The sequence below is a fragment of the Saimiri boliviensis genome, chromosome 3 (assembly GCF_048565385.1).
Source record: "Saimiri boliviensis isolate mSaiBol1 chromosome 3, mSaiBol1.pri, whole genome shotgun sequence".
In the NCBI taxonomy this organism is placed as follows: domain Eukaryota; kingdom Metazoa; phylum Chordata; class Mammalia; order Primates; family Cebidae; genus Saimiri; species Saimiri boliviensis.
In genome coordinates this window covers 133,902,802-134,191,159 of record NC_133451.1, presented here as the reverse complement: position 1 = coordinate 134,191,159, position 288,358 = coordinate 133,902,802, and the positions used below count along the sequence as shown (strand labels likewise).

General features: G+C 37.0%; 3 protein-coding genes and 1 long non-coding RNA gene across 10 annotated transcripts; 3 read left to right on the top strand and 1 right to left on the bottom strand.

Moving 5' to 3' along the window:
• Nucleotides 1-77,082: 77,082 nt before the first annotated feature.
• GUCY1A1 (guanylate cyclase 1 soluble subunit alpha 1) lies at nucleotides 77,083-147,228 on the top strand. Of its 7 annotated transcripts, none has more exons than XM_074396793.1 (10): nucleotides 77,083-77,335; nucleotides 77,725-77,798; nucleotides 106,511-106,827; nucleotides 114,016-114,077; nucleotides 117,945-118,003; nucleotides 120,272-120,981; nucleotides 123,073-123,558; nucleotides 127,251-127,394; nucleotides 132,266-132,420; nucleotides 140,153-147,228. In XM_074396793.1, exons 3-10 carry the CDS (start codon nucleotides 106,573-106,575, stop codon nucleotides 140,352-140,354), a joined length of 2,073 nt encoding a protein of 690 aa, XP_074252894.1. In that variant the 5' UTR covers nucleotides 77,083-77,335; nucleotides 77,725-77,798; nucleotides 106,511-106,572; the 3' UTR covers nucleotides 140,355-147,228. The 7 variants fall into 7 exon arrangements, with proteins under 7 accessions (XP_074252894.1, XP_074252893.1, XP_074252897.1 ...); XM_074396792.1 differs by having other exon boundaries at nucleotides 106,461-106,827; XM_074396796.1 differs by lacking the exon at nucleotides 77,083-77,335 and adding an exon at nucleotides 77,384-77,578.
• A 21,725-nt stretch (nucleotides 147,229-168,953) lies between these two features.
• Nucleotides 168,954-217,926, top strand: GUCY1B1 (guanylate cyclase 1 soluble subunit beta 1). Its single transcript, XM_003927949.3, has 14 exons — nucleotides 168,954-169,098; nucleotides 169,748-169,821; nucleotides 186,683-186,783; nucleotides 189,539-189,657; nucleotides 201,300-201,497; nucleotides 204,796-205,026; nucleotides 205,491-205,607; nucleotides 206,498-206,631; nucleotides 209,733-209,930; nucleotides 212,640-212,877; nucleotides 213,941-214,081; nucleotides 214,909-215,063; nucleotides 215,409-215,535; nucleotides 216,722-217,926. The coding sequence occupies exons 1-14, from the start codon at nucleotides 169,096-169,098 to the stop codon at nucleotides 216,743-216,745; spliced, it is 1,860 nt and encodes a 619-aa protein (XP_003927998.1). The 5' UTR covers nucleotides 168,954-169,095; the 3' UTR covers nucleotides 216,746-217,926.
• A 23,176-nt stretch (nucleotides 217,927-241,102) lies between these two features.
• ASIC5 (acid sensing ion channel subunit family member 5) lies at nucleotides 241,103-288,150 on the bottom strand. Its single transcript, XM_003927948.3, has 10 exons — nucleotides 288,060-288,150; nucleotides 285,057-285,363; nucleotides 274,809-275,046; nucleotides 272,974-273,099; nucleotides 263,503-263,652; nucleotides 252,608-252,755; nucleotides 249,282-249,338; nucleotides 247,903-248,071; nucleotides 242,873-242,964; nucleotides 241,103-241,422 (listed from the first exon to the last, which is right to left on the bottom strand). The coding sequence occupies exons 1-10, from the start codon at nucleotides 288,097-288,099 to the stop codon at nucleotides 241,235-241,237; spliced, it is 1,515 nt and encodes a 504-aa protein (XP_003927997.2). The 5' UTR covers nucleotides 288,100-288,150; the 3' UTR covers nucleotides 241,103-241,234.
• Nucleotides 268,722-273,993, top strand: LOC141584051 (uncharacterized). Its single transcript, XR_012516968.1, has 3 exons — nucleotides 268,722-270,032; nucleotides 272,075-272,176; nucleotides 273,389-273,993. It is a non-coding gene; the product is annotated as an uncharacterized LOC141584051 (long non-coding RNA).
• Nucleotides 288,151-288,358: the final 208 nt, after the last annotated feature.

Here is a 288,358-nt window from a genome sequence, read left to right as displayed (position 1 = left end):
CACGGCGCCAGATCATCCCATGATGAAAGGTATCACATGGCGATACAGCAAATGGAAGCCAAAAGTATCCCTTTACCAGGAACCTACCCCCACAATAACTAACAATTAATTCATTCATGAGGGCAAAGCTCTCATGACCTAATCACATCTTAAGGGCCCCATCTCCCCAAACCATGACATTGGCCATTAAATTTCAACATGAGTTTTAAAGGGGACATTCAAACTATTGCAAACATACAAACTGAAAACATTTGTTTGGATAATTGCTATCATTTGGACATTTTATGTCCAAATGTTTGCAAAATATCACCAACTTGGATCTAAATCAGGAGTCAGTAGGCAAACTATCTAAAAGGCCAGTAAATAGGTTTTCCTTGCCAAAAGATTTCTGTCACAACTACTCAGTTCTGCTGTTGTAGAGAAAAAGCAGTCTTAGACAATATGCAAGCAAATGGGTGTGGTTGTGATCCAATAAAAGTTTGATTAAAAAACAAAAAAAAGTGGCCAGCTACATTTGGCCCAGGTAATATTTTCTTGACTATTCGTCTTAATAGCAATTAGTATATATTAAATACTTACAGTGAATTATTTAGTGTTATTCTTCTTTTCACAGTAGAAATTCATGCATTTGAGGTACATTTAAGTTTGAGGCATTTCAAATGATTTTTTTTAAGTTGGATGTCCTTGTTTTTATCTGCAGCCCTTAAACTTAGGTAAATGTTTATTTATCATTCACCCAAAGCTGGCTTCCATTCTAGGTGCTGATGTATCTCAGCAAACAACAGTCAAAGACTTTTGCCTTATGCTTACATCCCAGTGGAGGAGAGATGAGTAATAAAAGTAAACATCATATTAGAAAATTGTATAGTATGTTAGACGATGATATATGCTTTGGAAACAGAATCAAAGTAGAAGAGGGTAAAGAGGATAAGAGGCAGGTGGACGATGGATAGCAACGTGCTTTATGAAATCAGTCTATCAGGGTAGGCTTTGTTGTGAAGGTGAAAGCTGACTGGAAGGAGATGGGGGAGTTAGCCAGGCGCGTATCTTGGAAGGGAGTCCAGGTGGAGGAAAGGCTGGATCCAAGACCTGTGCCTATGTGAGCTGTGAACAGATAGGGAGAAAATGTGACTGGAAAGCAGTGAGAGGTAAACAAGGACAGACAGAGGACAGTAGAAGGATGAGGTCAGAGAGACGAGAGGTGGGAACCAGGCCTTGAGAGTCATTTTAAAGACTTCACTTTTGCTTCAAAAGACGTAAGGGACCCCTGCAAGATTTTAAGCAGAAGGGTGACTTTACCTGGTTTATATCATCAGAGAGACTGCTTCCCTTTCATGGCGTTAGACCCTAAAATGGAAATTAAATATGGTGGGAACTCCAAGTGATTGTGGCCAGTGCTGTCACTAGAGGTGGAGAAACTAGGTTTCATAACACATTCAGGGTACCTGGATTCTACTCTTTATATTGAAGAAATCCATACTATTTTTTTCCCCAGAAATAGAACTGTGCGTTTCCCAGAGACCTCTAGAAAGGAACTCTCCACCTCTTCATGGGATTATGCTTTTGCTGCAAGAAAATAAAATCTTTTCTCTTTATTTCTTCATGACAGAACTAAGTGTGAGAAAAAGTTTGCCAGTGATTTACCACACTACAGCCCGAGTACTCCCAGACACACATTTTTAAAACATGCACAAAGATATCTTTAGGAAATGTATTCAGCAGTGGATTCCAGTATTCACAGCCTTCATTTACACAGTTCACTTTGTTTAATCTGTACTTACTGATAATATTAAGTAATCAGAGTTCATATCCTTGGGAAAATTCTCCCCTGAAGGCCAATTCATTCGTAATAAAAACCACATTTTGAGCAGTGAGAGAATACAGCTGGTTACACTAGTAAGCCATTTTCATTTTTTATAGCACATTTCAACTTTCCAAGTATTACATGTTTGTATGGGAGAAATGTTTTCTGAATTCAAGCTTAATGAAACACAAAGTCAATGATATATGCAAACATCTATTTATTCCTCTGCCGTCTGGGAAGTTTTGATCAAGAAAACATTTCTGTTCATTAGCAAATAGATCAGATGCAGTGCTATTAACATTTCTCTGATCAAATGAAGCTCGTGCAAATGAAAGAAGAATTGCAACACTAACAGATTGGAAGTACTCAACCAGGGAGATTTTATCCCCAAAGTGAAGCACTCTAAGATACAAAATAAACTGACTTCAAGTACATTTGATTTACATGGACATTGTTAACTTTCACACTACTTGGATAGACTTTAAACCTGATTATGGATAAACAGTCATATGATGCTGATATAAGAACCTTCATTTTATAGCAGTGTAATTTCTCTAAGACACATGTTCTTCACGTTTTATAGAAAACCTACAATTTAATTATTTTTGTTTACCCCTCAGTAAATATACCTGGGAAACAGAACTAAATTGATTCCATATACAGACTCTTCAAAAACAAAGCTTGTTAAAGCTTTGTTTTTGTTAGACATTTAAGCAAAACTGTGTTAGACACAAGCAATTTATAACTTCATGACTAATTTAATGTCAGACCTTTTTCCCAGTCTTCTCTCCTCCGTATTTGTCTACATCCTGTTATTTTTTGCTTAATCTTTGCTCATTATTGTATTTGATAATATCAGTGATAAAGCATTTTAAAGTTTATTGCTGATTTGACTAAGAACAAAGCTGTACTTCACTGTGTGATTTTAGAATGCTATTCACTAAATTTAGCAAAAAGCTTCAGAGAATTATTAGGATCCTTTCAAAGCAGATTTTTTTCTTTCTGTTTTTAGTAACATGTACCATCAAACACACACATTTTTGTGTGCTACATGGCAGATCACTCAGATGAGTGCGCAAGATGGTTTGTTCATTGTGGCCGGCCTCCTCTGTTCCTGCTCATGTGCGCAGCCAAATGCTCATTGTCCTCACTCTGCATGTGTATTAAGTGGACTCCCAGAAGGAAATAGACGACCCCTTCAAGTTAGCTAAGGAGCAAGTGGATAATAAGGACTATTTAAAAGATGTGGGCATGGCTTAGGAAAAGCAACAGGGAAGCACCAGCCTAGGGATCTTAAGAGTGGAGCTATTGCTATTCTTACTGTTAAAGGTGAAAAATGGGGGACCTTACTGAGATCCACAGAGACAGAGAGAGCTGTATGGCGAAGGAAGATCTCTTCATGGGAATTGTGTACTTTGGTTGAGGAGTGCAACCCACCTGTGACAACCTCTAAGAGAGGGGACCAATGAAATAAATACCACAATTTCATGCTCCATTATCCCTCTGATCTCTTCTCCGTTCCCCTCATTTGTTGAATCCAACCAAAAGTCAGAAGGCAAAGCAGCCTTTTGATGTATTCCTCACAGGTCAAGCTCCCAGGACACAAAACAACATTGAGAGGATAGGGAAAGGACCTAAAATGGCAAGGGGAACTGGGCACCATGATGCACAACAGTAATCCCAGCACTCTTGGGAGGGCGAGGTGGCAGGATCATTAGAGACAAGAAGTTTGAGACCAGCCTGGGCAACATAGCAAGACCCTATCTCTGTCAAAAAATTTAAAACTTACCTGGGCATGGAGGTACATGCCTGTAGTCCTAGCTCCTAGGGACTGGAGCATCACTTGAGTACAGGAGTCTGAGGCTTACAGTGAGCTATGATTGCACCACTGCACCCCAGTGTGTATGACAGAGCAAGGCCCTGTCTCTAATTAAAATAAATGAGATATAAATGGAGAGTTTTCAGTATATAGTCCAAATAAAGTTCATGACTCACTTGGATAGTGGACAGAAATATTCAGGTAAGCTAAATGATCCACTGAGTGTGATCAGAAGGGGTTCTTACTGAAATTCTTACGGTCGCTGAATCTGCTTGTGTTCCCTTAAAGGCCTCTTGAGGATTATATAACCAATTTCAGTCATCAGCCCTTCCAATATTTCTGTGATAAGCATGCTGTTGCTAATGTTTATTTATTTATTTTTTAATTTTAAGTGACTAGTTGGCACCTAGCCTTAAGTTAGCGGAACTGCTTAGGTTCAAAACATGAGCTTGAAGGAAATCAGTTTACATAAGGATGCTTTAGATGACTATTGGCACTACTCGAACTTTACTCTCTTCAACAAAAGAATAGACTTCACAGTCATTAAGTTTTTAAATCACTTAGAGGATTTTTAAAAATTCTTTTTGTAAAAATCCATAGTTCACATGCCCTAAAAATTAAGCTGTTCAAGGAAGGCTCCAATAATGTCAAGCAGTTCTATAGATCACCGGGGATGAGCCAACTCTCTGTACCAAATATCTATGGGGTGTAATTCTAGGCCACATAATTTTCTAGGCACAGAGGTACCCATTGTTCTAAGAAATCAAAGTCTGTGCCAAGAGTTGCAAACACTTGAGTTATAGGCAGGTGTTTGGCTGGATGGTACATGCTTTTGTTTTTAATTAAATGAATATTGTCAGATGTTTAAGTGCTCTCTCCTTCAATGTAGTGTGTTATGTGGTAGCATTTTCTGGATTTGAGTTTATGACCCCTGGTCTATTCTCAGAAGACAAAGCTCTGATTTTGTGTACAAACAGAGAAAAGAAGAAAAGCATCCTGATCAATCACCCCTTTTCTGCCCTAAATTTTAATATTATATAGAGAGCAATCTTATCTGGGCTCCAATATAAAATAAGGACTAACATAATTTAACTGATATTTTGTGATGTTAGCCTTTAGGGATTATTTACCATTTTGTTATGTTATAGAGCACAGCTAACTATATATTCAGTGACAACAGTGTGAGTTATTCTAAATGGCACACTAGATTCCCCATTCTTAATTTAATAGCCTAAGGTAGATAGAGTTCGTCTTATCTAACCAAGATTCCTGAGGTTCCAAAGGAAATATTCATTCTTATTTTGGCTTACATGGAATAACACTAAGATCTCTAGGACAAAACACGATTTTCATTGGACTTGATTGTTCCTTGAGAGAGTAAACTGTCAGAATTTTCTTAGCTTTTTCATGCTACAGCTATCTATCATGTTCTGATTGTATTTTCAAAGTACTTTTTTTTAAAGTGTTGGCCAGTCTTTTCTGATTTATCGAATCCTTACTGTAAATCTTTTCTCCAACCCTGGCTATACTTTAGCATTTCCCATGGGAAAATAAGCCCCAAGGAATTCTACTTCTGTGCAATAATAAGTCTATTTTGAGTAGCTATGGAATATATATATATATATATATATATATATATATATATATATATATATATTTTATGTCAGGGATAGGGTCTCACTTTGCCCAGACTGGAGTGCAGCGGTGTGATCTCAGCTCACTGCAGCCTCCAATTCCTGGGTTCAAGTGATTCTCATGCCTCAGCCTCCTGAGTAGCTGGGACTACAGGCATGCACCACCACACCTAATTTTGTATTGTTCGTAAGAACTAGGTTTTGCCATATTGGCCAAGCTGGGGTTGAACTGGTTTAAGTGATTTACCCACCTTGGCCTCCCAGAGTGATGGAATTACAGGTGTGAGCCACTTCACCTGACACAGAATGTTCATAATTGTATAAAGTGAATAAATGCTTTATTCCAATGTAATGAATATGCTGGCTATGGAATAAGTGTTAAAAAAATAATTTCACCTGTTTTGTTTTCTAGCAAACTGAGTAAAGAAAAGCTAATCGGATATTTGCTACAATGATAAAACACCTGTTTCTAAAAAGTCTTAATGTAAAGATATTTTTCTCATGATACTCCTGGAATTAACCAAGTTTGGGCATAAATATCACCCCACTGAGAAACTTTCTATTCAGCTGTTCTCTCAGAGAAAACACGAGGCAACTTTGGGACATGAAGGGATTGATCTACATGTGCAGAGTAATGAGTACATTGGGAGTGGGAGAGTTGTTTCTGTGGCCAACCTCAAGTGCACCATTAAGACAGGACCCCACTCAAGATGGAATGAGAATTTCTCTTCATTAAAGAGCTCTTTAATTTGCAATAGGAAGAAGTCATAATTTCTTTCTAAACATCCAGGTTTGGATTTTTAGCCCTAGCAAAATTATTTCTCTGAAATCTTCTTTGTCTCACATATTGCTATTCAAGTCCTTTTAAAATTAGTGTTATTATGTCGTATGTTTTACTCTTTTCTCTAACTTACTTGTTTCTTTATATTGAAATTGGGACTCTTGTTAGGCAGCATTTAATTGAATCTTTTTTTTTCATGTCATTTGAAAATCTTTGCCTTTTAATTCAGGTTTTTAGGCCATTTGTATTTAATATGATTATGGATATTTTAGGGTGTAAAGCTACCATCTTGTTTTTTCCTATCCCTTTGTCGCATCTGTTTTTGTTCCTCTTTTCTTTCTGTATTTCTTTGGATCAATATACTTTTTTATTATTACTATTCAACTTTATTTCTTTTGTTGGATTCTTTACTACAACTCTTTTTTTTAAGTGAGTGTATCAGGTCTTTCTATATCAGGAGTCATATAACTGTAACCCATAGGCCTAATCCAGTTCACTCTCTGTCTTCTTCTCAGTAAAGTTTTAGTATAACACAGACACATTCATTTACTTAGGAATTGTCTTTGATTTTTTTTCTACATTGTCAGAGTTAAATACTTGCAATAGACATCATATTGTCAAAAAGCCTAAAGTATTTATCATTTTGTCCTTTACAAAAAGAGTCTGCCGATCCATGGCCTGTACTATACATCCTTAACTTATTGCAGTCTACATTTAAGCAATAATATAGCATTCCACTTTCAGTAAAAACCTTACAACAAAATGCTCCCACTTCCCCTATCGACTTTGGGTCAATATTGACATGCTTTTTATTTCTGCATATATTATAGAGCTCTCAAGACAGTTATTATGTTTGTTTTGAATGGTCTATTATATTTTAAAGAGATTTCATTTTGTAGATTAAGATTCCATCAGATAGAATTTTCTATAATTTTTCTTTTGCTCAAAGAACTTCCTTTAACATTTTTATAGTACATGCCTTCTGGTGACAAATTTGTTCAACTTTTATATATCCAAAAAAGTCCCTCTTTCAGGCATTCATTTCCTGAAGATATTTCTACTGGGTATAACATTGTAATTTGGAAGCTGAGGTTTTTTTTCTTTGTAATTTTAATGATACTGCTCTACTATTTCTGACTTGTACTGTTTCTGATGGAAAGCCTCTTGTCATTATCTTTGTTTTTCTGTACCTAATTTGTCTTATTTTCATTGACTACTTTTAAGTTTTTCTCTTAATTGTTTGTTTTAAGCCGTTCTATTATGATGTTCCTTAAGATCACTTTTTTCATGTTTCTTGTATTTGGGATTTTGAAATTCTTAGACTTGTGGTTCTGTAGTTTTCATCAAATCTAGAATAATTTTTGTCCTTATTTCTGCACCCAGCCATCTCTCTACTCTCCTTTAAGGACTCCAGCTACATATTTGAAACATGTTGAAATTTTCCTGCAGTTCATTGATGTTCTATTTATCCAGTCTTTTTCCTCTCTGTGTCTTATTTTAGAAATGTTATATTACCATTGAGGCTGGATATTTCTGTGACCCCTTCACAGGACTCGTAACAGGGTTACCTCATTTACTCAGCCCACAGCTCTCAACTCCTTGCAGGAGGGAGCATGTGAGTGAAAGAGTAGGAACTGTAGTGCGTGAGTGCTGGAACCAGCTGGCCACTTTGGCAGCAGCAGGAGAGAACTCCACTCACTTGAACTCACTGCATTTCACCCTTTGTGGGAGGAAGGAAGCACATAGGTGAGCAGTGTAGGAGCTGGGGGGAGCAATTTTGGGCATTTGCAGGAGCAAACTCTGTGCGGGTCCTGCTGTAGCATCTGTGCAGGCCCTGAGACTCCTGAAGCCGCAGAAAGTATGTGGTAGTGGGTTTTTTTTTTTTTTTTTTTTTTCTTTTTTTGCTCTGCCATCTGCAGACACTTAAGTGTTAACAGTTCAGTGACCCCTCTGCTTTTTGCATGAGGTGGCTGCCTTCTGCCAGCGAGGGCAAAGGGCTAGTGTGACAGGCTTTTGCATCCACACTTGGGGTTCCCAAGCTCTTGTCCAGCATCAAGAAAAAGGAGGTTGCATAAACGAATTGAAGGATGGTAAATGTGGATTTTATTACAGATGAAATTGGCTCTCTGTGGGAAGGTGAGCTGGGAAAGATAGAGTGGTAATTTTCCCCTTAGGTCCAGCCATCTCTGGCTGGATTCTTTGTAGTTACGACACCAAGCTGTCCCTCTGAAGTCAAGTTGCTTCTCTCCAACATCCAGTAATAGTCTCTGGCATCCAGCTGCTTCCACTCTCTGCTGGCTGAGTCTGGGGTTTTTATAGGCACAGGATGGGGAATGAAGCAGGCCATGAGTGGTTTAGAAAAAGGCAACATTTGAGCAGGGAAACAGGAATAGAAGTTTTCACTGTGGGTGGCAGTTTCAGGCTTTTTGCCTTGAGGATGGGGTTGTGTTAGGAACCCACTCTTTTCTGCCTAGAATTTCTCTGCTTCCTGTCACTATCACTACGTTTCAAGGTCATAAATATTTTCTTCTGCGATGTATAACCTTTTGTTAATCCTATTCACTGTATTTTCATTTCACACACAGTTTTTTCATTTCTAGAAGTTTAATTCAGGTTTTGAAAACTCATTTAGATCTCTTTTAACATTTAGGTCTCTCCTACCTTCTTGAACATATAAAGTTATAGGTTTGTTCTTGAATATATAGAGTTGCATGTTTAATCATTTTGTCATTTCTGAATTTGCATTAATTTTTAACCTAGCTGTGTGTCTTATTTTTCTATTTTCAATATCTCTTTTCAGTTAGAAGATACAAATTGACAAGTACACCTTTCTCTGTGCTAGATATTTTTGAGTATTTTGAATTGCTAATACTCTGGATATATGTTCTGCAATGCAGTTAAGGTATTTGGAAACAGTTTAATACTTTCACATTATTTTTTTTTCTTTTTTTCCCCCCCCGAATACACACCACTGGAATATATACTTTCACATTATTATGTTGTCTTCACTTTATTTTTGAGGCAATACTCTTCTAAGCAAGATACTCTGTGAATTAAAAAGTTCTTTCAACTCTGGTTGTTGAGAACACAAACTATTCTGAGTGAGCTCTAACACTCAAAAGCAGTTATTTTTTCAGCATCTGATAATTTCCTCGCAAGCATGACTTGATCACTATTCAGCTGAAAACCTATGAAAGAACCTCTGCAGTTCTTTGGAATTTTCTCTCTCTGTGCAGTTTTCTCTTTCTAAATGCTCTGCAAGTTCTTGGAGACTCCCTGGCATTCTCAAATTCTCAACACAACTCCTCAACTCAGGGAGAACATACAAGGCTCTTTCAATTTTCTTCCTGGTTTTTCCCTCCAGTCAGTAAACTGAAACAATCATAGAGTTTGCCAGGTTTATTTTCCCTCTTTTAGGGATCCTCCCTTGTGCTGTCTGATGTCAATCTTTGAATACCATTACTTCATATATCGTTTTCAGTGGGTTGGTGGTATCTGGAGAAAGAGTAAATCTGGACCATCCTCAGCTTGACTAGATCCAAGTATGCTTTATTTGAGTGTGATCTTAAAACATCAAAGTAATCGCTGTCTTATTATCATTGAATCACATCTATAGGATGTTTAAGGGGAGCATAATTATGTTCACATAAAACCTTTGAGAAAATTGATAGCTACCTGTAATTACTTCACTCCCTTATTGGACATGCCAGCAGTAGAATCAAGTCCCTCTCAAAGGCAAGGAGAGAGATGGGTGGAGGTGGTACTACATCCAACTATAATTTTTCTCTAAACAACTATGTTCAAAAAAAAAAAAGGACATTTTTACTTTGAAAGGTAAGTAGTTCAAGGTTTTAAAAAATTACTTCTATTTAAGGTTATTATGCATAGCCTTTTCCCTAATCCTTTTGTCGAATTATTTCTTCACTGTTCCATTTTCTTTTCACATAAAAGATTAAATTGTTTTTATCTAGAGCTAAAAATTTCCAAATGAGTTGAAGATATATAAATATAGAATTGACAGTATATTATTAATGTCACCTTATCAAATACACCCTTCAGTCTGAACTTTCTGTAGCTGATTTTTGGTGCATAAATTTACTACTTAGGTGAATGTACAAATATCAGACAAAATTTCTAAGGTCAATTTTAAAGGAGGAATTGAAAAGCAAGCCACAAAAAACATATTCTCAATAATGTTTCAGGAAAAGCAATGTGAATTTTTCAAGATAATTTTAAATAGTTTTTATCATAAATATACATCTTAATTGCTAAAAGTTTTAAAATACAAATAAAAAAGGAGAATAAAAGTAAAATACCCTGAATTTCAGAATCAGAAAAAACTACTATTGACATTTTCATATATTTACTTCCAGTCTTCATTTTTCTTTATTCATACAGGTGTTAGTTTAATACATTTCTTTTTATTGTAAAATAGTGGAATTAAATTGTATCTGTTTTGTAAACTTGTTTTTTAAACATGTTTATGTCAGCTTACAGGCTTCTAATAGCGTCAGTTCTCTTTTTCTGTTCTAATATTTACATTATGCTTGCGTAAACTTGTCTTCTGTTTAAAAGCCAGAAGTTTATCACTTGTACCTGTTACTATATCTGACGTGAAAAGAAGCAAATTGAAAGTTTAGTAAATAGAGAAGTAGTTGTTCTTTTAAAAGAAAAAAAGAGACTTATGCTCAGTATCCAAAATTTTATTCTGTGCACTAAATAAAACATTCAAGGTAACACTTACCTTTATGAATCACCTATTTGTTAAACCCATATTTAATTTTAGGGTGGACAATTTTTCTAAAGCTATGTTTTAGGAACTTCCCTTGTATAGTTTTTGTTTAATAATAGACTGGTAGAAATAAGTTTGGCATGCCATGCCCCTATGATATGCCAGGCTAGCACATAAATAGCCCACCTGGTCCACTACTTCCACAGTAGGTATTAAAAGGTAGGTCTTAAGCTGGCAGGTTAACATCAAAGTGGCAGCAACAGCTTGTGAGAACCCTCAAATGTTCAAACCCCACAAGAATGAAGAAAACTCCTATTACTCAGTAATATGTAAAAGAAGACAGTATTAATAACATGGGAAATAGGATATTCTAATTAGGGATATGCATGCTTTGTATTTGTGCTTCCCAATCAGCCTGACCAAAGCAATCACCTGGGAAATTTTTTAAACACCCAGATCCCTCATTTCAACCCCAGAACCAGTAAATCAATTGTTCCAAGAAAGAATCTACTTTTTTAAATCCTCACTCCCCAGGCAATTCTAATGATGTGGTTAGCTTGGAGAAAACACACTTTATATGAATAAAATACTTTCAAGTATTAATCTTCAGTAAATAATGTGGTCCTAAAATTATATTGAATGCATTCAACTCTGCTGATTCGCAAAAGGTGCTTCACAATCTTGTTGGATCTTAAGAGCGGCATTAAGAGCATACATTATAGAAACGTTGGAAATATAAATTTTGGTATGCTTTTTAAATCAAATAATAAAAAAGAATATACATTATGATGGGATTATGTAGGTTATAAGAAATATTTTTCTGTTTCTTTTTTATATTTTTGTTATTTATTTTATATATACATTTTTTTTGAGACAGAGTTTCATTCCTGCTGCCAGGCTGGAGTGCAATGGTGCCATCTATGCTCACCACAACCTCTGCTTCCCGGGTTCAAGCAATTCTCCTCCCTCAGCCTACCCAAGTAGCTGGGATTATAGGCATACACTACCATACCCAGCTAATTTTGTATTTTTAGTAGAGATGGGGTTTCTCCATGTTGGTGAGGCTGGTCTTGAAGTCCTGACCTCTCAGGTGATCGCCCGCCTTGGCCTCCCAAAGTGCTGGGATTACAGGTGTGAGCCACCATGCTCAGCCTAAGAAATATTGTTCTGTTTAACAGAAAATGTTTTTTCATAGAAATTTTATATATGAAATTTATAGTTGCTATTCAGGTTGTTTTAGGATGTTCTACAACATTCACATTTAACTTATGTTAATTAGCAAGGCACAGTTGTTACCAAACCTTCAATGATCCTGTAAAATTTATTTGCAGCAATGATGTGAATCATGCAGTTGGTTCATTATCTCATTAATTATTAACATTTCTTACAAAGTAACTCATTATTTTCCTGCTAACCAGGGCTAAAATTCCTTCAGTAGAAAGCTACTTTCCCTACATAATGCATAAACTCTTTAACTACTATAGTCAGATGTCCCAAGGGAAGGGGACAGTGGGAGGCAAACATAAATAGGATCTAATGCTCCATTTAAGGAAAGGATACAGATGTATTTGCCGTGATGGGTCAGCTGAGTGACACAGACGCTCTCACAATAGTGACCAAGCGTATCAAAGCCAGAACTTGGAGAAAACGTTCTCTCTTCTCTTCTTAGAAATATTTCTTCTTTTCTTCTTCTTCTTTTTTTTTTTTTTTTTTTTTTTTTTTTTTGAGACGGAGTTTCGCTCTTGTTACCCAGGCTGGAGTGCAATGGCGCAATCTCGGCCCACTGCAACCTCCGCCTCCTGAGTTCAGGCAATTCTCCTGCCTCAGCCTCATGAATAGCTGGGATCACAGGCACGTGCCACCATGCCCAACTAATTTTTTTTTTTATTTTTTTATTTTTAGTAGAGACGGCGTTTCACCATGTTGACCAGGATGGTTTTGATCTCTTGACCTCATGATCCACCCGCCTCGGCCTCCCAAAGTGCTGGGATTACAGGCTTGAGCCACCGCGCCTGGCCTGAAATATTTCTTCTTCTAAGTTCCCAAGTAGTGGTTTGGGAATAGTGTGCACCTACAGCCATAAATCTTGACCAGCTCGTTGCTACTTTCCCTGGTTACTAACAATCCAAACAAATCTAGTAATCACTGATTGCAACTCACCACTTTTCCGGGTTTTGTTTTTTGGTGTTTTTTGTTGGTTTGTTTGTTTTTGCCTTACGATAGCTTTCCCCAGTCTTCCGTTTCAGTCCTTACGTAAGATTGCTTTTTATTCCAAATCCTTTAGTACTGTAATTATATGTCAATATATGAGATAGTACTAATATAAACTTAGCATCTATTAAAATTTGTTTCTGTTCAGCTTTAAAAGTGCATGTTACCTTTTACCTCATAACACAAATGGAGAAGAAAAATTCTGTGAAGCTGATTTTTCTTCCACTAGAAAAGTCAGAGTATGGACAATGGTACCAGTAAGGTAGCAGGGCAGAGTACAGACCACACAGGGACAAATGAGTTGCCGAATTTGGGTCCACATGTTTTGAGCAAATGTGCTTTCGGCTTTCCTTCCTTTAATCAGTATACCGACTAAAAGCAAGCTGCATACATTTCCCTGGAGATAAGGTACATGCTTTGAAACACTGCAAAAGAACAAGGAAGAGAAATTTATTATATGCCATTTCTTTCAGTCTGGCATGCAAATGAGAAGATTCCTCCATTTTCATTAATTATAAAGCAACAGTCCTGCTCTTTGCTTGGGAAAACAGTCAAAATTTTATTTCCATGATCCCTAACTCATATCTATTCCTTAACTAGCTATTTTAATTATTTTTCCCTTTAAAAAAAATTGATTCATTCAGCATAATAGAATCAATGACCTCAATAACTATATACATATATATATTACATTTATATATGGCATATTGGTACATAGCATATATATTGGAACATGGTACATTCTCTTTCATTACTTTGAGGCTATGTATTAAATTGTGCTAAACTTTTCAGTGAGTTTTCATTTTGTTAATTCTAAGACTTGAACCCTAATGTGTTATTGTGACGGATATCTTTTCTATCAGGGAAGGACTGGACAGGCATCTAAATCATTATCTCTGCAAAACTATTCTGGGATAAGATGCATCATAAATCATTCGAGGAGTAACTCACACAACCCAAATGAAACTAACCACATTATTGAAACATAGCAGTTTTTGGTGTGCCTTACATTTACGGTATGGGTGGATTGTGGGTAGGAGAGGCTCCAGTAACAGGAGAGAGGGTAGGCGGACTACTGAGCATGGGTTCACTTTAGTAGAGACTTGTCAAACACTATCTCATTTATTAAGCAAAGATAATTTTGACAGAGAGACGTGATCATTCCCATTTTGTAGATGAAGTTACTGAGCCTAAGCCATGACACAGTATTTTTAGCAATTCATATGAGCTCTATGTAGGAGAGCAAAGACTAAAACAGTAATCTGTTTGCAAAACATTTACTTAGTTTAGTAGATCTCCCTCAACAAACTTTTTTTTAAATCATTTTCGCAATCCTTAATATATATTTCCTCTTAGGCTACATCATGAAACCCTGTCCTTACCATTCTACTCTTAAAATCTACATTCATTAATTACTTTAATTGTGAGAGCAACTCATCCTATCACATCATCAGTTAACAAAACTACAAATGGAACTTGGGTTTAGAATTCTCAGTAATAAGGAGCTCCAGTAGTGCAATCGGTGAGTGCACAGTACTTATATGAAATTCTCAGTAATAAAAGTTGATATTGCCTGTCATGTTTTCAAATTAAAATATGATATATTCGTTTCCATGTTCAAAACCTGCATTGTTACCTAGTGGACATTCATATTCAGTGGCATGTTAAAATTACATTATATTTTGAATTTTGCCACTTATCTTGGAGTTTGTTTTGCGATTTATTTCTGTTGATTTTATGTGATATCCTTTGACCAAAAGCATCCTGCTGGGGAAAAAAAAAATACACTGGGTAAACTATAACTCTGTTTCTTTTTTTTTTCTTCTTCTTTTTCTTTTTTATTTCCATAAGCTTTGGGGGAACAGGTGGATTTGGTAACATGAATAAGTTATTTAGTGGTGATATCTGAGATTTTGGAGCACCTATCATGTGAGCAGCATACACTGGACATAATTTGTAGTCTTTTATCCCTCACCCTCTCCCACCCTTTGCCCCCCCCGAACTCCCCAAAGTTCATTGTATCATTCTATGTCTTCAGATCCGCATAACTTAGCCCCCACTTACGAGTGAGTAGATATGTTTGGTTTTTCATTCCTGAGTTACTTCACTTAGAATAATCGTCTCCAATTCCATCTTGGTTGCTGCAAATGCCATTATTTCATTCCTTTTATGACTGAGTAGTATTCTGTATTGTGTGTGTGTGTGTGTGTGTATATATATATATATATATATATATATATATATATATATATCACAATTTTTTTATATACTCACTGATTGATGGACCTTTAGGCTGGTTTTATATTTTTTCAATTGCAAATTGTGCCACTATAAACATGTGTGTGCAAGTATATACATTTTTTTCTTTTTGTATAATGATTTCTTTTCCTCCGGGTAGATACCCAGTAGTGGGATTGCTGGATCAAATGGGTAGTTCTACTTTTAGTTCTTTAAGGAATCTCTACACTGTTTTCCATAGGGGTTGTACTAGTTTTCATACCCAGCAGCAATGTAAAAGTGGTCTCTTTTCACCACATCCCCACCAACATCTATTATTTTTTGATGTTTTGATTATGGCCCTTCTTGCATGAGTAAGGTGGTATCACATTGTGTTTTTGTTTTGTTTTGTTTTTTGTTTGTTTTTTTGTTTGTTTGTTTTATGTTTTTTGTTTTTGTTTTTGTTTTTGTTTTTGTTTTGAGACAGAATCTCACTCTGTCACCCAGGCTGGAATGGAGTGGCATGATCTCAGTTCACTGCAGCTTCTGCCTCCTGGGTTATTCTTAAATGAACTCTCTTCATAAAAAGACAGTAGGTTATACTTTGGATTTAAGTCTTTTGAAAGCGGTTCCAGCAGTGTATCATGGTATTAGAATACTAAGCATTATTTCTGGAGATATTGCTGGTTTCCTTTTCTCCAGATTTAAGGAAGCAATTTCAACCCCTGCCTCAACTCACAGCTCCTTAAAGTTCTGGAGAAGACAATCTCAACCACATCTGTCCTGGCCCACCATAAACCATAAGGCTGGCCTGTAAGAGAACATTATCTATCTGGCCTCCAACTACTCTTCCCTACTAGTCTGCCCTCTGTAACTATGCTTCAGTCTGATAATTGTTCTCCAACCTGCTAGCTTCCTTCTTGCCTTAGGACCTTGCTGCTCTCTCTGCCTCTAATTCTCCTCCCCAGACCCCTAATAGAGCAGTTATCTCAGCTCACAATTATTACCTCCTCAGCAAAGCCATTCCTGACCATCCAGTCTAAAGAATGCCACCAGTACTTTGTATGACATTGATTGTCCTGGCCTTTTCCCTCATCATACCTGACTTAAAAAATAAAATGGTTTACAGCAATTTTTCACAAGAGAATTCCCATAGAAATCATGAAAAGTGATAACGTCACATCATGTAAGAAATTGATCTAGCCTAAAGACCTCACTTTCAGGTCCCTTTGCACAGGCCTTTCCTTTGAGAGTGGTGGAGACAGGATCTGAGGCAAATTCTGTTTCTCCTATGGAGGTCAGTCATCTAGAACACCCACCCAAAGCCCACCAGAACCTGTTTGCCCCTGTCAGAACAACAAGGGGAAAGGGAGAAGCTAAAACCCTCAGAACCATCTAAAATTGTAGATTATACACATGACACAGAAATTAAAAGAGAGTATGAGAAATGGAAAGAAACCAGCTCTTCCAGATTTGAGTGTTCGTAGACAGTCAAGGTTTCAAGAAGTTACAGAGACCACTGAGTGTCAGACTGAAAGAAGAATGAAAGGCTTGAGGCAAGGACAGATGAGAATGTGTTTTTCTCGTGAGTTATCAACCAAGTATTAATTTTTATCAATAGAGTTACCAGATCATGGAAGAAAAGGTATTTCCAAAAGTATATTATGATTACAGAAGTATATCAGATATCATAATCATATCTATAGCTTCAACTTTTTATGAAAATAAAAATAAAACTCAGAAGTGGTGCACGTGGTATAAGTGAGCATGCTGTGTCCTGTCAGCCAATGCTTGTTTGGTTAAAGGAGGCTAATTTGGAATCACTGGACCAGATTCCATTTCCCTTTGCTTCTGCCTGTGTGCTTTCTTCAAGTGGTGGCGATTAGGCCTGATTTGAACGGATCATAAGAGGGGCTTTGCATGATTCAACAGGGGCAGCTAATGCAGAAGTGTCCAGGTCCTGGGTGCAAGCAGAGCCAAAGATCCCACACTGGAGACAGGGCTAGGAGTGAAAGCATTCTTTGTTCTCACACACCAGTGTGTGGGGAAGAGGAACAAGAAAGGTAGTAAACTTACCATTCTCAAGTGCTTGTGTTACTGTGTGGTTGTGTTAGGTGCTTTGAGTTCTCTCTCAGTTATCGTCACAATAACTCTAAGTGGAAAAATCAAGCTCAGAGGGCTTAAGTCACATGCCCCAAATTCCACAGCATATAAGTGGTAGACCTGGTATTCAAACCTACTGGTATCTGGCTCTTGCTCTTTTCTGTCTGTCTGTCTTTCTTTCTTTCTTTCTTTCTTTCTTTCTTTCTTTCTTTCTTTTTCTTTCTTTCTTTCTTTCCTTCTTTCTTTTTTTTTGAGATGGAGTCTATTGCTCTGTTGCCCAGGCTGGAGTGCAATGGCGTGATCTTGGCTCACTGCAACCTCCACCTCCCTGGTTCAAGCAATTCTTCTGACTCAGCTTTCTGAGTAGCTGGGATTACAGGCGCATGCCACCACACCTGGCTAATTTTTGTATTTTTAGTAGAGACCAGGTTTCACTACGTTGGTCAGGCTGGTCTGAAACTCCTGACCTCGTGATTCACCCACCTCAGCCTCTCAAAGTGCTGGGATTACAGGTGTGAGCTACCACACCCCGCTGGCTTTTTCCTTTTTTTATGCAATCCTGTCCTGGAAGAATAGGACAAGGAATGAACATGGACAGTTTTTGAATCTCCAATGCCAATCACAGCATGGTCTCAATAAATAGTTATTAGAGGAGCGAAAGAAAGAAGAAAGGATTCAAGAAAGAAAGGAGGGAGGAACAAGAATGTGCAGTGAAGAGAACACAGAAGATAGCAGAAAAAACATCAGGACATCCTTAACCAAAGGTAGAACCATGCAAGGGTCCAATCAAATTATATTTATTTTTCTCATGCTGATCTGAGCTCAGCAAATTTTTATTGTTGCCTATGTCATTTATTGCATTATAAGTTGCAAATTGATGATTTTCTAGTTACCACATTTCTTTTATATGTATTAGCTCGAATGCTTCTGAAAAAAAAAAAACACTTTATATTATTAACTGGTAGTTTTGGTTACCTTGAAAATATTTTTGAAGGTGAAAAGCATACAGAGTTTAGAATTATCACACATTTAAGGTGATTAGCCTCAGAAAAATGTTTTTTTTTTCTTGATCTTTGGAGTAAGCATAACCACCATCACTTCAAGCACACTGGCCACAAGCCAACAGCTACTCCATGTCTCTGATTTTAAGGTTTCAGTATTCTTAAAACAAAACCCACAGAAACTTGGGCATTTTCCTAAACATGTCTTAGGTTTTGAGTCGTTGCCAGACATGTTAAATTATTTAATGTAATTCATAGAGAGTATATAATTATGAACTTGGCAAAGCTAGAAGAGAAAAGTAAAGAGAGAGTTTTCAATATAATATACTCCCTGAGATTGAGCTATCTTGCAATCTGCAATATATTTATAAAGAGGAGCTCCACACCTTGATAACTACATAGCAGGACTCCTGTACCTGGTCAGGCAGTTTCTCCTTCTTAGTCTAATTTTGCATGTCACAAATTGGAACTAACAATTCCATGTGGTTCCTCCATCTCACCTCTACCCTCAGCACCATGGGAGTCTCTCATGTTCCCAAGACAGGAATTGGAATATCTAGATAATAGGGAAGGCCTACTGAAGAGTCATTTCAGACAGATTTACTGTCAGGCACCGTGTTTGCTCACACTCCTGGTCAGATTATTTTCCTAAATCAGTGCTATCCATTTGTGCCAAAAGAAAACCAGTGTCAGCAAATTGCCAATGGAGTTGTGTTTTTGAATTATTTACTAAGGATTGCTTGACTTGAGCAGAATCAACGTACCCTGTGAAGTACATGTTCTGGAAACCAATTTTGTTGCGGAGACTTTTTCCAGTTGAGTTGCTGTTTGTGTGTAGATAGTTCTTACTGGAACACAACCAAACTATTAACACCATGTTAATTCTAAGACAACACTTCTCAGTGCTGCACATATAAAGATTTGGTGGAATATCTACTCTTAAACCTGTATAAACACATCCATGAAGTTTTTCTTTTATATTTTCTCTTGAAACTCTTATAGTTTAAAAATGCCAACATAAATGAATTCCATGTATATATGCATTAAAAGTTATGTACTTGTACCTTATTTTTTTTAAATATCTGCTTTCAACAGAGAACGAACTAACTTTGTTTACTTTTTTCCCTGATCTTTTATAATATAAACCATTACTTGAATGAATTAGAATAATGGCTATACTCTGAGAGATGCAGGTATATTCTGTTATATATTATAAGTATCAAAAAGGAGTTTTTATGGGCATGAACTATTTTGAGATTTGTTATTTAAATTATGATATATTAATAGGATAAGATAGATTAATAACCATTAATGATGATAATAACAATAGTTCATAAGTACAGTGCCAGATGTAGTACATGCCTTACATATAGTAACATATTTACTCAACATAGTAAACTTTTGAATTGAGAAACCTTGAGATATAGAAAGGTTAAGGGACTTACCTAATGTTACACAATAGGTAAATCACACATTGGGACCTAAATCCATGTAGAGCTCAGCTCCAAAGTCCAAAGGGTAAAACACTTAGTCATGTGGCTTCCCATTTGAAATCACACTGCAGATAAATGAGAACCCTATAAATACGTTCACAATCTACTGTTAAGGGAACAAAGCAGTATGAGACCAACTGTGTTACATACACTGATATGTGTGTATCAAATGTGATACATGCATCTACATACTTGTATATGTTTTGGATATATGTATGTATACATGCATACACACACATAAATACAAACACATAAATACACACAGAAAAAATGGGAAGGTTATATTATACATTGACAGTTTTATAGAAGTAAACTCTTAGGTAATTAGATTACCAGTGATTTTTTTAAGAGTGTTTCATATTTTCCAAATCTTTTATCATAACAATGTGACTATTTTCATAATTTTTTTAAGGTGCTGCTTAAAACAAAAATCTTCCGTGAAAGGACTACATACTTTTTGTTGGTACTTAGGATGTTGGTACCTGCAAATGTTCTTAGAATAATAAAATAATATATATATTGTAGCCCCAAAATTTGTTAATTTCCTTTCCAACCCCCTTTTAACCTGTTAAGTAAAGGATGTTAAGCAATGTGTGGAGAGAACCCAATGTGGAATTATTCTTTTTTCAACACTCCAGCTGTCTTGGTCTTTTCATTGCTCCTGTCAGGGTAAGGCTTCCATTGCCCTTTCTCCAGCAGGTAGCACCGCCTCAACCTCCTAATATATCAAAGGAGACTTCCCAGATTGCATAGCTAGTGAAGTTCACAGCCTGCATAGTCCAATGTGTTAGTCCCTACCCATACAGGGATATTTAGATCTAGTTTAATTATCACTAAATAAAGCGAAGAATGCAGTTCCTCAGTCATACCAGGCATATTTCAAGTGTTCAATAGCTATGTGTAACAAGCAGCTGCCTTGTTAGAACAGATACAGAATATCTCACCATTGCAGAAAGTTTTTCGGACAGTGCTGTTCCAGAGGCATTGTAAATCATGACTATTCTCTTCCCCAGCCATTTATGCTGCCTGGCTGGGAAAGTGAAGATTCAATTCCTGGAATGTGTTTGCTTGCTCTGGGATCCACAGATTGGTTTTTGTCATTCTCTCTCTCTCTGCTTTTGGTAGTCCTGCCAGAGTATCTAGGAATAGCAGAGCTCTTCCACGGCAATGGTTAATCTCTTGCCAATGGTCCATATGGGTTCTGGAGATGAGATTTACATTTCCTAGCAGCATAACTCTTGGCATTTATTGTGTTAAAACACCATCTGCTTTCTTCTCAGTTTTGAGTTACATTATAGAGCACTATTCACTTAAACCTTAAAGTGAACGTGTCCAATCACATTGAAGAGATATTTTCATATTTCTGATCTAGGCAACTGAAAAGATAGTTTTTTTGAATATAAAGTGTCTGGGCATATCAAAGATAAGAAATACAAGAGCTAAAGAAAATATCATGGAGCTATCATTTTGGGACTCTGTAGTTTGTAGTTAATAATGGAAGCTGTTGTAATTGATATGATCATCTACAATAAGGGGAACATTAGTCTCTCATGAATTTTGTAGAAAAGAAAGAAGAGGACATATGCAATGCTAGGCCTAAGACTTAATTTTAAAAGTGGCAAAAAAAAATGTACAAAAGGTTAGTCCCTGAATCAGTAAAGGATTGTGTTCAGCAACTAATGACAGGGATAAAAATTGAGGGGTTTACACAAATTAGAGATTAATTTCTCAGGTAATAAGACTAGAGGCAGCTATTCCAAGGTTGGTTCAGCACCTTTATGAAATCCTCAGGGACCCAAGATTTGCTCTTCTTGTCACTTAATTACCATCTTCAAGATCACAGGATAGTTATTGGAATTGTGACTGCCACACATGTTGTAGCAGACAGACCTGCAGGTGACTCATCACAGTCTCCATGTTCCAGTACTCATGCTTTGTAGAATCTCCTCCCACTGAGTGTGGGCAGGACAGGTGACCTGCTTCTGAGCAGCAAAATGTAGCAAATATGATGGAATGCCACTGCCATAGTTATGTAGCATTATGTAACATTCTACCTAGCTAGCACGCTGACCCTAGAGTCTTCTCCTCAAGCTGCATAAAGTGAGCAGCCATATTGGAGAAGTCAACTTGACAAGGAAGTGTGGGTAGCTCCTAGGACCTGAGAATGACCTGCACCCGGAAACTGAAGTCAAAGTGAACTCTACCAACAACCCAAGGGAGCTTGGAAAAAGATCCTCCCCTTGTAAACCTCTAGAGAGACTGCAGCCCCAGCCAACACCTGGACTGAAGCCTGGGAAGATTTTGAAGTTGAAAATCAGCTAAGCTGTGTCTGGAATCCTCACCCACAAACTTGGAGATAATAAGTGTATATTATCTTAAGCCACTAAGTTTGTGATAATTTACTATGCAGAAAAGAAAACTAATATAGCTATATTCCAGAGACAGATAAGACCAAGTGAATGAGCCATAAGAGGCAAGCATCAGATGTTTTTGCCAGTTTTAAAGAGCTTCCCTGGATATCCACTCAACACCTTTCATTTATGTTTCATTGACCATCTATCAATCTCTGTCTACCTATCTTTCATTACAAGTTAGGTTGATAAATGACACCTTACTAAGACACAATATCTCAATGAATAAATTCAGAATTCTGTTACCAAAGAAGAGAGGGAAAATATGTTTTGAAATATATATTGGTGGACAACTGGCTATATCTGCCCCAGCCTTCATTTACTATGAAATAACACTTTTTGCAGTCATGAACTTTATACTATTACCCTTGCCACCTCCACCCATCTAGGCACTAATACCGTATGCTTTAAATTTATTCCTTGTCTATGGCTCACAGTATTTTCTAAAGATGACCCCAACTTCAACTTCTTCTTTTTTTTTTTTTGCAATGTAACCTTGGGATGGCCCCATGTCATAATTAGAGTCTGTTTCTTTACATTCTTAAATTGTTTCAGGCTTTTTTTGACTCTTTTAATCAATAGAACACAGTGAAAGTATTACCTGCCATTCCCAGACATAACTCTTAGTCCATCTGGCTCTTTCTGCTTCTTGCCTTTTAGAAGAGAGTCACCATGAAAAAAGGCTGACTAACCTGAGGCCACCTTTTATGAGAAACCCAAGTCACATGGAGAGGCCATGAGAAGGCATTATAGCTGACAGTCCCAGGAAAGCCCCCAGCCACACACTGCAAGAAGGACTCCAAGAAGACTTGCCCAACTTAGCCTAATTATCACACTAGACTATAAGAGATAGTAATAAATTATTAAGTGACTGAATTCTTGAGTTGTTACATAGTGACTTGTAACTGAATGTTTGTTCACTGTCATTCTCTTCAAGTCTTGCCTTGCTAGTTGATAATATCGGTTTCAACCTTGGCAATTCATGCAATACTACTGTTTCTCAGTTCCTGCTTCTATCCTCTAGTGATGTTATTCTCTATCCTATCTCAGTCATTCATTTTGTCATTTCCAAATATCTCAGCATTCTCATAATATCAATTTCACACAACTAATTCTTGGATACCACATTAAATCTTTCCAGCTGTGATGGTTAATTTTACATGTCAACTTGACTAGGCTGAGAGATCCTTAAATAGCTGGCAAACATTTTTTCTGGGTGTGTCTGTGAAGGTGTTTCTGGAAGAGATGAGCACTGGAATCAGTAGACAGAATGAAGATCTGCCCTCACCAATAGTGGTGGGACTCATCCAATTTGTTGAGGGTCCAGATTGAACAGAAAAGCAGAGGAAGGGCAAATGTACCCTCTCATTTTGAGCTGAATTATCTATTTTCTCCTACCCTTGAACATCAGCACTCTCCATCTTCAGACCGTCAGCCTCAGACTGGGAGTTACACCACTGACCTCCCTCGTTCTCCAGCTTGCAGATGGCATGCTGTGGGACTCCTCAGCCTCCATAATTACATGAGCCAATTCCCATAATAAATCTCCTTTCAGATATCTGTAGATACACTGTTAGTTCTGTTTCTCTGGAGAAGCCTAATACACTCCCCACTTACACAGCTCAAATACTACAACTCTGACAATTTTTCTACTACACTGGGCCTTAAATCTCATTGATCACATACTTTACATCATCTTTGGTATTAGTTTGTTCTCACACTGTTATAAGGACATACCTGAGCCTGGGTAATTGTAAACCAAAGAGGTTTAATCAACTCACAGTTCTGCAGGGCTTGGAAGGCCTCAGGAAACTTACAATCGTGATGGGAGGGGAAGCAAACATATCCTATCCACATGGCAACAGCAAGGAGAAGAATGAGTGAAGGCAGGAAAAGCTAACTCACTCACCATCATAAGGATAAAATGGAAGAACTGCCTCCCATGTTCTAATCACCTCCCATGAGGTCCCCCCCTGACACATAGGGATTACAATTTGGATTACAATTCAAGATGAGATTTTGGGGGGGCACACAGACAAACCATATCATCTTTCAATCTTCTCATAGTGTCATTTTCATTCTTAACCAGCCAACATTTCATTGACAATAATAATGATTATTTCCTTGAATACATTTCAATTCCCATTTTTAGCCTATTACCTGTCTGTACTTCTCCACTGAAGGTGGGTAAAGAAAAATGAAAAACTATGCTCATTTGTCTCCCTTTAATTTTATGGAGATTCCCAAAATTTTCTTCACTATAATCTCTTCTATGAACTCCATAATCAACTGATTACCGGACCTTCCCTCTTGGATGTCTAAGAGGCATCTCAAAGTTAAAAGGTCTGAAACGAAGCTCCTAATATCCAGTCTCCCCATTCCCACGAAACCTTGTCCTTCTGGATTGTTCTTTATATCAGTTATGGCATTATCGTGATCCCAGTGGCTTAGGCAAATATCCTTAGGGTCATGTTCCACTTCTGCCTTTTGCTGACAGGCACATCCAAATCTGTGAGAAATCCTAATGGCTCAGGTACAGTGAGGTTAGCCTGTAATCACAGCTACTCCAGAGGCCAAGGCAGTAGGATCACTAGGAAACCAACATGAGAAAAATAGCAAGACCCTGTCTCTACAAAAATACATAAATTAAATTAATTAGCCAGGTGTGGTGGTATGCCTACCTGTGGTCCCAGCTACTCGGGAAGCTGAGGTAGAGAGAATCATTAGCCCAGGAGTTTGAAGCTGCAGTAAGCTAGGACTGGGCCATTGCACTCCAGCCTGGGCAACAGAGCAAGACTGTCTCTAAAACCAAGACTGACGACTTCACACACCCCTTGTTGATTCCACCAGAATTTCTTACCTACATTATTAAAATAGCCTTCTAACTAGTCTTTCTAATACTTTCCTTTGCCCATTCAATCTAGTTTAACAGAGCAGCTAGAGGAACCCTGCCAAAGTATAACTCAGACACTGTCGTCCTCTGCTCATACACCTTCCCAGGAACTCCCCATGCACTCAGTGAGAGTTGCGCTCACCATGTGTCTGACCTCATCCCCTGCCATGCTCACCGTTGCTCATGCTGCTCTGGCTACACCGGCTTTTTCAGTGTTTCTTGTACCTGCTAGTGTAATTCTCATAAGGGGCCTTGCCCTGATCATGATTTTGCTCCCAACTGCTTTTCTCCTTTGTGAGATTATTCCCTCACTTCCTTTAGGTCTTCATTCATGTATTCTTTACTTAACAAACATCATCTACCTTAACCATACTGCCTATACTTTTAAGATCCCCTCAAACATCACCATTTCTCAGCATCTTACTGTGATTTCCTTTTCTTCCTCAGCACTTATTACTAACAGACTATATTTTTACTAACCTGTTCTATTTGTTTTCTATCCTCCAATATTATTTACATTCCGTGAGGTCATTTCCCCCTATTTTTCTATTGCTATTTCCCAGCACCAGGAAAGTTTTGCTTTCTAGATGTGAACATGTAGAAAATCTAAAAAGCAATAGATAAATTATTTTCTATTTTTTTCCACAAATATACAGATTAGTGATATCAAATAATCTTATTATGTAATTACAATGCAGAAACTTGAATCTCAAGAGTTTATCTGCTTGGATATTTTTAAAATATATATTTATACTTTTTTTTTTTTTTTTTTGAGGCGGAGTTTCGCTCCTGTTACCCAGGCTGGAGTGCAATGGCGCGATCTCGGCTCACCGCAACCTTCGCCTCCTGGGTTCAGGCAATTCTGCCTCAGCCTCCTGAGTAGCTGGGATTACAGGCACGAGCCACCATGCCCAGCTAATTTTTTGTATTTTTAGTAGAGACGGGGTTTCACCATGTTGACCAGGATGGTCTCGATCTCCCGACCTCATGCTCCACCCGCCTCGTCCTCCCAAAGTGCTGGGATTACAGGCTTGAGCCACCGCGCCCGGCCTATTTATACTTTTTAAGATAAAAGTATATACTCTTTAAAATGTATATTAAGATGCATGTTTATACTTAAGTAAGTATAAAACATCAAAAAATTTCATGCATTTTGTTCCTCTATTAATAATGTTAAATTTAGAAAACTTATTCCCCTATTAGAGCAGCATATGCCCTCCTGGAGCTAGAATAAGAGTTTGGTGATTTAATGGAAAAATCAGGTGAGGAGGAGTTTAAACAAAATTATCACTTTCACCTCTCACTTACAACTACTAGAGTTAATTCATTACTACGCAAGCACAGAGACTCTGGAGATAACAGAAAAAGCGTACATTTCAGTGGGCAGAATCATCAACTAATTCTGCTTTATGGGGAGCAAGGACACATCCACGAAGCAGAAGCAGGCATCCTGAGTGCAACCCTAAAAGATAAGCATTTAACGGAATGGTTCGATAGAGCCTTCCTATCCTAGTTCCAATTCATCTTCTTCCTTTTAAAACTGGATCCCCTTCTCCAGCATCTCCAGGCTGACAGACAGAAAATGCACAGCAAATAGTGGAAATAGAAGTCCCATATATGTGGAAATATGTTTTCATCATGTCTTAGCCCCAAGTGTGTGAAAAAGTAAGATTTCTTTATTTTCTAATGGACTCTGACATTTTAACTAGACTGCAGAGCACATAGTCTCTCTCATTCATATACCAATTAATATGTACCTGGAACACACACAACTGAACAGATGTTTTAAAATCTGAGTAACACTTTTGACCGGAAAGAAGATAAACCTAACATCTTACGGCATAAGAATCCTGACGTCAAGTCCTGTTCCTCCACTGCTCTTTCTCATCCCCCATCTCTCTGTCCATTGCTGGCCATTTTGATATCATGAAGTTGAAACAGCAGGATTCATCCTTGGAGATGAGAATTCTGGTAAGCGGTGGCTTGAACATAGCTTCTGCTCCTAACATTGATAAAAATTATAAGTGGCTTACAATATTAAATGTAATATTAAGATTTTAATTTGAATAGAAATTTCATATTTAGACAGTAACTAAAGAATGCACAACCACAAGTTTTTGGTTAAAGATCTATCTGAATTTTTAGCAACTTCACGCAAAATTTGAAGACCTAATCCAAAATCATGGCGCAATTGTGGCTTTTAGAAGCTTAAGTTATTAAACCTTTTTAGTTATCAGTTTTCTCATCTGTAAAATGAGGAATGAGAACCCATATTATTTAACATGAGTGTATGATCAGTCTGAACTTAAGAATAATTTATCAAAACCCTATATTTTGTATCTGGACTTGGATAACAAGAGAAATATGAGGTGGCCATTTATTTATTTGTTAAATGCTCAAAATTAATAGTAAAGGCTGAAGGTTGAAAGTGCTGACATCATCAGTAGCAAAGCATAGGGATGTTTTGTCTTCTTTATGCCTGAAAATGTATGCAGTCAAGGGTGTTAATGTTGAAAGTAGATTGTTTGCAAGTGGGATTTGCTTGGAAGGACAGTGCAAAAAATCAAAACTTGTCAGTAAAATGATTTAAAGTGACACGACTTGTAAGATTTATAAAGCTGGATAAACATTATTTAGTTTCAGAGACACAAGCAAAATTCATTCTAATATGAGTTGTCCATGGAATCTACACAGCCATCCTTAGGGGAAGGTAGTCATCATTATGTCTCTGAAGTTTGAACACTAGCACAATCCAGTTTCAACAGCTATTATACTGTATCAGCAGCTGTTCTTGTTTTCTTTTTAAATATACATTTTTTTAATTTTTCAAAAATTGTTAGCTTAAGATTTATTAATTTAAAAATCCTGTGCAATTGAAATTTGACGTCATTATTTCCTTTCCCTAATAAGAACTAATCAGTGTGAGAAAGCCTTGTTAATGCTTATCAGTAAATTAGACTGGAAGAAAATGTCCATTTTTTTTTTTTTTTTTGCCAATGCTGAAGTTCTTGGTCATAGATAAAGGACAACTGGTATGCTCTTAGAAGAAAATTAAAAAATATTCTGTTTCTGTCTTGATTAGGCCTGATCAAGATCAAATCTTTCATACATGGATAAATCAAAAAGTGTCTGAGACAGGTCTAAATTAATCTAAAGATTTATTTTGCCAGGGTTGGGGATATACCCAAGAAAAAGAGACACATGTCACAGTAGGATCTGTGGCCTGTGCTTTCTCCAAAGATGGTTTTGAGGACCTCACTATTCAAAGAGGAAATAGAGGGCAGGAGGGAAAGAGGAAGAGTCAATTATGTACTCAGTCAATGTGCATGTCCCATAGGATAAATAAACATAGATTAGGGGAACAAGTTAAATATATATTTGTCTCAGGGCGGGCAGAGAGATCATCTAGTCTCGTCTAGTCCTGTACATGTGAAGATAAGCTGTTCATTTACACTGTCAGTCTCAAAGACTGGCACCATCCCCAGTGGGAAAGGAGTACAGTTTCGATCTTCAGCAGTAGCTTCAGTGACAAAACATCTGCTGACAACAAACTACTCTCTCTTCTAATTTCTGCCTCTTTTTCTTATCCTTTTTCTATTTTTATTTCCCCTTTTCTCTCTTTTCTTTTTTTTTTTGTCATTTCCTTCCAGATGTTGACTTTCTTCAGTTCTACTCTTATTTCTGCCTCTCACATCTTCTTAGTTCCACTTTTCTTTTCTCTTCTTCTTCTTCTTCTTCTTTTTTTTTACTTATTCTGCTCTCTATAACTTCTTTCTCTTTCACTTCTACTTTCCCGTTTACTTTCCTTCTTTTCTCACTTTGAGCTCTCCAGTAAAACATTTATAATTCAAAAGACAAGATTCCACTTTGCATATACAGAAACACTAAACCCATTAGATTTAGGAAGAAGCATCTATTGTCTAAATCTACTTTTTCAAAGGCAGTTTTTGAAAATAAAATTTATATCAGAGAATGTAAAGGGTTGGATGTGAAATGCTGTGTCAAATTGTCAGTTGTCTTTAAAACGTGACAGAAGTGTTAGTATTAGTGAATTATACAAAAGCAACAGAAAAGAAATTGCCTTTCATCTTCCCTTATGGGTTTCAGAGCTGCTGGAAGACTAGCAATCTATAATTAGAATGAAAACAGTTCCAGCTTCTCCATTTTTTTTCCTATTTCTATCTAGAATAATTAACTCTAGACAGTTAACTATAAAAGTCAGTACTTATTAACTTTTCCACCCAAATAAAAGTTTATGTGTCTTCCATTTCTTCTAACTTATTATTAGTTTTATCTAAGAAGTACTTTTATTTATAACAGAGTCATTGAGTCAATCCTGAAACTGCATTATTTGAATAAGGCTAAGATATATTGTAGAAGACAGATAATTTTGCACCTTTTCAGGAGCAGAGGCTAAATAAAACATATTGAAAAAAGACATTTTTAGTAAAAAGTATGTATGGTCTGTTTATTCTCATCAAATTGTAGACTTAGTATCTGATCTTAGCTCCACACTCACTGGCATTCCTGTTTACTTACTGTCAGTGGACAAATAACAGCAGTCTTTGGTTAACAAGGAAAAAAAAATAACACTTTCTAGAAACATTTTGAACTTTCTAAAGTAGGATTAATGGACTATGAGTAAAAATTATTAGCTTTTGGTCAAAATAACAATTCAAAGTGGACTTAAATCAGGGCAGCTATAGGCATTGGGTTAAGGAGAGGAAAAGGAAAAGAAAGAAATTGTTTTGGATTTCAAGTTTAGGGAATTTCTTTCAATTCTAAAAAGAATAACCAAAGAACATAAAGCTTAAAATGAAAGTAACAGCACTGTGATTCTTGGAAAAGAAACAATATTTTTGGTGGGGCACAGTGGCTCACGTCTGTAATCCCAGCACTCTGGGAGGCTGAGGAGGGTGGATCATGAGGTCAGTAGTTTGAGACCAGCCTGGACAAGATGGTGAAATGCTGTCTCTACTAAAAATACAAAAATTAGCTGGGGGTGGTGGCAGGCACCTATAATCCCAGCTACTAGAGAGGCTGAGGCAGAAGAATTGCTTGAATCCAGGAGGTGGAGGTTGCAGTGAGCTGAGATCACGCCATTGCGCTCTAGCCTGTGTGACAGTGAGACTCCATCTCAAAAAAAAAAAAAAAAAAAAAGAGACAATATTTTGTAACACAATAAGGCGTCTACTATACCAACAATGCTATAATATTTATATCAATAAATTACAGTGATATAGAGCAATGTGTATATTGGACCAAAACTGTGCTAAAATAAGTCAATTCCATGCATGGTTGACCTAAGAGAAGTTATTTCAGACTGTAAGTATCCATTAATAACATCAGTGATAATGTCATCAAATTGGCCCTTGACTTAAACTGCAGCAATTATTCCTACAGTTTAATGTCAATAATTTACATTATTTAGTAATACTATTTCAAGTTAATTTCCAAATAATACATAAGAATGCCAAATTAATGTAGCTTTATATTTCAACTTAAGACAATACTACATAAATTTTTATGAAATGTTCTGTTCCATTAAGAATCTTCTCTAAAGATTCAATGAAGACAACATACATGTATAAAAATGTATTAAGGGATAGTTTTATGTTATATTCCAACTGAAAAATACAGTGTCTCTAAAGCCATATAAATATATTTGCAGAAATATATTACAGTATTAACTTTTTATTTACTTAGTAAATATCCCAACCATTTGTAAGAAAGAATAAACTACTTCCTTTGGGTTTTAATAATCATCTATATCAGAATTCCCAAATTAATGGAACAAAATAGGAAAAAGTACTTGAAACCATAATTTATATTTAGGAATTTGTCAGGAAGCCAGATTCCATGGGTTTTGCATATCTGACCCTTTGGCATCTTCCCACATAATCAACCTTTAACCCAGACTTGGAGTAAAGGGAATAGCAGTAATTTTTTCCCTTCTCTGTTTAACTTGGCTTAACTTTCTGTAGAAACTCCTCTTTCCCACAGCCTAATTCCAAACAAATTGTGATGTTAACAATACCCGCACTGTGGTAATTTAGTTATGTTGCCAGTTAACCTGATGAAAGGCCAACGATTAGATGTCGTTTCCTATTTAGGTGAAAAAGTAATTAGATATTTCACCCAAGATTGACTTGTATTCTTATTTGTGAATTTCCTTTTTACCCCCTCCCACTGCACTTCAGCAGGAACTCCCAGTCAAGGGAAGATACTAACAAAAGACCATGAGGGAGGTAATAATAAATGATCTAGAAAAACATGTCTTTTTCTCTCATAGGTAACTGATAAGTAATAGGATGCTAAGAAATCGACCACAGATAAATGCTTGAAACTGTAGTTTTTTCAGTGGAAATTTGAAAGGGTCAAATAACTGTTTTTGTAGGTCTCTACTATACCAACAATGCTGTGTTGATAAATTAGGGCAACATAGAGCAGTGTGTATATGTATATTGGACTCAAGTTGTGCTGAAATAAGGCAATACAGTGCATGGTTGATGAAAGATAAAATATAAAAGAATTTTTAAAAATCTCTACTTTTCCTAAATTAGGAGAGAATAAAGTAAGAAACTTATCTCTGGTGCTTTGAACAGAACGTGGAAAAGAAGGCCTGGGGCAGTGGCTCTTCTTGCCTGTAATCCCAGCAGTTTGGGAGGTCAAGACCCAAAAGCTTGAGATCAGTTTGGGCAACATAGTGAGACCTAATCTCTACAAAATAATAATAATAATAATAATAATAAAATAAAAATTATCTGGGCGTGGTGGCACACACCTGAGTCCCAGCTACCTGGGATGCTGGGGTGGGAGGATCACTTGAGCCTGGCAAGTCAAGTCTACAGTGAGTCATTATCACACCACAGCACTCTAGTCAGGGTGATAAAGCAGGCAAAGAAAAGAAAAAAAGGCAGGGTATCTTTAAAAAAATGTGGAGAATAGCTAGGAAGCAAGGCTAAGAAGCAAGGCAATCTGATCTGCACGAGGGAAGGAACATGACACTATTGGGGGTGAACGATTTCAGCCATGCTCCAAGTTTTCTGAGGTCATTTGACAGAATAGCAGCAATCAGGAAATATTTCAAAAGCCTGACAGGAAATGGGGAGTGCTGGGGCTGCAGATCTGTTGGATACAACGTGGTGCAAGTGGCAGCCTTTGTTTCAGCATTTGCAAGTCGAGATTGGGGAATATTAAAGTCTCATGAAATATTTAGATGGCGTCCACAGTGGTGAAGGCAGGGAGTGGTGGGTAATAAGGCTACATGATTAAACGTGCTTTAGAAATGCTATTAATGTATCAGTGGTTTGAAAATTCATTGTGCTAAACAAATGCTTTGGCTTTATTCAATCCAGTATTTCTCAAATGTACCTCAGCTAAAAACTTCTCTCCCTCCCGTGTCCCATGTATGCCTATCCCAAATTCTTAACAACTCACCAGACATTGTATTTTGTCCTGCAAAAATCCATTTGGACAAATGATGATCTTTATCATTGCTAATTGTTTGAACCAAGGATTGAGCGGATTGGAGAAAAAGATGGGAAATAGGACTTTGGAAGTCTCAGGATATACTCAGTGGTCTAACACTGTTGAGGAATCCTAAGAAAAATATCAAAGGCTAATTCCCTAGTACTTAATAATGAATCATAAGGACACTTAGCATTCGATGATTTTTAGTGCCCTATACTGACTGGCAGAAAAATGGAATCTTTTCTGTCTTTGTATCCAAAGCAGATATCTGACATTCTTCTTCAAGGTTGACTGATATTTGAAGATTTTTCTTTCTCTCTTTGTTTATCTAGTTCACTGACTTTAAGTTTTCCTCTAAGATATTGGATATTTTCTGTTACTGGAATTCTTTTTCCTTCTGATAGAAAATGGATCTCCCCAATTTTAGATAGGATCCTCGGAGAGAAAGAGAGAAAACAGACTCTAGGAAGATTTATTTGTTAAGCTTTGCCTCTTTACACTGTAGGATGGAAAAAAATATCTGGAGAAGGCAAAAGCACACTGGAGATATCGTGATATAAGAAAAGTCGTAACTCATGATATCTTTTGAAAGACGCCTCTGACTTTCAATGGAACTATTTTAGTGCTCAGTCCCTGTAGGTTCCAAAAGAGTTATAAAATATCCCAATTGTAAGCCACTGCTTTTTGTCATTTTAGTTCTTATGCTGTCTCTATAATTCAAGGAACCACACTGCGGCTGGGACATAAATGGCCAATCCTAACACATGTAACAAAAGTATCTTCTCTGTATTGCTGTTGGAGAAAAAGTATATGTAAATAATGTCATTTTACTCTTAACATCATGACCTGAAAATGCTGCTGTTAAAATCTCATTCATGTAAAAGGAGAGTTGTCATTCCCATTACTGGAAGATACTGAGAGGCCTCATAGTATTAAAATTAAAAAAGAAAATAAGATGCATATATTGAGCATTTATTTAGTAGATGGGAATCTTTAGTATTAGTCCCTGTTTTGCTTATTAGTTCTATGACTGCAGTTTCAAGTTTACTGATACTTATGATATTCTGATATTTTATTTCTGAACTAAACACAATAACACTTTCCATTTTAAAGTGTAGTTTGGTGGAAATTTTGTCATGATATGATGCCTTTTGAAAAAATGCAAATAGATTTATTTCTTTAAATCATAGCTTTTGCACAAGCTTAGAACCATGCCAAATGACATTTTTTTCCCTTTTCCTCCTCACTGTATCTTTATGACTCAGTTTGGTCAAATCATAGAACAATTTTTAAACTACTCAGTTTTTAATAAAGAGCTCTTAAAGGAAGTAAAGAATCTGTTCACTCTCAAATGTCTTCAAACTTGTTCCTATATGTATAGTGTCCCAGATCATTAAATAATGGTTGTCTTGTACAAAAGTACAAAAGTAATTTATTATTATGAAAATGAGGTGACTATTTAAAGTCACCAAAGAAAAACCCCTCATGATTAGTTTTAGTTTTATTAACTTATTATACAGGGCAACTTTAAGATAATTAAACAAAGGACTTTAAATGAGTTTATTCAGCATTCCATTATATATATATATATATATATATATATATATATTCTCTCTCTCTCTCTCTCTCTCTATATATATATATATATATATATATATATATACATATATATACGCACACACAATTTTACATACACACACATATATAAAAAATACTAACCTTTCAGTAAGATGTTAGGTTGGTATTCTACTGAAAGGTTAGTATTCCTCTGCACATGCAGAGATTCATAATGTGAGTCTATTTGATAAACTTCAGATTTCACAATTTTTTAGAGATAAAGAAGTTACTACTTATTTCACCCCTTGAATTTATATATAGTGAATTGAAATTTTAGAAACTAGTTACATAGAAGTCAGTCATATAATCAAAAAAATTTTTTAGATACCATTTATCCATTTATTTATTCATTTCTTAAAATCCATATTTATCATGTGCCCGGAACAGTGCCAGGTGCTAAGTATAAAACGGTAAAACTAAGAGAAGGCTTAGAGGCATCGCAAAGGCTTGGGCTGTATTCTACGTGTTGCATGTAGTTGCATGTTGAAGCTATATGTCAAGTAATAACTGAAAAAATAATGTTTCCTTTTATTATTTGCTTTATTTTAGATTTTATAATTTTATAACATCATTTTTTTCAGTCTTCTTTGGACTTCAGAGTTTCTTTACTTCAAAGCAATTCCAAATACAATTGACATAGAAAAGCAAACAAGTCTTTCCACAGAATTGATGAAAGTAATGTTTTATGAATGTATTGACAACTGTGAAATAGCAACATGCTAACCATCCCCCACAAAATTTGGCCAATCTATCTGTAGTAATGGCAAAAGAAAAAAATTAAAGCTATTCTATGTTCATTCATGTTACCACTAAAGACTTATGTGGCCGGGCACGGTGGCTCAAGCCTGTAATCCCAGCACTTTGGGAGGCTGAGGCGGGTGGATCATGAGGTCAAGAGATCGAGACCATCCCGGTCAACATGGTGAAACCCTGTCTCTACTAAAAATACAAAAATTAGCTGGGCATGGTGGTGCGTGCCTGTTAATCCCAGCTACTCAGGAGGCTGAGACAGTAGAATTGCCTGAACCCAGGAGGCGGAGGTTGCGGTGAGCCGAGATTGTGCCATTGCACTCCAGCCTGGGTAACAAGAGCGAAACTCCGTCTCAAAAAAAAAAAAAAAAAAAGACTTATGTAACAAAAATGTTATTTCTGATGGAAAAAAAAAAAAAGATCTGCTAAAATATGTCAAGAAAACTAACCAGTACATCAACATTGATTTTCACTTTTGAGAGGAGCATATTTCCTTAACTCCAAGTAAGGAGTTTTCAAATATTAAAAGTATTAATATTTTACACTTTGGGTATCTGCAAGAATTGGGGAGGCGGGATGTTCTCTCGATAATCATGGGTTTACTTTCACTGTTTTTTTTTTTTTTTTTAATGTCAACAGTGCTGATGATCAGGCTAGGCAGTGGTGCACGCCTATAATCCCAGCTCCTTGGGAGGCTGAGGCAGAAGGCTTGCATGAGTCCAGGAGTTCAAGACCAGCCTGGGTGACAAAGTATGACTCCCTCATCTCATTTCTAAAAACTTATTATTAACTTAATCCCCTCAAACTTGTTAGTAGTAGCAATTTTTTATTTTTTTTTTTCTGCTTTAGTATAATTTATTTCAACGATAGTAGTGGTACAAATGAGGACAATCATAGTAAAAACCCAGCACATTGTCATATGTGATGTATTGGAATCAATTCTATTCATTCAGTGGCCATAATGGGTTCCTTCTCCACTTGGCCACCCCATCCCCAGCAACACACTTTGTTATGTGTTCGCTTGATTTGTTCTAAGTGCCATGCTGATTTTCTCACATTTCTCCCCATGACATTTGTACCTCGCCTCTCATGCATGCACATCCTGTCCCCTGTAACCAAATTTGAAAATCTCTAGTATTTTAGAATTGCTTAAATTTGCTTGTATTTATAGCCTCCTTCAATTCACCAGTTACTCATTTCCTGATCTGCTACAATGTAACATCTTACTATCCTCAGGCCATTGAACTTGACCCCTGTAAGATCACTGAAGACATTTGTATTTTGAAATACAGTACCTTTTCCATCTCTGCCATCCCCAGTGCTGAGTGCTGCATCCTCAGGACTGCAGAAATCAGTATCTCTCTAAGCTATCATAAATAAGATGAAGTCACCCTGTGTGTCATATAAAGTGCTTGGAGGTAAGCAACAGAAACTGCTGCTGGCCATCTTCAACATGAGAGGGAATTCTTAGCAGAATGGAGGAACTCATGGTTAATGGGAAGCTGAGGACTGGCCAGGAAAACTGGCAGGAACGAAGGGCTGTTGGCAGCAGGATCCTCAGGCAGCCAAGTGCTTGTGGCTGAGGCAGGCTGATGTTCTCACACCCTAGACACTACACTCATTTCAAATTCTAGGTTTCTTTCTGCAGGAGTCAAATCTCACTTCTTCTCTAAGAGTCAAAGTCCTAAAAAGAGCATCTGATTGGATAAGCCATATCACATTTCCAGGCTTCCTGCCACTCCCAGTCCTGGCTGTGCCTGCAAAATCTCTCCACTTTGGGATTCCGGGAAACTATATCACTGTTACTCAGAGAAGAACATGTCTGGCTGCTCCTTCTCTGCTTCCTTTGCTAGAAGTGCTGATTTTGACCACAGGCTCCTTTCTCTGGCCTATCTTCATATTTTCTCTTCACAGTCACACTCACTGCTTAAGGAGCCTCTCCCTAGCTACATCTTTCATCAGTCCTGATTTTTTTTTTCTTTTTTTGAATCATCACTGCCTATTAGATACTTTCATTTGAATAAGTTACTATCATCTTAAACTTCATGTGTTTAAACCGAAATGTATCATCTTTCCTCTCCTCTCTCCTAAAAAAGGCCTCAGGACTGTGTTACCTCAGGCACCAGCGCATACATGCTACCTGCCAGCCTTCCTCCAGGCTGAAAGCCTTGAGCCACTTTTCATCCTCAGTTAACCCCTGCTCTAGTTCCTATGTTTTCTTCCATTCCATTCATCTAGGAAATCAGTTTGTTAAATTTGCTGTTCATTAGTGACTCATGTGCAACAGGCCTGGTAATGTACAACAGATCTGCTGATGGCTTCATTTAAAACGTGAACTGCAGTAAGACCAATGAAGTTCAGAAACTATATGCTAAATAGGTAATGTGAAGGAAAAAAGAAAGAAAGATGGGAGGAAGGGAGGGAGGGAGGAAGGAAGAAAGGGAGGGAGGGAAGGAGGGAGAGAGAGAAAGAAAGAAAGAGGGAAAGAAGGAAGGAAGGAAGGGAAGGAGTGAGGGAAGAGAGAGAAAGAAAAAAAGAGAGAAAGAAGAAGGAAGGAAAGAAAGAAAGAAGAAAGAAAAAGGAAAGAAAGTAAGAAAGAAAGGAGGGAAGAAGGGAGGGAAGGAAGGAAGGAGAGAGAAAAGAAAGTTTATTTTACTCGCATATTCTAGAGAGGGGGCCATTGCATCCCACCCAGGATCACTGGGGATGCATCAGATTTAGGTCAGACAGCAGCGGGCAGGAGTCAGGGGAAAGCATTAGGCTGGAGCCTTTACTAGAGTTTCCACAGGGGGAAAAAAAAGGCAAGGAAGAGAAAACAGTTTAGGCCTGGCTAATCATAATTTCAGTGTGCTCTGAACTATAGAGGTGGCCCCTAGTTGCCTGGTACCTGGCCCTAGGATGATTAAGTCAGACGAATATTGCCCCCTGGGAAGCACAGCCACAGGTGTGGCTCTGGACTGCTGAATTTGCATGCGAAAGGCACACTCCTGCTTCAGATCTCTGAGAACTGACCAGCTCCAGGAGGGGCAGTCTCTTCCCCAACCAGTAAAGGTTTCCAAAATTTTCTGTATATCATAATATGCAGAAAATTAAAAATAGATGCAACAGATTTTGCAAAGTTAATAGACTTTTGTCACAGGATATTCATGGCCTCAAGCTAAAATATTTGACCTGGCGTTGTGTGTGCGTGGGGTGTGTGTGTGTGTGTGTGTGTGTAGAGCATTAAAAGTGAAAAGTAAGAGATGTTAGAAAATGCAAGTGAAAATACACAAATTATTATTCTAATGTTTCAAAGACACCTGATAGTGAAGGAGAACATATAAACGGTAGTAAGAGGAAAGTGTAGAGTGGAAATAACAATGTATTGCAAACCTATTGCATACATGACACTCTAGGAAGTCAGTAACATTACAAAAACACAAAACTAAAACTATCCTGTGATTTCATGTAAAACGAAAATCATCACAAACCTGGATTAAAATCACCCCACCTGACATCTTTGATAAAAACACACAGAGTAAAGAAGAGAGAATGTAAATAATCCAGATTAAGGAATATTGTTACTCACCAAGCCTCCTTGAAAAAAAAAAAAAAAAAACTTCTATAAGTTTGCCTGAAACTGAATGGCCCCATTACTGTCTCACATTTGTGATCCTGGGATATATTGTCCTTCATGACTACCACCTGACTACCATGATGACATTGAACACATTCAAGGGACTCATAGAACAAAAATGTAATCTAGATTACAATTTATAATTAAAACTTTTCACAGAGCTCTGTAGTTTGCAAATGTGTGATAACAGAAAGAGGCACTGGTATGTGTTAAATGTCAATGATGAGTTTTCCTTTCAGTGTTCCATCTGTCACCACAGTAAAGAAAATTTCCAATTTTGGCTCTCACTTATGCAATTTTGAAGCTGAAAATCTTTCACAGTCTTTGGGGATGTGAGAATTGATTTATTTTTAACTACTTTTTCTACATTTATTTATTTATCACCCTTTCATACAATATAATTCTTGCATATTTATTTACTAGGTACTAAGAGATAGGACTAAAATGATAAACAAGGAAGAAATGAAACATGACCTTGCAGAGTTGACCATCGACTAAGGACACAAACAATAATCAAGAAATTACAGTGCAGTGTGTTCAACATTAGGAGAAGTACTGAGTGACACAGAAACACAAGAATGTCATTCCGCCAAGGAGTTAGAGATGGATTACTAAGAGAACAGAATCTCAGCTGAGACATGGATCGGAGTTAACTGGGCAAAGACGGAGAAGAAGACTCTCCCAGGCAGAGGTAACAGTAAAAGCAGGCTAAGTCACACTGAGAAAACAAAAATGCTACCCAAATCTCAGTGGTTTAGAACTAGAAAGGTTTATTTAGTATTCGTTCTGTGATGGTATGATTTAATGTCAAATGAAAATTTTCACAATCCTAGAATTATATTGCTCAACATCTTTGATAAAAAGGCACATGCAAATAAGCCAGATTAAGGGAGATTGTTATTTTTCAAAACTCCTTGTGAAAACTTCTGTAGGTCTGCCTGACATTGGATGACCCTTACAGTCTCACCTTTGTAGCCATCACATGATGGCCACATTTCCTTAGGCAAAGCAAATCACCTGGCCATGTCTACAGGGCAAAGAGGTATAATATTCCAATGGGCAGGAAGGGACACCACGCTGAGAAAAACTGGACATTATGGTAGAAGAGTGATGCCGTCTATGAATGGCATAAATAAAGGAAGAATCCCAACATAGAACTCAGTATAGCTTAAGACTTGATTTCTGTATAGCTTGAGCTTAGACAGTGAGGCAGAAAGAGATACAGGATGAAGCTGGGTCAATAACCATGAACCAGATGGGGTGAGCTCTACAGGCCACTTAATTAATCAATTAATTAATTCATTTGAGACAGGGTCTTGCTCTGCTACCCAGACTGGAGGGCAGTGGCACAATCATGGTTCACCACAGCCTCTATCTCCTGGAATCAAGCAATCCTCTTGCCTCAGCTTCTCACATAGCTGAGACTATAGGCCACATTAAAGGGTAGAAATGCCATCAAAAATCCTTTGGGTAGCCACTGATGGCGACTGTAGCATGGAAACTGGATGAGAAACAGTCCAGATTGCAAGAAGAGGGGCCAGTCAGAAAGTGTAGGCCTTAATCCATCCAGGTGAAAAATCATGGGGCCCTGACCTAGATAAATGCAGTGAGAATGGAAAAAGCCAACAGGATTTAGTAAGTGTTAGAAAAACCGAATCACCAGCAGCTGGGGGGTGCATGGCTATGAGGGAACACAGGGAAGAAGAAAGGATGTAGTTCAAGTTTGGGTTTGTTTGGTAAAGGATGGCATGGATCCCCGTGCAGAAAACAGAGGGGAAGCCGGTGTGGAGGTAGGACAGTAAATTCCTTTGGAAACAGTTTGAGTCTGGTTCTTCTCGAAGGCATTCAAGTAGAGGTATCCAGTAGGTGGATACACATTTAGGTTGGAAGCTGTAGAAGAAGGGAAATCGGAGCTGCAGATACAATGATGCGAGTCATCAAAATACAGGTGGTGAGCAAAGCTGTGGAGTGACCGAAGTCATTCAGGGAGATGGTCGGAAAAGAGAAAAGGGGAAAGAATTAAAAGATTATGTGGCGCAACACCAAAACCTTTTCTGCAGAGAGATTTTCTGGGGACTTTATTAAGAGCATGCATTCCTATACCTTCAATACTCTGTCAGTAGAGTAAGGGCATTTGTTATCTAAAAAGAATCAGAGGTCGTATTCCTCAAGACCTCCCGTAGCATTCCACATAAAGTGGCCTGGAAAACCACTCAGCAGTGGGTCAGACAGTTTGGGTTTTAGCTCCCTACTTTGCCTTACAGTAACCCTGTGTAATTGGAAAACCCCTTAATCAGCCATGTCTTAATGCTGTCATTTGTACGACTAGGATGCTGGCACCTCTACTCCGTACGGAATCAGGTTGAAAGGACTAACAAAGCTATATAATATCGGTGAAAAGTCCTTTGGAAGCTGAACGGTCTTTTAACATAATCGTAGTTAATATCATAATGTTCTCTCTAGAGCAGGAGTTGAGGGGAATTCCTAAATCTATTTTGAGATCTCATAAAATCTGGAGAAAATAGAAAGTCCTTTGCCAAACCTCGTAAAAGCAAAATTGACAACATTTCTGATATGACTCATTCTTCCTTTGAAAACCAACTATCAAATCAGATAAGGGTCAACTCATTTTAAATAGAAGTTTAAGGAACATAAAACTTTTTAAAAAGTATTTTCAAAATCAGACTGCTGTTCTTTTTCACATTGCTCATCAGGGAGCTGTCTATTAGTTATATATAAGTTACCCTTTGCATATATAACTTAGTTATATATAAGTTACCCTTTGCATAAAGCCCTAATCTCACCGTACTTCTAATTTTTAAATTTTCTCTTCAGGGAGATACATTTGTATGGAGGCAAAAGTAGTCACATTTTCCAATTACGTTCTCAAATCTTCAGTGATCTTCCTTGTGATGCTGCTCTCAGTGTTAACCAAAAGCTTCGAAAATCCTTACATTTATTTTTTTAAATTCCAGAAGATTTATCTAGAGATGAGAGGCAGTTGAAGTTAGAATGTTTATACTGCCAATGACTTAAGGAATGTGTTTTCTATAACTTACATTTTCAAGCTGTAATTATAATTTTTTGAACCATTTTTAGTTCTTTGGATTACAGCCAGTCTTCACTGTCACTGTTTATGTGTTTGAGTTCTTGTAAACTCTGATTTAGAAACACTCTAGTATTCACTATCCAAGCAGTTTATAAGAAATTTGACTCTTGGTTCATATGTATTTCGGTATTTTTTTTTACATACTCTGCCAAGAATAGGACTTATGCTTTCTGCTATCATCTCTCCACTTTATTTTTCCAACCAAAAAGTGTCCCAACATAAAAACATTCTGCAAGGTTCCATGTACCACAGAAAATACTAACTAGGATTTTTTTCTTTTTTGAGGTAGGATTTTGCTCTGTTGTGCAATCATAGCTCACTGCAGCCTTATCTTCCTAGCCTCAAGCGATCTTCCCTGCTTTAGACTCCTGAGTAGCTGGGACTACAGGTGTGTGCCACCATGTGCAGCTAATTTTTGTAATTTTTGTTGAGACAGGGTCTCGCTATGTTGCCCAGGCTGGTCTTGAACTCCTGGTCTCAAGTGATCTTTCCACCTGAGCCTCCCAAAGTGCTGGGATTACAGATACGAGTCGCTGAACCTGGTCATTAGCTATGATTCAAAGGGAGAGAAAGAATAAAACCTCCACTGAACATTTAATTAAATATCTTTAGGTTTTGTGTGACAGAATATTAAATATGTATATAAGGATGGATAAATAATATAATTTGTTTTGACTTTTCAGTTAATTTCTAAGCTCTATTAGCCCTAGGGATAGTAAATGTTAGGTAACTAGATGGGCCATCACTCACTGCCCACACCCCAAACATCAGAAACCCATCACTACAAATTGTCTCAATCAGTACTCAGAATTTTTCTGAACACAGCGGCCCAGGCAACACCTTTTGATCAATCAGAATTTTCACGTAAATTGAAACCTATTCGCCACCCCAAGGGCAACAGTCAGGATAAGTAATAAATACCAATAATCATATCTATTTCATCCTACTTATCTATGGCAGATATATCTTAAATAGAAATTTTATCTTTGAATATTAGAAAATCTTACTTGTGAATTAATTTATGCTTCAAGTACTTAGACAACTATGTATTTTTCTACAGGCATTAAAACTATGTTTGGCATAATAAATTATTACCATTATAACAGTAGTCTCTCTGTAATCCTTCATTACCATCACAAAACAGTGGAGTGTCTTCTTTAGAAAAATGTTGATGTGAGCTATTTGAGTGATAATAACATTAAAAGCCCAGACTTCACCACCAGGTAATACACCTGTGTGGCAAAACTGCACTCATGCCCCCTAAATCTATAAAAATTTTAAAAAGACAATGAAGCATCTTTTTAAAATTGCTAAATGAATTGCTAAAATAAAATGAATTGCTACTCATTTAGTAATTATCACTACTTGTTTCAAGTAAATTAGTAATTTAGCAAGGTAAGAGTATGTTGGTTTTAAATCTCATATGAACTTTATCACTCCCATGACTACAGCCTAGTTTTCCGTATTTCTGCTAATCTTTTCATTTTTATTTGTAAAGCAATAACAGAATGGACATTTATTATGTACCATTGTAGAAAGTTATCATTTTTCTTCTAGAACACATCCATTTGCCTCTTATTTAAAGCATTTTCCTATTTTTTAAATATTCTTTTGGACTCCTCCAAATGAAATGATACTAATTACATTGTTAAGTCACATGATGTAGCCTTTGAGATTATGCAGACGTGTGTTGACAAAATAGCTATTTCAAATGTTGTACAAGCCTAGAAAAAAGTATTTTAATGACTAGGAAAAAAGATTTGTTAAGGAAAGCAAGTTGACGGTAAGCAGCTGTTTCTTTTTTAAACATTCCTTCTGTTGGACTACATTTTGTATCTCCCTTTCAAGTCAGATCTTCAACAGGTTAATCTTAGGCATTATTTGTTTAATAGTAAATGTCTGGTAGGATAGAGTTTTTGATATACTTCGTCATCTGGTTGGTAAGTAATATACGTGGTATAGTACTCCTGGCTAGGATCTTTGGACAACTTTATTGGAATACACAATTCTTAGTTGACAGCATGAAATCAATTTTTAGCCAACATTAAAAAATATGATATCTCATTATCTATAGAACTATAATGTGAGATCTTGGAAATTCTGTTCTTGTAAACACACTTATGAAAAGAGTGGCACTAGAAGTGTGTTTTGTACAAGCATATAATATGTCTCTTTGTAGAGAGTCTACATTTGAAACTAACTTAGCCTTGTTATAAAAATCAGGAGCTCTTATGTAGATAATAGTTATAATAATAGCTTATTAAAAGCTTATTTTTAACAAGATATATTCATTTTTTAATTCTTTTTACTGATGAAATTAATTGAACAAATAAACTTATCACAGAGAAATTGAGTAGAGGGGATCTTATAGATTCTACAATAGAAAATATGCTACCACATCAGAAAGGTTCTTAATTCCTGGGCTGGATTATAGCACTTTTAATCTCTCTTGAATTTCCACATATCTCATTTGAGAATTAAAACAACCCATGCTGTAATTATACAGTATCGATGAACACTAGAGAGTTTAGGAGGTCTAATTCCCACGATTCAAGCATATTGGTTGGGGAAAATGCATGTTTCCTTCTCAGAGCAGAAACCAGTGACTATAATTTCAAAATGAATTATAAGACATGTAATTAGGATTTTATTAGATAACAATAAAACTAGTGAAATGTCAGCACATAGCAATCATTTAAACAAAGAATCAATTAAAATTTAAGTGAAAAGTTTTAGTATGTTCCCTCATAGACAGTGAACCATAGTCAATAATTTGATTTCTTAAGTAATAGTCTCATCAGTAAAACATAGAAATCTAATGTAGTGAATGAACTCAAAGCTGTCTGGTGTCTGATATTGGTCAATATCAATGATCAATAGCTTGGTATTGATGTATCACAAAATACTTCAGGAAAGTCTTCAGAGCATACTACTGTAAGGTTAAACTGCACAACAAGTAAACATCACATGTGACTGATAACTCCTGGAGTTGTGCAGTTTGCAACCTGCACAATCCTTGGCAGCTCTGAGAGCCCATAAATAGCATGATATTCGTGTTTTAATCAACAGTTTTGATGATAGAAATGAAACAGTCTGACCATGATATGTTTCTCCCTTTTATGTCAAGATTGGCCCTAAAAACAATGTATTTGACAGTTTGATAAAAGATTTACTCAGCCCATGTCTGCCTCATTCAAAGTGACTATTAAATGAGAGAACTTAAACATTTTGATTTGTCAAGATCGTTTGTGACTGGTGTTCAAACGGTTACTAATTTTAGTAAAACACTCCAACGTGTATGAGATTTGCTAGAAAAATAAATCAGAGTGGATTCAAGGTCATCCATGCAACAGTGTCATTCTCATGCACATTTCAAAGTGTTTTCTTCAGTGGAAGCAGAGGAATGACATCAGAGCGAGTACCATTAGGACTCCATCCAAGCTGGGCTCTCTCTGGTCTGTGCCACACAGAGTCCATAACAGAGGTGGCTCCATGGGAATGTGTGGCACGGTGCACATAATTTTCTGTGTGGTAGGACTGATAGAGAAATAGTAGCTTAACTCTGAAGAATGGATTGAACTTTCAACTATAGACTAGCCCAAAGAAGTTTATATATTTGTGTGAAAATGAGAAAGTGAAAAAACAAAACAAAACGAAACCCTTGACGTCTGGAGTCACAGGCAGCAGGTGTGCCAGACCATATTTCTGGTCTGATTAAGTTCCTCCTTAACTACCTGTCAATGATTATTGCAAGGTGAGACCACCTGCTATCTGGGCCACTCATCTCAGATAAAATCTAAAGGAAATGAATTTAACATCAAAGTTCTAATTTGTGAGTGATTACATGAGCTTTATTTTACTTACCCATTCAATAAATATTTATTAACTCCTAATAAACCAGGCATGGTCCTTCCCTAAAGAGCTTGTAGTGTGTAGTGATGTAGTACAAACAGATGCAAAAAAAAAAAATACTGCAATATCACAGCCTAAGTCCTAAAATACATTGATGAGCAAGCCAGATGAGAAGCGTGATCCACTTTTGTATGAGGAAAGGACTCACAACTGAGAGTACACTGAAGGAGGGAGCAGAAGTGAGGCTGGGACCCAGGAGAATGTCTGTACCAGTGTGGCCTCTCTGATCTTTGGAGTATGAAAACAGTAAGTCTCCATAGAAGAGTCTACAGAGAGCTGGGGCTGGGGTTTCCTTACAATGGAGCCAGCTTTATTTACCACCGAGGATCACTGTGCCTTCTAGAAAGAGGTACAGATGTGTAGGGTTGTAGAGCGCAACAGGGCTCCAGGAAGGATATGGAGATAGAATGCCACCTCTTTTCCTCCCCAGGCCACTGTACTTCTAAATGCAGCCCAGAGTAAGAGAAAGGTGTTTTGATCCATTGTCAGAAGCATGGTTTCTCTCTCCCTGTGCTCTCCACTCCAGCTACGCTCATCTCCTTTTGGTTCTTGCAACAGACTGCATTCCTAGTCCCCAGGACTCTCGCACACGCTGTTCCTCCTGTCAAGACCGTCTTCCTGCCCTCAAACTGTCCTCAATTCTCATGCACACATCACATCTGAGTCTCAACTTCACTCCCTCTGGGACACGCCCTGACCACACTTCTACCTCTCGACTCAGGGAACAGATTCACCTTTGAGAAGGCCTATACTTCTCTGTACTTTCCTTTCGTAGCACTTATGGCTGTTCCGAATCATCTATTTAGCTATTGTTTCCCCTCTCATGGGCTATGGAGCAGTGATCAAAATATTAAACTATTTTGCTCATGATTATATAACTACCAAGCTGACAAAGAACCTAGTGCACAGCTTGTGTTCAAAATATACCTATTGAGCAAACAGATGGACCCTCATTCTCAATGCAGCAGAAATAAAAAAAGGGACTATTTTCTAATCTAATTGACATATTGTCTTAGTCCTCCTCCAGCTAATTCTGTACACTGATGGAAAATTTATGATGATTAATTTTTAATGAGCTTTTAAAATTTTTAGAATAGTCTTAAGTTTATAGAAAATCTCTCACTCTCACTTTTTCCTGTTATTTACATCTTATGTTAGTATGTTCTCATTGTCACAACTAATGAACCAGTACTGCTGTATTCCTACTAACTGAAGTCTAAACTTTATTCAAATATTTTTAGTTTTTACCTGATGTCCTTTTTATGTTACAGGATCCCATCCAGAATGCCACAGTCTATTTAGCTGCCTTGTCTCCTGAGGCTCCTCTTTAATAAAGGCTCCTCTTCTTTTTTGAGACAGCGTCTTGCCCTGCCACCCAGGCTGGATTGTAGTGGCAGGACCATAGCTCACTGCAGCCTCAAATTCCTGAGCTCAAGTGATCCTCCCACCTTAGCCTCCGGAGTAGCTAGGACTATGGGCATGAACCACTGTGTCAGGCTAATTTTTAAATTATTTGTAAACATGGGGACTCACTATCCTGCCCAGGCTAGTCACAAACCCCCGGCCTCAACTGATCCTCCCATCTCGGCTTCCTAAAAAGCTGGGATTACACAGGCACTGGGATTACCACTGTGTCCGGCTCAGGCTCTCCTTAACTGTAGCAGACTTCCTTTGTTTTTGCTAATCTTAACAGCACTGCAGAGTATTGGTCAAGTATTTTAAGGACTGTCTCTACCTGCATTTTCTGATGTTTTTCTCATGGTGAGACAGAAGTTGCCAGTTTGGGGGAGGAAGGCCACAGACGAACAGTGCCATCCTCATGGCACCAAGGATATATATTGTCAACACGACTTATCATGGCGGATGTTGTCCTTGACCATCTGGCTGCAGTACTGTTTGTACAGTTTCTCCACTGCACAGTCACCACTTCCCCCTTCTTTCCAGATGGAATTCTTTGAAAGGGATTCATTATGCAGCCCACACGTAAAAAGTGGAGAGTTACCTTCCAACTTTTCAGGGTATGGCATCTACATCAATTATTTGGGCCGGGCGCGGTGGCTCAAGCCTGTAATCCCAGCACTTTGGGAGGCCGAGGCGGGTGGATCACGAGGTCGAGAGATCGAGACCATCCTGGTCAACATGGTGAAACCCCGTCTCTACTGAAAATACTAAAAATTAGCTGGGCATGGTGGCGCGTGCCTGTAATCCCAGCTACTCAGGAGGTTGAGACAGGAGAATTGCCTGAACCCAGGAGGCGGAGGTTGCGGTGAGCCGAGATCGTGCCATTGCGCTCCAGCCTGCGTAACAAGAGCGAAACTCCGTCTCAAAACAAACAAACAAACAAGAAAAAACCGTCAATTATTTGGAATTTTTCAATATTGGACAGCCATCTATTCTCACCCACTTATGTATTGTTCAGTCAATTATTTACATTAGTATAGACTCATGAATATTTATTTTATACTTTGGGTTATAATGCAACACTATATTTTTAAATTTTGTTGCTCAAATAAAGCCCATTCAGATAGATCGTTTGTCCTGTGAACATAGGTCAAGTGTTTTGCTTGTCTTTAAGGCATTTTCTTACTTTCTGGTAGAACAAGATACTCCAGTCTCATCTTGTATATTCCCTGCCCTCGCCCTGGAATCACCGTTTCTGGATGGAGCTCTCCTTTATTTTATTAGAGAGTGGAATTAGAAATCCAGATTTGGGAACTAGATGATGATTGCTTTTTAAAACAACTAGTTCAAATTTCAAATTTATTAAATTTGTTTTTATGATGGAGTCAACAACATCGTGTAGATGTTTCCCTAACATTGATATAATATTATGCTTTCTTAATGTACATTTAGTCTTGCATTTTTTTACATAATAAATAATAATATGTAGTATCTAACTTGATTTTGTGCATGTTTTGTTTGTACAGAGACAGCGTCTAGCTCTGTAGCCCAGGCTGGAGTACAGTGGCACCATCATAGCTGGCAGCAGCCATGAACTCCCGGAATCAAGACATCTCCCCACCTCAGCCTTCTGAGTGGCTGGTATTACGGGTGCAAGACTGTGCCTGGCTGGTAAATTTATTTGTGAAGTTATTGTTGACATGCTCCTTTATTGTGCCTACTTCAGTTTTATCCTTTGTTTCTGAATTTCAAATAAAGTACTCACAATAGATATTTAGTTCTTTTCTACTGCACCCTCTATAGTTTCAAAAACCCAAAGGCAAATGTTCTTCCTTTTTAAGAATGACTTAAGTGTTAAATACTTTTTTCAAGTGTTTGACATCTACTGTTTTCATTTTTGCTGTTATTTTGACATATCTAACTTGGCAGTTATAGAAAAGTTCATCTGAGAAAGAGAAGACCTCTGAACCATGGGGCCCTCTAATGTGGACTAAAGGAAATTTCTGTTATAAACAGAGGAAGTCAGATGTTTCCTTTTCTCTAACTTCTAAGAAAATTATTATTGCTAACATCTACTCCCACCTAGGAATAAAGGTAATTTAATTCAAATCAAAGAAAATTCCTCATCACAGAATTCTTTTTTGGTTTATCTAGACAAACAGACGTTAAGCAATGTTCTCATCAACTTGTTGGGAATAACTGCTGTTTGTACATAACATAGGTAAGTATACTTTAATCATTTCACAGTCTATGCCGTTTACTTCTAATACACGGACATGGGTGTATTTTGGAACATATTTGAATCTTGCAATGATAAATGGACAGTGAGTCTTTATAAATAAACTACAGGTATTAAAAGCAAACACTTGCACAGGGCTTTATAACTATAGGTGCTTGAGTTTTCTCATAGCTTTTGTCCAAATCCAACACTTTTGAGGGTGCAAGGGGATACTAAAAGTCATTGAAATTATAGAACTTCTGAAATGCTTAACTTTGCCTAATCACAGGGTTTTAATGTATTATCATATTCAAAAGTATTTTCAAATTTAAATTTAAAAATTTAAATTTTTAAATTTCAAATTTAAAAAATTAAAAGTAGGCCAGGTATGGTGGCTCATGCCTGTAATCCCAGCACTTTGGGAGGCCAACGTGAGCAGATCACATGAGGTCAGGAGTTTGAGACTAGCCTGGCAAAACCCAGTCTCTATTTAAAAAATATACAAAAATTAGCTGGGCATGGTGGTGAGCGTATGAAATCCCAGCTACTCAGAAGGCTGAGGTAAGAGAATCACTTGAACCTGGGGAGTGAACGTTGCAGTGAGCCAGGATCATACCACTGCACTCCAGCCTGAGTGACAGACTGAGACTGCGTCTCAAAAAAAAAAAAAAAAAAAAAAATTAAAAGTAGTGTAGCTACATACATTAAAAGCAAATTATATTTTAAACTTTTGTTATTAATTGTCTTGAGTATAACATAAACAGGACTTCCACTTTTAGATCTGGTGTGTAAGAACTTGGAAGCTGTCACTTTTGCCTTTACAAGAAGAAAAAGCTGACAAAGTGAAAACAACTACTTTTTTTAGACCCAACAGAAAACTGAAGTGGGGTGGGAAACCACAACAACAAACTCTGAGAACCTAGAGGATCACAGCTACTGGAAACACAAACTTGTAGAAATATTTAAGTGGCTATTTTGATGAATTTCTAGACAGTGTGTGTGGCCTAGGATGACAGTGAAGAACTTTAGGGAGCCCCAATCTTGGAAGAGCTTTCACACTTTTTGGTGACATTAACCAGGAAACGAACTAGGCTTTCACCATGAATATTTAAGAAAAATTCCCTCCTGGCTCTGGTTGGAAAAGGGATAGAGAAGTTGTTGTGAAATAGTCCCAGAGCCTTCTCCATAAAAAAAAAAAAAAAAAAAAAAAAAAAAAAAAAAGCCTACTCTATAGAGAAAAGGATTCACCTTTTTAAGTGAAGGCTCTCCTCCAGCTCTAGCCTTCATGTTTTACGTTGGGCAGGAAAAAAAAAAAAAAAAAAAAAAAAAAAAAAAAAAAAAAAGCTGTGCCACTGAAGAAACACTTGTGAAAGTCACAGCCCTGAGTCACAGACCCACTCAAAGACTGGGATTTAATTGTAAGAGTATAGAACTCATTTCATCTCTCACGCCTTACCTCCACACTGATAGAGTTTCTGTATAATATTAGTAGATTGTTACTGAAATTGCTGCAAGACACAGATGCTCTCTGAGGAGGAGTGCTTAGGAAGCCCAGCGTCAAGAGGAGAGAGAAATTCAAGAACACTAAAGGATTTGAAGCCTCTGGCACCTAAAGCCAAAGACAAAGCAGATATCAAACATAGTCCACACAATCCTAACACAAATCCACAAATTAAAAGACCATTTTCCTCAGTTTCCACTAGCAAATACAACATGTCTAGCTTTCACCAAAAATTACAAGGCATGCCAAAAAAAAAGAGAGAATCAACCAAGCAAACAATGAAAGTCAGAATCTGAAGAAACAAAGCAAGCGTCAGAAGCAGACTCGGATGTCACACATATGCTGGACTCATCAGATCAGAAATTTAAAATAGCCACAATTAATATGTTAAGATTGCCAATGAAAAAAATTGACAACATGCAAGAACAGATGAGTAATGTAAGCAGGAAAAGATCTGAGAATCAAAAGAAAATGGAAAACTCTAAAAAGATGATAGTAGAATAAAGAATGCCTTTGACTGACTCATCAGTAGAATCAGGCATGGCCAAGGAAAGAATTAGGGATATTGAAGACAGAACAATAAAATCTGTCCAAACTGAGACTTAAAGAGAAAAAAGAATTAAAAAAACAGAACAGAACATTCAAAAACCGCTAGTCGGTTTCAAACTATATAAAATACATGAAATTGGAATACCAGAAGGAGAAGAAATAGAATGTAGCAGAAGAAATATCTGAAGTAATAATGATCAAGAACTGTTCAAGATTAGTGACATGCTTCAAACCACAGATCCAGAAAGGTTGGAGAACACCAAGAAAATAAATATCAAAAAATTTACCCCTAGGTATATAATATTTAAGCTGCAAAAATATAAAGACAGAGACAAATCTTGCAAGAATCTAAGGGAAGTGAGTGAACAGTATCTATAGAAGAATAAGGGTAAAAATTACAATGAACTTCAGATCAGAAGCTATGCAAGAAGGCCAAGCATGGTGGCTCATGCTTGTAATCACAGCACTCTGGGAGGCAAGGCAGCCAGATCACTTGAGTTCAGGAGTTCAAGACCAGACTGGCCAACGTCATGAAACCTCATCTCTATTACAAATACCAAAAAATTAGCTGAGTGTGGTGGCAAGCATATGTAATATCAGCTACTCACAAGGCTGAGACAGGTGACTCACCTGAACCTGACAGGGGAAGGCTGCAGTGGGCTGAGATTGTGCCACTGTAGTCCAACCTGGGCAACTGCATGAGACATCAGCAATAAAAAAAGAAAGAAAGAAAAGAAAGAAAGAAAGAAAGAAAGAAAGAGAGAGAGAAAGAAAGAGTAAGAAGGAAACTATACAAGAAGGTAGTGTCATGAAATATTTAAAGTGTTGAAAGAAAAAATCTGGCAGCCTGGAATTTTATATCTAAAAAACTTAACCTTCACTAATGAAAGAGAAATGAAGAATTTCTTAGATAAACAAAAACTGAAAGGATTCTTTGCCATCAGACCTGTCCTGTAAGACATGTAAGAGGTTCTTCAGGGAGATATAAAATGATGCAATTCAGAAACTTGGATCTACATAAATAAAGGACATGTTAGAGAAAAAAAGAAACAATTTTTTTTTTTCTATTTGTCTTATAATAATTGAGCTAAAAGATAACTAAAGTAACAGTACTATCAATGTGATGAGTAATTAAAGAATATGGATCAATGACAAGAATTACATTGATGTCATAGGGTTAGGAGGGAGGAATTGGGAATATTTTGTTATATGGCAGCTACGCTAACATGAAGTGGTAAAGTGTTGTTTAAAGGTAAACCCGAATTAGTTAAAAATGTATTAGAAACTCAAGAACTACTAACAAATTTTTAAAAGAAATACAATTGATATGCCAAGATAGGAGAAAAAATTGAATCATGTAAAATGCTCATTAAAACCAGAAAAGGCAGAAAACAAAAGAGAAAAAGACACACAAAATGTAATGAACAGAAAACAATGAAAACATGATGGATATTAATTCAAACTAGCCATACCTTGTTTTATTGTGCTTCACTTTATTGCTCTTCTCAGATAATACATTTTTTGACAACAGAAGATTTGTAGCAACTCTGTGTCTAGCAAGTCTATTGACAGCATTTTTCCAATAGCATGTGCTCACTTTGAATCTGTGTGTCACATTTTGGTAATTCTCACTATTTTTTCAACTTTTTCACTTTATTGTAATTGCTTGTAATTTATTGTAATTGTTATCATGATCTGTGATTGGCTATCTTTGATTTTCTCCTTTTATTTTGAGACAGAGTCTCGCTCTGTTGCCAGGCACCAGGCTGGAGTGCAGTGGTGCGATCTCAGCTCACTGCAACCTCTGCCGCCTGGGTTCAAGCAATTCTTACCTCAGCGTCCCAAGTAGCTGGGACTACAGGCATGCGCCACCATGCCTGGCTAATTTTTGTATTTTAGTAGAGACGGGTTTTCACCAGGATGGTCTCAATCTCTTGACCTCGTGATCTGCCTACCTGAGATTACAGGCATAAGCCACCATGCCTGGCCATCTTGGTATTACTATTGTAATTCTTCTGGAGCACTGGGAACTGCACCCATGTGAGACAATAAACTTAATTGCATAAATGTTGTATGTGTTCTGACTGACTGTCCCCCCAATCCCATGTCTCCCTCCTTCTCCTCAGGCCTCGCTATTCCCTGAAACACAACAATATTGCAATTAGGCCAATTCACAACCCTACAATACCTTACCAGTGTTGAAGTTAAAGGAAGATTTCACATATCTCTCACAAATGATTAGAAATTATTATGTTTGGTCAGGAAGGCACATCAAATGCTGAGGGTAGACTGCAAAAATTTTTTTCCCATTCTGTTGGTTGCCAATTCACTCTAATCACTGTTTCTTTTGCTTTGCAGAAGCTGTGGAGTTTGATTAGGTCCCATTTGTCTATTTTGGCTTTTGTTGCCAATGCTTTTGGTGTTTTGGTCATGAAGTCTTTGCCTATGCCTACGTCCTGAATGGTTTTGCCTAGATTTTCTTCTAGGGTTTTTATGGTGTTAGGTCTTATGTTAAGTCTTTAATCCATCTGGAGTTAATTTTAGTGTAAGGTGTCAGGAAGGGGTCCAGTTTCTGCTTTCTGCACGTGGCTAGCCAGTTTTCCCAACACCGTTTATTAAACAGGGAATCCTTTCCCCATTGCTTGTTTTTGTCAGGATTGTCAAAGATCACATCGTTGTAGATGTATGGCATTGCCTGTGACATCTCTGTTTGATTCCATTGGTCTATGTCTCTGTTTTGGTACCAGTACCATGCTGTTTTGATTACTGTAGCCTTGTAGTATAGTTTGAAGTCAGGTAGCATGACACCTCCAGCTTTGTTCTTTTTGCTTAGGTTTGTCTTTGCTATGTAGGCTCTCTTTTGGTTTCATATGAAGTTTAAGGTGGTTTTATCCAGTTCTGTGAAGAGGATCATAGGTAGCATGATGGGGATAGTGTTGAATGTATAAATTACTTTGGACAGTATGGCCGTTTTCACAATATTGATTCTTCTTAACCATGAGCATGGAATGTTTCTCCATCTGTGTATGCCCTCCCTTATTTCCTTGAACAGTGGTTTGTAGTTCTCCTTGAGAAGGTCCTTTACATCCTTTGTTAGTTGTATTCCTAGGTATTTTATTTTCTTTGTAGCAAATGGGAATTTGCTCTTGATTTGGCTCTCTTTAAGTCTGTTATTGATGTATAGGAATGCTTGTGATTTTTGCACATTGAGTTTGTATCCTGAGACTTTGCTGAAGTTGCTTATCAGTTTCAGGAGATTTTGGGCTGAGATGATGGGGTCTTCTAAATACCGAATCATGTTGTCTGCAAATAGAGACTGGCGTATGTTGAACCAGCCTTACATCCCTGGGATGAAGCCTACTTGATCATGATGGATAAGCTTTTGATGTGCTGTTGCAATTGATTTGCCAGTATTTTATTGAAGATTTTTATATCTATGTTCATCATGGATATTGGCCTGAAGTTTTCTTCTGTTATGGAGTCCCTGCTAGTTTTTGGTATCAGGATGATGTCGGTCTCATAAAATGATTTGGGAAGGATTGCCTCTTTTTGTATTGTTTGGAATAGTTTCAGAAAGAGTGATACCAGCTCCTCTTTGTACGTCTGGTAGAATTCGGCTGAGAAGCTGCCTAGACCTGGGCTTTTTTTGGTTCGTAGGCTATGAATTGCTGCCTCAACTTCAGCCCTTGTTATTGGTCTATTCAGAGTTTCAACTTCTTTCTGGTTTAGGTTCAGGAGGATGCAAGTGTCAAGTCATTTATATTCTTCTCTAAACTGTTTATACTCATTAGCATGTCATTGAACCTTTTTTTTTTTTCAAGGTTCTTAGTTTCTTTGCGTTGGGTTAGAACATATTCTTTTAGCTCTGAGAAATTTGTTATTGCCCAACTTCTGAAGCCTGTTTCTGTCAATTCATCAGACTCATTCTCCATCTAGCCTTGTTCCCTTGCAGGTGAGGAGTTATGATCCCTTGGAAGAGGAGAGGCATTCTGGTTTTTGGTGGTTTTATCCTTTTTGTGCTGGTTTCTTCCCATCTTCATGGATTTATCTAACTGTGGCCTTTGTAGTTGGTGACTTTTGGATGGGGTCTCTGAGTGGATGTCCTTTTTGTTGATAATGAAGTATTTCTTTCTGTTCTTTAGTTTTCCTTCTAACAGGCCCCTCTACTGTAGGACTGCTGGAGGTCCACTCCAGACCCTGCTTGCCTAGGGATCACCTGTGGCAGCTGCAGAACAGTAAGGGTTGCTGCCAGTTTCTTCTTCTGTTGTCTTCGTCCCATAAGGGTACCCACTAGATATCAGCCTGACCTCTCCTTTATGAGGTGTCTCTTTGGCTATAGTGGGGTTTGGGAGCCCTTGAGGAGACAGTCTGTGCCTTCTAGGAGCTCAAGTGCTGAGCTGGGAGCTCTATTGTTGTTCCATTCAGAGCTTCTGGGCAAGTAAGTTTAAGTTTGCTGCAGCAGAACTCATAACTGCCTCTTTTCCCAGGTGCTCTGTCCTGGGAAGATGGAGCTTTATTTTTAAGTTCCTGATGTGCTGGGCTGCCGTTCTTCAGAGCTGTCCTGCACAGCAAGGAGGTAGTCTAGTCGTAGTCTGCCAGCAGAGGCCTTGCTGAGCTGCCGTGGCTCTGCCCAGCTGCTGTGTGAACTTCCTTGCGGTTTTGTTTACAGAGGTACAGTTAGAACTGCCTTGGTAATGGTGGACTGCCTCGGTAAAGGTGGAACTGCCTCGGTAATGGCAGACTGCCTCGGTAAAGGTGGATTGCCTCAGTAATGGTGGACTGCCTCAGTAATGGCAGACTGCCTTGGTAAAGGCGGACTGCCTCAGTAGTGTGGACTACCTTGGTAATGGCTGACGCCCTTTCCCTCACCGAGCTGGACCATCCTGATTCCAGCTGCACTCGCTGTGAAACTCTCAATCCAAAGCATTTTAGATTGCTGGTCTTTGATGGCGTGGGACTCCCTGAGCCAGATCAACCTAGCTCCTTGTTTCAGCGCTCCCCCTTTTTTTTAGTTGAATGGGCTGCTCTGTCTCCCAGGCATGCCAGGAGCCAGGTGAAATGGCTGCCCAGATTTCAGTAAGTTTTTGTGTGGAGACTCTCGGTGCCAGCTGAAACAGCTGTGCTGGAAACACATGACACTTTTCAGCCCAGGAATCTCCTGGTCTATGGAGAGTAAAAACTTGTTTGGAAATGTGGTGATCACTCACCCTCTGCATTGTTCTCTCTGGGAACTGCACTGCAGAGCTGTTTCTATTCAGCCATCTTGGATCTGAACTCCGCAAATTATTTTTAATTAAAGTATGTAGTTTTTTTAGACATAATGCTATTGCAAACTAATTATTGTATTGTGTAAACATTTATATGCACTAGGAAATAAAAAAATGTGTGGCTCTCTTTATTGCAATATTTAGTTTGTATGATGGTCTGGAACTAAACCTATAATATCAACAAGGTATCTGTATATGAATAAATATCTTAAATGTGAATTATGTAAATATACTAATTAAATACAGTGATTGTCAGAGTAAATGTGTTTAAAGACCCAATTATGTTGTCTATAAGAAACCCACTTTAAATATAAAGACAAATACACGTTAAACATTAAGTGGATAGAGAGAGAGATGTTAACACTAGTCAAAGAAAGCTGTAACCACTATATTAATTTCATATAAAGCAGACTTCATTATGGGGAAATTGTCAGGGATAGAGAATGGTCTTAGATAATGTTAGAGGGGTCAATTCTCCATGAAGGTGGAACAATCTTAAAGGTGAATGTTCATAAGACAGCATCAAAATATGAAAGGCAAAATGTGACAGAACTGAAAGGAAAAATAGACAATAGATTGTTGAAGACTTCAATGTCTTTATTTTGATAATTAACAGATTAAGGAAGCAGAACATCAATAAGAATATGGTTAACCTAAACAGATTAACCTCATTAATTAGATTAATTAATTTAGTTGTATTGACATTTATAAAAGTATCTATTCAACAGGTACACTTGCTTTATAAGGCTGTGTAGACCATACACCAAAATGAAACACATTCTTCTTGGCCACAAAACACACACTAACAGCTTTAAAAGACTATAAATAATAGAGCAGATGCTCTGAGACAAAAATAAAATTAAACTAGAAACTAACAACAGAAAGATCTCTGGAAATTTCCCTAAATATTTGGAAATTAAGCAATTCACTTCCAAATATGATGAGTCAAATAAGTCTCAAATAAAATTTTAAAATATTTTTAACTAAACAAAAATGAAAGTTACCTTATGAAAATTTGTGTAGTCCATGGAATACCACTCAGTCATAAAATGAAATAATGTAATGGCTGTTGCAGCAACCTGGAGTTGGAGGCCATTATTCTAAGTGAAATAACTCAGGAATGGAAAACCAAATATTGTATGGTTTCATTCGTAATTGAGAGCTAAACTATGAGGAAGCAAAGGCATAAGAATGTTAAAAGGGATTTGGGAGAGAAGGAGGGGATCAAAGACTGCATATTGGATACAGTGTATACTTCTTGGGTGATGGGTGCACCAAAATCTCAGAAATCACCACTAAATAACATATCCATGTAAACAAAAAAACACATGTTCTCCAAAAACTATTGAAAAAAGTTTTTAAAAATGTGTAGTAAGGTGAAAGCATGCGTAGACAGAAATTTATAGTATTAAATACATATAGTTACATAAGAAAAATGACTTGAAATAAATAATCTAAGCTTCCATATTAGGAAGCTGAAGAAAGAAGGGAAATTTAAGCCTAGATCAAGCAGAGGAAATGAAATACTAAAAATTAGTGGTGATTGCAATAAACTTGAAAATATAAATCATTAGAGAAAGTCAATAAAACTAAAAGCTGATCTTTTACAAAGATAAATATAGTTGATGAATCTCTCTATCCACTCTAATGAAGACAAAAACAGGTAAGACACAAATTACTAATATCAGAAGTAAAAGAAAGTTTATAATTACTGATCTTGTGGGCATTAAAAGTAATAAAAATATTATCAACAACTCTATGCCCAGAATATGGACATACTTAAATGAAATGGGCCAGTTTCATCTAACATATAACTTTGATGGGATGGGTAGATTCTTGGAAAGACAGATTACCAAAATTTCACACAAGGAAGGATACATAGGTAATATGGTGGACCTTTAGCAACTAAATAAATAATTGATAACCTTCAAAAGAGAAATTACCCTGCCTAGATGGCTAATTCTATCAAATATTTAAGAAGTAAATAGCAATTCTCCACAATATCTTTCAGATAATAGAAGTAGAAGGGGTACCTCCTAACTCATTCTGTGAGGCCAGTAACACTCTAATACTGAAACCAGACAAAGATACTTTAAGGTAGGTGTGGTGGTTCATGCCTGTAATCCCATCATTTTGGGAAGCCAATGTGGGTGGATCACCTGAGATCAGGAGTTTGAGACCAGCCTGGGCAACAAGGTGAACCCCATCTGTACCAAAAATACAAAAAATTAGCTGGGCATGGTGGTGGGTGCCTGTAATTCCAGCTACTCTGGAGGGTGAGGCAGGAGAATTGCTTGAACCCAGAAGGCGGAGGTTGTAGTGAAGTGAGATCATGCCATTACCTTCCAGCCTGGGCAACAAGAACAAAACTCCATCTCCAAAAAATAAGACACTTCAAGAAGGGAAAACTACAGATCAAAGTGTGTAGGATACAAACAGAATATTCTGTATAGGATTTTAGAAAAGAAACAAACATTACATTAAAACAGAAAGAATCTGAATAAACCGTGGAATTTAGTTAAAATAATTTATCAGTAGCAATTCATTGATTTGTACCAAATATACCATATTTATGTAAAATGTTAATAATAGGGCAAACTGGGGGTGAGGTATACAAGAACTCTTTATACTAATTTCTGAATTTTTCTGTAAATATTTAACTATTTTTTTAAAAGTTATTTTTAAAAATAATTCTGACACTGGAAAAAATGAATTAAAAGAGAAAATGAAAGATGAGTCTCAGAATGGGAGAAAATACTTACAAATGGACATATCTGACAGTACTGCTTGCTGGTGAGCATGTAGAGCAACAAGAACTCTTATTTATTCCTGATTGGAATTCAAAATGTTACTTCTATTTTGGAAAACAGTTGGCAGTTTCTTACAAAAATAAACATAATCTTTCTATGCCATCCTATAATTGCATTCCTACGTACTCACTCAACTGAATTGAAAATTTAGGTTCACATAAAAACTGCATGTGAACATTTATAGCTACTTTATTCATAAACGTCAAAAACTGGAAGCAACCAAAATGTTCTTTTAGAAGTTAATGGATAAACAAACAGTGGTCCATCCATACTATGGAACATTATTCAGCAATAACAAGACATGAGCTATCAAACAAACGAAAAACACATGGGTAAATCTTAAACACGAATTGCTAAATGAAACAAATCAGTCTGTATGAAGCTACACGCCCCATGAGTTCAATTATATGGCATTGTGGGAAAGGCAGAACTACAGAAAGAGTGAAACCATCAGTTGCTCTGGGAAAAGGTTGAATAGGTGAAGCACAGGAGACTTTTGAAGCCGGTCTCTATAATAGTGTCATGGTAATACATGGCAACACGCATTTTCAGAACTCAGAATTTTACAGCCCAGAGAGAGAACCTTAATGTATGAAAATTAACATAAAATTATTTATGAGCATGAGGGATGCCAGAATGGAATGCACAAAGTGACAAAATAATTTAACTGTATTACAAATGCATGAAACGGCTTCACTGAATGAGGTCAGGGAAATAGGTGCTAAGTAACTCTGGAAATGAGTAGCCTGTAAGTCTAGGCAAAGGAAACGACATAAACACTGGACTTTAGCTGATAAAGCTGTTTCTTATAAGGATACAGATTACGAATACTGGAATTGAGCAATATAGCAAAGAAATGGCAGTTTTTCCCTGCCATTTTCCCTGTGAGTGGTTACAATAAGCAAAGGAAACAGGCTAGAATAATCCACGTGGTAATGGATTAGAGTCAGAGACATTACTATGAACTAATGTTAAACTTAATATAGATACAGATGGCGAAATGTGGAAATATTAATAGATGTAGGTATATACAGTGGTTAGTAAGCACACATGTATTTCTTTGTTGTGTCAGCTGAAGGGCCTAAAAGCAACTAACAAACCTAGTAGCAACAAGCAAAACTGGTGCCCAGCTTTTGGATCCTAATATCATTCCTCAATAAAGAGCAATCAAGGCTCCTTGGAGATGTTTGCGTCTAGGACTGCAACAGGAAATATACAACATTACAACACTAGCTTGTAGCAGCTTTTACTGTCAATAAGTAAGGAAGTACTCAAAAAAATCACAATGAATGGGACAAAGCTGGAAAATTTTGAGCAGCAAAATAAACAGAGTAGTATTCTATTATATTCAAAATATAAAATACAGATGCATGAGCCCATGCTGAAATAAATAATAGATTGAATAAGTGAATAAATGGGAAAAGAAGAAACAAATTCTCATATGGAATTCCAAATAATTGATGTAGATACTTCAGCTTCAAAGAACTGCAGCTTAATTTCTCACTTTTTACGTGTGGCTGCACATAGTGACATCCTTTCAAATTATAAGGTATGGAAGAAGAGTATGGGAAAAGAGTACATTTTCAGTGGAGAAACTGGACAAACACTACCTCAATCAGGTGATCAAGGTTACGATCAATAGGATGTACCCTGGGTGCAATGTGGTGACAATGGCACTTTACCTCTGTGATTTTCTCCGAAAGCACATAACCCTCAATCTAATCATGAGTAACATATCAGACAAATAAAAATGAGAACCATTCTACAAAATACCTGCCCAGTAATTCTTGAAGCTGTCAAAGTCATTAAAAAAGAGAGAGTTTATTTATTTTTATTTATTTATTTTTAATTACATTTTAGGTTTTGGGGTACATGTGAAGAAAATGCAAGACTGTTGCATAGGTACACACATGGCAGTGTGATGTGCTGCCTTCCTCCCCATCACCTATATTTGGCATTTCTCCCCATGCTATCTGTCCCCAACTCCCCACCCACACTGTCCCTCCACTATTTCCCCCCGACAGACCCCAGTGTGTGATGCTCCCCTCCCTGTGTCCATGTGCTCTCATTGTTTAACACCCACCTATGAGTGAGAACATGGAGTGTTTGATTTTCTGTTCTTGTGTCAGTTTGCTGAGAATGATGGTTTCCAGCTTCATCCATGTCCCTACAAAGGACATGAACTCGTCCTTTTTTTATGGCTGCATAGTATTTCATGAGAGTTCAAAAAATTGTCATAGCCAAAAGGAACTTAGGGAGACATGACTAAATGTAATGTAGTATCCTTGAACAGGGAAAGAACAGACAGTTAAAAGCTAAGAAAATCCTAATAATATATAAGCTTTAGTTAATAAGAATGTGCCAACTTTGGTTCATTAATTATACCAATCAGATCTCATGAGACATGTTCATCACCACAAGAACAGCATGTGAAAGACCCACCACCTTGATTCCATTACCTTTTGCCAGGTCCCTCCCACGACAAATGAGAAACGTGGCAGCCACAATTCAAGATGAGATTTGGGTGGGGACACAGGCAAACCATATCAGCACACATCACTGTCACGAAACATGGCAGAAGCTGTAAACACAAAGGGGAGGTCTGGCATATTATAATGATCTGTGATCATTATAATGCAGCCACTACTACTAACACTGTATTTCAAAATATAAAAAATCTAGACAAAGGCTAATCCAGATGTGACAGTGGAACAAAAGGCATAAATAAAAATGATCACATGTAAAGTATGACATTCCTGGGTAAACCAGAACAGTGACACATCATTTAACAGTAGGGATATGTTCTAACAAATGCATTCTTGATCAATGTTATGACCATGCAAACATCACAGAATGTACTTAGACAAACCTAGATGGTATAGCTTACTACACACTTAGGCTAGATGGGATAGCCATTGTTCCCAGGCTACAAACCTGTACAGCACATTACTCTACTGAATACTGTGGGCAATTGCAACACAGCCATAAGGATTCGTGTACTTAAACATATAGAAACACATCTAAACACAGACAAATACAGTAAAAATATGATATAAAAGATAAAACTGGTACAAGGAATGGAGGCTCCTTGCAGGCCAGAAAGGTGCTCTGGGAGAGTCACTGAGTGAGTGGTGAGTAAACGTAAAGGCCTAGGACATGACTAACTACTGTAGACTTTACAAACACTATGCTTAGGCTATACTACATTCATTTAAAGTTTGTTTCTTTCTTCAATAACACACTAATCTTAGCTTACTATAACTGTTTTAGTTTATAAAATTCTTTTTAAAACTTTTTGACTTCAAGTTTGAAGATTTAAGAGTGAGTGGTTGGGTGGGATGGTGGGTGGGTAATGGTGTAAGTCTCAGCCTAAGTATAAAGGCCCCAAAACCAGGAGTTCTGATGTCTCAGCGGGGAAGATGGATGTCCTGGCTCAAGGAGGGAGAGAATTTGCTTGAATGATTGGCTGATGCCCACTCTCACAGTGAAGAGAGCAACCTTCTTTACTCAGTCTACAATCCAAATGCTAATCTCTTCCAGAAACACCCCCACAGCCACATCCAGAAGCAATATTTTACCAGCAATGTGGGCATTCTTTTGCCAAGTCAAGTTGACACAAAAAATTATCACATTCTTGTTTATTTGCAGTTGATGATTTTTTTTAATATCATAATATTCTAATCACACAATTATATTTCCAGGGAAGAGATTGATCTTTTTAATAAAAAAGCAAACTAGGTTCAGAGAAAAGGAAAAGATAAAGAATAGGTTTTATTTCCATGTTCTGAATATAGCACAAAATGAAAAGATAACATTATAAGACCATAAATATCACAAATGACATAATGGTTAAGGTGTCTATAAGGAAATAGCCTGGGGACCTTCACCAAAACCTCATGCAACACGGAGTTTACATAAAAACTGTCCAATTGTTGACAACTGTGGTGTATTGTGCTGAATTGCGGCTCCCAAAAAATGTTTCCATCAGGAACATCAGAATGTGACCTTATTTGGAATAAGGATCTTTGTTGCAGATATCACTAAGGTAAGGTTTTGGAGATGAAATCATCCTGGATTAAGGTGGGCCCTAAATTCAACAATGAGAGTTTATCAGAAACTTAAAAGGAGACTCTATGGAGACACAGAGGGAAGGCTACGGGAAGGCAGAGGCTAGAGTGGTGCAGCTGTGAGCCAGTGAATACCAAGCACCACAAGCCAGGAAGGAGGCTCCGAATGGATTCTCCCTCAGAGTCTCCAATGGGAATCAAACCTTGAGATACCTTGATTTGGGCTTCTGAACTGTGAGAGAAGAAATTTCTGGGGTGTGTGTGTGTGTGTGTGTGTGTGTGTGTGTCTTGAGATGGAGTCTCATTCTGTCGCCAGGCTGGAGTACAGTGGCTGTGATGTCTGCTCACTGAACCTCCGACTCCCTAATTCAAGCAATTCTCCTGTCTCAGCCTCCCGAGTAGCTGGGATTACTGGCACCCGCCACCAGGCCCAGCTAATTTTTGTATTTTTAATAGAGACGGGGTTTCACCATATTGGTCAGGCTGGGCTCGAAAAATTTGTTTTTTTTTTAAGCCACCCAGTGCATGGTAATTTGTTACAGTGGCCCTACGACACTAATACAAATAATGATTTTCATGGAATGGTTTATAGATTTAAGATTCTCTAGCAACTATCTTAAGGTGGAATGGAATATGAGTGAAGTCACATAGTCATTAAGAAAAGACGTAGACATTCATCTTGCTCTCTCTAAATATCCAAAGCAAGAGGCTGTTCTAATGGAGATTTCTCAATTATCTTAAGGCTAATGCTCATTTGATTAAATTTAGTTGACTGAGATGAATGCTGGGGATCTGAATAACTCAGTTTTGCTCCCTGTACAGCCTAAACATTTGTATAATTGTGATAGCTCCCTTTTTGTGTTGTGATAATTAAACTTGACCTCTCCAAATGGTGAGACTCATGCCCCATGACTTTAAAAAGTCACAGCTTTCTGATAATTGCTTTCTTGCCAGTAAAATAAGCATTTATGCAAATTTTCTATAATAGTGATAGCCATTTATATAGGTACTTTTGATTTTTCACTATCAGTTTCTGACTACAGACGTGGAAAATGTGCAGAAAATCTGAAATTAGGTAGAGAATACTTGAAAAAATAAGTTATAGCTTTTCGTAAAATTAGCAGAAAGCATTTCTTTAATTCCTTACAGCAATTAAAAAGTAAGTACATGAATTCCAAAGGTTTATATCACTAGTCAATTTACTAGGAAATTTAAATAATACCCAAGAGACTTCAACTGTAAAAGGTACAATGATTTAGAAGGGTTTATTCCACTTAGTTATGAAATAAAACCCAGGTTAAAGTTAGCAGGATCTAAAAGTTTATACTGAAAGACTGAAAATAAAATTTAGATTAAGTTATGAATCCTATTTTAACTAATATTTTATCAACTTGTTAGAGTTGCCCGTTCTTTTACTGAAATACAACATTTTTAAAGGAATGCAAAAGTAAATTTAAAATATACTTCTTCTTGAATTAATGTTCATAATAGTCACTGTTACTTGAACTGTTCTTTCCCCTCTGAAAGAGATGTATTAAAAAATGTATGAAGTCTGTATATTCATTCTGTATAGCTGAAAGAATGTTTATTGGAAGAAGAATTGCCTACCTATGAAAAGACTGAATTATAAGACAAGTTTGACCCCATACATTTTTTTCTTTTTTGATTTACTCATCTGCACTCCAAAAATAAAACAAACATTATTTGTAGAAGGAAAGCAGATAGCTGACAAGAAAAAAAACTTTGCTCTCCTTCAGTATGATTAAAATAGGTAATATCAACAGGTAGCTCATTAAAAGTGCCTGGACATTGGCCATTTACTTTCCATGGCCCATAAGCTAAAATTATTGTTCTGTAAAAGGAATACAAATAAGATTGGAAGTCTCAGTCTGTTCTTACATCTGTAATCTTTGACTTAGATGACAAACTTCAAGAAAAGCAGATATGAAATATTGGGGCTTCTTAATATCATTTGTTGAATTATCAAAGATACACAAAACCACTATTAAAATTTATGGATACAGTCGTGTTTTCTTATAAGCTTTGGTTCCGTTTATTCTAATCACCTAATTTAATTATGTGTGGCCTTTAAGTAGTTCCTGATTTTTGTTTGTTTATGTTCATTGTTGGTATTGTTTGACAAGTTTCTAATACAGTAAAGATTTTACTCTTTTCCTCCTAAAGTACATCATGAGACTTTAAAAAGAATCTGAACCAAGCACAAAACATCTGATTTTCTGAAATTTGAAGCTATCAATCTTAGAAAATTTTAGTAACAATCATACCCTCAAATCTTATTCTGTAGTCACCAAATCACTCCTCACCCTCCCCTTCCACACATTCAACAAATCTTAATATTAGGAACTCCTACCATGTGTCAGTCACTATGCTGGGATGCTGTATGACTTCACACATTTACTTAGCCTCTCTGAGCTTCAATTTCCTAATCTGTAAAATTGGGCTATTTATACTTCTATTTGAAAAATTACTAGGCAGCACTGAATTCTCAATTCAAACATCATCAGCTCTCAAAATTATTCATGACCCTTTATGGGTTTCCAAAGCACCCTCTGAGCATTTCTATGATATGTGCTGCAATTATTTTTCAAATTTCCTGTCCACCACTAGACTATGAACTTCTAGGGAACCATGATTAGGTAACAGTTTTTAAGAAATCCCCGGTGGTTAGGTTAACAGATAAAGAATAAAATCATTGAATCAAGTGAAGGAAACACTGACTGGATAAATCAATATTAATTCATGATATCCATATATTTAATGACATTAATTCACCTCATGAAAAGGTAGAATATTTAAGTGTGTGAAATTAATGAATAAATATACAACATATTTCATTAAATTAATATTCATAACACTCAAATTAAACTTACCTAATCAAATAATAAAGAAATGGCAATAGAACTCTTTCCTCTCAATGCCAACTCTATCTCAACATTATTTATTTAGTCTGCTTTTTTTCTAATATTATCTCTCTATGCCTCCAACTTCTATTAACTTAAAGCCAGAGAATACATTCACAACTTAGATGTGAAAATTTAATACTCTGTAATAAATATATTGTATGGACTAACTGTACAAAAACAAACTTTTGCATTATTTATTTTCAATCTTTGCTGTTGTATCAGATTGCCTGTTAGCAATTTTGCATCATTCCTGCCTTTTTCTATACTTCTTTTTTTCTGCACTTTCTTTTGCAATGCAAGTAGGGAGGATGGAAAGGACAGTTCCCAGAATCCTCCACCAACAGGATTTAATTTGAATTCAGAATTCAAGTCAGATTTGGATGACAGAGAACAGGAGAAGTACTGTTCTCCTCTGGCAGCAGCAGACACCTGCAGGGGCAGCGGGCCTTGTTGAGATCTGTATCAACTTCATGCCTGCTGCAGGCAGCTGACATCCTCATGGGTATTTTCCTCCTGGAATCCCTACATTCCTTCCCAAGGTCTTTCAGTAGTTCTATTAGCATCCCTTTTTGTTCCTAAAGTGATTTCTGTTTCCCTAAAGAAAATGAAATCTCATACAGTGGTTGTAACAAAACTTAAATATTTCATACTTGAGAGATTTGAGCAGTAACAATGTATTGGCTGCACAGCTGACATTCCTTACTCTCTCTGCCTTAACCACCTCCCACCAACCATCCTTCTCTGCTGTCTTTTTCTCCACAGCACATATTACCATCTGACATCCTGATATTTTGTTTGATAATCTTTTCAATGATCTGTTATGTCATTGTGGAATGCCATGACAATAGGGATCCTTGCTTGTTCCTCAGCTTACAGAATAGTGCTTGGTATATGATTGTTATTCAATACAAGTATTTGAATGAATGGAGGAATGAATCTGACGAAAGTGTATTTTCCCTCTTTTTGAATGCCAGTATACAGATAAAAGGAGGCTCTATTTATCATATGGAAAATCAGAGCATGCGTACTTTAATTTTAAATAAGTCCTTGCCTTATCTGTCTACCTCTCCAACTGCGTTCTTTCATTGTCCTATTATGACCACCATAATGCAAAAAGTCTTTAACTAGTTTGAAAAGGATAAGAATCAGCCCAGCACTATTTTTTGTCCATGTTTTCTCATTAAATTCTGTAGTTTCTTATAATTTAATCAAGATGAATTCAAGGTTGAGATTCTTAATTTTGATGTTTCAGGTACATAATCTCACCATAAAAAGCTTTTCTTCAAATAAATTAGAAAAACACTAATACCTCAACCAAGGGCAAAGGACATCAACTGACAGTCCAAAAAATATGGGGTTGTGGTAATAATAATGACTGAAAAAACATGTAAGATATTAAAAATCACTCGTGAAATCGATATACTTTGAGATTCACTTTTAATGCAAAATATCAAACATAAATCTTTAATAAAAATAATAGCAAGTATGTAATTCATTCTTTACACAAAACGGATAAGATTATAAATTGACTAAGATATTGAATGATCTGGCAAGTGGTTTAGTCACAATTAAATCACTCATTCTCTGAAACCCAAACTCTTGAGAACATATCAAAGAAAAATGTAGGACATGAACTATTTACAAAGTTGTTCATCTGTTTTTAATTATGTGTTGCAAATAACTTCAGTTGGTTTGTAGCTTTTTGCTTTATTCTTTTTGAGGAAAGGAAATACTTAAATTAAAAATAGTCAAAGTTTATCACTCTATTTCTTTGTTTACATTTGATCTAAACATGTTACATTATTTGTTGTTTTTTTCCTCACTATTCTCTCTTGGCACTCAGCTCTCCTGATTGGAGACTGTTCTTTCTGTACTATATCTTTAGAAATTATTTTTTAGGAGGCATGTTGGTTTTAAAATCTCAAAGAATCCCTTCTTTCCAACCCCTCCAACCAATTCTTCAAAGTGAATTTTGCTGAATATAAAATTCCAAAGACAGTAATTTTTCTCTCAGCATTTCTTGCACTATGAAGATTTTCTGTTTACTTCTACCTTTAATTATTTCTGTTATGCAGTTAACAAAGTTGATAGTCAATCTAATTATCATTCCACTGTAGGTAATCTGATTTTCTCTCTGGCTGCTTTTAAGATTTCTTTATCTTTGGTTTGTTCTTTTTACCAAACATATTTATAAGTGGATTTTAGATAATTTAAAATGTATTTAAATGTTTAAATGTTGGGCTAAGCAGAGGATGGGTGACTGAATTAAATTCTGGAAACCCTTAATTACTGTCACTTTGAATATTGCCTTTCCACTAAATTGCTATTCTCTTCTTATAGTACCCTTCAAACTTGTTAACCTATCCTTCATATTTCCATTCACCTTTTGTCTAAATTCAGAATTGTTTTATATATATATCTATATATATTTTCCAGTTCATTAATTTTCTCTTTAGTTTTATCTAATTTATTTAACACATCCATGAAACTTTATTTCCAATTATTGTGTTTTAATTTATGGGAGTCCTTTTTGGTTTAGTTATATGTTTGGTTTCTTTGTTATACCATAAATACATTTTATTTAAAAATACAATCATACAGAACATGTATGTTACCTTCCGTTTTGAATAATTTCTGCTTTCACAGTCCTTGTTGGTCTGACTTAACTTCTTTAGTTCTGCTTTCTGATTTATGGTAAGCTTTTTTTCCTCATGTATTTGCTAACTTCCTATTACAGACTCCTTTTCCCTGACTCTCATTTGTAGTGATTATTTGAAGCTTATCTTTAAAGTGTATTTTACTAGTGAGGATTTATGTTTGCTTCTGCCTGGCTCCTGGGGCATTCTCAACACATGACCACTTCAAACATAGTTTCTGCCTCAGGATTTTCAAGTCACAAAATTAGTATAAATTTCCAGTCACAAACTGTGTAAGCAGAGGGTTGTGATCAAGAATTTTCAGTAGAGATGTGTTTTTCCCCTGCTCCATTATGAGCCAATACTTAAAGAGACAAGATGCTTTTTGTGAAAACACTCTGCTTTCCCATCCGAGGTTTCTATTAGTGTGCTGTCATTTTGGACTTGCACAGCTAGTTTTGTCTTCTGTCTCCCTTGCACATGTCACCCAATAACCTAGGCTCTAAGTCCACCAGCTATAAGTAGCTGACCTCAGGGCAATTGCCGGATACCGTGCTTGCTTACCGATGGCATCCTTTCTCCTTGTTTCTGGTCTCAGCTCATTACCTTTTCTGAACAGTCAGCCTGGTTAAGCCTTAAAAGCATATTTAAATTTTTATTCAGCCTTGTCAGCTTTTCAGCACTGGGAAGGGTTTCTCTGCACATCTTCCATAGTGTTGGAAAGGGAAAGCTCCTTGCATTAATTTTACAATGAGACCAAAATAGAATACTCTAAAAAGTAATAAGAAAGATTTGGTAAGACGTTATTTCTCTCAGGTAATATTGTCAACTGTTTAAACAAAGTATTTTATAAATATGAGAGCGGCAGCTATAGCTGTCATTTTCATAAAATAAGATTTCAACAAGCCTGCGTCTGCATAATTTGCCTTTTCTCTATGTCAAAACAAAGTTCTCTTTACTTTCAGACTTGAATCAGTTTCTTTTTTTAAACTATGGCTCAGGATATGCCTTTTGGCCCTGTCTGGTGAGACTATCATTTAAGAGTATCTCAGTCTTTTTGGCTGCCTTATACAGTTTTGAGATCTATGTACTTCACTTTTTCCAGGAGGAGAAGCATGCATGAAACGTGTAGGAGCTAGGTTCAAAGAAAACATCTTGACTTCTGAGGCAGAGTGCGAATCAAAAGCAAAACTCATACCCATTCATTAGATATTTCTGATACGGTTACATTAGCTCATTAATATAAAACATCCCCAGTTAGTGAGTGTCCTGTGTAAGAACAATGAAAATGTCCTCTTGGTCTTATTTCTACAGGATAGCTTAATTAGTAACATTATTTTTCTCATACTATGTTTTGCAGCTTTAAATTATAAAAGTATAATCTAAGAAGCAGAAAATGTTTTATCTCATAATATTTTTAAAGAGAGGGCACTTGAGCGACTAAAGTCTACTTTTTATAAAACAATTCTTTAAAAGTTTACAAACTGTCTGTTTATACAGATGGCTCTCTCTTTTCTGTAGACCAGAAGCTCATATTACTCTGGAATATTTCTTAAAATATAAGGGCTCATGCTCATAATCTCCACAATGAGAAAAATACCTCCTCTATAATAATTTTAAGTAAATGTGCTCTTCTAAATGTGATGTTCTATTAAGGCTGTTTTTTTTTTTTTTAACTCTATTTCGACTCAGCTATGTGAGACCCCCTGAAATAGCAGACAGCCATATGGTTGAGGAAGATGCTTCGGAGCCTCAATTTCAGGAGCTTTGGGGTTGTTAATGTGTCCAGATGTTAATGTTAACATCTTCTATTTTAATCTTTAAAATAGAAGATGTTAAAAATTTTCAACTCTCTATAAAAGGCATTCATTTAATCAACAATTATTTTTGACTAGGCTTTACTATGAAAGGAAGCAGGAATAATACAACTTTTGTCATATTTGAAGAATTGGGAGAACATCCCCTAAGTATATTTTCCTTAATATTTTCTTTTATAAGTAACTTTATTGGATATATTGCCAATGCTTTGCTGACCTACTTCCATAAAGTTTCTCTCTCTTTCCCTCCTTTTCTTTCCTCCTTCTTTTCTGCAAATGCATAATTAAATGAAAAAACAAGACACCTATGTAGTTAGCCATTCTATTATGAAATCAAGCTATTTAAACTCATATTCTCCACTAGTCATTTGGTAACTGAAACTAATGTCAAGCAAAGACATCAAGAGAATACAAACTGTTTGATGTGCTAATGTTGAAAACTCAAACCTATTACATAATGGAATCACCAATGTGCAAATGCCCAAAGACCTCTTCAATACGATTACAACTTTGACATTCTTAGTGTTTGTGTGATCCTCAACTCTCAGAATCATCTACAGATGCTTGTTAAAATACAGGCTAATGGAGCCTACTCAAAGAATATGACATAATAAATCTGAACTGACAATCTTTATTTTGATCATATACAAACTCCTGTCAGAGTAACCAGAGTTATTAATACTCCAGGGTAATAAGCCAGACTGCCTGAGTTTGAGTCCTATTTTGCTACTTTCTTGCTGTGTGATTTTGGGAAAGATGCTTAATCTTCCTATACCTTAATTTTCTCATCTGTAAAGCTGACATGATAATAATGCTAACCTTCAAAGGGTTTTTAGGGGAAACAGATAATGTAACGCATGCAAAGTACTTAGAATAATGTCTGCTGCATAATTATCATCCTATTATCTTAACTATTATGATTAATGATGATTCTCTCTTGACAATAAAGAGAACAACAGCAAAGAGATCATTGGTCCTTATTTTGATAATTTTTTTTTTGATTGATTGGTACCAGGCATTAGTTTTCTATGTTAAAAAAAAAATAGTAAAGTAAAAGACTCTTAAAACACAGACTCTGTCTTCAAATGGCCAACTATTTTGGAAAGTCTAGAAATCTCATAAGAATTAAGATAGGGAATGGGAACTAAGCGAGGGGAAAAAAAAAAAAAAAAAACAATATTGAAAACAGAATGTTTTTGAACCAACTTAGAATGAGAGCTTAACTGTAGCTATCTTTAATGGACTTTTTTTTTAAAAAACAGATATCATTTCTTTGTTTGGCTGAAGCTTTCTTTTGAAACTGATCAACTTGTTTGTGATATTTTGTGCTGAAATTTCTTGAGTTACACTCAAAAAGTGCCTTTGAAAAAGTTTCACAAACGTTTATTTTGCAGTAGCCATTAATGCATTCATCTTACTTTTTTATATGCTGCTGTATCCACACTATATTTTTTCAATGTTCCAAAATCAATGAATTTGTAAGTTACCTCTATGGTGGAGTCTTTTTGAAAGAGCATTAAATATGTTGAGGCCTACAGAATACCATTTTATTGTCATTCAAAATGCATACGATTTATGGAATACCAGTGCCTATGTTATGATATCAGGGCTAACTGGTGGCAACTAAAAGAGTCAGTATAACTACTATTTTAACATAAGTTAAACAAATAGAGTCTCCTGTATCTAGACATGTAGGAGCCTTTTCCAATGTGAGAACTGATAAAATCTCTCAGTCTTGAAAATTAAAAAGACATGTTTACCATAACAAAAGATGACACAGCGTAACTTGCAATCTGGATGGGGGAAGATTTCCCCAATAAAGCTCTGGTTCTTTTTTGGCTTAACAGTTCTTCCTTCAATCTTTCTCTTTTGCTCACATTTTACAATAAATAGCAAGACAAAATTCGGCCATAACTTCACCATTTTGCTTAGAAATCTTCTCAGTTAAATATCCAAGATCAATATTTCCACATATCTGTGGGACATAAATCAGCTAAGCTTTCTGCCACCATATACTGATACATTAGTCTGTTCTCATACTGCTGATAAAGATATACCTGCTGATGGGTAATTTCTAAAGAAAAAGAGGCTTCATGGACTCCCAGTTCCACATGGCTAGGGAGGCCTCACAATCACGGCAGAAGATGCAGGGAGAGCAAAACCACATCTTGTAAGGCAACAGGCAAGACAGCTTTGTGCAGGGGAACTCCCATTTGTAAAACCATCAGATCTCGTAAGACTTATTCACAACCATGAAAACAGAATGGGAGAAATCAACCCCATGATCCAATTACCTTCACCTGGCCCTGCCCTTAACATCTGGGTATTGTTAAAACTCGAGGTAAGATTTGGATGGGGACACAGCCAAACCATGTCAACTGAGGATATCATTTCCTGCAAATTCCCATGACAGTTTCTTCCTTTCCATCTGTACTCTGTTCAGTGGCACTCTTAATGTCCATATCTGTACCAGTAGTTTGTTCATGATGATTCCCTAAGATGATACAGATGTTCTCTACCGTGACTCTTGCTTTCTTCTGAGGCCTCACTAGCAGAGTTGACATCCATATTTCTACTAACGATGTGTTCAAGGCAGTCTCGGTTTTTAAAATGTTGACTCCACACAATTCTTCCAGTCTTTGCCATTGCCCAACACCTAAGACCCTTTGACATTTAGTGGCCTATTGCAACTGCAACAAATTACCCACCAGACTTAGTGCTTAAAGCAACACACATATATTAGCTTACATTTATGGAAGTCTGAAGTTTGAAATGAGTCTCATTACACTAAAACCTAGGTGACGACAGGGCTACTTTCTGTTCTGGAGACTCTAAGGAGGGAAAATTTTCTAGCCTTATTCATCTTCTAGAGGCTGCACACATTCCTGGCTAAGCCCCTTTCTATTTTTTTTTTTTTTTTTCCTTTGGACAGAGTCTGGCTCTTGTCACCCAGGCTGGAGTGCAGTGATGTAATCTAGGCTCACTGCAACTTCCACCTCCTGGATTCAAGTGATTCTCCTGCCCCAGCCGCCTGAGTAGCTGAGATTATGGGTGCCCGCCACCACACCTGGCTAATTTTTTGCATTTTGTAGAGACAGGGTTTCACCATGTTGGTCAGGCTGGTCTTGAACTCCTGACCTCAGATGATCCACCTCCCTCGGCCTCTGAAAGTGCTGGATTACAGGCATGAACCACCACACTTGGCTCCCTTTCTATTTTCAAAGCCAGTAATTGCTGAGCGAGTCTTTCTAACATAGCATCACTCCAACTCTGACTCTATTGCTTTTATAAGGACCCTTTTGATTACTTTGGGTTCACCTGCCTAATCTGGAATATTCTTCCCATCTCAAGACCAGCTGATTAGTAACCCTAATTCCATCTGCATCCTTACTTCTCCCTTTCCATGTAATATTGCATATTCACAGTTTCTAAGGATAGCAGGCTGACATCTTTGGAGTGCCATTATTCTTACCACTGTATTTACTTCTCACAAACACCAACTCCTTGATACCGTGGACGACATTTCTGTTACCATCAGAATCTCTTCTAGTTCAGGCTACTTCATGAATGTCTATACCAGGACTAGAAATGTATTCACACCAGTCTAATATGATTTAGTTTTTCTAACTAAACCTTTACATTCATATAAAAGAGACATTTTGGAGTGTTTGCATCATCTTACAGCAAGTTACCAGTGCAAAATTTATCTAAGCAGGTACACTAAAACAAATTGAAAATGAATAATACTAAGAAAAGGAAGAAATAAAAAGACAGAAGTTTATCTTAATTTTCTGTGTTTAAGAGGTTATCCCAATTTGGTAAATAGTACAATCCATGGTTTGTTTGTTTGCTAAAAATAAAACAAAGCTCTGCCCCTGACATGTATATAACACTTCTCTCATTTCTACCCTTTTGCCATTCTCTCTCTTAATTCCCTCTGGTTTATGAATTTGTTATGGTCCACAAAGTCAGTAGAGATGAAATCATTAGTCCCATTACTTTATTTGAACTGACATGGCAATAGTAACCCAGAAAAATAAAGACGCTGGTTCTAAAAATCTTTGGATTTAGGAAGATTCATATAATGTGTTTTGAGGCTTATCATACTTAACACCTTGATAGTAGATCAGTGCTTTTCAAACTTTAATGTGCGTGGATATCACTTGGGGATTCTGTTAAATGGATATTCTAATTCAATTGGTTTGGAGAGGTGCCTGAACTTCTGTATTTCTAACAAGACTGCAGGTTATGGGATACTGCTGAAACCATACTCTGAGTAGCAAGGATTTAGATACTATCTCTAGTTGCTATTGTCATTTCACTTGCAAGTGTGAAATTAATGTACATTTAAATGCTTTTATATTGTTGTAGGTACAAGAAGCACAAAGCATCTTGAGAGGAAATGAAAATATCTTGAGCTTCTCTGCCAGCGCCAACATGGCTAGAATGATTGCTTTACACTGAATAATTTTCCTTGTTAACATTTTTATTAAGTTGTCATGACAACTTTCTTATTCTCAATAAAGTGGAGGAAAGTAGTTTTTAACCCATAAGTCAACTATAAGAAAGAAGAATCGACCTGGAAGAGGATGAAATATTCAGATATTGATTCATCCACTCAGAGTCATTTTAGTGAATCCCGTTATGAACCATGTTCACTGCTAGGAAATGAGGCTGTGAGGGTTAGTACTTCCCTAACATCAAGGAACTCTTGTTACTTTTTTAGCACATATCAAACATCCAGATTACAGAATGTCTTTTGTAATCACCTTCTGGTGGTTCTAGCCACGATTATGCTTAGATTGGTTGCTTACTCTTCTTACCCATTGTCTGAGAGTCACAAAGGGTAGAGGAGGAAGAAGACAAGACATTCTCCAGTTGAGAGTCTACCCCTGATAAAGCTGAGTAGCTTCTGGCAGAATGGACTGGGGTTCAGTGCAATACTAATCAAGGAGTTTGGTATGCTATAAAACTTGAGAACTGTAGAAGTCAAAATTAAGGGTTAAATAAATCATGTTCCAGAATGAAAGGAATATTGGTAATGGTATCAGCAGCAGAAGACAACAACAACAAAGTCTTTATATAAGCCTGAAACTCATGCCAACCGCGGATCAGGCATCTGAACCCGACCTATCTTTCTACCATATCTTCCTACAGGTTTCTTTACGTACATTTTATTTCTACCAGATGGTACTACTCTTTGAATAACAGTGCCATGCCTTTTCAACCTCTATATGTTTGCTCACAAGTTTCCCTCTGTCAGAAAAAAGCAAAGACACCAAAAAAACTTCCTCTATTTTATCGTTTTCCAAATATGACCAATCCTTCAAGTCCTATCTCTAATACTGTTCTTTTATGAAACCTGTCAGACAATATCTCATTTTCTTCTGAATATTCATAGCATTTAATTTACTTAAAATAGTATGACTTCCCTCTTCCTTTTACTTATGAATTACTATGTATTTTCTTAAGGTTTCCTTCTACATCTGAAGTTCTAAATATTCTTAGTACAAATGCCCTGCTGATCTAAGAGAGTATCATGGTTTAAATGCAGAGGAAAAGAAGTTTCTGAGATGGCAGGAGGGCAAAAGTTTCTGTGGCTACCTGTGCTTATTATAGCTGACTTTCTTAACTGTTCCTGAGTTGCTTAAATGTATTTGTTTTCCTGATTCTGATTAATGTTCGCCATGAGGCAAGCACAGCAGGCAAGGCTGGGAGTAAGTTTGCAAATGTGATGAGCTTAAAGTGGGGCCACATTAGTTGGTGGATTTGGGAAACATATAAAAGAGGAAGATAACCATGAATTGAATTGAATTGAAGAGGGATCACATAAAGTTCATGATTAATTGTTAATTCACAATGAAACAGCATGATGGGATCTTTTTTAAGTCAGAAAGGTGACTAAAAGCATAGAATCACAACACACACATAGGTAACAAATAGAACTAAGCGCACCGAGCCAAGCAGAAGCCAGCCTTTACTCAAAAGATGTAAAATCTCTGTAACCATAAAATTGCTTCTGCAAAGAAGTATATTGGCTTCAAATCTGAAAACTAGCACAAGAAAATCATCAGCGCAGATGTCAACTTCCCGGCAGAAATGTTGTTTTTAACTGGAAAACTGCAGTGTTTCTGAACCAGTGCACAGAGAAGAAGACATGTTTTTGTTTTCAAGTGGGTCAATTGGGTCAATTTTTCCTGGAGTCTTCTCCAACTTTTTCCCTTCTCTCTCTCTCTCTCTCTCTCTCTCTCTCTCTCTCTCTCTCTCTCTCTCTCTCTCTCACTTTTGTACACTGCCCCTAGGTCTCAGTATCCACACAGTAATTTCTGGGATGGCGATTGGGCGGCTGCAGAGACCAGGACTCGGTTCCCCTGCCCTATTCTGAGCCTAGTGGGTGGGACACAGAACAGAGTCAGTTTTCCAGAAGTAGGTTTTAGTGCAGAGTTTTCCTACACTTTTCCTGCCCTAGAGCAGCGAGCAGACTGGAGCAGACCCAGGGGAAGGACACCTGCGGGTGAAGGAGCGCCTGGAGCAGCCTAGGGACCCCAGCCCAGCGTGATCTCACCATGGTGCGTTTTGGCTGCTACTTTCTTTTTCAGTCTTTCGACGCAGAGAAGGGGAGGAGACGGGGAGAGGTCTGAAAAAATCGAATGCCATAGAGAAAGGAACTGCAAGGGTTCTTTTGGGGTGATCAAAGAGGGAGATACAGTCAGACACAGAGAGACAAAGGCAGGGGCGGACTGAAGGTCTGGGAGCCACGCGGTCGACACCGTTTCCGAGGCACGCCGCCTCCCGCCCAGCCTGTTGAGCAGGTAGACACGAGCGACCCGAGCGTCAGCGCCGCTGCCGCGAGTGCCCAGGGTGCACACAGGCGGGGACCGACAGGTGCCACTGCAGGGTCCCGTCTCCCGCTCACCGCCTGCCACCCCTGACGCCCTCTCTCTTTCTCCTTTCGCAGTGCGGATTTGCTAGGCGCGCCCTGGAGCTGCTAGAGATCCGGAAGCACAGCCCCGAGGTGTGCGAAGCCACCAAGTAAGTGGTCGCCGCGTCCCCACGCGGGTCGGGGCTGCTCAGACAAGCGGTCCTTCTTCAGGGACCCCTTCTTGGGCTGGGCGTCCTTCCCCTCCTGGGAAACCTTCCCTAAGCTCCCAAATTGCCCAGCCCTGGGGAGCCAGGGCCCGGTTCCCACGCTAGGGAGGAGCGAGAGGAAAAGAGACGACGCCCGGAGGGCCGGCCCTGGGCCCGGGGGACCCGCGGTGCGCGAGGGAGGAGCACTGACTGGGGTGGGCGCCTGGCAGCGCCGCGCCGGCGGCTGCGCTCGCTGGGCCGGGCCGTGAGAACGCGCGGGGCGCGCGGGGGCCGCTGCTCTCCCACGGCCGGGGCGCCCGGGCCGCAGAGCCCGCCAGCCCCGTGCAGCGCCGCGGCCTCCAGCGCGCGGGCAGGCGAGCGAACGGGCGCAGCCGGGGAATGCCTGGACCCCGGGGAGCAGCGGGGCTGGAGGCGGCTGCGGGCTTCAGGGCAACTTCACCCGGCGGGCTGCGGCGTGGGTAAGCGGCGCGTGCTCCCCACAGCAAACCCTGCGATCGCTGGGCTGCCCAGAGAAGGCAGCAGGCTAACTTCCAGCGACTGCCCAGCGGCTCCACGAGGTGTGCGCTTGTGTGCGAGACAGAATTCATTTACTGCTTAGCAGTCCCGTTTCTGCTTTCGTCGGGACTGAGACTCTAGGAGAAACGGTGAGCAGGGGGCCACCGGGGTCTCCGCGCCAGGCTGCACCCCGTCGCCCGAGCTGCCTGCCAGTGACGATGGTGTGAGGGGCTGCGTTGCACTGTGGTCATGTGATTTCAGGCTATGGATTTCGTGCGTCTTTCTTTGCTCACGGATTTTCACATGATTATTCTTTTATTGTGCACTCGATAAACAGTTTACATCTTCTGAAGTAAGCCAGAAGATCTTAAGGCTCACTTAACGATGACTGGTGGAAGGCATCTTGAATCGAACCTATGGAAACAGTGCTGGGTTTTAAATAGGGCAGATATTTTTTCTTTCATTTGAACTTCATTTATTACATATCAATAGTGATGTTTCAGGATCAGTCCTCCTATGGTGATTTCACTAAATGCCTATTTAATGAATTCTTGATTTGATTTTATTACATCTCTACCACTTACTAGAAGGGCCTTGGTAGGAACGTCAAACTTTCCTGTTACATATAGGTAAGGGTTGAAGCCCTTAATTATGTAAATTTTTATATCTTGGTTCATAGTGTAGAAGTGGTCTGTTGCTTTTCCTAAAATGGCTATACGTATTTCTTTTTCTTTAATAGTGATTATTTCAGGTACCTTATTATGCACAGTGGTAAAAAATCAACGCGTTATGATAGTAACGACGTGACCAAAATAAGCAACACTTGATTCGTCTGAAAGTTATGTGTATAAACTTCATTATTCCTTCAGTGGAAGTTGTCTATACAGTCTATGCTTTGCTCAGCCTAAACAACTGGGTCTGTGGATCTTCTTCTGGGGGCTTGCAGTTCCTAAAATTGTACTTAAACATTAGAGATGCTGCATTTTAAGGGAGTTAGTACAGAGTCAAATATCAAATAACACAAAATTAAGGACCACAGGGTAAAACCACGTAAGCCACACATTTTCTTGTCAAAACAACAGGCTCTCTACATAGAGCCTGCAGACATAGGCCAGCAGAAAAATTTCAGAACAATTAAATGGTGTTAATATAATTAAACATTTCACAAGACCAGATGCATGTATTTTGATGCATTAGGAGATAAGTCTGTGAAGTTTATTCAGTAGAATTTTGTAGTGAATAGCTGCGTACCCTATATTTACTCTTGTATTTTAAGATCTCTATTAAAAGGCAGAAAATAAAAATTATGTTTTTGTCTTTGAAATCCAATCAACATATAAAGTACTTATGCTTGACATGGTGTCTCAAAGTGTATGAAATATAAGTAACCCCTTAAAGTTCTTGCTTCTAGATATTCAGGTATTAAATAACATGATTAAAATAGTTTTCTGTCATTCAAAGAATGAGGAAGGAAATATAAAATTATTTTATTTATTTATGGCAGTCCCAAGGACAAAAGAAGTGTGAAAAACTTCCCAATGCTTAGTCCTTATAACTCTTAAAACTATGGCTTGTTAAGACATGTTGAGAAGCTATTTTAATATTTCACTACAAACAAGTGATAATATTAAAATTAAAGCATATCTATTACACATACATCAATAAACTATTTTGTGACCTAATTTTAAGAATTTTGTCACAGATCTTTTTCAACTAAACTTGAAAAAAATTAAACCTTTATCTAACATCACTTTTATTGACACATTGCAATATTGTATAACTGAATTTTTTCAGAAACTATATATGGGAAATTAAATCCTGCATTTACATTTGCTAACAGTTAATGATTATGGAATGAGGAGAATATTTCTTTCTTTACAGGTTAATTTAAAATAACATGATATGTACCCTCATAATTTCTAATTTACCTTTTTTTAGAAATAAATAAATAAATATCAAATTAGCCATCAGAACCAATCTCAACAAGTAAGGGGAAATGGAAAGGTAGGCAGTATTTCAACAAAACAAGCCAAAAAGTATGCCCATTGATAGGAAAAAGATTTTGGAGGACGTGGTTATTCAGAATGACTTTTTCTATGTCAGATTCACTAAACAGTTGCTTGGCTTTTATTTGTGAGACTATTCCATTTTGAAGGCACTAGTTTTTATACTGGTGAGTTAAAAATATTTACCCAAGCCACTTTTCTTAAACATTTATATTTATTACTTTTTGTACATTTGTAAAAACAAATATTTCTTTCAAAAGTATCAATAATTAAAAATATTTTTATATCTTGGCTATCTACATTGATTCTGCAATAGTTTGTTTTGAGTATCTACATCTTGACTTGATACAAGAGCTTTTGTCAATGATTAGTTACTTGGAGTGAAGTAAATTTCCTGGGATTGATTTACTTAGGGTAAAATAAATTTCCTGGCTATCCTGAATCATATCTGCTTCTTTAATTTTTTTCAGAACATTTTGAAATGTCTTACTTAACATATATATATATATATATATATATATATATATATATGTGTGTGTGTGTATATGTGTGTATATATATATAAATACATATATATAATACATATATATAATGTATATATTTATTTTATATATATGATGTATATATGTATATATATTTTTATATATATATGTGTGTGTGTCTGTGTGTATATATGTATATATACATATATACACACATATATTTATATATTTTATTCTGTCCTGGATTCAGGTCAATAGGCTTCATCTTCCAAGCCCACAGAAAGAGAGAATGGCTACATCTTAAAACTTGAGATCCTCTGGAACATGTTCTTCCTTGCCACAAGAATGGGCCTCACAGCCTGTAATTTCTAACTCCTCTTATCTGGCATGCTTCTGGCCATTAATAATATTTCATTAAAACAAAACCTCCCTTTTATAAAATTGAAGGCAACTCAAATTAATTAACTCACATACCAAGCCCTCCATCTCACCATGCTAAGAATTAGCAGGAAATCAACACAAGACAATGGCTTTGAAAGTGAACGCCTTCTTGTTGAAAGCAAGTGAGGCAGACCCATTTCTTAATCCTGACCTTTTTTTTTTTTCTAGGCCCAGCCTATCTATTTATCCCCTTTTGCTTTGTCACACATCACTGAAAGCACCTGTTTAAATGTCTGCATCTCCCACTAAATTCAACTCTCCTTCAGAGTATCCAATACGGTATCCATAGTGGTTGGCGCATAGTAGGTGTCTAAAGGGCTTAACACTGTTGTCTTTCTTATTCTTGAACTAAGGTTTGTTTATGCCTTGATGCTACCAGATGGGGCTATGATCTTTGTGACAGAGATCCTTGTGTGCTCTTCTGTTATATGGTTGGTAGCCTCTTCAGAATTGCTTGTAAACTGTTATTTATTTCACCAACCATTTTAACTCTGCTCAAACCCTTAAATCTCTTGCCACTAGAGCTACTGGAACCTGCCTTCCCAATGTCAGCTTCACTTTTAATGTCTGTTTTATCTTCCTTGCTGTGGATTTAGCTGGACAAAGAGACATAACTGCATCTTGTGGCTACCAACTGCTTCACTCCTGTTAGTGTATAGTATACTTAGCAGTGCTATGCAGTTATTTTATTCTTTTTTGGTTAATTTCATATCAAATTCTCCATGGTACACATTCCGGATTTTCCCAGGTTTTCTAGTCGACCAAAATTATCTCCATGCTTCATTCTTAGCAGAGGACCACACTTTTTAATTCACAGAGAATATTAGAGTCAGTTTTGGCAAATTATTTGTCAACACTCGTCTTGAATACAGTAAGCATTTCTTTGACCAGGTCTGAGCATAAGAACTCTTTTCTTATATTCAACTATCAAACTTGTCTCTTTAATACCCGTATCTTTAATTTGTACCTCTTAGAGTATTTATACAAAATGCTTTTACATCTAACAACTCTTAATAGTGTCTAAGTTAGTATTCAGTTCCTTCAACCCGTGCGTGTTTAGCATGGGTTGAGCGTCTCATCGTGATCGGGGCTTTTCTCTTTTGGATGCACTTCTGTTTTTCTTAGTGTGATCCCCAGAGTTGAACATAGAGGACCATCCTCTGATATATTTATGTCCTCTAGATACCATATAGTTAATCAACTTGAAATCTATTCTACCTTACCCCCCTTTTTTCTGCACTCATACAATATTGTTTAATTTCATGTCCTTTTTGCACATTCTTCTGAAAATACACTTCTTTTCCCAACCTAATTTTATGTTTGGCCACTTGATTTGGGGCTTTTCCAAATACTTACTGCAATTAAATTTAATCGTTAGCGTTAGTTAGCCTATTGTTCCAGAAAGTCAAAGTCTTCTTGAATTGTGAGTCCTTGATACAGATTATCCATTTTCTCCAATTTAGGGGAATTAACAGGTTTGATCAGGATGTAATTAACATCTTCGTCCAAGTAACTATCTACAATGCTGAACTGGAACTACCTTGGCATTCTCCTGGACACCTGCCTTTAGATAGACTCCCGCTGTACATTAGTCCATAAATTATTCTTCTTTATAAAGCTGTTCAACCAGTTACATAGTCAAATAACTCTTTGAAGTTTACATTCCTTTGTGTGGCTTAAGAGAGTATACTGAGACAGACTTGGTCAAATTCCTTGCTGAAATGAGTTTCCATTCCTGTAGAATATATGTCAAGTAACGGCTACTGAAAACAGAAGGAGATAACTAGGTTAGTTGATAATCGTGATAGGTTCCTGTGACCTCTCGTTAGTTTATAAATAACAGCACTTCACATTTGGAATGCTTGCATACCATGTTTTTAATCTTTTCTTTGGAATAGTATCTGCAATTAATGTCCAGCTCTCTAAATTATAGCTGATAGAATCCACCTTTCCAAGTTTGAAAATTGAGACAATGGTTGGACTCTGTTAACAGTTCTCTGCATCACAGTATTTTTAAAGATGGCTTGAACAATTCCTTTATTGTATCTGCACATGCTTTCAATATTTTGTAGTGTAATTTCCCCAAATTAATAAATTTAAACTCATTTCAAATGTTTGATAGCGTTCTATCTTCTGGACCTTAAATAGGTTATTTTTAGTTTTGTCTTACTTTTATAAGTACAGATATGATATTCTTAAGGAATGGATATGAAACAAAATAAGAACAGAGTAGTTTTCCTGTTTGTTCATGTACTGTGATTTAAATATCTTTATCCAGTGCACTCATTTTGTATCTAGTAAAAATGCCATTATCACCCCTTTATCTGGCAATCACAGCAAAAATTAAAAGGGCATTTTTTCTTGTTTTTCTAAGCTTCAGCTTATTTTATGTCTTATATTTCATAACACTCTTCTTAGAGACTCAGCCACTGTTTTGTACTTCCCTCAATAAAGTTTATTATGGTTTTTGCTTGCCACTGACGGAGACACAACGCAAAGTTTATGACACTCCTTGACTTGAAGGAATTTAAAGTCTGCATGAACAAAACCAAGAAATGGTCTTAGAATTATACATGTCAGCACTTAACAGTGAGCGCAATATTTGTAGAAGAGTTTTAATATGTTTGAAAGAGTTTGGGAGAAGGAAGAGAGTTTGGTAAGATGGAAATACTGAATAAGGCTTTCCGGAGGGTATCTAAGACTTAGCTGAGTTTTCAAGGCAAGATCAGGATGTTGGACATCATAGGCTCTGTAGGATTTAAATATGGCAAATAGTAGGAAGAATATTCTAGACAGAGGAAAGGAAATGATCCACTGCAGGGATCAGATGTGTTGGGGGTGTGTGTGTGTGTGTGTGTGTGTGTGTGTGTGTGTGTGTGTCTGTGTGTGTTTGGTGTGTTGTGTACCCTGTGTAAGGTGGAGTGGGCAATGCTGAGCCTTCCCAAGACATAGCTTTGAAGTATTTCTTTGTAGAGAACACTACTTTTCCATTTCTAGATGTGAGACCCATACCTAATCATCTTGTAGATCTCAAACTAAGCTCTACTTATTAAAAGCTTTCCCTGACCTTCCAAACCTAAATTGCATACCTTATTATGTTTTCCTGTAACACACTATGTTTCCTCTGTCAAATTATTATGACAGAAATAATTGCTTGCTGAACTTTCGCTTATTTGACTGATACTTGTGGGAAGAGGTACCATTTCTGTTTAGTTCCCCATTTTATGCACAGTCATCTAACACAAGCGTTCAATGGCTCATGAGCGCTCAGTGAAAATGTGTGCTATGATGAGCCTACTCAGAGCAGTGAAGTTATATGGAGAATATTTGTAAATACATGTTTAAAGAAGGGTTGGGTTACAAGTCCAGGATTTCCTTTCTTTATATGCTTATTCTATAAGATTTTTTTCTATGTTTAAAATGTATTTATTTGCTTTTACTTCTTAAGATTTTTTTTTATTATTATTAAAAATAAAGAAAAAAACACATACCTTAGCCTGGACCTACACAAAGTCAGGGTCTTCAGCTTCGCTGTCTTCCACTGCCACATTTTCTCACTGGAAGGTCTTCAGATTCAATAACACTTATGGAGCTGTCCTCGCCTTTGATTACAATGGAAAACCTCCATTGCAATCTGGAAAGCCTCCAGAGGGAATGGCCTGAGGCTGTTTTATGGTTAACTTAATTTTATAAGTAAAACTAGTATCCTCTAAAATAACAATAAAAGGCACAGTATAGTAAATACATAAACCAATAATATAGTACTTTCTTATCATTATTAACTTTTAATTGTTTGTACTATGCTTTTATGTGACTGGTAGTGTAGTAGGTTGGCCTGGAGCACACCTCCACAAGCATTTCAATTATGCACTGTGCTATGACACTAGATGGCTAGCAGTCTCTAAGTAACGGGATTTTTTCAGCCTCATTATAATCATATGGGACCATGATTGTGTATGTGGTCCATAGCTGAAAGAAACGTTGTTATTTGGCACATGACAGTATATGCACTGGAATTGTTAGCTGCTTATTGTTCTCAATTTGCAATCACGTTGTAGCTTCAAATATGCTCATTATCAGTAGTTAAATGATATGTGGTTTTTATTCCATTATTAAGTTAATAAAACATGTGATAAGGAATTTCAGTATTCCATAGTATAGCATGAACTTTCCAATTGTGTATTTGTGGTGATAAAGATAATATCAAGATCTTTAGTGCAATGTGTGAAGAATTTAGAGAGTCACAAATGCAGCATCAAAAGAAATTTAGGTAAATGTAATAAAATTGTCAGTACATGAGTTGTAAAGCAAGATACTCATATATTAAATTAGCACTATACATTTGTAAATATGATTAGCAAAAGACAGGCTTCCCAGTGAAAAAATTCTTTGAGTAAAATTCTATTTCTTAATGTTTTAAAATATTTGCAGTCACTAATTGTAAGTCATCTTCCTTTTTGTCCAGCTCTATTCCAAATAACAATTTAATACACCACAGCCTCTATTTCTGATTCTCTTCTGTGTGACTGGCTCAGAATAATTCATAAGCCCTTGTTTCATCTTAACGCTAACAAAAATTCAGCAGTGGTAGGTAGGAGCACTGTGATATGTGCTGATAAGAGTTTATACTTTGGAGAGCAAATTATCCTGATTAAAGTCACTGCTTCTCTTCTCTTTCTCCTCTCTTTGAAGCTATGACAGTTTATCCTAACCTAGACTGGTCACAACCTAAGGCTTGCTTGCTGGCTTGGCTGATAGCAAGGACGTTGTATATGGGGGATATCACAAGGCCACTTTCATAAAAATTGCTCTCCCACTTTGTCCTGCCCCAAGGCTTAAATCTTCTTTGGATTGATTCAATCCTTTAGAGTATTTCCGGAGTCCATAAGATACCTGTTTTACCCAAAAGAGCAGCACAATCTGGTTACCCAACAGCAGTAGTTACTTTTACTATGTTGTGTTCTGCCTTCGGTCAAGAGCATGACACTTGGGCGTAGCTTTTTAAAGTAAAGAGAAAAAGGAAACTGAAAGGGTCAGTAATGGGGCATAGATAAGTAAATGAGACCTAAATAGAGTGTATTGGGCAACAACACAGGGCTTAAATAAGAAGAGGAAGAACAAAAGAAAGTAAAGACTGTCCTAAGAAGAGCCGGTTTTGTTTACGCTTTTGTTGCCTATTAGTTTTCTTCTTTCCTGGGGATGGTTGGAACATTTTTCCACATCGGCATGTTATGGCCTTGATTACCTACCTAAATCAAGCCAGAGGAAAATCAGTTTAGTTATTTTTATCTTAACATTGGATCTGTTTCAGCGTGTACTGGAAATTAGTAGTTGCATGTTGTCGCAGTCTATTTTGTACACCGTGGAAAGGTATATGGCTATGTTTCTTTACATTCACTGTGCATGATAAATACTAATTGGTCAGTGACTGTAAGTCTCAAGAATTTTTGCCACACAGCATGTGTTAAAACGCATTTTAAGTGGTGTGGCAGCCATGCAGTTTTCATTACTTTAAGTGGGTAATCTGACAGCTGTATTTTACTGCCTGACTGCAGCTTTATTCTTGATCATTCTCTTCCTTAAATACTGTGTTATGGTCACGTTATCTTAGCTGCAGTTTATTCCCAAGTGTTTTGTCGTTTTCACGTCTTTGTCTTTTGCATATATATTCTGCTCCTGCAAAGCCTTATTTTGTTTTCTCTGTCTTGCTATTTCTTATCATTTTACAAAGCTCACCTTAAATGTCACCTTTTCAAGGACACATTTACCAATGTACTGTACAGGGCCACATGCAGATTCTTCATGTCCCCATCACAGCCTGTCATGATATCACACTGAACTGAGTTTGTGTGGTCTAAGTCTGTCCACCCAAACCTTTACTCAAAGCATTCCTTAAGGAACTAGTATTGGCTTGTTTTTATTTCTTTGTTTTTGTTTTTAACCTCTGAGATCTCATCCTTTAGAATGTAGTAATAGGTGCTTAATAAATACTTCGGGGATATGTGAATGAATGAATGATCAGATGGGTTGATGAAAGATTCTAAGTGGAGATTAGGTAATGTGATTATAAGAGAAAGGTCCTAAAGAATGCTTAGGAAAGGGATGGATCCTTTATTCATACATGATTTTGTTGATCAGCTTATATGTAGCATCACGGTCATTTGGAAAATATTGGTCCATTGAAATCTACACATTTTCCAAATGGTGACACACTTTATTATACAGTGTCAAAAGTTAGCCTTTGTGGCTGTCATCACCAGTCTTATAAGGAAGTTTTAAGTGTTGGATAGCTATAAGCTCACAATGGCAGTTGTAGATAGTGCAGTTGTGGGTTGAGAAAGTTTTCCAGTTTCCTCTTTTTAAACCAAGAATCCATCCTTAAATATAAGAAAAAAATCAGGCAGGGCACGGTGGATTGTGACTGTAATCCCAGCACTTTGGAATGCCGAGGTGGGCAGATCACCTGAGGTCAGGAGTTTGAGACCAGACTGATCCAACATCAGCCTGGATCACTTGAGGTCAGGAGTTTGAGACCAGCCTGGTTTCACATTTTTAGTGAAATGCTGTCTCTACTAAACATACAAAAATTAGCCAGGCATGGTGGTGGGTGCCTAAATTCCCAGCTACTTGGGAGACTGAGGCAGGAAAATCGTTTGAACCTGGGAGGTGGAGGTTGCAGTGAGCCAAGATCATGCCACTGCACTCCAGCCTCTCTCTCTCTCTGTCTCTCTCTCTCTCTCTCTCTCTCTCTCTATATATATATATATATATATATATACACATATACATATATATGTGTGTGTGTGTGTGTGTATACGTGTACACACACAAACACACACACACACATATACACACACATCCCCCAATAGATTTGGTCTTAAATTAGAATAAATATTAAAATCTAAAATAACAGTTTATATGAAAAATTAGCAAAGTGGAATTATTTCTTCTGTTTACATTTCAGACCAAGAAACACTTCAAGATTTCAAAATGATAAATTATTAGACAATAATTAAATTACAAACATTATAGCAGGTATCCTGAAAGGAAAAATCAAAACAGATGTTCTGAGAACAAACTGCTCTAATCTCCAAAAAGGTCCACTTATACTTTAAACATACTAAGATAAAGAATTCTAATCAAATATAAATTTCATTAGCATGATTACTTCATCACACGTCATGTAGTCTCCGGAGAACTCTACTGAAATCTGTAAAAGAATGAGAATGAAAAAGGTGCATCGTATTAGAGAGTTGTTATGAAAATAGCTTTGACCTTGCAGATCCTGTAGAAATGTCTCAGGGCATCCTTAAGAGTTTGCAAATCACATTTCAAGAAATGCTGCTTATGTCAAATGTGACTTGAACAAGGTAAACACAAAGCTGCTTACAATAATTTTATATCAAATCCAGTTAATCATAGTTAACATTTTTTAAACACATGTTACTTTCCAAGCATTGATACAATTGCATGACTTTAATCAAATCCCTTGAGGAATGTTCTGTTCTCATCACTGTTCTACAGATGAGAAAAGGGATGATGCACAGAGTAGTTAAGTCACTTGCATAAATATCATACATTCAATTAATAATGGAACTGGTATTTGAAGCCAGGCAAGGTTCACACTTCTACTTACTGTGGTAATTACTATGGTTACCTTTCTGCCCACATTGCAAGTTTTCCTGATGGTTTATAAACTAGCCAAGTTTTGCTGATGAACAATAGCATTTGTTAAATGTCTAGCATTTTAAGAAACTCCCAAACTGTTTTCCATTCCCACAGATAGTCTATGAGAATTCCAGTGATTCCACATCGTCAATAACTCTTGACATTGCCAAACTCTAGAAATTTAGACATTCTAATTGGTTATTCTTTAATAACTAATAATATTGAACATATGAAAAAATGTTTATTGACTGTTTTATATCTTCTTTAATGAATTGTCTATTCAGATTTTTTTGCTCATTTTAAAATGGACTATTTTATTTTCTTAATGAGTTGCAACACTGTATATTCTGTATTAAACTCCTTTCCTGGTATGTGTTACAAGTATTTTCTTCCAGTACCTGACTTGTATTTTTGTTGATGCAATCATGTCTTTCAAAGAGCCAAAGTATTTCCTTATTTTGATGAAGTCCACTTCACCATGCTTTTAAAAATATTTCATGCCTTTTTTTAAAAATTTAAGCATCTTTGCTTCAAACCTGGTCACAAAGAATTTCTTTTATGCTTTCTTCTGTAAGTTTTACAGTTGTAACTTTTGTATTTAGGTTTAAGATCTGTTGTAGTCTGTTTATTTTGCTATAAAAGAATACCTAGGGCTGGATCATTTATTTTAAATAGAGGTTTATTTGGTTCAGTGTCCTACAGGCTTTACAGGAAGCACGGCATGTGAGCATTTGCTTCTGGTGAGAGCATGAGGCTGCTTCCACTCATGGCAGAAGGTGAAGGGGACCCAGCGTTTGCAGAGATGACTCAGAGAGAGGAAGCAAGGGTGAGAGAGAGGAGATGCCAGGCTTTTGTGTAACAGTCAGCTCTTGGAGGAACTAGTAGAGCAAGAACTCATGCCTATCATGAGAATGGTGCCAAGTCATTCATGAGGGATCTGCCCAATGACCCAAACATCTCCCATTTCACTCCACATTCAACAATGAAAAACCGATTTCAACATAAAGTCTGGAAGGTTCGAATATCCAAACCATGGCACGGTCCATTTAGAATTAATTTTTGTATATGGTATGATGTATGGATAAAAGTTTATTTCTTTTCTTAATATGGATTACCAGTTGTTCCAATGGCATTTTTTATTAAAAAACAAACAAACATATTTTCTTTCCTGATTTTATTCCCTTGACAACTTTGTTGAAAATGCAATTGTGGATCTCTATCTCACTGATCTCTGCGACACTCCTTTCAAACTGATAACTCACTCTTGATTACTACTGTGACTTTTTAACTTTGAAGTGGGTATATAAGTCCTTCAGTGGTATTTTTCTTCTTGAATATTAATTTGGCTACCCTATGTCATCAGTGAAAGCCTCATTTTGTCAATTTTTACTAAAACGATGGCTTGGATGTTGCTTGGAATTGCATTGAATCTCTGAACCAATTTAGAGAAAATTTGTACCTTAACAATATTGTACATGGTATATCTCTCCATATATTTAGACCTTCCTTAATTTATCTCACCAATGTTTGTAGTTTTCAGTATAAGAGTCTTGTAAGCCTTTGGTTAAATTTATTCCTAAGTATTTTATATTTATTAATGTTATCATAAATGAGTTTTTAAAATAATTATTTTCCAGTGTTCATGCCTAGTACAGAAGTTACAGTGGACTTTTGTATATCAATCTTGTATTCTGAAATAGTGCTTAATTTACTTCTTAGTTCTAGTTAATTTATAGATTCATTGGGAAGTCCTACATGAACAATTTTAAACGTGTGTGTGTGTGTGTGTGTGCGCGCGCGCGTGCACATGTGCGTGTGTGATCCTTGAACAACACAGGGTTTAGGGGTGCTGACATTCCTGCACAGTCAGAAATTCACATAAAAGATTTGACTCCTCAAAAACTTGACTACTAATAGCCTTCTAGAGACTGGAAGCTTTACTGACAACATAAACAGTTGATTGACATGTATTATACATTACATACTATATTCTTACAATAAAGTAAGCTAGAGAAAAGAAAATGTTACAAAGAAAATCATAAAGAAAGAGAAAATATATTTATTATTTATTAAGTGCAAGTGGGTCATTATAAAAAGTCTTCATTCTCATTGTCTTCACTTTGAGTAGGAGGAGGAAGAAGATAAGGGGTTGGTTTTACTACATCTGGGATGGCAGAGGCAGAAGAAAATCTGCATGTAAGTGGACCCATGCAGTTTGAATCTGTGTTGTTCTTTTATCGATTGGATACACACACACGTGTGCACACACGCACACACACACACGCATGCACGTGTAAATCTGCAACCTTTTTGCCTTTTGTTTAACTTACTGCAAAAGGTAGGACCTAACTTCTATACACTATTGATTAGAAGTAGAGAGAGCAGGCATCTCTGCCTTGTTCCTGAATAATAGTGGAAAAATGTTCAGTCTTTCATCATCAAGTATGACTCAATAATCATAGTTTTCATACATGCTTTCTGATGGATATTTTTAAATGATGATTGCATAGCTTTTCTCACTTGTTCTCATTATTAGGGTTGGAGTGGGAGTCTCTTGTGATTTTCTGCAATTTAACTAGAAGTCAAAGTCCCTGTACTTTCAACTAATTTTTGTGCTCTGTATAGTATTTCTTTTTACAGGAAGCTACAAATATAGGTAACTAAAGGGAAAGATTTCTTATCCTCAAAATCCTTTTCTCAAACTTGCTGTTTCCCAATCCATGAATTTTAATGTAATTCATACTCAGTTACAGTATAGTATTTTATCACTATAACTCCTATGTTCTTCCATTTCAATCTACTATTATTATACAAAATTTTGTTTTAAAAGCCATAAGTATCTTTCTAATTTAAAAATCAAATGGTGTTTTCTCAATCCCCCTTCGCCTCTTCTGACTTGTGACATACGCTTCTTTTGAACATTTGCCCTCTTTCATATTCATTCTCATTATACTTTTCTAATTACTGCTTCTCTGTCAATAGTCATAATACCTTCTCCAGTCCTTAAACATGAGGATTTCCTGGAGTTCTAAATTTGGTTATCTTCTCTCTCTACATGTAGCCCTTTGATCTTAAACAGTTTTAAGTAAACTCCTGACTATAAGATTTCTGCTCCAGGGAGGAGCACAAATTCATGTCTAATCTGTTATACACTTCTGAAGTAAATACTGCAATTTTCAAAAGCACTTGGACCTGAGATTCCCCGCTAACAGTTCAAGATCCATACATCTAAAACAAAATTCAACATTCTTTCTCTCAAGCCTACTGCTCGGCTTCTGTTACCTGTTTCCATTAACGGTAGTATATTGTTCTAGACAAAACTTCATAGTCACCCTATTCCTCAGATATAGTGAGTTGCCACATCACGCCAACTTTAATTTTATAGTATCTCCAGTAACCATCTTTTCCTGTCTCTTTCCCACAATTTCCTTCATATCTTGTTTTCACTTACACTGCTCTTTCTCTGTGGCATGCCCCTTGCCAAAAATCTTAATGTTCAAACTTTAGTCATTTAAAAAAATAAGTTCAAATTCTGTACATTCCAAGAAGTCTTCCTTGATCATTCTTTTGCCACCACTGCCTAAACCTGATTGATTATTTCTTATGAACAGTTTTAACCCCATCTTTATTTATTTTCACTTTTTATTATAGCTATTAGCTATTTAAGACAATTTCTTATATATGCATAAGAAATTTCAGTGTGTGTGTGTGTCTATATATACCCCACTCATATCAGGCTTTGAAGAAAATTAAGGAAAGGAATATTTTTATTCTTTTATGTAGCTGGGTAAATTTGAATTATAAATGGATTATTGACAATTCATTTTAAAACTTATTTCCAATAAGCAAGACATTCTAGAAATTTTGATTTAGCTTTCTTTTATTTGTATTTTATGGTTTTCTGGATTGTATTTTATCCTATATATTGATTATAACTAATAGTATAATATTAATATATTTTATTGAAATTTGTTAATATTAATTGAGTGGCCAAATGATGCTTGATTCTGTGCTAAGTGCTTCTGATAAGGCAATGAAATATAGGAAATATGGATGGTTTTTCATTTAGCTGATTTCACAGGAAAGTGAAAAGGGAGGATAGGATATTACGTGAGTATTGCTGACTTCTTTATCAAGCACAGACCCTGGAAATGCATAAACTTCTATGTATAGTGAGATTTCACTTTTTCAGAAAAAAGTTGAAAAATAACACTAATAAGTAAAATAGAAAAAGAGAATATATAGGAAAAAAATTTCTTGTCAAGTTGTTTGTCACTTACATAGATGTATTTGTGTCTTCACATACAAAGAGTCCAGGAAGATAAATGGAAAGGATTGAATAAATTTGGTAATAACAATTTAGGTTGCCTATCTATATCACTTCCATGTTTATAGTAAATGACTCAGAGCCAGTAGTTCTGTCTTTCAATTTCAGCAGAAAATAATTATTGGCATTCCAAAGTTGGATAAACTGAGTCCTGCATTAGCTGGTTTGATTAAGGCTGGAAAATACCAAACTTGATTTAATGACAAAGACAGGTTAATGAGGAAGATTATTTAGAAAATGTCTTTAGAGATTTGAAAAGGGACAAAAGATAGTTTCTCAAGAAAGTGCAAAAGGGGATGAGAAAATCATGAAAGAGTCCAGGGCACCATTTTAGAAACTGTAGACAGTCAAAGCAATTTTATAGTGTATGTTAACATTAGCATGATATGTAGACAAACGGTAACCTTCTGATTGGACTGAGATGAACTAGTTATGTTCACCCTCAAAAGATAGCAAAGTGTGGAATTTGAATTAAAATAACTGTTAAGGTTTTCTCAGTACATTCCCTGCAGTGGCTGGTGGTCCACAAAGAGAGGAGGCCTTCTCAGCATTTTCAATAGAGGAGGTGATCAGGGTATACTGGGTGAACTCCAGGGTTGTGGTCAAACTGCCTGTGTTCCTGTCTCACCTATATGCCTCCTGAGCTTTGGGGTTTGGGTCACATCACTGAAATCTGCACTCTGTCATCTGTGAGTGGAAGGGATTGCAATAAATAATCTCTAACTCCTCTTCCAGTTCTAAACTTCTGTTATGCTATGCAAATGACTCTGTATGTTGACTTTCATGTGAGAGGTACTGAAATTAATAGGAAAAATTGTTTGGTCTTTCTTTCTTTCTTTCTTTCTTTCTTTCTTTCTTTCTTTCTTTCTTTCTTTTTTTGTTTGTTTGAGACAGAGTCTCACTCTGTCACCAGGCACCAGGCTGGAGTGCAATGGCGCGACCTCGGCTCACTGCAACCTTCGCCTCCTGGGTTCAACCAATTCTCCTGCCTCAGCCTCCCAAGTAGCTGGGACTACAGGTGCGTGCCACCATGCCCAGCTAATTTTTTTTTTTGTATTTTTAGTAGAGGCAGGGTTTCACCATGTTGGCCAGGATGGTCTCGATCTCTTGACCTTGTGATCCACCCTCCCAAAGTGCTGGGATTACAGACCTGACCCACCGCGCCCGGCCTGTTTGGTGTTTCTTTAAACTTTACCTATTTTGAATCAATTAGATGGCAGAAGGCATTAAAAGAATATAGCTGTGGATTTGGATTTAATGGGGAAAGACTCAGCCTTTCTCAACATATATGTATACTGCAAAGCACATGTTCAGAAGTCAAAATTCATTTCTAGTAATGATTTCTTCTGAACTAAATCATTATGTAAAAACTGGGTAGAATTGAATTTATGTTGGAATTTGCTACATGTCTTTTGCTAATCTGGTTCCAGCATAAGCATCAAGGATCTGTGTCCCAGTGTTGTGATAAAAGTTCGTTTCCTGTCTTAAGAATCAGAAAGTGCTTTACCACTGGTCTGAAAAGTAGAAAACGCACCAGACTGCCCATCAATTACTGATACCTCAGTAGCCTGTTCCCCTAGGCCACCTCCAAAGAAACATCTGTGGAGTCTCCAGGCCTCTAATCTCACTCTTTCCTTCACTTTTATGAGATTTTCTCTAAGGTCATAAAATAAAATTTTTCTGAGAAATGTACTTTGTCAAAGTTTCTTTGTCAAAGTTTCTTCCTCGGCTTTGTTGTAAAGATCCTTTAAATGTGGCAGAGAAACCGACAGTCTTTTTAGCTGCCTTTCAGTTCTTCTCTGATCCCTAAAACTAGAGTGGCTCAAAGTAAAGTTTTGAAAGGGAGTCTCTTTAGAGTTCATTGAGACCCTGAAAACATCTCTCATGCCTTCATTTTGGAAATATTTAAGCTGCATTATCTTAATCGACATGCCCAACAACCTGATCTCTCTTTTTCTTCTGTACTCCAGCAGATAAAATTTAGTCTTTGTTTTCCCAAATTATATTTATTAGTAGGGGAACTTTAATAATAATCACTGTGATATGTCAAAAGCTCGTGGTTTCTCAAGACAACTCCGCAGCATGGGCTCTGTAGTTAGATAGGGTTGGGTTCATTTCCTGTTTCTGCCGCTCACCAGCTATGGCCAAGGAGAAGTCACATGGTCAACCTTTCAGATTCTTCTTATGTAAAAGATACTAAAATATACAAACACACACTCACACACCCTTCCCATAAGATTGTTTGAAGATTAAATAAGATAATGTATGTGATGTCCCCAACAGCTCTTTAAAGCAGCAGTCAGTCAACAGACCCCATCAAGGGCAAGATAGTAGCTACTTCAGGCTTTGTCAGCCACGAGACCTCCATAGCACTAACTCAGCTGCAGGGTTTGAACACAGTAGCCATAGACAGTGCATAAATGAGTGAGTGTGGCTGTGCTCCTATAAAATTACTTATGGACATAGAGATTTAGGTCTCATATAATGCTCATGTATCACAGAGTGTTCTTTTGAGTTGTATTCACCGTTAAATAATGTAAAGATGGTTCTCAACTTCTCAGCTAGATGAAAACAGGTAACAGACTGGATTTTGGCCCACAGGCCATCATGTGCCAGCTCCTGCTTTAAAGGCTCCTGAGCTTCTGGTGTTCTCCTGCATGGTGGCTTAGCTTTGCCTGACCTCCCTCAGCCCTTCTCTGGCTTTGGCAGCTCCTCCACTGCCCGAGTCTCCCCCACTGATACATTTGTCCCTGTTCTCCTTCTGTTTTTGGTTTTGGTTTTTTCTCTTTGCTGTTCCTTCTGTAGCCAGGCCTACGCTTCATTATGTGTTCTTGATTAGGTTTGGTAAGATTCTAACTCCAGTAGTGCATAGAGATCTTAAGTTTTCATAGCTATGGAAGTTTCTGGTCTTTTCTCTCAAAAAGCTTGAGAAAATTTCCAAAGGCTGGATTAGAAGAACTGCGAGAGTCACTAGTGTCTCTTATTCCAGAATCTTCTTTCCAAATATGACAAGTTAGAGTCCAGCCAGTTTGTCTTGCCTCTACCACTGGGTGAGTTCTGTACTTACAGGTCACTCCTTCCTTCCCGTCGAGGATAAGACGACCTTAGTATCTTCTCATTGCTTAGAATGGTAATTCAAGTGTTCCACAGGTCAATCCAGAGTCACTTCACTTTTGTCAGGAATCCTTGTGTCTCTTCCTTTAACTGGACTCTGAGTCACCTGTCTTGGTTCCACAAATATCTTAGAATGAACTGCCAATTACTGTATCACCTCTGCTTGCTCACCACCTAAACGTTTCTACCAAACTAACATGGAGAAGGTAAGTAGATTAAAGAATTATCACTGAGTCAATATTTAGAAGAACAGTTAGCAATAATTGGAGCCAAGATTTTTTGTATAACAAATACTAATCATTTCTCAATATGGCATTCTAGGAAAAGAACATCAGATACCACAGAATTTCTATTTAAGCTTGGTTGTTATGAGATTTTGTTTTGTTTTCAAATTTCCACATTGGGAATAATATGAATTAATAAAAAACAAGGTGTACTTCAATAGCATAAGGCTGCTTGATTTATAAAACTGTTTTGGCTTAATGAGTAGAAAATGAGGTTTAAAATTCAACATAGTAGCCCAATTTTTACATTCTAATATTTCACTGAAATAATTAGATATACAACTTATTATGTAATAGAATTAGATAAAACCAAAATGGAATCTTTCTACTCTACGCTGTGCTGCAAACTCTATTATTTTATAATTCAATAAAAAGAGCCCTAACTATTGACTTAGATACAGCTTTCTTGGTATTCTGTAATGCTCATCAAGTACAGATTGTTTTCTGTATTTGTAGGATCATGAGCATTTGATATATTATCAGAGTTCCCCTAAATAAGATTTGATTCGTGAAAGAAAGTTTCATAGGTATAAAACACTACTGAATCTTCCTGAGAAGATAGACTAAATTGTCAGTCATTTATTTAATAATTTATATCAGCAGGATTCTCTTGTATTATGAAATGAACATTAACATTTGGTTGTATGTACCAAAAAAAAAAAAATTTTAGGACTGCTCTGAAGTTAGCAAGCAGACAGTGATCCTTTTCTTCCTGTTGTAAGAAGTTGTCTAGAGAACTGGTAGAAGAGGCATCACAGCTTTCGTAAGGAAAGTGATTTAAGTCTTGATCCAAGACTGGACGTTTATCTTGTTTAAAAATTATGGACCTATGGATGCTAGGCAAGACCAGGCACTTTACATATATTATTCCAAATTCTTAATTGAACTCTGTTACATCATAACTTTACTATTTTATATGTGAAATAACAGAACTCATGAAGTTATGAAACTTGTCCACTGTCACACTACCACTGCATAGCAGTTGTGATAGTCAACATGTATTCCTGCCATAACTGATGGCAGTGCTTTTCTAAGTGCTTTCTATTTATTGCTTTGTTTAATCTCACAACACATTTAGGAGATTGCTGCTATTATTATCCTTATTTTTCAGATGGAGAAAATTGAGGTGAATTTCAGTTAAGAACTTGACTAACATCACAGAGCTAGCACATGGGAGAATAGATGCAGGGAGCAAATACAGGCCATCTGTTCATGTAGCCTAAGCTTTTAACTGCTATGCCAACTCCACTGCCTCTGGGCACAACTGGGCATGGCACTTACATTTATGTGAATCCAGCCCGCCAAATTATGAAGTCTCCGTCATGCAAATTATCTGCATGAGACACACACACTCATATACACACACGCCTGTATTTCTCAGATGTGAAAACTCACCATTATAGAAGAGGAAAAATAAGAGTGTATATGTTTTAAGTATGTATGTGTGTGTGTGTGTTTATGTATGTCTACGACATCAAGGATATAGAGAGTGTACTTCCAGGCCTTCCTGCCTGACTGAAATTTAAAAGAAAATGGAGAAATTATGATGTCATGTAATCATCAAGTTCATTATGTCACCTAAATGAAATCTATCAGTTGGCACAATTATTTAATCATCAAGGATTGGTTTTCGCTTTAAAAGTTGCATCAGATTATTTTACCTAAATCCTAATATACTCTGTGGAGTCTCAGAGAATGTGGTCTTGTTGAGTGTTTCTTCCAGGATGGTAAGTTGGCTTTTCACCTTATCTGCAAATTTAAATCAAACATTGATGAGAGTAGAGGTATTTTTGATATAACACAATATAGATGTTCTTGGAAAACTCCATGTGTTTCAAAACTCTTCACTAAAAGTAAAAGGACTCAGGGGAAGAAAATGTGTTTGGGTGAAATCACTCACTACTGATGAACCCTAACAAAAGCAACAATAAAAAAATCCCCCGAAATACAAAAGTTCCGTTAAAAGACATATTGAATTCAAATGAATATTGCACCTTGGTAATTGCAGGCCTTGACTCAAAGGGATAAAAATGAAAGGAGTTGGTGGGAAAGAACTGTACGAAAGCCTTGAGTCTGCTGAGTTATGGAGACAAGAGAAAAGTAAAGGGAAACTGTGCCATCAGTGATTCCATGTCAGAGCATATGGCCAGACTGGGGACCATATGGTCCAAGAGGAAGAGCGGGGAGCAAAAGTCATCTAGCATGCCGGCCATTTTATCCTGACAATTATTTCCCCAGCGATAGGTGTGACTGACATTCCCAGAATGCACAGTACTTATCTGAAAACAGAAAAAAACAAAATGGCTTTTTACAGAGTAAAAAGGAATCACATTTCTTCCTTAACTCATTTCATAATCATTAGTATATTTACAGTAAGTATATTTTAAAGTGCTAAGCCTCTGTAAGGAACTGTTTTTAGCAATGTAACTATGATGAGAATCATAGAAAAAGATGCAAGAAATTGTTTTATATGTTAGAGGGAAAAACCATTGAAAAGCTTACCTGATTTCCTCATCATCGGCATGACGCACCGTAAGCAGTGATGATACTTAATTTGAAGATGTTTAACTGCGTGTCTTCAAATTGTAGTGACTATCACACAGGAGAGTTTTACAAATATATTTTAGGATTTATAATCCCAAAGGTTTTGCTCTTAAATTAGTTATAAAACATTCTGTAAATACTTTGTTATAAAAACTGAGAAAAAAGTGTTAATTCAAGCAATTAAAATCTTCCTGTTATAGAGTGTACTGAATTTTGCTATTACTTCAAAGATGCCGCAGATTTGCTTCTTAAATCTAATTTTAAAAGACTATGGATTGCACTCATCTTATTTTAAGATTTAATGTAGCTTATTAAACACAATTATGTCCAGCACTACAGTTTTATCAAGACAGTTGCTGTCCGGCAAATCGGGGACCAGGAGGACTCCAATGTGATTATTGAAAGTGAGGTTGCTGCTGTCTTTAGAGTTGACCTCTTTGTTTTGGGAGAATTATCAGTATGGGCTCTTGAGTTATAAAAATTTAAGGTAAGCATCCTCCCCCTTAAAAATACCTTGAGACACCTCATGCTTACATGGAGATTCAGCCCATTAGGAAGGTGAATGGCCTGCTCAGTAACAGAAATTGGAATATTGGAATGAACAACTTCTGGGCTTTTGAACAAGAAGGAGAAATTGCTTCCCAAAAAGAGATTTTAAGAGGAGAGTTGGAGTAACCCAACTCCCACAGGACGTATAATATTTGAAATCCAAGCTGTAGGCTTGGTTCTGATTGAATAACCAAAGTCATGGGCAATGTATTATGAACTATTTTGATTGTGCCCTATGGTCCCCAGACTTTTTTCTTGGCTGTGGTTTTGAGAAGTCAAGTGAGAGAAATGCATCTTTCCTCTGCTTTGGCCTCCACACCCAGTTAGCAGCCCAGGCCTGTGGATTCTCTCAGAATTACTTCTGCATTGGTTTATTTTTCCCCCCAGGGTCACTGTTTTTGCCCGACCCATATCTACCATCTGTCCCATTCTGACCCATTTTTCATTCTACATTCAAATAATCTTTTAAAAATGCAATCTAATTAATTTGCTCTCTTGCTTCTTAGTCGTTTAGTTGATTGCCCTTAGAATACAGTATTACCTTATTTAATGTTGTTTGTAGAACACTGCAAAATCCTGATCTCTGTATATTTTGTCTTTCACCACCATTACCTTGCTCTCTCTTACCTCGTTCATGCCTTTGCTATACTGGAATTATTTCCATTGCTAGAACATTGGCTTCCAAGCATGGTGCTCTTTCTGAAACTCATTTAGCCTGGCCCAGGTCAGTTGTTTCTGAGGGGACTAGGCTCAGAGCCCTGATTTCCATTCCCAGAGCACTATATCCCTCCCCTGTTTGCAGCACAGGCCACGCTTGGAACGGATCCATCAGAAATAGTTTTCCTTCTGGATTGCAAGTTCCTTGAGAGCAAGGGGTGTTCTTTGCACAACACTCTTGTGTCCTTGTGTCTAGAAGAATGCCTGGCACAGAGCAGGACATCCATAAATATCTGTTGAAGAGGAGGAAAAATGAGCAAGTGAATGAATGCATGCATTATATAGAAGACAATCCGGCGATACCAAGGAATCTGTTGGAATTGAGATTATTAAAAAGAAAATGCAGATGGATGGAGAATTTATGTTAAAAGCCAAAAGAGTCTTGAGCTTTAACTTTTAGGCATCATCAAATTTAATAAGGAGATATCAGTAAGATACTAAAGCAAAAGCCAGATAGTTATAAACTTAAAAATAAATATGATATAAGGAAATGAACACAACCCATAAAGCCAAACTTTCTGAAAGAGTAACAATAAAGAAAGAAGGGTAGTGCTGGAGAGGAATGATAAAATGACGGAGTCTGAGACTTGTTTGCCTCTTTTTAACTTTGCGATAGAGAGAATTGGGTATGATCACCAATTTTTCTACTACTTTCTCTTGCTTTCCTGTTACTTCACAGGGAAAGTTGTGTAAACATTTCCTACTACAAAGCGAAAAGAAACACATTCTAAAAGACTGATTTATGGGATTTTATTTAATATTTTTCAATTTTGGGGAAAGGAAAACTTTCTAACTTTTTAGTATACCAGAAAATTAAGGCTTTTTAAAAAAAAAAATTTATGAAAATAGTTGTTACAATTTGTACTGAAGTGTACAGGCTTTATCCTTACTAAGGCAATTTGCTTTTAAGTTTTCTCCTCCTTTTGGCTACTCGTAAAAATCTGGACTTTTAGGTTTAATCTTAAAAAGCTCACATCTCTTTAATCACAGATATTGGCATGTCCAGTTGCCAGGTCTGATAGTAGACATTTGATAGAGCAAATTGCTTTTATGATGGATACATAATTTTTAGGCTTGCCTCTTCCTTCTTTTCTTTTTTGGATATTTATTTTATTATTTATTTATTTTAACTTTTATTTTTAGTTTAGGGGTACAAGTGCAGGTTTGTTGCATAAGTAAACTTGTGTCATGGGAGTTTGTTGCACACATTATTTAATCACCCAGGTTTTAAGCCTACTACCCATTAGTTACTTTTCTTGAACCTCTCCCTCCCTCTACCCTCCATGCTCCAAAAGGCATCAGTGAGTGTTGTTCCCCTCTATGTGCCCATGTGTTCTCATCATTTAGCTTCCACTTATCAGTGAGAACATGTGGTGTTCGGTTTTCTGTTCCTGGGTGAGTTTGCTCAGGATAATGGCCTCCAGCTCCACCCAGGTCCCTGCAAAGGACATAATCTTATCTTTTTTATGACTGCATAGTATTCCATGATGTATATGAATGACAATTTCTTTATGCAGTTTATCACTGATGGGAAATTAGGCTTATTCCACATTCTACTATTGTGAAGTGTTTCAACAAACATACATGTGCATGGGTCTTTATAATAGAATGATTTATATTCCTTTGTGTATATACCCAGTAATAAGATTGCTGGGTCAAATGGTATTTCTGTCTTTAGTTCTTTGAGGAATTGCCACACTGTCTTCCACAATAGCTGAAGTAATTTATACTCCCACCAAGAGCATATAAACATTTCTTTTTCTCCACAACCTTGCCTGTCTCTGATATTTTTTGACTTTTTAATAATAGCCATTCTAACTAGTGTTATATGATATCTCACTGCAGTTTTGATTTGCATTTCTCTAATGAGCAGTGATGTTGAGCTTCCTTTCATATGATTGTTGGTCACATGTATACCTCCTTTTGAAAAGTGTCTTTTTCTAACTTTTCATCTGTTCCTTAAGATCTGCTTTTGGAGAAAAGTGTATCAGAGAGTATGGTAAGGGATGCTTTTCTTGAGTCTACATGACCTTTTTACATGTAGTAAACAAGATATTCCTGCTTATTTAAATTCTAGGACAAGTACGGTGGCTCATGCCTCTAATCCCAGCACTTTTGGAGGCTGAGGTGGGCAGATGATCTGAGGTCAGGAGTTCGAGACCAGGCTAGCCAACATGGCGAAACACTATCTCTACTAAAATACAAAAATTACCAGGCATGGTGGCAGCACCTGTAATCCCAGCTACTTGGGAGACTGAGGCAGGAGAATTGCTTGAACCCAGGAGGCAGAGGGCCATGCCACTGCACTCCAGCCTGGGAGACAGAGTGAGACTCTGTCTCAAGAAAAAAAAAAAGATGTTTACACTTAATTAAATTCTATAATTTAAATGATTGAGGATTTGATGGTTGCCTTACTTAAACAATAATCTGTCTCTGATATTAATACTAGGCCAGTAGCTGGGTCATTATTCTCACCATAGCAGTTAATCACTCACCAGTTAAAGAGAGAGAGCATTCAGTTTATTTGGAGGCTGTTTAATCATCACCTTCTGGGATGACAAGTACCTCTTCCAGTTTCTGAGAACATCGTATTCCACTGCTTGCCGAGGCCTGTTGCCAAATTTGTTATTTTAATTTATTTGTTTTTCCCTTACCATGTTACTACCCTTTCTACAACCAGCTATGTACTGAATTCATCAACTGACCAAACCGTTTCTGAAGTTATTGCTAACGTTACCCATAAAAATGTTCACTAGATTAGTTGAGGCGTATTCTGTATTCCTGGCAGGCAAAAGCAAGACAAACAGACTTCCAAGGTATCAACACTGCATGCATCTGCTTCATAGTGTAATTCATCAGTTGAGCAGATGAAGAATGCTAATTAGTTTGTTTATACATATGTAATTTAATGAGACTAAACACTTAACTATCTTAAAGTAAGCACAACTTGTTTCCTGTTAGCTGTTTTTGCTTTAATTAAAAAACACTGTTCAGTACATTTCCTGGAAATTATAGTACTGTGCAGTACAGGAAAAGGAATTATTTCAAAGAAAGTTGACTAGTAAATTGTATACTGCTGCAGCTGGATTAAGCAGGAAGATAAGAATTAAAATATTGGACTTGGGTACCAACGTTGAAATCCAGTGTGAATGAGAGAGATTATGTTTAATGGAAAGGTCTATTATAAACTATATGATGGCAAACATCTAAGTCCAATACTAAAATTCTAATATATGCCAGAATAACGTATTTTAGTAATAGTTCTATGCCATCCTCAGATCTAATCTATAATCTTCCATTTCTTATTGTCTTCCTTTTGTTTTTGCGTATCCTCTTCTGCTAGTTACTGTGGTTAGATTTTGATACAAATAGTGGCATTCAGTTAATATAGCTCTTTTTCCTGAAAATTAATATAAAATAATGGCACTATTATTTGTATAAATAGTTATTTAGTTTTATCTAATACATTGTCTTTGATTACTTTCAAGTTGTACAGAAACGGGATCCCAGCCAGGCACAATGGCTCATGCCTGCAATCCCAGCACTTTGCAAAGCTGAAGCAGGAGGGTTGCTTGAGCCCAGGAGTTAGAGACCAGCCTGGGCAACATAGTGAGACCTTGTCTCTACAAATAATGATGAAAAAAAAAAAAACAAAAAAGAAAAAACCACCAAACCTCCTTCCCCTCCACCAAAAGTGGATCTACATAGGCTGTTATTTTTGGAGAGAAGTGACTAGAGAAGATGAGGAGGTAACTTTGCTTCTATAGTCAAAATTACATTTTAACTAAAATGCTTTAGTTAATTTACTCAGCTAATTTTACAACCAGGGGTCAGCAAACTACCGGCTATGTTCACAGCCTGTGTTTACATTTAAGATTGTATTGGAACACATCTCTGCCCATTCCTTTGTATAGCATCTCTGGCGGCTTCACGCTGCAATGGTAGGGGTGAATAGCTGCATTAAAGACCATGGAACATGCAAGGCTGGCAGTATCTATTCTCAGGCCCTTTACAGAAAAGGTTAAAGCACTTTTAAAACTTAAAGCTGATCACTGATTTAAAGCTTAAAGCAGAAGAGAAGTTATTAAACAATAATAGAATTATGTTGAGATGTAGCAAAGACTAAGAAACAAATATTTATTACATTAAGTCCCCAAACAAATATGGGTCAAAAAAAATCTAAGAAAAATCCTTACATTTTCAGATCTTGTAGAATCTAAGTAACCATTCCCCTTATCTCTATATTATCTTTGGACCACTTCAGTAGTCTATTGAGATAGAGTGTTCCCATTCTGTTCTGGCAGAATAAATTTTCTACTCATAAACGCATAGGATTTTTTTTTTGTCTTTTCTCAAAGATTCATAAATTTTACATGAGTGTAGATTTTGGTTATAACTTTAGGTAACAGAACCCTGGCAGCTTCTTCTGGCCTGCCAGCATCCATAATCTTCCTCTATACCTAATGTCCCATGACATCCCACAGGGATCAGATACCGAATTTAGCTTCTTTGTTTGTCTCAGTTCAGAAAATGAGTTGTTCATTGTTCTAAACTTGTTAGATGACTTATCCATGACAATTTACAGGCTGTTGCTTATACACACTGGGAATATATTAAGGGCATTGAGGAGCATAGAAAAGAAAAATACTAATTGAACTCCAACTCTGAAGATTCAAATATAGGACTGTATCCTGGATGATTCACATACCACCAGCCAATGAGCAGGAGAATTATGTTCTTGACTGAATTTTAATATAAACTTATAAACCATATTTTCAAGATAAAAATCTAATCTTTTTAAGATTATTGGCTCCATAGTCAGATGGATCTTCATTGAACCCTAGCTCTGTCATTCTCTGGCATTTCAAATGAGAGAAAATAGCCTAATCTTTTGAGCCTCTCACCCACTGGGGATAAAATACCTGTGTTATGTGGTTGCTGTGAGAATTAATTTTAAGTATAGAGTTCCCGGCGCTGTGTCAGGCACATAGTACTTAGTATATGTATAGTTTAGTAAATGCATGTTCTTTTCCACTTTTTGTTTTTCTTCCCCAAGAGTAGGAAACAGCTGGTAGACCCAGTTAATCAAGATAATTAGTATTTTTGATGAGCTAAATTCACAGCTTGACATTTCCAATAACAAATAACTAATGATAAATGGGTTGTGAATTGTGAGAGAATTTACAACCACAGCATCAACAAAAACCAAGTACAGAGGACAATATGCTGGAATGGCAGTGCGTATGATTTCAGTAGGAAGTGGGTGGTTTTTGACTCACTGCAGTGCTACCTAGATTTGGATCCAGGGACACCTGCAAATCCCATGGCATGTTCGTAGGGATCAGGAATTCTGATTTCTTTTTCATTGTGATGATAATATTCTTAAATTCTTTGTTTAGAGTGATGAAAATTTTCTTTTGCCGTAATCATCTTCATGGAACTTTTTTTTCATTGAACTTTTTTCTTTTTCAATCTAAATCAATGTTTGAAAACATATACTTGGGGACTATTATACATATTATTTTCCCTTAGGTATTTTTGGAAGCCATTGGTTTTTACTGTTCTGACTTTTCAGAAAGGAAAGCTTAATGAGAATGTATTAGTACAAGCATTAATAAAACATAGATTTAAATGTGGCTTTTGTCATAAAACCGTGGTGTCCCACTCTTGTGAAATCAAACCGGACAGGTTGGGTACAAAAAAAATGGAAATCAGCAGCTGATGCTAAGGACATTTGGGAAAAAAATGTATTTTGTTTTAAAAGTTGAACTATTAAGAGCAAGTATTTTACTAATATAGTGAAATTCACACAAAAAATCTTTGCCCAATGTCTTGCTCATTTAATAATTGGAATTTCCAGCAGAATTTTTTTTAACTTGAAAATGACATGACCGTTGCTTTTTCTCACCTGTCTTTTTCTGTCTTCATCTGTGCATAACGTCATTCCTCTTTCCGTTCTGACTTTTTGCTGCCCCTAGACATCCCAGTTACCAGTGTCCTTGAATTGATAGTGACTTCTGTTTGTCAGTCTCATATAAGAACTACAGCTCATCAAGAGGAGATCGCAGCAGGGTAAGAGACACCAACACCATGTTCTGCACGAAGCTCAAGGATCTCAAGATCACAGGGGAGTGTCCTTTCTCCTTACTGGCACCAGGTCAAGTTCCTAAAGAGTCTGCAGAGGAGGCAGCAGGAAGCTCAGAGATCTGCAAAGCAACCGTGCCCATCTGTCAAGACATTCCTGAGAAGAACATACAAGAAAGTCTTCCTCAAAGAAAAACCAGTCGGAGCCGAGTCTATCTTCACACTTTGGCAGAGAGTATTTGCAAACTGATTTTCCCAGAGGTGAGTGCTTGCCCTTTAGATTTTGAAATTGTAATACTTTGAAACTGTAGAAGAATGTTTTTCTCAGGAAAATTTAAACACTTGCTTTCTCACTTTGAAGGCTACAATAAATGTAGACTGTTTCCTTGAAACACATAAAAATATTCTTTTAAAGCAATTGTGTTTAATCTGAAAATGTTTATGATCTTGAATTTTCAAAATAACACTGTATTCTGACAAACTTTATGATTTGGGGCAACTTGGAAATTCCTCTTCATCTCAGCTTCCTTATCCATGAAGTTGAAATAATAATGGCAACCACCTTCTAGAGTTTTAATGATTTTTAAGTAAAACCATCCATAGCTCTTGCCATACCATAAGCTATCAGTAGTTGTTAGCTATTATTTTAAAATTAAGTTCGGCAAAGAATAACTTATTTTCTGCTGGAGTTTGGTCTCTTAATTTTAAAGAGTATCATTTGATCCCTGCCGGTTTTCAGAGTTTGCCTATCTATACCTGTGTATAATAATGACATAATAATTAGCTCTGACACTTCTTCAAATAGCCCTTCAAGCTCCATAGCGTAGTGTCATGTTGAGATCTGGAGCAGCTTCTGTCAATCCACCTTTAAGGAAACTTCTGGGAACAGAACATAGACTGAAACAGGTCAAACGTCTTAGGAATAGAGGTGATGTAGCCGGGCGCGGTGGCTCAAGCCTGTAATCCCAGCACTTTGGGAGGCTGAAGCGGGTGGATCACGAGGTCAAGAGATCGAGACCATCCTGGTCAACATGGTGAAACCCCGTCTCTACTAAAAATACAAAAAATTAGCTGGGCATGGTGGCGCACGCCTGTAATCCCAGCTACTCAGGAGGCTGAGACAGGAGAATTGCCTGAGCCCAGGAGGCGGAGGTTGCGGTGAGCCGAGATCACGCCATTGCACTCCAGCCTGGGTAACAAGATCGAAACTCCGTCTCAAAAAAAAAAAAAAAAAAAAAAAAGGAATAGAGGTGATGTGTAGAAAGCTTCTCTCCCTCTGCAGGATAAATAGAAGAGCAGTTGAAGATCTTCGTGATGTCCCCCTCCCTCTGTCAGTCTTCACAGTTTTATACAGATTTGTTTAACCTATAAATTTGGCTGAACATTGACTTAATCAGACACTAGCTAATATAACATGTTGATAATTTTTAATTGGCTCAATATCAACACTCTACTATGTGCAAAACACCAAAGAAACACAGACTGGCTGATTTTCAGAACTGAAAGGAATTTCACAGATAATCTTGTTTCATTCCCAGAAAATGCCAGAGAAATACAGTAATTTGACCAAAATTATGCAACTTTCAAAGGGTAGAGCAGTTAATTACTATTGTAAACAATCCAGCCTGGAATAACTGAGAAAGAAGAAACTTAAAAATTGAAGTTTGAAGAATGGATAAATTAGACTTAGCAGAAAGTTGAGGGAGTTTATTTCAGATATAATATTAACACAATAGTACTTTGACTGATAACCTTTGAAATGGAAATACTTAATTATTCTTACCCCACTCTAGTTTCTAGACAGCCAGCATTGGCTAGAGATAACTAGCCCTCCTTAGGGAGTTGGTTTGTGGCACAGTCTGGAAAACAATCAATGCTCTCATCTCCAAGGACAGAGTGAAATGAACAGAAATGAACAGATGGTGATCATGAGGCAGGTAGATAGCTTCTATGCTTTTCCTAAATCCTGTCATTACTATGTTGGCTTCATTATTTTGTTTGATAGATTTTGAATTTCTACAATGGAAGTCATACACATACTGGACTCTTTTTTAAAAAACATTCTGGTTCACTTGATGGCACCCCCAACAGTTCCACAGGCTTCCTTCACCATTTTTCATTCATTTGCCATTTCACTCTTCTGACTGAATAACTTCAAATGACCTCTCTTTGAATTTGCTGATTCTTCAACTTGATTAAGTCTGCTGTTGAGGCTTTCCATTGAATTTTTCAGTTCAGTTATTCTATTATTCTCTCATTCCAGAATTTTGGCTTGCTTCCATATTTGTGGTTATCTCTTTGTTAATATTTGCATTTTGTTCATGTACTTTTCTGATTTTATTTAATTGTCTCTGTGTTTTCTTATAACTCACTGGATTTCATTATTTTGAATTTTTTGTCAGTTAACTCATTGTTCTTCATTTCTTTATGGTCAATTATTGTAGATTTATTTATTTATTTATTTATTTATTTATTTGGTTGTCTCATATTTCCCTGATTTTTTTCTGCTCCTTGTAGCTTTGCATTGGTGCCTGCACACTTGAATATGGAGTCACCTCTTTCATTCTTTGCTGACTAGCTTTGACAGGAAAGGATTTTCAGCAGTTGGCTCAGCTAGAGATTTTGAGAGCCTCTCAAACATTTTCTAGGGATGTGAATGTTCCATAATTCTTTTTTCCTGCTGAGGGAGAAGTTTCAGGGATCCTGAAGAGCCATACTGGCTGCTATAAACTTCCCTTCTCTTTATTCTAGGAAAATGTACTGAAGGACTGGGATGCAATACCAAATTCAAGTTTGTGTGTGTGTGTGTGTATGTGTGTGTGTGTGTGTGTGTGTGTGTGTATAAATAAATAAATATATATATATAATTTATTAGTTTGTTGTTTGTTCATGAGTTTATAAAAATAATCTTAAGATTTTACTACAGTATCATGTAACAGAGAGGGCAAGACTAGGAGATGGAAGAAGTATGTTTGGCATTAGTGGCAAAAACTCTTCTCCAACTGAGACATTATCTTTATCTGGTAAATGTTCCAGTGTTGAATACATTTGAGCTGTGTAGTAATCAGTCTAGATGACTTCAAACATCTACTTATCTTTGAAAATACCTGTTATGTGTTTTTTTAGTGTTTTTTTTCTGATTATTTGTTACGTTTGTAGATTTAATGCTTAGACTATTTAGTTTCAGTTGTATTAATAATCTAAAGTAAGATACTTAAGATAGCATTTGACATCACAATTTTTGTTTTAGATAATCAGAATTAACTTCCTGATTATATTTTTATTAGTGAACAGGCAAGTATAAAAATGTTTTTTCCTTAGCAAACATAACAAGTGAGAGGTCACTCCTGAGTAACGGAATACTAGAGCTTTAAAAAGTCTTCTTGATCATGTAATGCAAACTTTTCATTTCTATTTTAAGAAATGGAGGCACATAAATTTAGATCTCTTGCTTAAAGCAAAAGGTAACTGGAGAAATGAAAAACTCTCTGCATTTTATTCATAATCAATTGCTCTTCTTAATATAACATAATATAATGTAATATAATAAATATAATATAATATAATATAATATAATATAATATTGTTTGATCTTTTTTTCATGGATGTTGTTTCCCAGCAATTCTGTAAGCTCCTTCAGGCTATAGAATTATTGTAAGGATCTTGAAGATGCCACAGTCACAGCAAATCAAAAATCACTTACTGAATTGAATCAGTTGAATTGGATATGCTTACATAAATGATAAGACCCCAAATCAAGTACTTAGTAAGAATAGGAGGATTTGAAGAGAATCGTGAGATCTGTAGGTGTGTTCTAGAGTATTAGGTTGCAAGAAGAAAATAAGAAACAGCACTACAATTTATCTTATGAATTAAAATATCCTTGGTCTAGAAAAACAGTAAACACTGTAAAAAAGCTAAAAAGCTAATGAAAATAGTGACTTATCCATAAATCACACCTATGAAATGTCATTAATTAAAATTCACATCACTGACAGCAATGTTGCATCAAATAGCAGTTATTCCTGAAGTATTCCTATATGGTATATTTGTGGCAAAAGTAGATGTTTTAACAATTTAATCAGATCTATTCTTTAGGAAGCCAAAAGATAATTGTTTAGTCAAGAGAAACAAACTTGAAAGCAATACAAACGATTTGCTTTGAGGGACAAGTGTCCCCTCTGTGAATCAGAAAGTCCACAATCTACAACACTTCAGGATCTAGTGATTATATAAATAAGAGGACCTGTTTCTTCAAAATTCAAAATGAATAAAGGCTTTCCGAAATAGTAAGGCATTTGAGTGATAGACAAGTAAAAGATCTACAAAACACAGCTACACAATATTTAAATATATTGAGCTATAAGAAATTAATTTGGAAGGAAATACTGGATTTAGTTCTAAAATCTGAAACCAAAAATTAATATGTAGAATGGTTGGGGTATGGAGCAGTCCTGAAATGGTTGGTTTTGTGTCATGAGTTCCTCAGGTTGGCTGTGTGTGACAGATCTCACTTATGGATGAGTCATATATATTATTTTGTTGTGGACTCACATTATCTCAGGGTCGGGATATATCACAGGAAATACAGCACCAGTGTAGAAAACTCAATGCACCAGCAGCCTTTACCAAGAAATATTCTGCCTGGAAAACATGTGAGTTCTGTTCCTTAGGGGCTTTGTTTTGAATTTACAAAAATTTTCCAGAGGAGCAATGGTATACGATGAATGTACATTCCCATAAAAGCCTATTCACTCATACTATCAGTCAAGTATGCTGCCAATGCTTTGCTCGGACTTTGTTCTTTTTTTCTTTAGGAAAATAAGTTTTGATTCAAAATCGAAAGCCAAAAATAGGTTTGCTCCACCAACCCTAGCAATTGGAAGGGGACTATTTCTCCTCCTCTCTTAAAATTATAGTGTATATGTTAGAAGGAAAGGACCAGAAAAAAGGACATTTCTGACAGTAGTAGGAAGGAAATGAAAGATATATAAGGATGTTGACTAAAAGAGTAAAAGAGTATACCCAATGGCTTAATCAGAGATGTCAAGAAGAGTAGATCTCCAGTAGCATTGAAGAGGAAGAAGAAAACAGTCTTCAGTGGCAGAATTGGTTGAGTTTTCTTTCTTCATGGTCCATAAAATGTTCCTGGTTAGGGCAAGCATGGTGGCTCATACCTGTAGTCCCAGCTACTTGGGAGGCTGAGGCAAGAGGATCACTTGAGCTCATCTCACTCTTGGCTACAGTGAACTGTCATCACCACTGCACTCCAGCCTGGATAACAGAGCAAAACTCTATATCCAAAAAAAAAAAAAAAAAAGTTCCTGGTCCAAGAAACAATTCATATATATAAACAAATACAATTGAAATAGTTTACATTGGGAACAACCTAAATTTGTAAACAAGCTGAGAGAGTAACATCTCTGTATTTTACTTTTTCACTTCACAGATAAAGTTTTATAGATTCAGCCTTCAAGACATTGAGTGGCTGGCAGGTGAACATCATTCATTCATTCATTCATTCATTCAGTAAATACGTATTGAACATCTCCTATGAGTAGGTACTATTGTAGGTTCTGGACATAGAGGGGTAAACAAAACAGACACTCTCTGACCTTTTGGAGCTTCTACTGTAATGGAAGAGACCAATTATGGAAAATTCACAAAGCTGGGGAGCAAATGCTGTGAAGGAAAACTGAGAGCTCAAGCACAAAGGCAGCAACCTTTATTTTATTGACGATTTCTTTTTTCATGTGAATATATTTTGCAGGAAGAAGGAACACACAGCCACCCATGCTTTCATGGATCTGTATCCACATTAATACTGTGTTACTGGAGTAGCTTTCTACTGCACCAAGTAGATGGCTCTTGAGAAGTTTAAACATTTCAAGCACCCTGACTGATTTACTTCATGTACAGTCTCACTAATTTAATGTTACCTTCCTTTCTCCTTGATGAGAAAGATGTCTAGGAAATATGCCCATAGTTTCTTTCTCCAACATATTCCTCAGCTGCCCTTTGCCTTTACACAGCCCACCAGGACCTGCTCCAAACCTGCCTCACGGGTGCATCTTCCACCAGCTTTTCTTTCATTCTGTGGCATATGTTATTCTTTCTCTATGTATCTGTACAGTCTGAAAAATTGCTCCACATTGTAAATATAATTATCTTTCTCTTTCATTTCTTTTTAGCAATTGTATTTTCTTTCAGCACATTTTTAAATTTTCTTTCTAAGCTTTGTATATGCATATTTAAAACTAAAAGCTCTTTTCATAACTCATTTCATTAAAACAGAACCTTTCTCTATTTTGGTTTACTCCAGCACCTCACTTGACAAGTGGAAACTGCAAGAGATATAAATAGGTCTTAAGGAAAAAGGAATTTCTCAACTTGGAACAGAAAAAAAAATTTCACTTTCCTCTGGGCAAACTATAGAAAGAATAAATGGTTCTATATATATAATATATGGTTATATATATAGACATATTTATATATAGAGAGAGATACACACATAGATACATATGATTTTTACATGGAATGTATAAAAAAATGGACAACACAGCTTATCAATGCTCTTCTTTCCACTTATTAGAGACAGTTAGGTGCTAAGAGACATTAATAGCTACTAAAATACTATTTATTTATTTACTAATAAATAAATTTACTAATAAATTAATACTATTTATTAAATATAAAAGCTTACATACAAATGTCTTGCAAAATAGGAAAACTCATGAAATTCTCAGAAGTCAATAAAAGAAAATAAAACCATAGTATTTGATGAGAATTATTGATTCAAAGAAAGGAAATCAGTATAAGCTATGGTAAACCCAAGGCTTATTTCAAATAAATGATCAACTAACTTTGGCAACAGATTAGATTTAAGAGATTAAAAAAAAGGAAGAGACAGAGATAACTCCAGAGTTTGCTAAACAAGAAGGTGATATGAATGTATAGTTGAGGGCAGAGAGTCACTGGGGCAGCTGAGTGTGGAGCTTGTGAAAGGAAGAGAAATTTTCTTGGCTTTGTCTATGCTGAGACTATTGTGTTGACCACCCATCCAGAGGGCTTTTCTGACCCACAGGAAGTGATGCTCATGGAATCCTTATTACAAAACACCTAACAGTACCAAACTGAAGTCTTCTGTTTGGATACACACTCAGCTCAACTCTTCTGTGGCTGTCAATGAGACCACCACCAAAGGCTAAACCTGTGGGCAGCAACACATACCCAGCCTCAGAGTAGTCTCAGCTCATTGTTTTTTCTCCAGCTTGAAAACACAGAAAAATCTGTTCCAGTTTTCAAGGTGAAAATTCACAACATTGATCATTCAAGCAGTTTTATAATGTTTTTGCTTCTCTAAAATCTTCAGTATGCATTTTAAAATATATTTTTTCAAACAAATTATTATTTAAGGGAATGTTTAAAACTTTTCTTTTGAACTTTCAGTTTGAACGGCTGAACCTTGCACTTCAGAGAACATTGGCAAAGCACAAAATTAAAGAAAGCAGGTAAGTCAAATCACTTTAGTTATGTGAACCTCTTATTCCAATGACTGCTACTAATGGCCAGCGCTTACTAAATGTGTCAAATGTCAGAAACTGGACTTAGCTCTTTAGCTGATACTAATCTGAAAGTGAGTGCATTTGTTTTTCACATTTTATAAGTGATGAAACTCAGGTTTGTATGAAATGTTTAAAATTGTTTAGCTATTTAAAGAAAAGACAGAGCTGGGGTTCAAGCCTGGGTTTTTCAGAGCCCATCATTTTAAGCATTTGGTAATAGACTGCTGCTTTAACAAGGTCCCACAAGGCTTATTCTTTGGTACTAATGGGTAACTTCTAAAATATTTAACAACAGGTAAGTCATGGATCCCAAACTATCAGAACAGACTTCTTACCTGAAGGATGCTGCCAAAGTGTTGAGCAGGGTCCCAGCAGATGCCCCGTCCCCAACACACATCTCAACAACATGTTAACCCTTTAGTATCTGCATCGGGAGGAGGTAGAAGGATCATGAGCTTAAGAGGAGGGGGATTCGGGGTTCTGTGGGTAGCAGGTGTTTATTCATCCTTAGGGAAGTGTTTCAGTATTCTCATAACTAGTTTGGCTACATGGTGAACGTCAGCTTTGTTTATAAGTTTTTTACTGTATTCTGAAATTTTCCTTTAAAGGGTTACCTTTTTTTTTTTTTTTTTTTCTTTTAAGAAACAGGATCTCGTTCTGTCATCCAGGCTGGAATGCAGTGGTGTGATCATAGCTTACTGCTGCCTGGATCTCAGGGGCTCAAGCCATCCTTCTGCTTTGGCCTCCCAAAAAGCTGAGATTACAGGCATGGGCCTAAAGTTACTTTTTTTTTTTCTTTTTTTTTTTTTTTTTTTTCCTGAGATGAAGTCTTGCTCTGTCGCCCAGGCTGGAGAGCAGTGGTGCAATCTTGGCTCACTGCAAACTCCGCCTCCCTGGCTCAAGTCATTTTCCCACGTCAACCACTCGAGTAGCTGGGACTACAGGCACATGCCACCATGCCCAGCTAATTTTTTTTTTTCTGTAGAGTCAGGGTTTTTCCATGTTGTTCAAGATGATCTTAAACTCATGAACTCAAGCTTTCACCAGCTTTGGCCTCCCAAACTGCTAGGACTACAGGCATGTCCCACTGTGCCTGGCCTCTAAAGTTACATTTTAAAAATCTAATTTATTTAGTGAATTATACAATTTAGCACATTTACTGCTGACAGAAAATGTAATAGAGGCTGGGCATAGTGGCTCATGCCTATAATCCTAGTACTTTGGGAGGCCAAGGTGGGTGGATCGCCTGTGGTCATGAGTTCGAGAGCAGTCTGGCCAATGTGGTGAAACTCCCTCTCTACTAAAAGCACAAAAATTAGCCAGACATGGTGGCAGGCGCCTGTAATCCCAGCTACTTGAGAGACTGGGTCAGGAGAATCACCTGAACCCAGGAGGCAGAGGTTGCAGTGAGCTGAGATTGTGCCGCTGCACTCCAACCTGGGAGACAAAGCGAAACTCTGTCTCAAAAAAAAAAAAAAAAAAAAAAAAAAGTAATAGGCCCCATTTTCAATTCCCTGAAATTTTAAGGATTAGTTAGTTTATAAATAATAGAATAAATGCTGATGTTCAAATTTGCAGAACCGAACTTTGAAGTTTTACAAACCAGTACTGTTGTCAGGAATGTTTTATCAATTAATTCATCTGTCTCCTACTCGTGAGTGTTCATGCTGTGGATTATATGTGCTTCAGTTTCCTTGCTCACTAACTGGTCCCAGACTGCAGGCAGCAGGACCAAGCCAAGAAGGGGTCATGGACAGGCCCAGAAGGAGAGAGTGTGAGTCTGTGTCTGACCGAAGCTTTGTTTACTTACACGAGTAATATGAAAAGCATTCCAGAACGCCTCTGACCTTAATTCCCAGTCAAGCTGATAAGATAGCCTCAAGTCTCTCCCTGTGCTACTGTCTGTCTGCTTAAGTCCTTGGCAGCCAGTTTACTCAAAATTTATTCTCAGGGCTTTGTGCTCTGAATTGTTCCTGCAGCTTCTTGTAATACTAAGTTATGATGTGTTTCCAGCAGTATATCTCTCAAAGTGATCTCAGAACTTAAGCAAACAATAATTACTTTTTGGAAATTTTGAAATTTTTTTGCCACTTCCCTGATTTCCCTAAAAAAAAAGGAAATCTGATTATACTTTTAAATTGTCTTGATGAGAACTATTCAGTTGTTGAAACAAGATTTTGCTCATAAGCCTGCCTGCTGATATGTTAAATGGCTCCTCTGCGCTTTTTTTTAGTTTTGGGATACCCTCTGGTTTACGCTTTTTACTTCACTTTCTTGCTGGCAAGTCATGGCCAGTTTTACTGCTGTCAGTTTGCCAGCTGCTGGACACACCTAAACCCCTTTTTGTGCTGCTTATTCTCTTAAATGAATAGAGAAACAAAAATCCACTAAATCAACCCATAAACTGCCCTTGAATGAAGGACTAGAGCGCCCCCCCTTCATCTTTTTTTTCAGTGATTGAGTTTTAGTGCAGCTATGATATCTCTCAGGATGGGTTGCCCACAGAGTTCTTGCCTGGATTTTTTTTTTCCAGGATCTTTTGATCGCATCATTATGTGTATGAACTCATCTGGGGGTTGAGTGTGTGTGTATTTGTTTGAGGTACACGTGTTTGCTGGTGCGTGTGCAATGCTTACACCCACTTGTATTTTTTAGAGATGAGAGTAGGAATTGTAGTTTGAATTGCACTATATGCTATTTGGACTAAGTAAGCCTCGCTCACGTGGCAAATTTTGTCATATCACTCATCACTATCAGAAATCATCACTAACAATTAGGCAAGTTGCTCAGTTAAAACTGCAAAAACGTCATATTAGTAAAAACGTCTGCTATTATATTCTCAATTTCTGTGCTGTAAAACAAGTGCAATAACTGAATGAAAAATAGGTTTTTTTATTACTAATTTTTATACAAAATCAAGGATAAAAGTTTAATATAATGATATCTGAGAGCTAAATTGAGCCTTAGACTAAGAAGCAAAAGATTCTGTGTATTTGCTTTAGGAAGATACATAGTATTACTTAAAAGCGAAATCTATCTGTATGTAGGTTTTTCTTGGTTGTCAGAATTACCATCTTCTTCTTGGCTACTTCACATTTGAGGTTGCTAACCAGGGAAGGTGCTCTTTAGTACAGAGGCTCCTTGACCTACAATGGGGTTATGATCAGATACACCTGTTATAACTTGAAAATACCCTGAGTTGAAATGCACTTACCACGCTTAACCTACTGAATAGCTTAGCCTGGCCTACCTTACACGTGCTCAGCAATTTAAAGTAGCCTACATTTGGGCAAAATCATCTGCCCACACAGGGCACTGGAGAGTACTAGTTGTTGACCCTCACGATTTCACGGCCACATGAGAGCTGTGGCACATCGCCACTGTCCAGCATCACATGAGAGCATTGTATTCCATACCTGTAGTATGGGAGCAAAATCAAAATGCAAACTTTGAAGTACAGTTTCTACTGAATACTTACAGCTTTTGCAACTGGATAAGGTAAAAAAAAAAAAAAATTTAAATTAAAAAAAGTCCTAGGTCTGAGACTGTCTGTGTTATTCTATGTAATGTTCACTTAAAAGGTAAAGATTCCATATGATGAATAACAAAACATTCTATGTCATGTGTATTTTGGGGTTTCCCAGCGTTCTTCTGGATGGTACAAGTCATTGCTCCTTTCCAGTAAACTTGATAGTTAAGATTTGCTTCTACAGGGAAGGTCAACTGTTTTCTATCATTATTTCTGTGCATTGCAATCTGAACTTTTAGCATGTATTTATGAGTTTATAACTTAAAATATTGAAATATTTCCAGGAAATATTTGGAAAGAGAAGACTTTGAAAAAATAGTTGCAGAACAAGCAGTTGCAGCAGGTAATAATAGAATTGTTTATATAATTAGAAAGTAGACCGTATACCTGTAAAACACTTTCTCCAAAACTATTCATATTTATTTGTTGGTGACTCTCAGTATGAAGCGTTCAATGTTATGTATTCTGTGAATGTGAAGAGTGACTCTTCTTCATACTGCATGTTTTTGTTTGACCTAAGGCATTTTCTGTTTATGTTTACTTGCTGAGAAGTAGATAAGGCTGGATGGGAAGCTGACTCACAGACATTCACAGGCTTTAATCTTAAACCTAAGTGTTCCTCATTTATGCATGAAAAGTTCCAGTCAACAAAATAATAAAGAATACTTTGAAAAATTAGGAGCAATCATGGCAAAAAAGCTAACAGTGTTCTCACATTAGTAATTAGAGAGAAAAAACTGAAGTGTGACTTTGTCTTACTGTCCTTTCCAAAGTTTTAGTACATGAACCAAAAGGTTGCATCTTTCTGCAAATATAAGATGTTCATGATGATAATAATAATGATTGCTAACATGTATTGAGGCCGTTCTAGCAGCAAGGCCCTATTCTGAACATAAGTCCCACACATTACAACAGTGCTGTGAAGGGGGCACTATTCTGTATCCCACATTACAGATAAGAAAAATGTGATACTTAGAGTGTAAAGAATAAAGGAGATTATAGACAGGGAAGATCATACAGAGCACCCTTGACATAACTAAGTCCATATTTAAAAAAGACTCTATTTTGTATTTTATAGGGCATTTTGCCAATAAAAATAACATGTTTTCTTTAATAAATTAAAAAAATAAAAACTATATATAACCAGATAAAAATACAAACACACTTTTCCACTATCAGTTCTCACCAGAGGACTCAGTAACTCTAAAAAATTACACCTTCAACAACTCAAGACGGCCATCCTAACTGACACCTTCTTACATTCACTAGTGATAGAAACTTGACATCTGCCACCTTGAAGAGTCTTCCTCATAAGACCAACAGATGGCCCAGCCCAAAGCAAGGCTCCTTTTGTCTTCATCATACCAACCCTAGTTCATTAATTCTTTCTCCTATCTCTTTTTCCTTTTGAGGTTAAATGTTACTTTGTTATAAAATATTTAATCTACAACATTTCTATTTTCTATATTAATTAAGCATACTATTATGTATAGTTTACAATATTAACTGACTTGTGGAGTGACGAGCCTGTGTGCCTGTAGCTCTAAGAATCAAGTAAACAAAAGGTACTACAAAAATTGCCTCTTGGCAAGATGCGGTGGTTCATGCCTATAATCCCAGCACTTTAGGAGGCTGAGGAGGGCAGATCACTTGAAGTCAGGAGTTAGAGACCAGCCTGGTCAACAAGAGGAAAACTTGTCTCTACTAAGAGTGTGTGTGTGTGTATATATATATATGTAGCTGGGCATGGTCGTGTACACCTGTAGTCCCAGCTACTCTGGAGGCTGAGTCATTAGAATTGCCTCCGGGAGGCGGCGGTTGGAGTGAGCCAGGACTGTACCACTGCATTCTAGCCTGGGCAGCAGAACAAGACTTTGTCTCAAAAAAAAAAAAAAAAAAAAAAAAAAAAAAAAAAAAAAAATTGCCTCCTTAAAAACGTGATGTAACCAATAGTTTTTATAATAAAAAAATAATACCAATAAAAGCCTAACATTGTAAAAAGACAAAGACATGCATAGGCTTGATTATTTCTAACCTTATGCCACTCATGAAGATGCTATAGAAAGTAAATTATATATTCCAAGCAGATATTCATTCAGCTAACACTAAACAACAAGAATTCTATTTTACTGAGGAAAAAAATGCTTTATAATCATTTCTAGACAAAGTTGAGTTTCATAACCAGTAATTTTAAATTAACTCCAGTATCTGACCCTTTCACTGCTGGAAACCCTTAGAAGGGAAGAACGTCTTCATGAGGATGGATGGCTTTTGTTGTTAACAGAAAATTGGAGGACTTTTGCTAGAATGTACTTAATACTAGAATCCAAATTGTTCTTTTATAGTTAGATTTCAGGGAGATAATAAGTTGTGTATTATACTCAACTGGTCATTCTTTTTTAATTTGGGATTTTTCTCCAGTTACTAGAACGTTAGAAGCTAACCTAGGTAGATAATTTGGATATAGGGGTTTCGTTTTGGTTGGAAATGTTATTATCAGATATAAGAGGAGCTAAATCAGCAAATAACACAAGTTGAAAATAGGAATAACAGCACAGCTTTACCAAGGTGGCATATTTGATATGGCAGAACATATATTATGTGATTGCAGGAGTTCCAGTGGAGATCATCAAAGAATCTCTCGGCGAAGAGCTTTTTAAAATATGTTACGAGGAAGATGAAAACATCCTAGGAGTGGTTGGAGGCACCCTGAAAGATTTTTTAAACAGCTTTAGTACCCTTCTGAAACAGAGCAGCCATTGCCAAGAAGCAGGAAAAAGGGGCAGGCTTGAGGATGCCTCCATTCTGTGCCTGGATAAGGAGGACGATTTTCTGCATGTTTACTACTTCTTCCCTAAGAGAATCACATCCCTGATTCTTCCCGGCATCATAAAGGCAGCCGCTCACACATTATATGAAACCGAAGTAGAAGTGTCATTAATGCCTCCCTGCTTCCATAACGACTGCAGCGAGTTTGTGAATCAGCCCTATTTGTTGTACTACGTTCATGTGAAAAGCACCAAACCATCCCTGTCCCCCAGCAAACCCCAGTCCTCGCTGGTGATTCCCACATCACTCTTCTGCAAGACATTTCCATTCCATTTCATGTTTGACAAAGATATGACGATTCTGCAATTTGGCAATGGCATTAGAAGGCTGATGAACAGGAGAGACTTTCAAGGAAAGCCCAATTTTGAAGAATACTTTGAAATTCTGACTCCAAAAATCAACCAGACGTTTAGTGGGATCATGACTATGTTGAATATGCAGTTTGTTGTGCGAGTGAGGAGATGGGACAACTCTGTGAAGAAATCTTCAAGGGTAAGGAAAATACAATATTATCTTGAATATGAAAGTTATTTTATATTTAACAGCAAGAAACAAAGAGGTAAAAATATGTGTGTCACTTCAAATTTTTGATAAAATGTGTTTAAAACAACTGTAAAAGAATTGTAACACTAATAAACTTAAAACAGAATTCTTTCTTCATTTGCTTACTTGATACATTACTCCAAAAATATTTATTGAATGCAGTCTGCCTTTTAATATCTTATGGAGTGTTTTATAATGAAATTTGATAAATGTTTATATAAAATATATTTTCAAGTATCAAATACTTCACTTAGGTTGAATAGTAAGAGATATTATTTTATAACAAACAAAAGTCTACTTGTTTCTTGTAGGAGGCAACTAAATGGATTTTTAATCAACATTTATTAGCCAGGAAAAAAAATAATTTATTTGATGGTTACCGAATGTAGAGGTTAAAACATACTCTGTCATCTCACGGAAAAGAACTTTGGTAATTATTTAGTCTCAGGAAAGAAAGTTTGCTAACTCGTAGTTGATCACACAAGCAAAGCTAGGAGCGAGGCTTCACACGTGTATAAAATGCCAGCAGAAGCACTATTTGTTCCCCAAAATGAAAAGAGATTTATTGTTTTTCTATCATAAAATAATGAATCAATAATGATTCAATAATGAATTATTTTAAAATGAGTAATATTGAAAGATATTTATTGTAGAAAAAAATGAAAAACTAATTGTATACATTTTTGTTTAAAACAAAAAATACTATTTTACAACTTCTTTTATCAAGAAACAATATATTTTGGTCATCTTCCCATGTCATTAGATACAGGTCTATTCAGCTTTCTTGGAGTCTTAGTGGTATCCCATTATATGATTGTGTGCTACTTTATTTATTTGTTTGTTTGTTTGTTTGTTTGTTTGTTTGTTTGTTTTGAGACAGAGTCTTGCTCTGTCACCCAGGCTGGAGTGCAGTGGCGTGATCTCAGCTCACTACAACCTCCACCTCCAGGGTTCAGGCAATTCTCTCTGCCTCAGCCTCCCGAATAGCTGGGATTATAGGTATGCGCCACCACACCAGGCTAATTTTTGTATTTTTTAGTAGAGATGGGGTTTTGCCACGTTGGCCAGACTGATCTTGAACTCCTGACCTCAGGTGATCCGCCCACTTTGGCTTCCCAGGCTCTACTTTATTTAACTAGTTCCCTATTGAAGGGTGTCTAAGTTACTTTTGGCTTTTTGCAGCAAGAACATACATGCACATCTTTGTCCACACGTATGCAAGTAAACCTTCTTGTGGTCCAGTATGATCTCTTGAAGCCCCATCTGTCTCACATACCCCTGGGTGCAGTCCTTTCTACTGGGTGGTTTGTTCTTTTATTTGTGTAGCAGACAGCAGGGTTCCTTAGGTTCTGAAGGCACAGTTGAAATGGGGAAGTGGCCTCTCCTAAAAGCTTCAGATAACTCAAGCTGAATAACTGTGGAAAAATGATGACTTCCAAAAGGTAGTTCTGGAGAGCTACTCATGACTGAAAAAAAAAAAAATTCTGATAAAAATCATACTTTTGGAGGCTTTTTCACTTCCATACCTGCCAGATGGAGCAAATACTAATGGGAGAAGTGGAGAGAAGAGAAACATGCTGAAAGAAGGGGAAACAAAAAAAAAAAAAAAAAAAAAAAGAAAACATAGAATGAAGGGAAAAGTAAAAGGGAAGGAGGGAAGGAGCAAGAGAGGAAGGGAGGATCTGCTTTCATGAGGACTATATTATTCAAAAAAATAGAACCGCAGATTAACCAAGTGAGATACTAACAAGAATTTACTCAGCATGCTGCCTAGTGAGAAAGCAAGAGCGTTTCGCATTTCTCATTGTAAATCTTGATTTCTCTGTATACTCCAGTATGCTCTTCAAACGTCTGCATGCATTTTAGAACTCACAGCAAATCGGAAATATAAGAAAGCAAATTATTCCTTTTCAGTAGGTTGAAAAAAAAAAAAGAGTTTAAACACAAAGAGATTTTCCCTGTATCTACTTCCCCTTCTTTTGTCTCAGAAAGGCATTGGAAACTTGAATAAACCACAATCGGTTCTCCTTTCCTTCGTAGGTTATGGACCTCAAAGGCCAAATGATCTACATTGTTGAATCCAGTGCAATCTTGTTTTTGGGGTCACCCTGTGTGGACAGATTAGAAGATTTTACAGGACGAGGGCTCTACCTCTCGGACATCCCAATTCACAATGCACTGAGGGATGTGGTCTTGATAGGGGAACAAGCCCGAGCTCAAGATGGCCTGAAGAAGAGGCTGGGGAAGCTGAAGGCCACCCTTGAGCAAGCCCACCAAGCCCTGGAGGAGGAGAAGAAAAAGACAGTAGATCTTTTGTGCTCCATATTTCCCTGTGAGGTTGCTCAGCAGCTATGGCAAGGGCAAGTTGTGCAAGCCAAGAAGTTCAGTAATGTCACGATGCTCTTCTCAGACATCGTTGGGTTCACTGCCATCTGCTCCCAGTGCTCACCACTGCAGGTCATCACGATGCTCAACGCACTCTACACTCGCTTTGACCAGCAGTGTGGAGAGCTGGATGTCTACAAGGTAAGGGCGAAGCAGGGCAATGATCATTTCACTGGCAGACTCACTGAGGAACAAGTACCGTGCCTAGGACTTGAATTCTAATGCAACGGAAAGGCCACTTCTATAGGGTCTTGCAAGCCTAGTCCTGGGAGCAGGTATGGTGCATTCACGATGTGGGTGTTTTCCAGCCAGAAACAGCTTCGGATCTGCCCAGAAAAAGAGATAATTGTTCTGTGAAAAGACTGGTACACTGTCTTCTCAAAGAATGAGCAGAGAATGGAGAGAGGATAGCGTGCTCAAAGAATGGAGGATGGGGTGTAGGATGTGTGAATAGGAGAACTTTAATAGACAATGGGCCTGCCACTTCACTGCAGAAACCAAGTTGAATTATTAAGCATGAGATAATTCAAAGTATGGCTTATCCCAGGAAATATTATCCTTTGTATCTGCAAAAGTAAAGACACATGAGGATTATAAAAATTGCCTTTAAATAGATTACTTCAGTACAGAGTTAATATGATACTTTTCATGGCCAGTTAACAGAAATCAAAATCACCTACTTAAGGCATTTTTGCAGCTTGGCCAAAGGCGGAGACAGTTGAAAAAGAAAGGCCTGGCTTCAAATCTTCTCCGCCTTCCTTGCTTTGTAAACTGAGAAAGTTAAAAAACCTTTCCCATCACCTCTAAGACAGAGAAAATAATGTTCATTCACAGAGTTTATACACATGAATAACACACATTATGTCCCATAATCTTGATGAACAGGATTGTTATAAAGCTTATGTTAGATAATACGCGGTATTCATCAGCCACACAGGATGAGCCAGGCATCATTGCAGGCTCTGGCGATACAGCAGTGACCATCCCTGATACCTATTTTTTTAAAAAATATAACTACTATTAGACTATTAGTAAGAGAGCTAATGAAGAGATTTCAAGTTCTACCTGCTTCTTTAAAATGTAAACAGTTTTTACTGATTTAAATGACTTTGCTTTCTTTTAGATATTGGGACTAAGAATAAAGCATACTTCTCATTTGTGTGGCTTGAATCATCCATCTTCTTAACTTGCCACATAAGAATCTGGCATTTCACAGCTGAGCCCAACAGGAAATAAATAAATTATTGAGGAAGAAACAAATATTATTCGTGATAGTACATAAGCTCTTGTCTTGTTTTGTTCTAGATGTTAGAAGTAAAACTTGATTTTTTAAAATTCCTAACAGGAAATTCCAAACAGAGCCATGATTCCCTTGGGAAAAAAGAGGTCCATGTATGATTACAGATAAAATAATTGGCTTCACTTAGGTTAAGTTTCATGGCCTCTTGTGGAATTTACTGTATTTATTTGTAGACGTTTTCTATCTTGAGACTGTCTCCTCTCTCAGAATTGTGAGAAGGAAGTCTTCCTTCCTTGCAAACTGCTGTAATTGCTAACAGAAGAAGTAGAAGTAGTCCTTTTCTACTTTTGTTTTTTTCTATCAAGGACATAGGGTATAATTTTTAAATATCCTAACAAGCATATTGAAACTATGCTCCTTATTAAGGACAATAGCCACAGAGTTCCCTAATGAATCTAACTAGAGCTGTGGCTATATAGTAAATTGTCTTCCATTTCAGTCCTCATTTCTACTTTCTCTTCACTGCTGATATTGCTTGAGATTACTTGGACATAGCTGAAAATAAATATGGAAGGATTTCAGATATACAAAATGTATAGTCAGAGTGCCAATGGCTTCGAGAGAATAGTCGACCTTATTTATTCCAGCACTTGATTCTACTTTATTTAGTTTTATTTAATTTTTTATTTATTAGGGCTTTATTTTAATTTGGGGGCTTTTTAAAATTTTATTAAATAATATAGAAATAATATATGTAAATATATAATGTATAAATAATTATATAGCCCTGAATTAAAATAGGGGTTTTTTAAATTTTTGTTTTCTCTCTGTCTTCCTGAGTTATTTTTTTGGCCATTTTTCTATTTCTCTCTGTGTTCATTTACCCATTGTTTCAACGAATATGTACTGGATATCCAGAATCTGCCAGCATGGGTGGGCAATGGCTTGAGAGCTAAGGGTACAGCTCCTGTGAGAAGAGTTCACATATGGAGAGAGAGAGGAGGGCAGAAAGGACCAATGCCAGATTTCCATATTATAGGATGAAGGGACACAGTATGTACAAGGGGCTGCATAGCAGATACAGCAGGCCCCTAACAGCAGATAGGGGTAGGGGTAGGACTTCTTCTAATTAGCCTATTTATTGAGCACCCCTGATGGCTGTCATAATGAGCACTTCTTATGCACTCATTGCTGAGAAAAAGCTTATGGGTGGTATTGCTGTTTGGTCCATTCATTACTGAGCACAGGTAATATGGAGTGAATAAACCAGACAGAGGGCTTACATATGATTGGGGGGAAAGAAAGACAATAAACGGGTGAGTAAGTTCACCGTATTTCAGTTAGTATAATAATGTGGAAGAAAAATAGAGCAGGTGAAGGGGAAGAAGAAGGGCAGTGGGTAAAGAACGATTGCTATTTCTTAGAAGGTGATAGCCATGGGCTTTTCTAAAAAAATGAGGTTTTAGCAGGGACAGAAGAAAAGGAGGGACAACCAAGTGGTTATCTGCGATGAGATTGCACCAGAAGAAAGGAATAGCAAGTGGGAGCATGTTTGATATGCTTAGGGGATGATGGAAGGCACACTGGGACAAAGTGAACAATATGGAGAAGAAGAAGATAAAGTCAGAGATTAAGAGACAGGTCAAGAAGAAATTTGGAGCCATAATAAGGGGAATTTCTAAAGGTTTGCACATCCTTTCTTTTTTCATTTCTCACCCTCATCCTTTCACAATTGAGGCTTTCGATAAGGACAATAGGGTCTTATAGTTACAATAAATATTTGGAGGAGAAGAAAAATGCAGCTCTTAGAATTACGGAGTTGTTTGTAGACTTCAATTAACTATTTACTTTCTGCAGCCAGTATCACTGACAGATAAAAATTGCCCATAACATCAACAATAGTGATGATGATGATGATGATAAGGTTAATACTTTGATTTTAGATAATAGCTTGATATCCAGTGGTCTTTCAAGAACCACCATTGTTTTTGCCTGCTGGTTCAACATCTTGATTTCTACAGTTGTGGTTAGTATCCATTAGACATGTAATTGCTATGAGAACTCCAAGGGTCCTTTAGATAAACCATTTCTCTTTACTCTTATGACTATTAATATATTGGTTTTACATTGTACAATTTTACTACATTCATAGGACATTTATTGGGTAGTGACTTGAAGCAAAATACTATTTTATGATGAGGAGGATATAAAATGAGTAAATGATCCCAACATCTTTAAGCAATTTATTATAATTCAAAAAACATATTATTTGTTTCTACAAAAACCATCTTTCATGGTGGAAAAAAAAAGAGGTGAAATGATACGATGAGTCAGTGGCAAATCTGGGAGTAGAAGCCAACTGTTATGTGTTCACGGACTGTGCTGCCTCTCAGTGCAGTAAACGTAATGGGTCTAAATTGTGTGCATTTTCTGAAAGAGAAAGCCATTTATGGGAGTATCTGACATTAACCCTGATCCTCCAGAGGGCCTGAGCAGTGAGATTTCTGCTATATGACTTAATTTATTCTATATGATGTAGGCTGTGGTTCTTCCTGAGTATTTATTTATGGTATGCAAAATACGTTGTGTCTAGGTGGAGACCATTGGCGATGCCTATTGTGTAGCTGGGGGATTACACAAAGAGAGTGATACTCATGCTGTTCAGATAGCACTGATGGCCTTGAAGATGATGGAACTCTCTGATGAAGTTATGTCTCCCCATGGAGAACCTATCAAGGTAAGGCAGATGACACACTGTCACAAAAGCAAACACATATTAGTTGATTATCAAACGCATGGTGTATCAGTTGGGGTTTAGTTGAGAGAGAAAGCAAAATCTATAAAGAGAGCACAATCTTCTCTAACTTGTTTACATTGGAAGAAATTTATTATAGGGTATTAAATGGCCTACAGAACCATTGAGAGGACAGAAGAAACCATCTTTATGTAGGTTTCTCCTGTCCTCTACAAGCTTTCAAAAAACGTCTCCCATAGTATGGAAATTTTCTATTGTCAAAATAAAATGACTCCAAAAGCACACTTCATAACAACTGCATTTTCAAAAATCTGAAAGCTGATTCCAGAACTATCCCACCAAAGCTACGGTCAGGAAACCACCATGTTGGGAAAGCTGCTGCCTCTCCAAAACTGCACCTACTATAATAATCAGCAAGATGACTGTTACAAAATGAGTGATGGGAAAATGGACTCTCAACTAAGCATGCTGTAGAAAACACAAAGGCTTCCACAGCTTGAGTTATAGAGGAGATCGTGCCTGCCAAATCCCATGCGACTGTGCATCTGATTTACTAAGCCTGACTGCATTTAGAAGCTGCAAGTTCATTCGGAAAATGTAGTTTTAGTTTTCCAACCCCTGGAGGAGAGGATATTACATTTGAATGGATGTTGAGTGCTAATCCACCAATATTTTCTAAGGCACATGACATTTCAGAATTTCTAGATGAGCCTGATTCCAGAATAATATCTCACCACGTGAGGAAATAAAGTTAACATGGTGAGCATTGGTTTAATAGATAGAACCTAAGCAGATTACCTTTACTTGTCTCACTTACAGTGAAGCTGCCCCTTAATTTTTATAGGAGAGTCCTCAGTTGACTACCTTCAGAGATAAGTCTTTGAAGTATTGTAAAATCGTATTTGGTACACAATAAATCATATAGCGAAGAAAGAAGATATTTAAAAACAAAACTATATCTACAAGTTTATCCTTAACTTCTTTAACCTTAATAGAAGCTCTGTGTCTAAGCCTTCATAATGATTTTCTAAGTCTATTGTCATCCCATTTATGTTGCTGTGCAGCATACTTATCTAAATTTAGTGGTACAAAATCACAAACTTTTATATGCATGGATTCTGCACATCAAAAATTTGGATAAGGCGTATCAGAAATACCTCGTCTGTGCTGTTCGGTCCATAGGACCTCAGCTGGGAATATGCATATGGTTGAGGCTGTCCAGAATAGTTGGGATTGCAAGGACTGGAGCTGGAGGATTCATTCCAAGACTGCTGCTTCATTTACATCTCTGATTCCTTGGTGGGGATGGCTGAAAGGTTGAGATCAGCTAGGACTGTTACACTTACATGTGGTACACTAACATGTATTTCTTATGAGGTGGTTCAAGTCCCATTGAACAAGACTGGTGGAAGCTGCATGACCTAGTCTTGGAAGGCACACAGTGACACTTCCACTGTATTCTATTGGTCAGAGCAATCATCAGTCTTCCCAGAAGAGAGCGGGCTTAGAACCCATCAATCAATAGAAGAAATATCAAGTACCTTACAGCTATGTTTTAAAAGCATCACATCTGACTTTTTCAGATTTAGTTTCTATAATTACATATTTTAAAGGAGGACTATATATTTCTTTCTCTTTCTAAGGTGTTTGAGGGGGCTTGTAGCATCAAAGTAAATATTAAATATATTTAGACTATTAATATTTTCAGTGATCTCCACGTAAATGGGTTTTATAATTAAGATGTGCATGGAATGGGAGAATTTATGGGATTTTTGTTACTTGTAGAAATGTATTTTTAGATTTTCTAAGTCAGAAAAATTATTTATAGTTAGTTTCAAAGATAGTTACCTGGGTAACAATAGGTTAGTTTTAAAGACCTATAAAGTGAGTCGTTAATCATACCTTTTTATGCATACTAACATGCAGTACTGGGAAATATCTGACGGCCTTAAGAGGTACCTGTGAAATATCACAGAGGCAGAGTGGAGAGTATTTTTAGTAGGGAAACTTTAACGTGTAACAGAAAGTAGCATACTGTGACTTAAACATCGTCTCATTTAATCCTTATAGTAACACTTTAAAGAGGAATCTATAATTTACCAGTGGGCAAGAGCAGTCAGGTCTCCTATGTGTCAGGATTTGGACTCATGTCCACGTGGCTTCAAAGCCCAGGCTTTTCCTGCTTCTTGCCCTGCTACCTCCTGGTATAGAATTGAAGTGAAAGAATAGAAAATATTGTTTTGTTTTTCAAACTCTATACTTTCCTCTAGCACGTCACATGTGCTAATCATTCGTCTGTTCACTAATTCCTATTGATTTCCTCACTAACATTCATCCAGTCAGTCTTAGAAAGCAGCAGGCGGGTTGGGAACAGAGACCAGTGGGCTGAGGATAACAGTGAAAGTCAGTAGGTGACAAGTGAACGTGGAAGCAAGCTTCTAGGACCCCTCCGTTCCTCTTCCTAGAAGGCTGTATGTGAAATGGGCTATGCCACACGTGGTTCCAAAGAGAAGATGCCCTTAGCAGGTTCCCATTCACACTTTTTCTGGGAGCCAGAATTCTGCCTTTGCCTTTCGTTATTTCACATGGTAGTCTGCTACCAGTGAAAAGAGATATGCTCAGGCCACGATGTCTGTCTTCAACACATTGTGTTTTAAATCTTGCTGATGAGTTTGAAAAGCTCTGTAAGAAAATGCTGGGGTTGAGAGTGAAATTCAGAGGTGGAGAAGGGGATGAGGGCAGCACGGGCTGGAAGGACTAAAAGGGACACTTCCTTATCTGCATGGCTTCAGTTTCTACCAGCAGAACATATTTATATTTTAATTATGAAATAAGATTAAAATGCTATGGTAAATCTAACATATAATAAACTGGAATAACTAAGTATAGGAAGAAAACCTGGTTTAACCAGAAGAGTCTCACAGAGAGCAAAAATTCCTCAATCTAAATATGCTAAAGTCATGGCTGATATTTAGGGGCAGAAGAGAGTCTTTATCTATCTGTCTGTCTATCTATCTATCTATCTATCTATCTATCTATAGTCTATCACTCATTATATGTGTAAAATCATATTCTCCTAAAGGAGACAAAGCCAGATATGTAACAAATATCTAAGTTTTGCTTGTTAAAGTAAAACTTTGGTGAAGAAAGTTATTTAAAAATATTCAAACCCTGCATTTTATAGGTGAAAACATGATCAGAGGGAAGTAAAGAGAGTTAAGGAAGTCAGACTACCAGTTACCAGTAGAGTTTGTTAGAATGCAAAGTTTCTGATTCACAGGCTAGTGCTTTTGTTTGAAAAGTTTGTAGAATTCATATGACATCTTAAATGTAAATGAGTCTGGAAAGTTGCTAGCAGATATCTGAAATTAGTTACTAAAAGTAGGCAGAACTGAAGTCTTCTGATTTCTAAATTATATCTAAGTTACTGAGTTCTTGGTCTTCATTCAAAATGCATGTATCTAATACAACTTTTTTAAATGGTGGAGTAAACATAGAGTTTGAAAACGAACATGATATTGTCATTACGATTGAAAATAACCCCATTGAAAATAGCAGCAGTAGTTTAAGTATTTGTGAATCCTTTAAGATCATCAGGCCTTTTGAAGATTGCATTGTTAAATATCCTGCTTTGGCTAGGCAAGGCAACTTACATTTGTAATTCTATCACTTTGGAAGGTTGAGGCAGGAAGATGACTTAAGCCCAAGAGTTTGAGAATCGACTGGGCAACATAGCCAAGACCCTGTCTCTACAAAAAAATTTAACACTTAACCAGGTGTGGTGGTGTATGCCTGTAGTTCCAGCTACTCAGGAGGCTGAGGTGGGAGGATCATTTGAGCCCAGGGGTTTGAAGTTACAGTGAACTATGATGGTGCCGCTGCACTACAGCCTGAGTGACAGAACAAGACTCTACCTCTAAAAACATGAGTAAAATAAGATAAAACATTCTGTCTCAGTGGCTCTCCAAATATTGGAGACTTCGAGAATTCCTAAAATTTTGCCACAACACATCCCAGACTGCCTCTTTTATCTAGGTGTGTAACAAATCTGACTTTTTTTGGTCAGTCTGGATTTTTAGTTTAATGTATATAAACATTGTCATCTGGACTTAAGTAACTTCCACTTTCTGCTTCCTCTGTCATTTTCTACTTAAATAGTTCAATTTCATTTCCTCAGTTATAAGTCATTAGAATAGTGGAATAGTGTTTGGTATAAAGCTGTTTTAAGGTAAAACGTCTACAAAACGTGTTTAATGTCCTTGGAGCTACCTTCATTTGCCTTTGTCAGGGTTTGGGGAAACAACTCTAAGAGTCCAGAAATTATGTCTATCTCACTTGATGGAGAGGTGGCAGGTTTACATAAACAGCTCATATCCTCCTTGGTATGTTGCTGTGGTAACTGTCATCCCTGTGCATGGTAACTTGTTTCAGGTGGTGCAATCTTAGCTCACTGCCACCTCTGCTCCTGGGTTCAAGTGATCCTCCTGCCTCAGCCTCCCAAGTAACTGGAACTACAGAAGAGAGCCTCCACATCCAGCTAATTTTTTGTATTTTTAGTAGAGACAGGGTTTCACCATGTTGTCCAGGATGGTCTTGATCTCTTGACCTTGTGATACACCCGCCTCAGCCTCCCAAAGTACCGGGATTACAGGCTTGAGCCACTGAACCCAGCCTGCGCTAGTAACTTTTAATTGCATATAAGAAGTAGAGGAAGTTGGCTGGAAATTTTGAGGAAAGGGGTGGTGTGCTGAGGGTGAATGGTAAAATAATTTAGATAGGGTATTCAAACAACACTGACAAGTAGGAAGTGTTTTACCAGTGACTGGGAACGTCATGTTATTTTTTGCTTTCAGATGCGAATTGGACTGCATTCTGGATCAGTTTTTGCGGGCGTTGTTGGAGTTAAAATGCCTCGTTACTGTCTTTTTGGAAACAATGTCACTCTGGCTAACAAATTTGAGTCCTGCAGTGTACCACGAAAAATCAATGTCAGTCCAACAACTTACAGGTAGTAATTATGTTAAACACCTAAAATCTCTTGTTTTTATTTATATGCAATTGCCATATTTCTCCGTAACTTTTTTCTTCCTTAATCATAAAGAAAAAAGAAAAGTGGTAAGTTTTATCATCCTCACTTTAACTGTCTTTACACTACTTATTAGCCTCTTAAGAATGACTCGCCTGAGGTGTTTGTGGCCCAACTATAATCCATGACAGATATTACATATTCTTCCATCACTCTTCTTTTGGAAGCATATATTAATACTCTCAGTATGTTGATAGGTGTTCTCACATCACCTAGTATACTACAGTGAAATTCTGGCACCAGCCACCAGACTGAGCAGTCATAACCACAACTTATGGAGCATAAAACCCAACAAGACTGCCCTTAATTCAGATGCCAACCACCCTTCAGGACCTAAGTGTGCATTTAGACTGAATGAGCTACAAATTTGGGGGTTCCCATGAACCTCTCAAGTTAGATAATTAGTTAAAATGACTCACAGTACTTAGGGAATTGCTATACTTACTATTACATTTTTATTTTAAAGGATACAAGTCAGGACCAATCAAATGAGGAAACAAAGTGGGTAAGGTCTGGGAGGGTCCCAGATGCAGGGCTTTCATGGAATCAGAACTTACCTCCCTCTGATCACATCAATGGGTTCACAAAGCAGGAAGCTCCACCTCACTGAGCTTTGAGTTGGTGTATGGAGTCTTATTGCTTTCGTTATGTAGGCATGATTGGTTGAATCATTGGCCATGGGATTGAATTCAGTCACCAGCACCACTCTCCTCCCCAGAGGTTAGGCTAGCACGGAACCCCAACCTTCTAACCACGAGACTGGTTTTTCTGGTTCCCTGCCTCTGTTCTGAGTCATCTCATTAGTATAAACTCAAATATGATCCAAGGGCCTCATGAAAAACAGACACTCCTATAATTCAAAAAAATTCCAAGAGTTTTAGAAGCTCCCTCCCTGCAATCGAGGACAAAAGCCAGTCAAGTTCCCTATCATCAAGTGTTTTGTGAAGATTGCAGTTTTGTGTATTGGCAGCAAGTGTTAACACAGAGGAGCCACGTGTCATCTCGCATCAGAAGAAGCTCCTTTTTCACTGCCTCCTTGACAACATACAGTGTACACCCTGAGTCTATACAATCTGCCATTTTGGCATCACTTATCCACCTTTAACCAGACAGTAAACCAATCCGTGGTAAGTAGAAATACATCTATCATATACATTTTGTCTCATTATATTGGAAACTCTACAGTAACAAAAAAGGTTTTCAGATCTATGGAGTAGCTGAATTACACCAAGCAAGTTAACTTTTTTATTATCAGAAATAACTCTTTAATAAATATCATCTTCTCATCTTCTCCCTTCTTCTTCTTTTTTTTGAGACCAAGTCTCACTCTGTGGCCCAGGTTGGAGTGTGCAGTGGTGCAGTCTCGGTTCACTACAAACTCTGCCTCCCAGGTTCAAGTGATTCTCCTGCCTCAGCCTCCCAAGTAGCTGGAATTACAGGCACCCACATCCATGTCTGGCTAATTTTTGTATTTTTAGCAGGTACTGGATTTTGCTGTGTTGGCCAGGCCGGTCTTGAACTCCTGACCTCAAGTGATCCGCCTTGGCCTCCCAAAGTGCTGGGATTACAGATGTGAGCCAATGCACCTGGCCTTCTCCCTTCTTAAAGTACCAACATCCTTTCCTTTCCAGCCCAGACTCTCAGTTGATAATCTTGCCTCATATTTCACAGCTAGACTAGAAGTCAGATAAGAACTTTGCCATCTGCACACTGTAGGTTCCCTCAGCAGAGCTACCTGAGTACCTATCTCCTCCTTCTTTGTTCCCCTTACATTGGGCTAGCTCCCCTCCTGCCGCTGGTTGATACAGTTTTACTCTGAGTGATATTTCCTCTCACCTTCTCAATAACTTTTCTGCTGAAATTAACTGCTTTTTCTCTATGATCAATTTCTCTCTGATGAAATGATATTCCCGACAGAACACAACCGTATCTATTAAAGCTCTTGAAAAAATAAAACCTTTCTAGTTTCTTGTTCTCCTGCTACAGTTTTAAATTTCTGCTCCTTTTTATAGCAGAACTGAAAGAAGTTGTCTATATTCACTATCTCTATTTTTTCCGCCTCTTATTTTCACTTCAACCTACTCCAATCAGTGTTTCCTCCGCTGAAATGATTCTTATCAGGGTCATCAGTGTGCCTTGCTAAAATCACTGTCAATTTTCTCTCCTGAGTGTCCTCAACATCTCAGTAGCATTTGAATTGGCTGAGAACTCCCTCATTTAAACAAAAATGTCTTAAATTTTTGGCACCGCACTCACCTAGTTTCCTCACTACCCCGTGTCCTCACCTTCTCAGTGTCTTGTTGGCACTCCTTCCCTACCAAACGTGTGCTGCAAGGCCCAGAGCCTCTGCTCCTGTTCTCCTCTGCGTCTGAACTTTTATGACTGTAACCATTTTTTAAAAAAATCTTTTGCCCATCCTGTAATTCTCCATGGAGCTACAGATCACATATGTATCCTACTCCGTATTTCCACTTGGATGACTAATTGATCTATTAAAATTAACTGGACCAAATTAGAATGAGTGATTTCCCACGCAGACTGATGAAATCCACTTCCCACCCAGGCAAGCTTACCAGTCACCTTAAAAATGATATCACCATCCACCTAGTTACTCAGACCATCTACCTTACAGTGATCATGTCTTCTCTCTTTAATAAGACACTCCTGAACTACCATAGCTAGAGCAACAACCTTCTCCTCACACACTCTCACATTATCTTGTCTTCTCAGTTCTCACTTGCATCTGAAATTGTTTTACATAGTATTTATGTGTTAATTTCCTGCCTCCCTTTGCAGAATGTTAGCTTCCTGTGGTACACATTCTATATCCCCAGCTTCTAGATCAGTGCCTGGAACACAGAAGGAAAGCTATTTCTGTACTTACTGGTTGATTATTGACTCCTGGATATGAAAATAACTCAGTATAACCTGAGAACTGGAAAAATCCCTGGGGTTCATTGTAATGGTAATTGGCCCATGGTCCTATCGGGTGTAATATAGGTAGGGATAAGAATCCATGCCCTGAAACAATATGATTCCACTCTCTCTGTAGGCATTAAGAAGAATCATCCTTTTAAGCAGGAGTCAGTTGCTTGTCCTTCCACTGAAAGCTGAGCTTCCCCTTCAGTGTTCAGTGATGTTTTATGTGGGGTGTGCATATTGACGAATCCTACCTAACAAAGCTCTACTAAAATATTCTTATTGTTTTTAACAGTATAAACTATCTTTTTCAAATCTTTCATTTCGTATCTCAAAGCCTGGTGGTCTTGAGCTATGTTAGGAGACACTGATATTAACTACTCATTTTTCTCCAAAATATAATTCAAGATCTCAGGTATTTCAGCAGAGGACCACGACATGTTGACATGTATTTCTGACCACAAAAGAATGCTCATATCTTAAATCTTAGATTCACTATATTGGGAATGTTACTAGAAATGCACATATAGATTTTTATGCCATAGTGTTATTTTTTAAATAAATTTTTTATTAGTGTAGTAACACATGTCCATTTTAGAAAATTTACAAAATTAGTAAGTTACTAAGTATTATTAGTAAGTTACTAAATAATAGGAAAAACTCATAATCTCACTACCTAGAGATAGTAACTGTTAACATTTCTTTTTTTCAGTTATGTTGATATGCACATACATGAACGATATTGAAATTTTAGTTTAATTTATATTAAACTTTATTTAGCTTATTTGCTAAAGTCATTTCTACTTTTTATAGACAAATATAATATGGCTTTTTTCCCTTTTGTATTGATTTCAATACTAATTTACTGTCCTTTTATTCTCATATATTTATGTCTTGCCTCTCAGATATCTATGTCTTGCCTAAGGGAAAGCAGTAGTTAATACTGTTTTATTTATGCAAATATAAATACTTAATGTGAAATACTTTTAACAACATTTTAAATTCCTTTCTTAGAGAGACACTTCACTTTTTTTCATATGCTAGAAAAACTTAATATAAATAATTTAAATTTCAATTAAACATCCATGCTTTGGGAAATTTAGTCAATAGTAGGGAGCATAATTTTAGTTTTACTCAAAGTATAGGACAAGAAATGGATGCTAAAGAAGGTGTGCAAATATAAATGCAGTTTTCTTTGGAGAGTTTTATTGGCAATACATTAAATTCTGGAATGATATTTCTTTAGTAATAAAATAATCTGCTTAATATTGAATGTAGCTCCCTTAATATATTTGTAAATACAGGTAAATTTAGGACACAGAATACATACATATACCAAAATTTAGGACACAGAATACATACATATACCAAAAAAAAATGTTTATCTTCAGATTTCCACTTCCAAATTCTACTCAGTGATTCAGAATGTGGCAGTGTAATGACAATTGTACATTCCTGTCTCTTAAACATTGTAAAGAGTTTTACTCTAATTTTCGGGGATAATACTCTGCATTTTGTTGGCTTTTTTTGAAGTGAGGAAAACGAATAGAGACTACATTAGATATTGTTAAAGTTTCAAGTCGTGGATTAATGACAGAGGTTTATGTGGTGATCCAAGGATCATGAGAAACAAAAATGGCAAGTGGGGAGGACGTGTGGATGCTGGCCAGCGTGTGGGGTAAACAGGCCTAGGGCCTCTTGTGTGTAGGACAAGTCTGAGCACACGGTGCTAGAAAAGCAAGAATTGAATTCTGTAAGAAGAAAGAACAACAGAGTGAATAAAGGAATATAAGAAACATAACAGAGAATAGGAGAATTGATGCAATAATTTGGGGAAAATGATGTCTGCTGAAGAAGATGTAGAGAAAAATGTCCACCCTATGAGGACATCTAGGCTATTGCTGCCTTTTTTGGGTGTTACTATCATCAAGCTTTCATCTAAATGGTTTGTTTTTCTAAATGGTTCTTTTTAAATATTCTGATTTTTTTAAAGACAATATAATGGATATTTCTAACTCCATGACATTCTAATTATGTTTGTCTGTTAAGTTTCTTTAAAAAGCATAGAATTTGTATTCAGATGACATGCCTTAGAGTCCTAAACACAGCACTTACCAGATGTGTGATTTAGAGCAAGGCCCTTAATAAATTCAGATGATGCACTTTAAAGCCACTTGTAAAGGCTGAATATTTTTATATAATACATTTAAATAAGATATTGTGATTCTAATGACCATATTTAGTAGGAAATGTCGGGTTGTCATAGGTAGAAAAAATAAGTTTATCAATCACCTATAGTTTTATACATTTTTATTTATTTGACTCATAGTTTTATGCATTTGTATATTAAATTTTTAAACATATAGAAAAATAACAAAGCAAACAAGATGACATTCATATAGCCAATACTAATATTTACATATCAACATTTTGCCATATTCATTTCAGGTTTCTGTTTTATAAAAACAATAAAATAATGTAAATAGATATGAATATAATGTAATAAAATATAAATATAAAATATTACATGGTGCCTGTCACATACTCTAACACAATGGATCCTCTGTGCTTTATAGTTTATAGGAGCTGAGAATATATACTCTCTGCAGACAATCTCCCAAATAGAGATGCATGTTCAGCAGCTTCTCCACAACTCATCAATAAGATGTCACTTCTGCTTTCCAGGAAGGAAAATGGATAGAGAGGCAGGAATATTACTTTCATTTAGGTCCTTCCAGGTAGAAAAATAAAGCCAGAGGAAAATAGATTCCCAATCAACATGTCCATATCCTTTTATGACCTGCCTTGAATCCATTCGGTATTATGTTTCTGAGATAGTTTCCTTGATAAAACATAAATCTAGTTATAAATCTAGATCATTCATTTTAACTATTGCTAATGGAGTGGTTTGCTGGTAAACCAGCTTTGGAGGATGAGCTAGAGAATCCATGATTCTAGCATTTGCCAATTTCTGTGGTGTTACCATGTACACTTTGGCAGCTTTCAGGCTACGGAGGGCTTAACTGTCTTACAGAGTTTCTGAGTATTTAACAATTGGCTCTCACAAGCCAGTATGGACTAGATCCAGCATGTTACTATATGTGCATGTGATATAATATGTATTCCAGAGTATGAATAAGCCAGACTCCATCTTCTACCCATGGTTAATTAGAGTGTATCCAATTTTTCATTATTACAAAAAGTGATTCAATAAATATCTTTATAGATATGTCTTTAGATAATATAACTAAAAATGGCATTCCCAGACCATATGCTATACCCAGTTTCAACCTTACTAATCATTAATTAGCTGTTCAAATTGATTTTACCAATCTACATTCTATCAACAGTGTATGAGGGGTGCTATTCCCCAAAGCCTGATATTGTCAAACTTATTGTTACCAATATGATAGGTATGGTGTGATTTCTAACTGATGCTTAGTCAGTTTTTAAAAATCAGTTTACTTAATTTTCACAACTGTCCTAAGGAATATGTACTATTATTATCCACATTTTAGAGGCTGGATAATGGACATCTTTTCTGCTAGATCTATCAGACTTTGAAGCTTATACTTTTAAACTGTGATTCTATAACTTTTCATTATATATTCTCAAATAATAGTCACTCGAAAATATTTACAAATTCATGACTAAGGCATCATTTTTATTAGTTTTGTTTTGCAGATACATATTTATTGATGTATTGATGAAAATTAAACTGTCATTCTTGAGACAGATTTCTATTCAGTTGGTTTCTTCAGTAGATAGATGTCACAGCATCAAAATCTCATTCAACATCATTATTGTATTTAATTTAGACATGACATTACAGACTGGTGAGTAGAAGACCATGATCTGTTTGGGTAAATATAATACATGCTTCTCTGTAGAAGCTGGTTGAGAGCCCACAACTATGTGACATTTTTCATGCATGGCCTGAATATTAGATTAGAGAGGCTTATTAGGTTCGCATTTGATGGAAAGCTAGGGAAGCAAATGGGAAGAGGTGCCAATAGCTTAATCAGTAAGATTAGAATTTAAAATGGGTTTAGCATAATGAACAAGTAGTAAAATAGCAAATAATATAATTTGGTGAAAAGATGAATTTCGGGAGAAAAAATATTGCTAATAACAATTAGTAAGTAGAGTGCTGATATGTACAATTAAATCTCATTTGAGTCTTAATTTGATTCATTTTTACAAATCTAGAATTTACAAAAATTCTATTGAAATATTCAAAAGTTGTTCTCATATCATTTTTGTCATCGTAATTTTGGTTCACAATTTCTTGCCCACATGATTACTTTTTTTGTCTGTGATTATAGTAAAATTTACAAAATTAATAAATTGATAAATGGATGTCTTACCTCTTTCAACTTAGGAAATCTTAATACTATTATGGCAATGTGTGGATATTTTGCTATCATTAAATCTTTGGATTATTTTTTCACTACTATAAATTGCACTGTTATGTGGATATCATCTTTGCAAAAATATTTTATAATTTGGTTCTAGTGTAAGTGAAATACATTAGTTGACACAATTTTCTGATTGTGAATTGATTCTTCACTGTACTTCTGTGAAGATGTCTGTTAACTTCATTAGTCTTTTCCTGTCAATCACACCTAAAATCACTGGTTTATTAATATTCTCAGTAACATTCAGTTAGTTAAGTTGTCCTCTTTTTTTGAGTGGACAAACATTTATGTCAGTATTTTTATTTTAATATTTTCAGATTACTCAAAGACTGCCCTGGTTTTGTGTTTACCCCTCGATCAAGGGAGGAACTCCCACCGAACTTCCCCAGTGAAATTCCTGGAATCTGCCATTTCCTGGATGCTTACCAACAAGGAACAAACTCAAAGCCATGGTTCCAAAAGAAAAATGTGGAAGATGGCAATGCCAATTTTTTAGGCAAAGCGTCGGGAATAGATTAGCAACCTATATGCTTCTTTAGAAGTCTTTGGGGTTTCACTCATTGAAGATGTGTGGACCCTCTGAAAGCACTTTAGGATTGTAGATGGCTAACGAGCAGTGTTAAAATTTCAGGAGCCAACTCACAATCTACTCTTTCTTTCATTTAACCTAACAAAATGTGTTCACTTCAGTACTACAGCTCTTCTGTTAAAAAGAAAAAAAAAGAAAGAAAGAAACCTTAAAAAGTTACTATTTGGGTAGTATTTCTGTTATATAACCATCACTTATTATCTGTACTCAAAATTCAGCATCTTGTACATATATCAGATAATTGTAGTTAATTGTACAAACTGGAGTCACCTGCAATCTGATATCCTGGTGAAATGCCGTGGTTATTAAAGTGTGTTTGTGATAGTGTTGTCTTAAAAAAGGATTTTGAATAGAAGTTACATTCTTTGACACTGTAAGTTCTTTCAAACTTTCAACTCTGCATTTTATTGCATTTTCTCATTTAACTGTTAGCATATGTTTGAATATAGGGTGACCTTTTTTTCTCTATTGTATTTTCTTCTTTTTTTCTTTTTAGAAAATAAGCAATTAGGGGTTAGATGCTATATGAATATAAAATAGTTCTGTAAATATCAAATATTATTTTTAGTTCTTGAAGTTACAAATACTCTCCATAGTAATGTGTGTTATAACAATAAATATTTCTTTTGTTTGACTTTTTTAAATTCTACAATGGTAAAGGCTATTTTAATTCATATTAGTGATTTAATTCCTATTAATTCATTTTACTATAACGATAGCTAAGTATTCAAGAAAAAAGAGGTTTGTATCTTGTATTAAATTGCAGTAATATAACTCTAATCTAATTTAGCTGAAAGCAACATGGGAATAAAGTAATGATCCAGAGGACCCACCATAAAGGACATTGGTAAAACATTCACACACGTGCACATACATGCAGGCACACTTGGAGCAATGTGGACCTACTTCAGCAGACATCTTCTGTTGCCATGATGAGCCATTTACAATTTTAAGAAGAAAATCTAAGTACGGAAGTAGAAATAAGACTTGTTCTTTTGTGGGTATCTCATTTTTCATGAGTATTTGAGATGAACATTTTGGTGTATGTTTAAGAATCAAGTTTTTGTTTCATCATTAAATATACATATAAGTTTGTTTATTCTATTTGAAATATCTTGATTTTTTTAAGAGACTCAGTATTGATAAAGCAAATAAGGCAGTGACTACATTATGGAAATTTCTGATATTTTTTTCTAGAGCTTCACCTTTTTTCTTTGATTTTACATAAACCTTTAAGCAGCTATGATCTTTTAATTTTAATTATGTCAGTTGAAGTTTTCTGGTGAACTAAAATATATACAGTTTGGTTGGGCATAAGGATTTGATTTTTAAAAGCTCAAATTTAAAGCAAGAAAAAGATGAACGTTAAACGGTTTTAAAATCAATATTAGCAGAGCCATAGATGTGCTAAACTCTTAATTGGGGTTCTGAGAATCAGTTTAAAAATTCTTTGATTGCCTTCATTTGTGCCCAGGCTTCCCCACAGTGACATCAGGAATAGTTATTACTGATTGGCCTCTAGTATTCCGAGGGTACTGCTATAGATAATACAATAATGTTGTTTACTAAGGGCTAACCCAGTGTCTTACAGGACTGACTTTGACTCAATGAACACTCACCCTATTATTAGAAAGTACCATAGGCCTTGAGAAAGTATAGTTACAGCCTCACAAATATACGAAGTTAAATCACTACTTACAATTAAAATAAAAATATAAATACATTTTTCCTTCTAGGACCAAACTCTTATGGGGAAATAATAGAAACAAAGAAAATGTAAAAGCATAAAATGGAATGTAGTCTTGATCAAACATTTCTGCAGACCTCAATTTGCTAGTGATTTGTACTCAAAAGTTTATAATTCAGTTAGAATTTAGAAAGTATTTTCTGTGTTTGTGATAGATTAGCATATATACAAAACAAACGGGAAATGTATGTAATCTTGATGAAAAGTTGCGTGAGAGTTTCTTGTACTATTCATGCAACTTTTCTATAAATTTGGCATTTTATCTAAATAAAAAACTACCAAAAACTTTTTCACAGAGAAATTAAATCATCTGTGGTCGATTCCCCAGACCAGCTTACAAAGGCCCATTAAATATAGAATAATCTATGGATCTTAAAGAAGATGAACATACATTTCCATGACAGAGTACATATGAAATTCACAATTTAGTTGCTAAAACATTTAAGGAATTTCTTTCTTCCCTATCTTATCTGCTTCAGATCCAGACCAGTGATGGTAGCCAGAGTAGAGAACATAGATTCTTAAAATAAATAAGGGAACAAAGTCAGAGCTTGTGAGTTATTGAGGATGGAAAAAAAGTGGACAAACAGGGCCTGTAATCAGGTTGGGAACTATGGGTACTGAATTATGTTGCCATTTAACTATCCCCAAAATAAGATTGGGTCTCAAGACTGCTTCCCTAACAGACTGTTTCTCCTGAAAATTCAGGGGCTGTTCCTTCTGTTCTGATGATATGGTTTCCATTCATGGCTTCTTGTTCTGTTATTTTTTGTGTGTCAAGTGCCCTATATAAATTAGCTCCTTAAACATATTTCTCAAGCAAGCACAGAGTTATACTGAAGTTTTCTAAAGATGCTTTGCATCAGGAAGCAAAGGGAAATACAGAATTAAAATGTTTCTTCCCATTTTGCTTTGCCTTTTTATATCTATCTAGATTTTGTCAGAAAATGCAAAGCGTATATTTAAGAAAACCAGAATACAAATAGATTCGTTTTATCGTTTTCATTTATTCATTCATCCAGAATTATTGAATACTTACTATGTGCCAGGAATATTGCAATATTTTTGAAATTTAAAGGTAAAGTATGGCCCAAAATCAAGAAAGGAAAGTAAAAGACAAATAGAAGACATAATTACAACATTCTGTGAGAGCAGAAAGTCGGGGACTCTGCTTAGAGAAGTCTTTGGTCTTAGAGTTCATCAAGCAGAGAGGAGGAAGGGCATGGTCTAGACAGATAAATTACCACACACAAAGAGATGGAGTCTTGGGGGTGTGTAGCATGTTCTGGACAGTCAGTTGCCTGGGATGAGTTGGGAGGAGGGAGAATAAGGACAAAAGACCATCTGGACAAAAATCACCAAGGGTTATGTGTGTCACGTAGAGGTGTGCCATGAGAGTTGTCAATATTACTATTGTAACATTAATATATAGTAATTAATAACTATACATGACACAGCTTTATGTGACCTTAAATAGTTATCAACATTATTACCATAATAGTAATATTAACTATAATAAGAGCTATTATTCACTTGAGGCACTTTTTCAAAATAGATCTTACAAAAGAAACAAAAAGAAGCAGTAAAACGTGAAAAATCAGATCCATTGGCTTCTGTTTCCCTCTCCAACTGTTTTAAAGCTACTAGATAAGAGAGGGATCAAGTCTTCAGGGAAGTGAATGGTATGATCAGATGTGTGTTTTCCAAAGACTATCAGAAATAGGATAATTTTCAAGACCTGGGAAATATTTGTATCCATAGATAAGGAGAGACAGGATGGGTATTTACTTGCCTGGGTGACTAAAGAAACATCTGTTTATGGCTCAAGGGAAAATGATTTATTTTATATCCTGGATATTTTGCCACAAACATGAGCAAAAAGCTGGAATGTCTGGCCTTGGAATTTTATAGCATTCTCAAGGCCATTAGTCTTTCAGATCCTTTGGTAGGGAGGGAAGAAGAGTTGCCTCAGCATTTTAACTAACCTGTCTGCCAAATTTCTTCTTCCTGATATTTCCAGCCACAGCAAGGCAAAGACTTCCCAGCCCTGTCTCAGGTTAGGTGAGAAGAAAGCATGGGATGGAAGAGGGTGGTTGTCTGTGGTAGGCCTCACAAATGACAGAGATGAATAAACAAGAGTGTCTAGTCCCAGTGGTGTCTGAGGAATCAGTTCTCAGAGACTACCCAGCTGGAAAACTGCCCAGATGGAGCTTCACATGCAAAGCCCCAATGAAGTCTAGTGCCGCAGAATGCTTTAAACCCACCGTCAAGCCCCTGTTGATGAAATGTTAGTAGCCCCAAGCAGAATCGGTTAATGAATTACTGCAGTAGTATCAGGTGCATGGGTTTGACCTACATAAATCATTATTAATAAGTAAAATGGAATATTTGACACATACTTGTTGAGGAGCTTGTTTGATCACTACCTTTCACTGAACAATAAAACAGATCATTGATGTCACCTCATTTTGCACTTTGATGCTATTTCACTTTCAGGTGGTTGCACTTGGACAGTTAAACGGAGGCCGACTTGAAGGGTGCAGAGATGGAGAACGTGGCACATGTGAGAGGTGGGAGGGCAGAGACGCCTTGCAGTTCCTGTGAGGAGGGACTTACCATCTCCTCCAAAACAGAAATTCAGGGCTGCAGAGACGGTAGGGAAGTGCAGTTCACTTGTCAAAACACAGGCTAAAAGCAGGGACTGCTTAACTTACTAAGCAGAGAAAACCGAATGTCCTTTTCAACCAAAATTTACAAACGTTAGAGTTTATGGTCCTTCTTAGGATACTTTTCAAGACTTGGGAAATATTTGTATCCTTTGGTGAGAAGAAGAAGGATCAATTACTAAAGCCGTAAGATTTCAGTAACGAAGGCAATTAGTCCTTTGTCATCTGTGTTGTTTGGTTTTCTTCTGTTCTTACCATGTCAGCTACTAGATCTTTGATGAACTGTTGCTCTCCTATAAATGTTTCTTTTATTATATTGATGGTATGCACTCATTCAGTATTCTTATTTTAAGCCGCGTTAAGCACTATACATTTAATTGCCATCTGTATATCCCTCTAAGCAGCTTGGCTTATAACAGCCACACCTGCATCTGTTTTGACTACCCTGCATAACCCACACGTTTTTTCATTTAAAACTATCCTATTACCTTGTTATTTATGTCCATTTCTTTTCATATACAGAGTCTGCCAAAATAGTAGCAAAAGCTTTATCAACGTATAGATTTCAATAAAAAAAAAAAAAACTAAGCAAAAGGAAAAAAATGTGATATTCTAAAAGCCACACTTCTTTTATCACCAGTACAGTTTTTTCCATCATCATAAACTTAGTTTCATGAACATGTTAATATCTTAGATTTAAACATTGGGGTAGAAATCAGGATAAAATTTAAATGGCATATCCAGACTTAATCTCAGATATTCTGGTTGAAGATAGATAAAGTTGTGGCTGCCTTTCAAGTTTTTTAAATTTTTTAAATTATATAATGTCAGAAAATTAAATCGCAAATGAGCCTTCCAGATTGTGAGGAAAATTACTTGGCTGAAAATGACATCGCATAATGAACAAATCTTAAAGTATCTGCTCGGATGTTTGTTTCATCTGAAATGCTGCCAAATCCATCTGTATTGAGGAAAGAACTATGAGGTAGTTTCAGAGAAACTGAAAACAAAACACAGCAAAACAAAAATGCTATTACAGAAATTGGACAGCCCAATGTGTTAAGTATTAAATACCTGGTACAAAAGCAGCAAAACTGAAGCTCTCTGGAAAGTTACGGCAATAGCGGTCTGGGAATTCTGGGCCTTTAGAAATAGTGATTCCCAGTGATGCAGGGATGGGCAGCATCCAGACACTGTTTAATCACAGCGAGCTGCCATCTTGCCTCATTAAACTGTATCTTATAACATAGAAGTGAATGAAAATATATCAGGATTTGGGAATTTACTATTCCTTGACCTCCTTGCACATATAAATTAAAGACGTTCTGGAAAATATGAGGACTTGATATTCACTGGCCTAGAGCACTTTTCTCCAACCTTTTAGATTCCTGCATTCTATTAGTAAAATATTGTAGCACAACAACTCTGTAGGCTGATACATGGTGCTCTCAATCCCTATACTACATATTAGGACAGCTTTTCTAAATGAGCATGAATATGAATAGAAATTCTAGTATTTTATTCACCTACCACAGTGAATCATCTTTATATTTTACTTTGTAAACTGCTACAGTTGGCCAGTGAGTCTTCATTTTTATTGAGTCACATGTCACTTTGAGAGCTGGATAAATGATAAAAGACAAACTACCAGCCCTCCAAAAATGTGTATATGGACCCACACCAGACATATATACTTCGAGAGCTTGGGGAATCTTGCTAGAATGTATTCTTCAGCCACCCTAGTGACCGAAGTACCATAGACCATATTGTCTAGATGGGACAAAATAATAAATTTTGACTAAGAACTTATTGTTTAGAGAGAGAAAATAGTAAACAATGTTTGAAATGAGAACACAATAAATAACTGACAAGTCTGTGACTTTTGGTTTAGATGAGACCACTTTTGATTTTGAGGAATGAAAGGAGTTAGGTTTTGGGTCCTGATGTATACGTGATTCATGGAGTTTCAGATACAGACAATAGTTTTCTTTTCAGCAATATTTAACATACCTCTCAACATATTTTTTGTCAATTTTTGGTAAATACACATTGCTATAGATATACCAGTTTATTGGTTATGTTTAGTAACTAATTTCATTTTTTCTCTCTATGTAAGTATAGCTATTGGACCTTGCATTGAAAACCTTCTTTGTACTAACAATCGTCCTTTTATTATTACTATAATAGTTGCTTTAAATGACACATTTATTTTGAGTTCTACTTCCGGCAGAGTTGCAAAGTCTATCAGAATGTTACCTCCTGTCTCAAAAGCGTGTTAGATATTGCTGCCACCTAAATATTGTAATAAAAGTGTTTAAATAAAAATCTTCTTAACATTTAAAATGAGTTATGTTTAAAAAGAAAAATAAACTTTGAATCAAGAAAAGACAATATTGTCCCAAGTTATGCAAATATATTTACTTTGATGTAGGTCTTGCTACTAAAGAGAGAGAAAACTTCCAGCGTAACAGTGTGGAAAACAAGGATTAACAACTATTATGTCAGGCATTTGCTCGATACAAGTCAATCTATTCAAAATCCCTTTTCAAAAAGTTATTGTTAAATAATGTACTAGCAAAATCAAAACACATTTCTTTCTAAAGCTCCTATTTCCAAAAAAAAACTCATGAAATCAAAATTTTTTTGAGACCTAAATTTGGTAATAACATTTTTACATTTTTTTTTTCTTTTTTGAGACAAATTCTCACTCTGTGGCCCAGGCTACAGTGCAGTGGCACGATCTTGGCTCACTGCAGCTTCCAGCTCCCAGGTTCAGGCAATTCTCCTGCCTGAGTAGCTGGGATTACAGGCATGTGCCACCATGCCCAGCTAATTTTTGTATTTTTAGTAGATACCAGGTTTCACCATGTTGGTCAGGCTGGTCTCGAACTCCTGATCTTGTGATCCACCTGCCTTGGCCTCCCAAAGTGCTGGGATTACAGGCATGAGCCACTGCACCCGGCCTACTTATTTATTAAAATTTTTTTTTTAAATCTTAGTTTTTCAAACCATAAATAAAGTCAAAACTTTTATTAAAAAAAACACTAACTTTAGGCCGGGTGTGGTGGCTCACACCTGTAATCCCAGCACTTTGGGAGGCCAAGGCGGGCGGATCACAAGGTCAAGAGATTGAGACCATCCTGGCCAACATGGTGAAACCCCATCTCTACTAAAAATACAAAAAATAGCCGGGCATGGTGGCACGTGCCTGTGGTCCCAGCTACTCTGGAGGCTGAGGCGGAAGAATTGCTTGAACCAAGGAGGCGGAAGTTAGAGTGAGCCAAGATTGTGCCACTGCACTCCAGTCTGGTGACAGAGCAAGACTCCGTCTCAAAAAAACAAAACAAAACAAAACAAAACAAAACAAAACAAAACAAAACAAAACAAAACAAAACATTAGCCTTAGAAATAAAACTGTGCTTGGCTTATCCAAGTGTAGTGGTTGATATCATAAGCGAGGGGATAAATTTGTCTCCATTACACTTTGTTGGGAGACAGTTTTCTAACAGTCTCTTGAATTTTATGGAGGGCAGTGGTACATACTGCCTTTGTTTTATATCATCTTTTCAAAGATGCTTGTATAGCAAGCAGTCTTAGAAGACAGAGATGATGTCTCTCCCAAGGACAAAGAGCAAGCAGGCTTACTGCCCATTTTAAAGATTTGTGTTCCTAAACTTAGGGTTTATCTTCTGCACTGCAATTCACTGTATGCAAGGGTAGTTTATTTATTTTCACATTGCTGTGTGGGACCCAGTGAACCAGTGCACGATAATGCTGATACTCTTGGTCAGGTGCTATAGTTGTGTGAGTCAGTGAAGTTCTCTTTCTCTGACCCAGGAGTCTCATGTCTTCTGCCAGCATCCATGAAATTGTGTCAGTCTAGCTGGTTAACTTGCATGTAGAGTAAAATCTCAGACCCTTATTATTGACAGTTTGGAAATGAGGATGGGATGCTGACAGAAACTTGTCTTCCTGGAAGAGAAAGAGTAAGGCTATTGTGGGCTGATTAATGCGATTAGAGGGAAAAATTTATGGGAATTGATGACAAATATGGTAACCAAATTATAAATCAGCAAAGTGAGAAATGATCCCAATTTTATTGCCTGTTACTAAGAATGAATTCAGAAATGTTGCATGTCAAGCATCAGAAAGTGGGTTCAAAGACAATGACGTAAACAATGGCTTGGTTGTTGTTACCTCTCACTGGGTGAGCAGATTCTCCTTCCACTGGGCCATCAGCCTCAAGTCTACTCCTCAAGCCTCAAGTCAACAAGTTAAATTGTTGGGGTTAGAACCGTAGCCTTGGAAAACTCTTATAGGTTGTAACACATATCCATCTTGGGTTAGAGGAAGGTTCTGACCTTCTTCAGACAACAGTTACAGATATATCCATTTTAAAAACAAAAATTAGTCCAGTAATTATTCTAAATGGAAAAATTTAAATTGCACGTATTTTTGATATACAACATGATCTGTTGATATATGTATATATTGTGGAAAGGCTAAGTCAAGCTAATTTACATATTCATTATCTCACACACTGTTTTTTTGGAGTGAACATTTAAAATCTGCTCTTTATCACACACTGAGGTCTATGGGGGGGAGCAGGGGACTAGAGGAGGGATGACGGAGGTGGGGAGTTGGGGAGGGATAACATGGGGAGAAATGCCAGATATAGGTGATGGGGATGGAGGCAGCAAACCACACTGCCATGTATGTACCTATGCAACAATCCTGCATGTTCTGCACATGTATCCCAGAACCTAAAATGCAATGTAATACATATTAAAAAATAATAAATAAATACATACATACATAATACAATACAATACAATAAATACATCTGTTCTTGTAGCAGTTTTCCAGTATGAAGTACATTGTTATTAACTATAGTCACCACACTGCACAATAGATCTCTTAAATTTATTTCTCCTAAGTGAAATTGTGTATACTTTACCCAATACGGTGTGCATTGATACTGACCACAAAGAAGAAAATGCATGGTCTCTATGAGCAGAAACCAGGTAAGTTATTAGAACTTGGCTAGTTCATTCAAGAGAGGAGGGTGGTACGTGCAGAACGCTTGTTGAAAAAGAATGGCAACAGGTGGGCTGTCTTAAGGCCGAGCCCTTCCTGTAGTCTTTCGTGCCAATTTTGGATTCTTTCAGAGATGATAGTCAAAGGCCTCAGAGTGTTTTTCAGTAGGTCCTGGCTTCAATGGGAGCTTTGTCCCTTTTGGAGAGATTTCTCTAAAGCTAACAAAGTTCCACAGAAAGGCATACATGAGGCATTGTTATGTTTTAAACTATGTTCCCACAGAAGTCTTAGCCTCAAGTACCTTAGAGTGAGTCCTTATTTGTAATATGGTCATGGCAAATACAATGCCTTAAGTTAAGATGAGGTCACCAGGCGTGGTGGCTCACACCTGTAATCCCAGCACTTTGGGAAGCTCAAGCGGGCAGATCATGAGGTCAAGAGATTGAGACCATCCTGGCCAACACAATGAAACCCTGTCTCTAAAAAATACAAAAATTAGCCGGGTGTGGTAGCACGCACCTGTGGTCTCAGCTACTCGGGAGGCTGAGGCGGAAGAATCACTTGAACCCAGGAAGTGGAGGTTGCAGTGAGCTGAGATTGAACTACTGCACTCCAGACTGGTGACAGAGCAAGACTCTGTCTCCAGAAAAAAAAAAAAGATGAGGTCATACTAGAGCATGGTGGACCACTAATGCCATGTGCCTGGTGTCCCCATGCAAAGGAGAAATTTGAACATGGAGACACCAGGAAGAACATCATGGGAAGATGAAGGCAGAGAGGCGGTATTAGTTGGATATACCAAGAAACACTAAGGTGATTTTCAGCAAACCTATAGATGATAGGTGGGAGGAATGGAACACATTCTTTCTCAATAGCCGCCAGAAGCAACCAACGATGCTGACACCTTGGTCTTGGACTTGCAGCCTCCAGAACTAAGAAACAATAAATTTCTGTTGTTTAAGTCACCCAGGCATTATGGTTTTTTTATCAGGGAAGCCCTCACAAATGAATACAGGCATTGACTAATCTTTGGGCTTTTGATGCCCCTGATTTGGGTTTGCAATGCTGATGAGAGTGACTCACTGGAGAATGAGAGACCGACATTGCAGATAACTTTTTGAGGCCAGACCTGTAGCCTTGGAAAACTCCTACAGCTCTTGCATTTAAATTAGACAAGAACTTAAGTATATTAGCTTGATAATGTGGCACCAAATGTCTCAGATTAAGGTGCATCCCTTTATAAAAAATTGTTCCTGTGCCAGTCAATCCCATGTCAGGTAATGGGTACAAATCCATGCCCACAGTTTGAATACAATGCTGCTATGGCTGCTAGGTCAAGGGATCCCCAAAGTTGAGACAGATAGTGTCAGCAACGAGGACTCTGCCACCTATTAGAGTGTTGAGTAGATCAAATACATTGAAAGTTCATTTGTTTGAGCTGTCCCTATGTGCTCATAACTAAAATTAAGTGCTCCTCCTTTATTGATAGAAAGATAATCTCTCCATCTTACCCCTGACCCATTCCTCTCTCTCTACTCTGATCTCAGCTACCTTAAGGAAAGAAATGATTAGGGGTGAGGTCAAGCTCTCCCTGCCTCCAAAAGGAACCAAAGACCATAAGCAACCACTCAAGCATAGCAGGGGGCAGAGACTTTGGGGAGGGGAGGGAATTATAATTGTATGCCTCTGTTGTATACTGACACCCAGGGCCCTTGTCAGGCTGGAACATGCAAACTTTCAGTTAACAGAGTTTGGGCAGGAATCAGAGTAGAGAAGGGAGGCAAGTGTGACCTGTGTTTGTGGTCTTTTTGGCCAATTCAGTGTGGGTTTTTTTTTGTCATATCCACATCTGAATACACATTACAAACTGATGTGCTCATACTGCCTTGTCCAGGAAGTGCCAGAAAGTCCTCCTGATCAGTAACAGCCATAAGTAGGTAAGTGCAAGTACCTAAGGGGCCCCACAACCCTCATGACCTCTCTGAGCTGCAGGTCTCCATGTCTGATAGTCTGTGGTGATTGAAGCCTCTGATAAAGGGGGTCAGCCTTCAGCCAGAAGTCTTTGTTGAGGTCTGGACTCATCACCTTCTTGACACAGCTGTCAAATCACCTTGACTGAAAGACTTTTTAGCTTGCTATTATGCTCCTTCAAAATTAAATACCTGACCCATGAAAGTCTTGTGACTCTCCAGCCTGATATTTCCATTTTGGGGTGAGACGACTCAGACCCATTGATTAATAAGATGGAAAGGGCCTAACAATACCTGCTTGGTTAAGTGGAAATGGTATATTCAGAAATGCAACTAGCCCACTGACAGCAGCACCTTGTCTTAATATAAAAAGTAGCAGCTACGACTTTAGGGAAACCTTTATTCCTCACTTTGCCATTTATAGTAAAGCTGCTGACTTAATGGGACCTTCAAGTCACAGATTTTTTCCTGTGTGTCTGTGCCTCTTTCCCTGATGGTTCAGCTAAACTGAAACCGAACGGTGTCCTATTTTTAGTTTTTCTTAGGTTGTTGCTAATGTCCCAGGTGTTTGGTCTGCTATTTGTAATACTACATATTGAAGGCATCCCTTTTGGGGATCATGAACTCTGGATACAAACTGCAATTGATGATGTCTGTACTGTTCATGTAAATTACAATGGCAAGGACCTGTTCTGTAAGGACACTGGCTGGATCATGCTGCCCAAGTGATAGTACAGCTTGAATAGCAGACTGGACTCATTTCAGTGTCTTTTCTTGTTCTATGCTCCACTCAGAACTAGAAGCTTTTTGGGTCACTGGATAATGGGCTAGAGCAACATACCCCAACATATTGTCTCCAGAATCTAAATAGACCCACTAGGCCTTGTTCCTCTTTCTTGGTTGTAGGAAGGGCCAAATGCAATAATTTGTCTATCACCTTAGAAGGAATATGTTGACACGCTCTACTCCACTGGACCCCTAGAAAGCTTACTGAGATAAAAGACCCCTGAACTTTAGTCCAATTTATTTCCCACCCATTGATATACAAATGTCTTACCAATAAGTCTAGAGTAGTTGCTACTTTTTGCTCAGTATGTTCAATCAATATAATGTCATCAACGTAATGAACCATTGTGACATTCTGTAGAAGGGAAAAGTGATCAAGGTTTCTGGGAACTAATTTATGATACACAGCTGGAGAGTTAATACACCCCTGAAATAGGACAGTGAAGGTGTATTGCTGGCTTTGCCAGCTGAAACCAAACTGCTTCTGGTGGACCTTATAGGCCGGTATGGAGAAAAGGGCATTTGTCAGATTAATAGCTGCATACCAGTCACCAGGAGGTGTGTTAATTTGCTCAAGCAATCAAACGACATGTGGTACAGCAGTGGAACTGAAGTAGCCACCTAATTAAGCTTAAGATAATCTACTATCATTCTCCAAGAGCCATTTGACTTCCACACAGGCCAAATAGGAGAGTTGAATGGCTATGTGGTGAGAATCACTGTCATGGAGGGTTGGGTGGCTACTATGCCAGAAGTTGGGGAATTAATTACACTGGGGCCGGGAAGGCCACTTTCACAGGGGGCTGGGAGACTTCTTCCACTGGCAAAGAAGACTCATCAGAATTTAGAGACTCAGTGTCTCCAGCTTCATCAAGATATTTGCACATGTCTTTATCCTTAATTTACAGAATCTCATTCTTTCCAATTGATGCCCTCACATTAACATAGACACCCTGCAGGCTGGAAAGTCAACTTCATTGCAATTCAGCCAACTGCAGAATGAGGTTTTGTATTTAATTTTTAGCAGTTTCAGTCCTGTGGCTATAGGAGATAAGTATCTTCTTCAGGGTACACATGGAAACTCTGATTATTTCTATGGCTGGGAATTTGAATCCTTGTGGTTGTTCCTTTCGTGTGCAACTTTTCCAATGACATTAGGACCAACCAGTCTATATTGTTATATGCAGTAGTTTTCCAGAAATGTTCAAAAGTAACATATACAAAGTTTCCCACCTCCTTTCTTCTTATTACTGGTTCATGGGAAGTATATGGTGCAGGTATTTTGCATATCTCTATTGCCAGATGATGTCACTGACTATCCCTGCACTCTTTACTACTAGAAATAGAGTCCTTGGTATATTTAAATCTAATCAGATTAGACAGCCAATTCCATAAACCTAGAATGAATTCAGAAAACTCATTCTTAATCTGTTCCTTTAGAGTCAGTCTCCATACCAAAATCTGTATTAGAGTTCTCCAAAAATATGTATTATTATAAGACACTGGCTCAGGTAATTATGGAAGCTGAAAAGTCCCACAATCTGCTGTCTGCCAGCAAGCCAGAGACCCAAGAAAGCTGGCAGTAAAATGTAATCAAAACCTGAAGAACTGAGAATGAGATGAGTTTATCTAAATCCCAGTGCAAGGGCAGGAAACAATGAGATGAGACAGTGCTATGGTGTGGCTCTGTGTCCCTACCCAAATCTCACCCTCAATTGTAACAATCCCCACATGTCAAAGGTGGGATCAGGTAGAGATAATTGAATCATGGGGATGGTTTACCCCATGCTGTTCTTATGATAATAAGTTCTCCAGAGATCTGACGGTTTTATACAGGGCTCTTCCCCATTTACTGGGCACTCATTTTCTCTCCTGCTGCCTGTGAAGAGGTGACTTCCACCACAATTGTAAGTTTCCCAAGGCCTCCCTGGTCCTGTGGAATTATGAGCCAATTAAACCTCTTTCTTTATAAATTACCCAGATTCAGGTATTTCTTCATAGCAGCATGAGAACGGACTACTACAGATGGTCTAGCTCAGGCAACGAGAGAGAAAAAAAGACTGAATTCTTTCCTCCACCTTTTGTTCTATTCAGGCTTTTGAATGGATCAGGTGATGACTACCAATACTGGGGAGGGTGGTCACACCATGGAGTCCATCAATGTGATGCCAATCTCATTCAGAAACACCCTCATAGACACAGCCAGAAATAATATTTAATCTGGGCACCCTGAGGCCAAGTCAAGTTAACACATAAAATTAACCATCATAGGAAAGATAAGAGATTTTCAAGTGTCTTCAACCCCAGGAGTAGATCATGATGCCTGCATGAGACTAGGAGATGTTTCCAAAGTGAAGTCATCCTTGATTTCTAGGGAATCTTCCTTGAGAGGTAACTAATTAATCATTTATACATACAATACAAGCAGTTATCCCTGTGATGGGAGTCATACAGTAAAAATTTTTCCTGACTTTAGCTGAAGGGATTAAATATACCACCTTGACCCCGAAAGGCATTCAGCTAATATAAAACTTGCTGGCCAGGGTCCTTATGAATGATAATAAAATCACCCTAGACATTCCCCTTGCAGGCCAAGGTGGCATCTGTGTAATTATGAATTTACCCTGCTGAATCTAGAAGGGATTTGTTCAGCTGGTTGAGTCCAGGACTGGATGGGGTGGTGAGGCAGAACATGACTGAGGTCAGTTTCGCAGGTTAGCCTCATTCTACTGCGTGGAGTCCTGTCAATAGTAACTGCAGTTAAATGCTCTATAAGCCAAATTGAATAGATTTAGGTCCAGCTCTTTCGATCAGATAATCAGAGTTCTGATGGAGTGATGTATCCATGGAAAAATTCTCCAGAAGACAAGATGGTGTGGAAACTAGGGGAGAACATTGTTGGGAGGTGGTCTCTCCTTTTCATTCATGTCTTATGAGCAGAGGTTCTGAGTATCTTTGGTCTGCACCAGCTTTCCTGGGATATTTGTACAACAAATTGTCTTGGAAGACAGAGATAGAATTTCTCTCTGGAACAAGGGGCAAGTATGCTTACTATTCAGTATAAAAGATTCATGTTCCCTAAATTCAGGGTTCCTCTTCTGTGATGCAGCCTACTGCATGTACAAGTGCCACCTGGACCTGTTTTCATCACTCTGTGGAACTGAGACTCAAGAAACTGGCTACTCTGGCTATCGCTGTTGCTGTGAATAATACATTCTTTACTCACTAACCCAGAAATCTTATGGTTTTGCCAGCATCTGCAAATGCAGCAGGCTCTTATTAACTTTCAAATAGGATCAGGTTGGGGTATCATGCTAACATTTTTAAGTGAGATGATTTTGCCAGGCACAGTGGCTCACACCTGTAAACCCAGTCCTTTCAGAGGCTGAGGTGGGTGGATCACGAGGTCAGGAGATTGAGACCATCCTGGCCAACATGGTGAAACCCCATCTCTACTAAAATACAAAAAAGTAGCTGGGTGTACTGGTATGTGCCTATAGTCCCAGCTACTTGGGAGGCTGAGGTAGGAGAATCCTTTGAAGCCAGGAAGTGAAGGTTGTGGTGAGCCGAGATCGCACCACTGCATTCCAGCCTGGTGACAGAGCAACATTCTGTCTCCAAAAAAAAAAAAAAAAAAAAAAAAGAAAAGTGATGATTTTACAAATAATTCGAGATCACTAAAGAGTTTAGTCTTGCTAAAGAATTTCATTGTATTTGGCATCACTAGGTCTATAATGTCTCACCAATGAATGGTTTTCCTTGAGTGGCAGTTGCTTCATTTGGGTGGCATAAATATTCACAATTTACTGCATTCCCCAACACTTACTTTTACCTCAAACCCACCCAACCTGCCTCATCACTTTATTTTTTCTCCTGAGTCCCATGGTCTTTGCATGCCTAGATAGTACAGCAAACCTGTCCTATGAAAATTAACGATAAAACTAAGAGTGAATGTTCACTGTGTAACATCTTTCCTTTACATAACCCTATATTCTATAATAGGGCTCTATTAAATTACTTGCTTTGGTTTATATAAATGTGATTTGATTCATGGTCAGAAGAACTGTATGTGGCTGTCAGGAACATAGTTTCCATAAAGTGAGGTTCACGTTAGTACGGTTCTCCCATATTGCTGATCTGAGAGAGCTGTGTGTATTTGTTTGGTGGATGACACTGTAGTGGTGGGTTTGCACCTGAGCTGGCCCAGTGGTACGGACATTAATAGTGATGGGTTGAGTCCCCAAAGCGTCTTTCAGTCAACAGTTCAGTAATTGTGACTCCTTCTGAGCCATCTTTCCGATGATTTTGAGAGCAGATAGAGTCTCAGATCACACCTTTGACTCCTGTTCACAGAAAGAGTAACCCTCTTGAATGGAACCTGATCTTTCACACAAGGGCAAGGCACAGCCCCTCACCTGTTTGGATGGATAGAGTTGGGGATTAATAATATCCTTATCTTCTTGCCCAAAAAAGGATGTTCATGCTACAGAGAACAGGGTTATCATCACAGTAAGCAATCTTCAGGCTGCAATGTCCTCAGTTGGTACTGTGTTTTTGAAAGTAGCCTAATTTTGCAATTAAAAAAAAAAAATTCGAGTGCCTGACAGGAGTGATTCTTTTCTTACATATCGTCTAAGTATGGTGGTGATGGCGATGGAGGATGGACCTCCACCAGTCACTCATGACCTGGATCAACAGATATCTTTCATCTTCAATGTCACCTTGAGTATACATATTTACTGAGTAGTTGGGGAAGGAATCGTAAGAAGTACATGTGGTAAATTGTTAAATTCAGTCCTGGAGGAGGCACATATCCCTTCTGTTCACATTCTGTGACCTTGAACAAGTGACATGGCCAACCTCACTGCAAGGAAAGCTAAAAGAAGATTGGAATGATTAGCATGATCAGTACAATTCCTGCCACAAGTAGTTTACTGAGGGCTAACTCAGTGCCAGGCAATGTTCACTTCATGGTACACCTTGTTTGAGAATTTCACATAATCATAAGATTGAAGGTTTTTGTCTAGACCAGGCCCATCTTGAAGCCTGGGAGCAATGTAATCCTGAGTGTAAGTGACAATAAAGGAAGAATGAATGTGGCAAGCCATCTGAGCCTGCATGGGGACAGTGTGAAGTCCCCTCTTCCTGCTCCCAAATCAGGAAAACGCTGATAGTGCTCCACGGATTGTGTCCATCAATTACAGCGCCTACTGAATCAAAGCCAGAATCCTTTAGCTACAGGTAAAGATGAAATACACCTGATTTGAGAGCAATACATGCCCTACTCATTATAAATCTGAGTGGTTCCAGGTGGGAGAGAGGTAGGACATCCTTAAAAAGATATACCAAAACAAAGAGGACTTTTATCACCTGGCAAAGGCAAAGAAGTATCTCTTACTGACAGGTAAAAGAAAAATGTGGATAGAGGGTGCCTCTTCTCTTTTGCTGCAGCGTGGGATGAGAAGAGACTTCAGAGTTCCTTTCTCTCTCCCATCTTTAGTTAAAGGGAGAATACACCAAGTTCTGGACAATCAGTTCTTGCAGTCTGTTTGCCTCCCACCCAGTCAATTCCATACCAAGCGTAGCTTCTTCCCAGGAGGAGTTTTGCACCAAGAGCACGAGTCCAGCCATGTAATTGCTCAAAGAAGCTCATTACTGCCACAGCTGGAAATAATCTGTACGTAATTTCCTTATATTAGATGCAACCTGCTTAGGAATTTCTTTAATAGTTTTTTACAGGGAGTTTCCTGCACATCGGGTGCCATTTACTTTTCAACTTTAAGATTAGGTGAGAGAAAACCAGAGCACTATGAATTGGACTTCACGTGGAAACCAGACAGCGTCCCTCAAACATGGCCCACCTACTTGAGAGTCCTTGGAGGGAGGGAGTGCTTGTTAATGTGCAGACTGCCAGAAACAATAACTTATTTATCAATTAAAACAGCAGGGTTGGGTTTCAGAAATCTTCATCTTAAAGAAATGCTCAAGATATATTTACCAACATTTTCAATCCCAGGAGCCTACTGCTGTCCCTCCCCAAGGGTTGGGGTACTTCTATTAGTATTCGCCCACGGGATGGCAAGCTCTCCTAAATGCCAACATTTCCATAACTATGCAGATTGTTAGATATGCATTTCAATCCATAGTTTCCCTACTTCCTGGACCATGGACATACTTAGGGAGGCAGAGAAACACCAGGCTTCCCAGAACCCCTTCTATTTCGTTTGTTCCTGTCTCTTCTAGGCTCAATAGGTTAGAGTGGCAATATGCATGGTCCAGGACACTGAGGCAAGAAAAGAAGAGAGATATCCCCTAGAATGCCAGGCCATACACCATAGGATTATACCCCAGACTAAGGAGAAAGGATCTTTATTAGGAATCTGTACCAGGAAATAGTAGCTAAGCCAGAAGATGAATACCAGAAGATGAATGATAGAATTGGGATCTAGAAAAGTCAATCAATTTGTTTATAGTGGTTTTACTGCATTTATACTCAATTGTAAGCAGTATGTTCAGTGTAATTGATGATAAGTAACAGTATTGACTTTCACTCACAGGTTATAAATGAGGTGTGACTCATCTTCTCTGGATGATTTCTCCCTGCCCCAGAAATGAACAGTTCCATATGCTGCTTCGCCTTTTTTCCCAGCCTTCTGGCTTCACTGATGGCTTTCTCTCAAAGCTCATTCTCACCTCCCAGGATGAACTACTTCTGTCTACACATTGCTGACGTTCAAATGTAATGAAAACTTGGGAAGGTTAATTCATGTTGGGAAACAGATCCAGGATTTTGGTGGTAGTAGAAGGAGGTTCTCTAGCTGTGAGAAGAAAGGTAGGAACAAAATTTAGACCCTATAATGCACTTACCAGCACAAAAAGCAAAGAAGCAAAGATTTTTTTTTTAGCTCCGCAGTTCAAAACGATTAAATAATGCTATCTCCTTGTAAAATGTCACCCCAAATCTTCATACTTATGTAATATATGCAGCCCAACTAACCCAAATCAGTGAACTTTGCATTCCTTTTTACGGAGGAAATGAGAATTCACACATAGTTTATGTTTCTCTCATAGTCTTTCCAGTCTTTCTCATAATATTGTGAGCTACCCAATATTTATCTGTCTCTTTTTTCTTTAAGTCAGCTATAGCTGGTTTCTGTTGCTGGGGAACAACAACAGAACAAACAGCAAACAACTGTGGCTAATGGATGAAACAATTTCCCTAATAATTAATCCTCAGGAACTGTACCTTCTTTCAAAGAAAGCTGTGGCTATCTGTGAGAGGGGAATCCTACCTTATACATAAGCAGCATCAGTATTGCCATTTTCTCAGTGAAACACAGCATGGCCCGCAGGAGAATATGAGATTGACACATACAGTACTAGGATATATGTAGAAGTAGAGTGGGTGACTTTCCACTATTACTGATGTCTCTGAAAGATTAACACAGAATTGACATCTCTGAAAGATGAACACAGAATTGCCATCTCTGAAAGATGAACATAGAAATGTAACTTCTAGGTCTGCTTTGTCAGCTCAGACTGCTATAAGAAAATACCATACATTGGATGGCTTAAACAACACAAATCAATTTCTTACAGTTCTGGAAAATGAGAAGTCCAAGATCAAGGTACAGGCAGATCCAGTTCTTGGTGAAGTCCCCCTTCCTGACTTGCAGATGGTTATTCTTTTGATGTATCCTCATATGGCAGAGAAGAAGCTCTGGTCTCTTTCTTTTCTTGTAAGGACACGAATCCCACCTTGGAGGGACAAACTCAATGTCTTCATCTAAATAGAATTACCTCCCAAAGGCCCTAAACACCATCACATTGGAGGTTAGAGCTTCAACATATGAATTTTAGAAAGATACAAACTTTCAGTTCATACCCAGATCTCTGAGATGTCTCAGAATTTGTGTCAGGAAAGATATGTGACATACTGTATTAGCATCCTACTGCTGCTGTGACAAACTGTTACAATCTTAGTGACTTAAAACAACAGACTTTTTTTTAGCTTATAGCTCTAGAGATCAGAAGTTCTAAAATCAAAGTGTCAGCAAGGCTGCTTTTCTTCTAGAGGTTCCAAGAGGTGATCTATTGCCCTTATTTTTGCAGCATCCAGAGGCCCTTTGCCTTCCTTGGCTCATGACCTCTTCCTGGCATCATTTTGACCTCAGCTTCCATTATCACATCTGCTTCTCTGATTTTGTCATTCCTACCTCCCCTTATAAGAACAGCTGTGATTAAATTGGGCCCACTCAGAATTCAGGATAAGCTTTGCATATCAATTTTCTTGACTTACTCACATATGCAAAGTATCTTTTGCTTTGTAAGGTGACATAGTCACAGGCTCTGAGGATTAAGATATGGACTTCTTGTCAGAGAAGGGGTGTGGGGGTGGGAATTATTCTATCTACCACAGCATATACCTAATGGTTACATAGGTAAGAAAATCAGCATAAAGCTCTGGATGCCCTAATTCAGTTTATTCTACCATTCCGTTTTTTTTTTTTTAATGTGTAGAAACCCCTGATTTCACTAAAATCAGCTTTACCTAGGATCAGACTGAAGAAACCGCAGACTTCCATAGCAGACCAAAACTGTAGCTCTAAATTGCCTTAGAAATTATGAGCAACTTTTTTATTTGTCTCTTGGCAGGAATGAAAATGAAAGTAACAGATTGCAAAGAAGAAATAAGAGCAGTACAGTAAACAGAATGCACATTATATTGGTAGATGAAATATAAAAACATATCTTAGGGTTGATTTTCATTTACTTCAGATAACTGAACACATCTGGGGCTGCTTTGTTCTACTGACTTTGGTTGCTGTCTGTGGGACTGGAGTCCTAAAAGAGGACGAGATCAGAAAACCATGGCTTATATTCTCTATAATGCCAGGATAGGATTTAAGCAAGTTATTTTATCTCAAACATGGAATATGTGAAAATGGATTATTTACATTTTTATAAGCAGGATGCTTAAATGAATAATAAAAGTCACAGTTACCACATGTGTTTGTCCATTTTTATGCTACTGATAAAGACATACCCAAGACGGTAATTTATAAAGAGAAAGAAGATTTAATGAACTCACAGTTCCACATGGCTGGGGAGGCCTCACAATCATGGCAGAAGGCCAAAGAGAGGTCTGACATGGCAGCAGACAAGAGAATTAGAACCAAGCGAAAGGGGTTTCCCCCTATATAACCATCAGCTCTTGTGAGACTTATTAACTACCATGAGAACAGTATGGGGGAACCATCCACATGATTCAATTATCTCCTGTCAGGTTCCTCCCACAACACATGGGAATTATGGGAGCTACAATTCAAGATGAGATTTGGGTGGGGACCAAACCATATCACCATGTATCAATCACTGTTATATGTCCTTTACAGATATCATCATATTTAATCTCTATAATCTCTTTATTTTCAGGAAACATAACTAAGGTTTAAAGAGGTTCAGTAATTTGTCCACAGCAGGGCCAAAGGCTAAAATACCATTACAAATACCACTCATTCTCTTATCTCCTTTGTGGTATTGGCTCATATTAAGAATATTTAAAATTCATATAATTCCAATAAAGAACCTTATAATAAAAATAGAAAATTAAATATGTGTTCTATATTACTGTATATAAAGTGCTTTCAGATGTGTTAACTCATTTGACCTTTACCAAAAACCCTACAAAACGCTATACAAGTTTGCTATTTGTATTACCTCATTTTCACAGACAAGAGAAGTAAAGTTTAAGGAAATGATGTGAAGTTCCCCAATTTATATATCTATAACGTTGCATATATTTCTCTTCTAATTTCTTTCTAAGCTATTAGGCATTATAACAAACACCAACTGTTGATTCTCCTGACACTTAAAGAAAAATAAAATGATGTCTTCAAGAAAGAGTTATGGGTTTGAGTTAGGTGATCCGCAATGGGTGAATGAGGCAACAGAAGACCCTAATTAATGTGTGAGCCCCTCACTGTGCTGAGCTGCAGGTGCGCATGTGCCAAAACAGCGAAACACTACCTACCTGATAGAAAACCATCAGGGATAACTCCTATGAAAGTACTTTGTAACTTGCAAAGTTTATTTAGAGGTAAGTTTTCCTGTTTTTTTTGTTTGTTTGTTTTTGTTTTAACTAAAAAGCATTAGAATCATTCCACTGGAACAAATATTGCTTTACTTTCCAATTTTTTTCATAGGGTATTGATGCTTCACAAGTGAAGCATCACTAATGCTTCCTTAAATGTGGCCAAACCAGTTTAAGTCTTTTTGTTTCTGTTTTTCAGATTGATATTCTGATGTTCTTTGTCACATGGGGAACTATCATGTGGAGACACTGTAAGTCATAGTTAAAGAGCCTTCAAGATATATTCTAAATGGCTTTTTATTACATATGCATGTTTTATAGGCATACTAGTAAATAAACTCAATGCAATTCTTCTGCTTCAAATGTCAATAAAAGTTAGTAAGATTTTAATACATCAGCACAGGCTAATTTTAACGTTTTATGTTGCTAATGAAGCACCCATTTAGGAAAAAAAAAGCTCATGTTTTATGTAAACAGACTAATGGACAATTTTCCTCCATTTCATTGTTTTTACTCATGCTGTATTTGTTAGAAAACTGATAATATAGTTGTATGTTATGAATCTAGTTAGATTTGGATTTTACTTTCAACAACAACAACAAAAAACAGTAATCCAAACATGAAAAGTCAATGTAAGCAAGAGATTTTCCTGCAGATTGTCACTTGTCCCTCAGTGTTTCACACGTGAGTATTTGGCTTACTGTTACTCCAAACAATCAGTAACAGAATTATAGAGTCCTTTAAATTTTACAAGACACTTTCAAACATGTCTCATTTGATCCTCCTAGTACCTTAGTTGAGCAAGGTGGGCCAGGCAATGCTATCACCATTATAAAAGGAGATGTTCCAAGCTCAGACAGGTTGACTTGCCAAAAAAGTAACTGACTAGCCTGATCTAGATCTTTTAGCTTGACATGCTTCAGCTCTTTTCACTATGCATTCACTGTCAGCGGACTTGTTACATTTACCTAAAGTGGACAAACGGGGTTTAGTCTCACTAATTGTTGACTTCAAACACAGCCATAACAACCACCACCTCAAAAACAATATAGCTAACAGTTTCTGAGGACTTAACATTTGCCACTCATTGTTTCAAGCATCACACTTGCAAACCTGTGAGGTAGGTAATATTTTTAACCTTCTCAGCACTGGAGTTTATTAACCTGTTATTTTTCCTATTTCACAAATGAGGAAGCCGTAGTTTAAATACATTAAGTAACTTGGCCAATGGTGAAAAGCAGGCAGTCTGACTAAAGAATCTGTACAATTAACTCCTACATTAAACTGTCCTCATAGCTAACTTTTGTTTTTTAAATCAAATAAAGTTACAAAGAGAAGCAACCAAGTAGTTGAATTAGTCACTCTTATTCTCTGCTATTTCCTATTTATATCCATAATAGTAAGTAGTTTCAACATAGACTACAGAAGCACAATATTTTAATACAATATCTAGAGGCTTTTGAGAGTTATGGATAGCTTTTGAAATCGAGATTCCAACTACAGCTGGGTAAAACTACAGGAAAGAAAGTATATTTAGCTCTCGCTTGATGGGAATCTTAGTATCCTCCAATCTTTCTGAGGACAACAATTCATTACTTTACTAATTATTCTTCTTGGCTAAGATTTTGAGTTTTCACTGTTCCCCAAGTTCATAAAGAAGTATACAGAAATAGGAAAAGAAAATTTGACTAAGTGACCTCTAAAATACTAAAAGATTGACATACTTTGCTAAAAGTGCTCCAAGTATATCTATCTTTCACATAATCATGATAGATCTATCTTTACTAAACTAAAAAAAAATTAATATAATCTTAATCCTATCCACGTACAAGCTTAGGCTATAAACAAGGTAACAAGTTAGTTTTTATTTTTATTTTTTGAGACGGAGTTTTGCTCTTGTTACCCAGGCTGGAGTGCAAGGGCACGATCTTGGCTCACTGCAACCTCCGCCTCCTGGGTTCAGGCAACTCAGCCTCCTAAGTAGCTGTGATTACAGGCACGCGCCACCACGCCCAGCTAATTTTTGTATTTTTAGTAGAGATGGGGTTTCACCATGTTGACCAGGATGGTCTCAATCTCTTGACCTCGTGATCCACCCGCCTCGGCCTCCCAAAGTGCTGGGATTACAGGCTTGAGCCACCGCGCCCGGCCCAGTTTTTATTTTAATCAATTTGACTTCAGAAGCATAATGTTAGACCTCGGTCTGGTATCCACAAGCTTTACTTAAAAATAAAACATATTTTATCTAATTTCAGATACTCCCAGTATGATATAGTGATGTGTTGATTTAACTTAGTGCTTTTAATTATTATAATATCAATACAAAGCATCATCTTTAATTTTCTTTTCATTTAATTTTCATACATAAATGTTTGAACCCTATAAATAAATGAAGACACATATATGTGTATGCAGGAGTAATGTTTTTTATTTATAAATTCTGGTGGCAAGGTAAATATTAAAAGAATTTGATGTAGAAAAAAGTAATTTAAAAAAGTGCTTCTTTTGATACTCAATACTAACTTTTCATATGACAAAACTTACAGTTCACTGGCAAGTTAACAATAAATCTGAATGTCACCTCTTTTGGAATCTGAGTTTTTGGATCTCTTTTTGTTCCATTGATCTAGAGTCACATCACAGAATGTGTCATTTAGAATGTGCTTTTTTTTTCTTTGCTTGTAAGTATTCTAAATTCCTTGCTTGAAGTATTGAGTGACTATATCAGCAAAAATCGTGACAACAGATATGATTATTATGTGACTAACCAACACCAGCAGCAGAAGCTTCACAAGGAATCAATATCAGGCTCTTGGCCACAGAGATTAAAGAGGCACATGAATATAAAGCAAATCATAGTTGAAATTAAAGAACATAAAATGATCCAAAATAGGAAGCTATGGTTCCATGATAGAAAAAACCGGCAAAACACCAAAGCTTCAAGAAACATGTGTTGAAGAAATATGTGTCTTCCTTTACCCTTAATCAAAGGCTTCTAATTTTTGAATTAACTGGCAACGCTTTGAAAACGAAGGTTCTAAGATTTTTAATACTTAACTTACCATAATGATTTATTTTTATTAGCTGAAAATGTGAGTCACTTCAGCTGACATTTCTGAAAGCCACAGATTAGCTTTTTATTTATTTTTCATTCATTAGACTGATCTTCGTGTTGACTTTAGGGCTGGCTAAGCCTTGCCTAAGCTCTTCCTTTTCATCTTTAACTGATTCTCCTCAGCTTGGGGCATACATACAAGAATGCAATGCATTGTTCAGAGAACATAGCATAATCCACTTCCTGATACAACTCCTATGCTACTTGGCCAGCAGTGGTTGCAATAGGTAGGGAGCTTTTAGAGGCATGCTGACTCCTTTTGGGGATCCTCTATAGCTGTCAGGCATCCTTCTGTCCCTGAACATCACAGCCTGTGTAATATCTTGTGGGCCAAACAAAAGTCAGCAAATGTTTAGTGTCTCAAACTTCTTTTAGATTCAGAATGAATATAAGACAATTGGAAAACAAAACAGTATAAACGTTTACAAATGAAAAAATGTGTTGGACAAAATGACAATAAGTGCAAAAAGCCATTGGGCAAAAGGAACAGTGAGGGTAGAACACAGAAGAGAGAGAAAGAGACAGAATGAAGTATTGGCAGAAATGCTCGGCATTCATTTCCTCTCATATCTTTCTTTGAGCTTTCCTCATTTTTCATTCCCAGAGAACAATTCAATCTCCTTGTCTTCTGCCTATGTAAAGTTCAAGGTGGAGGCACCACAACACACCCTAAACGAGACAGCATGGGTACATTGCTGCTCAAAGGTGAAGAGGGTAAACAGGTAAGAGACATAGTTTTTTCTAAAGAAAGTTTTTTTAAAACAAGTTAAAAATTATTTTATCTATGTTATTAAAAAGTCAAATAACAACAGATTCTGGTAAGGTTGGAGAGAAAAGGGAACACTTACGTAGTGCTGGTGAGAATGTAAATGAGTTCAGCAATTGTGGAAAGCAGTTTGGCAATTTTGCAAAGAACTTAAAACAGAAATGGTATTTTACCCGGCAATCCCATTATGAGGTATATTTCCAAAGGAATATAAATCATTCTACCGTAAAGGCACATGCATATATGTTCATTGCAGCACTAGTCACATGAAATGAAATAAACCATTCACAAAATGAATAGTTGTGACTATATGTGAATTCACTATATGCAAAGACATGGACTCAATCTAGATGCCCATCAATGGTGGACTGGATAAAGAAAATGTGGTACATAAACACCATGCAATACTATGCGGATGTAAAAAAGGTTGAGATCATGTCCTTTGCAGCAACACGGACAGAGCTGGAGACTATTATCCTACATAAACTAACAGGAACAGAAAACCAAATACCGCATGTTCTCACTTGCAAATGGGAGCTAAACATGGACTCAAAGAAGGGAACAATAGCCACTGGGGCCTGCTTGAGGGTGGAAGGTGGGAAGAGGGTGAGGATCAAAACACTACTTATTGAGTACCGTGCTTATTACTTGGGTGACAAAGAAATCTGTACACCAAATCCCCAAGATATGTAATTTACCGATATAACAAACCTGCATATGTACCCCTGAAACTAGAATAAAAGTAAAAAAAAAAAAAAAAAATTCAGTTATGTAAGAGTAAAAAAACATTCAGTTACGTAACAGTAAAAACAAAAAATCATCTATGTAGAAAAATAAAAGATAGAGAAAGTTATAAGAAGTAAGAGTCATGGTCATTCTAGCCACTGGTTCTAATTACAGATGACAGCCATATCAACACTTCCCATGTTTCCTCTCAGACTGTTATTCTTACAGCCTTTGTTATTACCCACATAGCACCTTACTGTATACCACCTCTTAAAAAACGGAAAATGATAACATTCCTGTGTTTTTTGTAAACCCGACAATACCTTTCTGAATCATCGTATGTCTAGTCACCCTCTTGTTTTTTCATGGTTGTGTAATGTGCCATTTTAATGGTTCAAAATTAGTGGTTAATGTTTGTTAAATAATGGTTGAGTTTTTAATAGTTGTTTAAAATAAGGTGTTAGTTGTATGAAAGGCTGTATTCTATTTACTCATTCTACCACTGATGGAAATTTTTTAAGTAATTTGTTGTTTTGTTTGTTTGCTATACCACTATTTCCGTATCAGTTTCCTTCATCTTACCTCTCTGGGTGCTGATGCCAGCACAATCTTACTCTTTTGACATTTTCTCCAAACATATTGAGACTGTTCTCACAACAAACTATTCACATCTTAGAATACCCTCTGGCTTCTCAGGTCCACTTGAAACTGACCTCACTTTTGACCTTGATCTAAAAGTCAACTGTAGTCCATACACGTCAGGTACAAACATCTTTAATAAGCTTCCACTTCCTCTTCTTCTCATCTTCTCTCTATGGTAGGACTCAGAGCATTAACTAACCTAAGTGCCTGGTAGAATGTAGGCTGGAGGTAGAATAGTTAAAAGTCTGTGCATTTTGTACTGGTCCTTTTCTAGTTCTAGAGGGTTACAAACTCCCTTGAATTGTAGCTCCCGGATATGGTGTAGGGAACAGTGTCTCACTGGGAGCAAGCCTAGAACATCGCTGGATCTTGTACCGTTTAGTAAAGGGCAGGAATGGATTTAACATGATGCCCACCAAACTATGTTACTGAAAATTTTGGGTGGTTCATTCAACTAGTCCCATTGACTAAAAGTAAAAATGTGTTTCTCTCAGTATTACTAGCTTTAAATTTGCCGTAAAACTGTCGTGGGACCAAGCCGCAGAAGAAATGTTTATCCGCAAGACAAAGAAAAGCATGAGGATGCCAATAACGGAGGACATTCCTTTTAAGGCTTGTCCACTGCAAAGTACACACATACACACTCACACAAAAACACCCTGCCCCCTTTTGCTTGTGTTACCACTGAGGGCAGATCTCTGAATAAATAACACCGTTAGTGGGTCCACAAGAGCTGGATTTCCTCTGCTCCAGAATTCATGCAAGGAGCACGGCTGGGATTCTCCACTGTCATTGTTACGGCCTCAAATGAAGGCCTTGTCACTGGGCGGGGGCGGGAAGGCACTGGGGCGCAGCAGCATTGACAGCATCCGAATTCCCTCCTCTGTCCCTGATTGGTTGAAGATCTAGGGGGCACCGACCAGCCCCCTGCGGCTCGACTCGCCATTGGCTGGGAAGAGGTGGCAATCAGGGCGGGCCGAGGCGGCTGTGCTCGCTCCAGCTCTCTGCTGCCTCCCCGGCCCGGTTGCGCTGTCGCCGCCGCCGCCGCTACCGCTGCCTGGGTCCCTTCGGCCGGCCCTGCCTCTGCGTGCGGGCTGCCTCCCCGGCTCCCGGTGCAGACACCATGGTAAGTGCTCTCAGTCGGGTGCGGCCGGAACCTCACTATTCCACGGCGGGCCTGGAAGCGAGGGAAGTGGCCGCGCAGCCGGAGCTTGGTTCAGGGGCCCTGGGAGCTCACCGCTCGCGGCGGGAGCAGCCTCGCTCCTCGCCCGCGCCCGGGCAGGGGAGGTGGGAACGCCGGGAGTCGTGGCGGGGGTGATCGGTGCCTCTGCTTCCCAAGAGGGTTCGCCGCGCCACACCGCAGCTTTCTGAGCTCAGGAAGGGGAGGTGCGGCCGAGGCGTGGGGTCTTCCCGGCTCCGGCTGGCGCAGCCAATGTAGGAGGCTGAGCGCCAGCGGCACGGAAAGCTCCGGGTTTGCGTCCCCGCGCTGCCCCCGATGCCCAGCCTCTCCCGGAGCGGTGACAGGTGAGGGGGGGGGCGGGGAAGAAGATAGCGTGGGGGTGGGGCAGATGGTGACGGGGAGAATCCACCAGGGATTGGGGGGCTGCTCCCCCACGATACACCTTCTTTGGTGCAAGTACCCCTAAGGGAGAGGAGCCAAGGGCGGGGTGAAAGGTTAAGCTAGCACCTTTGGAGCAGAGGCAGTAGCCTCGCCCCTAAGCCGCTTCCCAGCTACAGCGGGTCCCTGAAGCTCAAGTCTCTCCCTGTCCCCGCAGTACGGATTTGTGAATCACGCCCTGGAGCTGCTGGTGATCCGCAATTACGGCCCCGAGGTGTGGGAAGACATCAAGTAAGTGGCCGGCTCCCCTGGCTGTGACCCCCATCGGCGCTCTGCGTGGGAGGCCCCCTGCGCCTCGCCTGGTCCTCAGCCTGCTCTCCCGGTCGCGGGCGCGCATCCTCCGAGGTGCCTCCGCGCTCAGCTCCCCGCTGCAGCTGCGCTCCCACGCTCCGGGACTGGAACCAGGAGGGGAGGGGCGGCTGGGGCCCGGCTGCGAGGGCGAGAACCGCCGAAAGGAGCCCCTAGGGGTCACCACGGCTTCCCGACCCCGCCTGAGCGTGGGAAAGCGTTGCTGGAGCTCTCAGGCTCTGCGGGCCCGGCAGCTCCCACGCGGACAGGGCCCCGAGGGACCACACTGCCTCCGCGAGGTTCCTGCGCCCGGAGGCCTTAGAAACAAACGGAAGACCTTGGCTTCTTTATGATTTACACCTGGCATGTTAGGCCTTTTTGGTGTGCTAAAACAGGAGATTATTTCTGAAGCAACAATGAATTAAGCGCATTCATTCATTCTGAAATAAAGTGAAAATTGGAAGTTTTTCATTTTCCCCAAATCCCACTGACCCCTCTAACCTCCCGCTTTTTTTTTTTTTTTTTTTTTTTTTTTTGGTCTACTGTGGCGAAGACTTCCAGTTCTAGGAGGCATTCTAATTTCAGTCTTAGAGCTTTGAGCCCAGAACTGGGGATGTGAAGGGAAATACCACACCCACCTGAGAGTTTAAACCTGTTGGAATGACTGATGGGTCAGCATGTCTGCAGGCAGGTTGATTATTTCACTCAAATAAAGTTCTCTCTCCTTTTCCCTCCCTCGCTCTCATAAAATTTGCATTTAACTTATTGTATAGCTGACCACTAGCAACAAACTACACCAAAACCGTATTTATGCACTTTCACATTAGAGCAACGGTCAGACTATCACATTGTAACAAAGGTGGAAGTCAGGGTTACCTGGGTGGGCAGATGGGAATACACTGTTATTATTGACTCTGATTTCCTGTATTTACTGATTTTATTTTGTTATCTTAGGTGGGTGAGGCTTCCGTGCTGTTTTTCCCTAAGCACATTACGATTATTAGCAATCAATTCTAATAGGCCTTATTATGCAGTAACATGATGGTGATTTCTTATAACTATCTGTTTCCATAGAAATGACCAGGATTATATGTTAAGTACTAAATGCAACTTTTGTTTCCCCTGGATTTGTATCACTGAGCATTTCTTTCATGTTTCAGAAACAATTTATATTATCCACAGGGCATATCTACATATTATAACCAGAAACCACGATGTGGCAATTATGTGGTCGAATTCAATGAGAACATAGACACCAAAAGTTACTTGGGATTTGAATTTTGCTTAGCAGACAGATATCAGGAAAGCAGACATCAAAAAATTGTTAACAGTATGACTTAACTACAGAACTATTTTAAGCCATTTCCTTTGTAAATTCATAAATGCAATAGATAGATAGATAGATAGATAGATATCCTCAGTATGATGCTTTTGCATCTGTAAGATAGAAATTCCCAATTTGCTGTTGGATATGCCATGACAATGAATATGCTTAGAATTCTGAGAGCACAATAAAAGATGGCTATTATTATTGAACAGTCATTATGTAATTTAACCAGATTTGGATTGTATATCCTAACCATTATCAGTTTAGATCACTGTTAAATACAGAGATGAAAAATAATACTTTATAGAGAAATGTATCATTTAAAAAAGTTAGATTATCAAGAGATTTGTTTATATTGGTCATAATTTTCCCAGAGACAGTCCAAATATGTAAAGATTCAATAGATGAGAATTTAACTCTGCAAAATCAAAACTAAGAATATTGTTCCATTTTACTTTAAAAAATATTATTAACTTACTAATGCATCTTTAGGTAGCTTCCTACAGTATTCATAATTTGTCTAAATGATAAAAATTCCAGTCATCCACAATATAATTTTTCTAGTAAAAATGAAACAAGTTATATCGGTCTTTCCTTAAACAAAATTACCTCAAGGTTATGCCCCTGCAAAGGAAAAACTGTGTCACACTAGCGATGGTAATCCAGGTGCTAGTGTTGATTATATGTCTAAGCATCCTTTGGTAGATCCCAGCTGGTCCTGGGTGTGGTTTAGAGTCTGGGCTAGAGAATGTGGTTGAACTCTCTGCACTGAGGGGATTAAAGCTGCTCCTTGGTTTCCAATCCAGTACACTTGAGTAATTACTAAATTCTCCCTGGAAGAGCATTTGCTTTCCACAGAAAAGAGGGAGGAGAAGCTGGAGGAGTGTAATTGAAAAATGCTCCTTGGGTGATTCCGGTTCCTCCTCCCCTCCCCACAGTCTGCTTCAGGGAATATTACGGCAGTCATTGTTTCAAGCTGCCTTCTTGAAAAGAAAGCATCTTTTTATGAGAAATTGAATATGGGAGGAAAAAAATTTTTTGTCTCAGTAAGTACCAAACTCTTTTATTTTTTTCTTTTGGTCTTTGAGAAACTATCTAAATGGATGTTTATACAAATTTACATAATTCTTTTTTGGTTCACTAGGAAATGGCCATCCATCCTTCATGCAAAAGGATGGGAAAAGATGCCAAACATTTAATAACAAATAAAACCCTAGGTAACAGATTCCAGACAGCAGACAGAAAAATTCTAAGTGGATAAGGGCCAAAAATGCTCCATTGTAAACTCAGTATCCACTTACACTCTTACCAACAATATAACCATTTCACAAAAGCTTTAAATTCCTCTTAAGAAGAAGAAAAATCGTCTAGACCAAGGGCCAGCAAACTTCCTCTTAAAGGGCTAGATAGCAGATGTTTTAGGTGTTGCAGGCCAATGCAAAATTGGGGATATTATGTAGGTAACAATATAACTGTTAAAATATAACCACTTAAAAATATTAAAACCATTGTTAGCTCCTGGACCAGGAAAAAGGAAAGAAACAATCAAACCAGACAAAGTGGCCTACACATGGTCTGCAGGCTATAGTTTGCTGACCTCTGATTTAGACCATGACAAATGTATAAAAGCAAAAGAGACCTCTGAATCTATTTCAAAGCTTGTTTTGTTGATTTCCTTTCAATATTCAGAGAGTCCTTTTAAGAAGCTATGGTCCCTAAGTAATGAAAAAAATAAATTATCAGGGTAGAAAATAAAGTTGGGAGTGATACACCTTAGAAAAGCACCTAAATACTTGATTTCCCATCTCTATTAGCCTTCCATTAGCCTTGACTAAACTCATCATTGCATCAAATTACTGGGTTTACTTTTAGATTAAACATTTTTTTTTCTTCTTTCTTTCTTTTATCTGGGTGGCGGGGCAGGGGGCAGGCAGTTAGACACAGGATCTTGATGGTCTCAAATTCCTGTCATCAAATGATCCTCTTGACTCAGCCTCCCAAAGTACTAAGACTATATGCATGAGCTACCATGCCCAGTCCAGTTTTAGATTTTCTAACCTCACCGAAACATGCAAATCATTAAGATAGATCCAAAACACTGAAAAATCCAAAATGATTAAAAGTCTATAAAAGTATGCTGTACTGATTATAAATCAGACAAAATGTTTATCTTTGATGAGCATAGTCAGTGTTTTAGGCACTGAAGATAGAAAAGTAATGATGTAATCCTTTCCTTCAAAAAAAAAAAATTCTGGAGATTTCAGGATATTTTAGTCTTTTTTTTTTTTTTTTTAATTTTCCTGCCTGTAACTCAAATATGGAAATGTTTTGTTTGTTAGAGAGCATATACTTCCAGTTTTGAAATTAATGTGTCTCATTAAATTTGCTAATCACAAATTAATCACTATAGTTCAAATAAGGAAACACTTTGCTATAAACTAGTTATGGGGCTTTCCACATTGCCTAAACTTTCCAAGCCTCCATTGCATAAAGGAAAAAATAATACTTTATAGTGTTGATGTAATGCATTGAATAATGTCCGCAACATGCTTCACACAGTTCTTGACAATAGCTGAATAAATGATGATTATTTTTTATTTTACTTTAGAATCAGAGTTTTAAAACTTTCCACTTCCTCAGTGTACTTGAAAGATACGAAAACTCTCCTTTAAAAAATAATATTGCAGTCTATATTCTATCAGTCTAAATTTTTTTTTGCACTCTAGGATAAGTCATCATCATTATTTTTCATTATTTTGTTTCAAAATGCAACATATGCTCTTAATATTCATTGTATCAAAGCAAATTAAAAGAAACAAAAGAGCACAGCACCATGTTTTGCCATGTTTTAATCAGATTTTCATATTTATGAAGGTGTGATTTAAGCTTCTATACCTTTCTGTAGACCTGTGTAAGTAGGAATAAGCCAATGTATATTTTAAAGTAATATGGGTACTTTATATTATAAAGCACTTTCAAATTTCCAAAGTTTTGTTCTCTCTATAATTTTGGTTGACTGCTACAACATCCATTTGAAATAGGAAAAGACTGTCCAGCTCAATTTTTTAAATAAGAAAGCTGAGTTTTCAAGAGGTTATTTCCCATGTGTAATTACCTACCATCCAAGAGAATTTTATGTAGGAAGCTGAAAAGTGAGAACTTCAGCCCTTGTTCTCCTAGTGTCAGGTTTAATGCTTCTTTTAAGATATAATTGTGAAACAGGAATTAATGTAGTATAAAATGAAACCACATTTATTTTCTTACCCAGAAACTTCCTTAGTACAAATAAATACATTAATATACAGACTAAAGAAATAAGTAAACCAAGTAAACCTGGTCATTGTTAGGATCAGGATCCTTTTCTGTAGAAAGATTTGCCAGTTAGCCTGAAAGACAGAGGAAGGCATTGCATTGTATTATATGTTGATTGATAAGCTCATTAATGTTTGAAGTTATTTTTTGCAGCTGGAACTGGATGCCCAAGAGTATACTCCATCACATACCTGCTGCTGAGCTCTTTGCATAGGGCTCTTCCAGAATCTGGATTATGTCTGTGAGCAACATGGCAGGCACCTAAGTGATAAAGTGGGTCATCACATGATCTCAGTGGTTTTGTGGGTGTTTCTTTTGAGTTCTATTTTGTTTGCTTTATTTTGGTTCTGATAGTCTGAGATATCTCCCTGATATCAAGCTGGGTCTTGGAGTCTTTCTTTTCCTTGCATTCTGCAATTTTTTAGAATTAATAAAAAATCGGAGGAGCACATCATTTCATTTGGTGTGTCAGAAGGATCTTTACACATTACAGTGAGCATCAGAGATCAGAAAATCTGTATTCTCTCTCTTAATATACCCAGATCTAGTTTTGGTGAACATTTACTCAGCAATTTTACTATTTGCAAGAACAATGTCCTTTCTACTTTCTCCAGCATAAGGTACTCTAGCAAATGTTTCGCTTTAATGTGTTGGAAAGCTATAGTTAAGACTTGATGCTGTGCAGACATCAACAGGAAAACACTCTTAAGGAAATGAACACCATAAAGAAATCTAACTGGCTAGATCCAAGGGTGACAGCTCAGCAGACCTGAGTACTTTCAGCTTTTCCGTTCTCTCCTTTGCCTCCTTGTTCATTAAAGAGGAAATGGTGGGAGAAAAAATGTCTTTATTGTTTGTGTCTAGCAAAATGGAGCATCTTTTTCTGTATCAAACTGTTATCAAAAGATAGCAAAGTTAAAGCAGTTTTTGGTTCAGGTAAAAGTAGACATTCTGAAGTATTTATTGGACCTCCTTGTTACTGTGGCTTTGGTTCTGTTGCATATTCTGATCTACTTGCCCTTCACTGTCATATCATGAAATATGAAATTGTTAACTTTATTGAAATTCTTTGTGGTCAATCTTCAGTAAGCCACACATGGAAACCTTTCACTCAACTTGTCCTGCATACACTTAGTACTCTACTCTAACTTCATGGGCTGGAGTTCAGCGGTACTGAGCCTTAAATGTGTCAGTTTAACACCTGTGCTTCTGAGGATCTCCTGTTCGCCACCTTCCCCAACCCTCCTATAAATGTAAACACCTCTCAGCTTTGAGATGTCAAAACAAATGTTACTTCTTAAGGGAATCTTCTCTCATACCCAGACTTTTCCCTTTCCTTCACAGTACTGTCATGCAAGAGTTTGCACTTAAATATTTATTACTGATTAATGTCTATCCTCCTTAACTCTAGCCTCCATTACTCTTTCTCAATTGCTCTCTCTCCCTGTCTGTATACATTCAATACAATATCAGGCTCTCTTTCTGTGATAAAAATATCTTTCACATTTTTAATTTCCAAAGAATAGAGCACACATATATTTTTATTAAAGATTTTTTTTTGTAACCAGAAAATTATGTCAGCAAGGAACATCTTCATCTATCATTTAAATTTAAGCTGTTTTGAAATAGACATTTATTTTTCTTCCAGATTTATTGAGATAAAATTGACAAACAAAAGATATATATTTAAGGTGCATAACTTGATGTTTTGATGTACATATGCATTGTGAAATAATCACCTAAATCAGACAGATTGTCATATTCGTCACTTTACATGGGTACCCTCTTTTATTTGTAGTGAGAACACTTAAGGCCTACCCTCTTAGCAAATTCAAGAATTCATTATAGTATTGTTAACAATAATAGTTCATCGTAATTGTTAGTAGTCACATTGCTGTGCAAAATAAACATTTCTTATATTAGCAAAGGCAGAAGATACAGCAATATAGCAATACATAATAGCACTTCCTTTTGGAAGGCTCAGAGTTCTTTTATGTTTTCTCATGTCATATGTGGATATACTGGAAGCCCTAAGAACTCTGTTGTTAGAATGACAACTTCATATGTCAACAGACAGTTACTAGATTGAATTCAGGACATGATTGAATCCTTTAGCAAGTATCTAAAAGGCAGGGATGTGTGGTGCTGTTTAAAGTCAGTGTCATAGACTGTAGGTAAATGTTTAGAATACTGAAATTAAATTCGAAAACCAGATGGGCTCTCACCATGTCATGCTATTTTGAATGTAATATGTCACGTATATTAAACACATAACATATGGTTCTGCAGTCAAAGTCCTACATGCTTTATACTCATTATCTCAGTTAATCCTCATTACCACCACAGAAAATTGATTCTTTCATTATCCTCACTTTGCAAATAAAAGAATGGAGACTTTAAAAAAAAAACCTGCCTCAAACCCTCAGCTATTAATTATTAGAGCTGAGACTTGAACTCAGATAGAGTTGTAATTATCATGTTATGTGTTTTCCTCCAAAGAGAAGGAAGGACCTATAACCTTCTTTCCAAAGACAGCTAATTTAGCAAGGACATGAGCAATGTTTACATGTATTAGTACCGCCTGCTGGTTTTCTTTTCTCTTGGAATGTTCAAGCATGCCCACAGGTGACTTTTGACAATAATATTTTTAAAGATAAATTAACAACGAAGCATACACACAAGTGTCAAAGCAAATTCATTTGTCTGATAAAGCTGCTGAAAATGGCTCAGCAGCTCAAATGAAAATTTGTAAGATTTGTGGATATGTTTTCAAAATTGGAGAAATTACCATTAAGAGTCTCTTGGGTCAAGCTGGTCACAGAAAGAAACAAGGAATTAGATATCAAGAGTATTGTTGCTTTGCCTAAAACTAAGATATAGGTGTCACTCATGACAGCGTTTATTGTTATATAGTGCTTGGATGAGTGAACATGTTGACATGAAAGGATTGACATTTACCAACTAAAAAGCGGTTCAAGAACAAAGCTTTTACTGGATTTAAAGGGCCTGTCTCTCCCCTCAGCAGTTCCCTCAGCTAGAGTCTCTCCTTTGGGGTTCAAGCTTACTGAGAATCATTAAATTGGACTATTGAAAATTCAGAGGCTATTCATGCTTCACAACCACTTAGGAAAAAGCAATATGAAGTTTTGCTTTTCAGATGTTATGTATAGTTACCATCCACAGTTTACAATCAGAGATTTTAGTTTTAATAATGGTTGGGCACAATGTAACATTATGGTACCATTTCAGCTCACTACAATGGACCATTCTAGGATTTATTATCAAGACGACATCTACATACTGTTTTTTAATACAGCATGTGCTCTGATAATGTTGTTTATGGGACTGATAAACAAAAATGACAGCTCTTGGAGCTGTCATTGGTCAGGTTGATTGTTTGATCCTAACTGACCTTTTCGGACCAAGAGCAGACCTTATGTTGAGATTATGTTTTCAAGATGCCTGTATTCAGGCTCTCCCATTTGAAAATACTCCATGGGAAACTTCTTTAACTGAAATATAGCAGTCTTGTCATATCCCTAACTTGCTTAAGATACAGAAGCAAGAGCTCAAGGTCAGAATATGAATTCAGTTCACGTATTGCAGTTAAGCAATATCTCCTTATATGTGAAGTTAGAAATGTTGCCTGGACATTTTGGACAAATTGTGTATCTAGTTTTAAAAAATAAATAACAAAAAACATTCTTAATTTTGAAAGCACATGATGGACTTTTGTTAGTAATGTTTGATTGCTTTGTTTGTTTGTTTTAGTTAGTTTTGTTTTTGTAGCGAGCTTGGAAACGTGGGGAAATGAATTTAATTAATTAATTCACTCATTTTAAAATATGTATACCTTTATTAAGCACATGCTCAATTCCAGGCACCTGGGTAGGCACAAGTGATTACATTAAAAAAAAAAAAAATCCTAACTTACCAAACACCACCACTATAAAAATACCAACTACCTCCTTGTGGAAAAGTAATCAGTATTAATACAGAATCTGTTTAAATTCCAACAAATAAGAGTAAGTAGGAATTTGATTGCTATTGGGAAACTATTTCACTTATACATATTCAACTTCTAAAAAGTTATTGTGGCTACAAATACAAACAATGTGATTATTTCTCATTTTGCTCCCAGGTGAGAATTTGATTTTATTTTTAAAGCTCTTAGGGAGTCAGAGCTTGTTTGTTTCTTGGATATTTTAGTTTGTAAGTTCTATGAGCGAATCTGCATACTGCATGCACATTTAGCTTAATTATTTGCTTCTGAATAAAAATTACTAAGATTTTGTTGTCATTCCTCCTTTCTCTTCTTCCACTTACAATTTCCTCTTTCCCCTTTTCCCTTCTTTCTTCATCTCCAACTACTAGAACCTACCAGTTAGAGGAAGTATCAGGCATTAAGGGTGTGAGAAGTACTATTCTAAGGTTTTTGCATAGAGTAATCCTACTAACCAGCACAGTGACCAGAGGTCACTGCTGCTGTTTCTGTTTTACAGATGAGGAAATGAAACACCAAGAGGTGAATCTGCCCAAACTGCACAGGGGATTCCCTTAGTTGTTTATTTTGCATACTGTGTGCGGAGAGACTTTGACTTATGACAGAGATGAAATCAAGGGAATTTCTCTTTATCTGGGTTTACCTGCTGGCTGAAGAAAGTGCTTTTTAAATTTTATCCGGCCTCTCTAAATATTTATTATTGTCTGCTGACCTCTTTCATTGAGTAATTCACCGAGTAGAAAAAGTTAATGCCTAACCCAAGCAGAGTCATTGGGTATATAAATATGGCAAGTCATAGTATTTGGAAATAGTAAAAGGCTCTGTTTACTTGGGATTAGGTAGGGCTTTTACAATTAAAAATAATAATAGTAAGCAGCAACAGAATGTAACACAAACTAGGATACATGAGAATTGCAGTGCTGTTGGTTATTATTTGATAGATGAGCTCTTGCACACAGTTTAATCTAATTTACTTATAGCTTCATATGGTACTTTTTGTCATCTAAGAAGCATTGAAAAAATGACAGTATGCCCAGAATTTTCAGGAAGATTTTTAAAATGTGGTTCCCAGAGAAACCTGTGGTTTTTCTCACATGTAAAATAAGTATAATTTAAATAATAAGGAAATTGCATAATTTCCATATTATGTGATCATATAATTATGTAATCATAATGTAATAATGTATATGTAATACAACAATTTAAACAAAATTGGAACTCAAAAACTAATTCTGAAAGAATGAATGAGCCTAGAAAATTTTACTAATGTACTTGGCTGAATTTGGATAATTTAAGCCCAAATAAATTCTATGTATCACAAAAATAAATTTTTTTAAAGGAAGAAAGAGAGAAAGAAAGAAAGAAAAAGAATAATAAAATACAACAAATTAAAAAAAAAACAATGAAGGAGAGGAAGGAAGAGGAAGAGGGAGAGAGAATGGGGGTGTTGCTTTATTGCCCAGGCTAGAATGCAGTCTAAAAATGGGTATGTCTATAATTGTGCTTAATAATAGAGACATAAAAAAAAATAAAGGAAGAAAAAAACAAACAAGCAGCCAACCAATATTTCATTTAAACCTGTAAGTAGGTATGATGTGGTAATGATAAGAGTGTATGTTTTGTGTATTTAAAGTGGAAAGTTCTATAAATGTTAATTGAGTTTACTTGTTCCAGATCTGAGTTCAAATCCTGGATATCGTTGTTAATTTTCTGTCTCATTGATCTGTCTAATATTGATGTTGAAGTCTCCCACTGTTATTGTGTGGGAGTCTAAGTTTCTTTATAAGTCTCGTGTATCTGGGTATTCCTGTATTGGGTGCTTATATATTTAGGATCTTTAGCTCTTCTTGTTGCATTGATCCTTTTATCATTATGTAATATCCTTCTTTGCTTCTTTTGATCTTTGTTGCTTTAAAGACTATTTTACCAGAGGCAAAAATTGCAACTCCTGCTTTTTATTTATTTATTTATTTTTGCTCTCCATTTGGTTGGTAAATCTTTCTCCATCCCTTTGTTTTGAGTCTTTGTGTATCCTTGAATGTGACATGGGTCTGGATGCAGCATACCGATGAGTTTTGGCTTTTTATCCAATTTGCCTGTCTGTGTCTTTGGATTAGGGGATTTAGTCGATTTAAATTTAGAATTAATAATAATATATGTGAATTTAATACTGCCATTTAATGTTAGCTGGCTGTTTTGCCCATTAGTTGATGTAAATTCTTGATTATGTAGATGCTTTTTACTTTTTGGTATTTTTTAGGAAGGCTGATACTGGTTGTTCCTTTCTATGTGTAGTGGTTCTTTAAGAAGCTCTTGTAAAGCAGGCCTGGTGGTGATGAAATCTCTGAGTGCTTGCTTGTTCGCAAAAGAGTTTATTTTTCCTTTGCTTATGAAGCTTAGTTTGGCTGGATGTAAAATTCTGGGTTGAAAGTTCTTTTCTTTAAAGATGTTGAATATTGGCCCCCACTCTCTTCTGGCTTGTAGGGTTTCTGCTGAGAGATCTGCTATGAGTCTGATAGGCTTCCCTTTATGGGTAACCTGATCTTTCTCTCTGGCTGCCCTCAATATTTTCTCCTTCATTTCAACTCTGGTGAATCTGGCGATTATATGCCTTGAGGTTAGTCTTCTTGAGGAATATCTTTGTGGTGTTCTCTGTATTACCTGGAGTTGAATATTGTCCTGATTTGCTAGGTTGGGAAAGTTTTTCTGAATAATATGTTGAAGCATATTTTCCAGCTTTGATTGATTCTCTTCGTCACATTCAGGTACACCTATCAAATATAGATTAGGTCTTTTCACATAGTCCCATATTTCTTGGAGACTTTGCTCATTCCTTTTTATCCTTTTTTCTCTAATCTTATCTTCTCATTTTATTTCATTAAGTTGGTCTTCGACTTCTGATATCTTTTCTTCTGCTTGATCAATTTGGCTGTTAAAACTTGTGCATACTTCACGAAGTTCTTGTGTTGTGTTTTTCAGCTCCATTAATTCACTTATATTTCTCTCTAAAGTGTGTATTCTTGTTAACATTTCGTCAAACCTTTTTTCAAAGTTCGTAGTTTCTTTGCATTGGGTTAGAACAAGTTCTTTTAACTCACAGAATTTTCTTATAATCCACCTTTTGAAGCCTGCTTCTGTTAATGGAACACACTCATTCTCCATCAGGCCTTGTTCTGTTGCTGATGAGGAACTGTGATCCCCTGTAGAGGGAGAAGCATTCTGATTTTGGGTATTCTCAGCCTTTTTAGGCTTGTTTCTTCCCTTTGTTATAGATTTATCCATCTGTGGTCTTTATTATTACCATCTTTATAATTGGGTTTCTGAGTGGACGTCCAACTTCCTGATTCCCAGCACTAAAATTTGAGCAACCCACTGCGCTGGCCAAAACAGTGGTGTTAAGATTGATGGTGCTTCTGTTCACGATAGCAAAGACCTGGAACCAACCCAAATGCCCAACAATGATAGACTGGATAGGGAAAATGTGGTACATATACACCATGGAATATTATGCAGCCATCAAAAACGATGAGTTCACGTCCTTTGTAGGGACATGGATGAACCTGGAAACCATCATTCTCAGCAAACTGACACAAGAGCAGAAAATCAAACACCGAATGTTCTCACTCATAGGTGGGTGTTGAACAATGAGAACACATGGACACAGGGAGGGGAGCATCACACACTGGGGTCCGTTGGGGGGAATTGGGGGAGGGACGGGGGGTGGGGAGGTGGGAAGAGATAGCATGGGGAGAAAGGACAGATACGGGCGAGGGGACAGAAGGCAGAAAACCACACTGCCATGTGTGTACCTATGCAACAATCTTGCATGTTCTTCACATGTACCCCAAAACCTAAAATGCAAAAAAAAAAAAAAAAAAAGAAAAAGAAAAAAAAAAAGATTGATGGTGATTTTCTGACTCTGTACCAAGAACCGCCACACCAGGGCGGTGGCAAAACCGCCTCACCGGCCACAAGAGTCATGCTGGCGACCCGTGGGGTGGCTCCGCTGGGAATCTGCTGGTGCGTGAGCAACAAAAATTTGTCTGAAAGTGTGGCGTCCTCTTGGTCTCTGCGCTTTCACTGGGAGCTACAATCTCGAGCTGCTAGTGATCAGCCATCTTGAGTCTCTCTCCCAAAAATAAATTTTAAATGGTTAGAAATGTTATTCCTATCTTTGCTTTTGAGAAAAGAACTTAAAAATTACGGGATAGCAAATTGGGGGATGGAGAATTATGAGGTAATATTACTTGAATTGTGTAAATTGTTTATGTAATCGAAATACTAGCTTACTTCCTAACTTTTCTTACATATACTGGTCGCCCTCTGTGACTTCAGGTAGTGGATAAAAAAACAGCTCAAAAACTAAGAGAAAGAAGGTTTCCATGTAGGAAGGGAAGGCATTAAAGCTTTCCTCAAAGGACAGTGGCAGCTATATTTTGCAGAGTGCTGAGAAATGGTTATTATCACATGTCTGTGCTTTCTGGAGGCTAAAACATTTGACAGCATGAAGTCCAATTACATATAAATGTACCTAAAAGTTAGAAGAAAAGTTGTATTGAGAACTGAGAGACAACAGAGAAGGCTTTGTTGACTCAAAATTTCTACTAGCTTCAAAGGCCATATTGTCTGAAATGATTTCTCTTACTACTCCTTTTTCACTATAAATTTTCCTTCTTGGTTTAGTGTTTTAAACCACTTCACACTAAAGAGTTTGTGATATCTCCAATCAGCTTTTGCAATATTTCCAATTAGCATTTCCCCTGAAAGGAAAGAAGATGAAAAATAAGCTAGAGAAGGAAAAGAAGTGGTCCCAGAAAGGTTAGGTGTAAGGTGGTAAGAATGGATGTTTCCTGCTCAAGTCCTTGCTCAGATGTCACTGTCCCCATGAAGCCTACCATGAGCACATATGTACGTTATCCTCATATGTATATGGCATCCAGCTCCTTCCTCTTGCATTTCCACTCTCATGTCTTCATCCTGAGCTGCCTCTTCCTGTTGCATCTATCACTTCATAATGTATTATATCATTTGTTATATATCATGTTTATTACTTATTACTTGTTTCTGACAGCTAAAATATAAGCTTTATGAGGGCAGGGATCTTTATTAATATATTAAAAGTGTATAGAAAAGTACTGGGACATAATAGGTATCCAAATATTTGTGGTAAAGCTCTTCCACCAGAAAAAAGAAAAAGAGAAAGTGTAGCCACACATTTCCCCAAAGATATAAATTAAGAGTCCTAAGTACTTTGAATAATTCAGAGTGAAATTTTTAAGAGAAAATTATTATTTCCTTCTATGTATTACTGTTTAATTTCTATTTCAGTCCCCACCAGGGAGCATTGACACTGGTCATTTCAGGAAGTAAAGCTTTGAAGATAAAGGAGGCTTATTTTAATAAAGACAGAGAAAGGAAAGGAGGAATGCATTGACTCATGATTAGGGGATTTCTGAGGAAATGGCTGTTCTGCTATTTTATGCAGAAGGACCATGGATTCTGCCTGTACCTCACTTATTTATGGGTTATTAGAGATTGGTGAGTGTTTCAGACAAACTGAGTTTATTACAGAAATTCATGTAATTAACTTACTCCAACTGGAAGAAACGGAATAGTGAAAACATGAATAAATTTCTACTTTATTGTATCTGTAATCAGAATGTTCTGTCAGAGGCTCCAAAATTTTAATCTATTGATCAGTGTTGTTTCATAATAAAATGTTAACAGCAAAATGACAAAACACAGGGTATCTGTATCCTTCAAACCAGTAATCCCATTCCTAGGAATTTGTACCATTTTTACGTAGAAGTTTAAGAAGCTACAAAGATACCCATCACATTTTTTAGACTTGTGGAAAAAATAGCCATCTAACTACCTACCAAGACTTCAATATGTCTACAATGCAATTTTATGCAGCCATGGTGTAGAAGTATAATTATTGATATGAAAAGATATCCATCAAATATTCACTCAATTGAGGAAGTTTTAAAGCAGTATGTTCTATATGTAAGTATATTCAAGCATGAACAACTTGCAAATTATATTAGCAGTGATGGTGGATGATAATTTTCTTCATTTAGCTTTGTCTTTCCTGTACTTTATATATATTTCTACAATTAGAAGTTAGAATGCAGAAAATGTATAGCAGCATTTATCAGAGGATAAGATGATGTTTGTATATTACATTTTTATAATTTTTAGATATCTCATTGACTTTAGATATTAAAAAGACTTGAGATTTTTGAAGAGTTGTGTCGCTTTTGTATAACAGCTATTTATGCTTGGAAAAAGGAAGAATTTCATATTTTATGTGCAGTGCTGTAATTGTTTGAGTAGATATGGGGGGACACTCTAGTCACTGGGAATGTGTATAATGCTTTAACTGCTTAGAGTGTACTTCTGTACACTTTATCTTTTTACTGTTGTGGAAGGTGAAGTATCTGTTGCTCCCACTTCAGAAAAGAGAGATTTTGTTTGTTTGTTTGTTTGTTTCCTGAGACAGGATCTGGCTCTGTTGCCCAGGCTGAAGTGCAGTGGGAAGATCATGCCTCCCCGAGGCCTCAACCACCCAAGGCTTAAGCAGGATTCTCCTACCTCAGTCTCCCGAGTAGCTGGGACTACAGACTTGTGCGCCACCATGCCTGCCTAATTTTTTTGATTTCTAATAGAGAAGAGGTCTGGGTATGTCACCCAGGCTGGTCTCAAATTCCTGAGCTCAATGGATCCGCCCACCTGGGCTTCTCAAAGTGCTAGGATAACAGGCGTGTGCCATCACACCTGGTCAGAAAAGATATATTTTAATGCTTATGTACTTTATGTGATTTGCACAGGTTCATTTAGCTGGTAAATCCTGCTCTCTGAAATGCACATCTCTGTACTAACCAAAAACATGCTTAAAAAAATAGTTATGCTGGGTGCTGTGGCTCACGCCTGTAATCTCAGCACTTTGGGAAGCCTAGGTAGGGAGATCACTTGAGGTCAGGAGTTTGAGAGTAGCCTGACCAACATGGTAAAATCCTGTCTCTACTAAAAATACAAAATTAGCCGGACATGTTGGTGCATACCTATAATCTCAGCTACTTGGGAAGCTGAGGCAGGAGAATCACTTGAACCCAGGAGGCCAAGATTGTGGTGAGCCGAGATCGCGCCACTGCACTCCAGTCTGGGCAACAGGAGTGAAACTTCATCTCAAAAAAAAAAAAAAAAAAAAAAAAAAAGCTATGAATAAATTCAGGAAAATAAATTATATGCTCTGAAGAGACAAAGAATGTTTTTAAGACTATCTGCATACTAAGATGTGAATACAAGACATATCACCGTTTGGAATTTTTCCCTTGAGCATACACAGGTATTGTCATGAGTGGCAGTTGTGATAGCACAGCTTCTGAAGGAGAAAAAGTGACTGGGGCCTGCCTTGACAATATTTGGGGAGTTGTTTGAGCCGCTGTGTTGCAAGTTCACCTAATTCTAGTAGCTGGTTTCCTTTGTATTCTCCTGGCAACATACAGGGATTTAGTTGAATTGGATTGAGTCTAAGAGTGTTGAGAAGTTGACGTCCAAGCTCCATGTATTTTTGTGACGTTAACATTGGCAATGATATCTGGAACTTAGTTTTTTTCTACAGTTGGCTGCTGTGCTTGAGCTCGCCACCGCTCTGTTCTGCTTTATTTTTCTCCAATGTATAATACTTACCATTGTATGTTATTTATTAGTTTTATGTTGTGTCTATCTTCCCAGAATGTAAGTGTTGCAAGAAGTCAGGGATTTTTGTCTGTTTTACTCAAGATTGTACCCCAAGTGCCCAGAACAATGTCTGGGACATAATAAGGACTCAATAAAAATATGCTAAACATTTATTAATCCCAAGAGTTATTTAATAGATTATATTTAATGGCAGGTATCATATTGAGCAGCAGAGTACTATGTCCCGTTAGTCTTGCTAAAATATAGTTAAATATATCATTTTAATTTAGGAAGGGGGACATACATCATTTTTGCTTTCTCACTAGAATTTTAGTACTTATTTGAACAAGTTTGCCAAGAAACAAATTCTATTTCAGAGATAAAACCATTGTTTATACTATTATTATACCTATAGAAGCTATTTTTTTTAACTTCAGCTTTTTTCTTCCGTCTCTCTCTCTCTTGCTCTTGTTTTTCAGAAAAGAGGCACAGTTAGATGAAGAAGGACAGTTTCTTGTCAGAATAATATACGATGACTCCAAAACTTATGATTTGGTTGCTGCTGCAAGCAAAGTCCTCAGTAAGTTGAATGCAACTTTCCCACTTTGGCTAAGTTACACATAGAAGCTCAAAGAATGCATGGTTCAAGATCGCAACGTAGGGTTATGTAAGTTGTGCAGAGCATTTGTGCAACTTGCATAGTTGTGTGGCCAACGTTCACATATCATGTTAGGCTCAGGCTATGCTGAGTCTTATTTTTTTCTTTTACAGGTTCCTTAGAGAATGGAAGAGTAAATGTGCTCTTGTTGTTTTTATTGTTTGAGAGACAATATGGCTTTGTCACCCAGAGTGGAGTGCAGTAATGGCCTAACCCTGGCTCACCACATCCTCTGCCTGCCGGGCTTCAGTGATCCTCCCATCTCAGCCTCCCAAGTAACTGGGACTACAGGCATGAAACACCATGCCCGGCTCATCTTTTTGTATTTTTGGTAGAGACAAGGTTTTGTCATGTTGCTCAGGCTGATCTCGAACTCTTGAGCTCAAGTGATCTACCTGCCTTGGCCTCCCAAAGTGCTGGGATTGCAGGTGTGAGCCACCATGCCAAGCCCAGTCAGTCCTTTGTCTCCCTCAATAGAAAACCATGTATCGAGGAAGGAAAGAAAATTATTGATATTTAACATAACAACGTCAGTTGTGGTTTAATGTAGCAACATCAGTTGTGGTGTCAACGATATAGTAGTTATTCAAGTATAATATGTGTTCTCTGCAAATCTCTTTTGCAGTCAGGAGTTGCATTAGCTAGTGGTAAAAGAAACGTGAATCTGAGATCTACCACAGACAAATATCTTTCTTAAGAAGGCAGAGTTTTAAAAACTTCATGGAGAAAAAGTTGTTCTCTAAATAGTTACTAGTATTCCCATAGTACTTATTTATTTATTTTTTTAGACAGAGTTTTGTTCTTGTTGCCCAGGCTGGGCAATCTAAGTTCACCACAACATCCACCTCCTGAATTCAAGAGATTCTCTTGCCTCAGCTTCCTGAGTAGCTGGGATTATAGGCATGCGCTGCCACACCCAGCTAATTTTGTATTTTTAGTAGAGACGGGATTTCTCCATGTTAGTCAGGCTGATCTTGAACTTCTGATCTCAGGTGATCCGCCCAACTTGGCCTCCCAAAGTGCTGGGATTACAGGCGTGAGTCACTGCACCTAATTTTTAACTGGGCTGGAGTTTGGATACAATCGAATGAAGTTTTTAGCTTTGCTAAATATAACTAGAAAAGCAAGTACTATCTATAATAGAAAATTTTTTTTAAAGATTGGTAAATGTTTAATAATAACAAAAAAATATCTAGCCCCTTTAGCAATCAAAATGGAAACAAATATGAAGTAACTTTTTTCTTATCAATTTGGCAGTTTTAAAAATGAAATATCTAGTGTAATGATAGAGTAGAGTTAATGGGAAAATCATACACATTTTTAATGTGATAGTAATTAAGACAACTTTTTTGGAGAAAAAAAAAAAAGCCTTTTAAAAACATACTAAACCCTTCAGGAATTTTTCCTAAAAAAGTTATTAGACCTCTTTGCATTAAGATTTATATATGTGTTTTCATGTCACAGTTCCTTATATTATCAAAACCTGAAAGAAAAAGCCTACATTTTCAATAAGAAGGGATTGGTTAAATAACTTATTGCATCCATATGTTGAATAAGATAGCAATTAAAATCGATACACAGCACTTTGGGAGGCCAAAGCGAGTAAATCACTTGAGTCCAAGAGTTGGAGACCATCCTGGCCAACATGGTAAAACCCCTTCTCTATTAAAAATACAAAAGTTAGGTTTGGTGGCAGATGCCTGTAGTCCCAGCTATTCAGGAGGCTGAGGTAGGAGAATCACCTGAACCTGGGAGGTAGAGGTTGCAGTAAGCTGAGATCACAGCAGCGCACTACAGCCTGGGTGACAGAGTGAGACTCTGTCTCAAAAAAACAAAAATTGATGCAGAGAAATCACAAACAAGAATCACTATTAGTGATTCTTTTTTAAGAGAAAAGCAGGACAACAGGATACATACTATACATAATCAGGTTATTAAATATACATATTTATATTAAGAAAGACTATCTTATAACAAGATATCATGTGCATTCTTGATGATTAAAAAATTGTGTTTTCTGGAAAAAATAAATGGTACATCAAATATATGCTTTAAAAAGGTCAAAATTAAGTACAGGGTGAATATTTCTTGTCTAAAACTCTTGGGACCAGAAATGTTTAGGCTTTCAGAATTTTTTGGATTTTGGAATATTTTCATATTTGTAAGAAGATATCTTGGGGATGGGATTCAAGTCAAAACACAAAATTCAGTTATGTTTCATGTACACCTTATAGACATAGGCTGAGGGTAATTTTATACAATATTTCAAATGATTTTCCACGTGAAACAGTGTTTTGACTGCAATCCATCACGAGTTCAGGTGTAGAATTTTCCACTTGTGGTGTCACGTTGGTGCACAAAAAAGTTTCAGATTTTTGAGCATTTCGAATTTCAGATTTTCAGATTATGTGTGCTCCACTTATAATTTGTAATATAAGCTGAGAAACTGGTTGCTTTGCTTATAAATCCAAATGTACACCATTAACATGTTTATACATTGCCTTCTCTGACTTCATTGTATTGTCCTGGCCAGATTTTTTCATATGATCCATGTTGGCCATGCACAAAAATTGAAGACATTTAAAATTATTTTAATAAACAGTGGTCTTCAACCTTTCTATGAACAATAGTTTACCTATTATGTGTTTTTCCCCCCCTTCTTGAACCTGTAAAATAGATCTTAATGCTGGAGAAATCCTCCAAATGTTTGGGAAGATGTTTTTCGTCTTTTGCCAAGAATCCGGTTATGATACAATCTTGCGTGTCCTGGGCTCTAATGTCAGGGAATTTCTACAGGTAAGCATAGCTATTGGAGGGTCTTGAACATATTGTACCATTTTTTGCTACATATTTTTTTTCTTTAATTTCTGGTTGCTGATGCTGAATATGCAAGTTGTAAATTAATATTCCCTGAAAAACTCCACATGGTCTTTTGTGATCTGTTCAACTGCCTTTTTTTTTTTTTTTTTTTTTTGGTAATGGCTATATATGCTAGCGGTTGTGGTTTAATTTTTACATTTTAGACATATTACATGATCTTATTTTTTATGTACAAAACATTCCTGGTTTGTAGATATAATCAAGCAATGTATCCGTGTTTATGAAATTCTACCTGGAGCTCATTGTTAAGGAAAAAGTAGCAGGGTTTTCAGGTATTCTGTCACCAAAACATATTTAAGATCCATTAGCATGAGTTACATATTAATTAATCAACTATACTAAAGAAAATAGGGAACTGTCCAGAGTCAGTTTCAGGTGAAAAAGATAAATAATGCAATCAAAGGCCTTTGCCTGATATTCTTGTTAGAATTGCCTTAAAAGATTTTACTAGTAAATTACACATTAAATGAGAGACTATTTCTGGATTGATTATACTATTTTAAGCACTGGCATTTGTGAGACCCTCTTCTTGAAATGTGTTAACATTGAAAATTATGTGGTTGTTTGCAAAGGATATTTCTAAACTGGCTGCTGAAAGCAGCCAGATCTTGCTGGAAAATGATGTCAGTGCAATACTAGCTGAACCGAAGCCCAGTTTTGAGGGAATGTAAACTACTTTCAATCCAGCTGCATTATTGATTTAACAGCCAAAATAAGAACTTTAGTGTTTAATCAAAATGTCTGTTGTTTACATAGTGACATTTTTCTTATAAACTTAAAACAGCATTAAATCAACTTGGAAACTGGTTTGCAATCTCCTGCCATGGGTTTACTAAACTACTGGTGTCAAAAAAAGCTGCCACTTCCAAATGAAGTAGCTGCCAAAAGATATTTAAATAAAATTGAACAGCCAGTATTTAATGGGATTATTTTAAATGGATTGAAGTTTGATACTTAAAAATCTGGGGGGATTTTGGGTTTTTGAATACATATGTCACTTTTTAGTACTTTTGTTGACCACTATCAACTTATCAGCAAAGTTTCAACTTTCATTTGATCTGTCTGACTTTTAACTCTCTCTCAATGGCCATGTTTACATAACAAAACAAAGATTCAAATGGTTTTATTAATTCTTTTTTTTTTTAATTTTTTTACCTCTACTCATTGTGACCATCTGCTAAGCTTGTTACTGCACAGTAAGAGAGCAAGCAGCCTTTTAGGTGTGTTTCTCTGTGTTCCGAAGCTGCTTTATTCAACAGGACAGCCACGAGTTGCAAGAGGCTACTCAGCATTTAAAATGAGATGTGCAAACTGGGCGGTGATTCACACCTGTAGTCCCAGCTACTCAGAGGCTGAGGCAGGAGGATCACTTGAGCCTGGGAGATGGAGGCTGCAATGAGCTATGATCACACCACTGCACTCCAGCCTGGGAGACAGAGTGAGACCCTGTCTCTACATGCACACGTACATACATACATACATGCATACATACAACAAAGCACGATGTGCTGTAAGTGTAAAATACACACCAGATATCAAAGACAGCACCAAAAGAATAAAAGATGGCTTATTCATAGTTTTATAATGATTTCATGTTAAAATGATATTTTGAATATATTTGATTTTATAAAATTTAGTTAACATAGCTTTAAATTACACACTATTTTAGTTCATTTTTCTTTCAGTGTAAGAGTAAACAATGAAGAAACCAGAAAGTTAGTATACCATGAAGTTTTCATCAATATTGTACATTATGATTTAGTTCTTTTTTTCTCCTGGTTTTGAAATTGTATCTTAATGGCAAATTGAATATGTTTAAATACTGCTTTTCTAAAAAGTAGATATTTATGTTATCATTAGGTTAATTACACAGAAATTAAATGGACTTTTCTTCGGTGTGACTATAAAACAAAGTCATTAACTTTCATTCATTGTTTTCACATCCCAGCACACATATAAAGACTGACATTTTTGTTACATAAATTAATAAAATATTCTTTATGGTATTTTCAACTCTTCACTAAAAATTTAAAGACTTTTTGTTCTGTCTCAGCTCTGGTTTTAATCAGTCACCTCATCTTTAGATTCTATTTCCCAAATACTGAGATTTGAGAATTCTGCCACTTTTCTCTATTTCCCTTACACTTTTTGGGAGAATCTACTATTATCTAGAGATTGGATGGATTCCCTGCTTCTCTTCCTGACTCCTCCAATCTCTCCTCCATTCTATAACTCTAGTGCTTTTCCTGAAATTCAAATGTATCTCCTCATATCATTTTCTTGCTTAAACTCTGGAGTAATTTTTTATTGCTCACTGGAAACTGTCAAAGTATTTAAAACAATTGAAACTTTCATCCTCTCTCCATCTTTCCTCCCCCTGTCCTCCAGTCCAGCCAAACTTAACCTCTTTTAGAACCTTGTATTTGTCTTGTTCCCACTATCCTCTCAGCTTTTGCACAGGCTCTTTTCTTTGCCTGGTGGATTGTTCCAGGGCTTTCCCCCTAAATAAGTGCTATTAATCCTGAAGGTAAAATTACTTCTCTAGGAAGGCCCCTTCCTCTCTCCAAGCTCTGCTCTATCTAGTCCTGGTAACTAACCACTCTCTTATTGTCATAAGACACTATTTCCTCAGCCACAGTCGTTTTCACACTGCATTATCATTCCATTTGATGGACTGGAATGTAAACTTCAGGAAGCCAGAGATGATGTATAATCTCTTAATGTTTGTACCTCTACAGATGCAATCTGTATATCTGGGATTAAATGAATACCCCTTTTGTAAAAAAATGAATATTTGCCTTTTGTGCAAAAGTAGAAAACACACAATAGGAAGCAAACACACCAATAGATCAAGCTGAATTATTTTACTCAGGATAACCCATTTTGAGTGAGACCCTGTAATTATATTTACAGATGAATCATAGAATTAAATATGAAAGAAGAGACGTACACTAGACCAATTTCCTTTTCAGGTGAACATAGTAAATTACTGTTTATTATTTAAATTATAGGACACATTGCTTGTATCTATTGACACTTTTAAAGTGGCCATTCTAATATTTCCATTTTAAGCTTTTAGGGAACACTAAAATAGCTACTGAAATCATAACACGGAGACTATTTGATTATGCATTAGCTGAGCAACTCTGACTCACTCATCACAGCAAGCAGAATTTCCTTGGAAGTTGTCTGCCCACAGCCTTTCAGTTGGATACATTATTAAGAATAGGTCTGCCATACACACACACACACACACACACACACACACACACACACACATATGCACACACACACACACATACACACTATACATACCATACTATTGTTTTCACGTTTCTTGAAATACTTTAAACATTTTTTCTAAGTACTAGACACAGCATATAATAGGAAATTAATGAAACAGTCTTTGAATAATAGAATTAATTAATTCTGAAGTGTATGTGTTTTTAAAAATTATTTGGTCCAGCCTGTTTTATCAGGATAATACCTCTTTTGCTTAAATTTTATATTCAAGGACATGCTATATAGATAACTTCAGTAGCTTAGCTCCAGAAACATAACTTGTTTTCTCACATGGACTTTACCATTTCCATTGATAGTCGATTTAGACAACGAATACTAACATACCTTCCCCCTTGAAAGGCTTTGGTATCAATATCTAATTCATGACCCTGCTCATGCAGTCTCTCCTGTGCTTCTAAATTCAATTTTAAAAATTTTGCATTATGCTTGTTTTAAACCACCCTTAGACTTTAACAAAAAAAAATAGCTAAAAGTCCTAAATGGATAAAGTAATAAAATATAAGAAATAGTTTTAGAGAAACATTGTAGAAATACTCCTGTAGGTAGTTCACAGTTTAGGATGTATTTTTCTTAAATCTCCAGTGAAACAATCAATTTGTGGGCTGATGAAAAAAGTAATAATCTTTGGCATTTATTCTTTGGTCAATTTAATAAATGAAAATATAATTTATCAAAAAGAGAAAAAGAAGTAAGGTATTTTTTAATTTGATTTTTGGATCTTATATATTTTACCTAGATAACTTAAACAGAAGACCATATTTCAGTAAGAATTTTATCTAATTTTTCCACTTTTTTATTCATAAATTCAAAATAAAATGTGTGGTTTCGTGTTACTGTTACAGTCAATTTCTATCAGAAGCTTCTAGTGTACTGATGAAAACGCTGCAAAGAATGCATGGGATTTGAAAGCTTCGTAAGAAAATAGCTGATACGAAATGGCCAATTTAATGCTATTTTCATCTCAATCCACATTCACCATTACTCTCTAATGTCCTATTGCTTTATAGCAGATTATATTTTCCCTGAATAACTGCAACAATGTCTCCTATCTTACATGCATTTCTGCAGTGTGATTTTGCCTCTCCCTCACAGGAAGTGAAATTCTCTTTTCCTTGAATCTGGGTTGGCTTTAGTGATTATGAACCAAGAGAATGTGGCGAAAGTGACATATTCAAACTTCCTAGACTAGAACAGAAGAAGTCTTGGTTTCCTTTAGGGTATCTTGGGACATTTGCTATTGGGATGGTATCTCTAGAAACCCAGACACATGAAATGAAAAGCACAAGCCACACGGAGAGGCCACATGTAGACTGGAAGATAGATAGCAGTTCTAGCTGGGCTCCCAGCAAAGAGCTAGAAACAACTACCAGCTGTTTGACTGATCCACCTTGGAAACAAGATGGATCAGTCAACAAGCCAGCTACCCTATTCTGATAATTTCAACCCAGTTTCCATCTGATTCCATCTCAAGGGAAGAACTTTCTAATTTATCCAGACAGCCCACAGAACCATGAATGATAACAAATAAATTATTAGAGTTGTTTTACATATAGCTGTGGATAACTAGAGCAGTACTCTGTGCATTATTTTTCACTTTATATTTTACGTCTGTGTTAGTATATGTGTGTATGCTTGTCCAATGAGGCAAGAGCTGTGAGAACGCTGTGTTTGAGAAAATCTATTACCTGTGGGAATGGGAGCCACATCAGTTCCAAACAGGGCTGCTAATTCCATTTCAATGGTATTACATTATTACTACATCATATTGTCTTTACCTCCCCAACAAATTTGCAGAGTTAAAATGAAATTAAAATGAGCAGTGAAGGTTGCTAGTTGACTATTAAAATATATATGGGGAAATGCAATTGTAGAGACCAGTTAGGATTTAAATTATGACCTAAGTATGCATATAGAATTCAGATGAATAGTTAAATAAACATTCTTTCAGTATTTACTGGAGACACTGGGTTCTTCAACTACTCTTGATATGGTGACAGTTTCAGTCGTTCACTAAATTCAGACATATCTGAGTTTATCAACCAGTGCGTCTGTTCAGCCTGCAATAGGACTTTTTTCAATTCCTGTTGGCTCCAGGTTTTGGCTTATTAAATACAACATTGGGATTTGGCCACCAGGAACAATCTGGGATTGATGACTGATCTAATTCTTAATGTTTGTGCAAAGGGTTATTTTGGGAAATATGAGGATTTTCCTGAACAGCTGTAAAATTCTAATACTTCCCTAAATTATTTATATTTCTTAAGAAAAAAGTGCACCATTCACTTTATTTTTAACTTTGGAATTTCAAAAGGAACTGTTTTTTTCAGCATCTACAATGCCAATTTCTATAATCCACGATTTAAAATTTGACAAGTAGGGATTTAGCTTTATTTTTAAAAATCTTGTGAAGGAAGATAAGAAATATTCAAGAATTGTAAGGCTTTGCAGTTTGAATAACTGGTATATATTTTCATAATTTTTCAAAATATTGGTTAATTGTTACACGTAGTATTATATAAGCTGGATCATTTTTAACATGAGTTTAAAAGCAGTAGAATAAGTGAAATGTTTTAAACGTCTTTCTTTAAATATTTCCCTGGAGAAGATGGTAGTGATAAATTGATAGAGCTTTAAAGTTATTTCCATTTAAATAATTATAGTGACTCTGGTACAGTTTCTTTTTAAATAGAGATTTTCAATATTTCTTTTAGAAAAGAATATCTATATCTTTTCAGTTGAAAAGCTACTTAATTTTCAAGGAGCAGCTCCAAGAATAAAAGGCAGGAAAAGTATCATGAAAGCATTCGCTTCTTACTCACTCTGATCTCATGCTGTTTACTTTGTTGCTTCTCATTAGGGTTTGGTTTTCATTTTCTTGGGTCTATTTTGTTTAAATGTTTTATCTTCAAATGCCAAAATGACTTTTTTCTTATAAAACTTTACAATTTTTTTAAATTACATGGTTCTCATTAAAGAATGTTGGTGTTGGTCCTATTTTTCAGAGGTATGAGGGATATAAAGATAGGAAATCCTGTGCCTCATCCTCCTTCATTGAAAAACAAAAAGAAGTTTGCCATGACTAATTTTAAAGATTTCTTGCAGATCTAAACTGCAGTAGTATTCTCAACATAGACAACTCCCTTCTCCCCATCCACTAAAACAAGGATTCTTAGAGACTGAAAATGTCTTTCTTTCAAAACTTTCAAGGCAAGGTCTTACCCATTTCTGTGGATCCTTTAAAAATTGTAATTAGATGTCCTTGAAACAGGAGAATCGGGGAGTTGACTTCTGAGGACTTTGCCATGGTAATTATGTGTGAACTTGGTTTTGGCATTCATGTTAGAAAACGAAAATGTACATTTATTTTGAAACATTCCAAGATCTTTAAAAATGTGACATGTTAAAGTATTTCTCAAACAAATGATAAATTGTCTTTTGTTTTCTAAATCTGTGAAGTGTACTGTATCTGAAACTCCAGTACAGTATCCCAGAATATCAGAATTAATTTTTCTTCTATAAATGATAAATGCAAGTGATAAAATAAACCAACTTACAGGGATCAAAATTCCTGAGTAGAAAAACCACATTTGTTTGCTTGTAGAAAAACAGTAAAATGATATTAGAACATTAAGAAATGAAATTATGAAATTAAAACCTTTTGGTATCTCAAGATATCAAAATAGATGAATGGACCTACTCTCTAGGTTTTTTAATTTTATAAAGACTAGAAGAATGAATCAAAGCATATTTGAGGTTTACGTCGTTATTTCCTAGGAATCTACTTGTGCTGCAATATAAGAGTTTACATTTTTTCGTTGTCTTTTTTACTTTCATACATATGGACATACTTCTTTGCCATCGGCCACGCAGATCTTTACTTTCTGTAAGTGCTTCCATGGGTATATTTAGAAATAACATGGAATATTACTTTTGATATGAAACTGTTATTCTCCAGAATGCATTGTTAGAGCAATGTTGATGAACCATCATCTTTGTTTAAATACCATTATCAAATGTAGAAAGAGTTTTTTCTTGACTATTGTAAGAATCTTTTTGTAACTTTTTGACATTGCTGCAAAAAAATTGAACCCTGTATGTGAGGATGACACATTTATTAGCAATAAAAGTGTACTTCAATGAAAACAACTTAACTTTTAATCATTAATCCCAATTCTTGTAATAGTCTGGCTGTGGTAATTACTTTAAATTTTGAAAGAGTAAAGCCAAGTAAGGAAGGTTGTAACTCAAGAAATCCCAGGAGTGTTTTTTATATTAGATACGATCTAAAGAAAATCAATATGACATTAAGTGGTGTTCCATCTTTCATGATTCAGGAAAGCACTTTACTTGTTCAATTAATTAATAGTAAATTCAATAGAATAGTACATCTCTGGAGAGTTGGTTACCACAACGACGGGAAAGATTAACATTCCCATTGGTGTTTTTGGTATCTGGTGAGGGGGCACTGCCTGTCTTTGGTGACTCAGGAAGGACTGACTTGGGCCGTTCTGTCCACTCGGACTCACCTCAGCTTCAGTGGTGCCAGGAACATAAGTAGTGCAAACCGTTATTGCCCTATGCCATCTGCTTGACTGAATGTAGAAATGTTTTAGAAATCCAGTAAAAATAGATGAGTATGAAAATAATATGAGCACATTGATTTATGAAATATGTAAGCATTCTACTTAGAAAAAATTGAAAAAATATTAAAATGCCTATTTCAAGTTACTGTACTGTTTGGTTCAATTTCTTTCTTTCTTTCCCTCCCTCCCTCCCTTCCTTCCTTCCCGCCTTCCTTCCTCCTTCCTTCCTCTCCCTTTCTTTTTTTTTTTTTTTTTTTTTTTTTTTTGAGACAGTTTCACTTGTTACCCAGGCTGGAGTGCAATGGCGTGATCTCGGCTCACCGCAACCTCCGCCTCCTGGGTTCAGGCAATTCTCCTGCCTCAGCCTCCTGAGTAGCTGGGATTACAGGCACGTGCCACCATGCCCAGCTAATTCTTTGTATTTTTATTAGAGATGGGGTTTCATCATGTTGACCAGGATGGTCTCGATCTCTTGACCTCGTGATCCACCCGCCTCGGCCTCCCAAAGTGCTGGGATTACAGGCTTGAGCCACCGTGCCCGGCCTCCTTTCTTTCTTTTCTTTCTTTCAAGACAGAGTCTCACTGTGTCACCCAGGCTGGAGTGCAGTGGCAAGATCTCAGCTCACTGTAACCTCCGCCTCCTGGGTTCAAGTAATTCTCATGCCTCAGCCTCCCAGGTAGTTGGTACTACAGGCGTATCCCACCATGCCTGGCTAATTTTTGTATTTTCAGTAGGGATGGGGTTTTACCATATTGGCTAGGCTGGTCTTGAACTCCTGACTGCAAGTGATTTGCCTGCCTGGGCCTCTCAAAGTGCTGGGATTACAGGTGTGAGACAGCATGCCCAGCCTCAGTTTCTTTTTTAAGTGAGCTACAACATAGTACCTGGGCCAGAATATATTAGAAATATATTCTAAATGCAGCCAAAAGCTCAATTTTGACTTTGTGAGGAATGCAGATAAAAATAAAACTCTCTTGGGAGGTTTTTTTTTCCTCGCTAGATTCCTTTCATAACATGTTTCGCAACATAAGTAGAAGTATAAGGGGTCTGGGAGGGTTATAAAGAAGAGTCCCCAGGTCTTCCATTCTATGGGAAGAGTTCTAATGAGAATGATTTGTCACTGGAGGAACACCTCATACTATTCAACCAAGTAAAACAGTTTTAGGACTCAGGTTTGTAGGTTATATATGTTTAGTGTCTACCATATTGGATTAATTTTACATGGCACTAGCAGCCTCTAGAGGCAATCAGGATGAATTGATGTTTTGGGTCAGAATTAGCTTGTCCTGAACAGGTGTTAAATGTGGGGAAGGGAACAGAAAGCGCCATAGATGCAAACAGTTCAAAAAGTCACCAGATTTATCCAGTTGAGGAGACCATTGAATCACTTATCTGGATTAGAATGTCAAACTTCATAACTCAGCTCAGAGCTCATCTTCATTTTGAAGTATTTTAACTCCATTATCTCTGCCTGAGTTGTTGGCTTCCTCATTTGCTCATCAAAAGCCACTCTGCCTATCCATTTGTGATATAAACCATGAGCTGCTTAAACCTCATCATGGAGATCTGCATACAAACATCTACCCTGCCCCCCAGCCCCTGTGACACAGTGCATGATACGTAATGCACATACAGGAACTTGAAAGAGTGAATGTGTGATTGGCTGCACAGAAGGGACAGAAAATTGGACAATACCGTAGGTGCCCTGGCAGAGTATTGCTCAAATGTGGACACCCGCGGAATCATCTCATACTCACTCCACTTTCTTCCCAGTAATCTCACTGGATTTTTCTGTTTTTCTAAATTGACCTCTCTGAGACATTTGGAATGAGAACCATAGTTTAATTTTGGCATATCTCCAGTACTTTCATTTTAGATACATTCTTTTATGCCTGTGACATTTTGAAACTGTTTTTTTTTTCTTTTTCTCTTTAAAAATAATCATCAATTGTGACTAGATTGGTACTACTTGCTTGGTGTATTCATTTTTATTGCTGCCATAACAAATGGCCACAAACTAAAGTGCTTAACACAACACAAATTTATGACCCTACGGTTTCCTAAGTTGGAAGTCCGTCGAAGGCCTTCAGTGGACTCTACTCAGAGTGCTGTATTGGCAGAACTGTGTATCTTCTTGTCGGCCTTTGGAAATAATCGTTTTCTTTCTCATTCAGGTATTGACAGAATTCAGTTCCACACAGTTATGGGGCTGAGGACCCAGGTTCCTTGACTGTCAGCAGGCAGCTGCCCTAGAGTCCTGGAGACCTCTTTCCAGTCCTTGAACAGTCTCCTGCATCTCAAAACCAGCAGATGCTGTTGAATCTTTCTCATGCTCCCATCTCTTTGACCTTCTGTCATTGCACCTCTGTCTCTCACCACATAGCAGGAAAAGCTTCTTGACTTTTAAGTGCACAGTTACTCATGTGACTAAGTTGGGCTCACCTGGATAATCCAGGATAATCTTCCCAGCTCAAGGTCCATAACCCTAATAACATCTGCAAAATCCCTTTCATCATGTGATATAACATGTTTACAGGGATTAAGGCAAGGGAATCTTTCAGAGACAATTATTTGTCAACCACATCTGAAATATGCTAAGTGCTTTATATACATTTTTAAAGTTACCGCCATTTTGCCAGAAGAAATAAAGTCTTAGAAATATTGGGCAAATTAGCTACCATCCTACGAAATGACAGTCATGACTTAAAGCCATGTCTACTTGATCCTAAATCATATTGCTCTTAATTCCTATACCATGCTGTGCTGTGTGTGTACCCTACTATATGTATGCAGCACACACACACACACACACACACACACACACATACACACACACACCAACAGGTTATGAACTAAGTGTTATTTGAAACATCATCTTGGGTCAAATAAAATACATGGTTTGCACCATTTCTTCTAGTCATCTTTATACCAATTAGTTTTGCATATTAGTAATATGGGACTCAGCGGAATGTGGCATCTTCCAAATTAATGGCAAGGCTACAAGAACAGAAAATATTTATTGGCCAGTTTCCAAGACTTACATTTCAAAAAGTATTTATTTCACAGATTAGCTATGAAACTCCACATTATGATAGCCTACTAAAAAACATGAAGAAATTGCATTCTTTAGTTTCTAAAGTAGATGTTTAATTTCTAACACATTAGAATAGTTAAATAGAAATCACAAAATAATATGTTTATATTTTATATGCTTATAATTTGGGCATATTTTTTTCAGTTGAAAATTAAGTTTTAGAATTACAGTACACACAGAAGGGGAACACGGGAACCCTTTGGGCATTTCCTGTTGTTGATCACAACACACATAAACAACTGCCCCAAGCTCTTGTAGATATCAGTATCATTTCCTTAGCCCTTAACTGTGTGTTTCCTGCTGCAGGCATTCTTTTTAATCCCACTTATTTATCTTTTCTTAAAATGTACTATTTCATAGCAAGAGACAGTTTTCTTAGTTCTACTACCTTAGTTGTGTTTTATGTGTGGTGTTTGCCTTACGTATACCTCAGTGAGGTGAGTGAAGGGTATGCTCCATGTGCTGCGTTGCTGATCTGCCAATTAGACTCTGATTTGACCCTTGTTTTCATGTCTGGCTTTCTCAGCTGTCATTGCGGAAGCCTTGTTTATTGGTCTCTCTTTCCTCTTTGCTGCAGAACCTTGATGCTCTGCACGACCACCTTGCTACTATCTACCCAGGAATGCGTGCACCTTCCTTTAGGTGCACTGATGCAGAAAAAGGCAAAGGACTCATTCTGCACTACTACTCAGAGAGAGAAGGACTTCAGGATATTGTCATTGGAATCACCAAAACAGTGGCTCAACAAATACATGGCACTGAAATAGACATGAAGGTAACAAATAGCAATGGAGACTTCTGAACACAGATGATATCTAAAAATGTTTTAAATGACACTCTTTAAATTTACCTACAGTTATCACTGTTAGTGCTCCCTGGAAGTATATGTAAGCCAAAATGGTGGACAGGCCAGCAGTCTTCTATATTTGGCCTTGGAGTGCATTATACAGAATATGTTTTTCCTTCTGGCAGCAGATTTTTCTTTCTAATTATATATTGTTCAAGGCTACAAGAAATTTATTTTGCATTCCCTGTGAACACACACCAGCTGGGAAGCAGAAGAATATGTGACTGACTGAGCTGTGGGTTTCAGCATGCAAAATATCCAGATTATAGGTATTCAAATTCTAAAACAATCTAAAATTAAGTATTATTTTATAGATCATTATCTTTTTGTCGATTTTTGTCTGCCCCAAAATACAGCTGGAGTGTCTCATTTTGTGAATGAAAGTGTTTGTTTTTGTTTTTAATCAAGTTACTTGGTGAAAGAAGCCAGGTCTGGTACTTTAAAAACTGTACTGTTATTGATAATACACAGTCTTCGTTTTGAATGATAATTTCAAGGTACTGATAGGGCAACTATGCAACAAAGAGAACCACTTTTTTTTTTTTTTTTTTTTTTTTTTTTTTTTTTTAAATCTCTGGCCCTTACAGTCTCTCCCAGTCAGGCTGCTTTTTATGTGTTCAGCGTGTTCATACCCAAGAGTCAATTCTCAGTGGCCTTAAACTTTCAGCCAAAATGGGGAGAGACACTTTTTCCCAACTTTTCCTTATGCATAGAAAACCTAATAGACAGTTCTTTCTTAGAGATCATAGTTATGTTCTAACACACTCAGGAAGTCTAAAACTCTTTAAATGGAGTGTTAACCAAAATTGTAACATTTAAATTGATTAGATCAGAAAGTAATCCACACATTTAATCCAGTAACGTTACATTAGAGTTCATGGTTTTCTTTCTTTCAGAAGTTGGTATCAGTTCTTACGTGGCACTTGTTGATGATTCCCAGGTGCATCATTAGTTTTTCTGTAACTATTAGTAATGGCAAAAACCACAATTACTTTTGCACCAACTAATAGAAAGTGGGACTGTATATAACATGGCATTATCAAATTCAGACACTTAAAAATTGAAACCTTGGATAAAGTATCACAATTCATCCACGATTGGGCATCTCACTGATATTCAATCAAAATAGTATATATCTCTCATTTCTAATCTTTTGATCTTGATACTACACTAGCACCGTATCTATATGGAGTGAACCTATATGCATATTGTATGCAGTATTGGCTTTGTTCTTATTTAACCAGAATGAGAAAGAAGCAGGTTCATAGAGACTTCAGAAAGAAACACAAATTAGGACAGACTTGGAAACTGCTAATACTGGCATTAGAATACTTGGCATGGGAGATTGCTGGCATTAGCAAACTGTGTGATATTCAAGTATTTATTCAATTATATGGTTCACTTTATACAGTATTTCAATTTTCTTCTGACCATTTATTCAAGTGCTTCAAAATGAACTTCTGAAATATTTGCATTTTGTAAGTATATTTTGTATGTTTAACTTTTTCAAAGGCACTGTTTTGACTTCTTGAGGCATTTTCACATCAAGTGCTTAAGTTTATAAGGCCCAGAGATGCCAGACAATTTGAGCCACATAATTAATACTAGATCATGTCATAAAGTGACATATCAATGAGAAGTTAAAAATATGATTAGAAAAGCCATTTGTTTTGCCAGTTTGATCAAGGCAAAAAATTAGAATTGAATAATTAATTAATAAGTTTAGGATACATAAAATTCAGTTTCTCTACTTAAATAGAAACAGAGTAGAACACCAAAATTAGGCCTGACTTTCTTGCTTTGTCTATGATTTAGGGAAATCAACCTTAGTGAGGTAAAATTTTCAAATTATAAATAAGGATACTAATACTTAGCCAGTATAGTAAGTAATTCTGACAGTGAGAGTAGTAATATCCCAGTTTTGTGGTAAAATATGTCTAAAATAATGTATGCAATAGCATCTACAGTTATTGTGATTTGGTTTTGAAATCTCAGAGAATGTGACAGTGTACTCCTGAAAAAAAAAAGAAAAGAAAAGTGAACAACATTTTGTTTTTATTTATAGCTGTAACTGAAGAAATGTTGTCCCAACCATTTCCCGTTTGGGTCTGGTTGCCATTGAGGTTGAGTTTTCCCTTTGTAAGAGGACTCATTGCTTGCAATTTAACCTAAAAAAAAAAAAAAAAAAAAAAAAAAAAGAAAGAAAAATTCTATACTTTAGTGCTTTAAAAATGTAGGGTTTTTTTACATTATCGATATTAGCTCACAATTATGATTACTTCCTTAGAATGAATTCCTAGATTTGCAATTAAATCAAATAATCCACAAAATTTTAAGGAATTTTTATGTATATTGTCAGTTTATTCTTCGGAAAGATTAATCAAAATACTCTCTCATCAGTGGTATTTGAGATGCCTCTTTTTTAGTACCTTACCCAATTTGGTATTGTAACTTTTTTTGTGTGTGTGTGATGAAGTCTTGCTCTGTTACCCAGGCTGGAGTGCAACGGCGCGATCTCAGCTCACTGCAACCTCCACCTCCCGGTTCAAACAATTCTCCTGCCTCAGCCTCCCGAGTACCTGGGATTAAAGGCAGCCACCAGAGCGCCTGGCTAATTTTTGCATTTTCAGTAGAGATGATGGTTTCGCCTTGTTGGCCAGGCTGGTTTCTAACTCCTGACCTCAGGTGACCTGACCGCCTTGGCCTCTGGAAGTGCTGGGATTACAGGTGGGAGCCAGCAAACCTAGCCTGATATTGTAACTTTATACATTTGCCAATTGATGGTTAAAAATGACATTGTATTTATTTTTGAATATACATCTCTATCATTTTATTCCCCATTGTTTTAAAATAGCATTATAATTTTGTTTGATAGCACCAGCTTGTATGGCTTTCAGGTTGTTGGCTATACAAGTGTGCTTGTCTGAGAAGGCAGAGCCCACCAGTGCTTTTTTAAAAAAAAAAACTCTGCCAAAGAGAACGTATAGGATACTGGGGAGCTGATACCAGATTTGTAAATTTACAATGATTATTCAATCTCCAGATTTTATAGATCAAAGGCCAGAAATATTTTTTCTGTTTTAGACATACGTAGTATTTCCATACATGTACTGAATTTGTATAATTAATCTTCTAAATGCAGTTTTCATAACTCATTTTTTATATTTAGGTATTTTAATTAAACTGAAATGCAGATGATTCATGCCATTCCCCCTTTGATATCCAGGTTATTCAGCAAAGAAATGAAGAATGTGATCATACTCAATTTTTAATTGAAGAAAAAGAGTCAAAAGAAGAGGATTTTTATGAAGATCTTGACAGATTTGAAGAAAATGGTACCCAGGAATCACGCATCAGCCCATATACATTCTGCAAAGCTTTTCCCTTTCATATAATATTTGATCGGGACCTAGTGGTCACTCAGTGTGGCAATGCCATATACAGAGTTCTCCCCCAGGTAAAATGACAGCACACTTATTGTAAGCAATCAATCGGTGTTACCTATTGTTTTCACTTTTAGCCCTCTAGATAAATACTAAGAGAGTGTTTGCCCGTCATTTTGGTATTTTAATTTCATTTCAAGCCATACGCATTTAATATATCATTGTACATTTTAAAAGATAAACTCGTTTTTTCTTCTTCTGAAAATGCATTGTAAATTTGTGCTAGCTTACATTTGAATGTTAGCCATCTGAATCTATATCAGATTTCATGTTCTTGCAACTATTTAATGCCCAATGAACATTGAGTTGTATAGATTGAGATTTGAATTCATAGTTCTGCTAACTATCCCATGAATTATAATAATTATAATTTTCTATGTTTAAATATAACTGAGCTGTTTTAATCAAGTGATTAATATCAAAGTATAAAAACTATTTTAACTGATTAGATCCCCTTTGCTCTCGATCTACATTTTAGCTCCAGCCTGGGAATTGCAGCCTTCTGTCTGTCTTCTCACTGGTTCGTCCTCATATTGATATTAGTTTCCATGGGATCCTTTCACACATCAATACAGTTTTTGTATTAAGAAGCAAGGTAATCAAGATATTATTTCATTAAATGTGAGAAAGGTATGTTACAAATTAGAAATATTCAGGAAGGAAAATTATTACATTCTCTGAGAAGATAAAACCCAGACCTCAAAAAAAGATCTAATTAAAAGACAGTGCTATTGATGTTTGTTTTGCCTGAGGAGCAGTGGAACTCTAGAAGCTGATCAAAATTAACAGAGGTAAATTTTAGAGACTGCCTTTCTGAGATGGCCTCATTTCACATCAGAAAACCAACATCTTTTAATCCCTATACAGCTATAGTGCTTTATTTCAAAATCAGAACTAAAAAGGATTTTTTTCTGAACCTCACTCAAAACTACTTATTTATTCTTTCTTAAATTGTCTATTGTTCCTAGTAGCATTTTTGTGGGTGAAAAAGTGATAAAATATTCACACAATTGATAATTTAGATAGTGCTGGTGTCTCATAGTTTCTGTTCTTGGTATAGATACAGCAAAAGTCAGTCTCCCAGAGTACCCATTTAATCCTTTCTGCATTCAGAACTGACTGTTTCCAGGGTTGGGGAATAGGGAGGCTTGGCTCATTCTTTGGTAGTCTGGTAATGCATGTTGTAACCACACTGGAAAATCAGGGGGATAAAAAAGATTCACAAAAGCTTGAAATAAGTATATGAAGAGTAGCACAGTTACTGCCCTGAATTCAGAGGAGACAAGTCACTTTTCTGCAGTGCTGCAAGGTAGCCACTAGGCTGATTACAGGCAGAGCTCTGATGACAGGCCCTGTCCTGTTCTAATGATGCTCTTACTCTGCTTTGTGATTCGGTGGGAAATGAGATACGTGTGTTCTTCTTGTTACTGAATTGTTCGGTAGAAAGAAAAGCATTTGTTAATGATTATGTCTGGCCTTTTCAAGGAAGGATTGTTGGATGTAGAGAAATTAGAATGTGAAGATGAGCTGACTGGGACTGAAATCAGCTGCTTACGTCTCAAGGGTCAAATGATCTACTTACCTGAAGCAGATAGCATACTTTTTCTGTGTTCACCAAGGTAATAATTTTTAGATTAATTATAATGGCTCTCAGTACCTATCTTTAGCTAACAAAGGAATGACGCAGTATTTTATTTCTTTACATTTACATATTCTCTGAGGTGTAATTAGATTTTACAATCCTTGTTATGTATTACTTTATAACAAGGATAATATTATTTAATATTTTGCTAATAAACTCAGAAGAAATCACATACTCTGTTATTTGCTATATCTTTATGCATTTGCAGTATTTATGCCATTAGACCACAGGATAAATAATCTGCAGTAACATTTTGTACCTTTAAAACAGGCATTAGGTAAGCAATTTTATAAAGTATCTAATAGGATGGCATAATAAATACGTAGGTATATTTGACACCAAAAAATTATCTTTTCTATAGTATGTTAGCAAAAAATCTAAAAGGACTCTCATTATTTCTGGGTTTGAACTATTTTAAATTAAAAATATTTAGCTACTCTAATCCAAATATGCTGTTCCAAATATATTATTCAATTAAAATGTAGGCAGAATGTTATTTTTAATAAACAGAGAAAAATAAAACTATAGATAGTTGTTTTTTCCAATTGGGAAAGCATTTTACTAGGAAATACATGGGAATTCAGAATATAAAAATTGTCTGAATTTGCTTCAGAACAATAGAAAAGATAACTGTGGGGATTATTGTGAGATGATATCCTGTGTATTCATAATTTTGTATAAACAAAATATATGTGCATTATCTAGTAACACGGTCAAGAAAGCATGTTTTGGTGAGCTATTGGTTAAAAATTTAATTTGAATTCCACCATGATCACTTTGCACTTAAAACTGTGGTCTTAAAACTTCTGAAAAATACATTAAACTTTGTAATAGCTTCCTTTCAAATTATTACTGTTGTATTACACATTGCATAATAATATATAAGAATAATATATAGTTAATTTGTAATATATTAGAATATATATTAGGATAATATATTATAAGAATAATATGTAGTAAATATTTTCATAAATATATTCAAGATTAAATATTGTTTAACTATAACATATAAGAATAATATATCAGACAATATAAGGATATAGATGTCTTTTCCATGAGGAATAAATATCATGAAAATAAAATAAACAAAATTAGGAAACATAAACCCTTTTTAAAAAAATTAATAAGGCACATTGATCTAAAGATGTCCCATCTCCTATCAGTAAGTGTTTTCTCCTTCTGCCTCTTTGCAGCTTAGGAGAATATCAGCTTCTCATTAGGGGCAATTTCTATTTATGCAAAGAAAGGTTTCTTCAGAAATAAAAGCAGAAAATTGGAGTTTATTTATTTATTGCTGTCTGCAGATGTTGGTCACCCGGTGAGAAAACTGCACATTGTCCTACGGGACACATACATGTATGTGGGAAGATTTTTACTCACACTACAAAAACAAAAGCTCAGTTAAAGGTAGTTTCCCTTGTAAAATAAATACTTCTAAGACGATTAGTTTAAATGTAGGAAAAATTTAATAGTTCATTAAAATAATGATATAGGTCATTTTTAGAATCCTGAAACCTTTATGATTGGATTAAGTTTTGTAGCTCAGTATGAGCTTTTTAACCATTCATTTCTGAACTTACTATCAAGTTTTTTCTCTACTCATGGGCAGGTCTTATATACCTTTGGCTGATGATCTAGCTTCTTTCCAGATGCGTCTTTTTCTGCAAATGGTCTTACATATCCATTTTAACAAAATCTAAAAAGACTATGTGTTTCATTAATAAAATATTTGATTTTTAAATTTTCTTTATGGGCATTCTAATTTTTGCTTTGCTTTATGAACATTGCTACTGAGAATATATTGCATTAATTCAAAATTCTGCAAAGTCAACCCTTTTGAAGAATTTTAGATAGGATTAATTCAAAATTCTTCAAATTATTAATCCCATAGTATCCCAAGTCATAGTTAAATTTTGTCATTTTAGAGTAATTATTATTCTAAGTGGCCAGAAGTAATGACGTTGCATTAAAAAAATTCAAGCCAATGAAATAATCTTAGGTCACTTTAATCAATTAGTACTTTTTTTTTTTTTTTTTTTTTTTTTTTGGAGATGGAATCTCGCTCTGTCACCCAGGCTGGAATGCAGTGGTGGGATCTCACCTCACTGCAGCCTTTCCCTCCCAGGTTCAAGCAATTCTCTTGCCTCAGCCTCCTGGGTGGCTGGGACTACAGACATGAGCCACTTCACTGAGCTAATATTTGTACTTTTGGTAGAGATGGGGTTTCACCATGTTGGCCAGGCTGTTCTCAAACTCCTAGCCTCAAGTGATCTGCTCACCTCAGCCTCCCAAAGTCCTGGGATTACAGGCATGAGCCACCGTGCCCCGCCTCAAAGAGTACATCTTTAAAAAGCAATTAACTTTTTACTAATCAGATCATCACTGAAATAATAAACATTATTATGTTGTTGGGAAAATGACATAAAGTACAATGATGATGCATAAAATGCTGCAAGATTGAATAATACCTCAAATACATGAGAAAAGTTCGTCAAAGAAAATGAGAATAGAAGACATGAGAGCCAGAAGTAAGAATGGTACGTAGCCTTAGATACGTGAATTATGTGCTGAGGATGGGTCATAAACATGGTTGGAAATTTTTAGTCATTGTGTCCAAAAGGGAAAAATAACCAGTTACAAAGACTCATAGAATCCAGAAAGCAAGGTGAAGTAGTTTCTCAAAAGAAGCATCATTATTCCTGAGGAAGAAAATAAAGATAGATTTTTTTCCTCTTCTTATAATGAGAAAAAATTTGAGAATAATAAATTACAGCCTGATTACATGCCTGAACATTTATCACAGAGATGTTTTCTACATGAGCTTTTCATTTTAGACTGATGGCACCAAAAAGTGCAACCTGGCAAAATGCATCTCAAGTTCACTGCTTTTTGGTAGATGTTTAAATATCTAAGAAAATAAACTCACAATCTTTGTTCAATTCTCCATAATTTTATTGTCTTCAACCTGATTATTTGAATGGGAGGAGGGGGCAGGATCAGACTCCTTGACAGAAATCAGGGTTGCATTGTCATGTATACAAGTTGAGACTGATCTTGCCTCGTTTCTCCATATGACAGTGTCATGAACCTGGACGATTTGACAAGGAGAGGGCTATATCTAAGTGACATCCCTCTGCATGATGCCACGCGCGATCTTGTTCTTTTGGGAGAACAATTTAGAGAGGAATACAAACTCACCCAAGAACTGGAAATCCTCACTGACAGGCTGCAGCTCACCTTAAGAGCCCTGGAAGATGAAAAGAAAAAGACAGACACGTAAGAATGTACCGCTTGGGGCTCCACTGTTAACTCATAATATATTATGACTCTACTAGATTTAAGACTGAGAACCAGCCATGGGAGCTGTAATAGCTCTGGAGTAGTAAATAAAATCCTTCACATTGCTTTTAAAAAGAAATTATGCTTAAGGAAATAAGCCAGTCTTAATGGTAGTGGATATACATCTATTTTTTGGAGCCAAGTTGGAATAATATATGCCAACTTGGAAATCATGAGAATAACTCAAATTCAAGTTTAGTTCAAAAATTAAGGTTTAACTATCATTTATGCATGCATTCTTTCATACAAGAGTTATATATCAACGATCTTCAGTATGCCAGGGACTGCCACATGCAGACAGCGGCTCTGCACGATGAACTTAGCATTGGCCATTACGTGTTTAAAAATGTCTTTTCTGGGACCTTGAACTTAGGGCTAGAAAGAAATGAATCTGACAAATTGTAGTATCATATGCAATGACAATAATTATATCTATAGTGACATACATAAGCAAAAATACCAAAACATAAAACGTATTTCTATGAGTGGTGGATTAAATTATGAAATATTGGGCAAAAACATGAAAGATAATACTTCATTTTCAAGAAATGTATTTAAATAAGGACATAGCATGCATACTACTTGGCCTTGCTTTCATATGCTAATTAAAAGCACCACATCACTGATATTTATGAGCTGTTTACCCAGCTTCTGATGTGTTTGCTTTTTAATGTTTATATAATAGGAAGCTATCTTGTTGGAGAAGTCAAACTGATCTGCATTCCTTCTCATAAGAGCTATTTCAGTCTACTTCCTCACCCAAAGATTGCTAACAGCATTGCTTTGTACACTTCTCTTGCATTGATACATGTGTAGTTGCCCATGGATGGATGCTGTGCACACAAGTCAACACATCAGTTAACTCTATTAACAGCAGGAGTGAAATAGAGAATGCCATTTTATGCACCTGTCTTTGTTTACACCTTCTTAATTCATGTGTCTTGGCCTTGTGTAATGAAACTGAAAGCTGTATTTAGTTCCTTTATGACCACTCTACTTTTCTAAAGGTCCTAACTTGCACCCAGTTTAATCGACCCAGGTATTTTGCAAATTTCAGAAAATATATGGAACAGGTAGCTCAAATTCTCTCACTTCTAGAAAAGTAACTCAAAGTGTATGCTTTATTGGTATGTGCTACAATTTCATCTATGAATATTGCACATTTTGTGGAGCTTCTAAGACCTTAGGACTAAGGTTCAAAGTCATACGAGTTTGTAGTCTTGAGTTACTCAATATATTAGAAAACCATTTAGGTTTTATTTTGTATTGTGACTCAATGTACTAGTCTCTACATTCATGATAAATAGATAAATGACCAGCACTATAAAGAATGTATCCTTTAAGTTATGAAATATCCAGATATTCTGTACTGAAAAAGCTCTTAATTCACATTTTTCCTAAATTTTGTCAGCTTAAGCAGAGTATTAGCTTCTCTTCCCAGACCAGAAGTCCAAAACTGGGCATTACTGGGAGTTAAACAGGGAACTTATCTTTAATAAGAATAGCTGATAAGTACTTATCACAGAACTACTTCTTTATTTGAATTCCCCAAGGTGGGTTTCACATTCAGGAACTATCTGCACCATTTTGAGTCACTGCACTTCAAGAATCCTTAAATTATTTTTTAGATTATTAGATTTAGAATTTGGTTTTTGTAGATACTTGGTTTTCAAGGTGATGTCATTAGAAACCATTTACTATTCATTTTCTTTGAAGGTAAGTAGTTCTACTGTTCATACTTACTATTCAAGATAGCTTTAATATTTTATAAAACATTCAATGTTTAAAAGTTGAAAATGAAAGACTGGAGAAATTCTGCTATGACTAAGAAAAACATTGAGCGCTCAGCTCCATTTCGTGTATTTAAACTTCCCACATACGCCCTTTCGCTTTAGAACAAAGGCAGGAAGAAAAAGGCAGCAAGTTCTCATTTGTTCCTCTTCCAATCCAGAGCCCATCGGTCCAGTTTCTGCTTCTTTCCCTCTAAATCCATCAGCTGTCATCCTTCTCCTGTGTGCTTACCACGTCTGTCCCCTTACCGTGATCCCCGATGCCACCACGGTAGTATCAGTTGTGCCTAAACAAATAAAATATGTTATTGTCTAGAGCAATTTCTCCTGGTTTTATCTGTTTCTTCTATGGAGGAGTGAGGCATGAATAAGACTGGAGAGAAATTCTGCTTCTTTTAATAATACTTTTCCAAAATCAAGATATATTTCTCATTCTAAGAGGCAAACCCGTTTCTATTATTGTGCTACTCATACCATGTTTTAGGTGTTGTTAATGAGAGTCTTCATACTGAAACTATCATAATAGCAGGGTCAGAATACAGGACTAGAAATGAAAACTTATTTTCTACTACCAGTCTTTTTGTTTTGTCTGTTTGCCTGGCTTATTTTGATTTGGTTTGAACTAGTTTGGGTTTGCGGATGATTTATGTGATTAGAATGAACAAATAATTTATATTTTCTTAAGTCCTTGCTTATAAATACAGCAAATATTTGATGCTAATTTTAGAGGGTGTCCTACCAGAATCCAGGCCTTTGCAGTATAAATGACATTGCGCTTGTGCGAAAGGGAGGGCAGAAGCACTAAAGGCTTTCCCAGCGTTCCTTACAGCGGCTTTCTCCTGAACCCACCGAACAGATTGCTGTATTCTGTCCTTCCTCCGTCTGTTGCCAATGAGCTGCGCCACAAGCGTCCAGTGCCTGCTAAAAGATATGACAATGTGACCATCCTCTTCAGTGGCATTGTGGGCTTCAATGCTTTCTGTAGCAAGCACGCATCGGGAGAAGGGGCCATGAAGATTGTAAACCTTCTCAATGACCTCTACACCAGATTTGACACCCTGACGGATTCCCGGAAAAACCCATTTGTTTATAAGGCAAGTCTTCATCATTGCTGACTACAGAGCTACCCAGAGGCTGGCATTCTGAGCCTCCCCATCCGGAGGCCACGCCATCACAGCTCTCTGACTCCAGCACTGCAGCCCTGAGTACAGTGAGCCTCCGTGTATTCAATGCTTTACCATGTTCTTAAATAATTGCCTTTTGTTATAAAACTGTCTCTTCCATGTAACCGAAATGAATGTTTCACGGAGGGGGTGATTCCCTGGTTAAAATGAAATGTTCACCATCTTATTTGCGCTCAGGCTAACAAGTCTGGACAGGCTGTTGATCACATTTAGTAAAAATGCAGCATTCATTTTAGTGCTCTGCAAGAGACATTCTTACTGAAAAATATAAATGCTTTGTCCAGTAAAGAAATCATGGAGCATGAAAAGGGCGTTGGGGACGCAGATTTGTGTTTAGATAACATCAACTTGAAGAAGATAAACATTTATAAGGCATTCATGCCCTTTGTTTCATTTAAAAATAAATCTAATATTGGAAAAAAGAAGTCAGTGGAATATTGCTACATAAACGCAAGAATGTCAACTAAACCATCCCTAGGTATCTAGGGTAATATAATTATGCAAGGACTGTTTATTTTATAGTCGTTTTCTGAGGTACGCTGTAGCAGGTGGTGAGCACATCATAAAAATAAATGCTTAATGACCATGATAAATCACTGAACTTCAAATGGTGGCTCTCTGTGCCATCAAACCATCACTGTTTTAGGGAGAAATTGAAGTAAAAAATTATTCTTCTGAATTATTAGATAGATCTGAGTTGAGAATTTAATTGCTTACTAAAGGAAAAGAATTCTATGTCTGTACCTGCTCATCATTAAAGACCCCAAGTGCCTATCATGTGTGTAAATTATAAGTAATTGCAAGGTTTCATTTTGTTGGAGTTAAATGTATTAGAATTTTAAGAGAATTAAAGGAGGAGAGAAGTTTAAAGTTACTGGTAGCCTTGAAAAAATATATGTTTTTATTGGGATAACAAATGAAACAGTCTTTTTTATGCTAACCAGTGACCATCTAAATATATGTACTATGTTAGGTGGAGACTGTTGGTGACAAGTATATGACAGTGAGTGGTTTACCAGAGCCATGCATTCACCATGCACGATCCATCTGCCACCTGGCCTTGGACATGATGGAAATTGCTGGCCAGGTTCAAGTAGATGGTGAATCTGTTCAGGTTAGTAAGTGAAGTAGATATTGTAATGATGGTGTATAAACCTTTTTGGACAATTGATTCATATTGTTGACCAGAAAATCGATAACGTGTATAAAGAAGGGCATCTTGACAACGAAGACTGTAAGTATTTCATCCAGCCCACTGTGCTACATTCTTTCATAGGCATGGAGATTTGTCCACCTATTTGAAATTATCTAGTCTATTTCATGTACTGAAAGTCATGGGGATGAGAAAAAAACTTCTTGTAACTTTATTAAAAAGTAGTTTGTTTTAAAATCTCTTTCATGTCTCATGTAAGTTACTAGATTCACATCTTTGAAATCTTCAGACTCAAGTGTTTCTCTTGAGTCAAGATTATTTCTCTAGTGAGACAGATTTTGTGAGGGCTTTTGAAGTCTGTAATATGCTTGGAGTTCTTATAGAGATCTCTTATGATGTTATATGATGACTCTACATTATTCTGCAGTATAAAGTAAGCAAAAATTCATGTGTTACAGGAAGAAAAAAGCAAATAACACATGTTCTCACTCATAAGTGTGAGTTGAACAGTGAGAACACATGGACACAGGGAGGGGAACATCACAGACCAGGGCCTGTTGGGGGTTTGGGGGCAAGGGGAGGGAGAGCATTAGGACAAATACCTAATGCATGCAGGGCTTAAAACTTAGACGATGGGTTGATAGATGCAGCAAACCACCATGATACATACACACCTATGTAACAAACCTGCATGTTCTGCACATATATCCCAGAACTTAAAGTAATTTTTTTTTTTAATCATGTGTTAGTGATCAAAGTGATTGAAGCAAAGCTTTGTTTTTTTGCAGATAACAATAGGGATACACACTGGAGAGGTAGTTACAGGTGTCATAGGACAGCGGATGCCTCGATACTGTCTTTTTGGAAATACTGTCAACCTCACAAGCCGAACAGAAACCACAGGAGAAAAGGGAAAAATAAATGTGTCTGAATATACATACAGGTGAGAGAAAATGTCTTGGTATTTACTGATTTGCAAAGGAAATGTGTCTTTGTATGTGGTTTAATTCTCTGAGAGGTTTTGTTGCTTTAAAAGAGTTATCACCTCCACTCTTCCCCACTGCTTGTAAAATTATTTTTCATTTGAGAAGCCTGCATCATTATTTCCATTTTATGTGATTTCACATCATCTTAGAAAATCTTGAAATGATCATTGTTTGTAAAGCTTTGAGTTACCTCTCAGTACAACTTTAGCATTTGTTCTTGCCGTCTCCATTTGTAACATGGTACATGTTCCATAAAAACCTTTATGTACTTCTGCTCCTACTCCCCTTCCCTTGTCTTTTAGGTGTCTTATGTCTCCAGAAAATTCAGATCCACAATTCCATTTGGAGCACAGAGGCCCAGTGTCCATGAAGGGTAAAAAAGAACCGATGCAAGTTTGGTTTCTATCCAGAAAAAATACAGGAACAGAGGTATGACTAATCAAAGCATAATTTGTGTACTTAAGACAGAGTGTAAATACGGAAAACTAAAGCATAATCACTGAAAATATATTTCACTTGAAAAGAATGCTTGCTAACAGAAATTAACTTTTAAGTAAAGCAGCAGAAATAACTGAACATTAATGAGCTACTTATAATAATAAGTACTTTTTAGGGGATGCTTTAGTGACTTTTGTCCTCTAATGAAAACCAAAGCCCTGGATTGAGAATGTCTGTTTTTTTTGTTTTTGTTTTTGTTTTTTTTTTTTTTTTTTTCTTGCTGTTGTGGTTGTTTTGTTCTTCCTCTGTTGTCTGGCTCAAAGGTAAGTGGGCTGTGAGGGGCTCACCTGGCCCCTTTCCTCAGCTCCCTAAGTTGGTTCTGAGATCACCATCATGGTTAAGTAAGGGGTGTCGTTCATGGGAGGTTTCTTAACCATGAAGTTTGAGATCCTTTTAAGGGCCAAGCTATCTTCCTATGGGGTGACTGGAGGATTCTGGAAATCCTAGTCCATTGTCTGTTTCTCCTAGATAGATTAGGGACTTTTAACTTGCTAGAATCTGATTCATTCCTCAGGGAAGATTTAATTTCTTTCTAGTACTACGGTTATACTGCAGGCAGAGCTCATGTGCTAGAATGGACTTCAGAACAGCGGCATATCCAAAGTGGAATCACGCCTCTCACAGAGGCACTGCACACACTAAGGTCAGGGCTAGCCTCTTCCTAGTCTTTTGAAATGTGTGGCATCAGAAGCAAGTTTGATACTTTGTTACCCTCTTGACATGTTGGTTCTTCACGGGGGATAAGACTACATGCTTATATATCTCTTTTAGTATGTATTCATTCTCTAAAAATGCTTTTAGAGCATAACAATTTCTAAAGGGGAATAGAATGACAGGATTTGAAATATGTATCTTCTTTCACCTGGTTTAACATTATATCATTTTCCTATGAGGTTCTTATTGATGTTCATCTGATAAACCAAACCATAACTACCTCAAACGTTGGTCATCTTAGTTGGGTGGTCCTGTTTCTCCCAGAATTATACTGGAAATCATTTACAGAAACTGTAGATGTGAACGTGGATCACATCCTCATAAAGAGAAAAATACATTTAATTGATATGATAAACGTCATGATCACTGCAGATCAATCCCTCACTTCTTACACTTTTTCAAGGACACAAAGCAGGATGATGACTGAATCTTGGATTGCGGCGTGAAGAGGAGTGCAGATGAGGTTCCAGTTTTCTCCTAACACGTGCCAAGCCCAGGAGCAGTTATTCCCCATGGATACAGATTTTGCTTTGTCTTTGTCGACTACCCCAAGCTTTTCTTCTGGGTATATCTCTCACTATCCATTATTCAACTTTAGCTCTGCTTCTGATTATGTTTTAGGCTTTAGTATATTATCTAAAGTTTGGCTTTTGATGTAGATGATGTGAGCTTCATGTGTCTTAATATCTACTACAGGCATTACCTAACATGGTGATCTGCAAGTAGTGGGCACCCAATAAATATTTGTTGAATTTAATTAAATGAAACTGAACAGTATTTAGCCATGTGTATGTTTATATCATGGTTTATCAAATCTGTTTAGTGCTCCATATATATATGTATATTTTAATGACTATAATATGTAATAAAGTTTATATCATGTTGGTGCATATCATTATAGAAATCGTTTTCTAAAGGAGTGAATTCTAAGTTTTAGGAGAAAAATGCAATTTATTTTCAGACTCCCAAAGTAAGAATTAATATATCATGCTGAGAAAATAGTGACTATTTTGAAGTATGTTACTTTCCTTTCAGAAATATTGAATACACATTTCTGTTATTAAAGTATTTGATTACTAATTCAAATCACGTGGCAATTATAATTCTTCTAAAATGCTATTATTTGTAATTGTATCCCCCGTATTAAATCTCATTAACCACAGGCTGCTGTTACACAAAGCTGCATTGTTTCACACTGAGCTGTTACATTAGTTCAGCCTAAATGTTGGGAGCTCCAACCACATCCAAGAATAGATCTGGAAACACTCTGCTGGGATACTACTGCTAAAGCCCTTCTTGGCCTGGTATTCTCAGCAATGAGCTCCCTTTCCTTAGCTTAGAAGAATGTGATTATATCCAGGACATCATGTTCAGAAACCTTAGTTTAATTTCAGCATAGAATGCATTACTATTGGGATAATTGGCCTCTGATTCTTAAATGTCTCTGATAACTTATTAATACCTATCTTTATAAAATAGAGTGCAACTACTTTTGTGTAAAAATGTTTGCCTTTAAATTGAATATTTCATATTAGCACATCGATATATGTATAAATGTTCCATGTTAACGTGTACAAGAATCTGTAATAAATTATTTTTTTCACTTGTCTCTATACAGTTTTTATTTCAATAAAACTGTTAACATTATTTTTCATTTCATTAATGCCATTTTTCATAAATACATTTTACAATTTTGCCTATTGCAAACTTTAAATTAATTTTTATTTGCTACCATTATAAATTTTCACTGACTCCTCATAAATATCATATTCTTAAATGCTGTATTTCTTTTTTAGACCAACAAAGTGACAGGAAATAAAGACGGGACATGGAAGGTGAAACAGTTAAATACTGAATGTCATCAGCTTACTGAAAGTGCTCTGAATCATTTAGGGCTAATAGATGTGTATACAAGTAATTAAAATATGTGATATTCATAATGAAGAAATATATTCAAATACAGAAAGAGAAAGTACTTGAGAGAAGAGGGGTGAAGTGGGGATAGTTGTTATGCCTGTTTTGGGGGGAGATTTAAGAATACTCAGAAACTAGTGACACTGTCGTCTTCCCAGAATCCTACATTTATTTACTTAGCATCTACTTTTGGTAGGCACTGCTTGAGGTGTTTGAGAGGTACCATTGAGCCGGGCGCGGTGGCTCAAGCCTGTAATCCCAGCACTTTGGGAGGCCGAGGCGGGTGGATCACAAGGTCAAGAGATCGAGACCATCCTGGTCAACATGGTGAAGCCCCGTCTCTACTAAAAATACAAAACATTAGCTGGGCATGATGGTGCGTGCCTGTAATCCCAGCTACTCAGGAGGTTGAGGCTGGAGAGTTGCCTGAACCCAGGAGGCGGAGGTTGCGGTGAGCCGAGATCGCGCCATTGCACTCCAGCCTGGGTAACGAGTGAAACTCCGTCTCAAAAAAAAAAAAAAAAAAAAAAAAAAAAAAAAAAAAAGAGAGATGTACCATTGAATAAAACTCTCGTTTTTGAATACCTCATATTCCAATTTTTACATCTTACCTGTTTTAAAAATCTCTATTTTATTCTGCCGACACTCTGCTGGTCCAGGCACTCATCATCTGCAACTTGAACAATTGCAAGATCTTCCCTATAAATCTGTTTCTCATCTTTGCCCTCTCCATTCTCACATTGCATCCAAAGTGGTCTTTTACAAATCCAAATTGTTCTCTTTCCTGCAATCACTTTAATGCTATTCATCGTCTGCAGACCTTAGCAAGGCATGCAAAAATTGTCACCTTTACCAGCCTTATCTGCTAGTTGCTACATTTATAGTTTTATGCTTTGCTCTGTCTGAATACCCTCTACCCCATACCCTGCTGCAAATTCATTTCTCGCTAAGACTCCGCTCAATGTCCTCTTATTGGAGATTTCCCTGTTAGGCAAGTTCAGCTTCCTCTATTGTTCCAGGATATTTACAATGGTTCACACATTACCTGTTTATATATAGGATTCCTTATTAGGCTTTAAGTTTCTTATGGCTAAAATAGTTCTTCTTTCCCCAGATAGTCCTTGAACCTTCCACCAAATAGGCACTTGACAAATACTCATTGAATAAAAGAATGGAGGGAGCAGTTTCTTAGAGCAGTGGGGCTAGAAGCCAGATTTGAAGGGAATGAGGAATAATAAATGAGATTGGAGAAAAGAGGAGGCACAAAAATGCCACTGTTAAATTTGTGCTTAGAGAAAATCATGCTAACATTGGTGCAGGGGCTGATTTTAGAGGGAAAGATCCTGGTTTAAGGGTGACATTAGGTGGCTACTGTCCTTAATGCCTAGGCCTGCTTCAAGGTGATTGCAGGGCAGGAGGCTAATTGAAGAGCAGTCAAGATTCACATTAAAAGTGAACAATTACTTACGGACCAAAGGGGATGAGAAGAAGGTTAGGGCCGCACGGAAGGCTTCTGGCTTCATTAGTGGGTAGCTGATAGTTCCATTACATATGGTGGAGGATATAGAAGGGTAATTGAGCTTAGGGGAAAGGTGCCTAATATTAGGCATGGCTTTGAAGCTCTGGCGAAATACATTTTTAAAAGGCAATTATTTTCAGGTAGCATTAATGTGTGCAGAAAATAGAACTTTTTTTTTCTTTCATGTTGGACCAAACTGCTTTGAATTTCCAAGCAACCCATTACTAGCTCCATGATATTGATAAAGTCACTTAACTTTTGTGTAACCCGGTTAGGTCATTGTAAAAACAGGGATTATGATAACCACTCACTAGAGTTGTGATCAATCGAGTTGTAAAACGAAGAAATCAGAGTAGTTGGAACTTTGGCTTGCCCTTTCAGGAAGACTAGAAAGGTAATCTAAGAAATGCAAATTTACAAATCATTGGTAACAGACATTGTTATAGTTGAATCATAGACAGCACATGTCATGAAGAAACAGGAGGTCAGCAAGAAAAATCAATGAACACATTATGTTTGCCAATCCTTGAAACAAACCCAATGAAAACCACCAAAAAATTAGAGCCAACTGTTGTGAAAAGATGACAGTTTATTAACTGTTACTGAATTGTTTTAAACTTTAACAATTAAATACCAATTTAAAGATATTACATATTTGTGTATTTATTATATATTTATTACATATTACATAATTCCAGCAATAATTTATTTCACTCAGGTTAAATCTGTATTTGAGTCACCAAATGATATGTTCTATTTTCTTTGTCATTGAAGGGAAAACTAATTTGCTTACCTCCCTCTTAGGTTTCTCTCTTTCTTTCTTTCTTTTTTTTTTTTTTTTTTTTTTTTTTGGTACCACCCTCAGTAATGGCTTGTAGAACCTCTAGAGGGCAGCAGAGAATGTTGTTTGTAATTCAAATCTGGAAAAGAAGTGAGAGGACACAGATTCTCTCACAGGAGAGTTCATCTTCATGTTTCCCAGCTGGCACTTCCTGTGTGCAAAGTTAAATTCACTCCTTCCATCTTCCTCAGGTTCAAAGGAATATAATAAAAATAGTTATTTCTACCCATTATGACCATTCATTATAGCATGAAATCTATCCACACCTATCTTGTTGAGAAATGTCACGCAAATATTTCCTGCTAATTCTGCGGGAAGCTAAAACATTTGCTACAACAAATCATTTCTAATAGGAACAATTGTCTTGTACTATATTTTTAGAAGCAAGCTAAGTTGCATGTAGCTCATGTTAAAAGTTATTACAGATAGGATACTATTTACTTGTAAGGATAAAATTGGGGGAAAAATCCAGTAATTTTATAATAAAAAATGCATTTGTGATTCTTCTTTGCTACTTCTACGATATCAGAGAGGAGAAAATAGTGCAGATTAACAAAACAAAATTTAACAAAAAACAAAACACTGAACAGAGACTCAAAAGCCTGAGTCCAATTCTGGTAAGGAAATCTTGCGGTCTTTATAAATCACTTAACTTTACAACCCAGATACCCAGTCTGAAAAAAGGAGCTGGTTATGGTGATAGTTAAAGTTAATTACTGCTCCAAATTTCTATCATTTTGTTGGTAACAGTTCCAGGGTTTTTGTCTCAGAGGCATTCTAACCAAAGTGACTCCATCTTTACAGAGGCTGGCTAAAATGAGACTGAGAGCTGCTAGGCTGCATTCTAAGGCGGTTGGGCATCCTAGGTCACAGAATGTCTGTTGTTAAGAGAATAGGTGAATAACGTTTACCAAACAGACCGAGGACTTAACAGACCCGGGAAATGTCCAGATGTCCAAATGTCTTAGGAACAAAAGCATTCTTAAATTTAAGAATACATTTTGCTTTAAAGATAATAATAAAGATTCTTGTAGAAGACATTAGTTAAACAAAGATTCAGCTGATAAAACATCCTGCAGTAAAGAAGCAGGCCAAAACCCACCAAAACCAAGATGGCAATGAAAGACACTTCTGGTCTTCTTCACTGCTTGTTTTATGTTAATTACAATAAATTAGTGTGTTAAAAGACATTCCCACTAGCAGGATGGCAGTTTACAAATGCTATGACAATATCGGAAGTTGCTCTATATGGTCTGAAAAGGGGAGTAACTCTCAGACTTGGGAATTCTCTTCTTTCTTGGAAAATTCATGAGTATTCCACTCCTGTTTAGCATTTAATCCAGAAATAACCGCAATTTACTCAGACCAGCAGCCATGCCACTGCTCTACGGAGTAATCATTCTTTTCCTCCTTTACTTTCTTAATAAACCTGTTTTCACTGTACTCTGTGGACTCACCCCAAATTCTTTCTTCAAGAACCCTCTCTTGCACTCTAGATGAAGACCCTTTTCCAGTAACTCTTGTGCTAGGACTTCGTCCTGAACCTTCTGGGAATACAGTCTAAAGTTTTGACAACCTAGTGGTGTTGAGTAGATCAACTGAAAGACTAGAAAGCTGACTTCTAAGAAATAAGCAAATCTGAGGCAAACACCTTGTGAGGACTTTTGACTCCAAGCTAAAATCAAAATGACTGAGTCCTGATTAGCATATAAGAGTATTAATGTATGTATTTCTACTAAATATGTGCCATATATTTAATTATATTAGCTAAATTTAAGTGTTTAATAAACAGTCACATTTTTGATGACCTGAAAACAAGGAGAGAATATATGTCTCTATTTCAATTATATGTCTTCACACAGTTGCTGTGGTAGAGTCTATCCCAAATAGGGTTTAAATATAGGGGCCGTACGTGGTGGTTCACACCTGTAAACCGAGTACTTTGGAAGGCCAAGGTGGGCAAATCACTTGAGGTTGGGAGTTTGAAACCAGCCTGGCCAACATGGTATAAACCTGTCTCTACTAAATACAAAAATTATCCAGGTGTTGTGGTGGGCACCTGTAATCCCAGGTTACAGGTGAAGGCTGAGGCAGGAGAATCACTTGAGCCCGGGAGGTGGAGGTTGCTGTGAGCCAAGGTAACACCACTGCACTCAAGCCTGGGCATCAGAGCAAGACTCTGTCTCAAAAAAAAAAAAAAAAAAAAAAAAAAAAAAATTGAGGATAGGAAGTGTCAATGAGTATTATATATAGGTTAGGGTTTTTAAAATGTTATTCTTATGAAATTTATTTCCTGATTGTGTAAAGTAGTGACCACAGTTGCTTACCAAACAATTTGAGATCATTAGGGAGAAAGAAGTCACATAAAAGTAAAGTATTAACTTACAAAACACTTTTAAACTGCTGTAAATACAGTCCCTTTTGTGATTTTTCCATATCACATGAATGAATTTGAATATATTAATAATTTCTACATACCCATGAATAAAATACCATCATATTGTTCTGAACAACAGCACCTAAATCTGACACTGTGACTACATATAATTTTGGACACAGTAGAACAAATAACATAATCAAAGAGATTTTGTTTATTTTTGTGTAAAAATCATTACAGTCTAAGGCAGGCAAGCGTGAAACCAGCCACTGAGTCCTCTGCTCCCGGGGAACCGGGGCTCTGAAGAGGAGGGGGCAGGGGAGTCCCTGGGGAGTTTGTGTCCTGGAATCCGAGATGAGGTGAGGGCAGGTCCTGAAGAAAAATACAAGTCTCAGGACATATGTAGATTTCAAATGGATCTGACAAAAAAAGCCTAGTGGCCTGTCCAAAGAAGCCGGTAGCCGGAAGCATTAGAGGCAGGAAGCATTTTGAAGTTAAGTGTGATTGGCGTTGGGAGCCTTTTGCACAGTGCTAGTTTGTGTGTGCAGTGATGGTTTTGGCATCTGTTTAATAATTGTACATCTTCAATTGTAAGTCTTGGAAAGGATATTGAATAATGAGTGGTTGCAATTCCTTAATATATTTGTGTGACTATTTTTTCCTCTAAAGCACAACGTTTTTAAGTCTGTTTAGAAAACTGCAAAGGTCTAATGGGAATACAATGTGAGGCCCAAATGTAAGTCATATATGACATGTAGATTTTTAAATTTAAAAAATTCTAGTAGCCACACTTCAAAAAGTAGAAAGAAACCAGTAACATTGACTTTAATAATGTTTTATTTAATCCAGTGTAAGCAAAATATTATCATTTTACATGTAATGCATTTAAAATCATTAATTAAATATTTTACATTCTTTATGTCATCCTAACTCTTTAAAAGCAGTGTGTATTTCACATTTTGCAGCATATCTAACTTCAGACCACCCACATTTCAAGTGCTCAGTGGTCTCGTGAAGCTAGTGCCCATCATATTGGACAGTGCAGGTCTAGATGTACAGGCTATTGATTGGATCTTTTATTCAAAACAATCATCTTAGATCCTTGATTGTTGTGTTTCCTCCTTACCAGAAAATTAGATGAACCTTGTTATTTATAAAAACTGAACAAGTAGCTGAATAGTTGAAGTGGTTATTAAATTAAGAAAAAAAGAGTATATGCAGGTTTATACTTTATATTCTGATTTATAAAATGTAGTTCTGAATAGAATATTTCTTTTGAACTTTAATATTCTATATACTAAGACATAATATAAATGGTGGTAAAAAGAGTAATAAAGGAAAACGAGTTCTACGTGAGGTATTTCTAGAATAACATTTATGTAAAAGAAACTGTACTATTTTATAATTTGTTAACATTAGCAACTTCATGATTTGAGATGATAAAGGAAATTACATTTTCGCCTGACAATTCTTTTGCTCTTCTGCAATCTTTTAATGAGAAGCAATTAGAAAGCACTAAGAAGCACTTATTATCTTTTGACAAAGTGAAGACTATAAAGATCTAGTTCAGCAGTCAGTTACCACCCACCTCATATTTCTTTTTTTCATTTGTATACCTATTAAAGATTGTTCTTTCCCTGTCAACCCAACTTACTTTTTTGCACTTGCCAGTAATATTACCAAAGTATTAACTGCAAGAGAATTATGCAAAAGATGACTAGCAAAAGATTTGTGCCCTTGAATACATATGAACAATTTTTATGTGCTCGGAATGATCAGAACCCTTCAGACCTCAGGAGGAGCAAATGTTCCTATCACACTGACCATATGTTCTTTTGTGAATTTACCAAAAGTTCTTCCTGATTCATGAACATTTGAAATTCACAACTCATTGTATAAAGCTTGCTGAATTTCTTGACATGTGAAGCATTTTTACAAAGAGTTTGTTTAAAGATAGTGTTAATGCTATAATAAAAGTTGTAAAACTTGCTTTTAAAATATATATTTCATTAAATATTGTGCTGTATTATAACTGACGATCAAACAATAGGCATGAGAGTTGAGATCCCTGCTGCGCTTCAGGGTCACAACTACCAGCATGGTGATCAGGGAGCAAATCCTACAGTTACTACAAGCTAAATGGTGATTTGGACATTTTACGTGTTTAATCCTTGCAGCAATTTTTTACGTATATACTCTTATTATCACCTCCATTTTACTCATGAGGAAACTGGAGCACATAAAGTTTGGGGAGCTGCCCAGATGTTAAACATAGAGTGAGTGGGTAAAGCCCATATCCACACCCAGACAAATGGATTCCAGAGCCCAAGCTTCCAACCATGATGCTCTGATGTATCTCACAACACATTAAGCAAGCAACTGGCAAGTGGTATACATCTGATGGGAGTTTTAACATCGGATGAGTGTGTGTCAGGTAACAAAGTTCTAGTCAGGCAAGCAGGCAAGGAGTGTGAAGAAGATATGGCAGGTGGTATTGACCCTAAACTTTACGACTAACTCTGAAGAAAAGGATGTGGAAGCCTGGGGCACAAGCAGTGGGGGCTGAAGCGGGAAAGGTGAATACACTCCCCTAAGGATGGATTATAAGACAGCAATTATAAAGGCTACAGCAGGAGAACCCATAAGTTGTACAGGAGGAAAGACATCTTGCTACTAATTCGCCTCTCTATGTATAAAAGGCTTACATTCTTCTGCCTGAAACCCAGATTAGTTTTAGAGTTTTCAGATGTCGAGATTGATGAACTCCCAACAGCAAACCCTGCTGGCTGCACAAGTAGGGAAAGGATGGCCTTGACTGTATCCTTCCATTAAGGCATCTGCTAAGAGAGCAGACTTGCTGGCTATGGAGGCAATCCTCCATGGAGGTAGTCAGCCTTAATCTTCCTCACTCTGCCACCATGACTAGCATTATAATCTTATTTGTATGGGCTTCTGATCAAGGGAATTTGGGGCAGGGAGGGGGCTCTTTCTAAGGCTTATAACAGGTGCTTCCAGAAAGATAGGAGACATTTTTCAGCTTTCCCAATCTAATTTAGGTCCGTGTTTCCATAGTATCTGAGTATAAGACCATTGCTATTCTTCTCTCTTTTGTAATTTTAATGATTTACTGTCTTCTTGTCAAATAGACTGTGGAAGAAGTCAGGTCAGAGACTGCACGTCCACTCATGAGCCCCAGCAGCCAGTTCCAGAGCCTTGCCACACAGTAGGGGTTCAGAATTGTTGGGGATCCTTCCTCCAAATACTGGAGAACAGTTGGTGAGGAAGAATGGCATTTGTACAATGTGTAAAGTATCTGTTTTCCACTTGCTGGTTTTTCTTTGCATTGTATGCAGATTTATTTATTGGAATGGCCTTCCCATCACATACATGTGCACATCCATGGCAGATACGATGTTGCAGTTTTTAACAAAGCATCGTTGAATTTTGAAGGATAATATCAGAAGGGAATAGCTGTGCAGAATATAAAACACTCGATTAAAAATTCTTCTGCCCGTAATCCTAGGACTTTGGGAGGCTGAGGCGGGCCAAGAGATCACGACCATGCTGGCCAGCATGGTGAAACCCCATCTCTACTAAAAATACAAAAATTAGCTGGGTGTGGTGGCAGATAGTTCCAGCTATTCAGGAGATTGAGGCAGGAGAATCGCTTGAACCTGGGATGCCGAGGTTGCAGTGAGCTGAGATCGTGTTATTGCCCTCCAGCCTAACGACAGAATGAGACTCCATTTCAAAAAGAAAGAAAAAACTCTTCTTCTCAAGTTTCTAAATTCCAGCTATATTCGATCACATGGAGTCTCGGTGCCAGCCAAAGGACACCTCAGCAAGGAGTCTTTTCTAACTTCACTCTTCACCAAGTTCCATTGCCTCTAAATCCCTCTTGGCCTACCTAGAGGTATCGTCGGTTTTCTTGCATTATTGATGTCTAGAACATATCACAATTTCTTATGAAGTTGAGGGAATCATTTTTAAATTGTTAGCAATTACCCTTACTATCAAATAATAAAACATTGTTGATATATTTGAAGACATCTCAGAATTCAAGCATAATGTATGCACTTTCTTCTAAATGGTGCCATAAAAGACAATGTGATTTGCATATGTTTGCCATAAGCAACAACCACTCTAAGTGAAAAGAAAAAGTACCTTGCCCCCTGGTTTTCATGTAGTCATTTAGGAATTACACATTATTTATATGGGATTGTATTTTTATCCACATTTTAATGATTAGATTTAATTGATTTAAAATTACTATCAATATGTTAATCATTAAAATATCATTACATCATTAAAAATCATTTAGAAAGTTTTGCGCCTTTTAAAACCAAAGCATGAATTAAGCTGAATAACAGTAAAAAAGTTATTTTACCATCACTGACACCATTGAATAATACTGTTTCAATGATTGAAAAGCATCATTTTCCCAAGTACAAGTTATTTATGCTGCCAAATTATACTGAAAACAAATATCAAATGTCACCAAAATATAAAATCTGCATCCATTCTTCTATATCAGATTGCAAGAGAAGAAAGAACCTGATTTACTTGGTGATTCATAAAAATCTGATTTCAGCAGTAAAATTAATAAAATTAAACCATATTGAATTATAACCCATAGTATTAAGAAAACCTCCTGAACTCATACTTACGTAAGTCAATGACTGAAATAATAAATAAATGAGGGAGAAAGGTCAACTCTTCCTTACAGAATGATTTCAATAAGAGTAGTTATGGACAGATCAGTACTTGGGGTGAGGGAAAGAGAGAATTTGGAGAGTTGGAGTAATGGATCTAAGATGGAGTGAAATTAACCAATAGGTACCTAGAACTAAACTATTCTATATCTTTGTGAGATTCCCTTTACCATAAAAAGTGGTTCGTGAACTTAAAAGTGGTTTGTGTACTTAAAAGTGGTTCTCTGTTACACCATCCTTGGTATAATAGAAAAGTTTCTTTTTCTCAAAGTATTCTCAGGGAATAACCCCATGCTTGTAGTTACAGTTTTTTTCCCCAGTTTATACTTTTGTGCAAAAGATCACAGAATACAGAGTCCTCCTTTTTTCACTCAATATCATAGTTCAGCATTTTTCCACATATTAAGAATTTTCATAGGGTAAATATATAATGTTCACATAAAATTTCATCCTTTAGCTGGACCATGATTTTCTCAACAATTTTAGCATAGCCAGACATCGACACTCGGAAGCTGAGGATGGACTGGGTAGTGAGATAGAGCCCATTTTTCTTGTGAGTTTCAGTTACCTAGGTGAAATAACTCTAATACACAGAAGCAAGATCTTCTTGTTCATTCAGCACATATTAATTGAGCTCCCGCAATGTGCCAGGCTCTGATCTAAGAGCATGGGTCAGACTGATGGAAAATAAAAAAATCTCCTTGCCTTCAGAGGGCTTACTTTCTAGCAGAGTGAGACAGAAAATACACCATAAATTTATTTGGTTAGTGCCAAAGTAACTGGCTTTTTGCCGTTAAAAGTAATTTGCACCAACCTAATAACATAAAAGTAAATTAAATGATAGAGGATGATGCATTCTATGTAGAAAAAAATAAGAACAGAGGAATGGTGATCAGGAGTGCAAGGAAGGGGTGAGGCTAATGGCAATTTGGAAATCAGGAGCTGGGGCTGGCCTCGATGAAGGATGAAGGTGATGACTGAGCAAACACTGGAATGCTGTGAGGTAGGTATTGCAACTACTCAAAAGAAAACCTGCCAATATTTGGGCTCATGACAGGTTCCAGTCACTTGTGTTCCAGAAACCAAAAGAAGAGTGTACCAGGAGCATCCAAGTCTTTTAGTACCTGCTAGTTTAGTTTTAAGAAAGAAAATGTATGTCGCAGGGAAACTGGCATTTCATAGTTGTCCCTCAATCCAATGTAATAGGCAGATATTTGAACTACTCTACATGCATTGCTATTCTCAGCCATAAAACCTTTTTATGCTTTTTGCGGTTGTCTGCTCCCTGTCTCCTGGTGATGGTTTTTGATGACTATGCATTATTTCATCATATAGCTTATCCACAACTTTTTAATAATGCTTCTTTTGTTGGATATTTTGATTAATTCTAATTTTCCATTACTATAAGCAATGCTACAGTGATATCCTTGCTTATATAAATTATTTTTAAAAAATATGAAAATACTAAGAACTGGCCAGATGTGATGACTCATGCCTGTAATCCCAGCAATTTAGAAGGCTGAGGCAGGAGGGTCGCTTGAGCCCACAGGTTCAAGACTGCAGTGAGCTATGATCACGCCCCTGCATTCCAGCCTAGGTGACAGTAAGAGACTCTTTCTCAAAAAAACCAAGAGCTCTATTTGCAGTTGACAAGTTGACAACTTGTATTTCCTGTATGGAAAACGGAAATACTTCTAAACTACTAATTTGTCTTTAACTGTGTGAAGGGTAATGTAGAAATACATGAAAAACACATTAAACATTATCAAGATATCCTTGAAATTTATTCTCTGAAAATAATATAAAATGGGCAAAACATTTTGTGATTAAGAGTGTCCATTGCAGTATGATTTGCAATATTAAAAAATAAAAACAAATTTAACTGTTAAATAAGTGATATATCTACATTTATTTTGAATTATATAGAAAAATTATCATATTTTTGATTATGATATATATTGTGATTTTTATGGCATATTTGTATTTTTTGGTGTCTTTGGTGGTGTGACGTTTGTTTTTATAAACACTGAAATACACTTGTAATAGAGATATAAGTATTCTGTTAATGTACACGGTATTTTTTTTTTCTTTTAATTGCATTTCTTTTGTAATGTTTATTATGGCTAAGCATTTGCTAATGAATTCGTGTCCCAAGGGGAGTTTTCTTCTTTGTCTTGTAGACTTTTTGAACACCTTTAACCAAATAGAGTCATATATTCTGTGTATTAGAGATATTTGTGCAGGTAATTCTTTGTCCCCAGCATGCCCAGATCACTAAGCTTGATTTTTTTCTACTCTTGTCTATATGATGCCTATAAGACCATGCATCATGCAACCGTGTGTCCTTCCCTTCTCTAAATCATGTTAATAATAGTGCTTACAGACACCTTTAAGAGAATCATGCACAAGACAACAATCACACAATTTCCAAAGTAGAAGTAGCTACTTGGTTCTCTTCCTTCCTCTCTTTTTATTCTGTCTCTTTTTATCTCTCTCTTTCTATTTTTCTTCTGTTATCTTTTCCTTGTTTGCTGTATTTTTTCATATCTCTATGTTATTTTATTCTAAATTGCGTGGGTTAAAATGGCATATTCATCTAGGTGCTGCTTCTGTTCTATATAGCCTGGCTAGAATCACTCATTCAGCTATATTTAGCTGGCAACTGTCCAAGAAGACTTCAGCTATTTATTAAATATCTCAATACTCCCCCAAATGAACTTTTTAACTGTATGTGACTTAAACATGGCAGCTGCATCCAAGTATTTCAAAGGGACAAGTCCCTAAATTCAAGCTCTTAATGAGCCTCTACATTACATTTGACCTGCTTGGTCAATGCCAAGCCCAATGTGTAAGAGGACTACCGAAGGGTATGAATACTGGGAGGTATGGTTCATTGGGTGTCATCAATATAATAGTCTACAAAATAATATTTTTTATTAATGGACCTCAGAATGTGCCCAGCTCGCAATGTTATGATGTACATGTCTCTTCATGTTTTTATGTGAGAATTTCTGCTAGGAATGGCTAAGGTCTTCTTGGACAGTTGCCAGTTAAATATATCTGAATGCATGACTCTAGCCAAGGCTATATGGAACAGGAGCATCTTTCTGACCACCTCATTCAAGAAACTGCAGTAACTCTTTCTTGATTTCTGGTAGGGTGAAGGTCTTGGATAAGAATTCAAAAATTCCTGTAATCTGTTCATTTTCTATGGATCTGATAGGACTTCTGATTACTCAATTTAATTCCCCTTCCAATTCTTCTAAGCTAATCTTGCTGTTTTGCAAACACACTATGCAATTACAAATCTGCTGCTGCCAGCATTTGCTTTCAAGCTTCCTTCTCTTTATTTATCCAAGTTCTAACAATCCAGTCTACAAAATTCAACTGTGTTGAGAAAACCAAAAACTTTGGCAATTATTTCTCTTATCTTCTCTAAACTAATTTTTACAATAAAAAGTCTGAAAATTAATCATGTATTGCTTTTCTTTTTATTTTCTTTCTTCTTTGTAAAAAAAAAAAAAAATTATGTAAGGGCTTGTTTCCCAAGTAGAATTCAAGAGAAAGAAACAAGGATATAGTACCTTTCTGTTGTAAGCAATTACCCTTTGAATAAAGTGCATAGCAGGATAAGGGACATAACCTGAAGGTGGCTTTGACTTGTTGTTAATGACAGAGAGAGGAGACAGCCAAGGACGCCCCAGCAAAACCTCTGCCTTCCAGCGTAAAACAGCCTAAAGGCTGAAAAAACCGGACTGCTGGCCTGCCCTTTTTCGACTGATTCTCTCTGAATAATGCCCACCTGAGCACTGGGAAGATAGGGTGGAGCCGCGGGATGTTTGCGCGCCTTTTGCAGAGGGGCAGAGCCTGGCTTCTCCTGTTCCTGGCTAGTGACCTGGTTTCAGTCCGTGGAATGAGGGTCTGCTAACTGGAACCCCTCTCGCTTTGCTGAGAGTCTTTTTTCCTTCTCGTCCAATGAATTTATTCTCCCGTCATCCTTCAAAGTGTCTGCGTGTCTAACTTTTCCTGGTCCTGTGACAAGGACTCGGTTTTTTTCTACATTAACAAAGGCAGAAACTCTGCCAGCGATTTAGAAAAATATATTAATTTATTCAAGACCTCTTAGTGGTAACTGACAGAAACATGTATAACCGAATTGTATGCTGTGGTTTGTTAGCCTATGAATTTCCAAATGTCGTTTACAATTGACATTTGAATCATTTGAGTTATTTTTAAAATTTAATTGCAGTCTTCTTTCGCAGGTATTTAATTAGTGCAGCTGTATAAGCTCTGATGAAATAATAGATTTGCATAAAAGTTGCTGGACACTATTATAGGAGTAATTACTGAACCAGTTTTGGAAAATATTGTGTAACTTTAGCAGTGCTTCATGTTTTCTCTTATTTGTTCTTTATTCCTACTTCCAACTCTGGTGAAATTTATCTCAGTTGATTCTAATGAAAATTTGAGATACAAATCTCTTCTCATCTGCCTTCTATTCCTCCCATCTCCCATCCTTTACTCTGATTTTGGATATAGTCATTCCATTAAGACCCTTTTAATTCTCTCTAAATCTTGAGACTTTAACGGAAACTTCCTATCACTTTAAATCTAAAGGTAATGTCTTACATGTCAATATTCACTATTTCTTCAGATGAACAGTGAAGCTCTACTAGGCTTTCAGAATGTTAGTAATGGGATGACTTAAGATAAGCAACAACGTAGATTCAATAGTCCTTACATGAGGTATCTTTTCTAAAGTTGGCCATTTATTTCCTGCTGACTACATACATTTACTTGTCTTCTGAATTATTTCAAAAATTTTTCTTTTCTCTGTTCATAATTTTTAAAAAGTTCATAAACCTCTGAGGATCACTATTCATAGAAAAACAGTTAAAACACAATTCATCCACCAAGACTTATCTGGAATCTATTCTAATGTAGAATACTCTTTCCCCAGTAACTGTGACATTTGCTGTGATTACTCTTCTTACACCACAACAAAACAAACAATGTAAGAAGCTGGCCAATATCTGTGCTAGGTAGATGGCCAATGTCTGCCTGAAAGTCATGCAATATACCCTCCAACATGTTACAGGGGATAAAGTTTAAGAGTGACTGTCCATTCATCCTGTTGACTCCTTTGGCATCACAATTTCTGTAGCAGGTAATTCTGAATCCAGTCAGAATTACACAGATACCTAGTTATCTTTCAGCTGCAGTTTCTTCCTACTTTTCCATGATTTCTTCTTCTCTAAGACATCTCAAATTCCATCCTGCCCTTCAATGCCTACTGAGCTCTTAAAGCAAAAAGCACAAATTAGTTTGGAAAAAAATTTTAAACGTCTCACAAGATAATGAGGAATTTCTGAATTTCAATTTGATAATATGTACTCAAGGTAAAGATTCATCTACCAAAAAATTTTATCAATTTAACTTCCAGGTAAATACCAAAAAGAAATGTATACAGAATTTTATTGCCTTATTTTTGTTATAAATAGAAATTTGGAACTATGTAAATATATATTCATAGGAGAAAATCAATCAATCACGGTATATGTATGGATGTAATTTAATGCAACAGTTTAATAAACCAGATCTTTATTTGTTAACATGAATGCACTATAAACAGGCAAAAGTGAAAAGTAGGATTCAGACTAATATATATACCATGATCTCATACACATAAAATCAGATGGAAATATGTCAAAATATAATGTTGGTTAAATCTGAATAGTGGTTATATGGCTGTTAATTTCACTACTTTCTTAAATTTTCCAAATTAAAAAAAAAATGTTTAGTAACCAAAAAGAGAAAGTATTGATTGCATATTTTCAATTTTCCATGTTAATCTTTTTTAAAAATGCATTCAATTGTCTAAATTTACCTATTGACTTACTAACATTTTAATAATTTTCAGGAAAAATGTTAAGTACTACTTAAATGCTTTATTATGTTTACTCAGAAAAGAAATAGAGATTGAAGAAGCTGAGAGATAACTAACAGGGAAGGCGTCATCTTCAACAATGGTAAAACTAGATATTTTCCTGAAAGGGAGTAATATTACTGAACAAGGGGAGAAATTAGGTGAAATATTAAGGACACATCATCATGGTAAGTCTGTGAAACAGAGAAAGAACTGGCCTAAATAAGTGCATCGGAAAGAAGTTTAAAAATGATACTGGCTATATAAAATACAGAGCTTACAAAAGATGATAAGAAATTAATAAGTGTAAGGTGACTTGAGTTAAGAGAAATGTCATGATTCAAGACATATTAAAGAAGCATTACTCTAGCACTATACTCCTATAAATTGTTGCGAAGTATATTGTTGAGGGGTGGTGTGATTTTCTAAGACACTTGTTAAATTCCAGGTAAGAAGACATGGATTAAGATGGTCGTAGTGGGAAAAGAGAGAAAATGTCCAAGGAGAAATGACAGGGTTTTGTGGTTAGAGATGGAATGCTCAGTCTCAGCAATGAAGAATCTACACCAAGGGCGTAAGCGCTTTCATGACCACCATGAACAGCTTCTGATCTGCTGAGAACACTCTGCCCTCAGGATGTGCAGTCATGAAAGACGGTACTGAATCCCTCTATTCTGAGGTCTCTCCAGCTTCTCTCTGTTGCTGGTCATAGGAAGCCTCAGAGTGTTTGACTTGGTCTTATTTTTCAGTGGAACTGTAGCTCAAATACTACATTGCTCAATAATCATTCTTGAAATGAAGATGCAGGGGCCTTCTACTATTCAGCATCCTGGGCCTGAATCTCATTTGTCTTGGATCTGAGCTACTGAAACGTGGATGACCGCCAGCTCTTGTATCATCTGATGAGGTACAAGAATTTCCTTTCCAAAATGTGCTAACTATCACCAAAAATTTCACAGGTCTTTTCGATAATTCTTTACCACTTAAACTACTTATTTCTTTCCTTTATCCATTTTTTGCCTGCCTTTGAGTAGGTTTTGATAGGGGTATTTAACTGCAGATACAACTTTTCCAAACTTAAATGTATTTTTTCCTTGGCCAGTCACTCTCCATGGATATCCAGCAGTAAGATTTTCAGGTGCTTCCTTTCACAAACACGTCTTTATTCTAGGATTACTGTCTGCTCCTTTCATTTATATTTAGGTCTATAAGTAAAACCAGAATTCTTTTATTATAACACATAACTTCAGTGGAGAGATTAAATTTTTGCTTTTTATACCACACCTCAGTTGATGCTCTCATGTTATTTCCCAAACCTCACGGCACAGATTTTCTATATAAAATGCATTTCCTGCGCTATGATACTTACCAGAGGCCACTACTCATGAAACTTCAGGTTCCATCTGTGATAGGGAAAGCATAACCATAACTCAGCCTTCAAGAAAGAAACTTTTTCAGCAACACAAGATTCTAGGTGTATTAGTTCGTTATCACGCTGCTGATAAAGACATACCTGAGACTGGAAAAAAAAGAGGTTTAACTGGACTTACACTCCCACATGGCCTCAGAATCATGGTGGGAGAAAAAAGGCATTTCTCTCTTTTTTTTTTTTTTTGAGACAGAGTCTTGCTCTATCACCCAGGCTTGAGTGCAGTGGCACAACCTCAACTCACTACCAGCCTAGCTAATTTTCATATTTTTGTTCAGACGTGGTTTCACCATATTGGCCAGGATGGTCTTGAACTCCTGACCCTATAATCTGCCTGCCTTGGCCTCTCAAAGTGCTGGGATTACAGGTGTAAGCCACCGTGCCCAGCCAAAAGACACTTCTTACATGGCCGCAGCCAGAGAAAAAAATGAGGAAGATACAAAAGCGGCAATCCCTGATAAAACCATCAGATCTTGTGAGACTTATTCACAACAACAAGAACAGTATGGGGGAAACTGCTCTCATGATTCAAATTATCTTCCACCAGGTTCCTCCCACAACACATGGGAATTATGGGAGTACAATTCAAGATGAGATTTGGGTGGGACACAGAACCAAATTATATTACCAAATATCATTATGAAGCACTGACCATCTGCCTCCCAAACAATTAAATGTACAATGGGAAAAATTCCTTGTTCATTCTCAGCACTCTGGTCGGGAAATACCAATGTTACATGAGTGTTCTTACCAGAGAATCACTGACATTGGTTTAGTCTGTACATAGTATTCCTACAAATGTACTCCTCTAGCCTGAGTCTCTATCATCTTGAACCACTCCCTCCCCACTTTTTTTTTTCTTTTTCTTTTTGAGTTGGAGCCTCACTCTCTTGCCCAAGATGGAGTGCAATGGTGCAATCCTGGCTCACTACAACTTCTGCCTCCCAGGTTCAAGCAATTCTCCTGCCTCACCCTCCCGAGTAGCTGGAACTACAGGCACCCACACCACTTCAGGCTAATTTTTTGTATTTTTAGTAGACATAAATTTTCACCATGGTGGCGAGGCTGGTCTCGAACTCCTGACCTCAGGTGATTCACCTGCTTCGGCCTCCCAAAGTGTTGGGATTGTAGGCTTGAGCCACAGCACCCAGCCTAAATACACTTATAAAAGAAATTTTAGGTTTATTAAAAATAAAAAAAAAAAAAAAGAGTGAAAAGTAGAGAGCTCCCTAACCCCCCTCAACATCCCCCGTCCCACAGTTTCCTCTATTATTAACATCTTGCATTGATGTGGTGCTTTTGCTGCAATCAATGAGCCAACATTGATACCTTATTACTAACTAAAATCCATAGTTTACATTAGGATTCACTCTTTGTGTTGTGCATTCTATGGATTTTGACAAATGCATAATGACATGTATCTAACATCAAACTATCACACAGACTGGTTTCACTGCCCTAAAAATCCTTCATGCTTCATCTATTCATTTTTCTCTCCTTCCCTCAAGCTCCTGTCAATCACTGATATTTCAAAATTCTTTATGGTTCCATAGTTTTGTCCTCTCTGAAATGCTATATTGTTGGAATCATATCGTACGTAGCCTTTTCAGATTGGCATCTTTCACATAGCAATATGCCTTTAATGATCTTTTACATCTTTTCATGGCTTGATAGTTCATTTATTTTTATGTTGCTGCCCTTTTATTACAATCAAGATATTATTAAATCCTTCCTCGCTGAGGATACATGCTCTTCCCCAGGATGCCCAGAAGTGAATGCTCCATTAGTGTAGAAATATCTATTGTCCCTTGTATCTCTACATTATCTTTTCAGGTGGCTTCCAGTAATGCCAGTTTCCCTGGGTTCTTTATGAATATTCTGTGGGTGAATCACCAGTGATAAATGGCTCTACAGGCATATGAATATGATCAACATAACGTGAAGAAAAAAACCTAGATGATGATTCCAATCTGCTTTTCTTTTAGGTGGGTCATGAAGGGATACTGATTGATATAGTTTCCTCCAATAACTCAGTCAGAGTTGTTTGGTTAACTCCAGAGTTTGCCTTCAGGTCACTTCTCCACTTCCAGGGAAAGCAAATCCAGGGTTTGTCTCAGCATGGATCCTGACCTATACCCCACCTTGAGAGAATTAAATGACTTAATTATCTTGCTCTCAGGCGCTCTCTCAGGAAAAGAAAAACAGCATCCTTTCCCATTTGTCATTTATGCGCTCTCTTCCCATCTCTCACAGTTTCTCCCTCTCCATTTTCACCTGTCTTATCTCAGACTTGTCCTCTTCAGGTGAGACCTTTCTGTTTCAGTCATTCTATCACCTACAGGCAAGTAGCAGAAACAGCTGTCCTTGAACATTGCCTTTTATCCATTTTCAAGAAGGAGTACAGTTGGAAGGGTAAAGATGATAGGACTATGTACCAGAGGCAGTGGGCCAGCATTTCCAGCCAGTCCTCCGTTAGCCACATGATGTGGAGTCCTCACTTGCTCTATCTCTTCCCTTGGGAATATTTATACTTTCTGAAGAACTGGCATAATGTTTGCATGGTGATTCTTCCCAGGATGCAGGACACACAGTGATCCCAGATCTGGTACAACTCAATGCAGGAAAATAAAAAGATTTTTTTTTTTTTTTTTTTTTTTTAGGCAATGTTTTGCTCATGTTGCTCAGGCTGAAGTGCAATGGTGTGATCTCGGCTCACTGCAACTTCCGCCTCCCAGGTTTAAGTGATTCTCCTTACTCAGCCTCCCGAGTAGCTGAGACTACAGGCACCCGCTACCATGCCCAGCTAATTTTGTATTTTTAGTAGAGATGGGGTTTCTCCATATTGGTCGGGCTGGTCTTGAACTCCTGACCTCAGGTAATCCACCCGCCTCAGCCTCCCAAAGTGCTGGGATTACAGGCATGAGCCACCGCACACGGCCAAGAAGGATGTTTTTGAGGTGAGAAAGTCAGAGATTATCCTCAGACCTTCATCTTCACCCCCATATCCCAGAAACCTTTTCGAAGGTATTCCTCTGAGGGAATGTGTTCTCTCTCCGGTCCATAAGGGGGCGTAGTTTTAAGGGCAAAAATTTTCCCAAGCCATGCCCCCCTCCCATCTCTCTCCATCTGGGAGATTCAATGGTGTATGTTTGAATTTCACGGGCACCAGAAGAAACTAAAAGTCAATCGCTCCAGCAGAAGTTCAAAGGAACTCCAGGGTCTTGGAGAAGGTGAGGGTTTCTCCCAAAATAAACGGCCATGCTCCTTCACCTACGCAGGATTTCCAACTTTATGGAATCCTGGGATTTTCCCTCTGGAATCCCCTTCCACACTCTTACTAGAAGCCTTTCTCTTCTCCTTTCCTTCTCTTTCTCTACATAAATAAAATCACCTTTCTGCAACAGTTTTTTGGGTCCGATATTTTACTCTGTGAGCATATGGTGCAGCTGAAGCGGTCCCACCACTTATTCTTTAAGAGGTTGGAGGCCAAGAACCCACAACATCCAAGAAGAAACCCAGTTACACCTCCTTCACTGTCCCTCATATTCAGATAAGGTATTTACACAGGAGTCAGCTCAGCTCTTTGTGTCTCTAGCACATCCATATTTTAGTAAAGGTGTTTTGATTCCAGTTTGAGGATGGTAGGGGATATACTAAGATACTTAATGTTCAGCTTCTTACCTCATGTTGGTACATACTAATAGCAGTGGCATGTCACCTTATCAATAAAATGCAGCTGGTGGGAACCAAACTGATCAACAATATGTTTTTCCAAACCTTTAAGGAGGCTTAAATTTTAGTAATCTCCATTCTCAGCTAGTTAGCTCTTCCATGACATCAACCCCATTTTATCTCTTTCAAACAAAATACAGTTGTCCCTTGAACAATGTAGGTTTGAACTTCACTGCTCCACTTATATGTGAATTTTCTTTCGCCTCTGCCACCCCTGAGATGGCAAGACCAATCCCTGCCCTGTCTCCTCCTCCTCAGCCTACTCAATGTGAAGAAGACAGGATGGAGAGCTTCATAATGATCCACGTCCACTTAATGAATAGTAAATGTGTTTTCTTCATGATTTTCTTAACAATGTTTTCTTTTCTCCAGCTCACTTTATTGTAAGAATGCAGTGTATAATACATATAACATACGAAGTATGTGTTGACTGTTACTGTTGGTGTTATTGGTAAGGCTTCTGGTCAACAGTATGCTATTAGTAGTTAAGTTTTGGGTGAGTCTATAATGATATGTGGACTTTCTGCTGCACAGGGACTTGGTGCTCCTAATCATTGTATTGTTAAAGGATCAACTGTACATGTATTTGTTGTTTTTTTAACACAGGAATATTGGAAGATAAATTAGTGAGTCATGTGTGATACTTAATCTTTCTTATAGACTTCCTCAAGTTCAAAAAAATAGGACAGTTTTCTGTGTTATACTCTGCTACTTGAACCACTTCACGCTAGATGCAATGAAATTTGTGGAGTCCTTTTATGAATCACTGAAAATACAAATTGTTTTAAGATTTTTCAGTATATTGAATAAAAGGGGAAAGAATAGTATCTTCTAGTTTAGCTTATTAAGCGATGTCCAACGTTTTGGCTTCCCTGGACAACATTGAAAAAATTGTCTCGGGCCACACATAAAATACACTAACACTAATGATAACTGATGAGCTGGAAAAAAAAAAAAAGATTCATGCATAATATTCATCATCTCCACCACTACAGATAAGAAAAAAGTTCTTACATTCAAAGGGTTGCACATGGCTATAACTAGCCTCAATATTTGGATAAGTAGGCCAGGCACAGGGGCTCATACCTGTAATTCCAGCTATGAAATTGGGTGGCTGAGGTGGGTGAATCACTTGAGATCAGGAATTTGAGACCAGCCTGGCCAACACGGTGAAACCCCATTTCTACTAAAAATACAAAAATTAGCCAGGTGTGGTGGTGGGTGTCTGTAATCCCAGTTACTTGAGAGGCTGAGGTAGGAGAATTGCTTGAACCAAGAGGCAGAGGTTGCAACATAGGTTGCAATGGCTGAGATCACACCACTATACTTTATCCCAGGCAAAAGAGCAAGGCTCCAACTCAAAAAAAAAAAAAAAAAAGGTAAGTATTGGAATTGTTATAAAGTCAGAAGCTGCATGCCACATCTGTGGGAGAATTTCTCAAGGGTATTTACCCAAGACTGGGATTTCTGAGTGATGAGATATTCATACTCCTAATATTATTACCATCAGATTGCACTGGCCTCATTCCCATGGAACTAGCACTTGCTTATCATTAAGCTGAAATATTAAGACTTTTAGAAGTTATTCTCTCGTATATGGAAGAAATTGCAATAGCACAGAGAGTAAATTAGGAGATAGAATTCTTTGACTTGATTATTATTTTTTGTTTTATATATATTTTTTTATTTGGTGATTATCTCTTAAATATGTTTGAGAAGTCCTCTAAAAGTCACCATTAATTGAATAGTCTGAGAGACCAAAAGTAAGTCTATTACCCGAGGGAAAGGGAAAACACTGAAACTCTTAAATTTTCTCTCTGGACTAAATATGTAAATAGAAGTACTTGGGGAAAAAATGAGAAAATGCCATGTACTTTCAACATAATACAGATTTAATTTATTTTCAATTACATTTATGTTAAGTACTGCCTGCATGGGAAACATAAATTTCTGTCTCTCCAAAAGACATTTACATAGAAAATACCAGATAAAAGGGGGGAAAAAAGTATGTTGAATCTTAGTGAAAATAAAAATTCTTCAAAACTTTATAAAGCATAAATTATACATATTATTTCTTGAATAAAGAAATATTTTGTCTTTTCACATACAGTTTATTTATTGGGTCTAGTTTACATAGTCAGTCATAAAGAATGTCTTTTTTTGACTACACTAAGATTCATTCATTCGAAAAAGTATATAAGATGTCTGTCACATAATCTTGACTGTTCTAGGTGCACGGAACACAAAAGTGAAAAAGTTAGTGCCTATTTCTTTATTTCTAATACATGTATAAATATACATACATACAGAGACAAATAGGAAGAAATATTTATAAAAAGATATATATCATTAATGGCTTTTATTGAACTCTCAAAACTATAGCAAAGTGACATAATAATGAATTAGTCATGAGAAATCTGAACGTATCATGAAGAGAAAAGCAAATTATTTTAGCCTAAGTGGGTATTAGCACTCCTCTATCCTATTTTTATTTCCCAGATGCTGAGGTGGAGGAGTCCACTGGGTCATGTCAGGTATCTTCAGCAAAAAGAAAATGCATATCCAGTAGAAACTGGTGACTATGTATTCAATAATTTCTATGATTGTGATCAGACTGGCCCCACAAAATAGACCCAGCTGACCACCAAGATCTGCTGTAATAAAACCAATTAAAAAAAATTAAATGTCATTATTTTTCATAAAAAGCAAATTGAATATTATTAGAAGTTAAATTAGTTGAAGCAAAACATAATCATAACTGATGTGAAGATAGGTTAATAGTATTATTTTAACATTTGATATGAATAAGGTAATAGCAATTGGTAATATCAAAGTAATACTCATACAAATCATCATAAAAAGCAAAGAAAAGCAAACATAAAATCTGATTGCAAACATGTAACTCAAAGACTTTGGAGGATATAAAATTTAGGTAAATTCATTAGAGAGTCTAGATAATTACAAACTCATTTCTAGGTGTTAAATGAAGAGTAAAAACGCGTCATCCATATAGCACTACTGGATGATGATGTTTTCCAGAAAATTAATTTCCAGGCAAGTTGTGACACCAAGTGTCAAAACTTTATTTCTTTTTATGCATTCATATTTTTCCTTTATTTAAAATATATTAACACAGCATTGCCTTTTCTGATATTTTTAAATTTATATTTCCTGTTTGTGATTTTTTTATTGTGGTGAAATAGATATGACATAAAATTTAGCATTTTAACCATTTTTAAGCATACAGTACTGTGGCATTAAGTACATTCACATTGTTATGCAGCCATTCCATTATCTTCATCTATTTCCAGGACGTTTTCATCTTCCCTAACTGAAACTCTGTATGCATTAAACTCTACCTGCTCATTCTTCCTCTCCCTGGCCCATGACAACCACCATTTTACTTTCTGTCTCTGAATCTGACTACTCCAGCAGTGCTTTCATAAATAGATTAGATTATCAATCATTATCTCATTGCCCTGGGCCGTTCTTAGCACCATTCGTTTTTGTAAAGTGAGATAATGAAGCATAGGCTTCTCCAAGAGCTTTGGTGAATTTGCATATTTCGTTTATATTCAGGGTCTCAGCTGCAATGCCTGACTGCTGTCACTTTTGCCTGAGTGTCTCTGTCTGTGACATGGACTTGGCTTCCTCTAAGATGTGGTGAAATCTAGGAAATCGGCCATTATGTTTATTAAGGTCTGTGTGGAGAAGGCAAGTGAGCAGGCAGTGGTTGTAAACAAAATGCCTAGTTTTGCTTCCTCAGGTTCTTCTTTTTAAGCCACTCTGGGGTGGAGCCCTGTTTGGAGGTATGAGGTGGCCGAAACATTCTACAAGACTCACTTCATGAGGGATCTGAAGGTAAAGTTTGATGTAAATGGGAGTATAAGATGAAACACCACCAGCATTTTTTTAAATAAATGTCCATGTGAGTTTGTGTAGTGTTTTCTAGGGAATGGAAATGTGTCAGATTTAAATAGCAGCTGAATGACAAGTTCGATTGATTCTTGTCCTTCACTGACAAGCTAAACCTTAAATGTGAAAGAAAAAAAAAAACTGACGATTTTTTTTTTTTTTAATAGAAAGCAATTAAATAACACTTACCAAGTAACTCAGACACACTCACTGCCTTTTGCTGCTGGGTTATCTTATAGTTTAGGTCACTATAATTAATTTCAATTTTTACAAGATTCTCCCTAGTGTTAAAAAAAAGTAGTGTTAATACAGCTTCAGATTGTCAGCATTACTTTTAATTCCCATCAAATAAAAGTAATATTCATTTTTGTTTTAAATACTACTTAAACTGGACACATAATTGTTTTTCATATTAATCATGAGTAGTAGGATTTAGAAGGCATTTTTGTCATGTGGTTTTTAAGAAAAAATAATTTTCCCCAATAATTTTTCTGCACCTCATTCCTGAGAAACTAGAAAAAGATATTAAATGTAAATATCTATTGAATAGACTAAAGTATTTACAAACATTTAAATGTGTGTTTAATTTTCATTCAAATCTTGGTTCTGTCTTTTGTTACTTACATGACCTTCAAGAAATCACACTGGATTTTTTGAGCCCGGGTTTCCTCATGTGTAGTCAGGATTTTAGAGTTGAGCTCATAGAGTTGTAGTGAGGTGAAATTAAATTATGTACATGCAAAATTGACACAGAACCTTACATATTTTGAGTGTTCGATGAATAATAATTATTAACTCTGTGTTATTAATATACTTAGGCAAAGACTCTTTTTAATGTCTATTAGAAATTTTTATATGTGACCAGAATGGCTAAACATCTTTTAAAACTCTAATAGCTCATTATATGGTCTTGGAAGCCCTCACTTTCTCTATCTCCAGCCCAGTCCCCTACCTTGAACTTCAATAATATATTCAGTTCATTCTTATGTTTCTACTTGGATGCCTAATAGATGTTTCAACTTTAACATGTTCCAAGTCAAATGCTTCATATTTTCCCTATTTATACTGTAAATTTTCACACTCCATAGCCAATCCATCAGGAAATCCCATTTTTTTGTGTTACCTTCAAAATATATCGGGACTCCTATGACCTCCCACCCCATTCAATGCTACCCACCTTTGCCCAAGCCTTCATGACCTCTCACCTGGATTTTTGCAATAGTTTGTTAACTGGTCTTTCTGTTTCCTACTTTAATGCACCCCCACTTCAACAAATAAACAGAATACTCTATTCTGCACATAGTAACCGAAATATATACCTGCAACTTGTCAAAACATGTCACTTTTCCCCCAATTCCACTGCCCACCCCATGCAGAATTCTTAATATACTGTAAGTAAAATTCCTCCACGGAGTTTTGAGAGCCACTACTCTAGGTCTTTGCTCCACTGTCACCTCCTCAGGAAGGACTTTCCTGACCATAATCCACAACACTCAGAACAACCCTCCTTGACCCTGGCTTCCCCAGACTGCTTTTCTCTGCTGCTCCCCCACAGGGCTTAGCACCATCTGACATGACGGTATATAGTGATCACCCAGTTCCATCCCAGTGGACAGAAGCCCAGCAAGGCAGAATTTTTGTCTTTTGTACACTGATGCATCCCTAATGCCTAGAATACTCCTGAATTCTAACAAATAATAAGTTGTTCCTTAGATATATGTAAAATGGCAACTAAGGGAGCAAATTAAAGATGAAACCAATAAATGAATGGATCAATATTACCCTCACAGTAATACAAGCTGAAGCAGAAACCAAGCACCTCATGATTTTAAAATGGCAATAATGATTGCCATTAAGAATGAATACTATTAACAGAGTTTCCTAGAATTATGTAGTGGTCTTTAATACATCTAAGGAACATGGCTGTAAATCACTCTCCTTGTTGTTTACAGCTTTTGAAATCAATAATTCTAAGTATACTCAATTGAAAATACATCATTAATATGTTTACTTAATTTCCATTGGTTTAACCCTGGGTAACAGGAGAATGTTCTATGCTTAAGTAGATAATCGGGGAGTATAGTAATATTTACAAGTGATAAAACAGTTGCCTAGGTAACAGATAATAAAGTTGTCTTGGAAGTCCAGAAATTTTAGTAGTATTCCAATCTCTTTGGCTTCCATTGTACTCCTAATTTGTATGTGCACTGATAATACTGTTTAATTTCCCAAGCACAACATTCATAATCATTTCTAAGCATTATCTGCCTGTGATTTTGAAAAAGTTAAATTCTTCCCCTGCAAAAATACTGTGCTATTTGCTCAACTTCTCTCAGGCAGTTGTTTCGTCCACTCATTTGGGTCTCACTGAATCTGTGCCTCATGGCAATACTGAAATTGTTCAGAATTCAACAGAATTTAAGTCCAAAAATAGTTGTTTCTGTCAGGGGAGGCACAATTATAAAATAAAAACTGAATTTTTTATTGTATTACAAAATATTTTTTAAAAAGCTTCCAGATGCTTGAACATGAGTGCTGCATTAGGGGAATGAGCTAATTTGGCATAGAGGAAACAATTGTACACAATTTTTATTTCAAAATGTGTTAAGTTAAAACAGAACAATTTTAAAAATTTACTTGTTTTACTAATGAAGTTGCCCTAACTTCAGACACAGTTTACTGTTATCTTCAAGGGTAAACTCCACACTGCCTACTAGAGTTAAGCTAAGCCCCTCAACATTTTGGGCTTCAACAGCAGCCACATGAGACCCTGGATTGGCCATGGAGTAGCATTTATTTCTGTCCCAGGAAGACACACGTACAGCTTCATGATGAAAGCTAAGGGTTGCCTCTTTTTAAATGGCTACTGCTAACATTTCACATTTGCCATCCTGACAAACTGCATTTGTGTCTTCTGATTTACCACTCTCTGATTTCTGGTACCTTTACACACACCAGTTTCTTGATTGTATGTGTGACTTCTAACTGTCTCTGTGTAGGAGTTGGGCAACTCCTGAGTCCAGCCAGCTTTGTTCAGCTGCTCACCTTAGTCTTGCTGGTAATGGCCTCCACTATTTAAAAGCATGTAAGGTCCTTACATGTACATTACATGATAGGATTAATTGGAGAACTATTCATAATCATATGGACAGGAGACAGAAAAATACTGGGTAGAAGAGGGCGGTTTCCTGACAAAGGCCCACCCTCAGGCCTGGATACCCCTGGCCCTAACTGACAACAGACATTTCTGGTTTTGCACCCAAAAAGTTTCCTTTTGGCCCACCACACCCCCATGCTTCCCCTATATGAAACCCAAATCCCAAGCTCCAGAAGAGACCAGCAGACCAGCAGATCACCAAACAAGTGATGGCAAAATGATGGGGCAGAGAAAGAGATGAGGAGGGAGATCTGAACGCCAAGCGAGTTTGGCCAGGAGTGTTCAGAGAAGAGTCTAGCCATAGCAACTCAACTCCACGGAAAGATCGCAATCCCACTCCATCCCCCCTTCTAGCTCCCCATCCATCTCACTGAGAGCCACCTCCAGCACTACCTAAAACCTAACACTCATCCTTCAAGGCTGTGTGTAATCCGATTCTTCTGAGACATTGGGCCAGAGCTCTGGATACAGAAGGCTGTCACACTGGCCCTCTGCCCTTGCGATAAGGCAGAGGATCCATTGAGCTTACTAGCAAGCTATCTGTAGACAGCAAAGCTGAAAGAGCTTTGTAACACTGGGGCTGCAGGCACCCATCCCTAGACACTACTGCAGGGTCTTTGGAGCCCAAAGCACTCCCCCTGGTCTCTGCACCTGCCAGTATGCATGCTCCCCGTAGGGGTCTGAGCTGCGGGATTACTAAACAGGCCAGCAACACCCTGTTGCACACTCTGCAAGGGGAATCAGGGAACTCTCCCGTTTAGAGAATATCTGAGTTTTGGAAACAAACAAACAAACAAAAAAATAAAACAGCATTAAGATCCTCTTGTTTCCTACATGGTTTTCTTTTCTGATTCACCAATATGTCTCCAAAATCATGTCTACTTTCTCTGCATATTAAGTAAGTATGAAACTCAGGAAATTTCTATCAACTAAAAGACACAGGAAGTGCTCTTCTGAGTCATATTTAAATATGCCAGGAAAAATATTAAAAGCAAATAAGTTTCCCACATTAAAACAAAATATATAACTAGGTGTTTGTGCTGGAGCCAGAAGTGTAAACAAACACAATTGTAAATTTTACAGTAGTTTATCATTTTATCTGCTCTTTGAAATCACTCCATTAGTCCTGTTTTGATGAAAATACATTTTCTCTCTGATCTGTAGAGAACATTTTATTAACCTGATGCTTACATGGGAATATTTTTTTTCTTTTATTAAAGTAAGTACAAGGCTAACATTGGAATTAAAGCATGCTTTCCAAATTATGTACATGTCTGTGAAAATATAAATCAACCTTAAGATAGTTAATATTTTTACTTTAATAGATTTAACTATAGATACTAATATACTATATTGCTGCTTCATGTCCTAGTCCTAAAAGTACAAAGAAACAAACAGAAATGCTAAAGTTGCTTCACTATTTAAAAAAAAAAGTTTTTCATGAAGCTTGATTTGTAATTTTTTTTTTTGATTCGTAATTTTTAAGAGGCAGTACAGTGTAGCAGAAAGAGAACTAATTTAATTCTCAGTTAATCAGGGCACTTGGAATCATGTGTCTGGGTTGCAAATACATGGGGACCAGAGTCAAAGTTCTTGGGCATAACTTCTTTCTGTGCTCCTATCTTCGCAGAACCATTTCCTAAAATACAACGTCCTTCAGTTTTCTCTTCTGTAAAATTAGAATATTAATTTGTTTCATCTACCTTGTATAGTTATTAGAAGACTCAAAGTGTATAATGTACAGGTAAGGAGTTTTCATATTTTAAGGCATCCACTGTTATCAGTCAATATTATTATTTTCCCTAGTTTGGGCAATAAAGTTTTGATCATAAGCAAATTACTCAAACAAGCATCATTTTCTTTTCATACAATTAAAGTAAGGAGTTGAAAGATATGATTTTATCTGCTTTTAAAATTCCATGCTTTCATGGTTAATTCAGTTACGAAAGCCATTGCCTCCCTTGATTGATCAGAATTTTATTTCCTGAGTCTATGAGACTTTTTAATAGATAAAAAAAAATCTACGTTAATTATCAATAATTTAAAAGACTAGTAAGGTTACCTGATGTATTTCCGGCTTTGATTCAACTTCTTGGAAAGATAGTTTAAAGCTTTTTGACTTGGAAAAGAGGAATAAGAAATAGTGGCAGGGTATTCTGTTTCTTCACAAGAAACAGGGCAGCTAGAATTATGTGTTCCCACTGTACATAACTCCTTAAGTTCAATGTGGTCTGAAATGAAAACCAGGACAGGGGATTCAGAGAGGAAAAATATTTCATCATGGGTAGGATACTTTTATAAAGTTTATCATTTCACTTTCAATGTTAAAAAAAAAAAGTGGTTACCAAGTCCTATCACTACCCTTTGGACCACCTCCCAGTGCCCATTCTCTCTGCTCCTCATTTGTGGTAGAGCTCCTCACACACACACACACACACACACACTCGCATACATATACTCTCACATACATAATACTTTCTCACACATGCAAACACATACACTCTTCTGACCCCATTATCCCACAACAGTCCCTTCTGAACTGCATTCATGATGTTTTTCCCCAACCTCTCCCTCCAACCTCTAACAGGGATAAAAAATCAGAAGAAATCTGGCAACATCATTTCAAGTGTATTGGTTAGTAATATGGCTTTTCCATATTTAGCTTGTGATCTATTAAAAAAAAAAAGATTCTTTCTACCTATAGCCATACCTTGAAATATTTCAGAACCATTGAAAGGAAACTTCTAAATCTATTCCTGCTGTCCTGGAGATATTTCCACAATGGCCTATAAGAGCAAGTTTCATAGAAGGGTATGTACTGGGATTCCATCTTAATAAAACAACCAAATGACTTAAAGTGGAGGTATATATGTGGAGAAAGCTATGGTAGGATATACTAGACTGTTATCATTGGTTGCAGGTTAAGGTAAGAGTTATGAAAGCAAAAAAGGAGGGTGCTCTTTAATAAGAACTTGTCCCCAATAAATATGGCATGCACAATTATAATTCCATTATTGAAAAAATTTTATATGCCATGTACATACTATGAAATGAATGAAGAATTATTCTCAATCAGAGAATTCTCAATAATAAAATTTCTACTTATTTTTACATGATTTCCTTTCTACTCTGTAGCAGTTGAACTATTTGCAATAAACACATTTTATTTGTGTAACAATAAAAGGCAACTAGGATATTTTGATTATACAAAAGAACAAAACTTAACAATTCAGATGTGTCTTAGCATCAGAGGGTTTTTGTTTGTTTGTGTGTACTTCCTGGGTTTGTTAGCTACTATTTAAAAACACTTTTAAAAAGATCTTCTCTTATATTCTATATTCTGTTTAATTCCCGGGCTATTCACAGTTTGACTTAATGTTTTGTATTACTTTGAGCAACTTTAACATAAATCCTGAAAACAAAAGTAAATTAAGAACTTACCAAGTGCAGGAGAAACACAGCTGTAGTACTTCTGTAGGTCACATTCTATTCCATTTCCTTAAAAACAATATAAAGACTTGACATTTTGTAAAATGGGTGATCTGATGACGAAAATACCTTCCTTATCTACATCTATCCATCCATTCATCCACCCACCCATTCATCTATATGAACAGTTATTCTTTCTTAAGCAAAACTATGAAACCAAGTTAGTACCCAATGACAATATGCGTTGGGAGGAATAATAATGTTTTTGTTTCTTTCTATACTTCTTTCTATCTGTCTCTATCATTCTAAAATCTTTAAGTGGGAATAATAATTTTAAAACGTAAGTAGTTTTTAAATTTAAAATTACTTTCATACTTCTCATCTCATTTGATGCTGTTCACAGTCCTGTGATATGAGAATCTTCGTTTTACAGGTAAAGAAATTAAGCCTCAGAAAGTGGCTTGCTCAAGACCATACAGTTAGGGGGACCCTGGCATATTCTGTATATCTTCCATCTTGCTCCCTCTATCCATTTACACACGCACACAGACACAAACACACACTCACACACACACTCTCTCTCTCTCTCTGTCTCTCTCTCTCTCACTCTCAATGGACAGCCATTCCAGAGGTAGGATGGGGGTGGGTAAGTACCACTATATAAGCACCCATCATAGATTGTGAGATAAGTAGTAAAATCAGTATGTATCAGAGCTGGGTTTACTCCTAGGGCTGATTCTATAGCCTTAATCTTTTAACCTGAATACAGTATTTGTCTATTGCTCTAATCCTTGTGGCTCAGCAGTTAGCCACAATGTTTAGTCAGTAATCTGGAAAATAACCAAAGGAAAATAATAAAAATAACCAAAGAAAATAACCAAACCAAAGGAAAATAACCAAAATAATGTTTGTTTAACTATAAGGACCTGCTCTTTATAAATAAACTGAAATAAGTTTAAAAAAATCTGCTTTCAACACTGAGTTAGGAAAAAGGCTCATTTTTCTGGATTATTTCTTGCTCTGGCAATAATATTTCTTCTTTTATAAAGAACAATTCAGAAAACAAAAACAAAAACAAAAAAGGTAGTAGATGGAACACAGAAAAAAAAAAAAAAAAAAAAAAAAAAGAAAACCAAACAAAAGAACAATAAAATTTGGGAAATGACCAGTATCTGAAAAGCTGTTTTGGAGATCGCTTCCTCAAATTGTTAGCGGAATTACCTTAGTGAACTCACTTCACGCTTAGAAGCTTCTGTTTCTTCATATATCAGTACACTTAAAGGGATATGTGAGAATCTAACCAAATAAGATCATATTCCTGAATGCATTTGGTATATCCTACAGTTTATGCAGATGTCATTCTTTGTGTTTTATGTAGCACCTTGCCTAGTTTCTGGTCCACTTTAGCCAATAGGCTTTTGTTTAATAATAATAAAATTTAAAATTCTAAACATGATTCTTCATGAAACAATTCAGACTTCTTTCCAGTAACTTTGCCGATAAAATTAGGTATGAGAAATTAGAGCCAGAGCCATCAGTTTTATATAGAACAACAGTTTTTGGAGGGGCTAGAGACCATTAATCTGGATACTGGAAAGAAGGAAGTGATGGTTCTGAAAATCTCTGAAAAATAATAAAACCACTTTTGCAAACATTTATAACTGAGACAATCATTACAGTGAAAGAGATTTGACTGAACTGACTCCATCTTGTTTCTAACCTCCACGCCGTCCTTGTTCACTCCTGGGCATAAGCTGAAGTAACTTTGGGAGGACCTTAGTTTATAGTTTAGCTCTGCAACAAAGACAGTAGCAGCCCTTTCTCAAAACAATCCCTTTCCTGCCTGGGTTCTAGACTGCCTTTAGTACGGCTAACAGATTAGCCACAGGATTAAAAATCATGTTTAGGAAGGAGTCATGCAGCTGGAGGCTGCAAGATTCTAAACCTCCCCAAATTGCTCCTGATGATAACATCACTATTGTAAAAGCTAAGATTAGTGCTTGAGATATTTTGCACACCCTGTACTCCATGGGTCAGCTGACACCACCCAGATCAAAAAACTGACCCATCTGATTTTGTGACCCCACCCAGGAACTGACTCAGCGAAAAAGTACAGCTTCAATATGATCTTATCTCTCATCTGACCAATCAGAACCCCTGATTCACTGGTTCCCTGGCCCCCTACCCACCAAATAATCCTTAATAACTCTGATCCTAATAGGGAGACTGATCTGAGTCATAATAAAACTCCAATCTCCGTCACAGCCAGCTCTGCATGAATTACTTTTTCTCTACTGCAATTCCTCTGTCTTGATAAATCAGCCCTGCTAGGCAGCCCCAAGGTGAACCCTCCAGGTAGTTACAATAGTTTGGCAGGTAGATTGTGTAACAACCATGTATCTTTCTAGATATGCTGTGGGAGGGCTTTGTAAGAGACCTGAATAAAAATATACGACATTCATACAGACTATATTCTGTGCCAGGCATTATTTGAATCACTTACATACCCCTTTCATTCTTACAACAACCCTATAAGATGAGGTTATTATCCTCTCCTCCATTTGAAAGCAAGGGAGAGAAGTTAGGTCACTTGTTCAAGATTATCTAGGGAAGAAATTATGGAGTTGTAAGGAGCAGCCTGGGTGAGACCCAGCTCTTATTTACACTGTTTCCTTGAATGCTTGCTTCTCACTCATGGTTCTGGAAAAGTTGCAAACTGTATGTAAAGGAGGCCTGAAGTTCATTTACAGTAACAAAGAAAACAACTTTCCAACGATGAAATCTACAGGCTTGGTAAGACATATCCATTACCTAATTTTTCTTTCAAACTTGAGAAAACCCTGACGTGCTGTTATAGATACTTGAGACTATCCAATTTTAGCCTTTGAGAATTAAGTATCGGGGCCCCACCCCGATGACACAAATTTCTTTTCCAGAAATCTCTGCTATGATTTCATAATGTAAAATTGGTCAGCTGAAGTTGTACTTGGCAAATGAATGATCTTCCTGTGCAGAATTTCAAAAGAATGGAAACCAATTTAGTGATCTGTTGATTTTCTATGTTTCATATTAAGTAAGTAGAAACATAAAATTCAAAAAAAATTTAGGACTCAACTTTTGGTGACTTTGTCATTAGCTGTAATTTTAGGCTAGAAAGAGAAGGAACAGGCTTAAGGATGTATTAATTTTTCTGTGAATGGGTCAGTTGCTTTTGTAGTTACATTTAATAATACTTAATATTCCATTTGTATTTCAATACTCTATTTCTCCCGGACCTTTTGTAACCCTCTAGGAAACACTTAACTACCTAGTTAAGTTAGGGGGCAGTTAGTCTTTACCAGGAAGGAGGAAAGGCAAACATCCACACTGCTTTTTTATGTGCTGCGCTTTGCATTCCTTCAAGCAACCGGAAGTGCTGTAGCTGCTGAAATTCCGCAGCTTGATGTTAGGATTGCATTCTCCCCAAGGGTATTCTTGATGAATTGTCTTAAGATAAAGATAAATACTTGATTCAGGAGATTTGTTTACATCAATTCACTCATTTTCCATTAAGAAGTTGATACACATATTTATTTTACTCTCAGAGCTCTTTGATTTTCCGAAAATTGGGTACTGTTGTCTATTTTGCCTACTCTATTTGAGGAAGAAAATAAAATTAAAGACAGACTTGAAACGGAGTAAGTAGCAGTTAACATTAGGGCTGGGTCATTAGTAAAGATCCCAGTAAGCAAAAATAACTCCTCCTAGCTTAGCCCAACTAACTGCAGCTGAAAACTTACCTTACAGCCCGCGTTCCAGGCCAGTTATAAAACCTGTATTTAGAGAAAGTAGAGGCAAAGCAGACTTGGTCTCTCTACATAGATAGTCCCTCTCCCTACACAGATAAGAGCACCAGAGAGTATCTTCAGGTCTGCAGCCCGCACATACTTCTGCAATTCCTGTTCTTCGGATCTCCCTGGGTGTCCTCCTCAACCTTTTGACCCCCTATCTTGGCTGCAAGGTTATAGAGTTAAATGACCCCGAAGCCCAAGATTGTAAAACGTGATTAACTGTCCGTGTCCAAACCCTGTTTCCTGCCTTGTTTTCTCGCCTCGAATTGCACAAAAGCAATGCATTCTCTTTGTTCAGGGCTGGCGGCCATTACAGGCAGCGAGGCCACCGTCAGCCAGGGCTCCAGTAAAGAAATGTTCTCGTGTCTCTTGGTCTCTCTGGCTTCTCGGCTTGAATTCTCACAATGTTTTTTGGTGCACGGGCCGGGAAAACAAGCAGAAGAACAGAGACGACAGGCTGGCTGTCTCCTTTTCCTGTGGGGCTTGGGCCCCCGGGCCCAGGGAGACCCTCCTCCTTTGGAGCAGGAGCTTGGCTCTCCCAGTCCCCGAGTCCTTCCCCCGACAGCGCAGCGGAACCTGGAAGTGATGACGAGACAATTTTCAGAGGCCGCTGCTTCAGGAACTGCGGTAAGACATCAAGGGCCCAAAACAGAGTAGAAAAGAAAGGGAAAGGAAAGGACGGGGAAAATCCTGCCGCAGAGGGCACGTGGGAGCTTGATCACCTCTCTCAGGGATTTAAGGGGCAACCACTCCAGGGGGTGGCTGGAGTTTCATGGCAACCCTCGTATCCTAAGGACCAGCAAAGAGCAGGACAGGGCCTGCTAGGCTGGCAGCCTACACCGTGCAGCGGGGCGCAGCTCGCCTGCTGCCAGAGCAGCCGCGATGGAGCGTGCTGAGTCGGGGTGTCAAGAAAGCGAAAGCACCAGAGGGCGACCAGACGGAGCTCCCTCATCATCCCGTGAGAGAGAGCTTGCCCTGTCTGTTAAGGAGTCTTAGAAGCGGAGGTGTGTGAACCACCCCAGGGCGCGACAGGGGCCCGCCCTGTCCTTTGACAAGTCCTGGGATGGGGAGGTGTGTGTGTGAGAGACGGTTCCAGGAGGAACCAACGCGGGGAGCGACGGGGAGAGGCACAGATCCCTTAGTCTGGGATGTGAGCTCTGCGGCGTGTGCATGGCTGGCCTGTCCTAGGGTGGTGCATACAGTCTAAAGAAGAGTCCCCATGGAAGGGAGGAGCCCTGTGGGAGATTAAGGGATTCTCCTGACTAAGCATCACCTGAACATCCCATAGAAGGACCCTGCCAGGCCAGCCTGGGAGGAAAGGGTGTCATTGTGCCTCTTGAGGGTGGAGGAGGAAGGCAATAAATCAAAATGGGAAAAGAGTGAAAACTTCCACCTACTCCTTTGGAGTGTATGCTGAACAATTTCAAAAACAAACAAACAAACAAACAAACAAACAAAAAAATGCTTTTCTGGGCAATACGGTGTAAAGTTGTCTCTTCAGAAGTTAAGGACTCCGTAAGCTGGAGTGGCCAGCCTTTGGAGTTGCTTGGCCGCCAGAGGACACTCCTGACTGTAAAATGACTGGCTGAGTTTTGAAATAGTGACAGGGGTGTCAGGCCAGTCCATGCATCCAGATCAATTTCCGTACATTGACTCTTGATTAAGTGTTAATCCAGACATGACCCAAGCGGCCTGGTCCGTGCATGGTTGACTATCGTAAGACGCTGGTTGCCCATAGAGGTCCGAAGGAAGTCAGAAAACCTGTAACACATGAGACCCCAAAGAAACAAAATTCCCAGGGAGCCAAGAGAAGCCCGTTTTACAAGCTCCCCCGGAGAAGAGACTTCTCCTCCCTATGCCCCCATATCCCCATCCGTAGCAAGGCTTAGACAAGAAGAGGGGCAAATGTCTTTTGAGGAAACAGGTTCAGAAAGTAGCAGGGCTCAATTATCGGCCCAGAGGGAGGAACCCACGCTCTTGCTGTCCAAGTTCAAGGGGGATAGGCCGGACAAAGAAACGGCTTCTTCCATCTGGCCGCACCTGTGCTCTGCAGACGCCGCTCAGGGAAACTTGGGCTCAAGTTTACCTTGATGAACAGGGCCAGGTGGGACGAGGGGAACCAGTCTACTCCTACTTGACCTTCTCCACCACTGATCTCTTAAACTGGAAACATCGCAACCCTTTGTACACAGAAAAGCCTCAGGCAGTAATTGATACAATAAGATCAGTTTGCTTGTAACTCTATTCAGTACAGAAGAAAGACACAGAGTGGTGCAAGCAGCTCTCCAGTGGTTGGAGAACAATGCACCTGAAGGCACCAATGACCCACAGTAATATGCGTAAACCCACTTCCCTGACACTGACCCAAACTGGGACCCTGATAAACCAATCAATTTGAACATTTACAAAGATATAGGGAAGCACTCGTAAATGGAATAGTCAGGAGGGAGAACATCAATGAATATAGGGAAAATTTCAGAAGTCCTGCAAAAAATTGAGGAGAATCCTAGCCAGTTTTATGAAAGACTCTGTGAGGCTTACAGGCTTTATATTCCTTTTGACCCCGAGGCTGCTGATAATTAAAGACTGGTGAACACTGCGTTTGTTAGTCAGTCACAGAACAACATCAGATGGAAGCTTCAGAAATTAGAAAGCTTTGATGGCAAGCATGCCACTGAGCTGATATCAATAACTACTCAAGTGTTCATAAACAGCGATCAAGAAAAGGAAAAAAGGCAAAACAAAAACGAAAAGAAAAGGCTGAGGTAGTGGCTGCAGCACAGGCTAAAATACTAGTTGCTGCCCTAGCTGGCAGAGAAGATAACTTTGGAAGAGGGCGAGGATGCGGCTGTGGCCGGTACCAGGGGAGAGAACAGAGTGAAGCAGGAGGTCAGTTCAAACTAGGAAGAAACCAATGTGCAATTTGCAGTAAAGAAGGGCATTGGAAAAGAGACTGCCCTAATAAGGATGAAATCAATAGCCAAGCACAAGTGGGTAAAAGAAGGAGCTCAGTCTGTACATGTGCCAATGACTAATAGGCAAATGCCTGGCAGCCTCTGTGTCTTAGGACTAGACTAAGCCTTTCTTCTTATATGCAGATGAAAAAAAAAAGGAATAGCTGTGGGCGTCTTAACACACATGCTAGGGTCATGGGACCAGCCCATGTCATAGCTTTCCAAACAATTGGACTCTGTGGCACTAGGCTGGCCCCACTGCTTCAAAGTGGTAGCAACCACAGCCCAGCTGGCCCAGGAAGCTGGCACATTAATTAACTCTGGGACAAAAGTTAATTATCTGAGTGCTACCCACAGCAATTACGCTGCTAGACCAGAGAGGACACCCCTGGCTGTCTAAGCCAGGAATGAGTAGATATCAAGGGCTATTATGTGGAAACCTTAACATAGTTGTGGAAACAGTAAACACTGCAACTCCAGCCCCACTGTTACCCATAGAAGGACCCAAAATAGACCCGCCCCCCGACCGCCTGACAACATTACTGCATAGATGTAGTGTATGAGGTATTCTCAACCAGAAAAGATTCAACCAATCAGCTCTAAACAATTCAGATATAGATTACTTCACAGAAGGCAGCAGCTTCATTTCAGAGGGAATCTGTTGACCAGGATATGCTGTAGTAACACATGCATTTGGGCCCAATGGGAGCTCCGTAATAGACGCACAGCCCTTGCCTGCAGAAGCATCTGCTCAAAAGACTGAGCTAATTGCTTTAACAAGAGCCTTGTTGCTGGCAAAAGGAAATGTAGCTAATATCTATACTGACTCTAAATATGCTTTTGCTACACTGCATGTCCATGGAGCCATATACAAGGGAAGAGGGCTCCTCACAGCAGAGGGAAAAGACACAAAGAACAAGGAGGAAATCCCACAGCTTTTAGATGCTGTATGGTAGTCGTCATGCTTTTGTAAAGGACATCAGGCAGATGGTTCCTGTGAATCTAAGGAAATAGGAAAGCGGATAGAGAAGCTAAGCAAGCTGCTTTGGCAGCTCCCCCACTGTGGAACAAAGTTTCAGAGATGCCTCTCCTTCCAGAACCTCTATCTATAGAAAAGCCAAGTTATTTCTCTAGGGAAAAGGCCTTGTTTGCTCAGGAGGCAGGACGCTATATCAAAGGGGATTGGTGGCAATTCTTGGATGGGAGGGTAGCCATCCCTGACATAATGGCTCCTAACTTTGTAATGCAATTTCATGAAGGGACATACACATGGGAAAAACAACTTTGGAGGCTTTAATCGGGCAGCATTGTTATGTGCCACATCTCAGTGCTATAACTCATGCGGTCTGTGCGAAATGCTTAACCTGTGCACAAAACAACCCATGGCAAGGGCCAGTCAGGGCCCCTGGGAGTTCAAAAAAGTAGGAGCAACCCCATGTGAAAACTTGCTTGTAGACTGTACCAAAAAGCCCCAAGCAGGGGGGTATCAGTATATGCTAGTGTTCGTTTTTACCTACTCTGGGTGGGTAGAAGCTTTCCCCACTCACACTGAAAAGGCCAGGGAGGTAACTAGAACATTATTATTATTTTTTTGAGATGGAGTCTCACTCTGCAGCCCAGGCTGGAGTGCATCAGCGCAATCTCGGCTCACTGCAACCTCCACCTGGCAGGTCCTGGTTCAAGCAATTCTCCTACCTTAGCCTCCCAAGAAGCTGGGATTACAGGCACAAGCCACCATGACCAACTAATTTTTGTATTTTTTTTTAGTAGAGACAGGGTTTCACCATGTTGGCCATTCTGGTCTTGAACTCCTGACCTCATGATCCACCTGCCTTGGCCTCCCAAAGCTCTGGGATTACAGGTGTGAGCCACCGTGCCCAGCCACTAGAGCATTATTAAAAGACATTATTCCTAGATTTGGGCTGCCCATGACTCTTGGGTCTGACAGCGGACCAGCATTTATAGCCAAAATTGTCCAGAGTCTTTCTCGGCTACTAAAAATTAATTGGAAATTACACACTGCCCACTGCCCGCAGAGCTCAGGGAAGGTAAAGAAAATGAGTAGGACATTAAAATAGCTGTTAAAGGAATTCTGCCAAGAGACCCATTTACACTGGGATCAGGTTTTGCCCATGGTCCTACTCTGAGTCAGGTGCACCCCAACAGACAAACTGGGTATTCACTTTATGAAATTCTATTCAGGAGACCACCTCCCCTTATTACCCAGATAAAGGGTGACCTCAAAGAGATAGGGGAATTGACATTAAAAAGACAAATACAAGCATTAGGTATGGCCATGAACCAAGTGCAGAGCTGGGTACGAGAAAGAATACCTATCAGTCTAACAAATCCAATTCACTCATTTAAACCAGGAGACTCTGTTTGGGTTGAGAAATGGAACCCAACCACACTCGCACCTACGTGAGATGGGCCCTTTACTGTAATCCCATCTACTCTTACTGTTGTTAAGGTTGCTGGAGTTGTGCCCTAGATCCATCACAGCTGATTAAAGCCAGCGACAGCCCAAGACTAGTGGACTAGCTGACCAGATCCAGAGCACCTCACCAGGCTGACATTGAGGTACAATGTCAACAAAGACCAGGACCAAGATCAACCCAGTTCTGTTTCAAATGTGACGAATCCTGAGGACTCGTCAAGCCCTGCTCTAGTCACACAGCTGGAAGCTGACTAGTCAACACGTGGCTGAGGCTTGAGGAGTCTTTATTGGATAAGTAAATGTGGACCGAAATCTTAATACTTGATACCATGCTAGCAATATTTGCTGTTCTGCTGTCACACTGCCATTGTTGCTGTTCCTTGAAGGACATTCCTTGCCCATTCCTAGTGTAAAACTGTTGCTTTCTGTTTTGCTCATGTTAGCCTTTATGGCAAAGTTAGTAAGCGGGGATGTTTTGAATGAATGTCCCATGTGCACCCATACTACATGGATAGGGAGCACACACTTTAAAACTGTTATATACCAAACCCATTATGAGTGCAGAGGGACCCCCCTAGAAACTTGCATATATAGTAAAACTACCTATTCAATTTGTGACCCTGGTGAGGAACAGCCTTATGTATGCTATGATCCTAAACGTCTATCCAGAACTTGGTTTGAGCTCCATGGAGGATCAAAAAATGGAATCCCCTGTGACGTACCTTGGATATCCTTCTCACCAAAGAAGCATATCCTCATACTTAGATGCTTGTCAAATAACCCAAACACTTCTTAAAAGTCAGAAGATAGTTGTAGCCCAATCTTGTTACCCTAAAATTTTAGAAAAGTCATAGGTGTGTGCATCTTGCACAACTGTATAATCCATGCTCCTCAAAAACAAACAAACAAACAAGCTATGTTCACTCATGTCCCGCTTTGGATTAGGAATGCCATACCTTGGTATGATTATGACTACTGTGAAGTCGGAGATGAAGGAAAAACCTAAAATCATCTAAATTTCACTATTTTAGACCCAAACTCGCCTATTTGGACCACAGGCATTGAGGAACCAGTAGGATACAGCAATTTTTCTAAGGTAGTTGAAGAAAATGCTGAAAAAAAGAAGATTAAGCCTTACATATCTTAATGAATGGGCACAAGAAGGTATTGTTTTTCTGTATTGTCAAAAAGACCTGAGCTCATCAACCCCAACAGCAATTTCGAGTCTTTAAGTCATTTAATGAATATTTTAAATAAACAATTCCTGAGCCCCCCTCTGTGACTAAAAACCTATTTGCCAAGTTAGCCAAAAATACAGCAGGAAATCTGGGGGTTACCTCATGTTGCCTATGTGGAGGAACTAACATGGGGGACCAGTGGTCTTGGGAGGCAAAGGAATTGCTACCCCAAGATAATTACAGCTTAACCCTTCCTGCCTCAAACTCTACAGAGCTGTCATCTACCAAGTCCAGTACCTGGCTTCTAAAGGCTTCCATCATAAGAAGGTATTGCCCGTTGGGGAGCTGTCTACACTAGCCCAGTAGGTGAACTAGCATGTCTAGGATAGCAGTATTACAATAAAACTATAGGAAAGACCCTATGGCAGAGAGAAAACAAACAGGGTAAGAGCAGTTCCAAACCACCTCGATTTAACCCATTTTCCAGATTTCCATCTTTGAACCATTCCTGGTACCAACTAGAGGCACCAAATGCTTGGCAGGCACTCACGAGCCTTTATTGGATTTGTGGTCAACAGGCTTATCGGCAGCTGCCAGAAAAATGGATAGGAGCTTGTGTGTTGGGAATTATTAGGCTGTCATTTTTCTTGCTCCCCCTAAAACACAGAGAAGTTTTAGGATACCCTATTTATGATGAATCCAAAAATAGAAGAAAGTGGGCGGTAAGCTCAAAAGATGATATACAAATCGGAAACTGGAAAGACACAGACTGGCCCCCAGAAAGAATAATTGATTATTATGATCCCGCTACTTGGGCGCAAGTTGGAATGTGGGTATATCACACTCCCATCTATGTGATAAACCACATGATTAGGTTACAGGCAGTCCTAGAAATCATAACCAAGGAATCATCCAGAGTTTTAGACTTTAGACTTGCTAGTCGTACAAGCCACAGAGAAGAGAAATGCAATACACACAGAGTAGGCTAGCCCTAGACTACCTCCTGGCCTCAGAAGGAAGAGTTTGTGGAAAGTTTAACCTCACTAACTGCTGTTTAGAAATTGATGGTGATGGACAGGAAATCACCGCTAGGATGCAAATAATAGACCACATCTCAGTCCACACCTGGAAAGGATGGTCTCCAGAGTCTCTTTTTGGTGAATGTTTTTCATCTTTCAGTGGCTTTAAAAACCCTTACAGGAAGTGTGGCTCTCATATTGAACGGATGCCTCATACTGCCTTGTCTCTTACCTCTTTTATTTAGAAGTATACGATCAGCCAAAGAGGCAGTAGTGCGTAGGCACACTACCACCCAAATAATGGCTTTAACTAAGTATCAGCCTTTGTCCTCAGAAGAGAACCCACATGGTGAAGAGACAGGTGACTATAGTACCTAGGTAGGACTCCTCTAAGGGTATTTTCCTTCCTCATACCCTGCCTTCTTTTGTTCTGTTTCTGAATCACATGAAGTCCAGATGCACAAGTAAAGAGCTTTAGGCCAAATCATTAAGTTTAACCATTAAGTGTTGTAACCTAATGAAGCAGCTTGCTAAAATGTAACCTGGCTCCAGTCTTGTCTTCCAGACTAAGCCAAAGCCTCCAACAATAATTCCATGTGCCCTTAAGGCCCCAGATGGATGGATGGCTAGTCAATGACAGGTAAGACCCCCCAGAAACGGGGGGGTAACCTGAGACAGACACAGCCGCAGAGAGGCCAACAGAAGACAAAGGAGTTTGCTTATTCCTGCGGTCAGGATGTCCAAAAACAGATGACAGCAGGAGAAGGTATACTGGCAAGCTAGCATTGCACTGGAGCAAATGAACAGTACCCCTCAATGACAGGCTGACCGCTCCATCCTGTCATCCTGTGAATTGTAAAGAAAGTCTCAAAAAAAAAAAAAAAAAAAGAAAAAGAAAAGAGAACGGAAAAAGAGAAAAGCTTTCTAGTAATAAAAAACCTTTTGAAGAAAGCATTGAAGGGGAAATGAGGAGGAAAATAAAATTAAAGACAGACTTGAAATTGAATAAGTAATAGTTAACATTAGGACTAGGTCATTAGGAAAAATCATAGTAAGCAAAAATGAGTAACCCCTTCCAGCTTAGCCCAACTAAGAGACCCTCTCTCCACATAGATAAGAGCACCAGAGAGTATCTTCAGGTCTGCAGCCCGCACATACTTCTGCAATTCCTGTTCTTCGGATCTCCCTGGGTGTCCTCCTCAACCTTTTGACCCCCTCCCTTGGCTGCAAGGTTATAGAGTTAAATGACCCCGAAGCCCAAGATAGCAAAACCTGATTAACTGTCTGTGTTCAAAACCTATTTCTTGCCTTGTTTTCTCGCCTCAAATTGCAAAAAAGCAATACGTTCTCTTTGTTCAGGGCTGGCGGCCATTACAGGCAGTGAGGCCGCCGTCAGCTGGAGCTCCAAAAAAAGAAATTTTCTTGGCCAGTCAAGGTGGCTCACACCTGTAATCCAAGCACTTTGGAGGCCAAGGAGGGTGTATTGCCTGAGGTTGGGAGTCCAAGACAGCAGGACCAGCATGGTGAAACCCCGTCTTTATATTAAAAAAATGAAAAAAAGAAAAAAGAAATGTTCTTGTGTCTCTTGGTCTCTCTGCACTTCTCAGCTTGAATTCCTGCAATATAGTGACCTGAAATTCCCTGAAGCTAAGTATAATAGTGGTCCTTAAACATATATTCTATATGTGAATTAATAAAGTCAGATACACTGAGTATGCTAAGAATCAACCAATATAAGGAAAACAATGATCATTTACGTAAATGTTATATTAGTGTAGTAATCAGCTCACCTACAAAACAGCAACCCAAATCACATTTTAAAAACATCCTTTAATGAGCAACTATTATGTGCCAGGTGACATATAGCATTGCAGAACTTTCTCCTTAGTTCAGCTAAAACAGGGCTCTTGTCACACGACCAGGAAAGATGAGGCTCGTGGACACACAGAAGGGTGAGTAAAATGGAATTTATTGGGTGAAACGGAAAAAGGAAAAATAACTCTCAGCAAAGTGAGAGAGAGTCTTGCTGGTAGGTTTCCCACTTCACAGATGGAAGCTCAGGTCACCACACAGGAACAGGAGAAGGCAGGCTTCTCCCCACTGCAAACAGTGCAAACTTCCCAAGCCTCCACCCCTTCCTCCCAGTGTGCAGGTGGGCATTATTCAGCAAAAATCAATTGGGAAAGGGCAGGCTTCATCTGGGACAAGCAGTCCAGTCTGTCAGGCTTCAAGCTGTTTTAGGCTTGAAGGCAGGGTTTCACCAGGACCTTTGGCTGTCTCCTGTGTCTATCAATGGTAAGTGCTTTCTTTATGGTACTTCACTTAAACTTAATTACTATGAAAGGAAAATATTACCCCTGTCCCATTTGTGCAGAGAGGAGATGCAAATTCGGGAAGCTAATCAAAGAAGTTACTGAGGAAATAAGTGGCTGGCAAACAGAAACATGCCAGACTCGCTGGACTCTGAGATTCCTGCTTTTCCCACTGACTTTCTCCCTCCCAGATAGTCTCATTGAAGAATCATAGCTCAGCAACTTAGGTGCCTCTTTATACTTAAAGACCGTTTCCACTTCTAATAAAATGTAGAGTTACTTTGGATTTGATCGGCTTCCCAGCTTTCACTTACATAGTTTCTGCTTCTACTAAACATGTACCTTCAGATAAAGGAAAATAATCTGAAATAAAATTTTGGAATTTCAGTGGTGTTCCACAGGCATGGGAGAGTGAAATTTCTAGTGAAAAGTATTATTTATATGTTTGATGCATTTACCACCCCACCTAATTCCCTCAGGCTCAATTTCTCTAGAGTATTTACCTTCACTTGGCGGATAGTTACCCTTGTGTGCATTCCCACAGGTGACAACAAGCCTAATCCATCAAATTGTGGCACCTTCTTTGGTGAGTGGATAACAAAGATGATCCCAGCATCAGTGAAACCAAGAGCCGGGCTATCAGTGAATGCCTCCTGAAACAAAAATACATTTTTTGTCCAAATTGCAAATTGACCATATCAGTTCTATACAAGTTTAGGATTCAGTTTTATCATCTTATGATAGCATTGGACTAATCCTAGTTTATGTTATACTTCAGTCTTTTTCTGTAAAGTATATGAAAATTAAACATCTAAGACATACTTTATTAGTTGAATCTGTTAAAGGAAAATCTTTTGGGTCCCTTCAAGCTGGGAATTGCTCAGGGCAGTCCTGAAATAATTGAGACCTGTCTCATCATTTTTCTTAATTGTCATCTGGTCACTATGAAGGAATCCTGAGTAAAGGGGACCTGACCTGCAGCAGCTAGCCTATGGGTGCTTGGTACCAGCTTGGGCACCTTATAGCCCAAACCAATAGGACGACTGCTGAAGTCCAGGACCTACTTCCTCCAGGGATCCCTGATCTTCCAGTGTTTTTCAGTTGGGGGTCTGAGGTTCATTCACTGTTTAAAAAACTCCTTTTTTTTTTTTGGTGAGAGTTTCCACTGGCTTCCATCAAAGAAGACAAGCCTGACTGCTTCTGCGTCGGCAGAGAGCGGTTTTCAGCGTTGGCCCCATCACCAGGTAAGAAAACTGTTTTGGGATTCTGTCTTGCAAATTCTTTTTAAACAACTAAAGTTAGCATTAACAACCAGCTGGTGTTAATTTCTGCTTACACTTAGAGTGCTCAGAAATCATAAAATTTGTGTGATCATTGTTAGCTTTGCTTAACTGTTTCGTTGTTTGTTTCTATCTTGTTGGGTCTGCGTGTGTGTTTTGGCTCTTTCCCTCATTGGATGTGACCAACTCAAAACACTCTAGTGCATGAATATGGAATTTTCCATTCCAAAGAAATAGAGCACCTTTCTCCCTTAAGCCTTCTGGGGCATTGTCAGGCAACTGAGAATCATATGAGAGTATCTGGAAGGAATACTCCCTAAGACGTGCAGTGGCTGTAAATAAGTATCCACCTCAGAAGAACATACTTAGGGACTAATATCAGCCGGTGGGTGCATATTAGGAGCTGACTCCTCCTGCACTTGAGCCCCTGACACACTGTGCCAGGTAGCTGCAACACAGGTGCACTAGACTCGTTCAGGGGATAACAGCTTTGACAGGGTAGGTCTGCTAGCAGCACATTTTGGGTCTGACAGACGTCCCGACTTGGTCAGACCAAAGGGGAACTGGAAATGTTGAACAGGGCCTCTGAAGTGGGAAGAAAACAGCCATCAGAAGGAAAGAAAAGAAGAAAGATTTTTGATTTTGACTGCTAAAGGGACTTTATTTACATAACAAAGCCAACTTTTTGCCAGCCAGATCAAAACTGAAAGAGCAACGACTGTACTTCTGAAACAGCAGCATTTTGTCCTAGCTGAAATATGGTAAGGAGATCTAAAAATATATTTTTTTAAAGGAGCTCAATGGTTCAAAGTCAACTTAATTAAAAGGCTAACATCCAAGATGTGTCTGTGTCTGCATAGATGTGTGCATGTTTGTATTTAAAAGGCCTTCAGGTTTTGGGGATTTATTTTTGTTTGTTTTCTCTCCTAAGATTTTGTTGTGTTTTTTTTGAGCAAAAACATTTTTTTTTTCTTCAGTTGACTGAATTCTGTTTTCACCTGATTTTTTAAATTAGAATAGTTATTGCAACAGAGGCTACTCCTGGGTTTTTAAGGAAGGGCGTAGTTTAGACACTCAGAAATGTCTTTGTTAAAAAAAAAAATCTTTAAAGTGCACTGTAAAAGCATCACGTGATCTAACCTCGAAATAATTCTACTTTTTTTTGGAGACCCAGGATTCAATGTGAGCTCTGCCCAGAGCTTAGAGATCCAGTTAAAATGTAAGTAGTTTCTATCTTAATAAAATTGGTCTTCTTATACAATACTATGATATATTTCTATAATTTTAGGTTAGATTTGGCTTAAAGGAAAATAAAAGCATCTCTCTCTAGCACCACCATACTTTTTCTCTCTGTACCTTATGATATAAATTTTGCTATTTTATTTTCACCTGAGTTATTTCCTTTAATATGCAAATTTAACACTATTTAGCTAACAACTACCTAGGATTGTAAAACAAGTTATTGAGAATCTAAAAGTCTAAGATCGGGAAAAAAAATAACAAAAGAATCTTTCTTCGTGAATCTATAAAATGTACTTCCATCTGCATACCCAATATGTCTATGTATTTATATGTTGTGTACACAATGTTTCACTACTGAAAATATATAAAAAGGCTCTAATTAATTGGCTTAAAGAAAAATAAAGGCATTTAAATCAAATCTTTTATGAGGAAAAAAGAAAGACTAGTCAAATGCTTTTTCAAGTTTATGTAACTTAAGTAAAATCTTTAATTAAAAAAGCTAGCTTGAAAAGTACTGGTAAAGTAATATCAGAAATGTCTTAAGAACTGCCAACATACATTTTTTTGTTTATATATATTAATCAGGCAATTTCAAACTTATCCCTGCCAAATGCTATAATGTTTCAAAATTTGGCAAATGCTATAATGTTTCACAATTTGGCATAGGGTTTACAAACTATAAACTCAGCCTCAAACAGAATGATCACTGCTTGTGTAATTTTTTAATAAATAAGACATTGATATTGGTTTAATAAAAATAGCTGCATCTTAAATTTTGTAAGATTACTGTAACTTCTAATCTTGTGGCTTTAGGCAGCCTAGTCTACAGGGAGTAAGGAGGTTTGGTTGGGAACAAAATGTTACTGTCTTTGTTTCAAAGCTAAACTATAAATTAAGTTCCTCCCGAAGTCCAGGAATGAACAAGGACAGCTTGGAGGTTGGAAACAAGATGGAGTCAGTTAGGTAATACCTTTTTACTCCCTCACTTATACTTTTGCAATGGCAGGTTCACAACACTTTAAATCATGACTATCACAGTTTTCATAAATAATCTAGATGAACAATTAAAATTAAATAATTAGGTAAGGGATAAATACTTGTAGACAAACTTGTCATAATTTAGAATATAACATCATATTAAATAATAGACATTTAATTGTTTGAATATTTTTCCAATAAATATATATTATGGGAAAACATTCTTGCTAAAAAAGTGTCCTTTTTTAAAAAAAAGGTAAACAAATTTTGTCTAATTCAAAGCTTATTTAAAGATTATGTATAAAACAAGGTAAAGAGAACAAGACAACAAAAAAAGATGTAAAGAAAGTTACAAGAATAAAGAGGGTTTTTTGTGGTAAAACAGCTTAAAGAGAAATAATTTTATATGAGAAAGAATCTTGTATGGTAGATTTATTCCTAAAATAAAATGACTGGTTATTTATGAAACAGAATATGTGGTAAGGAGCAGTGGCTCACACCTATAATCCCAACACTTTGGGAGGCCAAGGCAGGCAGATCGCCTGAAGTCAGGAGTTTGAGACCAGCCTGACCAACGTGGCAACATTCCATCTCTACTAAAAATACAAAAATTAGTTGGGTGTGGTGATGGGCACCTGTAATCCCAACTGCTTGGGAGGCTGAGCTCCTGGGTAGAGATTGCAGTGAACTGAGATCACACCATTGCGCTCCAGTGAGACTCTGTCTCAAAACAAAACAAAACAAAGAGAATATGTTCAGGACAAACCAGAGAGTCCAAAGCATGTCATGAATGATTGGTATAAGTCACAATAAAAATTTATTTTAAAATAACTTTAATATGATAAAGTTGTCATATTATTATTAAGTTTTGGTTTGCTTAGGGAAAAAAACTGAGATAAAAAATGTTTGTTTTAAATTTAAGGTTATTACACTCATGTATCTTTCCGTATGTGCTTTTAATGTCTTTGTGACATTAAGTTACAGGGCTTTGACTCCTGGATCTAAAAATGACACCAAGTCCTACTAAATCTTAAACACTGACAGCAATTAAAGACTTATCTTCAGGCACCATAGAAGATGCCAATCAAAATAAAATGCATTCCTGGCCAGACACAGGAACCTATGCCTGTAATCCCAGGACTTTGGGAGGCTGAGGTGGGTGGATCACCTAAAGTCAGGAGTTTGAGACCAGGCTGGCCAACATGGGGAAACCCATCTCTACTAAAAATACAAAAAAATTAGTTGGTGTCATGGCATACACCTGTAGTTCCAGCTACTTAGGAGGTTGAGGCATGAGAATCACTTGAACCTGGGCAGCAGAGATTGCAGTGAGCTGAGATCATGCCACTACACTCCAGCCTGAGTGACAGACTGAGACTCCATCTCAATAAAAAAAAAAAAAAAAATGAACGAAATGAAAGAAAGAAAGAAAGGAACGAAAGAAAGAAAGATAGAAAAAGAAAGAAAGAAAGAAAGAAAAAGAAAGGAAGGAAGACAGACAATCGTGTTATTTTCAACAGCAGTCCCCAACCTTTTTGGTACCAGGGACAGGTTTTGCATGGGAGGGCCTAATGGGGAGGGGATGGTTTGGGAATGATTCAAGTACATTACATTTATTGTGCACTTTATTTCTATAACTATTACATTGTAATATAAAAGTAATTATACAACTCAAAAGAAAAAAAAATAAAATGAAATAAAAATAAAATGCATTCCTGAGACATAAGGCTAGAAATTAAAGGCCATTCAATTCCTCAAGGCCTGGGGACTATTGAGAAAGAGATGAATATGTGAGATTGTAATGGCTGATTTTAAGAGACAAAATAAATTCAGTTTCTCTATGAATTAATCATGAATGTCAAAGGCACACTAATGCAAAACCAGCATATGGACTCCTGTGTCAGATTAACAAGATTTTCTTGAAGCATTAAGCAACTCCTTAATTAAAGGTCAGAAACGTTATAAAAAGGCTCATGGAACTTATATTTTATGATAAAGATTAAATTTTATAGATTGTTTACAAAATTTTGAATAACTAATATAATTGGCTTTATGCTGTTTTTAGTAGGGCTTCTTATTTGGAAAATTAAGTCTCCTCTCTCAAAGAAAGAAGGTATTCCTTTTTTTTTTTTTTTTTTTTTTTTTTAATCCTTGAGTTATCACTTTGGTTAAATGAATGACTTTATAATGATCCTTAATCCTATTTCGTAATATCAAGTGTTTTAAACCTTTGATATTTGACAGTCTTTCTGAAATCAAATGATAAATTATGTCTTCTAACCTAATTAATCCTTTAAGATATGAGCTTTCCTGAAGTCCAAAAATGACATAATTTGGCTTATTTGGCATAAAAATTACACAGGAAGCATGATCAAATATGAAATGGTGTTTGGTTTTCTTTGGGCTGTATTTTTATAAATATGCTACTGGTATGTGTTTCAGAATTATGGGAAACACCTTAATTCTGATATGACTTAGTTTACATTATCAGTAATAATAATAATTTTTATATTAAAATTATTGTGTGCCATCAAGGTAACAAATTTCCTTGTCAATTTTGTCTTTGACTATGGCTGCACTAAAATTTATTAACATCCATGGACAACTGTTGGCATGTTTTGGTCCTCTTTAGAAGGTGGTTTTATAATCAGCTATAAAATTATAACAGGTGCTCTTAAATGCAGGATTTGATAACTTTAGAGATGGTAACATCAGAAAAGAGGAAAAACTTTCATGACTCATGGAGAGCTAAAATGTTTATGAGTACTAAGCAGAACAGGAATTAACTGCATGTACTGAATTCATCTTTTTGACTTTTTACTTAAAATGTTTGCTGATCCTTTGTTTTGTTTTTCAGTCTTATTTTGTCTCTTGAGCTACTGATAGCTTTTAACAATTTAGTTTACTTCTATGAACAGAACACAGAGCATATTTTATTTGTCTTCCTGATTTCTCCAGAATTTGGAAGCTATTCGTAAGTATTCTTAATTTATGGAAAATACAGTTATTAGCATAAGTGCAATAAAAATCTGTTTTCAAATAGCCAGATGCAGTGGCTCATGCAGGTAATCCCAGTACTTTGGAAGGCCTAGGTGAGCAGATCGGGAGGTCAGGAGTTCAAGACCAGCCTGATCAACATGGTGAAACCTCATCTCTACTAAAAATACAAAAATTAGCCACCTGTGGTGGTGCATGCCTGTAATCCCAGCTACTCAGGAGGCTGAGACAGGAGAATTGCTTGAACCCGAGAGGCGGAGGTTGCAGTGAGCCAAGATTTTGTCACTGAACTCCAGCCTGGACAATAGAGTGAGACTCTGTCTTAAAAAAAAAAAAAAAAAAAAAAAAAAAAAAAAAAAATCTGTTTTCATTTGTAACAGGACACAGTTGGAGAAACTGGTTATTTTACCAATGCTTTGACTGAAATTGTGTGCTTTCCTTTAAGGAATCAAACGACTTATGAAACCAATCATTGCCCTGGAAAACTGACCTCATATTTTGTGTACAGAGTCCATGTCCAGGGTTTCTGCCCTGTGGTAAGTAAAGGATATCACTTTCTGAAAGGCCCAGAAGCTCCCGGTTTATCTTGGAACTCAAGTGGAGACGAAATTTATCCATCATAGATATTTGATGGCACAAATCTATGGCTGGGCTCGGCTTTAAAAAAAATCTTATCTGAGATTTCTACTATGGCACAAGGTTCCACCAAAGGCAATTTAAAAGCCTATGTTAAAAATAACTTTTCGCTGCACTCTAAACAAATAATTTGATGAAGTAAAATAAAGCAAAATAGTCCTACCATGATTTGTATTTGGCAAAAATGGGAAAGTGAAGAGAGAAAAATTATGTTTCAAAAAGTATAGTACATGTATTGTTAGATTATAGTCTTGACCAGTGTTTTTCAATTTTTATTATTTTCTATAGTTTGGACCAAATTCTAATTTTTCTTAGCTACAAGTCTTCAAAATAATGTTTTTAATTTTTTCTTTCTTTATTCCCCCATTTTTCCTAATTTGGATGGCTAAAATCTAAGCTGTGCTTTCTTAAAGCCCTGCAAACTGAAGTCAGACAACTTAAACATCAGAAGAAAGTAATAGCAACCTATTTTCATACATCAGCCACTTTTTATACCTGCCTACTGATGTGTGGACTTCAAAGTAATGTAGACTTTATTAATTTTTCCAGGATTGTCCTTTTGTTTCTTCTTGTTTTTCTCTCTCCCTACTCCTATTTTCTCTTCATAGAACATTGAAGACTTTGCAATCTGCCAAAAATCAGCTTTTGGGACTTACCTGTTTAGTAATAAACTGTCCTAACCATGAGAAATCAGAAGAAACCTAAGAACAGAGACTCACGTTCTCCTAAAGATTTTTTAAAAAGCGAAGGGGGAATGTGAACGGGAATTATCTTGGGCCCTTTCAAACTGGGAACTGCTCAGGGCAAACCTGCCTCCCATTCTATTCAAAGTCATTTCTCTGCTCACTGAGATAGATGCACATTCTGATTGCCTCCTTTGGAAAGGCCTATCAGGAACTAAAAAGAAAAAAAAAAAAAAAAAAAGCAACCATTTGTCTTTCACTTACATGTGACCTTGAAGCCCCTTCCCTGCCTCAAGTTGTTCCCACCTTTCTGGGTAGAACCAATGCACTTCTTAGATATATTAATTGATGTCTCATGTCTTCCTAAAATGCATAAAACCAACTGTACCCTGACTACCTTGGACTACCTCAAGACTTCCTGAGGTTGTATCATGGGCACCCATCCTTAACTTTGGGAAATAAAACTCCTAAAATGATTGAGACTTGTCTCATTGTTTTTCTCAATTGGCAAATCACAGCTCAAGACCTCTGTAGTTTTCCATAGATCACATTTCATCTTAGATAGGTGCGGTAAGTATTTACAATTACCATTAATTGTTTGTTTCCTCTGGCCTTCTCTTCACCTAATTGTCTTATAGTTGCTTTCTTCTTGGCTGTTTTCTTTGACTCATTTGCTTAGAAAATCATCTTACCCTCTTCATTTTGCAATTAAAACCCCTGACCTTATGTAAAATTCAAATTCATTTTCCTATTAGAGTGAAGATTTACACTATCTCTTTAACACTTATGTTCTTTTTAATAAATCTTAGATTAGATGAGGAAATTTAAGACTGATTTCTGGTAACTTTGTCATTAGTTATAACTTTAGGCTATAAGGAGAAGGTACAGGCTTAAGAATATAAAGAATATAATCTGTGACTGGGTCAACTGCATATGTAATTAAATTTAGTAAACAATAAATATTATATTTGTAATTCAGAACTCTGTTTCTCCTGGCCCTTTTATAACCCTCTGAGAAACACTTAACTGTCTAATCTGGAGAAATATGTCAGTGTTATTTACTTATGGAACATTGCATTAAATTTGTAGATTTTCATTGCATTCTAAAATATTTGGAAAATTCTAGTTTGTACAAATTGATAATAATGTTTGAACTGACCATATGGCTAAATACTTGAATGAGTCAAAAGTATTAATCAAATACATTACATGTATGGGTAGGTATATTCATTAACGTTGGCAGTGTTAAGTTTGGACAGAAAGAAAAATATCTTGAATGGGATATAAAAGGAAGCTATGAAGAGTACCTTACTGAAAATTCTTTAAAAGTAGCCAATGGCATCATTCACGTGGATTGGGAGGTAAGTGCAGGTACATCAAGTTTATTTTTCATTTTTGTCATTAATTGTATGATTTTTGGATACTTAATTCATCAGCATTTCAGAATCCTCATTTATAAAACCATGATAGTAAAGTAGAATGCCTCTAAATGTGTAATACTAGAAGTGTTTATGCAAGACAGAAGGTCAGAATTAACCTAGGGTGGGAGCTATACCAGGAACTCGTGAAGATAACACCACTGCATTGCTTAGATGTTTGAACATCTGCCTCCCAGGGCTAAACACTTAGAACTTATTAGGTCAATTACAGCTTTCCAAAAGCTAGGGTAGGACAGTCTATTTACATAATATTTTTTGTATAACAATTAGATTTTCTATCACTTTTGCAGATATACATTCTATGGTTTGTCATATATATATGTAGAGTTTTTTTTCAAAACTTATTGTCATATTTACATAAACATATTTCTAAAATTATTGTTAAATGCATAGAGTTTTCTTAAAATATCTATATACATTGCAACTTAGGATCTCTGGGTTTCCTTATTTTGTGGCATAAACATTTCCTGGAGTCACAGTAATTTAAGTCAGTAGGATAGCTAAAAATCTGCAGTTTATGCCTTAAAATTTTGCCTATTTAATTTCTAAGTCAATAATTATATAAAATCATAGGAGTCTAGACTAAATTAACAAAAATTGAAAAATATCCAATGTGTGAGAGCTATCTGACATGGCAAAAATAGCCTGATCAAATTTTTTGAAACCCCCACCCATTCTTGTCTGTCTTGAACCTGGCTAGGTTGAAGAAAATTCAGTACCTGATTCACATTGAAGAGCAAGCGCAAGCCTCTTCCAGAGACACTCACTTTTCTCTTTGTTTGGATAGTTTCACCATGATTAAAAGTAAAACAATTTCCATATTCAGTGAAGACATGTGCAAAATCCTCCAATATATAAATAAACCAAAAAAAAAAAATCACATTAATTTGATAGTTTTGTCACTTCCATAGTTTAATTTCTGTAACTTTTTCTTCAAAAGTACAAATATTTAACAAGATTGCAGAAATATCAGAGAGATAGTCTGATTTATATGTATATTCAGTGATAGTTTTTTTTCTGGTAATATGCATTTGTCAACTTGCATGTGATTATTTAAAGGAGACATTTTCACATGAAAGTAAGCATGTATTTCACAACATTTAAAAAAATTACTTGTTTTATATTTTCCTGAAGATGTATGGAAACATGTTTTTCCCTGTGGAGCACCACTTCAGCATCCTTTCTTGGAGGGGCTATGCCTTCTGCAACCCGCATGCTCAGTGTGGCAGTCAATCACATAACTCCGTTCCCTTGATCCTCCTTTTCCAGCCACTACAGAGGCGTGCATGGGACACAAGTTGGGCCAAGCTTAAACCTCACCTTCTTGCCTCAGTGGTTGGATCAAGAATTGATATATGTCCCAAGTAGAGCTAATCAGAGTCTTCGGTGGGATTATTAAGTGGATACCGGAGTGCTAAACTCTGATAATCAAAGTCTAGGGGGAATCAGCAGCCATTCTGGAGAAGTGTGGGGAGAACTCATACAGAAAGAAGCCAACCAGAATTATGAGATGGAAACAAAGTCAGAATCTTAAAGATAGTCTTGGAGTCCGTTGGTTTAGCATTTTCTGAAGCCAGACCTACTCTTGGAGTTCCCGCTAAATTAAGCCAACTCATTACTTTTACACTTTAGTTTACTGTAACAGAAATGGGATTCTGTAATATGCAACTGAAAAAGTCATCTCTAACACGAAATTTCTTGGTGGTAAGTTAAACATGTTGGTAAATATAAACAGCATAGGAAAGGGACCAAAACCTCACCTCTGTGAAGTGTCTCTCAGGCATTACTTTACTGCTTACTGTGTGCTAAGATGGTCTACCAACAATATAAGAAATTGTAACCCAGAACCAAGAATTTGTGAAGTTTACTTAAGACTCCCCTAACAACCCAGGCTCCAGAATTGCTGTTACAAGAAATATGGCATCAAATTGCTTATATACTTCCTTACTAATAGATTACAGATATATCTAGTATTTTATCTTAAATGTAGATTAATTTTATAAACAATAATAACATGATTTTGTATTTGTTATATATTTGTTTTGTATTTGTATTTGTTATGAGTGAATGTATATCATATATAATTATGTTATATATAATATATAATTATATAGTATATAATGTTCATAGTTAAATGCTAGAGTCCTCTTGTTTTCTTTAGCCTCTAATGCAATACTGAAAGAATAAAAGCAGAGTGATGGCTACTTGGTGATTATAAAAATGCTATGTTGGAATAGGTTGTTTGTTGATGAATGAAAAAAATTAAAATATCTTTTTGTGTTAAATTGTTTTTCTTTTGGAAGGACTGTATTACAAGAAAGGCAATAAAGTTTCCTCTTTTCTTTCTTTCCTTATCTAACTACTTGAAAGAGTAAATTTGTCTCACGTGTATTCCATATCCCTGATATGATAAGGCTGAGCTAGTGAAATAGAATCTTTAAGCAAATTTGGATTGATTCACCATGGGAGTAAATGCTGTGGGAGCTCAATGTGAAACAGTACAGTAAAAGAATTCATTACTTTGACTGTATTTGAAGAAATAGCAAATCGTTACCTTTGGGCTACATGGCTTTCCAAAAAAATCACAGTCCAACAAAGTGCTATTGTTCAGATAAAAACCTTTGTTCCTGATAAATTCTGCAATGCTAAAGTTTTGGTGACTTGCAACAAAATCAGTAGCTTCTCTAGAGTCAGTGGAATTGGCAGTAATTTCTTGAAGATGGAGGACTTTGGATACAATGTGCCATAAAAAAAAAATAACACCAAATTTGGCTACAGCATCTGTTTGGAACCTATTAGCAGGAATGAAGGCAATAGTTAGAATAATGAAATCTTGTAATTATCTAGAAGACAGAGACCAACACCTAGATTCTATTAGCTTCTTCTTATCTTCTACACTCTCCCTTATTTGCAAGACATTTAAGCAAAATTTGATTCCTAAGAGCAGGGGTCCCCAAACTTTTTACACAGGGGGCCAGTTCACTGTCCCTCAGACCGTTGGAGGGCCGGGCTATGCAAGGTGTGACACCCTTCATAGCCAGTGCTGCTGCCTCCACTATCCCAGACAGCGGTATACAGTGTCACAGGCCCAGCACCACCTCCAGTGCTGTATACAGGGATGGCGGTGATCAGCCTGTGACGCTGTGTATACAGCGTCCTGGACATCTGCAGCAGCGATGGGCCTCTTCTGTGGGAAGCCTACTGCTGCATGTTTCCCCTATTATAAGACACCTCCTAAAAATAAGACAGCCCCCGTCTTTTGGGCATAAAATTAATATAAGACGGGATCTTATAATATGGGAAACACGGTGTGTAGTAATGTGGGGGAGACTTTTGGGCAAAGGGTGGTTATAGGGGCCATTATGTTGTTGTACATTTGGGGGAGTATGGGGGCCATTATACTGTGTAGTAATGGTTATAGTGCTTTGCCTTTCTTCCTACTTCTGCTGTTATTTCACACCATTTCCGGTGATGTGGGGCATCATATGACGCACTTCTGGAGCCGTGACGTGTGCATCCCACATCACCGGAAGTAGTACTGTACGTGAGCGATGCCGTGCTTTGCGGAGCCGCCACATACAGTACTCCATCCTGTGCTCCTCTCACTGACCACCAATGAAAGAGGTGCCCCTTCCTGAAGTGTGGCAGTGGCCAGATAAATGGCCTCGGGGGCTGCAGTTTGGGGACCCCTGCCTAAGAGGTCTTTGACCCATTTGCAATTAATCTTGGATTTGAACATGCAGTTTCATTTACCTAGACTATTCCCCAGACCCTGATCTGGATGTCACCTAATGGAGCTTCAAAATTCAATTTAAAGGAAGAGGTGGAATTGTTAAGAGTGCATTTAGGAGTCAAATTTCCTGTATGTGGCCTTGTCCTGAGTCAGCTTAGCTAAATTAGAACTACATTTCCCAGCATTCCCATCTTGTATATATGTGAATTTCACTGTTGTGCAGGAGCTGTGGTAGCTCACACACATCCGTCTACTGACTCAACTTGCTGGTATCAGGCAGCAGCTGGGACCACAGCTCCTCCAGCTCTTTTGTGACCTATTTCTTCAGCTTCTTCAAATACTGGGTTAGGTAAGAGTGCAACCTGGTAAAGATGACAGCTATCCTACAGGGCACCCGCACTATCAAGATTGGAGGTAGTGAAAAAGAGACCTACATTTCCAGCTTGTATGTCTCCCCTACTTCATATCTATTTTCCCTTATAACTGCTGGCCCTTCTGACTTCAGTCCCAGCACTAGAAACAGGTGAAAAACTTAGAAAGACTGCTTAACCAGCTAGTGCAACAAAGTGGAGCTTAATCCCTAGGAAAAAGCCCTTTATTCTGTCATTCATGGTTATTCTGTTTCTCCAGTTAGGTTCTAATTGTTACAACCACTTACTGGTATAACTTAACAAATTTTTTAAATTTCCCTGTGACTTAAGTTTCTTCTCTTGTAAAATCTGTATGTATTAATATAACCTGCCTCAAAGTGTTGTTTTAATGATTACATTAATTTTTTTCTTAACATTTTTAGACAGCTGCCTGAAAGATAGTGAGTGCTAGGTATGTATTTATTAAATAAATGACTCATTCTGGCAACCAAAGCAGAAGTAGTCTGTTTAACTTGACGACTGCATCACTTTCTAATTCTATCTTGTGGAGCAATTTTGCCTTGTGTTCCATATGGTTCTTTATTTGCATGCCTTCCATTCCTTTGCGAACATGATCAGGACTTTCATATTTTAGATATTATACATTTTGAAACTGAACAAATGTTCTCTACTTGAATTGACTGCTAAAAGCATAAAACAGAAAGTATATTCCACTCTTGGTAAGTATAAAGGATATGTGGCTTGTGTGTCATGCCTGAACCTCTTTTCTGTCGCAGATTTTGTTTTCATTTTCCTTTATATTAGCTTATCTTGTTTAATACATAAATATATATGTATATATTTGTGTGTGTATATATATGTATACATATATAGAGAGAGGTAGAGAGAGAGAAGGAAATAAAAATATTTACTCTAAAATATATTTTTTGACATATTTAGAAATGGCTGCCACAGGGTCAATAACAGAAGTGGCCTTGCAGAGGTGTCTTTTATGTCTATATGTCTTTTATGAGGAAAATGTGCATCTGTAGAATACATCCATTAATGCAGCCAGGCCTCCTCTTTCTAGACACTTGCTAGGTGTAGGAGAGATTAAGATTCCAACACCTTTAAAAGTCTAAAAAGAAACATTCGCCATGTCTCCTCTCTGAAGAAGTCTTCTTTATAGCAAGGTCACCTCTGCCAATCAAGGCTCTTCCTTTCTCCCTTCTATAACCTATATAACCTGTCTTGCCATTAAAACCTACTTTTGGCAATTCTCTGAGCCTGCATTCTTTCTGTAATCTCAAGATGGTAAATAAGCCTCTTTATCTGTTTAGCATGTTAGGCTTCACTCTGAAGGCTCATGTGTATACACATTAAATATCGTTATAAGCCTTTTCTTCTATTAATCAGTCTGCCTCATGTCACTGATTTTTCAGCAAATCCTTATGGGGCCAATATCCATAGCCCTCACAATATATACATATAATTTTTCTTTCAAATTCAAGTCATATTAAATCCTTTCTCAATCAAGGTAGGGCCTACACAAAACACAAAAATCGAGAAACAACCTCAAGCCAACATTACATACCCTATAAGAAATGAAAAACTGTTTTCATAGTCAACATCTAATATTATAGCTTCCTTAACTGGCTCTGATCCTTGCAAAGCCAGCCCAGGTCCTAAAACTATGTATATGTATATATCCACCTTTGACTTCCTGATTCCAAGGTACTCTTAGTCGTCTGTCATGGTGGTATTCTGTCTGACCACAGTACATCTAATAACCTTGCTTTTCTTGGTCAAAAACACTTCTTGGATCTTTAAGGAATTAAGAGTTTACATCAGCAAAAGATTTTGGCAGAAGCACAGTGCAAACCCTATATATCTTCAAGCTACTTCAGGTTTCCAACTCCCCTTGACTGACAGGCTCCCAGAAATCTGTTCCTACAACTGTGAAACCTTACACAGGCAGAGGCAGTACTCCCTGATACATGTTCATTTGATTATATTCAAAATGATTATGCAGGGAAATAAAGGAATTATTATACCTGTGGGAGGAATGAATACAATCTCCAAAAAGGTTAAATAGGAGGGCATCTTAAAATATTGTTAAGCTTTTTAAAATCATACTAATAATATTTGAGATCATGAGAGTAATTTATATACATGAATTAAATTTAATAAAGCCTAACAATACTGGGACCAAGGAAGAAAATTTTTCTTTCAAGAGATATTATTTTGCTTAAAACAAAAATGTTTTGCACTGAGTTTATTTGCAATTTTATTTTATTTTTTGAGACAGGATCTCAATTTGTTGCCCAAGTTGGAGTGCATTGGCACGAACATGGCTTATTGCAGTATTGAACATCTGGGCTCAAGTCATCCTCCCACCTCAGCCCCCCACGTAGCTGGGACTATAGGTGTGCACCATCATGCCAAGATAATTTTTGTATTTTTTGTAGAGACAGAGTTTTACCATGTTGCCCAGCCTGGTCTCAAATTCCTAAGCTCAACAGATCTGTCTGCCTTGGCCTCCCAAAGTGCTGGGATTACAGGCATTAGCCGCTGCATCTGGCTTATTTTCAATTTTAATTTGAACTTCAAAACTCTTCTAATTTCTCCTTTCAAAAACCTTGCTTAGTTAGAATTTGCCTTACTCTTTAACCCACCGGGTACAAGCTTAGTAGAAGAAAACAATAAAAATATATAAATTTGTTTAAACAATTTAACATCTGGTAACCAATGATCAAATCTGTCCTTCTTATGCATCTTAATGGTTCTAAATGTGCTTCCCCAAATTATATGACCCAAATGACTAAGTTTCCTCTAAAATCCAAGTTGATGTCTGACTCAGGCCTTATTTGAGTCCTGCTGAAACAGATCCATTTCTCATATTTATAAGAAATGTACATTTTACAGATAATTTTGTGGAGAAGGAAAATGAGGAACAATGTCTGCCTTTTGTATTCTTTTTTGAACAAATTTTAACATCTTACCATTCTCTAACTAATAAAACCTTTAATATGTCTTTATATTTATATGAGAAGCAATGATTTTTACCTTGCTGAAAACCCTTGAACAATTTTTTCCTTGCATCAAACAAATTTGAAATAAACAAAAAAATCACAGTGATTATAAACATGAAGACCCAATACGTGAGTTACTCATAAACAACGGATCAAATAGCATCACTAGTCACTATATTCAGTCATTATTTCTGATGTTAGTGGAAGACATAAAATTCTGAAGTTTTTTCATCAAATGAATAGAAGTTTTTGATGAATTTTATGATATTTTAGTGAAAATTTTAGGCACGAAGACATTTGAAAAGCACTAGAATTGAACAAAAGAATCAAGTCACAAAACATTATTACAATTTCTGGAGTTTTTTATGAAATGTGACTTTTTATGAATTTTTGCCAGTTGTATTCTTAGGAGTTTGTCTTTCTGTTTGTACAACCATTGCTTCATGTGAAAAGAACCTTTTAAAAACTAAAATTACTAAGTATTCTTTAATCAACTACTAGTAAGACTAATCTGGCTGTGCTATGGGACATGAATACATGGATAAAGTTAAATTTGATGAAGTTGCTGACAAATATTCATAAAGAAAGGCTAAAAATGGAACCACAATGCTATTATTTATTTCTGTGTAAAACCAAAGAAAATGACTGAGGCGGGCCTCAGTCATTTTAGAGGTTTATTTTGCCAAGGTTGAGGATGAGCCTAGGGAAAAGAAACAAAATCACAGAAATATCTGTGATTCATGCTTTTTCCAAAAAGGGTTTGGGGACACACTATTTAAAGAGAAAATAGTGGGGAGTAGGGGGACAAGGGAAGAACGAAAAGGGGAAGGTAAATAATAGAAGCAAGCAGTTGCACTCTTTTGAAGCTTTGATCAATTTCACTGAATTTACATTTTACCTGTGAAAGGAGTGGGTGGAGGAATAGTTAACCATTGTTTGACTAGTGCTTAGTGAATCTTTATTTTTATACAAGGTTAAGTAAACATAGAGTAGAGGAAGAAGTCAAACATGCATGTGCCTCAGGTGAGTGGACGGATGACTTCTAGTTCTGCCTTTGTCCTGTACCTGTGAAGATAAGCTGTTGATTTGTTTTCTCAGGGAGAAAGTCAGTAGAATTCCATTTTATGGTAAGGATGTTGGGGCCCACAAGAGACTTCCTATGAGAAAAGTGTAAGAGGGGCCCTCTGAGATGGTATATACCTTCTATCTTTGCGGTTATCTATTCCAGAACAAAATGGAAGCAGTTGTATGAGACTCGGTCCCCAGCCTAACTTTTCCCTTTGGCACAGTGAGTGGGGGTCCTGAGATTTTATTTTACTTTCATGATTGGAACAGATTTAAAAATCTTTTCCTGGTTTTTAAAACAATATGTTAGTGTCCAAAAAGTATTAATGCATTACTTTTTATTTTTTGTATTGTTTATTTTATTTTTTAACATTTTTATTGACATGAATATACTAAGCACTTTTTATTATTTGTGTGATTTCATGACTATTTCCAAAACTAATTTTATCATGTAGAGGAGGGGGGTATTAAAAAACGATCTCTGACATACACTGGGTATAGGCTCCTGGTACTGATTGTGAAAAGTAAACCCTTTCTGTTAATCAAAAGTCACTTGGCAAAGTTTCCTCATCTTCTACTCACAAAGTGGTTTAACAAAAAAAGTATAGAAATTGGGATCTATCAGAATACCTCTTTACAGTTTCTAACTTATTAAACTCTAAGTAAATTACAGTGTTAAGCTTTATTTTTTTTCAAGTGTTTGGAGACAATGCAACTTAAAACAATGGTCTTCAAGCTAGAATGTGCATATGTCTGAGTGTTCTCCTGCACAGAGAATTTTACAGAAATACGTTTTCCCATCCTCTCTTAACAGTGATTCTTCTCCCATATATAAAAAAGTGTTAACCTGTTACCCATTACAAATCTTAGCATAGAATGTATGCTGGTGTGTAACAGCCTCAGGGCTCCTAACATAGGCATACAAATTATATATTGCTTAAGACTCCTTTAAGAATTAATAAAAGTTCCTAAAATCTCATCTTGCCCTGCTATATACATGTTAATAGCTAGGGTAAAGTTTGGTGTTAGATAGAGGGTATTTGGCCCTTGCTTAGGAGTGAATTGATAAAGTCTTATGTAGAATAATAAAATTTGTTATTTTACATGTAACTGGACTATTTGTTAGGACTTCCAGATTTTTGGTTATTTGAACACAGTCTACAGATAAAAATTTTAAATGATTTCTACAGGTGTATTTTAGCCAATAAAGTAGTTAAAATTTTATGTAAATATATGAAATATTTGTTCCTATTACAATAAATCCTTATCCTGTTTTAACTCATAAATATAATAATATGTAATATGTTTGTGATAATACAATTTGATATAAAATATAACATTGTTCATCTCCTAAAAATAATAAATAAATAAATATACTTAGGATTATGGCTAACAATGTAGACATATGCAAGTTGCATATATAAGTTAAAATACACAGCTTTTCAAATTTTGTTTAGATAGCACATTAACTAAAATGTTTGAAGATCATTGGCTCTAAGAACTAGAAAATATCTTGAGTTATTTTCCTGATCTGTCATTAATTTGCTGAGCATTGCTGAGTATGATGTTTACATTGGGAATCCAAATTATCTATCTATTAAATTAGACTTTGGGAGTTGGAGATAATCTCTAATGCCTGTAAACTGATATTGTCTTAGTTCTTTGTTCCCCAAGGGAAAATAATTTTCTTATAATTAAGAATTTTTCTGTTCTACCATTATAGCCTCTAAAATATTAAATCTTTTTTTGTTGTTGTTGGTCTGGGTACTTATTATATCTGAGTTAGGTTATACTATCATTTTTTTTAAATGTCATCTAACACAAAAGTTGTAATCATTGATGTGAGATTTGAGCCATGCCAAATGGATTAGGTTTTCATACCAAAAGTTATAAAAGTACTTAGATCATAGGCTATTAAAGATTTTTGAACATCTTTTTCTTTTTAATTTAGCTGTTTACAGTTACTACTTTCCCTATAAGCACTGGTTTAGCTGTATCCCATAAGTTTGGTGTGTTGTGTCTTCATTTTCATTCATCTCAAAGTATTTTCTAATTGTCTTTATGATTTCTTCTTTGTCTTGTTTGTTATTTAGGTGTGCATTGATTAATATATATATATATTTGTGAATATCCCAATTTTATTTTGATTATTGACCTCTAATTTCATTCTATCGTGATTGATAAATGAATAATTTAAAATATTTTTAACCTATTTTATTTTGTATGTGGCCTTGTAGATTGTCTGTTCTAAGAGAATGTGCCATGTGCACATGAGAAGAATGTATATTTTGCTGTTGTTGAGTAATGTATTCTAAAGATGTTTGCAAAGTCTAGTAGGTGTACAAGGATGTTTAAGTCTTCTATGTCTTCTATTTCCTTGTTTATTCTCTGTCAGTTTATTCTATTGATTACTGAAAGTGGGGTATTGAAAAATCTAACTATGTAGGTTAACTTATATCTTCCTAATAGACTGATCATTTATGCAATATAAAATGACCATTTTTGTAATGTCAAGTAACATATATTGCTTTAAAGTCTACGTTGTCTGAGATTAGGATATCTACTCCAGCTTTCTGAAGGTTGACACACCTTTTTCCATTCTTTTACTTTTTACCCATTTGCATCTTCAAATCTAAATTGTGTCTTCTATACACAGCATATAGTTGGATCTTTCTAAAATAATCTATTCTGATAACCTCTGCCTTTTGATTGGATTGTCTAATCCATTCCAATTTAATTATTAATATAGATTTGCATCTACCATTTTACTTTTTGTTTTCTCTATGTCTTATACCTTTTGTCCTAAATATACCTTCGCTTGTGGCAGGATTATATCAATCTCTACTTCTATTTCACATGGTCTTTTTCTGCTGTATCTCTGTGTGTTCTCTCCTCTTCTTATAAGAACTTCAGTCTTTGGATTTAGGGCTCATCCTAATGCAGTATAATCTCAACTTATCTAATTATATTTGTAATGACCCAATTTTTAAATATGATCACTCTGAGATTCCAGTAGACTTGAATTTGAGGAGATACTATATAAATGTTTGCTTTTTAAAAGAAAAGTTTGCTTTTTAAAGTAAATATTTTCCACCAGTTATGGTTGGTTTTGGATCACTCTGAGGTTCCAGAAGACTTGAATTTGAAGATACACTATGTAAATGTTTGCTTTTTTAAAGACAAGTTTGCTTTTTAAAAAAAATATTTTTTCACCAGTTATGGTGAGTTTTGTAGGAGATAGAGTATATGGACTTCCTCACTTTGCCATTCTGGAAGTAATGCCTACATTTTCTTTCAATCAAGGATAACTGCAACCAATTTTTTTTTTTCTTTTTGTTAGAACACATGCTACTTAAAATAGTATGAGGCAATAGTATTGAAAATGATTTTTTTGGGGGAAAAGATTGATTTCTTTTGACTTTTTAGGACCTTGATACGTATCTTGAGTTCTTGAAATACTGATAATCATACCAATGGGCTGTAACATCTACTATATATTGAGAACCAGTTCTAGAAGTCCCCATAGGAATGAAACACAATGGAGTACTTATCACCTTATCTGATATAACAACAAATGTATGAAGTAGATGATATTATCTCATATTCTAAATATAAAAATCAACACTAAGAAGGCTGAGTGACTTGCCTAATAACTAAGTGATGTGTCTTAAGAAGCCTTCCCTTCCCAGCAAAAATCCTATGTGTGATCGTTTAGGCTTCACCACAGGCAATTACAAAGCTTTGCCTGAAGCCTAGTGGTGGACAGTTGCTCTTCTCTAAGAAGATTTGTTGTACAGTCAATGGACTACAGTTTTCTGGAATGAGTTCAGTCAAGGACTCAAGACAGTGGCAGTAGATCGTTGAATCAAATATATCTCTCTTCTGAGCTCAGGGCTCTGTGCAACTGCACTGATCACAGACCCATGGAGTTAGCCTTGACTCTACTACGGTAAATAGCTCATCATGTACACTAGAAAATTTTGTATCTTTATGTGTTTGCAAAAGAGTTCTCTCTTCCAGTTCTTCTTCAAGCCACTTAGAAAGCTCTAGTCATCTTTTAATACCCAGAAGATTTCCATAACATCCAAGATACAGACTATTAATCTGGTCTGTGGGATTTCAGAGCCCTTGCACATTGTTTTGTTTTATTGTGTAATTACCATATTGCATTGTGATTGTTGATGTTTCTCTTTTCTGCTAATTAATGAACTTCTAATGTGCAGCAATCAAGATGTTTACATTGGGCCAGGTGCAGTGGCTCACATCTATAATTTCAGCACTTTGGGAGGCCAAGGCAAGTGGGTTGATTGAGCCCAGGAGTTTGAGAACAGTCTGGGCAATGTAGTGAAACTCCATTTATTTTACATCTATTTAATGACAGGATTTGGAATGCTACCTAGAATACAATTGTGGAAGGAAGAAAGAAAAGACGGAAAATAAGTGAAAGAAGAAATTAATAAACTTCTTTGCTCCCTTAAATTTGTACTTTTAAGTGCAATTTAAAAACTCCAGTGGTTTTACTATGTTAATTTCCTCATGAGAAAAATTTTTGTCAGTCATCCAAGAAAGATTATGTTAGTAAATTTATACAAACAAATTATTTTTTAAAAAGTAATTTTTACCTGTTCAAATTACAAAATGTTACAGCTGGGAACTCCATCTTTTCCACATACTGAACCTCAATAGATGTTGTGGTTGGCCATGTGAAGTAGTTGACTAAGCGACTGTAGATCTGCCATATCACAAGTAAGACTGAGCCCAGGACCACCACCAACCAGAGCACCTTGCGAATTTTGCTCCGGTTCTGAACAATATTGTGTACCCCATGAAAGGAAGTGGAGATGGCAAAGTCATGGTCAAACTTCTTTCGGTCATTGGGAGATGGCAACGGTTTCTTTGAAAGGCAAAGCTTTATCTTTCCTAAGAATCCTTAAGGTTTTGCCCATAAAATAATTAAACAAAAAAAGTAATTAGTTACAAAACCTTAATGCTATCTGTAAAAAAAAACACACAACTTACATAAATTTAAACAGGTGACTCTTTTTATGTCATAGAAGCTAAATATTCATCTTTTGTTGCATGATTTATTCAGGAATGAAGAAGTATAAGTGTTGGCTACATGAGTTTATAGAGAAGATGCTAATGCTATTCATAGAATGCCTATTATTAATTTAAATGTGTTAGTAGCATGATATTAATATTTGACTTCCAGCTTTAAAATCAGTCTACCTTCAATGAGTCGGTTACAGCAACTCATAAACTTTAAATATTAACTCTTATTTTTAAAATGCTGTTTCTCTCTGAAAGTCCTCTAGAAGTCATGAACAAAATCAGGTTTATTCCTCTGATAGTCATGAATGTGGCTAAAAGTAATCTGTTCTTAACTAATGTTTGTCCTATGATGGTATAATTTATGGTAAATGTAACTTTCATTCTTGTATTCTTTAATGTACAACTATTTTAGTTCTTGTTCCTTGTTTAGTCAGAATGTTTAGTATTCAGTTGTAGTGTTAGTTAAATAATCTATTTTCAACCTCTTCAGGAAATGAATTCATCCTTTCAAGTCTATCAGGAATCAATCAATAATATTTATTGATATTCATTGGTAAGAACCAGGGAAGGTAACACTATATTTTTTGGCAATATATAATATGTTCATAATTTTATTTTGATTAAATCTTTCCATTTGTTCATAGGAGAAGAGGCAAAGAATCCTTCTGTTGAGGGAAAGGTGCAATACAGTTAAGAGCATGAGATGCGCTTCACAATGGAAGATCACACTTCTGGACCATTCCTTTCCTCTTATAACCTGCACAATTTTAGCCAGGTTTCTTAGTCTTATACCTTTTCTGTAAAATGGCAGCAATGGTATCTGGCTTATGAGTTTGTAGTATTAAATATGGTAACACCTGGTGAGAGCATAACACATTATCTAGATCATGATAAGTACTTAAGGATATTAGATATTTTATTATTCTGCTAATTTAGTGTGATGTGGTAAATAGTAAAATATTCAGGAATTTTAAAATACTTTGAAAGAATCTTAAAAATTAGTTATTCAGTGAGAACTCATGGACACAGGGAGGGGAACATCACACACTGGGGACAGTTGAGGGTGGGGTTTAGGGGGAGGGATAGCATTAGGAGAAATACCTAATGAAAATGTGGGTTGATGAGTGCAGCAAGCCACCATGGCACGTGTATACCTGTGTAACAAACTTGCACATTCTGCACGTGTACCCCAGAGCTTAAAGTATAATAAAAAAATTAGTACTTAATGGTTTTATGTATATTCATAATTAGGTGAATTAACTTTTATATCCTTTACCAAAAATAATACTTTTTGAATACCTATATTCAATACTACCATTGAATGTACGATCTATATTCAAAATAATACTACTTGAACACCTATATTCAAAAAGTGTTATTACTCATAAGAAGTTTCAATCTCCACTTATTTTTAAATCATTATTTAATACAACATAAATAACCAATTAGCTAAGCTTTTTATTTATAGGACATATGCTATAAAAAGGTGTCTATTAACATTTTCTAAGGAAGTCCATTTTATTCACTCACAAATTATATTATGATTATTTTTACAAATTACATTATGATTATTATTCACTCAGCAAGAGAGCTTGTATCAATATGACTAGACTAGCTGGACATTGGACTAAAATCTTAGAATAGCACCCTTATTAATTTTTTTTAGTATAAAATTAATGAACATGTATCAAGTAACTGGCATAATTTCAGAGAAAAATCAAAAACAAGAAAAAAGTTATTGTTACTCATTAGCAAAATATAATTAAATATGGTCTTTTGTGTATTTAGTCATGACTTGCAAACATATGTGAAGAATTTACTCTGATAAAAGAACAACTCAGTCTCTGGATAACTTGTTCCCTTCCTACAATAAGGATCAAAGCTATTAGAAGGGAAAGACTCATCTAATGATTAGTTACTGACAAGCAAAGTATGGCTGGTTGCAAGCATTACCTAAAAATAAATAAGTCTCAAGTTTGTCTGTCAAAAATCAGTCCGTATAATATAGATCTAATCCTTGACAATTGGTTTGGAGTTGCTGTAGTATTATCTGCTGTTTTCTAGTGTTTTAATAGAGCTTTTTTTTTTTGTAGTAATGTTTTAGGTGAACGTATGATGATCAGGAAGATTAGAATTGATTTAATAAATGGTCCACCAATTTGCAAAGCAGAAACGTCTTACTTTCCTGACTGAAGTATATACAGTGTAATTATGACAGGTAGAGCTTGCTGATCAACATAGAAGCATTTGAGGAACAGCGAACAAGTTTTATTTTATTTTAAAAACAGAACCTGTAGGACCATGATAAATAGAAACCAAAAGAAATTAAACAAACAAAACCAGATTCTAACATATAGTAATATTTAAAAACCATTTTGAGTCCCTCATACAAACTACTTTTTTCCTAGGTAACTAACACTATTTTTTTTTAAACTTATATTACTTGTATTGTGTTAAACTAATATTGGAAATCAAAGTTCCCAAATGAAGAAAAAAATCCCTTTCTCTTTTCTTATTTCTGGCCTCTAGAAATGAAAATTATTACTGCTCTGAGGAGTTCACTCTTTACTCACCTTTCTCAGCATATACTTTTGATTTTTCTGTCTGCTCCATTTGTGATTTCAGTTAAGCGAGAGTCCTCAGGGTAACCCAATTTTCATCAATAACAATATTCATTTTGTGGCCTTTATATAAAATACAGCAGTTGAGGTTGTAAAACATGGAGGCAATTAAAATGTTTGTGTTGCTATGTTTTGCCTCATAAAGCACATAATCTGAAAACCAAAAACGTTGACAGAACCAGGTATGGGCATTTATGGACTGATGAGAAGCTAACCCAGAGTGAAAAGCAAAAAGTATCATTAGGAATCAA

What these genes read in the sequence shown, in the direction of transcription:
- GUCY1B1 (XM_003927949.3), top strand. An exon ending in GCACTGAAATAGACATGAAG is followed by an intron (nt 201,498 to 204,795) that starts GTAACAAATAGC and finishes TTTGATATCCAG; the next exon opens with GTTATTCAGCAAAGAAATGA. An exon ending in TTTTTGTATTAAGAAGCAAG is followed by an intron (nt 205,608 to 206,497) that starts GTAATCAAGATA and finishes GGCCTTTTCAAG; the next exon opens with GAAGGATTGTTGGATGTAGA.
- ASIC5 (XM_003927948.3), bottom strand. Translation starts at nt 288,099, where the DNA reads ATGGAGCAGACAGAAAAATCAAAAGTATATGCTGAGAAAG. An exon ending in ACATTTTGTAATTTGAACAG is followed by an intron (nt 275,047 to 285,056) that starts GTAAAAATTACT and finishes TCCTGCTAATAG; the next exon opens with GTTCCAAACAGATGCTGTAG. An exon ending in GAGTGTGTCTGAGTTACTTG is followed by an intron (nt 241,423 to 242,872) that starts GTAAGTGTTATT and finishes GTTTTATTACAG; the next exon opens with CAGATCTTGGTGGTCAGCTG.
- GUCY1A1 (XM_074396793.1), top strand. Translation starts at nt 106,573, where the DNA reads ATGTTCTGCACGAAGCTCAAGGATCTCAAGATCACAGGGGAGTGTCCT. An exon ending in GAGAGCTGGATGTCTACAAG is followed by an intron (nt 123,559 to 127,250) that starts GTAAGGGCGAAG and finishes CGTTGTGTCTAG; the next exon opens with GTGGAGACCATTGGCGATGC. An exon ending in CCCATGGAGAACCTATCAAG is followed by an intron (nt 127,395 to 132,265) that starts GTAAGGCAGATG and finishes TTTTGCTTTCAG; the next exon opens with ATGCGAATTGGACTGCATTC.